The 216,780-nt window shown below is 39.7% G+C and overlaps 8 protein-coding genes across 31 annotated transcripts in view; 4 read left to right on the top strand and 4 right to left on the bottom strand.

Annotated features, from left to right (window-relative positions):
• Positions 1–14,639: 14,639 nt before the first annotated feature.
• On the bottom strand, positions 14,640–23,711 carry eif2d (eukaryotic translation initiation factor 2D). Its single transcript, XM_061057572.1, has 15 exons — positions 23,460–23,711; positions 22,447–22,637; positions 22,262–22,345; positions 22,077–22,167; positions 21,881–21,988; positions 20,386–20,672; positions 19,987–20,104; positions 19,864–19,909; positions 19,662–19,768; positions 19,396–19,551; positions 17,620–17,709; positions 16,974–17,069; positions 15,858–15,978; positions 14,996–15,170; positions 14,640–14,843 (listed from the first exon to the last, which is right to left on the bottom strand). The coding sequence occupies exons 1-15, from the start codon at positions 23,513–23,515 to the stop codon at positions 14,773–14,775; spliced, it is 1,797 nt and encodes a 598-aa protein (XP_060913555.1). The 5' UTR covers positions 23,516–23,711; the 3' UTR covers positions 14,640–14,772.
• Positions 23,712–24,823: 1,112 nt separating this feature from the next.
• LOC132989489 (MAP kinase-activated protein kinase 2-like) lies at positions 24,824–35,658 on the top strand. 3 transcript variants are annotated; one of them, XM_061057161.1, is made up of 10 exons: positions 24,824–24,891; positions 28,287–28,426; positions 29,541–29,605; positions 30,696–30,775; positions 31,741–31,867; positions 33,187–33,262; positions 33,352–33,476; positions 34,018–34,103; positions 34,207–34,287; positions 34,544–35,658. In XM_061057161.1, exons 2-10 carry the CDS (start codon positions 28,287–28,289, stop codon positions 34,682–34,684), a joined length of 921 nt encoding a protein of 306 aa, XP_060913144.1. In that variant the 5' UTR covers positions 24,824–24,891; the 3' UTR covers positions 34,685–35,658. The 3 variants fall into 3 exon arrangements, with proteins under 3 accessions (XP_060913144.1, XP_060913143.1, XP_060913142.1); XM_061057160.1 differs by having other exon boundaries at positions 24,830–25,146; positions 33,193–33,262; XM_061057159.1 differs by having other exon boundaries at positions 24,830–25,146.
• Positions 34,590–40,746, top strand: fmodb (fibromodulin b). 2 transcript variants are annotated; one of them, XM_061057163.1, is made up of 3 exons: positions 34,590–34,706; positions 37,981–38,874; positions 40,037–40,746. In XM_061057163.1, exons 2-3 carry the CDS (start codon positions 37,986–37,988, stop codon positions 40,186–40,188), a joined length of 1,041 nt encoding a protein of 346 aa, XP_060913146.1. In that variant the 5' UTR covers positions 34,590–34,706; positions 37,981–37,985; the 3' UTR covers positions 40,189–40,746. The 2 variants fall into 2 exon arrangements, with proteins under 2 accessions (XP_060913146.1, XP_060913145.1); XM_061057162.1 differs by lacking the exon at positions 34,590–34,706 and adding an exon at positions 37,820–37,884.
• A 913-nt stretch (positions 40,747–41,659) lies between these two features.
• csf1b (colony stimulating factor 1b (macrophage)) lies at positions 41,660–50,095 on the bottom strand. Of its 6 annotated transcripts, XR_009675917.1 has the most exons (10): positions 49,480–50,095; positions 47,770–47,889; positions 47,614–47,676; positions 47,346–47,516; positions 46,973–47,174; positions 46,746–46,878; positions 46,589–46,664; positions 42,965–43,008; positions 42,839–42,876; positions 41,660–42,683 (listed from the first exon to the last, which is right to left on the bottom strand). XR_009675917.1 is itself a non-coding variant. In XM_061057167.1 (9 exons), the coding sequence occupies exons 1-8, from the start codon at positions 49,519–49,521 to the stop codon at positions 42,857–42,859; spliced, it is 795 nt and encodes a 264-aa protein (XP_060913150.1). In that variant the 5' UTR covers positions 49,522–50,079; the 3' UTR covers positions 41,665–42,683; positions 42,839–42,856. The 6 variants fall into 6 exon arrangements, 4 of the variants coding, with proteins under 4 accessions (XP_060913150.1, XP_060913151.1, XP_060913149.1 ...); XM_061057167.1 differs by lacking the exon at positions 46,589–46,664 and having other exon boundaries at positions 41,665–42,683; positions 49,480–50,079; XM_061057168.1 differs by lacking the exon at positions 46,589–46,664 and having other exon boundaries at positions 41,665–42,683; positions 46,746–46,882; positions 47,770–47,883; positions 49,476–50,075.
• A 5,832-nt stretch (positions 50,096–55,927) lies between these two features.
• Positions 55,928–70,309, bottom strand: ren (renin). Of its 3 annotated transcripts, XM_061058122.1 has the most exons (10): positions 70,287–70,309; positions 62,598–63,026; positions 60,948–61,095; positions 60,450–60,573; positions 59,780–59,898; positions 59,461–59,657; positions 58,830–58,952; positions 58,595–58,736; positions 58,393–58,491; positions 55,928–56,467 (listed from the first exon to the last, which is right to left on the bottom strand). In XM_061058122.1, the coding sequence occupies exons 2-10, from the start codon at positions 62,600–62,602 to the stop codon at positions 56,306–56,308; spliced, it is 1,119 nt and encodes a 372-aa protein (XP_060914105.1). In that variant the 5' UTR covers positions 62,603–63,026; positions 70,287–70,309; the 3' UTR covers positions 55,928–56,305. The 3 variants fall into 3 exon arrangements, with proteins under 3 accessions (XP_060914105.1, XP_060914106.1, XP_060914104.1); XM_061058123.1 differs by lacking the exon at positions 70,287–70,309 and having other exon boundaries at positions 62,598–63,036; XM_061058121.1 differs by lacking the exons at positions 62,598–63,026; positions 70,287–70,309 and adding an exon at positions 61,445–62,238.
• An 11,369-nt stretch (positions 70,310–81,678) lies between these two features.
• LOC132989402 (membrane-associated guanylate kinase, WW and PDZ domain-containing protein 1-like) lies at positions 81,679–169,684 on the top strand. Of its 14 annotated transcripts, XM_061057026.1 has the most exons (25): positions 81,679–82,431; positions 110,497–110,613; positions 132,584–132,703; positions 135,170–135,358; positions 136,523–136,790; positions 137,093–137,140; positions 137,412–137,494; positions 138,062–138,100; positions 139,912–139,969; positions 140,107–140,216; positions 141,290–141,412; positions 141,979–142,164; positions 143,522–144,133; positions 150,907–150,941; positions 153,972–154,227; positions 157,432–157,523; positions 158,877–159,072; positions 159,250–159,552; positions 162,061–162,264; positions 163,400–163,487; positions 163,597–163,657; positions 164,500–164,643; positions 164,797–164,935; positions 165,545–165,636; positions 166,479–166,668. In XM_061057026.1, the coding sequence occupies exons 1-25, from the start codon at positions 82,134–82,136 to the stop codon at positions 166,533–166,535; spliced, it is 3,918 nt and encodes a 1,305-aa protein (XP_060913009.1). In that variant the 5' UTR covers positions 81,679–82,133; the 3' UTR covers positions 166,536–166,668. The 14 variants fall into 14 exon arrangements, with proteins under 14 accessions (XP_060913009.1, XP_060913010.1, XP_060913001.1 ...); XM_061057027.1 differs by lacking the exon at positions 137,093–137,140 and having other exon boundaries at positions 81,680–82,431; positions 136,568–136,790; positions 138,065–138,100; XM_061057018.1 differs by lacking the exon at positions 165,545–165,636 and having other exon boundaries at positions 81,684–82,431; positions 136,568–136,790; positions 166,479–169,684.
• Positions 169,685–171,343: 1,659 nt separating this feature from the next.
• On the bottom strand, positions 171,344–172,826 carry LOC132989629 (rhodopsin). Its single transcript, XM_061057352.1, has one exon. It carries the CDS (start codon positions 172,747–172,749, stop codon positions 171,691–171,693), a length of 1,059 nt encoding a protein of 352 aa, XP_060913335.1. The 5' UTR covers positions 172,750–172,826; the 3' UTR covers positions 171,344–171,690.
• A 28,310-nt stretch (positions 172,827–201,136) lies between these two features.
• LOC132989398 (prickle-like protein 2) overlaps positions 201,137–216,780 on the top strand; it is a 38,309-nt gene continuing 22,665 nt past the window's right edge. Inside the window, exon 1 of the mRNA XM_061057008.1 lies at positions 201,137–201,653. The gene's annotated coding sequence lies outside the window, so the exon portion shown is untranslated. The remainder of the gene's footprint in view (positions 201,654–216,780) is intronic.

Here is a 216,780-nt window from a genome sequence, read left to right as displayed (position 1 = left end):
GGTCAGCTTTGTCCTTTTATTGGCACTACTGTCGGCTGTAAGATATATAGGGCTCTGGGAGCGGCGGGGAGGAGGAATGAGAGATAGAGCTGTTCTAAATGTTTCCCCAAGCTGGACAGTTAAGGGACATCTTAAGGCAGAAATGATCTCTTGTCCCGCCCACCAAAACATCCGTCTGTCAACACGAGCATTTCCATGAACAGCTGGGACAGAAATATAGACACTTAAGCTGGAAGCACAATCAGGGGAGTTCAGCTTTGGTCGACATGTAAGGCAAAGGTGCCTTTTAAAGAGGAAAGCTTTAATTATAAAAACAGGTTCTCTGTTGTTTTCAGAGATATTTTGTCATTTTGAACTACCATTTCAAAAAGTGAATACATGGGGCTTCCTTTAATTTGTTGTAGTCAATACTAACATACATGCCTCCTTGTTTTCTTGTAGAGAGTTGGTCAATGTCCCACTATCTTATCTTAGCATAACAACTGGACATGGGAAAACCTCCAGTCCATCTCTTTGATTCTCCTAAAAGTACCATTGAAACGTATGAATTAACATGAGGCAGCAGTTCAGTCTGTAGGGACTTGGGTTGGGAACCTGAGGCTTGCTGCGCCGAGTCCCTGTAAGGCTGAGGAACGGAGCTTCCTGAGTATTACTTTTGCACCTTTGAGCAGTTATGCTCTGCATCTCAGACCTGGAGCAGTCACTTCCCAAAACAATGATGTCAAATATATTTCCCAAATTGTGTAACCTTTTCTTTGAGTATACGGTTGTTAAATAAAATCTGCTGCATTAACATTACACTTTGTTATTTTCTACTTTGGGCAACACAAACCTTTAGTTGTGTTTGTATTCAGTTTAAAGTTGACACTGTGATTGCCATTTTACAAAGCCTCTTTTTTATGAATGGCAAAAAAGTGGTGATATTGCAGTATCAAAACGATAATATATACTGTAATATACTTTTATTGCATCTTTGCAAGGAACATATATAAATAATCATTTTTATTTAAAGGATTAAGATGAAAGCAGGATAATTCATATCTTGAGCAATGCAGAAACTTTACCCCCTTCTGTAATAATATTTCTTTGTGCCAACTCATGACATATTTCATCTTATATTCTTTATGAATCAAAATCATCTGTTAACTTTTAAGTACAAAATACAGACAGAATGTGCATATGGAATCAATACATAGATATAGAAGTCATGTGTGCAAGTCACACTAAACTGTGTTATTCATTGGTGGGGAGGTGGGGGGCGGGGGTGGGGTGGGGGTGGGGGGGTTAAAAGGCACACATTTGTTCTATAATTTGTTCTGTGAGTAGTTTAACACGGCTGTAATGAGCTGAGTTTGATGAAAACATTGCATTGAAAAAGGAGAGTTTAAGTTCTTCATTTTGGCAGCAAAGATCTCAGAGACCGAAACATGTCATCTGGATTCCATAAGTCAGATAAGTGAGAAGAAGACTAGACCCACATCCTCCAGAGTAAGATCATAGACATGTTTTACTGATTTGAGATGAGCATTTATGCAGCTATAACATTGAAATTGAATCCTTCAAAAGTAATCTTTTTAGCCAATTAGGGCTTTGGAAAATAATCTGACACATTATCATGATTCAAGTCCATGTAGCTTTTTAAATTAATTTTATTGCACACTAGCAGACACTGAGCAATAGCAACATTCAAGTGGAGTCATGTAACTCTTATTTGCGCTTGCTAATTAGTTCACCATCTCGTTTATCTTGCCTGTCTGCCAATTGGTTTAGCTAGGGTGATAAATTGAAATAAGAATTTGAATAGTGTAGTTATTTGGAAAATGTCTTGCTGCAGTTAAAATCTACATCTGACTGACGGTCGGACACATTCACAGGGACACATTCTATGTCTGAATCTTCCGGATGAGTCAGAAACACACATAATCACCAGACATGAAAACTCATTCAAGTATTTAAAAGGTCATAAATGCTTTTAAAAGTTGATAAAGTGAACCTAATCCACACTTGCTGGTGTTTTTTTTTTTCTCTTCTAATTCTTGATTGCAAAGTGTCGGCACAGGAGAGCGAACATAATAACATTTCTGCATTTCTAGAGAGATGAGAAATGTAGGCAGTGCTGAATCCTGATTCATTAACCTGTTAGAACGTCCCAGGTGTGTATGTAATGGTTAATGTAGGTGCTTTGATGCCTGAAAAACTGCAGGTGCGCTGGCATTACAACTAAGGCAAAGGCTACAATCTGTGATTAGAATGATTGATAGTAGAAAACTACATAAACTACGTATATATTTACTGTGAGCTTTTGCCATCAAATCTATTCAGCTGAAAAGATGCAATATTAAGTGTGTCAGCAATGCTCTAACATTTTTGTGCTTTTTCTTCTGAAGCCATTTTATTTTAATGGTTTTGTCCCCTAAGTGACCTCAGTTTGATTTCTACCACTGGGATTTTACAAGATTTGCTGGAGGGGTTCAATAAAACCAGGGGACCATTGTATTGACATATGGATCGCTCATGGAAGTATAAAGTAGGCTGTAAAAGGTGCCCAGGAACCCTTTTTAAAGGAGAACTGTTTTGTTTCTTCCATTGTAACACAGAAAGTAATTACATTCATGTACCATTAGTGTAAAGGATCTCTTTCTTATGTCATCGTTGGACAGCATGCTGATGAGTCTGCTGAGACATCTTCCATTTTGATCTTTGAACTTTGACTTCTAAGTGTTCTACATTTGAGCAATAGCATGGTGCTCAATTAGATGTTAAAAATATGCAGACTATGCATTTTTGTACATCATCCCTCATCTCAGCTGTCAGGGAAAGCATGTGTTGAAATTTTACAGATATGCTATAGATGGATTGCTTGTCATTGGAAAAAGAAAGAAGCAGAAATTATAGTATGCTTAATCGAGGAGTTAGACAGGAAGGAACAGAAAACACAGTAAGTCTGCAAAATCTGGATCTAATCAATGTATTCACCAACACGCTGAGAGCCACAGAAGAGTCAAGTTAGATTACCAACTATTTTATAACAAAATAAATATATAGAGAAATACTGTGAAGGGATCTGTGTGAAGTCTGTCCTCTATGGTGGTGTGGAAGTGCAAAGCAAAATTACAAAGTTTGAAACACTAATTTACATTTTGGAAAACAATTTCACATTTCACAAAACAAAATTACAAAACCAAACACTTTTGCCAAGACAAAAAACTTATTTACATTTCAAAAAACACATTTAGAAGATGTGAAACACTTTTACAAGCGTCAAGTCAAATTTACGTGGCAGAACACTTTCACTAGTCGAAAAACAAATTCACAATCCACAGAATATTGATGGAAGGGGAATGTACCCAGAAGTGATTGAGTGAGGGGTCATTTTTTTTGTTTTGGATGAAAGTTAAGTAACCACTGTAACCATTAAGTTACCACTAATAAACCACCAAGTAACCATTAAATAACGACTAAGTAACCATTAAATAACGACTAAATAACCATTAAGTAACCACTACTTGAACGCTAAGTAACCATTAAGTAGCCATTAAGTAACCACTAATAAACCACTAAGTAACCACTAATTAATCACTAAGTAACCATTATGTAACGACTAAGTAAACATTAAGTAACGACTAAGTAACCACTAATTAACCACTAAGTAACCATTAAGTAACCATTAAGTAACCACTAAGTAACCCCTAAGTAACCACTTAAAACAAATGGACCCCTCACTCAATCACTTCCAGGTCACTTCCTGCATTTTGTACATTCCCTTCCCGTCAAGAATCTGTAGTTTGTAAACTTGTTTGTGGACTGGTAAAAGTGTTCTGCTACTTGTAAATTTGTCTCAGCACTTGCAAAAGTGTTTCACATCTGGTAAATTTATTTTATAAAATGTAAATGTATTTTTTGTCCTTGGTAAAAGTGTTTTGGTGTTGTAATTTTGTTTTATAAAATGTAAAAATGTAATTCAAAATGTAAATTTGTAAAGTGTCTCACACTTTCTAATTTTGCTTTGCACTTCCCAGCCACCATATTCCTCACCTAAGGCATTCAGGAAATTAATTAATGTATAATCTAGGTCAATTTTAGAAACTAAGATGGATTTCATTTTTTTTATAATGATGCTTCGTTGTTTAATATGGAAAACATGTAAACAAAGAAAACTGTTATTTTTTATGGTTTATTGGCACCTTAAAGTGAACACATGGCAACACACATGGTAGACTTTAAATATCAGAGTGAAAGAAAAACAAAAGAAACACATTGTTGTGGGCTTTTAGTTTGTCATAATTAAATGAGAAATGTTCAAAGAACATCTTCTGAAAAACAGAGTGAATGTTTTCTATTGAACCATGAATTTTTTTCAAGGCAAATTAAAACAATATCAAGAATGTTGAAAACAAAGTAAAGAGGTGTTTTATATTTCAGTAGTGTTCAGCAAGAGACAGCCTAGACTTCCAATAATATTCCATCTAATTTTGATATTTAAATTCATTACTTACTTACACCTATAACTCCTCTATGGAGTATAGGCCGTTGACCACAGTCCGCCAGAGTTTTATGTCCTGAACTTTCTTTTTGAGTTATTTCCATATTAGTCCGTTATGTTTGACATCAGTCTCGATGTCCCCCGTAGCGTAGCCAGACTTTTTTGACTGTGGTAGCTGAACCTTGTTTGATATTTGAGCTACAAAAGCAAACAAGAACATCAGTGAGAAGATTGGTTATGTCTACGTTGTTCTTTTGAATACCTGGGTTGGTGTAATATGAGACAAATTAAATCTCACTGCCAAAATAGCCTTTGTTTGAATTTTAAACAGTGAATATTTACAGTAACTCCTTAGTTTGACAGTTGAAAGACAGCAGGACAATATTTCATTGGGGAACATTACCTCTGCATGTTCAGGACACAATCAGCTAAGAGATAAGACGTAAAGCTTTGTCAATGGGGGAGGGGGTGAGCCAAACAAAATAGTTCTACCTAGTAGGGGCATTGTATGGCCCGCCCCATGTCGATAGTCCTTGTCCCAGTGGCCTTAGGTTAAAATCTGACCTTGGCCCTTTGCTGCATGTCATCCCCCACTCTCTATCCTACCAACATATCCTATCTCTCTTCAGCTGTCAAATTAAAATTACAAGATTTTATTAATCCTGACTAAAATATTTTGTAGTATAAATCAAATCCACAGACCTGAGTGTGGACACAAACCATTGAGTCTGTTGTGACAGCACTGTACTTTAGATACTCACCATTGATCCCAAACAACTCCTTGCAACTCCAGTGTGAAATATAAATGGAGTTCTTCATTCACATTTGGAACCTTTGCCTGTGAACACAATACAGGCAGGTACTTCGTTGCACCCACAACTAAATTTGGAAAGCATTCAAGCAATATTAAAAATGAGATAACATTATACTCTATATGTAGAGTAGCTGTGGTAGATCTGTATCCTCAAATAACCTTCCACCTCTCCATGATTCAGCCGTATCAATCCCTGGAGGACAAAACAGCCCCAAAAATATTCTGAATTGATTGGACGCTTTTGTCGTAAATAGATATTTTTTGGTCCCTTATCAAAGTGGTTAAGCAGTTTTGGTCGGGGAAAATGTCAAATGTTGTAATCCTTTTTTAGCAGTGAAAATCCTCTCAGCGTGATGACGTACTAGCCTGTCTGATGGATCAGTGACTAGCAGCATCATCTCCTGAGTTCACTCCATGTATCCTGAAACTCAGGGGTCATTGCTTCTATTGTAGGTCAGTTGAATAACATGAGGGTATTGTCAGTATATCAATACCAGTGACCTTTCCTGAAGGCTAAGTTACTAGAAAAATACTCCTACTATTTGATGAATGCATGTTTTGAATTTTGGACTGAAGGACACACTGTAGACCCTCATTTAGACCCTTTTTTATTTTTTTATCCAAGGTAGTTATATGCAGAAAATGTTTTGCTACAACGTTAGCTATGGGATTGTTTGAGATTGTGGAAAACATGTTTATACACTCCTTCCTTAAAGTCAAATGAAATATTGGTACCAATCAAATGTCTGCACAAGAAAAATGGCTGTTTCCAAGGGTAATCCGACTTCCACTTAGAAAACAAACATGTCAGTTGACGTCGATTGAGGTCACAATTGCCGACCCAGCTCTTTCCCTCCTTCCAATCTTCATTTATCTATGCAAAGCAAAGTTAAGGTGGTGGGCTGCTCTTCTTAACAATCTCCAAATACAAAGGGTCCTATTACTAAACAGGACTCATTACTTAATAATATCAGATTGATAAGGGCTCTATATGCAGTCGGGATTGCCATATAACAACTGCAGGGATTGATTTTTCAAATGTGTCTAGAAGTAGAATCATCCCATTTTATTTATGATAAACTAAACTCAGCTGGTGGACTATCTTCACAGTTCAAACCGCCAAATTTCAAAAAAGGAGACAGAAGTTTTAAATGCATTTCAAAGGGTAAAAATCTGTTTCGCAACAGTGGTGTTTTTAATGTTTGAGGATTTAAGTTTCAAGGGGCGTCAGTGGGCTAAAAACATACATTGACAGTGATATTCATTTCTGAGAACATGAAGTATCTTGACAGATCTCCTCATGAGTCATTTTAGGAGGATATTAAAGTTGACAACATAGAACCCTGGGAAAATATATGTTCCTGCTGCTGGCATTAGCTTTGCATGAGGTTATTTGCACATTCCCAGGATTCTATGTTCACTTTATTGTAAAAAAAAAAATTGGCAAGGGCTATCTTAAAAACATTGTATGGTATGGTGTATGTTTTAAAGAAAGAGGGCTATAACATCAATAGGCTGTAATCTGTAGGGGGTGATTTCAATACATTGAATTATAAGGGCAACATGTGTTATTAAACAAGGAAAATAATTGCTATGAAAATGAAACCCTTTGTATAGTTTTCCAAATGTGTCCGGATAAGAAGATATTGAGCTTGAGAGCTTAAACATCTGAGGAAAAAAACATCACTCCATGTCTGACTCATAGCTTCATGTGAAGGATGGGGAGGAAGCAAGGCAGCATGAATCTCAAAATGCTGAACTTTTTCTTTAAGCAAGCTATCTTTGCAGATATCTTAATTTCATGCAAGTTGCTTTCTGTGATATCATTGGGATATTGGACAAATACTCTGTCAAGCACCACATATATAGTGTTCAATTGTACCCTGCTCAAATCACGACTTACGCTAAGACATGCTCTTACAAAAACCCAATGTTTCCAGATCATATGGAGGGGGCTGCGGGTTCCTTTTTATTATGACTACAGTATTGTTTTTGCGTGTATTTGTAAGAAAAATATACACTACTCTGATTTAAAATAAAAAAGTAAGTAATTGAGCATCATCATGTTCAAGTGAGACTTCACCTCAAATCTTCTTATAACAGCCTGAGATGTTCCCACGGTAGCTTCTTCTGAGCTTGAAGTGTCCCTGCTGTGCTGGCTGCTGACCAACAGATGGAGACACAGACTGAGTGTCTTTGTGTTCTCTGGCTAATCATGATTGATGTTTTTTCCTATTGATTATGAATGACCATTTATTCATGCTACTGTGCTTAGTTCCAGGGTAGTCCCATATCACTTCAGTACATTCTCGTATTTCCAGTGATTGACTCTGTTTTTTGTTTCTCCATGTTTGACATCTGCCTCTTGTGAAACTCTACCTTGAGGGTTTTACTGTCCCCCCCTCCTGACAGAGCTGGTTTTAATACCCTCACCTGGGAGGATTGTTGGGACTCACAGCTATCATAAACCTAATGAGAGGAAATACCATGAGAGAAATTCCTGAGGGATTTTCCATCCCTGTGTTGCTCCATGACAAGCCACAGAAACCAGACAGTGATACTAACATACTATAATATCACATCTAAAAGGAAATGATAACGATAAATATAATAAAAAAAGAACACTTGTTCACCATTTAAATTCCTTTGTGTCAATTTTAGGAACAACATAATGACATGGTCAGTGGATTAGCACGTACTATGAAAAAAAAAATAAACAGCTGCTGGGTATTGCAGACGAAAAAGATGGTGAATCAGATTAATATTTTCTATAACTACATCCAAATTGTTTTGGTTTCTCATCCTCTCAGCTGTGAATTGGAGCAAAATTGGAACCTCAGTGATCCTGACGTAAGCACAAAAGAAGCATCGCCACACATCTGTTACGCAATCAGCAAGTCTGTTATCTAAACTGAGACCTAGAAGTGGGAAAAGTAGTTCAACATGACAAAAAATGAAAAATAAACAATAAAAAATGCTGGTTTAAAAAAACATACTATAAACTCAAATACAGTGTATTGTTTGTTTTACTTTTATCTTCATTATGGTGTGTTATGCAGGTGGGTATATACTTTTTTAAATATGGGAAATGGAAATAACAGCAAAGCACTTACTTGTGATTTATCACCCTTTTGGTCTGTACATATAAAGAAGGTCTTAAGTTTAAACCATACGTGAAATGGCTTCACTGTAACAGGAAAGGTGAAACTGATATAATCTAACATAATTTACAAACACGCCAGTGAGTGCCAAATACAGATTTCAGAAATATTTAAAAACATCTTTCCTAATGACTGGCTTATAGCCTTATGTAACCCCTGCATCACACAGTAATCACAGTCATATTTTTGTGCAGCATTGCTGGCACCGCATCAATAAAGTCCTATCTCCTCAGTGGGCGGCTGGAGGGAGGAGAAGGGACCCCTGCTGCATGTTAAGCTCAGAAGAGCCAAGACTCTGTGGGTAGAATGGGAAGAAGCCAGTTCTTGTGAATTATTAGATGACCCTTTTTTTGCAGCAAGAGACAAGAAATCCTCTCCAGATGAGTCTTCTTCCTTTGCAGAGAGCTGATCATGGAGCCCTTGTTTCCACAGTAACATGGTACCACATCTGCAACAAGCAGCACATGTGTCTGAAGGTGTTTTTCCCTTTCTGTCAGGTCCTTTAATCCTGAAGGATGTTAAATGACTTGGAGGTGGACACATCTGGCACTAGATTTGTTATTTGTGTCTTTTATCGTTTTATAATTATGTTTCTGTTTTGTATTTGTAGGTATTGCTGCTCATTGTTTGTTTGAAACTCTTAAAACATGTGCCGCTGCCTGTCTTCTTCAGGACACTCTTGAAAAAGAGATATTCTATCTCAATTAGTTTTATATGAAATATAAAATTATTAATATCCTCCATGTTTTTCTTCTATGTCAGTGCATACCTCTGCTGTGAGGTCCACAACTACAACCTAAAGAATATTCAGTCAATTTGTAATTCTCATATCTCTGTATTCATTATAAAGCTATAGAGCGGGGAGATTGTCCTGTGTTAACAAGACCAAATTAAAAACAGCTTTCTGCATACTCCACCTCTAGTGCTCACTCAATAATATGATAATTATTTTACATAACATAAATGTGTTTAAGAGAAAAAGGGGGTTTGCAAGTTTATGTTAAGTTCATTATTGTCATAGTTTAGCGTCTTTGCGCCATAAAGTAAAAGTTATGATTGTGGATGTGACCTCAGGATTTATAAGTAAATATTCTTCCAGTAAGTCAGTGAGGTCAATCTCCGATAGTCATAGATTAAAAAAAACCCAACAACTTAGGGCCACTTCATTTTAGTCCAAATAGGAAATATCTGAACAAAATGTCATCAGTATTGTAATATTGTAGACAAGTGTTTGCTCGCATTGTATTAGGGTGTTACTGTTAGTTACTGTAAACATGTTCTGACTGACATTAGATTGAGACATTTATTTTTTTTTTACAATTAATCTTGATAGCAAGAATGCTAATTAATGATGTTTCATGGTTGGTTGGCTCACCAGATCCATTTCCTTTGCTCTTCACGGTAATTCAAATCATGAACACAGCTATCACGATTAGTTAAACAGTTTTAGAAAGAAAAAAAACTACTTCAATATATCTTCTTTTCAGCAGCCATTTGGTTTCCACTATTTCCATGACTTGTTCCATTATGACTAAGAGACCATAAACACAGAGAAATCTGAAGAACTACTTCCCAACTCAGGAAATGGGAACATCCGTCTCTGTTTATTCCATATGTATCAGTGACTGGACTCATTGTAAATAAATTAAGACACTGAATGGTTCGTGCTGTTGCATACTTACGCTTGAATTTAATCTATGAACAAAACAAAGACATATTGTAAGCTCAGACAGAAGAGCCTAGAGTTTTCTCAACATCACATCAGATTGAGATTTCCTTCTCTAGGAAATGCTGTCCATTTGAATGTAAGTGAGCATAATGCACTGAACCATAACATCCTGTAATAACATCATGTCAAATATTGCTTTACTTGTCAGGCGTCTTTGGAAGTCCACAGTGTAAGATGTTTGGAAAGGTTCCTAGGACCAGACTAACAGATGGCTCCAAAGAACACATTTATCAGATAGCAGGATTTAAAACCATCACTGCATTGACTAGAAAATAAGCAGTAATTCAGGTTATTTCCCAAATTTCAACAGTCAACAGCTATCGCACAGCTTACACAGATCCCATTTGGCTGACAATCTGTCATTAAGATACAAACACTTAAGTAAAAGAAATTAAGTATCAGTCTTATTTTTGTGAATGGTATTTAATTGTGCAGTTTGGGTTTGATTAAATTTGAGCTTAATTCAATAAGGGATGCTATAACTGATGTGATTGAGCACAAATAGACAGACTTCAAAAACACTCTAGCATACTTGCACCCTGCCAAGAGCAAGGGACATCAATGTGGTTGAAATAATTAAGAATAAAAACACATCAATGAAATTTCTCAATTTTCATTTCCAGCAGGGTTCTTTGTTTTATGCCACACAATCATGATTTTTTAGAAAGAAATGGGGAGGTTTAATATTTTGCAGATTATACTAACATGGTGTTAGTACTGTATATTGTGCACTCAGATGTTCAGGAGGTTTTGGAGGTTATTAGCACTCATTTAGAAAAAACTAAAGAGGATGTGAGAGGAACCCCATTCAGCATCACTGTAAGATCATTAGGAAGAAGCTACGTTTTATCCAATCAAGATCCTTATTTGTTGTAGCTCTCATTACTCTCTTGGTGCCACTCAATTAGATCAAATCGTGGGATTTGAGGTACAGACAAAATGTCTGAGACCCAGGGTTCAGTCAATAGTTTAAAGGAGTCATGCAGAAAGGTGTTCAAGATCCTGGAAACCCAGTGGTGATCCAACAGAAAGTCTAAGAGACTTCAAGGAAATACCCTTGTATTTTGACACATTTAGGCACCTTTCTGTTAAAACATAACCCCCGAAGAGGAACTTCATGTGACTTCTGACTTAAGGTTTTGAATTTATTTACTTTTGTTTAATGGGAAAGTGGAAAACATGCACTGTTTCTCATTTATAAGGGTAGCCAAGGTAAAGACAAAATAGCAAATCTCTAACTATACAGTGGATGTTAATAATATTTAAGAAGGGGGTGCCAACAAAGTTTTCACCTTATTGGCAATTAAATGTAAGAAATTCAATCACAGACATAGTTTGGACAAGGGTTTGTAAGAGGTACTTGTGTTAGCAGAACATATTCTCTGAAGATGTAGGATAGTAAAACCCTATTTGGAGAAGCTGTGAAGTTATTGACTGCTGTACAGCCTTCAGTCTACTGATATCTGTTTAAATAACACTACATTAGCCACTTAAAATGTCTCTAATACAATGTATCATTAACTTTGATGGAAAAATTCTGTTCATGTTGGAGATAAGGGGATACTCTTATGAAACAGAGAAAACAGAGGAATTACTAAAGCATAGTCATAAAGGCTCAAGGGGAGAGGGGAAAAGTTTTGTTGTTAAGTTGTTTTGTTTATTTACATTGCATCAGCTTTCCTGGTGGTTTCTGGGAGAGACGTGCCATTCAGCAAGTATCAAGTAAGTTTGCTTTACTTGATCCTCTTTGGAAAAATAATCACTTCAACCATGTTTATGTTCAATGCAGCTAGCCATTTGAGAATGGTCATTGGAGGCCATTATTACTCCATGGAACACAGTAAATCTATATGGTGACGAGGACACTCTTTGTTTGATCGGCCTGAAAAAACACAAGCATGCAAAATGTATGATTTTTGATTTTCTAGTTCCTAGAGTAATAAAAGATACAAGCTATGTATAATTAGAGGCGGGACCGATGCAACCCGCTGCATTGTAGCAGTTTGTCAAGAGGCTTAAGGCCTGCCACAGCTCCAGCTCTTTGCCTGTAGTGAGGTTGACTGAAGGTTTGATAGAGTCGGCATTTCCAAACAATACACTGGCTCCAAAACAGCCCTCCAGAAACCAATGGGTAACATCACTGAGACTTCATCCATGTTTATAGACAGTCTATGGCAAAATCATGTTGGTAAATTAATGGATAAGAAAGCAGGAGGTCTTATATGACCAATATCTTTTCCTGAGGTGAAACCATCACACTCCTGAACATCTGGATGAGGAACTGCATGCTCTCCAGCAACCTGACAAACTCTAGCCATTTCTCTCCAAGGTTAACAAAGTCATGGAATCCTGCGGCGTTACAGAAAGAGGAAGTGAAGGTGTCCATGAGTTTCTTGCTGCTGTCTGTCATCCATGCTGTAACTGAGATATACCTCCGCACCACTGACAAGTACTTCTAATGGTAAGGATTTAACCTGGGGATAATTATGGCAGCAGACGCTGATAGAATGCTGAGTCTTGCAACATGGCTTCTAACATGTACTGTACCTGTATAATGCAACCAATCCAAGTTTCCTCTCAATATTCAGACAAGTCCATCTGCTTCAAAACGAAGCCCCATATAAAAAATTGTCTGGTGTCTTTAATAAACACCATCACTAAGACATTGTCCTAGAGGAAGTGTTCACAGGTGCACCTTATTGGTTTCTGGGAATAGTGGAAATGATCTCATGAGAGTCTTAACCAGCTAATTACTTTGTTTCTCTCAGCTGCCTTTCATTAAAGACTCCATGAAACACGATTTGATTGTCTTTAAAATATTTGTCCAGAGATAGGACAGTGGACAAAGAACCAGGAACCAGGGAGAGAGAGAGAGAGAGCAGGGAACGGCATGCGGGAGAGGAGCCATCAGTCGGCCCCGAACCCAGGCCTCCCACCTGGAGAAAAACAGTGTAGAAATAACTGCAAGCTGACAAAGTGGTAGACAGTATAATGGAACAATTCAAGTTTTATAAAAATGCCAGGTTTGGAAAAGAGTTGGTATTTATTCTCATGCCAGTCTAAAGCCTTCTGTGAAAATTAGCTGCAGCTCTATAAGTCAGTAAGTAAGTGTTGGATGCTTTCCAAAGCAGATAAGTTAACTACTTAAATTGATTAAAAACCATGCTCTACCATCTTATCTGTATTTGCTGTTACATTCCAGTTTATTTTGGGAGAACAATTACTATAAATAAACGAAAAACTGTTGCATTACTCTGTCCTGTTACGTTCAAATGCCCCCTCATCTTCATGCATCCTGCATGTACTTCTCTCAAATGAGCAATTAGTGGCTGAGAAGTGGATACAGTTTACAGAAAGCAAAGAATGGAGTAAATTCCATCTTTTACAGCTATTCGAAAAAACATAAAAAACTCGATAAAAACTCTGAACTTGCAGACGAGACATCATGCTGGTCGTCCCCGAGACCTGACCTCAACATAGCTGAGGCTGCGTAATTGAACACAGCCTCGAGTTAAAGTGGAGTCCATCTCTTAAAAAAACAAACACATTAAAATTAAGAAGTATACATGCTCAAAATAATTACTGCAGGATAATTGTGAAATTTCCTTTGGTGTGGGGAATTCCTAAAGTTCAATTTTAAGTATTATCCCACAGAAGACAGGCTTGATTGAAACAAGGCTTAATTTTGTAGTGTCACGTTGGATTATAAATATGTATCTGGATTTAACATGACCTAACAAGACCTGAAGTTGCCTTGTCCTAGTTACACCACAGACCAAACCCTAACCAAATGCCTGTCCCGCTCTGCTTTACTGCTGTGAATGTTACCTTTAAGGTATTTTTTTTCAAGTCTGAGTTGAACATAATATTGTTTTACCTTGTTTACTATGATTGTTTTGCAGGTTTAAACCACAGAGAGAAAAGTAATTTATGTTTGAGGGCAAAGTTGACATATTTCTAACACTCTCCATGTTTTATATCTCTATCCCTCCATACATGTAACTAATGTAGAGCATACCTTCACCAAAGTCTACATGTAAACTTAAGTTATATTTTTTCCCATTTTCATTTACCTAATGGTGTAGTTACCGCAATCAAGCAAAATGAATATATCTTGTCTCACTGAGCCTTAATTCACATTGCCTCAAGTTGTCATCAGTATCACCTAATTTATGTTTAAGGGAAAAGTTGACATGCCACATTTCTAACACTCTCCATGTTTTATATGTTTAACCCCATAATGATGGTCCATACACCAATCCATTATCTATACGGCTTTTCCCCGTTCCGTGTCCCAGGGAGCTGGAGCCGATGCAAGCTGTCATTGGGCGAGAGGGTGGGATACACCCTGGACTGAGAGAAGAGGCCTCCTCACCGCCAAGACCAAATTCTTGAAATGCTCAGCTCCTTAAATTGGTATAATCACTGGGAGACAAACAAAGAACAACAAAGTCTTGTGCTTTCTGTCATCATCCTTCAGAAGATGACAGTGGATCAACTTTATTACACAAACTGTTTTTATTGTGTTTACCTAAAGTAAAGCAGCTTTTAGGACAGCAAATTGTTGGTATTACAGAATGAAATGTTATTTTTTCTTGCCACCTTTTGGAGCTTTGTCTAGTCCTTGGATGTACTTTCGAGGAATTTGATAATGATCTGAAATTCAAAAAAAAAAAAAAAAGATAAGATAAAGTGAATTTGTGTGTAAAAGTGGAAAACAATGACAGAAGCGATTTGTAAGGCGGTGAGGTCACATTATCTAGTCAATTCAGTGATTACCCTTCACATTAAAGTATTATGTTCCAAACCTAGTAGGAAATTGCCGACTTGATGTATCTGGTTCCCTTGGATCTGCACCAGGACTTTGTCTTTGGCTCCAGGGATTGACTGCAGGACAGAGCTGGCCTGAACTCGGTGTTGCAGAGCAGTGGCCACAACTGCAGGATCCAAACCGTACAGTTCCAGGTTCTTTATCACAGTAACCTAAAGGAAGAGTATGGAAACTGTTAGAGCTGGAACAGTTAATCAGCAGGACTGTTAATAAACTGACATGAGTTTACTGCTTATCTGTACTTAATCTATGCCAGTCAATAAGTAAAAAGATCACCTGGTACTCAAATGCCAAAGGTTTGTAGCTGAGGTCATGTATAAACAGTGTCTCTAATACTCAACAGGGAGCACTGGCAGGTTAATTTCTCAACGGTTATCCAACAATTCATCTTGATCAGATCTGCGGCTTCTCTGGCAGCATGGCTCTAGGACAGCGTGGGTTAATTAGTCCTCAACATCCGAGCCAAAAATATTACAACAACCTTTTTCTGGTTATGGGGCTATTTCTTGTTAAAACTGAAATGTGTCTCTGTCTAATTTCACAGTTACTTATGTCCACTTCAGGATACATTCTCAGATATATCTATACATAAATATCAGCATAACTGACATCCCTTTAAGTCCCTGCTGTACTAAGTTTAGCAAAGCTTGGCCTGCTAACATGCTAAACAAAGATGCGTTAACATCCCAAAGAACACCAGCACCTAATGACGGACTTGATCAACTGCAGACCATTCGTCTTGTTAAAGTCTCAAGTATCGTCAGTAGAGATAATGAATGAGAAGTAATCGCTGCTGACCTGCAGCTTACAATTTGAAAGTTTGAGGTGAAAGTTTTAACCTTCTTATTGGAGCCTCGAGAAGCCACAGAGATGTCAATGGGCTCAATGTGGCCCTTCTTTCTCATGGGTGCTTGTCCAGGGAATACAACTTCATAGCACTCCTGCATTCTTCCCAAAGTCCTGTGAAAATGAGAAGATATACTGTTAAATCTGCCCAAGAAGTTAAGAGACACAAGGATAAAGTTGTACCAGATTTGCTTAAATATCTATCCCTCCATACATGTAACTAATGTAGAGCATACCTTCACCAAAGTCTACATGTAAACTTAAGCTATATTTTTTCCCATTTTCATTTACCTAATGGTGTAGTTACCGCAATCAAGCAAAAATGAATATATCTTGTCTCACTGAGCCTTAATTCACATTGCCTCAAGTTGTCATCAGTATCACCTAATTTATGTTTGAGGGCAAAGTTGACATGAGTAACACATTTCTAACACTCTCCATGTTTTATATGTTTAACCCCATAATGATGGTCCATACACCAATCCATTATCTATACGGCTTTTCCCTGTTCCGTGTCCCAGGGAGCTGGAGTCGATCCAAGCTGTCATTGGGCGAGAGGGTGGATACACCCTGGACTGTTCGCCAGTAAATCACAGGACCATAATAATGGTATTTACCCATGTTCTCGGCAGTCAGTACTGGCAGTGCCAGTCACCAACAGAACTGATCTCTACTTAAATTTGATTATGAGACCTTTGGAGCATAGCACAACTAAAACATCTTGAACATTTTCAGCCTTTCACAGTGTTGGCATATCGATCAGAAATAACCAAGATAAATGTTGATATTCTTAAAACAAGAACAGACAAAGATATATTGATCGAACTAGTCTTATAAATAAACAGGTCAACACTATCATGACCTAAAAGCAGGAAGGGGCAGTCATTACAGAGAACCTCCAATCCTGTGGAGAATCTGAATTCTCCCAGCTTTTTCCATTTGGTCAATCTGCTCAAACACTTCACAAATATATATGACTTGAGACAAAGGGACTAGAAGCAAAATGACATGCCTTGTTTTAATACATTTTTTTTGTTTTCAATAGCAGCAGTTTTTATTTTCAGTGCGGTACCTTGAATCACACATCGAGACAGGAGAAAAACATTTACCTGCTAAAGAGGTCATCCCACTTGAGAGAATCTATCTCCTGGTACTCAGATTTCTCCAACAGGCAGTCGCACAGAGTTGGGTTTATGGTTACGTAACTATTAAAGAAGAGAAAAGGATTGGTGCACATTGAATTAAAAAGGAGCATTTAAACACTGCAGAGCTGCCCTGCAACAGGAAACATACTGCAGTGGAACATGACAAATTCAATAAAATTTGCCTTTAACTTTCAGGGCAGATTTGATCTAATTTCAGTCTAGTCAATATCAATTAGTTTCACATCAGAACATGCACGATTTTCAGGAGCTAAAAAGAAACATGAGAGTCACATTTAAGCATTTTAGCCAATTATATCACATCACATGGTCTGGGGTCAGCCCAGTATTTGTTCAGTGGGCTTTAATGCTGCACTTTTACAAGTGCACCCATTATCAACAAAATGCTGCTTATCTTCAAAGTCTAAAAGAACTCTGTGCCCTCAGTGTTGTGCGATTACTGTCTCATCTTATGTCAGCAAACTAGAGTTTTATATATTTCTATGTGATATAGAAACCCATTATTTTACCCTAGAGCCAAAAACAATGGCTAAAAATAACAATCTGCAGCAGCAAATTCATTTCTTGTTACAGAAGTTTAGGATCTTCTTACTTCTTATTATTTTCATCCACCAATTCATTCTGCTTCACATACTCCGTGACAATGTTTCTCACGTCAGCAGGCTGTAGGATTGTCCCTTTTCTGTGGAAGCACCAAAGCACACATGAGTACAGGAATGATTGTGAGAAATGTATCAATACAGTGACACCCTTACTTCTTAATGGGGGTTCCTATTACTTTTGTAATCTTGAATCATGAATTGCACACTAAAAAAAAACAGAAGCTTAATTCATGATAATATTTATAGGAACAACAATACTGCATCAACTATTTCCTCCTAGCATTGTATATTTATGGGCTAAGCTCATTTGCAATGCTTGTCTCTATAAGTAGATTTACTGTCTAATAATAAGTGTCTTAATAACCATTTTGTTCACAATAAAAAGTTAATATTATTTTTACAAATTCTCAAAATAACATCTAAGAACTCAAACCATTTTTAGAAAATACCTGATCTTATGAATACGCATTTATGTTTTATTTTAACTCCTGGACTAGAAAAGTCTCCCACTTTGGTGTAAAATCAAAGAAACATTACATCTGTGACTTATAAGGAAAGAGTTTGTGCATGTTCATTATGCTTCGCCTCCAAGAACATGCAACAAAATGAAATTGTACAGAACAGTAAATGTGATAGGCATGCTATAGTTTAGAACCACTATGGTTGTGGGGAACAATACGGGTGGGAAGCAGTCTTTCTCAGAGACTTCTATCTGCAGCCAGATGGAATTAGAGTGAAATTGGGCAGTCGGTGGCGGTCTTTTGAGATCTGAATGTTTGGGAGTTTAAAGACTAATTATGTATGAAGCCTCATGTCTTGTAGGGGACAGATTGTTCCTTCTGAAGACAGACAGCATGAGAACTGCTGAAGACTGCTGTGGTTTGAATTATGCCCTGGTTAAGCAGAAGGTGGGGGTGGTGAGTGCTTCCAGTGCTATGCTGGCAGCATTTCAATATGTTCTGGGTGTGAAACTGGGTTTAGCATCTAGTATGAGCCCAAGGCAATTCAAGGTTGCATGTAGCCTGAAATATACAACTGGAAAATGCACCATGGTAAAGGTATAAAGAAAAGGAACAAATCTGTACAATAGGTGTGCGAGAAATTCTCACACACTGACGAAAAAACCAGCAGAAATGTAAATAATAAAAAACAGTGCTTTTCTTCTGTGACTCATCGAAATGAGCTCCTTGAAAAAAAGCACTGGACAACCAAAAAGTCTGAGGCACTCACAACTCTTTATGTAATCAATTCCACAAAGTGTACGATTTCATAGTTTCAAAAACATCAGTCAGTGAGGATGTTAAAATATAAAATGTGTAATTAAAAACACAATGTGGAGTAAAAATGGTTAATCAAGTGGGGGATTTCAGACACAACCTAAGATGAAGAATTGTGTGACTTGTGTCATGGGAATATTATCTCATCTCTTCCCAGTGTGGTCGAGTTCAGCTACATTACAGAGCTCGTGGAGCTGATAGGGATTCAGTGATTCACACAAGCTTCAGCTTTCCCTGCTATGTTCCCCTGCTGTCTGATCCGAGCAAACATGTGGATTCATGAAGAGAGTTAGGAAAACACACACACACACACACACACACACACACACACACACACACACACACACACACACACACACACACACACACACACACACACACACACACACACACACACACACACACACACACACACACACACACACACACACACACACACACACACACACACACACACACACACACACACACACACACACACACACACACCTCTTGTTTGCATCCACAAAGAGAGGCTCCAGTCGAGCGGACACAGAGTAAAGAGTAGTGATCTCAGGAGGATGGTATAGTGTTTCACCCTCTCCTCCATCCTGCGCGGGAGCTGCTTCCACATCTGTCTCCTGAGGAACGCTGAAGGAGCGCAGTCTGCAAAGAGTTAATGCAATAAAAAAAAAAAAATAAATAAAGGGCTGACATGTGGGCGGGCTGTAAAGGTTTTCAATCCCAATATTGAAATCCCAATCCCAATAGCTCACTCTCGATTTTTCCAGTCCACTTCAACAATGCTCTCCACACCCTTGGTCAGTTCTTTTACCCGCACAAGGTTATGCTTCTGCTGCATGGCCTGTAAAAACTTGGAAAGCTGTTGGACAAAAACATTTGTTAATGCTCACTAGTGGAGTTACACATCTGTCCATGTGTATGTGTTAAATGCCACATTCTCGACATGCGGTTTACCTTCTTATAGCTTGATTTCTTGATATCAAGCTGCTTCCCACTTGGGCTGAAAAAAGACCAGATGCTTTGAGTACAAAACGTGAGTACCCCTCTGCATTTCTTAAAGGAGGAATTGAACTTTACCAGCAGGCGAACATATGGTTGCGAAGAAATGTACTGGTCAGCAGAGGGAGCTCTGACTTCTTCACCTTGCTCTTGAGAGCATGGAGGAAACACTGCAATAGCAGGGCGTCCATTATCTCTGTGAAATCAAGGTTTGACCCGGGTCACATCCCTTCCTTTCTGTAAACGCTCCCATTTTGCCACATCATAAAATAAACATGGCCACAAAAATAAATCCACAGACACTCAATCCAGCCCTGCAATCATTTAGCAGTGAATGTTTCAATTTCATTAGAACTTTAGACAGCATGCATTGAAGCTTAGCCTTATTAAAAGCTGAGCCTGTCTTAAAGTGTTGCAAATGAACAGTTGAAAAGTACTTTTGACTCATACTGTGGGGGATATGACTAAACCTAATACCTTGTGGCATTTTCTGATCATCCTCAGTCCCCTCCTCTTCTTCGTTGTCCTTTTCACCTTTCTCTCCCTCCTCCTTAGCCAGACTCAGTTCCCCAACACCAGAACAGGCTTGATCAGTGACTGTTTCATCGGCACTCTGCTGCTGCTGCTCCTCCTCCTCCTCCATCATACACTTCTCCTCCTCTTCCTCCTGTTCACTATCAACATCACATTCCTCTCCATTCAACCCTTGTCCTTTGCTCTCTGTGTGCAGTAAAGAAGGAGGACCTGACTTGTCCCCAAATGCCCTAGAAAAAGTGAATCACAGAGAAAGCTTTAGTTAGTCGTGTCTCCTAAAGTCACTTTTCCATCAAAAATCTCAGTTTGAGTTTGGACAGCTCTTTCAAGATTAGCTTGTTGGTCAAGACCAGCTTTTTGCAGTTGTGACAGCTGGGTAAGGTAGAGCCCTATCCTCCTTCAAATGAAGTTGAGAGAGTCATTCACATGTTTATTAAATCTTCTTTAGTCTATTCTAACTCTTTGTTCAGCGCTTGCAGCTGGTTCAGAACGCAGCAGCACGTGTCCAAATCACGTTTTAAGGTTTTAATTACTTGTTTTTGAAAATGTAAATCTGGCACCTCCTTAATTATCTGAGCTGTTGCACCAACAGGCTGCAGTCAGAGCACTCTGGTCAACACACAAGATGCTCTTGGTCTTGGATGTTCCGAGATGCAGGCCAAAGGTGACAGAGTCTTTGCGGTGACTGCGCCACAACTGTGGAACATCAGAGTTGCTCAATCCATTGAAAATGTTAAATCACTTCTTAAGACACACCTGTTGACACTGGCTTTTAATACAAGTTGAGCTTGACATTTTGAAATTTTGAATACGCTCCTATTTATTTATTTATTTATTGTGTTTCTTATTGAGTTATTTATTCATTGTTTATTGTATTCATATTTGTCCTGTTTAAATATATTGTTTATATTGTGCTTTAAACACCTGTGCAGCACTTAGGATGTCTTAAATGTGAAATCTAAATAAACGTTGCCTTTCAGAAATAAAACAAACATATTAATTTTGGTCACTTTATTGATCTCCACACAGGGACACAGTGGACTGAGTTGGAAATGATATTATTTTTCTATGTCATGCCCATTGACTTCCTGATGTCTAGTCACTGAGAGGTTGCGAGGCAACCAGCTGAGACTCAAGGAAGTCACTAACAGGAAAAATAATATTACTCTGTAACCATAATGTTTTTGTTTTTTTACATTGAGACTTTTACACATACCACAAAAATAATTAGTTAGTTAAGTAAACTAGTTTGCCTCAGAGTTTCCGGTAATAATTATTTTTACATTTCAGAACATGTTAAAAACAGAAATTGCAATCGGTGTATCTCTAGTATCTTCACATTTAACCCACCTTAAGAAATATAAAACTATCCCTTGAAACAAAAGCATTCTTTCGAAAAGATGCAGGATTTCAATTAAGAAAAATGGGAGCTACTTACCAGAGACTGTCCATGTATGTGTGAAGAACACACACTCCTCTGCCTTTCATACCAACGCTCTGCATCTCTGAACTCGACAAGGCAGCAGTGCCAACTGCAACAGGAGCTCTGCATCAACCAAAGGAACAGTGTCACTGTTGAGGACTTCTATTATTGTTATGACAGAAGTCTTCACGTGTTGCTGATCATAGCCTACCTATTGCTCACGACTGTTACAGCACAGCAGTCACCCTGCTTTACATCCGGGAGACCGCTTGACGACACCACCACACCTGGCAGCATGAGATCTTGAGGGAATCAAAAGTTCTTGTTAATTGTATCTGTCTTAATGTACAGTTTTAAGCAACTGTTCAGGTCTTAATCTTTAAAAAATAAACGTACCTGCCCCTCCAATCAACTTCTGAAGCACTGGGGGCCATGTTCTGAATGCTGGCAGGAGAGCAGGGTATCGCCAAAGCACATACACTGAAAATAATATCATATATATTCATTATAAAGTGAAAATTTGTTGCAGAAAGGTACTTTTTTTACTCATCCTGATGTACATTGATGTTCAGATAAAGTACCTGTAGGATAAAGCCGTTTTTCCAGTTCAAAGAAGAGTGGGTTTTTATGAAGAACATAAAGTGTCACAGACTCTCCCTTATGTGCATAAATCTTGACTACATTTAATTCCTCTTTGTTGGGGATCAGCTCAGACAGCTCATCAGCAGGCAATGAAGGGAAAGCAGCCGATATGTCAGCTTTGAGCTTTCTCCTGTGTGTGAGAAAACAAGAAGTCGTTAACCTCCTTCTTCAGATTTTCCCAGTAAACGCAACAGGTTGGAACTATTTAAAACACATGTATGGAAAGAAAAAAAACAGTTGACGTTTTCTAATACAAGGCCTGCTTGTCAAAGAAGTATCATTTGTCTTCAAAATATCAATGTTATTTGCATATTTTTGTATAACTGGTTACTATCTTGTACTGTCTGGTGCATTGAACTTTGTAGGCATGTACACACCCTGTCAGAATGATCTGTATCAAATATGACTACGAGAAGCTTTCTTTCACAACATTAACACCAGACATGTGAATCCAGACTTAAACGCACATAATGTATAAAAATGCAAAAGAACAAAATGATATTGAAGAGATCTTTCTCGGAGAAGTCTGATTACAGAAAAATCCAAGACAACATCAAAAAGATAACACGATAATCAACATTTTATCTTAATATGAATATTATCAACAGCTTTGATACAATCACATAAATTCGGGCACTGGGATTAGAAATTGTCAGACTAGCAAATCAAGTTTATGAAGATTACTGATGTGCTGCAGGACACTGATGCTCCATAATTGTACACACAAACATGAGGCTTAAAACAAGCATCACTGCCATATTGACCTGTCACAGCAATGTGCAAGTTGAAGTCTGTTATTCTGGATCATTTCTGATACCGTCAGGATTTTTTTTTTTGAGAGGTTTCAATTCAACTCTAATTTACACAGACTGAACGACACTGCAGCGATTAAAAGTGACGACAAGCATTAAAGTGATTTGAAACAGAGGCAGTCAGAGAGGCAGTGACTCACCTGTCTGATCCTTTGATTGCGGTGTTGGATTTGACACGAAACGATCTTGCAAACATCCTCCTAGAAAATGCTGAGTGCAAATCAGCACGTCCACCTCAGAGATAATGTAACTATTTTCATAACATCAGCGCAAACAATTCTTAAACGCCTCTCCACCAGAGAACAGCCTGAATGTGTGTTATTGTAGCTGTACAGAAACAAGCTGTTTCTTGCTGGGTCTACTGGTCCGACACATATTTATGTCCGATTTGAAACTGTACCGCAGCAACACGTTAGTTCCGCGGGTCATGACGAGAGGTCGTTCTTCAGCACTCCTTCATCGTCATGATTAAAATGTTGTCACCCATTGCACGGTGAATACAAACCTGATTTGTCCCTTTTCTTTTTTATATTCTTATTATTTATATTGTATGTTTTGTTTTTACATATTTTTACATTTATTAATTTATTCCTTATTATCATAATTTTTGCTCATTGGTTTCTTGAATCATGTGTATGTATGTGTATATATGTGTATGTACATATATATATATATTTTTTTGGTTTTATTATTATTATTATTATCATAACTTTTATTTATTTATTTATGTATTTATTTATTTTCTACAAGGGGTGTTTGTATACTGTTGTTGTCAAGGGTGATATGTTCCCCTTCATGCACATTGCATTACTTTCTTTTACACCTTATGCTGGATGCTTGTGTGCTACATGAACGTGTGTAATGTGAGATGTCTACAGTTAATGCAAAAATCAATAAAAGACAGTTGAAATATTATTTGTGTAGAGTAATAAAACTGTATTATGGCTGTCTTTTGTCACATTCTCACTATCAATGAATAAAGGCTGAGTCCACAATGTTTCCTGCTGAGGTCTGAGTTAAAAACAGATGCTTTTCACTTATCTTCCACTTTAGATGATCTGCTTCCCATAGGCCTACACTTACAGTATTTCCCTTTGCCTTTCTTCAGGAAACATGTTTCCAAATTTCAGCCGGCATAGGGAGATTTAAATAGTCACATCATAAATAGCCTTTCATAATTTTGGAGTGACAGTCGGGCAGCCACCCAGCTGATCCTGTCCGCAGACTCGTCCCTGCTGGGTGACTGTCACAATTTGATGCTGCGTTAACGTCGGCCAATTTCGCCCATAAGTTTTAATTTTAATTTTAAATTCATTCATTTATTAAGCGAGCCAACACTGTGCGAATCTGAGTCCAAGGTGATAAAGTGTCAACCGAAGTTTAAAGTGTACTTCCAGTGTACTTCCTGGACAGTCACCCGCCTGCTTCGTGTGAAGGACTGTCCCAGGACTGTCCCAGCAAGAGAAGAGGTGGGCGAACATTAAACCAGGACTGAGAGTCTATGGGACTGAGCGTTACTGAACTAGCTGAGGTTAGGCTACTCCTCAAGGACTGGACGCACCTGTTTGAACGGTAAACAGTCATGTGTCGCCGATAGTTATCATGTCAAATCAGCACCAGCCGACTTTCCCGATCCAACAGCAGCCTGATCTCAACTCTGCTCCTTTCCCTCAGTGTTTTGTGAGACAGTTTGCCGTTCCTCTTCAAATCAAAAGCAATGTTATTACAGATGTTTATACGTTAACGAGTCAGGTGCTGGGGATGGGGATAAATGGCAGAGTGATGGAAATATTCCACAAAGAGAGTGGGGAGAAGTATGCACTAAAGGTAAACATGTTTTCTGAAACTAACTTTTTTTTCACCAAAAATATGTAATAAATTAGCCTACTTGTTATAAATGTACTAAAATGGATAGATATGCTACTTTACATTGGATGCTTATTTATTTTAATAAGCTAAATGTAAATCTGTATAGCCTACTTTTTATTTAAGGGGGCTTTCAAAGGCAACTGTGCTTTTGCTTACAGTGTTAGAATGTTTAAGAGTTTGCAACCTGCATCATTAAAAAATGTAGGCCTGTGTTGGTAAATATAGCATTACAGATTTTCTACAGTTTTTTACTGAACCATTGTCATAACCATAATTTGAGTCATAGTGAAACATATTAGGCTATATGAGTTTGGATATGGAGAAAGTTGTGTATATGAGCCAAAAGATTGTCACAGATTGCAGATCCCTCTGTCAAAATCTGATTTGAGTTTGACATATTTACCAAACCATTATAACCATAAATTATAAGCCTATACTGTTCTGTGAAATGTCATTTTAGTCATATTCTGCACATATTTTATATCCTTTTTGTTCTTCACCCTTTCAATTTCCCTTTTTGTTCTTCTTTGTTCTTCTTTTCTGTTTTTTTCTTCCTCTACTTTTTTCTTCTTCTTTTCATATTTCTTCGGTTTCCTTTGTTCTTGTTCTGCCTTTCCTCCTTCTTTCTCGTACTCCTCTCCTTCTTGTTCTTGTTCTTCTCCATTATCGTCTTCTTGTTCTTATTACAATTTCTAAATGTACTTAAATGCAGCAGTTGCAGCTTTAAGTGGATTTTGTTTCCAATAGTTCCTTCTGGGGCCTTTCTTGTTCCAAACTACTTGTTATCTACATTTCCTTGATCCAGGAGAGATCTTTCCTTATTTTTATGGAGGAAACAGGATCAAAGCTTAGGGGTTGATGAAAAACAGTCTTCATGGATCAAAGTTGTCTGTCTTTTGTCACATCATCACTATGAGTAAGAAAAAGAAGAGGAGTATAGAAAAGGCTGAGCCCAAGATGTTTCAGGATGTGCACTGAGTTGAAAGTTAACAGATGCTCCTCTCTTATCTTTGGTTTTGTAGAAAATCTGCTTCTCAAAGTTTCCCCCTTTTAAGTCTGTGTTCCAGCCAGTGGGGAGAGATAAATAATTATATTACCCAACTGCATTCCTCTGGGATCAATTTGTCACTCCAAAAGTGTGTGTGATGCACATCCAACTAAATAGTACCTGCATTTGGAGTTAAAGGCAGTATTTAGAGTTAAAGTTCAGTGCTGCCAAAGTTCGAGAGGTGAGGTCACTGCGGGCATGAGCTATGAGTTACAGATTTTCTCTCTTGGAATCCTGTAATTTTCTGGCTTTTTTGTGATCATACACAACGGGCGCCTCTGTCAGGGTCTTATTTCTGTTTCAGTCTGTAAATTACATATTGCCCAGTAGCTTTGGCCTCCGGTGTACCATGTTGTCCTGACTGTTTTGAAAGAGGAGTGTTGACTTTTTATGTTGAAATGATGCCAGCTAGACATGGAGAGGGGGGACATGCCAGTGTCTAAAAGTAGCCTCATGCAGATGCCTGAGATGTCAGAGAGATTATGACATCTAGCTGGGCACAGCATGGACAGGGTGTCATGCAGAAAGTTTATACGCTACTTTTATTACAGTGAAAGTGAAGGTATTGAGATTGAAAAATAGTGGAGTAACAAACACACAATAACATTTGTCCTGGCTTTTATTTGAACTAATCCCCATCTGTGCAGGCTTCAAATTCTTTTGATGGCAAACACCTATTTTATCATCATGTCAGTGAATCATTTTTTCATTACAGAGAAAACACTTCATCAGTGTCGTCACATAGCATTTTTTTTGGAAAACTATTTGCACAGAGTTGACAGAGTTTGACTTAAATGGGTCATATTATTAATTTTCTGGTTTTATTTTTGCTTTTTACTTTGTGTTTTCCATGTGTCCTGTGCATGTTTAGGCACATCTATGTGCAAAATTCAAAGTCCGCGGAAACGCGGCTTCTCCTACGTCCTCCTGTTAGCTGCAGCATTAGCTGCATGTAACGCTCGGTTCTAGCCCCCCTCGAAAAAAATTTGCCAGTAGCACAGTAGTGCTAAGGTGCTAATGGTTTTGCTCTCCTCGGAGCCAGAGTGGCTGCATTCCCAATATGGTAAAAGGGGCGTGGCATTACCGAGAACCGTGCTGAGCGACTGACCAATTACGGCAGAGCTGACAGGCCAACCAATCAGACCAGACTTGGCACACGTGCGGACTCTGAACGTGGGCACTTCAGATTCTTAGAGAGAGAGTCAGAAGCGAGCAGGTTGGGCGCTGGTGGCGCAGTGGTTAGTGCGTGCGCCCCATATATGGAGGCCACAGTCCTCAAAGCCAGGTTCGAATCCGGCCCGTGGCTCCCCCCCCACACGTCATTCCCCACTCTCTCTCCCCGACCCCCAGCCCCATCCACTGTCCCATCTCTCCATTAAAGGTACAAAAAGCCCAAAAAGAACATAATATGACCTCTTTAAATCCAAAGAACAGCATGAAAACATCCCGTTTTAAATACCTTCTTATACGGACTCTTTGAATATCAACAAACCTTTCATCCTTCTCTACGTCATTGATCTTTAATAAGTCCAAATGGCTCATCTGCTGACATTCCTGAGGTCTTTGAAGAAAGCGCATGTCAGGAAAGAGCAAACATTTCATTAAGATACATAGTACGTGAGAAAGATTTATCTAGTCAAGGACAGAGTTGCTGCAAATGTACCGCTGTAAATCACAGTCCCCACAAAAAGTCTGCTGCAAAATTTATGCAATTACAAGTGGAATCCTGCACGTAGCCATTTGTTCTTGTGCTATAAGATCATTAAACCACTGGCATCATGAACATTATTCAGCTTGTTTTACAGCCAAAACCCCTGAGGCTCATGATGGCTTAAAAAAAACAAAAAAAACATCACACAATCTTCAATACAGCCACAATATTAAGTAGGCTATCTCATACCTTTATGTATGTTGATATTGTAAATCAGTTCAACTGAACTGAAAGAAAAGTGCACCCATTTAACCCAGAGTAGATTTACATGAGGACATTTGTATTTAAAATGTCTCCCTGCTTTCTGACCTGCTCATTCCTCTGCTGTTTGTTCATCAGATGCTGCAGGATTGTCCAGAAGCCAGACGAGAGGTGGAGCTCCATTGGAGGGTGTCACCTTGCCCCCACATTGTACCCATCATAGATGTTTATGAGAACCTCTACCATGGCAAGAAGTGTCTCCTTATCATTATGGAATGGTGGGTTTTTCCCGCATGCGCCCAGACACAATCGGAGCTATGATGCATGTGTGGTCTCGTAAATTGGTAGCACGTGTTGACAAAAGTTTCTTCCCTGGATGTCATTCATCTTTAAATTTCTCCTGGGAGTTGTGTCTCGTATTAGTTGCTTTGAGGGTTGGTGGAGCCTCCTTTGTTTTAATGCACACCAACTGACAAGAGAAGTTTCCAGAACACTTCAGGGCCAAAAGTGATAAAAGCAGTCTTTTTTGTCTCACAATATAATGAAGCATAATTAGGCAGGAACACGCTGTTCTCTCTTTGAACAGGTAAGCTTTGCAGATGGCTAGCATTAGTCTTGAAAAAAAAGATCCAGAAAACCCATTGTAATTGTCCACCGGTGCTAAAACATATCATTCATGTTCCGGGGCGGGGCTGTGTTCCCAGGAACTAGCATAACAATATCTATAGGCTCCGGTGGCCAAAACCATGTTGAGTTTGGGATTTTAACTGCCCATATATATACAAGAATATACAACTCAAAAGAAATGATAGTAATCACGTAAGAAAAAAAGAGTATGCATTATCATAAGGCTTGTAGCGTGAGTCCGCAACTAAGTAATTTAGTTTCAACATTGGTGTAATAGGAGAAGAGCTAGTTGGGAAAACAATCTTTTTTACGAGGGTGCAAAATACCAAAACAAAAGACATTATAAAAGAAATGGAAAAATCTCAACCTTGTGGCTCAGACTCAAAATAAAAGGAATAACTGCAGCAAGAGAGAAGGGTTAAATATTAAAAAACCTGTGCGATATAATTCTACCCAGGAAGTTGTCCATAATGCAACACAGAGGGTCTAGAGGATAAAAAAAATCATCCCATGTCTACTTAGCAACATCTGTTCATCAAGAAACTGAGGTGATTTCATAATTAAATAATCTTAACCATGAATGTTTTTTACTTACAGAGCCAAGCAGCAGTTTGTTGTATTCATTTTTTTATTAACATTTTGCATCAACAGGTGGCAAAACATATAAAAACATGGTATCTTACAGTGATTAATTAGATTGTATATTTTTATATTTGGTATGATAATGTGTACTTTAGCCCATTCTGCTGTTTTTCTTCTTTCCAGCATGGATGGAGGTGAATTATTCAGACATATCCAAGACAAAGGGAATCATGCATTCACAGAAAGAGGTAAATTTGTATTTCTTCACAACTGAACTTATAACCCTAATGGATTTCAGTCCTAGTTGTTTTGGCTCATGTAAACTTACTGGTGGTTACAGTAAATGTTGTTCAGTTTCACTACATCCCGCAGGATTCTGGTGGCAGCAGACTTTATTTTGTCAGAGTGCAGCCAAATAAACATGTTAATTTAATAAAGTCAGACAACACTTGGTCTTTGTCCATCATGCCATGAAGAATGTTGTATTGGCTTTCATTCATGAGCTGTAACCTGATACAATTTTTCTTATGGAAAGTGAGCAGTAAACTGTGGAGCTGTTTGCAGTGAGGAGAACTTACTAAAACTCTAATAGTTCAATGTTTCAGTCAGAGGCACATAAAGAGGCACAGGAAATGGTGAAAGTTTCTTAAATGTGATTTGTGTTTGTTCTTTGCCATTTTATGTACTAAACTGAATATTTTTAAGGTGTTGGACAATACAAACAATCTGAAAACCTGTTGCTCAGGAAATAATGATTTACATTTTTCCTATTTTCTTATTTGTAATTTAAAAACAACTAATTCATTAATCAAGGAAATGAAAGAGATCGTTGGTTACAGCGATTATCATGAATTGCAACCATAATAATAATGACACAGGGTTCAGGGTTGTTTCCTTTGAGTCCTTTCTGTATGTAAAGACAATCTTATCCTGCAGAGATTACAGTGAACTAACAACAGAAACTAAAACACAATCAAAAGAGGCATCATTGCATTCAAGTCTAAAGCAGGGGTCATCAACTATATTTGTTCAAGGGCCATCTTTTTTTCTTGAAAGACACTGACGACTGCTGTCAGAGAGGAAATGTAATTTCTCCCATTAACCTAGAGCAAGTTTTTCAGCCTTGTGATTTTATTTGTATGTTTATTGTTTAACCACCCCATATTATTTATATTCTGGGGGCCAGATGGGAAGCGTTAGTGGGCCGCATGTGGCCCGCGGTTCGTCATGTTGACGATCACTGGTCTAGAGGATCTTTATCAAATTTTAAAATGCGCTGCTGAATACTTACTTTAATCTGCACCTTTCTGTTTTAATACCATCATGTTTTCCCATCAGAGGCCTCTGACATTATGAAAAGTATAGGAGAAGCCATTCTCTTCTTGCATTCCATCAACATTGCTCACAGAGACATCAAGGTAATTTATCAGTCAGCATGTGAGTCAACTCTTGCAGCAGTGGACTGTTTTTTATGCAAAGTGTCATGAGATCTGTCCTCAGAATTATAAGCAGTAGTTCAAATTTGACATTGACGCTAATGCTTTTTTTTCATTGTCCTGTGCATGCTACAAAGCTCATATTTGGTGTTAAGGAACTTTTTCTGTTCATATGAAAATCGAATTGTTTTCATATGTACCGAAAACAATGTCTGGCAACTGAAGTAGGGCGACCAGAAACACCTCGATGGAACAATCACTTCCATTAAACAACTGTGAAATTTTTCCCTTAAACACTTTTGTATTTTCTATCTGGAATTGGTTACTCTGACACACTTGTAGTTATTTTCCCTGGTCTGAAATGCTTATAGAGTGCACTTTCACAAAGGAAACAAGATTGTGCAATGTGTTGTTGTTCAATTATAGGACAATTTACCTCTAATTCTTCCAATTCACAAGCACTATTGTGGGTTATTATGTGTACTTGAGTGTCCAATGATGACAGTTCACACACTCTATCATGCATAATCCTGGTTGAGTAAAGTCACCAGATGAGATATTAAAGATGTTATATTCTTTAGAGTAGAATGATTACGGAATAACATGCAACAGAGGTCCATTTGCAGATTATGTTGCAAAATGAAAGAAGTAAAATGATGATAGTGTACATGCAGCTTCTTGACTTTTGATGCCATTGCCATGTCTTTTCTGAATGGACATTGTGCATGTTATTTTAATCTTATCACAGGTTGCTAACCCCTTTCCAGTTGCTCACCAAATCTGAAAATGTGCCAGTGTTACCTGAGATTTTTCTGCTAAACCTGAACAGTAGTGACAGCAGATGGCTTTCATTTGATTTATCTGTGATTCTAATTTATAATTCTTAGTTTTTCTTTGGTTAATGACCTGAGATTTGAACATCTGATGTCGGGTTGCTTCTCTTACAGCCAGAGAACCTGCTTTACACCTCCAAAAGACCAGATGCTCTGCTCAAGCTGACTGATTTTGGGTTCGCCAAGGAAATCACCACGATAAACTCATTAGCAACACCATGTTTTACCCCATATTATGTCGGTAAGACCACACAATGTGTGATGTTGTTTATCTACTGTATATCTGGTTATCTGGTTATTATTTGTCCAAATATACAGCAGAAACAGAATCCTGGACGGGAGTCAAAGAACTGATTGTGGCCTCTTATAACACTTTGATTTGTGCATCATTTGACACTGCTATTGTCGGTTGTCGGTTAATCTCTTCAAGGCCATAACTCAAGAATTGAAACAATAACTGTGTCGAAATTGCACAAAAATATCTAGATAGGATAAAATATTGAGAGAATAAAACTTCATAGCCAAAGGTCACTGTAACTCCAAAAAGAAGGAAAGAACAGTTATGTCACAATGTATGCTTTCCCAATCTCTGAAACACATTATTTCAGAAGTGCCTTGAGAGACAGTCTGAATAATCAGTGTTGGATGTTCAAATGTGAGAAGTCATAGTGATCTCCGGTCTAGCACATTTTAAAATGTGGTTTATATTATTCATTTTATTCACCAGACAGAAGAGTTTGTTGTCATGAGCGGATTGATGAAAAATACAAAGAGGAGGTGGACCCAATTGCAGAAACTCAAAATAAGATTTATTTTAACAAAAAGGCAAAAAGACAAAACTTACTTTAAAACAAAAACTAGAAGTCAAAACACTAGCGCAGAAGACGACCGACATCCAACATACGACAATGAACTGACACAGAAGGGAAGTATATGATTGTGATGGTAAATGGACTTGAGCTTTTATAGTGCTTTTCTATTCTTCAAAGAGCTTTTACACCACTACGTCACAACTACCATGTCACTACTGATGGCAGTAGTTGCTGTGTAGTGAGACCATCAGAAGTGACTAATCCCATTTATACGCTTTCATATGCTGCCAACGTAAGCAATTCTGGGTGAAGTCTTGCCCAAGGACACATCGGATATGTTGCAGCAGGAGCTGGGGATTGTAAATTCCTGGGAGATTAAACCTCCATATGTCAGTGATAGCCATTCAAAAGCGGAATCATTCGTGTCATACGCATTTGTTTTCTTCAAGACAAACACCTGTGGATTTAGACAGTGAATTTATTACTTCAGAATTTTAATCATCACAGTTTTCACCAGCTTCCAAAATCGTTCCCTGACTCTTTTTCTTTGAGTTCTCTCCCTTAAGGGATTTTAACAATCTACAGACTGTACATCTTGTGTTCAAATGGGCTGCATTGATCTAGGTTATGAGGCTACATGCTGTGATGAAGTTTGAAAGGAAAGCTATAAATGCTACTTTAATGATCTGGATGTTTTTGGCAGTCGTATAACACAGCAGTTTCTCTGTTTCTCTTGACACTGTGGCAGCTCCAGAAGTTCTTGGTGCAGAGAAGTATGACCGATCCTGTGACATGTGGTCTCTGGGAGTCATTATGTATATCCTGTAAGTCTTTGAAATTTTAAATTCTTGCCTGTGTAATCACACCATCTGTCTTGTTATCGAGTATATCCTTTTTTTTCCCTCATGCATAGACTTTGTGGATACCCTCCTTTTTTCTCACGTCATGGTTTCGCAATATCTCCTGGAATGAAAAGAAGGATCCGTAAAGGACACTATGAGTTCCCAAACCCTGAGTGGTCTGATGTGTCCGAGGAAGGTGAGAAGGTGTTGTTTATCTGATTGAAATGTTTTCAGGGAAATGCCTCTTCCCTTTACTTTTGTCACACTTCCTGGTCACAATCATCCATGTTTCCCCCCCGGGAAGACACACCTCACATTATTTTTCATATATGGATACTCTGTTCCGAAGTGCTGCCCGTTTTTGCTCCGATTTACTTTTTTTTATTTTTTTTATTATATGCACAAGTCTTTCAGCACAGAGAAAAATGCTCTGTTTCAAATTTGCTCAACTTGTGATGTCACAGTGGGATTCCCTCCCCTGGTATCTCCACCCATGGACTCCACCCCCAGCCTAAAGTAAAACTTTTGCGTGATCTAACGACAGAACGTGGCGTCCAAATAAGCATTGAGTAGGCTGTGTTATTCAACAACAGTACAGCTGGCTGCACTCATCCCTCTCACTCATTGTAGACAGTAACGACTCAGAGAGACATTTACAGAGGATATACTTGATTTCTACTTTATGTATGTGTCAAATGTAGCATGTTCTTCCTTTAAATTATGATTTCCTGTTTCAGCCAAACAGTTGATCCGCCAGTTATTGAAAACTGAGCCCACCCAAAGAATGAGCATCACTGAGTTCAAAAACCATCCCTGGATTAATGTAAGAAGCTTTCCTGTTGGATTTGATCAGATTTATAGTTTTAGTTTCAAAATGTACATGTGAGATTCGGTGAATTCTAATCAATATCTTCACACCATCACAGCAGTCAGTGGAGATCCCTCAAACACCTCTTCACACAAGCCGTGTGCTGCATGAGGAACAAGATGTCTGGGAGAAGGTTAAGGTAAGTGTTGGGGATGATTTTATGAGTCATTTTGATGCTACTTGAATTGTTTTCTATTGAGGCATTGGTAGAGTGTTGACTAGGTTTTTTTGTGGACAATATAGTCACTTTTGAAATATTTTATGCTTTTTGTATACCTGTCTCTGTTGCTCAAAAATGAAACCCATACAATTTGAATTCTAAAAATGACGCAGATACTGTGCATACTGCTTTTGTCTGAACTATGTTGGCAAATTGAACTGTTTTCTGTACATAGGAGGAAATGACAAATGCCTTGCAAACGATGAGAGTGGACTATGATCAAACGAAAATCAAAACTATTGAGGACTCAACAAATCCTCTACTCCTGAGGAGAAGAAAGAAAACTAAAAACGTAGCCACACAACCTCCAGGCTAGTCAAGTAAAGACTCTTTAAGAGGTGATCAGACCATACACACACACACACACACACACACACACACACACACACACACACACACACACACACACACACACACACACACACACACACACATAAATACACACAAACACACACACTAGATAAAATGCAGAGCCTTGTCAAGTGGCTCCTAAATACAATTTTATAATACGTTTTTACCCTGTTTTATTTTTTACAGTTAACCTTAGACATGCTTTTTGTATTTTAAAATGTACTTGGAGGACTTATTAGAACTATTTCTATGCCTGGAAAGGGTTCTGTATGTGCACCAAGGCGTATTCCTGGATCTGCTGTATGCTTTCTATTTAAGGAAAAGACACGTGTTATTAAATAGCTTCCCTGTGAGATCATGCTAGAACTTTGTCTGTTTCAGCTTATAGATGGTTATTGTTTTCTCTCTGTATGCCATCTTTTTTCTGATGTGTTTTTCAGTCTAAAATTATTGTAATAGCCATGTTGCCCTCTGGGTATTGTAAAAAAAATAAAAGCTGACTGCACAATTCATATTGAGTATGAACGACCCTTGCCAGAAACCACAATATTTGTATTTCATGCTAATGTGATGTCACAGGGGATTCTCCATCCCACAAAATAGTAGTTTCTTGACACATTGTGGTAGTTCCGTTTCTATTCTAACTTACCATGTTGAGCAATACTCATGCTTGCGATGCCTGTAAAACGGGCGATGATTGCATTTGATTGGAGAAACAGTGCTTCTGCATGCTTTAGTGGCTTTGATCTTCTCTACAGCAGTATAGTATCATTAGTGCTTTTTTTTTTTTTTAGAATCGTTGTGTTGAGAGTGGAAAGATGGATTGCAGTAAACTTTTAGATCCAGGAAGTACTTAAAGACATGCAGTGGAAAATGTTGCACATTACTATTGTGCTGTCTGCCTTATGTTCTGGATTAAACATCTTGATGTTGTCTCTAGTTGTGCGTGTTGTTGTTGTTTGGTCAGTTAGCTTTCCTTCCATTAGCATCAAGTCATATTTCCTTCAGTTCAATTGTTTCCAACATGTGACACATATTTTTGGTGGCATGTTAAACCAATCACGTTTACAATGAATAAATTAAAAGCCATGCCATGGGAAAAAAATAAATAATAATAATAACGTTTCTAGTTCTATCTACACAAATAACTGGTACATTATTTAAACAAGGTTATTTTCAATGGTCGACTTATTTTTTTCACATGAAGACTACAGTCAAATGTGAAGGTAGAGTTAGTAAAAGGTTTAACCAAAATGTATCAAAGTCACCGAAATCGGCTCATAAATTACGAAGTTAGATTGGGAATTGTATTTTAATCTGCAAACAACCATTGTTAAAAGCTAACAGGCCTCTGTATACTCAAAGTATAGTTCAAAATATCAGCATGTCCATGGTAACATTATGAAATGTATAGTGCAAGATGGATGCTTTGACCAGGGGATTAAGTATGTTTCACAAATATCATGGCAGTCCATTTAATAGTTTGTCAAAAAAAAATACAGCAATTAAAAAAAAAAAATAAAGCCAAGAACCAGGCAGGAACCAAAAAGCTTTACTGGAAATGACCAGCAGCATTAATGTTTCTTTTTAGTTGGTCAATGGGCTTAATGACGTTAAGCAACCGTCCATTAGATTTGATACACACACACATTTTAATATCAACACTCTGTGACCTTTCAATTTTGAAAAATCCCTAAGCTGAAAGTAAAACACCAATGTGTTTTACGTTAGGTTGTTTTTAATATCGGCCTCCCCATTTTTAGTTTAGTCTAATCCAGTCATGAAAAATAAAGCAAATTGTTTTTTTGTTTTGTTAACATGAGCCTTCTAATTACAAGATAATATGTTCAGCTTTTGCATCCTGTTTTGATTTTGGATTTTATGCAGCAAGCAGTCCCGCCAGATTAAGAACATTTATATCTGGAGCTCTGGACCTGCTCTGGTTATAACCTAAGACTCATTAATCAAAGGGTCGTTGTTTTTGTTTTCCTGCAACATTTTACAGTTGATCCTTATGGTTCAGGTATAACAGAGTGATATCCTTTGCTTTAAATAATATGATAATGTCACATCACTTTGGGGAAAAGAGTACTTACTATTACGTCTTTGATCTAATTTTTAGCAGGAGTATTTCTTTTGACCAAAGACTGTTGTGTTCTGACTGATAATCTGCCAGATCTTTTGTGCAAATGAATCCCATGTGTTTATCCTCAGGTCCCCTCTTCTCTCAGATTTGATGTAATTGTTTGCTGATTAGGGTCTATTACCTTCTGAACAACTTCCATTTTCAAACCATCACACTGTCTTTCACTTCCTCAAGGGGCCAGGAAGCAGATTAGCAAAATAAAACAATCTCTAAAATCTGTCTACAATTTTCGGAGCCCATGAATGGAGAGGCCTTTCTAAAGGAGGGATGACTGTGCTCTTTGCCTGCAGGCACAAGCACAAACACATGTTAACTTTCTCCATGGTTTGAAAACTATAATTTACAAACATAGGTACCCTAGGCAGGCAGGAACAGGGAAAGACAGACAAAAAATGTTTAAAGTCGATGATAGGGGACAAATAACAGGGTTTGCCATACCTTGCACATGTTTAAACATATCGTTTATAATAAAGGCAAGAGCATGCTGCAACTTCAGAGTTACATTTTAAACTTTAACGAAGCTGCGTTTTTTATTTGAGAACCACAGCACCAATTAAAGCATCTAATAAGGTTCGTTAAATATTCTATACCATGACCCCCCACCTTCTTCACTACCTCAACAGCACAAGAATAAAGCTAGCTAGGCTTCAAGTGGCTGCGCTAATGATAAGGCATGACACAGTAAGGGAAAACAAGGTTGTTAAAAAGCAGATGGCCTCACCGGTACACAGATGGGATTGATATTGACATGGCTGGAGGTTATATGCTATATTTTAGGTTTTGCAAGTGGAAGATGTATGTGCTCTAATGAGACTGGGTGGCGGGGGCTGCAGCTACGTTTGGAGAGGGGGGTATTTACTTCATACCAACAAAATATTCCTGCAGTCTGAGAGAGACACAGGCGAGGTGAGCAAGGGAGAACGCATCATCTGATCTACCAACTGGTAGGTATACTGTACCTGCTGTACATTGTAAAAGTGTAGCAGAGAGAGTTAGCTCAGTCTTGGACCAATTTAAAGGTAGTAGCGTTTCTTAATAAGAGTGTTTTTTTGTTTTGTTAATCATATCCTGAATTTGACTTCAGCAGACATTTTATTCTTTCTGGTTTCCATCAGTGATCATGCGGTCAGTGGTTCTCCTTGTTGTGATGGGACTTGTGGAGCTGGGTGTCAGCCAGCATTACAGTCAGCTCCAGTGGCTTTCACAGCTGAGAGGACGACGGCGGCATGTCGGCTGGCAGGCCGAGGACATGGACTGCCCCCTGGAGTGTGAATGCCCGTCTGCCTACCCCACAGCTATGTACTGTCACGGCCGCAACCTGCAGCATGTTCCCTACGTCCCTTCACATATCAAATACGCCTACCTGCAGCGTAACCAGATCACAAGCATCCAGGATGGAGTGTTTGACAATGCTACAAACTTGGTGTGGGTTGTACTGTTTCACAACCAGCTCAACTCAGACAAGATTGGCAAGAATGTTTTCAGCAAGCTCAAGAACCTGGATCAGCTGTACTTGGATCACAATGAGCTCACACGAGTGCCTCCAAACTTGCCCAATTCAATCACAACACTGCGACTTGGTCACAACAAGATCTCAAAAATAAACTCTAACTCGTTTGAGGGGATGACTAATATCACCACACTGCAGCTCCAAGCAAATGCCATAGAGGATGATGGAGGTGTGTTCAAGGGACTGAAGTCTCTGACCTTGTTGGATATACGGAAGAACAAGCTGAGGAAAATCCCTGAAAACCTTCCCGAGAGGCTGCAGCAGCTCTACTTGGAGTTCAACAACATAGACAGAGTGCCAGCAGGATTTCTCTCCATGTATCCCAAACTGCATTTTGTCCGGTTGGCTCATAACAGGCTGACAGATAAAGGTCTTCCCTACAATGTCTTTAACATCAGCACGCTGGTTGAGCTCGATCTGTCTTTTAATAAACTGGAGAAAATCCCTCTTGTTAGTAGGAACCTGGAGAACCTTTATTTACATGCCAATAAGATCAAAGGTATGAAAACTTTCTGTTACTCAAGTTTTTTATTTTACTTGAAACTTTGATTCTAAAGAATTTAAATGACTTCAAAGTCCCATGAGAATATAAAAGTAAGGTTTACAATATGACAGATACGTTTTAGGTGATTTTTAACACTCAAACATGATATCAAACCATTTTAACAATCATGTTATGTATTGAAACCATCCTTAAACTGAGAATGTGAAAGTTTTTTAATTATTATTATTATAGTTGTTTTTTTCCACGTAAATGCCATTTTCTACATTCACTGTGAAGCCATGAGTAACAACTCTGAGCTAATGCACTCTGTGTTCTCCAAGTTACTCTTTTACTGACCATTCATCTCTATTTAAAAAGGACATGCTAGAAAACGTTTTAACTTAATCCTGACTGTTATTGTGTTAGCTGGCACAGCATGACACATTATCTTGCATTAATGTGGATTTAAAATGGTACACAATGAATTCATTTAATTAGGTTACACATTAAATTGAGAGGAGGAGAAATCTCATTTATCCCCTGTGTGTCACTTATAGAGTCACACGTCCCTTTGATTGAATGCACATTTGTAGGTTTTGTGATTTGGAACTTAAGTGAAAATCAGACATGCTGGCAGCTTAGTCGTATTATTTCTTTCCCCCCAGGTGTCACAGTTGTATTTGGAATATCAACAACTTCCAGCTTTTAACAAAGTTGACTTTCTCAGCTTTCCAAAACTCCAATTCTTAAATTTGTATTTGTTGTACTTTTGGCCACGCCCAACAGTGATGTAACACCATCTCTGTCGGGGTCCGGACTGAGTGCATAGCGAAGCACAATTTTAACCACTAGATATGTGCTAGAACAATGAGTATTAGTCTTTTAATGCGTTTTCTCTAATTAATTCTCTATTTGGAATCTCATACAGACTCAAAACAAACTTTATACGAACAATTAAAAAAACAACAAAAACATTACCCTTATGAAACAAGAAAAACACAACTTAACTTTTATCAAAAACAGGGAGAAAATTTTCAAATCATATGGCTTCTTGAGTAGCTGTAAAATAAAATAATGAACTGTAACTTTTTATTAAAGGATTATTTCATGTCCCAGTAGGAGTTTACAGCGATCACTGACCTCCCACTATATTTTTTCTCCTCTTGTTGTCTTTTAGAGTTCTCGCTGAGCAGTTTTTGCAGCACCATTGACATGAGAAACTTCTCCAGGCTGAGAGTGCTGCGCTTGGACGCCAACAAGATCGGTGCCAAAGACATTCCTGCCGAAGCCGCCTACTGTTTGCGTCGTGTTGCTTTCATTGATGTGTGATGCGTCTCATGTCCTCCATGGTGCCTCTGCTCCATCTGTAGCAACCAGACCTGTTATCATCTGTGACATCGTTTGACTTATATGCTGACAGTCCACTCCATCAAAACATTTTGTCTGTTATGATAATGTGTTTTTAAGATGCTATGAGTGCCATTATTATTATTCCAATTGATTAAACAGCTCTATTGTTAGTCAACGGGAAATACCACTGTTGTATAATCATGTATCCAGATGTTGTGTGGCTCAAAGAGTGATTTGAAGAGGCCACATGACTTGTTGTCCTAAACTAATTAGATTATCAGTTCTAGCATTTTGGCAAAATTATACTCCAATTATAGATATCACTGATGCCGATGACGGAAAGTTATGCCTGTATCATGTCAGCCACAATAATACCTGTATAATCTGTGAATCATTGGTGTGAGATTCAGTTTGGATCTTTGCCTCCACCGTGTGGCATAAGGTGATAAAACAGCAGCAATGAGTCTCTCTGTAACGTACTTCCCATCATGAATATATGGTTTCATGTTTACTTATAGAAATACATTGAAAGCTTTGTGCCCTTGTGTTTGTGTCTTTATCAGCTAATATGAGCCTCACGTTTTACCTCAATGACTGTATCTTACAACCGTTATCTAATGCTTAATTTTGTTTCTTTTTTTATTTTCTTTAGGATTTGAGAAAGATGTCTTTGCTTGTAATTTCTGAGCCCACACATATTGTATGTATATCCCAGACAATGTGTGCTTGATAAATGGTTGAAGTCGGTATGCTAATGTCAGAATTCTGAAATGAAAATTGACCCAATTCAGTTTATATTCACACAGCCAGAAAGTTATCAATTACATTTGATTTTCTAAATTCATTTTTTTTTTCAAGTTCCCAGAGTTATTTTCCAATTGAACGTTGACCGAGATACAGTAATTGCAACGATAACAACTTCTGTTTTCTCCAATTTGAAGGGAATAAAGGCGGACAGGGCGAAAAGGGGCGGCAGCTCCTCGACAGTTCTAACTGGTCTTAGGCAGTTCCCACATATTTATTGTTGAAGACAACTCGGTTTTTCATCTTCCACAGCTGCCTTCAATCCTCTGCAGAAAGGCACTAAATTGAATTACAGGAATACTTTCCTTGTTTAGTAATGGAGTGATGTTTTGGGATGAAGAATGGATTGCTGCCAATGCAACAGTAGTTTCCACAGTGATAAGCAGTAGCCTGTGAAATTAAGGATGTTACAGATCAGGTTAAATTGCAAGCTGCAATTCTGCAGAGGCTGTAAGGTTGGGCCTTTTTTTTTTCCTTCCCTCCATTGCTTCCTACACAGACTTTGAAAAAAACAAAATAGCCGCCAGCACACATGCACATGACCACATGTGGGAATCTTTTGATGGGATTTACTGACGCACTCCTTAGCAAGACACATAACAAAGTGTGGGGAACGGTTCTCAAACTCAGACATTATGCAATTTTGTTTTATTATAAAACATAAGGCTGGACCATCACTGAGTGAACATGAGTGAAAGTCATCACAGCCTCTCACTGCCCCCCCATCCCCCTCTTCTCTCAGTATTATCCTTTTTGCCAAAACCACCCAACTCTTCCCACCATGTGATTTTGTGTGTTTCTTAACAGAAAAAACTGGATGCAGCCAAGAAAAATTTCCTTAACAACTATCTAATCTTATCAGATCCTGTCACACCCTGCTCAGTGGGGACATTTCTTGTGAAGCTGCAGCAGCAACTGCTGTGAGTCTATCCGTTTTATTATCTTGCTCAGCCAATAACAGCAGCTCAGTGTGGGTGACCGACCATAGTTATACTCCAGGGTGCAAGTTGAACTATTCATACTGTTTTGCAATAAAAAAGGTTTGGTCATTGCTACATTAAAAATGACAAAAGAACATTGATGAGCGTATTTGACTGATAGTGATACGAACATAAAAGCAATAAAAACAAAAGAGGATAAAAGCTTTTTATGGATTCTCATTAAAGTGAAAATTAAAGTAAAATTCAGCTTGAATCCTTTAAAGAGGCCATTACCTTTCTTCAGATGTGGTTTCCTAGTGATTCACTACTTGCCAGACAGGATTTCGTTTTGGATTCAGTATAAATTGATTTTTTATTATCAGTACAGTGATTGAATAAAGTCAAACTAATAAATAATTGTAGTATTTTGCAAACATCATTATGAACATTTGGTTAAGTGGTAGCAAATGGAGACACATTATCAAACATACATAACTAGTGTAAAAATAAAACTTTTTTTAGTGGACTTGAGAAGAAATCTGTAATACATAACGCATAAACATTATATACATAGCATGGTTTTCAAAATAAGGTCCATCTCTGTTCTCAGTCAAAGTCAAGCTTCTGATTAAATAGGAGAGCCTGATAAGTTGCACACACGGTACTGATATGGAAACTTGATCATGATGGGTAAAATGTACAGCTTCACATGTGCTCCGTCTGCTGCTGCAGCGATGTGGTCTTTACTACCTGTGGAGACAGAGAATAGCACATAAAATGTACAGATGTATGTGCTCTGCTGTCATACTTTACATTGAGGCAGACACAGGTGTTTGTTTAATAGGTTCCAGCTCTCACTGTTTAATAGTCCGTAACACTTTTATGTAGGGGAGAACAGTACTCACGTTATTGTGGCTCCATCTCTATGTCCTGGAGGTCTCTGCTTTACTCCGGATGACAATATTATGCATTAGTTCACTCAACACAAAGAGGCTGATTGTTTTTCATTGTATGTGTCGGTGTGTTCTTACCTTGAGTTTGTGTATGATATTGATCTATGTGGGTTGAGAGTTTTCTGTTTTGGAAAGAAAAGAGCTTATGAAATAAAACCGAGAGGCCACACATGGTGAGAACTACAGGGTTGTTGGCAAAGTAACGCACACACACAAACACACCTTAGTGTTGAAGTGTATTTACTATTTGCAAACAATAATCTGACTGATGACAGAGCAGAACAGACAGTGTTATGTGTGAAGATTTATACATTAGAAAGTCTGTATTTTAACAGACAATTAACCAGTAAAACACATCCATACTGGAATCCAAACCTCAATTCCAAGCTTCAGTATCTCTTTATGTAGTAAACAAACAAAAAAAAAACCTTTCAAATGAACAGAAGCAAATTTTTTGTCTAGGTTAAAATCTACACTTTGGTTATCACTTTGAAGTTCTTAGCAATGTGATGTTGACATTATTTGGTGTTTCCCTGTAGACAAAGCAAAGCTAACTCCTTGTTCTCAACTAGTGGGTGGCAACCGAGGTGGGTCACAGGTCAGTTAAGAAAGGAACACGGCCAAAATTAACCTCTGCAAGGAGAACAGTGCAGCAGCGATGGGAACTGAAGGTCTTCTGAAAGAGACCGTTTGTTTGCTACTAAAACGAGCCGTATGTTTGGCTCAGATTTGAACGTTCATGCAGTTATAGGCTTGGCTCCAGTGCAGTTTTTTAAATCAATGCCGCCATGTCACCCAAAAAAAACGTGCAGGTGTACAGAGCTTGCATGTGTTCGGGACAGCTTACAATTTATTGCCAAGTTACAGCTGCGAACTCTCTCACAGGCATCCAGTTGTAACAACATATAGACTACATTACATCAAAGCATAGAAAGGTGTGACCAAGTGTTTCTTCATGGCACACTTAATCCAAGTTAGCAGTGACTTTTTGGGGAGGAACATGACACAGACCCCTGCAGACTATAATTACACAGCTCTTTTATATCACAGCAATAAAGACTTGTAAATGTTAAGAAATGTTTAAACATTAGTTTATACTTAATATTAAACATCAATTACTTATCATATCTTATTAAATTTTTAGGGTTTTAAAAATACAGCCACTGACCAAAGATGTTAATTTTGTAGGATTAATAGGGTTTTATATTCAACCGAATTCAGTTGCCCCAAGTAGCACAACATTTCTCACATTGTTCACTTCCTAAAATGTTATTGAGAGTCTTTTCATCCTATGTTAGCCACACAAGCTCACTGAGAACACAGATGATGTTAATTAAAGTCAGAAGGGGGTTTGGTGCTTCAGCCTTAAAGGGGGGTAGTTGGCAGGGCAACGTTTGCTCAAACACTGTGGCAAAAAGCAGGCGAGACAGGAAATAAAGTGATATGGGCAAAAGCTACTGAAAATAGCTTTGCTAAGGGCTACAGCAATAGTAGCATTCCACAGGCAGAAGTAGATGCACTTCATGTAAAAGCCCTCTTCCATTGCTGTGCGCTCACTGCCGACTGCAACTTCCTTTTAACAGCCGTACCCCCCCCCCATCCCCTCCATCCCCTCCATCCCCTCCAGTTTATGATGAAAATATTTTTGAACTGTAAAATACACGTGTAACAACATCGGTACGGCTTTAAGTTGCTGATATTATAAATACTAAATATTATCGTTTCATTCCAGTGGGGCAAGCAATGACCATTGGTCTTTGCTGCTTGTTGTAAAATGTTTTAGCATGTTCTTATGGTTATGTGTACGACTATAAATGTATGACAAAGACACATTACTAGTGGGTTACCATTAAGATTGTCCTAACCAGCTGATTAGGGACTGCTTCCCTTATGTCACTGATTTTCTAAAAACCAGTGACAAAAAGATTATTTCAGGAGGCTAGTCGTGATCACAGGCTGCTAAACCTAACAATAACGATGCTAATGCCGGAGACACTGCCTTGTAGAACTTTGTGGATAAAGAAGACAAATAATGATGAACAAGAACATCTGGGAGCTTCATACGTAGTGTAAAGTGTTTTGAGCAGAAAGTAAGCTTCTTACGTAACGTTTTATTTGCCTAGAGGGTTAGCTAAGCTAACAGGAAGCTGCCTTCTGGCTAATAAGAGCTGTGTAGATAGTTTCATTAGTAAGGTACTAAGTCCTCAAATTGTTTTTACTCACATAGCTGAAGAATAATGAAAATCTTGTGCGTGTTGTGGTGACTTTGATTTTGTGAGTGATTGAATGTGGTTGTCTATTTTTTTTGTAATTGTTTTGAATTTGTTTTGTTTAATAGTGTAAGGAATGATTTGTACTTGCATAGACATTTAGAATGAACATTTGAGTAATAACTGGGTGTCAATTCCTTTTTCTGTAGCTATATTATAGATAATTCGTTGTTTTATAAAAATTCTTATCGCCTGCTGTAAACAATCCAGCCCATCATGTCTTGCTATTTGCCATTTAAAAGCAGAAAATTAAATCAGATTACATTCTGAACAACACAGGTTCAATTAATGACAGGAAGAAAATAAAAGCTCTCCCTTCCTTTTTTTGGTTTACCAGCTGCATTTTGTGTGATTCTGTCAGCAGATTCTAATAGGTGTTGCTGTGATTCTGCCAGCACGTGTGAAGTCGGAAACTTTTTTGTTTGAGAAAAACAGCTTCTGACTAACCGCAGGCCTAACACCCCTACACAACAGCTCGTAATAGATCCATTTGTTTACCACTTGTGCGGAGCTCTGATGTGATTATATGTGGAAAGGCACTGACGTAAGCTTCTCTTTCTTCTGGTGTGCGAACTTAAATCCATCCACTGCCTGTTTTGCAAATCATCCTGCCATTCAGCATGCTTGTTAAAGAACTAAACACATTGTGGCACTAAATGATTCTCAATGTCGTCTGAACAGTTCTTACAGGAGTTTATGACCATCACAACACACATACAACATGCACTAGCAATACTTGGCCAGTTAATTGGAACCAGCATTCAATTTTTTTGCTGTGGTTGTACAAAGCCCTGTGTATATGGGCCTGTTGCAGAGTAGAGATTAAAATGAGCTTATTGAATTTGACCAAGTAAACTAAACACAAACTTGAAACCATTTCATCTACCACCATCCCAGACTTTTAGACTAAAATAATAAGAGAACCATTTCCAGATTTTTTACAGCTCATTAGCCCGTCCTCCAAGTGTCATGCAAATGTTTAAGATCTCCCCAGATCAAATGTTCAATTACGTTTCCCCGCCTGTACAAAGACCTAAATCAACTACACCAATGCCAAGATAATTTTTTAGTAAGCCTATTTAACATATTTTTGCTTTCTATGAATTGTTTCCAAAGAGTTGTTTCAAGGTTTTACTTTATTTATCTTTCAAGCCTTTAGTACAACTTTTGTTTCTTTAACCTTTAAGGACGTTGTTTAAAACTGACATTATGTTAATTTTATGACCCAGGGGTAATGATAAGAGATACTTGTGGATTGTGAGCCCTGGCCAAGTGAAAACCCCCTTTCTGCATCTGATAATAGCTGATGGCGCCAATAGCTTCAAATGGAGGGAAGAGCTTAAATGCACTCAGACTGTCGTGCATTTGCTGTTGCAAAACAGCACTTTTGCTCTCACAGCCTCCACCTTGTTTTGTTATGCTCTGTATTTACCAGCTATGGGAGGGCTGGTCTTTCTGCAAAAGGGAGTTCCCCAGAGAACACAGCCAAACAGTAAAGGCCTCCTTTACTGCAATATGATAGGAATGCATGGCTAGACTTTATAAGGGCACATGTGAATTAGGAATTAACTAAACAGACGCACTGGTACCTTTTGTGTGATGAGACAGTAGAGTGTGAGGATGAAGAGCAGTCCTCCGCAGATGGAGGCAATGATGAAGCCAAGCTTGTACAGGTCTCTGTCTGATCTCCTGTGTGAGGCCTTCTCTGCGTTGATACCATAACTGGCTGTAGAAAAGGACACGTCATATGTAATCTCAGTGGCCTCAGACATCTGTGTAATTCATCAGAGTACTTTCCAGAAGATAAAATTCCCACCGGTAAAATGTTCTGTTGGTGACTCTGTAAACAGCTCTGTCGTTGAACCAAAGGTTTCTGTGTATTCTTGCTGGCAGTGCCAATCGACTGGTGCATCACTGGTCGTCACTAGTTCCCAGTAGGCAGACAACACCTCTGACGCCCTCTGCAGTGCCTCGGACGGAGACCCTCTATACAGCATCTCAAAACTTTCTGGCTTATCCTGCAGCAAATTCCCAGAAAATACCTTACATGTTTTTGCAGATTTATCCGTTCATCCTTGGCAGTTCCTCTCATCACATATTTCTTCTCTATGTTTCATATTATGGACACTTTAATCCCTCATTCCTGAGAAAACCATCTACAGGATCCCTGCTCTGAAGCCCAGACTCACCTCAACCTCCTCATTAATCTGAGGGACACATTTCTGAGAGTAAATGTTGAGGATGAGGGCCCTCAGGGACTGAACGTAGCCGTCATTGACTGATCCTCGATTATATTTGAAGTGGGTGGTTAGGAGCTCCAGGATCCACGGTAAAGCAGCTTTAACAAAGCAACATTTGCTCTGCGGGAAATCAGAGTGCGAGGTCATTAACTAAACATGTGATACAGTTAATGGAAAGTTTTATGGAAACAGCCCCATAAAACAAATGTTACCTTACCAAACTCCTCCGTTCTGTGAATGTGTAGGTGATGGTGCACCCGCTTCTTAACTGGTTATCCATCTGCAGAGGCAACAAAAGGAAGACTTCATCCCATGATCGAGGCATCTTTTTCTAATCCAACAGCCCTGTATGTCTTGATGATTCAACACCTACCAGATGCCTGACTGTCAGCAGGTGCTCCCTAGTGATGGAGTGTCTGCATGGACCAGGGACCTCAGCCATAGTCAGAGGGAAGCTCAGGAACATAAGCACACACAGACACTTTACCTGCAACTGACACAACCATGCATTATCTTTACATCCCTCAGCTCACATACACACACACAGAATGACCTTTACTCAGCAGGACAGCTCAAGAAGATAAATACGCTAAAATAGCAAAGCTGTCAAACTAAACCATAGCATCATTAATGGCAGCTATGGCATCTTAAACCTTAACCATTCCAAGATGAATGCATTCCAAAAAGCAGTCACACTCTTATTGACTTTTCCCTCCAAAATCGTCATCATAAGAGTTCACTTATAAATCATTTTACTAGAAAAACAAAGTTCAAAGCAATCTTCAATGGAATTTCCTCTTCAATGTGCCAAAACCACTTTTACAGTATATGCTCTTGAGCATTCCTGTTTTTCCGAACATAATGTTCTTTGCAATGTTTACATAAAGTATGACTTAACAGGAGTAGCTGCTCGCTTACAAGAACAACACCACCTTTTCCTCACCTCTGCACATAATGTTTGTTATTTATGACAGCTCTGGGTCTCGTCTGAAGTATCAGGTTTTTGCCGCGTCTCCTCCAGTAGCTGATGTATAACTGTGCTTGACCTCAAAGGAGCTTGTGTTGGTGTAGGATTAGTTCCAGTTCTGGTCAAATAGTGCCCTCTACCATATAAAGCATGGCTTGGGAGAGCATCATGCACTGACTAGAATGATTTCTGCTACCAAGCACCTTTTGGCAACTGTTACAGTGAAATGGGCTCCAGATGGACTTCTACTGAGGATTAAAAGATGGGGGACAAGCATATGTTTTTCACACTGTGGGCAAAATGTCTGCCCTGAGAGGTATTTATGATAATCATCCCTTCACTCCTTTGACTCATTTGACCCCTGCTGTTGCAACAGTCAAGACAGATGCCAGAGAAAGACTAAACTGTAACAAATAAATGATTTAGCCGTTTCCTGCTTGACTTCTGAGATATATTAAGACACAAAAGACAATTCTTCAAAAACCACAAGAGGCAGCATGTATCCCTTTCATTATTTGTTGTCTGTTCCTCATATTACACCAATCTGTAAAGTTTAACTCTTTATGTTTCCTGCATTGATCACTTCTAGTGATTTCCCATGAACCTTGGCTGAACAAAATGTGCATGCAAATGTAATGCTGGGGTCTGAAGGGGAGGAAACAAATAATAATAATGACATAATGGATTTAACAATAAAATCAGATAAAAAGTAACAATCTGGGGAATTACTTATTTGAAACAGCAAAGATGGAACCAACAGTGATTCTCAAAGAAAAACAAGATGCACAGTGTGAGCCGAGAGATTATCATGCCAGCCTCTGACTGCTATTGGGAACCCACTAGATGATTGATGATGAAATTAATGTAATCTAATAAAACTATTAATGTGACTGGTATGTGGCAAATGCAGGACCACATGATGCAAATGTCACCTGTCACATGATTGTTTTTCGCCATGCTGTCTATGATATCTGTATGTAGGTCATCAATCTGCACAATCAAGAAAGAAAGCTTCAGCCACCAACACAAGCATGCTCGGGTCTACTCCTGTACGCAGTGCTGACAGCGTTTTTAATGAACTTTTTTTGCAGCAATTGTAGAAAAGTTCTCACCTACCTTAGCTTTGCTCTGAATCAGGTTTGACACAAGGATGGTCATCTGGTACGTGTTTGACAATGGAAAACACCAGACTCCTCTGTCACATACATTGAAGCAAAGAGATCCTTGTCATATAGTCAGTTCCACTCCAAGGAAAGGAATTTGCCGTTCAGGAAAAATGCCACTTCGTCATGTGGAGCTGTTCAATGCATTGCCTGACGTGCTCCTACTGCACAGAGTGAGTTCAAAAGCAGACTAACTGTTTCAGCTGACAGACGGCCCTTTTTAAAGACCTCCCACCTCTCTTCTGTATGACAGCTCTCCGCGTCCTGTGTCGCAGCAGATGTGTTATGACAAACAGTTTTTTTTAAGTTGTAGACTGACTTGAAAATGTGTTCTTTTTCTGGTCCAATATGTGGGTCTTCTTAGGGAATAACTTAAAAAATTGACCAATAAAAGCTAGGGGGAGCTTAAAGTTGGTTCCGATAACATCTGTTCTTGTTCTTGAAACTCTATATCTCTGGAAAAAAAAACGTGCATTTAAACATCAGTCCATGCATGAACTCTCAGAATAACAATGTTAATCAGGAGCAATGCACCCTTGTTTTCCTCCGGAGAATAAATCCTGTGATCAAGTGGATCCACTGGGCAAGAAAAATAAGACACAGTCATCACTCAGAGAGAAGATCTGCACATCACTATGGGGGTCCCCAGATCCATGTTGCACCAAAGGAAAGTCAGGGTTTTTTTTGTGGGTGTGTCTCCTGCTACTATTTGTAAGACCTGACCTAACCCTGGAGAGAGACACACACGGGGGCGACTTTTGATGGGGAATTCTTCTCATCTTACTCCAACGGCGGAAAATAACACATTTGGCCTGGAATCTATTAACACAGGAAGTGAATTCTCACACTTTGCATATGAACACATTCCTACACCTTACATCGTAAACTGATGTATCAGACTCATTTATTGAAGTTGTACTGCAAAATGTGCTGTTTTTATTTAAGCAGTGGTGGGGTGTAACTATTTACATTTACTCAAGTACTGTAATTAGTTTGGTTTGGAGGAAGCTGTGTTTTCTTGAATGTTTCCAATTTGTGCCATTTTTGTGTATTGTTGACTCAACTGCTTTAAATTGACAGCTGTAGTTACTTTACAGAGCAACTTTTTACATACAAATCTGATCATGGCAAATCTGATCAACAAACAAGCAGATAAAAAAAATGTGGAAATACGCAACAGGATGCAAATTAGTGAAAATTAGCTCTCCCTTCTACAGCAAAGACATAAAAATACTGTGTCAATGCTAGAACACCATTAATATCAATCAGATAGCCCAATCAAATTTGAATAATAACTCTGAAAGGAGTTTTTGGCTTTAGAATGCAAGATTTGTAGCTCAGTGTTCTTTCTCTGTGATATCATAACTTCAGTCAGGCTTGTAACTTTTGCTAACCAGATTCTACAGTTTTGTGCCACATTGGTATACATGAGTAACGTTACTGCTAAAACATAGTTTAACAGTGCAACCTTTTCAAAGGAGCCATAATATAACTTGCTTATTTATGTTTACATTAGGTCAAATGTCAGGCACATTAACCCTGATGAAATAACCCCTTAAATGGTTCTCATTATACTAGAAACTACGGATGCAAAACCACTGACTGAAGAGGTCAGAATAGAATTGAAAGTCTGGTGATATTCATTAGTTTACCATTTGTTAACCAATTTCCTGAAAAGAACAGCAACTGCATCATAAGATCTTACTACAGAGTACTGTCTGTGTTGGCAAGACTATACTTTTTTTCCCTTTTGAAATACTGCCATTAAAGTATAGCCCAAAAAAGTAACAAATAAACAACAAAAATGCCAATCATTCTCTGTTACCAAGCCTTTTCAGGAAATAAATTAAGCATGTGCACTCGTGCATCACTGTACATTAATGAATGTTTCACTCAACTCTTTAAATCCTTTTGTTTTGATGCAGCAATGAAATTACTTTAAAAGTAGTGTCTACATGACCACACTGGCCCACCATTTGTGATGCATTTTTCATTAACAAGGAATCATTGGTTTACCAGTGCTGAAGAGCGAAGTAACTGTTGCGGCAAAGTAGATAACGTGAATGGATAGTATGTTGGAACCACTTCTGGCATCCAGAAAAAGTCTCTGACAGTCCATAGAAACCTTCAAAGCAGGAATTGCAGTCTATAAAAGACAGGGATCAAAGGAGAGGACCAACAACGATAATAGGCCATTAACTTTTCCTCCTTAAGCAGTGAAGAAATAAGTCTGGCAACTCATAGAGCATAGTGTGTAATTGCTCTTATTGCCAGAGGGGGGAGACAGATGTTCAACTCGGCAGGTTTAACAACTTTGGAAAAAAAATCCAGCTTCCTAAAATTCATAATTATATCCAATTTCTGTCTTCAGTTGAAATAAATGGGCTTGGGGTTAAGTGCTGCAGACATTTTTGGAGGGCCAGAAAGTGATGAGAGACAAATACCTTTTTGGTTTTGGTCTTTTCATTTGATTCACTGATAGTAGGAAAAATATAGAATGACATTAGCCAAAAAATGTGTTCTGTGGAGTGTTTAGATACGTGATCAGTTTAAAATGTAGGGCTTTATCAAGACAGCAAAGGGAGTCATGGGAATGGAGCTGCCTAACTTTTCATGTGCCTTGTTTTTCACTAGGTCCGTCAAATGCTTGTGTGACTTCAACTGCACACAAAAATCTAAACGAATCATGGGAGTAGAATATTGCAGCTTATATTTAAGATTTATCCCCCATCTGCTTCACATAATCAGTTTTAGTATTTTAACCATTACTATTTCTGTTTGGATGTGTTTGTTGTCTGTGCCATAGCATAAAATATCTGAAAGGAAATTGAGGGGTTGGGTAACCGCATTAAATAGGAGTCATCATGATGATCCCATGGTCCTATGTTCACTTGTAAGAGACTGGTACAGTAAGAGATGTATTTGAGTTGAACTTTGCACAAGAACAAAGGTAGATGTCTAAAATGTAACTCGGTTGGTAAAAAGGTTTCAATGTTAGTTGGCTTTAAGCAGTAAGTGGTTGGTTTTGATATATTGATTCAACACAACTCAACATACATTTGACCTGACATTGCTGAGAATTGTCTCCTGGGTATTCAGCTGGTGGACAGATGCCCTAGGGGGAAAAGGACCCTATGGGAACAAAGATCCACTCCCATTGAATACTAGGCCTATCTCCAAAAGTCATAGACAACACAAATCTCTGGAGATTTTGAATCAAACTCTGCCTAGATAATGCTCCGGGAGCAAAAACTCCCCAAGTTCAAGTGAGATTTTGAATTAGCACTGTAACAGTTCTAGCCATAGGATAGTGTTGAACCTCACCATTTTACTCAAATGTTATTTTTATTAAGCTTATCTTGCCAAGAGTTAGGTGAGAAGATTGATATCACTTTCATCTCTGACTGAACATCAAAGACTCCTCTATCAGGAGGAGTTAAGATGTGGCATAAACAGCTATCTCTGCCAGAAGGTTGTATAACATAGCCTGATTCTTAAGCCACAGTTCTTTACAGGTAACAAAATTCTGCATATAAGTACTTGCACTTTTTATACATGTTTTACAAATGAGATATCATGTAAATAATTCGTTTTTGTAGCTGTTTGGTAGCAGACAGCCCAGTCTAACTAATATGTTGTGGGGGCCTTTCCCCCCTGGTTTATATGTTCATCCTGCTCTTTCAGGAATGAATACAAATCTTTTTTTTATATAATAATTATTTATTATAATTATAAGCACTTACAAAGACTAAACAAGTAGTAAATGAAAATCAAAGAGTTGTTGATAGCTTAATTTAGCTAGCTTCAGGCACAGTAGGGTTTAGCTAACATGCTATCTTGGGACATCTTTTCCCAGTTCCCTATGTTTATTAAGATTGTAGGAGGTTAAGGGATGTCATTACATATTATAACAGCATGAGCTGCACTGACGTTTCAAATAGCTTACAGTTTGGTAAAATAGGTTTAACCCGTGTGCCCTCTATTTAAGCGCACAGATTTTAAAGGTCCCATATTATGCTTTTTCTGGTTTTATATGCCCTTTAGTGTGTTTTCCAAGTGTCCTGTGCATGTTTAGGCACATCTATGTGCCTAAACACGCGGCTTCTCCTACCTCCTCCTGTTAGCTGTGGCATTAGCCGCATGTAACGCTCGGTTCCAGCCCCCCTCGATAAAAAATTGTCAGTCCGACGTCATTGTCAGTGTGAGATCACTGATCTCAGCCCGTTGGCTCGTTGAGGCAAGCCCTGCAGCTCATGTTGAAATTTCCGAGACACGTGCTGAGCAACGGACCAATAACGACAGAGTGGATCGGCAGACCAATCAGAGCAGACTTGGCCCACGTGGGGTCTAACAGTGGGGGCTCAGCAGAGCGTAGCTGACGGACTCAGAGCGTAGAGGGAGCAAGGAGGAGCAGTACATGAAAACAGACACTTTTTTCTGACTTTAGCTATTGTGAACGTGCAAAAGTAGGTACATAGATTAAATATACGAAAGGGCATAATTTGGGCTCTTTAAGGAGTCTAACTTCTGTAGGCTTTAGGCTTTGGCTGAGTTTTCAATAGCCTGGCGCATTCTAGGCCTGTGAAGGCTGTTTTGTCATGAGCCTGAAGATTTCTGCCTTTTAATTAGGCAGTTTTTTCTTACCAATATAACTTTTGCTGCTTTGCTAAAGTGCTCATGATGGATTAAGCCGGGTCTTTGTAATATAGCATTAAGTAAGGTCTTTTACCTGCTTTTTGTAACATAATAATGAGTATGGTCATTTTACCTGCTCTTTTGTAATATAAAAGAAAACAAAGAGTAAGGTCTTACCTGCTTTTTGTAAAGTGTCTCGAGATAACACTTGTTATGAGTTGACGCTATAAAAATAAAAATTGATACAATTGATTGACTATAGGCTACTGAACCAGGGAAACATAGATCAAACATGCCATAATTGGTCATATAAATAGGATATTGAGTTAGTGAAAATAAGACCTTTTGCAGCTAGGAACCCTGGGAAATATTGCTACGGCTTCAGCTTCATGACAGATAGATCTGAGGGTGGTACTTCTCTTCTCAAACTCATGGCAGGAAAGTAACTGTTAAAGTAAACAGATAAATCTGTCTTTAAAAATAAAAATTGTGTGACAGGTTAGTAATCTGCATAGCCTCTTACTTGCACCTTATATGAAAACAAAGAAGGCCACCATTTTGTCTTTTGTTTATTGTAAAATTTGAAGTTAAGGACAACATTGATTAAAGAAAGATCATTTGGAGGTTTGGCAATATGATTCATTATATTAGTAGTACTAATAATTATAGTCTAATTACTATTCAAACATGCAGTCAATAGATTACAGCCTTGTAAGCAATATTAGGTGTGCTAGAGTAAATGCATGGCTTTAAAAAATAATTCAGTATATAGACAGCTATACAGTTTATTTAAAAAACATTTGCCAGGAACAATATAGATAATATCTCATGAACGTCTCCATCTGTTTTTTTGTTTAATGTCTCTTGGCCTTTGTTTGGGCTGGTTTCCAGTCTGTGTATTTTTGTTGACTCAAAGCCTAGCATATTGAGAAAGTTTTGAACATACTGATTAAATTCATGCAGAGATAGCCACCCTCACCTCACTGCCTATGACCAACAGATAAAATCCAATCCCAAACAATTCATGGATGTGAGAGCAAGGAAGCATGGCAAGAATACTGTCGCATGTTTGGACTTTCCCCAACCAATTCCTAGAAAATGAGACAAAAAGATATGACAGCAGCATCTGATGAATAGCTGTGCTTTTGTTGTTTTGGTATCTCTATGTCTCTTCTGTCTGCTAAGTAAGCAGAAACAACTGTCTCTGTACAGTAGAATCAGTCTTAAATTGACACTAATGAGACATGTTTACTCCTTAAGATAATTAAAGTTTAGAACTTCTAATTATGCAACCCAAAACAGGATTTCAACTCTAAATCACGATTTCCTTGCTACAAAAAACAATGACGGCTTTATCATCATTTGTCTTGCAACAGGAAAAGCCAGTTCCTCACTGTCACAAGCTGCACAGTCTGGAAAAGGGAAGATTCGATTAAGGAAATAAAATCTACTGTCATTCTTGCTAAATATAAAGCCCCACTCTACAGAACAGCACAGTTCATGTCAGACTATGCAGCTGCAACACACGTGACTGCCATACATGAGATGTGTGTCAGATTAATTTACCTTCTAACCTAAACCTATAAATGTTTATACACAGTGATAAACAATGACAAATATTCCCCTTATCCCTTTGCTGTGGCTAATTACAGCTGCTCAGACAATCTGTTTTCACTTTTCCAGCCTTAACTTTCACATGGTTAGAGAGTGCATTCAAAGGACTTGAAGACAAACAAGACAGTCAATAATGATGTTAGACTCAAATGTAAACCCCTGCAGTAAAACAACTTTATTCTCATTAGATCCATACAATGAAGGTAGGGGTTGTCATTGTTACTGTAGGATATAAACAGCGGTCGCACAAAGAAACATTGCATTTGCTTGTAAATGCTTATAAATAAAAAAAAAAAGTTTAGAAGGTATTCAGTGCAGCTGTTCAAAATGTAATATAACAGAGAATAGGCAAAAAAAAAATAGAGAATGATATTCCTCAATGTGTACTTGTGTATCTTTTTTTCTTTTCTTTTTTAAAGATGTACTTTGATCATGGGTCATCATAAAAAGCGACTGAAGTGAGTACTGGAGATAGCAGCAAAGTAAGAGAAAAAAACTAAACAACAACACAGCTGATGTTTAAGATACTGTCAGACTGCTGTGGCAAACCCTATTCGATTGTTGCGACGGTCAAACTCTGTGTAGTAGCGGGCGATGAAATTGGCTCCCAAAATCCAGATGGGACCTGTAGGTGGCGGTACGTCCAAACCCCTGAAGGTGACGGTGCAGACGTCGCCCTCGATCTGTGTTTGCTGGAGACAAAAAGAAAAGTGAGTCTTTGCATGACAAGCCACTATAAAAGGAACAGTACAACAGTTTGCATATTTTGTACTAGGTATTTCCACATGCCTATATTTTGTGCTCCTTATTATCAGACAATTTCCAGGAGTTCAGGGGGAACTCCAAGTGCTGCGTGACCAGTAAGCACTTCTTATCAGCACAAAATGAGCCCAAGTTAACCCAGCGCATGCTTTCATTTCTTCATGCACAGTTTAAATCAGCCACCTAAGTGAAAACATCTGAGGTTGAGCATGTGCAGGGTCTTTAAAATGTAACAAGGGATCATGTTTTATAAGTCAGCGGAGTATAGAGTAGTGTCACAACACAGAGTGCCTTATGTAAGTTATGTTATGTTAAGTTATTGTGCTAGGCCCTAAGAACCTCAGAGAGACTTTTTCTAGTGATGTGACTGTCCTTAATGACATCAGCCTGGCATCTAGCACCACTGTTAGGAATCTAGGAGTTATTTTTGATCAAGATATGTCTTTTAGCTCTCACATCAGTCAAGTTTCAAGAACAGCCTACTTTCACCTTCGTAATATATCCAAGATCAGGAATATCCTGTCGCAAAGTGATGCAGAAAAACTAGTTCATGCATTTGTTACCTCCAGACTGGATTATTGTAACTCTCTTTTGTCAGGGTGCTCTGGCAAATCTCTAAAGACTCTTCAACGGGTCCAGAATGCTGCAGCTCGTGTACTGACCAGAACCAGGAAATGGGACCACATTACTCCTGTCCTGGCTTCTCTGCACTGGCTCCCTATACAGTCTAGAATAGAATTCAAGATCCTTCTTCTCACCTACAAAGCTCTAAATGGCCAGGCACCATCTTATCTTAAGGAGCTACTAGTGCCGTACTGTCCCTTGAGAGCGTTGCGGTCCCGGAGTGCAGGCCTGCTGGTGGTACCTACAGTCTCCAAGTGTACTATGGGGGGTAAAGCCTTCAGTTATCGGGCTCCTCTCCTCTGGAACCGCCTTCCAGCCGGGGTCCGGGAGGCAGACACAGTCTGTATTTTTAAGATTAGACTTAAAACTTTCCTTTTTGATAAATCTTATAGTTAGGGCTGGTGCTGGTGTAGACCAGCTCTTAGTTATGCTGCTATAGGCTTAGACTACCGGGGGAACTGGCACCTTGAGCTCCTCTCTCTCTCTCTCTCTCTCTCTCTCTCTCTGCATATACAGTACATCATATTACTGCATGTATCTATCTATAAATCTCAGTCACTAACCACCTACTTTCCTGGGAGCTCTTGAGCTCCCCTAGGCTCCTCAAGATCATCGGTTGACGGCTTGCCAGAACAACCCCCACCCCACCACTACCCCCTCCCCACCGGATCGTGGGTTGGCGGCCTGCCAGAACAACCCCCCACACCCCCTCCCCTCCCCACCCGATTGCTGATGGACGGTCTACCTCCCCCCACCCCCTTGCTCTCTATCCCTCTTCCTGCATCTTATCCCATCTCTCCCCCTATCCCTTTCCAAGCCCGGCGCAGTCTAGGCCTGTGAAGACTGTTTCGTCATGAGCCGGGGATCCGGCCGAAGATTTCTGCCTTTTAATAAGGCAGTTTTTTTCTTACCACTGTAACTTTTGCTGCTTTGCTAAAGTGCTCATGATGGATAGGCCGGATCTTTGTAACATAGCAATAAGTAAGGTATTTTACCTGCTTTTTGTAACATAACAATAAGTAAGGTCTTTTACCTGCTCTTTTGTAATGTTAACAGACAATGAGTAAGGTATTTTACCTGCTTCTTGTAAAGTGTCTCGAGATAACACTTGTTATGAGTTGACGCTATACAAATAAAAGTTGATTGATTGATTGATTGATTGATTGATTGTGTCAAATTCCAACCCGGTCTATTCATGCTAAAATGATTCAGCGTTGATCATCCTGCTTACCCATAAGATATAATCCTCCTGAGGGAGCAAGTACTCCTGACCACCCAGGTGGAACGTGATAGTGGGCAGCGTCTTCACAGTTTCACAGTTAACTTTGTACTAATGGAAGCAACACATGTAATGAGTAATGACAATGATATTCTTTCTTGTTTCAAGGCAAATGTTTATGGTGGGAAATCATGTTGCGTGTGTAAAATCTTACTCCACTTTCATCCAGCTGTGCTCCGATGGTTTTCATAAGGACAGACACAGAGGAGGCAGGGCCTGTGATGTAGGAGGAGCCTGTGTCGATTACAGCTGTGCAGCCCTCAACACAAAACATCATCTCCACCCCGACAGAAACACTGAAGGAATGAGAGAAGAGGTTGAAAATAAGATAGATGTTTCTTGTATGCGTGTACACACATACTGAAGAAGTAATGAAGAAAAGCTCTCACCCTTTCATGGTTACTTCCCACTTGCCCATCTCTCTGGTGTCCATGTAATTAAAGCTTCCAGTGTAATAGTTTGGATCAGTGCCCCCAAGAACCAACTCTCCACCGGGGGAGTGTTTAGGGTCCCTAAAAAAAAACATAGAAAATTCATGCTTTAAGCCTTACTTTGAGATGCACGTTTTAATTTTGAGTGCTGAAGCTGTGATTTGGGGAATGTTTTGTTGATGATGGCTGCCTCTGCTAAGGTTTAATTACATGACCTGTATCACTCCAATGGGACCTCCCATTACAAGGAAAAACAACATTATGTCATTTGAACAGTTTTCTTACTATGATAAATGAAAAATAAATACGCAAAGACATGAGAAAACAAAAACTGCATTTTTCTCAATCTTCAGAATGTTCTTCATGTTTTTCTTTCTTTATTAATAGCATGTTTTTCTTTAACTCTGCCCATTAGATAGAAAAACAAATTCCAACAAGAACAGATGAAGTTTCCCCTATTTTTTTTATTTCTCTTCACTCTGTAATTTCTCCAACTATCTTAATTTTTCTTTATTTTGCACCTCTGAAACGCTGTTTTCATTAAAATTGACAAAATATGCTTATAATGGGTGAAATGACTTCAACCCACCTGCTGTAGTAGACAGAGAACACCTCTTCCTTGAGGACATGCTGAGACATGATGCGGTCAAACACCGGTGTGATGCCGTCAATGGCCACGTTAGGGTAACCCATCCCCAGGACTCCATCAAACTTTGCAAAGATGAAAGGCATGGCAGACAGAGAAGTGGCTTCAGCAAACACCTGCACCACAGGAATACCTCCGACCTGCAAGGGGGGGGAACAAGATGAGTGTCACAATGAGGCTAAATGAGAGCATTGGTGTACACAGATAAAACTGATACTTTTTTCTTTGTTTTTTTTTTACAGAGCATTGACTTTGAACTCACCACGACCACATCCTCGCTCAGAAATCCCCGGACATTTCCAGAGGCGTACTGGATGGAAAATCCGGTGCCGTTATCAACATGAGTCTGGGATCTGGAGGCATCATACCTGTTGTGAGTAACTAAAAGTTCAAAGAGCATTTGAGTGATGAAACAACCATGTATTTGGAAATCTTTTGACATACATTATGCAAATCTCATTTATTAACAAAAACATTCTGGATGACTGGAAACCTGCAATATTTGTAAAGATTTGAGGGTTGCAAATGCAGGAATGTGAAAAGAGTTCTTAATTGAATATTAACATTTAACTTTTAAAATTGATGATGGGGAAGAGTTACTGATCCAGCAGTTAAAAAAAAGTAACGTAACTATGTTACATCTGATATTGATCAGGTACCACTGAAGGTTTTTATAGCTCTTTTGCTAAAAGCAGTTTTGTACTGCAGCTGGAAACAAGGCTATACTGTATAGCTATCAGAATGAATTTAAACATTCAAATGTCTAACCAACAGCTTAACAATGAGCTGAAAACTCATTTTAAAGCTCCACAAAGCCAAGGCTATATGCCAATATGGTGAGAATTACTTCATTGTCTCATTGTCATTTATACAAAGTAATTATATAGTAATCAATCATTGCTGCGTGTGTGTGTGTGGCCATGGACACTTACAACAGGCTGTGGAGAAAGGTGAGCAGCTTTGAGAAGGCACCCACAAGTTTGATGAGCCGGTGTCAAACACGACATTGAACAGCTGTGCCGGAGAGCCGATGCTGATTTCCCCAAAGTACTGAGTCTGTTGGGAAATGACAGAAAATGTAGGATTGATTTCATTCCAAAACATTGCAAACTTTAATTCATTGTAACATTGTTTGAATGTTCCCTATTTGATTACTTCAGAATGCCACAAGAATTGTTTTAAGGGGATGAAATATGAAGCATTTCTATTGACTCATATAGAAAGTGCAGTTAAGTAGTAATTTAAAAGTAACTGAATCTGCTTCATTTTATTCACTCTATGTCTGTTTTTCCTCAAAGGATAAAATGGCAAATGTAATAACGTTTGGTATAGATTTTCTACAACATGCATTACCCAGAACCCTCATAAAAATATACAAAACAGGTTTTTCATATTTTTCTCTAAATATAAAATGCATTAAAGTGTCTCACATCCAAGTAGTTGGTCAGAGGCGTGGGAACTGTGCCGTTGTTGGTGTTGTCTGTGCTCATCTGGGCTAGCTCAGTCAACACCTGCTCTGCAGAAACACCCATCTCCTTCAGTGTCTCCCTGATAGTCGGCATCTTCTGCAGGCCAATCCTGGAAAGAAACCAGACGAGCGAGTATGTTGTAAATTCATCCGCCCAAACAGGGAACTTGGGATGTAATGACAGAAGAAATCTTAGCTCTACATCTGATACATTCTGGTACATATGCCTGGTCATCATTCCAGATTTACAATGAGCTTTCAATAAAGCACGGGACGCTTTGCTCTCAGCTCCTAGCCAGTAAATGAAACAAAAACACGTGTTGAACCAATACTAAAGACAAGATCTATGGTAAAACCTTTTCTTATAAACCTGCAGTTACACAGGAAATCTTTAACGCTGTACTATATTTTATTCTTCCAGCATAGCAAGCATGTAGAAATGTAGGAAAAGACTCTTACCTTATCAAAGCATGGCTTGAAGTTACTGTCAATAATAGGGCAACCAAACACATCCAATAATTCATCTGTAGTGCCATAGCAATTTCTCCGATCAGAAAGGCAAACCTCGTCTTCCTCTCTTTGTGGATATTCTACCTTTATAAAATGTTTACTGTGTGTAAGCTGTGACTCTCTTTTCTTCTATGTCCATTCCCTTTGACTCTTTTTATACCATGTCCTCCTCTCAATCATGGGCCACTGACCGGCTGGGAGCTTTCCTGGAGGTGACCACTTGAAAAAAAACTCCACTCCCCCCTACCCTCCCGCCTTGGTCACACAACCCCTTGAGTGATAAACAGGTCCCAGTGAGAGGTCTGAACTCTGACCTCTTAAATTACACTCATGACAGAAAGCAGGGGTGCAGAACCCCCCCTAGATTGCTGAAGTTGGTAGGGTGGACAACTTGTCGGCATGGCTGTGAGAACCTTTAGACAGGATTGAAAGATGCTACTGAGCTGTCAGGGCAGATTAATTCATCTGCTGGAAACAGGCACTTTTTTTTATCGTATTGGTATTTTCTTTTCACTAGCTTGCATTCTTGTTTTTTTGCAAAATGTCAGAATTTATAAATTTCACTCCATCTGCCCCACCTTCTCAGCATATGCCAATGGGGCTGAAGGCTTCTCACCTAAGGAAATTTGTTCTGCTCAAGGTTTTTGCGTATACAAAGGACGTTATTTCCTTGATACTAGTGCCATGTGCTTGCTCTGTGATTTAAGTCGAATGTCTGTGCATAATATTGCATTATTTTATTTTGATTTTACTGTTGCTATTGTCCTTGTCTATGCTGTCTTCTGTGTGCTCCTGCTGCAAAAACAAATTTCCCCTTGTGGGACAACATAAAGAATCTGAATTTTAATCTAGACCTGTTCATTATATTAAGTGTCCTAAAATAACTTGAGTTAATTATTGCTGTATGAATACAATCAATTGATTGATGTGACAAAAACTGTTTGAATTTCAAGGAACAACCTTACTGAAATGTTGATAGCAGTTTTCTCTCTGTGGTTGATTACACTAGACTTGTCTCTTTTTCCCAGCCATTAGGATACCTCATCTGTAAAGCAGACAAGTTTTACACCCCTATGTACATCCTCCTCTCATGATGTCTCACCTCATACAAAGTTCATCCAGCTTGTGCAGCTTTTTGTGTTGATTTTCACATAATTAACGTACAGGGGTAGGACAACACACATATGTAAGTTCAGTTCAAGGTCTTAGACGATGATTATTGGCAGGAGTCGGAGCCCATGTTGCACATATAATGCGGAGCAGGAGATTGGCAGTGTGCTGTGTTATTATATCGTTGTTCTTGCAGCAACGCACAGGCTCGACACAACTTCACACTTAATCATTAAGTGTTAGTTCTCACTGGGTTTTTACCACAGGACGGATTCCCACAGTATCTTTCCTCTCAGGTTGGGGTCGTGTGTTGGTGCTGCACCGACCACCCAGTCAAGCCAAGGAGATATGTGAGGGTCCACGTCACGCACAAGCTGGGACAGCCATGCTAGAGGCCAGAGGTCAGACATTAAGATACTCCCTGTGGGCAGAGCTTCCAGAAAATGATAGATTTGTTCGTCACAGTTTCTGACTGTGACGAACATCCAACATCTATTTCTTACGGCTCGTAAAAAACACAGACAATTTCCATGACACGATTAAGTAATCAACACACTCTCATCCAGTCTGTTTAATAGTAACACTATTAATAGTAACACTAGTTATAGAGTTGTAGTTCAGAGAATTACCATATTTGGGGCGGCTGTGGTTCAGTGGTAGCATCGACTGTTTCTGAACCGGAGCGTTAGGGGTTCAATCCACAGTCGGTGCAGCCACATGTCGATGTGTCCTTGTGCGAGACACTTAACCCCAAGTTGCTCCAATGTGTATGAATAAATTAGTTAAGACTGATTGACACTTTACAAAGCAGTCTCTGCCATCATTGTGTGAGTGGATACAGCTGTGATTGGAAAAACTCTTTGAGTAGTCAGCACTATATACTATACAAGCTCAAGTGCATTTTCCATTATTACCATTGGCAAACCTGAACCAGATGGAAGCTGGCCATCCGCCAGCGCAAATGAATACAACAGGAGAGGTTTGTCTGGTTCCCGCTCTATTGAGTGACAATTACAAAGTGAAATGTGTCACTTATAGTAATGAACCGACAGAGAATTATCATATCAACCTGCAGCCTGCCTTGCCTTTCAAGAGGTTTCATTTTGAGTATTAGCTCATTGTTTAGCTGCCAGGCACACAAGTTTCCAGTTTTGTTTTATTGACATCACTCTCATTGCACCATTTTAGCCACACAAGCAGCTGTTTTCAGTAAATAGCTCTTGAGACCCACTCTACACCATCTAATCAACCACAAACAGCAGACTGGCACAGTAAGAGAGTATTTTACGAATATATTAGTGCAGCTGAACAGACAGAATTTCCCCTCTGGAGTTAAACCAAACGAGGTCTAAAAGGAGAGTCACATTATACGTATGTATTTTGACCCGTTTTGCTTGTTGGCAGTGATTACCCTTTTTGAATTGCTGGAAACATGTTAGAAAACTATTAGCTATGAAGACACCTAACTGAATCAGTCAGTTCTATAAGTACTCGGTTGGGGGTGAAGTTTTCTTTAACCTGACAGACTCAGTGTTATTTTATTAGAATTCTATCTCTTGACTTGCTTTGCTAAAAAGATACCCCCTTGTCTCTTTCCCACAGTGCCTGGAGAAACCAATGCGTCACCCCTGCCTGGCCTTTTCACTGGTGGGCATGGGAAATGTAAGACTGTCTCATAGAAGATGATTTATTTGAGCTTCTTATGTTTTTGTGTCATATTTTCTTAGAGGCCTGTAAGTCAGGATGTAACTGTGACTTTCTTCAACAATCCTAAAATGCCAACCACCATACCACCTTTCTGTAGTGCAAACACAGCAAAACACAAGGGGCTGAAGATAAAGTTACAGCAGACTGAAGCTCAAATGACTTTCTGCTGATAGACACACAACTGAGGCAGAATTTACCTAAGAGGATCTAGTAGGCTTGTGAGCCATCCGTCATGATAAGAAAGATATGAAGCAGAGCAGTGCTTGTTTGCAGGGAATAAGACTTGAGGGAATTATCACTCCGCCAAACAAGCCTTACTCCCACAAAAACTCAACCTAAAACCAGCTGTAGAGAGCCGCAGAATGATAAATGTTTATTTTATTTAATTTCTGAGAAACCACTTCAAACAATATAGCACAAAAAACTGTGAAGAATAACTAAGTTGGACTTATTTTATGCATAGTTATGTTTCTAAATCCAAAGCCAGTGCACGCCCAATTGGAGTAGACAAGTCTGAGATTCCATCTGTGTACAATATGAGTGAAAATATGTGGAACTGTCTTCACAACAGGAGGCAAAACGTGCAAATTGGGACCAAAAGTCCTCGATAAAACAAATTAATGTCAGAAAGTTGGACATCCAGTCCACCAACTTTTTTGTGGATTGATTTATCAAAGTAAATCTTTTTTTTCTTTTTTACGTGTTTAGCTTTAACCAACAGCAAAATGCTCCCAAACTCTGAGTGTTGCTTGCAGATATAGAACAACAATAATGTGTTGCACAAGAGTTGCTATTGAATTAGAACATTTATCTGCCAGTGGCTGGTAGATGTATTCGACTTTTAACCTTCAGTCTATGTTTAAAACATTGGAAAAGATCATTTCCTAATCTGGTTGTTTCTCTTTTGACCTTTTTAGAGGCCTAAATATGCTGTAAACCTCTTAGCCAGCAGAGGGCAGAATTTGATTAAATATTAACATCAGACAGAACTGAGTGAAACCTGAATGAAACCTGAGTTTCACCTGCAGGAGTCAGCATGTACTCAGGAATTACACACAAAGTCATAGGTAAACTAAAAATAAATACATAAAATAATAAATAGGCTCTTTTAACAGCATTGATTTGTCATAGTGTATAAAAACATTGGTGTTACTGATTTAGTAACTTTTTCTAAATTAAAAACTGCTACTTATTTAACTGCTCGCTTCCATTCAAGTGACTTAGTTAGCCAAACAGTGAGCCACGATGCACAATAACAGTACCCCTGAAATGGAACACCTACAGGGAAATCGGCCATCATTAATTTGGTCATTTACATTTGAGATCTTGACACTGTGACATTAAGCAACATGTCCTCTATGAAAAAGGCCTATACATTTTCAAATGCACAACATCAGATGCACACGGCTAGACTATATTGCAGACATTATGTGGCATTATATCTTTTGGGGATACCCTAAAAATTAGAGTTTCAAAATGAAAACAATGATATCCTAAATATTAGATAAGTAAACTAAAAATGACAAATACCAATGTAATAACAATAATAAGAAACCCCAACTTAGCAAAAAATTCCAGAAAAATGTTGAAGAAAAAGAAACGTTAAAAAACTTAAAAATAATGTTTAAAAAAAAAAAAAAAAAAAAATACTGTTATGGTCTCCATAACTGAAACTAATTCACATTCGGCCAAGCCTATAAACAGATTTGAATCTGTATGTCCTGTGTCCTCTCAAAATATGAATGGAATTACTTTAAAAACAGTGCGCTGTAAATACATTTCACCAGTGAATTTGTTCCTGTTGACACATGTCACAGGTTGCAGGTTCTGGTTACATTTAGGGCACGGTCACACTGGCCATCCGTGAGTACCTTTGTGAGTATCTGTCTGTAATCTCTGATTTATCTAGGAAAGATAACGTGTGAATACCTGAATAGTGTCCTGTGAAGATGCACTTCCTTTCCCAGAGAGCTCTATTAGGAAGCAGGTACTCTTTACAATGACAGAAAACATCTGGTGAATGCTAAGAGTAGCCATGGAAACTACGCTTGTTTTTCTTTACATTCATTTTGGGGTTTTTTATGCCTTATTTAAGCGACAGGACAGTGGATAGAGTCATAAATCGGGGCGAGAAAGAGTGGGGAATGGCATGCGGTAAAGGAGTAGCCGGTTGGATTCGTACAGGGGCCGTCCGGATGGAGGACTTTAGCCTCTCTACATAGGACACATGCAAGAGTCACTTGGACAAGAATATTACGCAGTTTCAGAATCAATATGAATGAACAAAGACAAAATAATAGCTGTGCTTAGTTATGATGCTTTTTTGGAAACGCAGCCTGATAAGGGCAAGTGATATTTACGTATCACTATCAAGTAGCACTGATTGGTGCTGGTTTGTCTTGTACATCTTGTTGAGAACATAATTTCCTATTCAAAATACAATAGTTTAAAAAAATAAAAATGACATAATACAATTTTGATAAATAGTTTTAATAGTTATAATGTTATAATTTAATATAATGCACTACAGCACATTATGTTTTTTTTTTTTTTTTAAATGTGATACTTTTCTAAAAATAAGAAATCACTGCCTTCAACTTACACACTTATGTATGTATGTGTTATGCAAGGCCAATATGAGAACATGTGTGTTACTGTGTGTATGTCTTCATGGCTCTGTGCACAGCATCACGAGAGAGAGATGGGAGCTGCAGCCAGCTGATATAAAAAGACACCCAGCAGTGGAAGCGGTGTAGCCAAAATTATTCAATAAATGAGTGAGCAGAGCCAGAGCACAAAGCTCTGTGAAGACAAATGTTTTGTACTTTAGAGTCTGGCTAACACCAAAAACAAGGCTGTTCAGGCTGCATGCAAGTCTAAAGCGATTCCCTGGCTCAGCCCACAATAGAAACTAAATGAGACACTTACCCACAATGAGACTAAATATGCAGCTTAAAGTTTTTCATTGTTTTGTTTTCTTTCTACTTTATCTAATTACTATTACTAAAGTACTAAGTGAGAACTTATGTACAAAGAAGCAAAATGTTTTGTTGCCATTTCATTTTCTAAATGTTTTACGATTATTTTTAATAATAATTTTATCCGAGCTGTTACTATAGGCCTATGATGATTTGCTGTCGGACCTGTAAAGTGCCGTAAAAAAGAATGACCCATTTGGGACAAAAAAGCCTAAATCTAAATCCGCTGACAGGAACTGGTAATGGATTTTTTTTAACCTCATTGTTGAAAATGTTTAAAAGTTAAACATTTGAACACTTTATAGAGAAAGGTATCTGCCAGGAGGGGACACTATAATTACATTTTATAGCATCTTGTCAGCTCCTAACAGCCATGTGAAGTGATATTAAACCTTTTTTCAAAGTCAGGATGGTTTTACTAAAAAAAAGCCTGGAAAACTTGTTGATAGTTTAATTTAATATTTTCATGTAAAAATGTTGACCACAGACATTTTTAATGTCCTCATCACTATATGACAAGAGACAAGGGATGAGGACAGCCTGATAAAAAACAACTTTTATTAGAAAGTTACTCTGATACACTGATTCCCAAAGTTCTGACCATGGGTGATTCCATTTTTGCCTTTATTGGAGGAAAGAATGGGCCATTACATCAGGGCTGGATTCAAACCAACAGCCTCTGCTACAAGGACTATAGTCTCCGTACATGGGGTGTGCAACATTACCGCTAGGCCATAGCCCCAAATATTTGTTTAATTCTGAAATATATATCTTTTTTTTTCATGGAATCCTGTATGATGTAAAATCCTGCACCCCTGGACTTTATAACCACAGAAAACAGGTTCCTGTGTACGTTGCTCACTGCTTGCAGATAAGTTACAAGGAAATGATAAATACTTGTTTTTCAAAACATCAAATAAAAGTACAAAAGGCAAATAAAACCACATGATATCTCCTCACCATGAAAATCCCAAAAATGAGCATGGAGTCAAATATCTCTTCTTATTTTTCCATCTTTTGATCGTTAATTAATCAAATTATGTTGAAAATTCTTATGATTTTGTCTCATTACATTGTTGGAGGATGACTGGAGTGTGTGGATTCAAGGTATTAGTGTGAAAGAGTTGTGGCAGCATCTCAGAATTCATGAAACATCTTTTTGATGCTTGTAGTGAAAGATCTCAGCTATCGATCTCAGATGTTACTACTCCTCATAGTATAAGTAGCCTAAATAAAAAAAAGCCTGCTGTGTCTTTATCTGACAGATCAACAATTCCAGTTAATAATTTTTCCACTTTTCTGTGCTTTCTAAAAATAACCTGGAATATATACCTGTCCCAGATACATTACAGCTCTGCCTTCAGTGATTAAACTGTCAGTCCTCATCATGTGGATTGAGGATGGCTCAGAGGCAAACGTGTTCCGTATTTGTCATTTACACCCCATGAGATTTCATAGAGAGAGAGATTAAAATAGCAAAAAGTGAATAGAGTTCATTTTATTGGCCATTCTACTCATTAATATTCCATTATATCCTGAAGACTGGGTTGAATTTCTGCGTAAAAGTTGCCTCAAATGTCTCCAAATAAAAACCTGGACACACACAGACTAAGAGAGATTAAATAAATTAATCTTTTTTCTGTCTGTAATGTAAATCTTGTGACTGTTAATGAAATAAATCTGAGATAAATTTGTGCATGTTAGTGTGGCAGCAGGGAATGTTGTGTGTGCAGCAGCGGTGGAATAGGGTATACCAAGAATCTTAAAGAAGCACTAACTTACCATATATATAAATGTATTTTCATTTCTAATTTAAAGTACCAAATTGGATTATTATTCAGCATTGAACTTGCTAAAGTCTGATGTACTAGCATGTAGACTTTAACCACATTTAAGCGTCATAATTTTATTGCAGTTATGTCAAAGAAAAGTGACCCAGGTCTAAAGTTTTGTATGACACATGTTGGTGAATTGTCAACAAAAAACCATGTGAATCATTAAGCTACAGATTAGCCTGAATTGCTAAACCAGACCCGTTTTTTCTTAAATGTAAGCTGGGATGCAAACTGCGTGAGATGCTGTGGGGTAAACTGTACAAGTGGTTCAACTCATATTTCCCTGCAAACTTGGTAAGTGAAAGGTTGAATTGTTGTTTCCATTCTGCAGTGCTTTTGAAGCTCAAATTGCTCTCTTGTTCTCACAAGATCAAAACTGTGAAACTGTTTACAAAATGTAGAATGAGGACTGAAACTACAGGAGGACATAACTTCTTTTCTTCGGCCAAAAATGTATTTAAAAAGTTTATGTGAATGAGTCATGACTGGGGTTATTTAAAGTTAAAATGATACCAAATATTAAACAATATTAAGAAAAAGAAAGAAAAAAGAAAAAGCATCGGTGAGTGCTAATTAGCTAACGTTAGCTAGCGATAATATCAGGATAGTATCAGCTGTAGATTTTAGTGTTCTGGGGCAGTAATTTGAGTTAACGGCAGGAATATTTAGATTTAGTTGACACTATAATTGATGCCAGGATCAGGAGAAGTCCGATGTTTCCCCTCACATGAGGGTCTAACTGCTTTAATCCACAAACGTCCTCCTTTCTGTTTTTTTTCTCCGATTAAACTCTGTAGAAGCAAAAGTCGGGCTTGTCTCCTGGTCAGGTAGTGTATCATATTAAAAATATCTGTATTTCATTTGAAAATTTAAAAAAATAAAACAGATAAAAACACGTAGGCCTAGGGGCAACTGAGACCGATAACTTCTCAGTAGTGTACAGTGGTAGAGAGCGCCTTTCTTGCCCTCCAGGTGGGCGGTTCCATAAGAGTGTGACGTCACGTGAAAGCTATGAATTAAAAGAATAACACAGGCTATTTGTTTGGTTTAGCATTTGTCTATTAGAACTCTTGATTTAAGTAAACACAACAAATTTATTTTGTCATTGTTCGTTTACTAAGTAAAGTTATATGACTTAATTTCTCTTTTCTTTTGAGTTACCTGGCTGATGTGCTCTCCTTCCTGGTTTGAACAAAGGATGAGGCTTCTTCTTCTTCTTCTTCTTTGGATTTTATTGGCAGCTGGCATCCAAAAAGTTGCATTACTGTCATCTGCTGGATTTAATTATTACTCACATTCCTAAATCCTCCTCAATAAACCTGTTCTCAAGTGATATTTAAACAAGCATCTTCAGCCGCTCCCTCTCTCCCCACACTCCAAAATACTCTTCTTACGAGTCCCTCTCTCTCCATTTCTGACATCATGTTATGTCTATGTGCTACATACTTTCTACATTTAATAACTACATGTTCAACTGTTTCTGCTAGATTGCATATCTCACAAAGATTGATGTTTTCCAATGATATGTAGAGTGCTATTTAAATTACTGTGCCCAATTCTTAACCTGGACATTACGACCACGGATGAGGCTGAGGGTGGAGCTTGGCTTTCTGGAAGAGGACCATACCAGGTTCTTGGATAGCATGGGGGGATCTGGATGCCTTGGTGTTAACTTTTAGTTATCTTGTGTGTAGTCCTCCCCTGTGTGTTAGTTTTGGTTTGGTCAGCTGGTTCAAATATCCCACTCAGTTCTCATTTTGTCAGGGCTGTAAGTTTAGTTCATATCCTGTTCAGTTAGCACAAATTTTCAGTAGAGTTATGTTATTTTTGATTTTTTGACTTGTTTATTTTGATTAAGTTACTTTTTTTGCTTTTGTAAAAAAAAAACGTTTTTGAATAAAGAAATAAGATAAGTCCACGATACAACCTATATTGGGTAATTTCTTATGTTACATAAAACCGCAAGTGATGATGAAGGGCCCTTGCACCCCTGTGAATGTCGGTGACCGCTGGGAGCGCAGCAGCAGAGGGTTGTGGCTAAGTAGTGGGCTCTGCAGATTGATTCGTGTAAAAGTCGTATCACTGGCAAGTTCAAACAGGCAATGCGATTAGGACCACAGAAATGCAGAGCAGTTCGGGCCGGCACAGCTACAAAGTGTGCTGCTGCAGTGGCGTCTTTAGGCGTTTTCACATATGCACTCCTGAAAATATGTGCTGTGGATGTTCTCCTGACCTGGCTGTTCACACATGCATTGCACGGCTGGAGACTACTCCTGTCAGACAGGACGGGTGGCAGGGGATCTCCTAAGGTAAGAATTTTTTGAACTCCAGCAGAGTTTTTACATTTTAATTTAAACCTCTGTGATGTGCTATAATTTAATCAAAATTATTTACATTCAGGTTTTTTAAAAAGTAGTCAGACCATAAGATCCCTACAATAAAGTGTGTTGCAGCTCTTAAAAGAAGCATCTCTCTGTCATCATAATAATTTAGACCTGCACTTTTATTTAAGCACACATGCAATATTGTGCATTTATCATCAAGTACGATTTTGAGTTTTAATAAGGATGACTGAGCTGCAAGATGCACAGAGCCTAGTGAGAGCGGTGGCTTAACACATTCGGCCTTCTTGTTAATAAGCACATCTTTATCACCTGCCGGTATTTATTGTGGAAATAATTAAAGTGTGGAAATTAAAGGCAGGGTTGGTAATTTTTGAAAACTAGCACAATTTTGAAAGTAGCATTCACTCAGGTTTCTGTCAAACCCATCCCATTCCCTCTGTGCTCCCTTTAGAACTTCAACATGTCTAGAAAACACTGACACTGAGTTGACGATGATCGGATGAACGGGGCCACAGAGAAGTACTTTCAAATAGGTAGCATGTGAAACACAAAATTGGGGTCATTATTTTGAAATCTTGAAAAAAAAACTTATGGCGGACTTCCTGTTTGGTTTTGACAAAAATCTGTTTAAGGATGGTTAAAGTACAGTTTATATTTAGTTATAATTTTAGTGACGTTTCAATATTAATGGAGGGTGCAAAACTGACATTGCAACATAAATTTCGAATGTTTATATAACAACATTATAATTTTACCAAGTGTCAAGGTCAGACCGACACGAGTGGCATATGAGTCCACTCATGTGCCGCCGCATATGCTGCATATGAGTGGCATATGCCGGTTTGGTCCACTCATGTGAGTGGCATATACCAGTCTGGTCCACTCATATGAGTGGCATATGCCGGTCTGGTCCACTCATGTGCCACTCATATGCCACATATGAGTGACACATGAGTGACACATGCTGTGGCAAATGCCGGTCTGATCCACTCATGTGCCGCAGTATATGCCACATTTGAGTGGCATATGCTGCGACACATGAGTGGCACATGCCGCAGAATATACTGGTCTGTTCCAGTTTCAATATGGTCCAGTTTCCTCCGAGGTCGGTGCTCGGGCCCTAATTAACAAAGATTGCAGATAAAGTCTGTCACACTATTTGAGTAGTACAAAAAAAATTTAAGGTTGGAATTTGGCAAATTTCTAATGCACAAATTCCAATGTTGCCAACCCCCAATGTTTTAGTGTATATTAGATGGAGTTTGCGTGCAAATTTTAACGGACTCACTCTTCTCTTACCCCCCTTTAAGAAAAGTTTGAGTTCTTTTCGATTCTATCAATGATTAAAAAAAACCGAGGCTGTATCCTAAATAAATGAAGACATTTTCTACAACCTTATTTTAAATCTTTTAGTTGTAATGGAGGTGTGGAGGGGCGATTCTGGAGTCTGTTGAGGTCTGAGGCAGGAATTCACAGATGCTAGAGATGCTCTAACCAGCATTTATTAAAGTTATGTTATAAATAATCTGACATCAATCAAATTGCCACATTAGTATTATTTTCAGAATATAAATATAAAGAACGTAAAAACAAAACTTATAATTTCAAAATATAAATATGAAGAATAAAAATCTCAAAGAACAAACGACATAATATAATCTTAGTGAAAGTTTTGTTATTCAAGTGTCTCTCCCCTATATTTAGGGCTAGACAAACAACATTCAATCATTTACTGTTCTATTGCTGTCATTGCAAACTTTGGACATATTGACCCACTACTTTGCTTTAAAGTTTGTCATCCCTCAGGGGTCTTTACTGGCCTGGGGCCCCAAGCATTTGCCTACCTTGCCTGATGACAAGCTGCACGTCTGAGTTTGGTTATAGTGGTATCTCAGGGTTGACTGAGGCTGTGGTGGATTGGGCCAATGTGATATCTCTTCATTGTGCCCAGAAAGCTGGAGACTCCCCTGCCCTTAATTAAAAGCAATGTTTAAAGCTATTGTTGTCATGAGAGTCAAAAATAAAAAGGAGACTCAAGTGCAGATTCAAACTAAAAGATTTATTTTAACAAAAGGCTAAAGTGAACAAAACAAAGGCTTACTCTTCCAGTTCAAAACCAAAAAAACCAAGAGCCACAAGGAATTCTACAATTCACTTAGCAGACGCTTTTATCCAAAGCAACGTACATCAGAGAGTAAGTACAACACAAGCAAGGATCTAGAAAAAAGGGAACGAGGGCAGTAAGAGCAAACGATCAGCTTTGAGTCCGATCGGACACACAGGTGCTGACAGGCATTGCACAGAGGCAAAGCACAACATTGACGGCAGTTCTTGAGGGCTCCTAATCAGTAAAATACCCACAGGAACACTGCGAAAATCTGAAATGAACTTACACAAAAGGGAAGGAAGACTATAGACATAATAATCATACATAGGTGTGACAGACAAGACACAGGTGAAACTTATGAAGGCAATCAAAAAGGGATAGAAACACGCAAGGGAGGAAGTAAGACTAGACATGATACACAGGGTCAAGAACTACAAAACAAATCAGCAAACACTTAACTTCTGTATATTACAGTAAATAAACACACGGAAAACAGGAACACAAGGAGGGTGTTATGACAAAATAAAACAGGAAAACATAATGAACTAAACTTGGAAAACATAGAATAAAAATACACACTAGGGAAACAAGCAACGCTAGGATATAAAAACCCCAAAATAAGACAGGAAATGACTACTAAGCAACAAAACAAGGAATAAACTAACTAAACAAGAATAAACCATGACAATTGTTCACTAATGGAAAACAAAAGAATATAAAAAACAATTATATAACACTACTTGGTTTGTTTATTTGAGGTAGCTGTAACAAATAAATAAGATTATTTGAAACGGTAAAATGTATTATTAGGGACATATTATGAAAAATCCACTTTTACAGTGTTTTTGAACCCATATTTGGGTAACCTGAGTGTACTGACCCACAAAATATGAAATTAATCCATCCAGTCCTTTGTTTGTAGTCTGCATAAGTCTTACAACACTGAGAAAAGTGCTCCGTTTCAAATTTTCTCAGTTTGTGATGTCACAAGCTGGATTCTGGTAAAACAAATACCCTCCCCTCCCCTGATATCTCCACCCATGGACTCCATCCCCAGCCTAGAACAAAACTTTTGCGCAGGTCTGCCATTTTAAGTCTTGCTACAAAGGAGTGATGTCTACCAGGAAAACTCAAGGGGGACTCATTGCATATAAAGAGACACACACACCAAAATGGAACGCTCTGAGAGAGCTGGTATATACAGGATCACAAACCTCCTCTGGTACTTGATTCATGTTATATTTTGACCACAGGGGACTGTTTGAAAAGGTGTAAAATAGGTATAATATGTCCTCTTTAAAGCATTATATTACAGCATCCAATACAGATTGGTCAGTTACAGCAGCTTCACACCTGTTTGTTTAGCAGACCATTGCTATGAACCAACCAGTCCTATTGATGCAGCTCCGATCAAAGACTCTAGAAGACTACATGTAATCACATCATTCTGCTGACAGAAGTCTGTTAATTTGGACTTCACTCGTTTTACAGTTTGAAAATAAGGAAAAGACACTCAAACAGGAGAGAAGGGGGTTAAGATTAAAGGCACAAAAAGCTGTAGGCTAGGTAAGGTAAAATGACTAAACTGGGAGGTATGTGAAGGAGGCACATGAAGTGAACACTAAATATAATACATTGTGCTTTGGTTTATGTTTGTAGTCTGAGTTGTATTGTTCACCAGTGGTCTAACATGAGCAGTAGTAGGGTCTGTACAGAGCAAAGGAAAAATATGAGAAACTAATTTTAACGATTTAGTTGCCGGTCTTGTCCACTCATGTGCCGTGGCATATGTCGCATATCAGTGGCATATGCTGTGACATATGAGTGGAATACGCCGGTCTGGTCCACTCAAGTGCCGCGGCATATGCCGCATATGAGTGGCAAATGCCGGTCTGATTAATGTCTACAAACACACACATGCATGCTAAAAAAATCTGATTTTAAATGTTTTCCAAAATAACTATTGTAATTTCTCCAGTTGCTATTTGGAATGAAAATGGGGCGGCAGAAGCTCAGTCTGTAGGGACTTGGGAGGGTCGCCGGTTCAAGTCCCGGTGCGGACCAAATATGAAAGTTATTCTGGTACCTGGAGAGGTGCCAGATCGCTTCCTGAGCACTGCCGAGGTGCCCTTGAGCAAGGCACCAAACCCCCTACCCACCACCAGCTCAGGAGCGCCTGCCGGGGGCGGCTCCGTCACTCTGACATCTCTCCATTAGTGCATGTCCATAGGATCCTGTTTGTGCATGTGTGTATATTTCATCCTATGTGTGTGTTGCATGACTTACAGAGTGTAAAAACTGAATTTCCCCTTGCGGTGATCAATAAAGTAAATCTTAATCTTAATCGTAATCTTAGTCACTTCTCCAGTTGCTATTTGGAATGAAAATGGGGCGGCAGAAGCTCAGTCTGTAGGGACTTGGGTTGGGAATCGAAGGGTCGCCGGTTCAAGTCCCGGCACAGACCAAGTCCAGAAATTGGTCTGGTAGCTGGAGAGGTGTCAGTCCACTTCCCGGGCACTGCTGAGGTGCCCTTGAGCAAGGCACCGAACCCCAAAAACTGTTCTGGAGCGCTCGCTGTGGGCAGCCCCCTCACTCTGAGACCTCTCCATTAATGTGTGTCCATAGGATCCTGTTTGTGCAATGTGTGTGTATTTCGGCCTATGTTTGTGTAGCATGTTCACTAGACAGAGTGTAAAACTGAATTTCCCCTTGCGGGATTAATAAATGATAAGTTATTATTATTAAAACCAATTATGCACAGAGACAGAAGTCTTAATTGCAAGTTCTCTATTGATAATCGCTGGCTACACCTGAAGCCACGAAAAGTTGGCCATTGCTCCAAGACAATAATATCCTCATCAGACATTGGCTGATGGGTTCTGAGATTGTTAGATCGGTAAATGTTAAATGTCAACAGACTGGCAGTCACAAGGCAGAAACCCTCAATCAGGTGCTGCTGTGATCCGCCCTATGATGTTCATTTTGTCTGACTTCATCATAAGTGGAAATGCTTAAATATGAATAAGAACAGCGTAAAACAGCTTAGAGTTTACCATTGAATGGAAACAGTTCTGACAGTAGAGTCTGAAGGACTATTTCTTTAGTGGAAGATGTGTTATCCTTTTCAAATCAATAAAACTCTTTTAGGTAAACTTTCAGTAAACTTTACATGTGTCTAGACTTGCATACTCAACCTCATAATGAACATTTTCACAACAAACAGCACCTAGAGAAACATAGTGGTTGTGCATGAATGACTTTGGCTTTTTGAATTATTTTGTTCTCATTTCCAGACTAAAGTCAACACAACCCTGCTCTCTTCAAAGCTGCAATGTTCTCTGCGCCTGAATAATTCAATATTGCTCACTGTCTGCTCCTGTTGTGTGCTGCATGGTTAAGACTCAGTGAAGGGGAAGGCTCAATGCATGGGGACAGGCTTTGTTTTCTACGCCCGCAGCCAAGCATGGGTCTTACGTAAGGGAGGGGGGTAGGATGGCCAGCGTACAACATCCACTGCATGACAACTCATGTCGCTCTGTCATCATGTGTCTTCCTCATCCCTCCTCTCACAGCCTCACTGATGCCCTAGTTTTTCAGGAGTGGTGAAAATCATTGTCATGAGCAGGAATCTGCTGCGATTTAACCGTTTCTTTCATTCTGTTGTTGTTCTGAAGCTGTCTTTGAGTCTGTCCATGTTTCCATATCTGACTTCAGTGCTTATCGTTATCTGCAAATACTGTCTCAATTCTGAATTCCCCCCAGTTAACTTCATCATTCATTTTGTACTGTATATACCCCCTGTTTTTATTTTTATTTTTTATTTTTATTTATCTTATCTATTCTGTTTAATGTGTATTTTTGAGCTTTCTTGTCTGTGCTGCTGTAACACCCGAATTTCCCCTCTGGGGATCAATAAAGTATTATCCTATCCTATCCTATCCTATCCTATCTTTTGTTCAAACCCCCGTTGTCTCTGGTCTTCTCAGAACAGGCAGACTTTTTAAACATGACAAAGGTGATTATCATAAGGAGCACTTTGTTATGAGAATATGTTTTTTTCACGTCGTGCAAACAAACTGCAACAAACCAAAAGAAGTTCACTACAAGCTGCAAATTCAGAAATGATAATCAAATAAAAAAAGTTAAACAAATACATTAAAGCAAATGCACTGCAAGCGCATGCAAAGGCAAAAACCCATGAAGCCAGAAAAAAGTTGCCTCAGAAAAAAAAGAAGCAAATTCAGTCATCAAAAAGGAAGCCGGGGGCACAGATGGCCTAGCAATTATGTCACCCGGATCTTAAATAAATAAATAAAGTAACTTAAAAAGAAAAGGAATCTCACCAGGTCTGTTGTTTTATGCTTTTGGATTATTATACTCTTTTCTGAATTTGCAGCTCAATTCTCCAAATGGATATCTTGCAGCATGTTTACCCTTGTTGACCGCTGTATTCTATCATGCAATATTTCCAAATGTTCAATTTACCAGAGCAAATGTTAGTACATGAACAAAATACACACCTAAAGTGAAAACAATGCTCATTAAAAATCTAACCACTCGCAGCATTCATTATAGGTTTCTGTGAAAGAGGAGATTTGAACTCTTTATCCTGTGAGACATCTGGATTATGAAGATTCAGCTGCTAACTCCTGCATTATTTAACAAACCCTGCAGCCGTCTGATCCTTCACAGGTGTAAAAAAAAAAAGAGTTGGTTTCTCATGATTTCACACAACACAAACAATGGGTCTCTCAGATGATTTTCTCTGAAGTACAAATAGCTGCTGATTTCATCTTTGTGTCAGTATGTTTACTTTAAGACTTAGAAATAGAGGCAGTAAAAGAACACAGTGTGTGCAATAGAAAGTCAGAATGGTGGGTAGTTTTTTTTCCTCATGTAGAACAGAAATAACTCTTTTTGAAGTCCACTTAACAGCTGTGCAATTGTGTTACCCTAATCTCTCTCACATGCACATGAAGGTAACTAAAGGCATCAGTCTGTCTAAAAGCTACACACCAACTAGACTTTAATTTGCATTACTAAAAAAAAGCAATACTCTTAATCTTTTCAAAATGAAAAATGATTTAATTCCCCAACTCCTCTTGACTTTACTTAGCTTTATAGCTTGTTTCAGCAAAATGTTTATCTGAAAGCTTTCATTTTACTTACTTTGTTGACTTGGATATTATGGTATTTGTCATATTACGCTGCGAAACACAACTTTTTTTCAGTGGAAATTCTCCCCAAAAATGTAATGTAACCTATTTTGCACCAAACATTAGGCATTAAGAGTTAGCTACCAGTTGAATAAAGTGTAGCACTGGCCAGACAAACAACACCAATGAGGAAATATGTTGTTACAGTATATAAATACTGAATGTCTAATCTAAAAACTACTACCAACTGTCAACATTTTTTATTGCAGGCTTAACAAAACAAAGTTTCACCTTCTCTGCCATCATTTTTGTTTCACTTGTACCCTTTCCATAGATTACTAAATTACACAGAAATCTAATAAATAAATAACTGTAATTGAGAGAATACCTTTATGCATTTCTCTTTTTCTCTGACTGGCATGACAGATCGATACTATGCAGGACTTTCTGGTTAATATTTAACTACTAGGCAATGATTGTGGCCTCATGACATTCCTGAAGTGTGGACGGCCAATCTCATGTCACTCATAAAACTAAACACACTCTGTTACATAACTCTACTGGATTTGCATTCATTATTTCTCCATGTTGTTGCTTCAGGCTCACCTTTGTGTACCATTCAAAGTCAGGCCTTTCTTATTTGTGGTGAGGGTGACACATAATGTATGACTGTTTACTTTCTATTCTTGTAAAAAGAAAACAGTTTGTTCAAATTGCTAAATCTTGTTTAAAGTCAATAAAGTCAACAGAGAGTGGAGCCTGAAGTTTCTGTTTGTTTGCTGTTAGATATTAGCATTGGAAAGTACACAACCAAAGTTATTTAACATATAGAACAAGTTAAAGAATACATAAAGATAGCTAGTATGATAAACATTGAAACATAAAGATTAATAAGTTCAAAAATAACAGGACAGTTTAGCTGAAATGCATCCAAATTCAAGACACAGATGTTGTGTTTTTCTCATGCCCCCCACCTTCGCTTATATTTAGAAAATAAACAGTGTTACACTAACATAATGACAAAAAAGAATCACATCTCACCCTAATTTGTGAAAAAAATTAAGTTAAAATTAAGATGAAATTAAATTAAATAATTGCAGATATATAGGAATTTTTACTGGGTTGGTGTATGAACATGTTTAAGGGCTAAAGTGCTTGGGATAAAATGTTTTGTAAAAAATAAATGTACTTTATTTTTGCAATCAAAAAAGCATATTTTCTAGAAACATGGCCAGGTTTGGTAAACTTAAACATTTATCTCTGATTCTTTTGGTGAACATATGTAAGTAATGAATCACATATCTGTGCTCAACATGAGCAGAAGTCTAACTACTCACATTTACTCAACACTGAGCACAGAGTAGGTGTGAAGGACTTCTAACAGAACAGTTGATATAGACTAATTTGTTTTTTGGTTAACTCATAGCCTCATTTATTGCACATAAATTGACACAGAATGACCGTGACTTATGTGACATCCACATAAGAGTATGTTACTCTTCTTTCCTCTAGTCCTTGACTAGGCTGTCCCGTCCATGTCAACATGATGTAAAGGCGGCCAACAACAGTACAGGTGCATGACTCATGCTTCTAACTCATTGTAAAAGTCATGGCTGGGAGAGACATTTACATATACTTGACTTTGCTGTATTTATGTGTAAAAGGCAGCACATTCTTCCTTTAAGTGTAACAATATTTTTTATTGTGAAAAAGCCAGACAAAAGTTCAGAAAAAAACTACTTACGTCAAATAAACTCTGAGACATCATAGTGGGAATTTCATTTTATCTCAAAATTTAGATCAGTAAACCATGCAACACTGTTACCCCAGTCACATCTGAACTCAAAGACAAAGCTTTTGTAATTTAATGTCTAGTTTCATGTGATAATGTTAGAAACGACTCACCAGGCAGCTGTAACTTTCCCCACTGAGAATGCCATGTGACTTTTTTACTTGATCGAGTTTCATGTTAGTTTAACAAAAGTCAACATGGAATCGAGTAAATACACAAGCCATAAAACAAAGAATGCCAGACATATTATATCATCTTACGACAAAGCCTTTCTTGAAGACAAGCAGCAGAGGTAAAAGTGACACAGTTCAGTCACTGCAAACACAACAAGCACTCAACATTGAGATGAAGTGAGATGGAAAGCTGCCTTTCATGCTCTGCTATCCAGGACACTGCCCTCGTAGCCTGTGGGAGAGTGCCAACCTCTGTACTTCATCTGAACAGGCAGAAAACACAGAGAGGTTGTTATTCCCTCTGTTCCCAGCATGTGTTTCTCACCTGATCCCTCCACGCTCTGTCCAAGCTGCAGACAGCACACAGATTTACTGTGAGATTTGCTGCGGTTGATGTCCCTGTCAGATACTAACAAATCTTCCCTTTAGCATTACAAAATAAACACATTTGGCTTTATTTCACAGCTGATGTGAAATGATGTCATTAAGACTACTTCAATAATAACAATAATTACCAGGAAATAATGTGTGAAGCTGTCAAAAGGACTAAACAACAAAACCAAGTAGCCTAATAAACTGCAGTTGCTCATGAGCCTCTGAAGGGAATAACACAACATTTGATCTGAACTATAGGATAGGCCGACTGATATCACCTTTTAAAAAAAAAAAAAACTGCTGACAACTAAGGCTATAAACTTTACTCAGTTTAGTTTGTGGGCCCCTTTGTTAGGTGCTGGTTTGAAACATCATCTTGCCATCGATCCATATGGAGCGTTCATCAATCGATTGATGGCTGGAGCTTCTATAGCTGGATGAGACAATAGACTATGGATTAGACGCACAGATCGCTTTAATCCGTCTGAAAACGCGTGTGGGCCGGAGGGATGGGCGGGGCTTTCGGGCCGATAGGTGTGGGGTCGAGTGGGACTTTCCCTCGTGGAGTAGCTGCTGGACGCATGCGCTCCACTCTCCCCACTCTCCCTCCTCCATCCAGAGCGCAGGAGCAAACAGAATGAACTTGTCGCGCTACCTGCTTAAAGGAGCCGCCGGATGTATGAACAGCTGAATAGGTAACTGTTTTCCTCTTTTTGAAAGTTGAGAAAATAGGTAATGATCGTCATAGCAGGAGGCAGAAGTCGAAGATTAACGCGGGGAGGGTTTTAGTGTAAAACGGGCAATCAGGGAGCGGATTAGATCCAACAGCGAGGAATCAGAGATGCGGAAACAACAACAGAAGCCACAACAGTACGGATTTTAATCTATTTGGATATTTATTTGCACAGGGAGCAGCATGCCTCGGCTCAGGAGAAGAGGGAAAATGTTCCAACTTGGAGTGACACCCAAACACCCTGAACTTTTCCGTCTGTTGCGACTATCCGGTGATTTGTACACCTTTCCGCGGTTATAACAGGGTTTCCTTCGGACCTGAGTCACCATGTCAAAAGTCCTGCAGAAGAAGAACCACTGGATCAATAAAGTGAACGACTGCGCACTGAACCCGGGCGCCTGTGGGGAGCTGAACGTGGAGCTGCTCGGCGGGGCTGAGAACGGAGAGTTCGCTTACATTGGTCAAGTTAGGGAGGATGCTGCGCTGTACCAGGACGGCAAACTCAGCAAGGGGGAGCTAGTGCTGGAGGTGGAGGGTCTGGCTGTGTCTGGATTACCTCTATATGACATTTTAGCTGTGATTAAGTGCTGCCAAGGTCCTGTCAGGTTGAAAACTGTGCGTCAAGGTAAGAGAAATATGAACTGAGACACTCAGGCTGCAATTTGTGCATGTGGAGGTGCGATATCCCAGTGGAAGTTGTAACTTAATCATCTCAATATGGCACAATATAACAAGCTCATAACAATACAGTGATGAATGTGTGGAGTAAGGCAGTTTATGTGCTGCTGCTCATCTTCTCTGCAGCAGCCAAGAGTTTTTCCTTTGACATGAAGCTGGCCTGACAGCCTTCCTTCCCTCCACAGACACTGCGGGTCAGACCTGCGGGGTCACACATTAGACCCCTTACTGCAGCTCTAAATCTTCATCTGCACTCCCAACACTAACAGCACACCCTGTCAGCTGCTGCCTGTTTACTACTCTGCCATCAGAAATGGAACATGTTTCCAAACTTTTGAGAGGTGTGCTGAAGGCTGTTGTCACCTCATGGGGCTTCTGGTTTTCTCTGCTTGAAGAATGAGCCCATCCCATTTTTTTTACCCACCTTGAAATTTCCCAGTTCTTAGAAGTAAAAAAAAGAAAATCATAATGAATGAAACCTTTAACTCTTTGTGCTTTCTTAATAAAACTGTTCGATCAAAGTAATAAAAAGTTGTCTAAAATGCACCTTGAGGTGTTTTTAAAGACCAAAATTGCACCCAAACATTAAAAATCAGCAACAAAATTATAAATGATGTTAAGAAAATATATTTTGTCTCAAGGAAAGGAAAATTTAAATGTTTGTAACAATTTTTCCCGTCCCCAAACTGATTATAGAACCTAGAAGCGAAATTGGCCAATCAGTACCAGAACACAAAAATAGATAAAAATATTGGTAAAAAGAAACACTCATTGCTGACATTTTGCGGTGACAATCATTACACCATTGTGTTATTTATTATAGTCTCATGATGCTTTATACCAGAAAAAGGTCCACATTTTTGTTTTTTTATTTGATCAGTGCATTTAAAGCAACTTTGGGGCAAACACTGGAAAAAGCTCTATTAACATGCCTGAAATATTTGACTTATCAAACCCTTTCTTTTAAACAACTTTGCCCAACTGACTAACAGTTCCTGCTTTGCCTCTTTCTCTAAAGTAACGCTGTTTGTCATAAATGGGGGGGATGTGTTGTTTGTTAGAGCGGGCTTCACTGATGGGCAGATGGAGTTATTTCTGGAAGAGCTTGCTGCGTGTCAGATGAGCTTGACCCATTGCCCACGGTCTGATGCGTCTGCATCTGTCTGAGAGGCCGAGCGGTGCAGCCAATGGTACAAATTTAAAATCTTTTCCTCCTCAGAGTCTCCAGTGCAATGTGTGTAGTGTTTGTTTTCCTTCATCCTGGGCTGACCTGGATGTTCTGAGAAGCCTGAGTGAATCACTGTCATTACTAAAAACCTCAAATCTTTTGTGTTTCACCTCAGATGTCTCGTTCCACACATTCCCTCCCTTGCTCACACAATCACACAATATTTGTCAAGCCTTGCACTGCCTTCTCCCAGGGGAAATCATTAACTGTGTTACATAACAGCGGTTTAGTTTCGGTGTAGCATCATTGCCTTACTATTGCGCTGAAGGTCCATTAGAATCTGCAGTGTGCACGCCTGACCTCTGCAGCCGAGGTCTCGACCCTTGGGAACAGAGCTCAGCACTAATGCTGCTCTGTGTGTGCGTTTGTTCGAAACATTATCGGGCCAGACTTGCACTGGGGAGAGTTTTAATATCCATCAACAGTTTTCTAATTATTCTGAGCTTGTATAGAAACTCTGTTGCAGCACTCTGACTGTAAACGTAAAGGAGATCCTGAGCCATCTTTGTAGCTTTGTCATTAGTTTCTTGCATAAGTCAGCAGATTTTCTTAGTCTCTAATTAAAGGGAAAGGATTTTCTTGAGTAGCTCACAGGACCTCCATTGTGTCTCAGTCTGTCTGAACATGGCTGAGATGGGGTATCCGAGCTGTGCCAGACTAAATGATGGGCTGTCGGGACAGATCAGGTCCCTTCACTCTTCAAAAAGAGTTGTGGGTCGGATTACTGGAGGCCAGATCGCCTCAGTACTTTAGGTTTGAAACTCTATCAGTGTGTGTGTTTGTGTGTGCAGGTAGGCAGGCTGTCCCCCCACAGGTGTGTTTCTCCCACTAAGGAATGCAGAAAGAAAACCACCTGAATGAAGTATATGCATTCCTGTGGAGGAGGTAGAATATTCAACTCATGTGGTTTTATTAAGCAGCGTAAATGAGTTATGAGAGAAAGGGAAAAAAAAGATAAGAGAACTAAATACTTACATGTATCATGATATCTTACAAGCCAGAGCTATTTCTGGCACATAAGATGAAGGCCGACTGAAAGTAAAGTTAATGTTACATTTACAGTACTTAGTCATATCTGTTAGCTTAACTTTCATACTGCATTCCTGCTGGTTTTTGAAGTTTGTCTCAGGTGTTTTTTCCCCGCTCTGTGTTATTTTCAGGGGATTGTTAAAAACGTAGTCAGTAAATCTGTTTTTTTTTTTCAAGAGAACAGAGAGTGAATACATCACTGAACGCAGGACGCTTCTCTTGACACTCATACAGCATAATCGGCTTTTGAATTAGAGATATTTTGGTCCTGCTACTGTGTGTGACTCTCGAAATATTTGCAAATCTCTGAACAAGACTCAAATGAAAAAAGTGGTGATGTTCATACATCCTCTTTTCTGTTTTTTTTTTTTTTTACAGCATCATTTAGGTTTTTTATTTATGCTGAAATTTTATTGAAAAAAATCCTCATATTAAGTTACTTTTTTTATATATATAGTTTTAGTCTTGTTGTGGTTTTGGAGAACAGGTTGTGAATGATACCTGAATCTGCTGGATTACTACGTGTTTGTATTTTTGTTTTAATTACAGGTGCTTGGTGCTATGGGAGGCATTGGGTCCAGTCTTCCAGATAATCAACCCAATACGCCCAACTCCCATGATTTTGTGTGGCTTTTGTGATAGTAGGAAGAATAATGATGCCATAGATTCAATGTGTAAAAAGCGTATCTTTTTAGCCTGTATTTGGTTATATTTATGGTCCAATAACATTTTTATGAGCTAATGTAAGTTTTTTTCCTGTTGATGAAAAGAAAACTGATGACGCTTTGATGCAGCCGATTACTTGAAAACATGACATTTATATTTTGGAGAATCTTTTTGTCTATGCAGATTTATTGACATTTGCTCCTAATGGACACTGACTTTGACATTTAAGTCAATTACACTGAATCTACATATAAATGCATCATATGTGTGTTTCCAGTTTCGATTAAGTTATGACTGAGAGAAGCAATTTCCTTCCAACTTTTTTTGTGGTCAATCCCCTGTAATGGACCGTGTTGAGGAGCGGGCTAAATCAGCCATCAAAAGGTATACATGCAATTTCTGTTGTGTCTCAATCACAACAGGTTGACATAATAACCCCCCACCCCCACCCCCACCCCCACCCACACACGCACACTTACTTACTCCCATTAACCTCACAGAACCTCTATCATATTCAAACTGTAACATAAACACCTGCTCACAAAGTACACATTAAATGCAAATACACTCAAAGCGACTTCAGCATTTTCTATTCTCTCCTCCAGTGGGTTGTGGTCTATTTAAAGATAATAATAGTCCTTGTGTTGTTTGCAAAGTCCATAATTCTGAGGTTAAATTACACAGAGGCGGACGTACTCGTACTTTGACCTGTAGTGAAGCTCTTATCTGATTCTATCAGCTGTATACATCAAAGGTCTCTGTATTGTGGTTTTGTCTCCTGACTGAATTGCAATTGGCTTAGCACTGACAACAGCATTGTGTAATAAAGTTGCAAAGGTGCATTACATTAAATAATGTTATAAGAATACTTTTTGTTAGTTTAAAATAAAGACAATCAACGAGCATCTGAGACTTGCTAAATGAAACATGTAAAAAAAAGAATAATCAAGTAATATGTTCCATCAAAACAGAGTTTGAGAGGCTGTTTTACAACATTCTTCCTGACATCACATTTTTTACATTTCAGGTGAGCACCTAAAGGGGCCGGGGGTCTGTGGTGGTGTGATCATGAGTAGTTTTGGCTGCGTGTCTATCTGATCTCGGGAACAAATAACCCTCTGTTACCTTATATCTCTCCTTTACTTGAACCCAGCCAGAGGGAATCAGAGCAGACTGCAGGATGAAGGGCATTCCTGAGAGGTGGGCTCAGTAGTTTTGGTTCACCCCTTACTTTACCACTTTACTTTTCTCAAACCCTCTCCTATCATACCTCTCTCTGTTTGAGTGCTCCTGTGGAGGGTCCAACATTTTGAATGCAAGCCTCGACACTAAAGTAGTAAAGTAGAGATTTATTGCAGACTCCAACAGTCTGAGTCTAAACTGATGCTGACATACTGTTAGTCTGTAATGATGTGCTGTATATAACTTATAGGGGTGGGGAAAAAAAGGATTTATGTAAAAATCGACATTCTTATATTCTGAGACTTGAAATAGAGTCATTACTTCCAAAAATCAGTCACTCCCAGCTAAGTGCTAAGGCTAGCTCTTTAACTCAGTAGAATGACAAATTGAGCAGCAAGAAATTCAGCCAGTCTCACAGATGACTGGAGTAGATCCTGAAGTATGTACTAAATCAAAAATAGTCCATGGATCTATGAATCCAGAATAATTTTGAATGGAAAATAGATTCTGAATCGAATCGCTAACCCAATAATCGAAATCAAATCCAATCGTGAGACACCCAAAGATTCCCAGCCCTAATAACTTGTACATGCACCGACATTTTGTGCAATTGTTGTAAAAGATGCACTAGTAGTGCAGGAAATCTAGCACGATAAACAGTTTGAGATGGTATTCAGAGGGCTTTTAAACCTTTGCAGATGAAGAGACTGACACCAGTCTAACTCAATATGGAAAACATGATGGAAGGGTATAGGCTTATTTTCATGTTTTAGTTTGGGGAACATCACAGCGTTCTCATCGCTCTACAAAGATCTGACGTTTTCATCTCTTCAGTGAAGTTTGAGTATTAGACACATGCTTCATGTACATCATCTTTTATTCATAAAGTCTCTTTCCATTAACCCTTGGTTTTTGCTTTAATCAATACTGCAACATTTCCAACTACAGCAAGATATATATTTCTAGCTTTTCCACTCGGAAGAAAAAAAAAAGAAAAGAAATGGTGTTTGTTCTACTTTATACAACAGAAGAGAAGTAGGCCTACTAGATTTTCAGCATTTTCATTTGTCATGTTGCCAGATGTTATGATGGACTGTAAACACTCTGATCAATGAGTGGTCTTGTGAACTTAGTGCTCCACGTGTTGGCCTGTGATGTAAATCCAAACATGAAGTAATGCACAGAGTCACGTAGTGCCATATGGAGGACTGAGATAACACATAGATGGGGCAATGCAACAGCTTACTACATCAGTCCACAGCTGTTTTAGCAAAGTTATTTCACAACCCGACATAGAACAAGCATCTTTATATGGCTTCATTTGCATCATAATTTTTAGTTGGAATAAGAAATTATATATATATATATATATATTTTGTTAAGTAGGATAGGATAGGATAGTACTTTATTGATCCCCAGAGGGGAAATTCGGGCGTTACAGCAGCACAGACAAGAAAGCTCAAAACTACACATTAAACAGAATAGATAAATAAAAATAAAAATAAAAATAAAAACAGGGGGTATATACAGTATAAAATGAATGATGAAGTTAACTGGGGGGAATTGAGAATTGAGACAGTATTTGCAGAGAATGACAAGATAAAGTGACAAGTAATTAAAGTGACTTGGTATGATAAATAGCAGCAAGTAATGTAAACAGCAGAGAAGAGAGGCAGTGTTGTACCACAGTAATGCAGAGTGCAGTTATATAATATAATGTAGTATAATATAATATAATATAGTGCAATATGAACAATATAGTGTAATGTAATGAAATGTTATATAATATAGACTAGTATAATAATATAATAAAAATATATAGAATGTACAGTATATATGTATATATATATATTGATGCTAAATAATAATAATAATACAATAATACAATGATAATAATGAAGCAGGTCATGTGGGTAGTGTTTTATGGGGGTGAAGTAGTTAGATACACCAAGGAAATATTTTGCAAATATGCAAACTGAATTTTAATATTTTGAGGGCTTTGAAGACCTTGTATTTTGTACATCTTAAACCTGCTTCCGTTTTGCAAAGATTGCACTGAGTTGTGTCACTGAAACTTGTCTTTGTGCGCGGTTAAGAAGGCTTACACACATGCAGAGGATGTGAGGGCTTTGAAGACACAGATCTCCTCTGTGATGAGCACGTCCCTTATATTTTTCTTAAGTATGAAGATTTGTCAGTCTTGATTAAGTGCAGCCGACTGCAGAAGTTTATCCCCGAAAGGCTTGTCAACAGCTCCTGACACGAATCCTGGAGCTATCTCTCCTCCCTCTCCTTCCACACTCCACTTCTCCCCTTTTTTTTCTACAAACTCTGAGTTCTAGTGAGGCATCACAAATATTTTTCACATTTTTTTTCTTGACATATTTTTTTACCTTTTTTTTTCTCTCAATAACAGTGACACAAGCAGAAATCTGACATTGTAAGAAATTCAGGTGTGTTTGTCCTCAACATAAAGGTTTTAGTAGGTGTGTATGCATCTGTTCATTTTGTTTTTTAAGGTTTATAAAATGAAATTTTATCCGATACGTTAACAATGGCTGCATATCAGCAAAAGAGCAATGGCACCAAACACAAGCAGCTTGATTTATTTAGGCCTGAACAAATGGATGTGTAATTCAGACTCTGTGCCTCAGGTGATGTAACAATGAGGTTAGACTGAAAACCAGAGCACACACAGAAAAAACTTTCAGTATTTTTAATCTAAAATTCTAGTAGACATCTTTAGCAGCTAGCAGTGTTTTTCTACATTTGACTTGGTGTGTCTTTTTTTTTTTAATACACTGTGTATGGGATAGCATCAAAAAGCATATGCCTGTGGTACAGAGTACTAAATATGTCATCTTGTATACCTCCTCTGTAGTTCTTATCAGTGCTTCTACAGTGTGTTGAGTAGATTTTTTTTAGATTTTTAGAAACAAACTTATCTGGAACGGAATGTTTCCGTAGATAAAGCAGACTGACTGCATGCCTGGATACAGTAAGTTCATGAAAGAGGATACAGAACTCCTCCACAACACACCAGCTACATTATCAGTAACAAGCATGGAGAACCCACAGGGTTTATATAATAGAACGCATTTGTCTCATGTGGTGTTCACATGCATCATGTTCCACCTCTAACATAGCCCAAAACATAGACATGAGGCTCAGGGAGCATATCCAGCAGACAGCATGTTAGTGAACGTACAGACGATCTTCACTGACTCTAATTCCAAATGACAAAAACATGGCTTCGCCTTTTTTCAGCCAGAGTCTCTTTTTTTCCCTGTGCAGCAGCCTAAACTGAACTAAGTATGCATGTTGTTGTAAAATGTAACTGTATTTATTATGAGACACTGATGTCTGCACACATGGTTCGAGCTGTTTACAGATGTGTTTCAGTTCAAACTGTGTTGTATAACTGGGCACTGATAACGTCACTGTGAAGTGTAAATGATGGAAGCCAGGAATAAACTCAGTGATCACGTTAGCAACCTGAAAATATCTAAAGACTATTTTTGTGTACAGATAGTACAATTTAAAAAAAATAAAAATGAAATACTAATGAATTAGCTTATATAGTTTGTATCATATTTGTGTATCACATTTTATATAGGGCTGTTAAGCAATTAAATTTTTTTTATCTTGATTAATTGCTAAATTTAAATTGTTAATTGCAATGAATCACATTTTTAATCGCATTTCTTAGAGTTCTTAACTTGCTGTTTGAATTCATTCTTTTATTTTAAAGTGAAGTAAGGACCTTGTTGTAGATGGAAGGTTACGACATTAACTTAACCATGAAAAAAGGAGCAGTAAAAAAGTGAAATGTTTGATGTCATAAGGTGGATATTACTGGTCAGCTTAGCTCTCTGGGAGTTTTTTTTAAGTGAAGTGAGACATTCAAAGGCACAGAGGTGTCTTTCTTTCCCATCACTGTGACTACAGGGAGACACTGATGGCTTATCAAAACATTCATAAAAATGAATGCATTAATTTCAGACCTTAATTAACCTTGATTGATTGGTAAATGCGGACAGTTGTTAAATGGATATTTCTGTCAATAAATAGAAGCGTGTGCAATTAACTTAGAATAGAATTTGAGTAGCCTGATTCAAATGAACTTTCAAAAAGTCTGAATGCACCATATCGTGTCTGCATTTCTGTTTTTTTCTACAAAACGCTTCCATTTCTAGTGTGTAGGCCTACCGTTTTATTCATTTATTTTTTATATCAATGACTTGGGACTTATTTAGGGTAACCAAGATGACTTCATAAAATAAATGTTTATTCTGTATTTAACATTTTAGAGACAACCAACCTTTTAGTTTACCTTCAGGGGTTTTCATGTGACTTTAATAATTAGCATGTGTGGAAGAAAACAAGCTGTGTCTTACAGCCGCTACATCATAATTATGAACTGAAAAATGGTTCCAGAAAAACATTTAGGATCTTAACATTTCTGGGCGACAGTAGCTCAGGCTGTGGAGGCTCGGGTTGTGAACCCAAGTCGTCGTGAGTCCCGGTTTGCACCAAATATTAAAGTTGGTTTGGTAGCTGGTGGGGTGCCAGGACACTTCTCTATTACTTCTGAGGTGCCCTTGAGCGTCCCGAATCCAAGCATTAATGCATGTAAACAGGTCCTGTTTGTGCATGTTTGTGCAAGGCTTGTGTGTGTGTGAGAAGCTTCTCTCTCGATAACAGTATAAGAGTGGAAACCAGAATTTCCCTCAGGGATCAAGTAGGCTATGTAAAAAAAAAAAGTTTCTTTATTCTTTGAGCTACATGCTAACATTAGCATGTCAAAAGGCTCTTTATTTCTATCGCTAACCTAGTGGTTTTGTAGGTATTGTTTACTGTGAAAAGCTGATTTTTATTGTCTTTATTTTTGCAAGAAATTCCTAGTAATCCATGAAGGTTTGGTCAACTTTAATGCTACCGTATCCTGCAAGATTATATAGCTTTCAATTAGGTGACCCAGAAACAACAAGAATACTTGGTGACAGATTTAATAGCTGCCATTGGATTCTGTCTCTCAGTCTATCTTGCTTTGTTTCTCACTGCTGCAGAAACATGCTCGTGCAGTGACCTTCACACTCACACACGCTGCTACTACTAAGTGACTCACACACACACACACACACACACACACACACACACACACACACACACACACATGCTTTATGTAGAATCTCCTATAGTATAGATGAGTTGACATTTAAGCTCTGCTCCTCCTACATTCACACATCTGGAAAGGATTACTCACATTACAGGGTCCGTTTATACACATAAATAGAAGTTCTACTTGTAGTTCTTTCTCTGGGTTTGTTGTGGTTTTCTAATACAATAATTACACCTTTCTTAAGGCTTAAATTGCATATAGTGTGAGAAACATACTCATTTTCCCAAAGGTCCTCTTTCATCAAGCTCGATTGTAGAAAATGCAGCAGGCCTTTCGAGCTGAAACTCATCTGCAAACCACTCGTCTGTGCTCTCATTTGATTGTTTTTCAACCTTAAATGCTGCTACACTTGTAACATTTTCCCCTGTGATATAAACCTCGGTGTGTTGTTTAGTGGAGGTGAAAGGTTTGCAGATGATCCTCAGAGGATTTCTCGTGCTGCTGATCTCCATCCCTCCCCTCCTCCTCCTCGGCCGTCAATCTCCACGGATTCAGGTTGCCTGTAAGCTCCTGAGAGGCTGACCCGACCCCGCTGGGTTTACCAGTGTATGGAATGCTTTATGCACTACCGTCTGATATCCTGACACCGATGTTCACACTGCTATTTAATCTGAGAGCTTCTGACTGTATGCAGCAGTAAAACATGTCAAGATGTTATCCCGCAGCTCATATTCAGCCTGTTTTCAAAGCAAAATAACTACAGCAAAGATGTATTAGGTTTATGAGTAAAAGCATCTTTAGCTTTGCTCTCTTACTAAATCTGCAGGAATGACTACACCATTGTTTAATGATGCCTTCACTGCAGGACATGTCTTATATATATTTAATGAGTAACAGGGATGTCAGTGTCATTCTGTGAGAGTTTAACTTGCTCAGACTCCAACTGCTCCTCCTCCTTTTTGTAATTCTTCCAATTTGTCAAAGCTTATTTTTGTTAATACAACGAAAATGTGATCTTGTGAAAGGAAAAAAAAGAAAGAAAGAAACGTTTTCATGTGACTAGCTTTTCCTGGAATAACCTCAAAGAGCTGAGCTATCATATCTGCTTTAGCAAACAAACTCCAGACCTCTGTGAGGTTTAGAAAGCTTGCAGCCTGCAGTTCTCTGAGATGGAAGCACTTGAAGGTGCACAGAGAAGCAGTAACCGTATGATACAAATATGTTTTTATTTGACATTTCTTCATTCTTTTAAAAGACTTTTGTGTCCAAGGTGATGTCTTCATATCGTTGTTTTTGTCTGACCTTTAGTCCAGTTTAGGTTATTCTGATGTTAACCAGAGAAAAGCAAAGAGTACATGAGGGCAACAAAACTGTGAATGCGTGTTCACAATTTAGTGATTTTTTTTTCATAACTGTGCAGCAGATGAAGTTTCATTTGCAAAGTTTTATGCACTCATATAATGGAGGTGTGTACCGCAGCAATGTCAAAGCTTTCATTAAATATTTTGAATATTTGGCTGCAGTTGACAAAAACAAAACAGATAGCCTATGTATTCTTAAAAGGCCAACTTTGAACTCAGAATGGTAACTATATTTCAGAAAAGGGTCAGGTAAAGGTGTTGACAGTAAAGATGTTATATCAGTCTTCTGGTGGTAGAATCATATGATGATGATGATGATGGTAATGATGGTGCATCAAAGGACAGAGGAGGGCCTGGTCATGGTTTGCCTTGTGTTGGTTTAAAATCATGCTATACATGTATTTGTAAACTGTAAATGTAAATCGTGAGTGCCTATGGGCCGACCATGCAAGCTGCCTGTTACAGTTGCTCCTGCTCAACCGAATTTCCCCCTGGGATTTCCGAATATGACTGCTTCATTAATGCATCACTCATCAGTGTTTCAAACATTTTCAAAACACTATTATGATAATAATTTACCGTTACCAGAGTGTTTAAATGAAAAACATGTTTCCACCCGGGGATTTTTCTCTAAAGGTTAAGTGATGATGTGCGAGATATCACAAGACGTCCCAGGGTGGACAACTTTCTTCTGTGTAAAACTGGAGATGATTTGTGGGCACAATTTGTACAGACATGGTTTCATAGTTGTTATGTTCTATCAATATCAGCCCTGCTTCTGTTTACACAGAACTTCTCCGTTACACACAAACCGTACCGTACACACAGCAGCTGGAGTCAGGAAGCAGAGCAGTCTTTGATGTCTGAGGTTTAGTCATACTTAACTAGTTATCCCATGATTCTTAGAGTCTCGACCCTGGGAAAGGTGCATCAAACCAATGGACTGACAGCTTCAAACAGGGGGAGAAGGCCTTGTGTGAGGTTAGTGTGTTTGAGCAAGTGTGTTCAATCATCCATATAATTTTCTCCCGTCCCACTCATATATCTGTGTAATGTGGCAGGTGGAAGGACGTCTTATCTAAATCAAAGCAGCACAGCAGGAGTTGGTTTCCTCGATCTGATATTCTCATTACTGTGGAGAAGCTGTAGAATGTCCCGGTTTGAGTTGGTTTGAGTTAGTCACAGCAGCAGAGGACCAGGCAACAACAAGGACGCTGATTAGTGTGCTAAAGAGAAGTCTGTCTGGTGCGGTGCTGTACTGCAGCTTCTTCCAAAGAAAATACTGCAAACATTATTGAAACAAAGATTGTAGCCACTGTTGTAACACTATGCACACATGTTTAATGTCGAACAAAAACACGATTCCGCATGAGTAGCAGCTCCACAGTCTGATTGATGTGTTCCATGTAAACAGCTGTGTGTGCAGCTGGAACTCATCTGCATAATACCCGTAAGACATCGCTCTGTTGAAAGGCACAGCAGACTGATCAATGCCCCAACATGACACTGTGACAGGTATTTTGTTTTTCCAAGAATTTTCTTTTTCACTGAAATGGCATCTTTCGCTATTGATAGTCTACACGCTGATTTATTTAAATCACCATGGGGTCAAATAGCTCTTCTAACCAATACAATGTTGAAATACATCAATTACAAACAAAAGACATGAAGGAAATACTTGCAACACACCTTATCCTAATTTGGAGGGAGTTATGAAACTACTCTGTTCAAATGAATTTAGTTTTAGAGGTCGTTGTTCCCATTGATGATTAAATCAATTGTGTGTCTGGTTTAGGTAATGCGCGACAGATGGCAGCCTTGCTAACTCCTCCCTCCATAAAGGTTAAAAAAACAAGTCACCAAAAATGATACCAATTCATCTATTTACATATATAATGTTATTATTAATAATAACTTTATTTATGAAGTACTTTTTAATCTGACTTTGACAGACAAAGCGAAGGCGGGCACTCAGGACAATAACACAATAAACATCAACATTCAGGCCAAACAAGGAGCAGTACAAATTACATCCATGCAAATATAAGGAATGAGAAAGATAAAAATAAAGAAGAAGGAGACGACATGAATGTCTGTGCCAAAGTTGTTTATGTATTAATTTAGCCAGATCCATGATCTTTTTCCATCTTGTTCTAAGAATACAACACAACAGCCTAATCCACAACACATCGCTCCTTAAGTAAATGATTATGTAAAATATTTCATGGTAATCCATCCAGTAGCAGTGAAGACGTTTCACAAATGTGAACCTCATGGTCGTGCTGAGGAAAGGTCAGGGGGTCACCTCAGTCTTATTGATCTTCATCCGGTGTGAACCGCAAACGTCTGAACCACATTTCATGGCAATCCATCCAGAACTTGTTGAGATGTTTCAGTCTTAAACAAAGTTGAGGACCCACTTCCACACACTTAACATGTGTACAATGATGGAGTGATTGTCAAAATAATGGCTGAAACTCTTTTTTTTCCCCCTCAGTGAAGATTCAGTCATTACAAATCATAAAACAGACACAAATCTGATGATATCAAATAAATACTACTTGTCAATTTACCAACTGGAGGGAAATTAGTCCATATTTGTAGGGTTTAAACACGTGTGAAGAGTCATGGCTGTCATGGGCGGCTGTAGCTCAGTTGGTAGAGTCTTTTGCCTCTCAACCAGAAGGATGGGGTTCGACCCCCATTTCCTGTACACACATGTCCGATGTGTCCTTGGGCAAGGCACTTAACCCCAAGTTGTTCCCGCTGCTTCCTCAGGGGTGTATGAATGTGTATGAATGGATTAGTTACTTCTGATGGCCACTTTACATAGCAACCACTGTCATCAGTGTTTGAATGGTTGTGAATGTGTAGGTGTGACGTGCGGTTTAAAAGTGCTTTGAGTATTCAGAAGACTAGAAAAGCGCTATATAAGCTCAAGTCCATTTACCATTTATTATCAAACAAAAGCGAACATTAGCATTCAGCAACTTCCTAGCTAAATAACCTTTAGCTAAAATGGGCCAAATGCTAACTTTATCATCTGATAATGAACCATTTTCTTTTGATAATGTTATATCATTAACTGGGCAAGAGTTTATTCCAAGCTAACGGTGATGTTAGGCTGAAGTGCTAAAATGTTTTTTTCCAGATATCCTGAATTTCTTCAACCCAGAACACAGCAGTAAAACAGTAAAATAGCATTTGAGCCTCCAATGCTGAGTGTGACATCAGAGAAAAAGGGTTGACTGTTCTTTCTAACTGTTCAAAAGTCATGTCAGCCTTTCTGGTCATGAGCTATAGGCCTACACATCACATTAACCTGTCTTAAAACAAATGTTTTTTTTCTACACTTTGTTTGTCCTACTTTCACATTTGAATCTATCACAATCACACGTGCCTTGTGTTTCCCTTCTGGATGTAACTGAGCTGTAAATCTATACTCTTTAGAGAAAGAGATGCCACTATTGAAACATTTTTCTTCATTGTCAGCTAAATTCTCTTTGAACATTTAACTTGTGTGACTTAGTTTTTGTCTTTTCTTTGTCTTGCTGCCTTTTTTTCACTTGAACTAAAACTTACTCTATTGTTATTGGGCTCTGGAAAATAAGACACTGTTTTTATCATTTAATGTTTGTCTCTGTTCTAAATATAGAGCCTCATTTTGAAGTTATATACAGTAGCTGAGGATGTTCAATCTTCAAAACAAACTTTAATCTATCTTCAGAATGTTTTATATTAAAGAGCAGAGCCACCTGAGAGCCATTTGAAGCACTAAGCAGGCATGGTTATAAGAGGTTAAATATCTGTTTTGTATGCTTCTTGAAGCTAAGAGAGATAAAGTGCACACCATCCTCCGACTTAAAAACAGTGCAGATTGTCCTGTCACAGTTAAGGACTGTTTGCAGGCTCCTGACTGACTGAGAGAGGGAGTGACCTTGTTCCGCAGCTGCTGGTCTGAAGTTGGCAGCATCTGGCTGTGCTGAGGTGTGGTGGGGTAGGGGGTGGGGGGGATGGGGGGGGACTGGTACACTGAGTGGAGAAATATTTTGTGAGCAGGTTAGCCAGAGGACATGACTGGAACGTAATGTGTTTAGGGTGAGCTAATTTAACACTTACAAAAAAGTAAAGCAAATATTATAAAGGTTTTAGCCTAACATAATTTTTTTTGATCTTTAAATCAATGCTGACCATTTCTTAAACATAGATTTCCAGCAGAGCTCGGACTAGTAGACTGAACATTCAGTCCTCACTTTGTGATGCACAAGTAGCAGCCAGGGACATTTCTCTTTGATTTGTCATACCTCATGGTGGCCATGCTTCTTGGCAGCCAATTCTCAAATATTTAATGTCAGAGGCTCAGGGTGTCCTTGAGCCTATAACTAAGTTTAGAGTTCTAAAAAAAGTTTACAAGAAGTGGCCTTGGGTAGAACTGCTGGCTAGTAGAGTTAAAAATGATTAACTTCAAATGAAAGAGCTCTCATCAGTGTGAGTCCGCCATAGTCTTAATGGAATGAGAAACCTGCACTGACATTAAACAAGGTGATATCCCGAGTTTTGGGGGAATATTTATACTGTATATTTTCAAACTAGATATGTATGGTATTGTATATATCAATATAGTTTATGTGGCATTCAAATAACGCTATTCTTTTTTTTCTGTAAGTCCTCCAGTTCGCTGATTGCTGCTCTTACTATCTGTCCCTCGTCACCCTCCTCTGCCTCTCTCCCTGTCTGAGCAATACTCTTGCATGACAAAATACACAGCTGTGTGTATTTGGTTTAGCAGGAAAGGAACATCTGTTAAATAAAAAAAAAAAATGAAGGAGCGTTTTATTATTATTTTGTATTTCACATTCAGGTAGTTTATTTTTACGTCATTTTCCACGTTAATAAAAGTGTCTGTGTGACTTTGGCATTTGGCCCATGTGGATTTGACTTAGAACTGACTTTGTTTTTTGCTATTTCTTTACATAAATTATATTGAGATATATATTGTGTAAAGTCATTCAGCTAAATAATATATCTAAATGTGATTTTTGGCCCATATCTCCCATTTGTATTTGAAATCTTAAATTGTAGAATTGCCTATTTGTACAGTAAAACAGTGATTATAATCTGTATATTTTTACAGACCTAGATTAAAACAGTGTATAGTACCACCACATGCTCTCCATATTAACCATAACTAAATTCCAGTTTTAAGCTAACTGTTTTGAAGTCAAATTTGTTCTATTTATTATGCTTAATATGCTCATGATGAAAACTTCAAAGATTCTTACACACTGGTTTGAATGTTCCTGGGTAAAAGTGGGAAATTGTCCAATACTATTGTCTTCACCTCTCTAGCCTTGGTAAATTTCATGTCGTTATTACAAAGGTTGTGGGAAGGAAGGACTTGCTTACCGGGGATAGCCATATGACAATAGCCTTGAACATATCAGTGATTTAAAGTGGGCTGAAGAATTAGCTTGAAAAACTGTGCTGATAACAAGACCACAAATTGGACTGGTGGACTGTTTATGTTGTGTCACCTGATACCCTCATCAAAAAAATGTCTTAACATTTTTGGTTATGTTCTGTATTCTTGCATGTGTTTGTACTTTTGGGTGAGAAACATGCTCTCATTAAGACAGAGCTCGGAGCTCTTAACACAACACAGTGAATCAGCTCTTCATTAGCTCTCACAGCAGCCATCATTGAACATAGTTACAGTTTCATCTTGTCAGTGGAAGTGTAGAAGTGGAAACTGATTAGAGCTTCAGATTAAGAGACAGTAATTATGAGTTTAAAGATGTTAAGATATTTCAGTTTTTTAAAATCATGCCTCCTTCCTCTTCTCTCTCCTCCAATTACCCAATGAATTATTCAGTGTACCTGTCAGTTTTTGAAAAGTAAAAATCTAGGAAAAATTATCCAAACTCTTAAAGATTTCCTAATTTTTTTTTTAATTACTTTTTTTTCATACCTATAGTTTATCACATGGTCCAGATTATGTCAATTAACGAATAAATATATTTCCACCAGTGCCAATCCCTTGGATGAGGGTTACAACCTCAAGGTCCCAGGCCATGGTCCGAGGCTAAGGTTCTCGGTTCTGGTTTGGGGGATCTGATGGATGTGCAGAAATAGTTGGAAAATTATCTTACAGTTTGCTGACCTGACTTGACAAGAGAGATGTTGTGTGCAAGCGTTTCAGCTCTACTTTGATATATTCTTATGGCCAAATTAAACTGAAAGTTTTGGCGGAAACAGCCATAGGCCTTTCTTTTAGACCTACTGTTCCACGTCAATATTTACTTGACTCTCCATCATTGTGAACCTGCCAACTGCAGCTCCAGCTCCCAGTTTATTTTTGAGGCCAAGCATCTAATTTTTTTTTTTTTTCACTCCATCTTCATCACCTGTTTCATTTTCTTTTATACTTCAAATGTCTTCCATTCATGTCTGCGTAGATAAGGAATGGACCAGTTCTGTCTCTTTACTGAGCAATGAGGTGGTCTTGGACACATCAAGTTATTGTTTTTTGTCCCGTTGAAATATCCTTTATTCATATGGATAATGGACAATTTAAAATAAGTTAATAGTTTTCATATTTATGTTTTTCAATTTGCCTCTGGTTGGTGACATATCCATTGTCATTTTTGCATGTTACTGAATAAATAGAGCACTCACAAAAAAAAGGGACAAACTTATCTGTTCCATGGGGACACTTTGTAGATCACACTGAATCAATGTTTTTGAATTATTGAAAGCCAGAAACAGTGAATGACAGGGCATCTGGCTTTAGTAGCTTCTTCAGAAAGTAGTAGTAGCAGTTTTGTTGGTAAAATAGCATTTTCATGTTATTAGATTCACCATGTTTGATTGATTGGTTGACTTTTTCAGAGCTTTGATTGATGCTGTGTCCTTTCACATGAATCTTTCTCACTCACTGTTGATGTCACAGTTTGCTTCTTTATCTCAATCCCTTGGTCCAGTTGGCTTCAAAACAGTTCTTGTACATGTGATTTGCTCCGATGTGTTGCTGAGGATAATGAGGTTCTTGAAAAAGCAGGTTTGAAGGTTCGCAGCATCACAACAACACGATCCAAGGCCTGTCTTTAATCTTATCTCAGCCGCTGAGCCCCAGCTGCCAGTCTGCTCTGCGCTATCTCTGCTTTCAGACACTTTTATGATAAAGCCGGCACGAGCCCCGCTATAAGTGACTCATTTCATGTCTCCACTTCTTCTGAAACACCACTGTATCATCTGTATTTCCTTTAGCAGATTTGCCTCCTTTCCAAGTTATGAAGACTTTTATTCTTGTTTAATTCGTCCGCTAAATCCTCTAAGAAACATGCCCAGCTGGATTTTTCAGGAGGAGTGCTTCCTTTCAGCACAAAATTCTGCATCCATTGGGTAATTTACTGAGGAAATTCACATGTCAGATTAATTTAATGAATATCCCTGCGGTGCTTTTTGTCTGTCAGCCATCTTCCCACACATCTCTGTATATCTAATGGATTGCATCTCCGATAGAGCAGCTATTTTTACAGAAGTAGGTGTTCCATATATGTAAATTAATGTAAGTTTAACACAGCTAAGAAGTCAGATATATAGGTCACTATGGCCGTCTTCATGTGTCCTGCTGGTTTGTTTCTGCGCCAGATCAACCCTTCAATTACATCCATCAAGGTACAAATTAGTGGTTATTACACCCGCTGGAAAGGCTTCTCCTTTTCCACTCCTAGATCCAAACACATATAATTTAATCCTAATGTGGTAGCCTTTGGACGTGTGTTTTATTGTGAGTTTTATCATGTAGGTTCGCTGGTGGTGTCACACCATTCTCCGGAGTGTGACGTGTGTGTCAGTCTGCTGCTGTAGCCGAGGAATATAAGAAAGAAAGGAAGGAGGCAGGATGGGGACGTGTATCTCATCTCCGTCTCATTGCCCGTGGTCATCGGCTCCTGTGAAAGCGGGGGCTTTAATCACAGTGGGGCCCTTTGTGTGCAACAACCAAGGCAGGCAATGACATTTAACAGAGGCAGCCAGTTAGAACTGATGGTGTTACGTACTACCAACTGAATACAGGGAGGGAGGATCCAGGATTCACCCGATCTTCAGTGTTTTTACACATTACCCACAGGAGAAGGACAGATACAATGGAAACATTAAAACAGATGGTGTGTGTGGATTTTTTTTTTTTTTTTAGAAACATGGCACATGGAAGTTGTTTTTCCTTTCCTGTATGAATGAACTCAGGGGATAAGAATAGAGATCCTGCCATCAGGAGTGTGTTGAGTTTAGTGTTCCAGTATTAGACATGAATCACTGTGTTTAGTCTGTGTTCAAGTATTTCGGGAAGGATTTTTTTAAAGAGCATCTCTGTTTATCTTTGAGATGCCCACATCGTCCAACAATGACCCTCCTCTCAAGACTCTGGCTCAAACCTTGACTCATTCCTTAAGTCTTAATAATCAGCCTTCTCTTTCTCCTCCCTACCTCCCTTTTTCTCCCTTCATCTTTGGGCCCACTCAGCTGTTAGCACAGAGCGGACAGAGCCAGGGTTCCTCTGGTTATATTTAGCAATGAACAGATGCAGCGCACTGGAGCGGAACACAGCCTCTGCTTGCCTTGGTGCGTGTGTGTTTATGTGTGTGTGTGTGTGTGTCTTTGTATGTGACTCTTTCTTTATATCACTTTTCCCATCATGCACTGCTGTGCTCTGACTCAGCAGCACAGCAGAGAACGGGGTCAGAACTGGCCCGCCTGCCTCTTTCAAAAACAATCCATACATTTCTGCATGTCGATTAGTCAAAACTGTGAGGTTATTTGTAAAAAAAAGTTTCTGGGGGGGGATGAACCTGCGGAGCACTCTTACTTCAAAGTTTGTTAGATAGAGACACACAAGTGACATCCATGGAAGTCATCTTGGTTGTTGTAAAATGCTTCAATGCTTCTCCACCCAATCCCTATCAGAAAAATGGTGGAGCTTGGAAGTCTGCATAAGAGGGAAGGAATCTGTTTTTAGAGAAGAAAACACTTTTGGTGATAGGTTGATGTAACGCTTCCTTCTGGTTTCTCCTAGTTGCCCAGGCCCACTGATCAAGGCTTTCAAGACTAGGAATAACATGAAAGTAGCTCTGGGCGGTGCAAGTTATGGCGGTAATTATATAAGGACAAGGCAAAGGACCAGTTCTGAGATTTATGGCAGACCTATCTGTGATTGTGGGTTTTTTCTCTCCGCCTCTGTCATGCTGATTGCAAGAAATAATTTGAAGGTTTTGGTGGTGAAAAGAAGCATGAAACAGTGCTACTATGTTTGTTTGTGACTTAAGAAGAGGGAAAGTGTTTTTAATTGACATGGGAACTACACAAGTGTGTCCCATGTTTAACATCATTAATCTTCTGTCTTCTGTATCAGCTGTCACGACCTCTCAGTAGGCATAATGGCGGTGTAATAGCTAGGGATTGCAACTTCTTTATCACACCAAGCGAGCTGAGTGAAACTCATCACTGAGATCAGGAGGATTATTTTTCATTAATGGATCCCTCCCAGTGTTCACCTCTCTCCAGTAGCCCCTCCTTATACCACTGGATAATGTAGAGTTAAATGCTCTCATCTGTAACTGGAGAGTCCAGTGTTGACGGGATGTCCTGAGACCCACAGGAAGCCACTGGAACAATGGAATTTACTGTTTAAGAGCCAGCATTTCCAGTTCCTTCTCTGTGGCCATTATTTGGAATTGGACTCAGGAAATACAATTTTATTCGTCCTCTGGAGGAAATGCCGTCTCTATGTGCTCAGTTTGAGTTTGGGTGTTAGAGTCTGAGATGGGTCTGGAGCTGTATGAAATAATGACAAAGAGGGCAATGTAAAGATTTTGATGGCGGCCTAATAGAAATTAAACTGTAATGGACAATGATATTTTGGTCATGGATTTTGTTGACTTTGTTGCTTCTCTTGTGCCAAAGCAGCAGACCAGATAGAAGGTTGCAGACAGAGTGGAGCCGCCTTAATCAGAATGTGATAACAGATTGGCTTAAGAAATACTAAACTGACCACTGCCTTTAAAATTATTATAGTTCTGTACAACAATGTTTTAAATTACTGTGTTAGAGGCAGTAGCGTTTCTCCCCTTGTGTACATAATTTATGTTATGTGGTATTCATTTTTTTATTGAACAAAAAAATAGATTATTTTAAAGATCAATGACCGCTGCAACTGCTTGTATGATGGCCAATCACCAGTCAGTGTCACCTTTACCTCAACCTCTGTCTGGGATCGAGCTCCGGAGGGCATCTAGGCATGCCCCATAATCCTCTCTGTCATCCCTACAGGTGGTGTTTCATTAGGTGGACCAATGTATGTGTCTTTCTCTTAATGTTTAAGGCCTGTTTAGTTTCTAGTTACTTAAGGATTGTGTGTTCTCCATGTAAAAGTAAATATAAGGGCTAAGAGCCTATCAGTTGCACCTAATGTTAACAGCGGCCACTTGCATGAGAGAGAGAAACACCTGACTCAAAGGAATAGAGCTTGTCTACACTGTGTCACTATACACTATTTTTTATAGTTTTATAGTTTTATAGCATCTTTGTGACTTGTTTCCCTCTCTAGCACCAGTTTATAACAGAAACTTAATGAAGTAACCTCGATACATTTTCTTTGGTGAAGTTCATGTTTGTTTTTTAGTCAGTTTAGTTTTAAAAACAGCATAAAAACAACAGGGAGGATGAGTTTGATTTTTATTCAAGCAGTAATTACTCATATACTAATTGTGGAGTATAAACTGTATGGCATTTTCCCAGAGAGCAGCTATAATTTAGGGATTTTGTTCTCCTGTGGTGTGAATAATCTCAGCATGTCTGGCCAGCTTGGTAAAAAAAAAAAAAAACTTTGTTAAAGCGATTTTTTTAGTCTGCTCTCTAACTGCTGAAGACTGCCTGCAAGTGTTTTTGATACTTTTAGCAGATTACAGGGCAAAGTGATGACAGCGCTAGTTAAAGATTTTAAATTTAAATCTGTAAAAAGAAACTCTAGTTTTGTTTGCATTATCTTAACATTTAAGACAGTATTGAAGTATTTTGAGTGGTAATTTATTTCCTATTGTTTAAGAATTAGTATCAATAAGTAAATATGCCAGTGTCACTGAAGAGTTTGAGCCAACTGAATTAATCGTATACTGTTTGTGGTTTAATCTGTGAGAATTAATTACATCTTCACATGTTTAACTTGTAAACTCTGCGTCTGAGAAATAACTCCAGAGAAGTTTAAATGTAAGAATTTGCCACTGAATTATACTTAAATAGTAGAATAAAGTTTAACTAAACTGCAATGCATATAAAGAAAGCAGTTAGGTAAACAATTTAGCTACTTTCCACCACTATGTTATTAATGTAATTTTTAATTTCAGAGTTGACGTTCTAAGTTTTTTTTTTTTTAACCCTTAAATTAGTTAAAACGGCAGCCACAAGACATTAAGAATCACACCTCTGAAGGCACAGTTGAAGATTTCTTTTAACTCAACCTCACAGGATTAAGAGTCCACCACTGGAGGGCAGCAGCCAATAATGACTACACATGGCTTATCTCATTCACTGGTCGTCTCTTGGTTGCTGTGGTAACAGGGTCTGTGTGAAGCAGACTGTCAGTGTTGAGGCTCAGAGACACAGAGGGCAGTGTTGAGCTGGAGGATGGGGGATGAATCCTAATCAGCAGCTGAGCAGAGCTTCAACAAACACACTCACATGGACATTTTCTCAAAGAAATCAGCTATAAACATGCAGCCACTGATGCTGTTTGGGTGTCTGAAACTCTGTTTTGAAACTACCTGGTATGATTGACAGGTAAAAGTGGTGGCTCTTTGTAATGCGGGCTGTTATGTGCTAATACAGGCTGCAGCTACTTGGTAGTCTCCAGCTGATGTTTTAAGCAGCCACTACTATATGTCCTAGCTCTGGCCAGTATGTGACCATGCATGCATTTTTTTTAAATTAACCTGTCCAAACCTTACTTCATTTAAATCATAAAGCTGCATTTAAAACATTCAACCCTTTATAAAAAAAGGAACATTTTAATCATCACCTTCTGTTAACATCATTAAAAAATGATAAATATGTGTTTAGCCATGTTTTTATGTTCACAGAAATACACAGGAGAGAACGTGTGAATCACTATCTCCTTAAATTTTCATCAACACATATCCACCCTTCCCCCAATCCCCAAAATGAGACAGGGATGCATAACTAGATTTAAGGTTATGTAATGCTGACTGGAGGCATAGAGGATGTGTATAATCCACTCTTATTTGGGTTAAACCCATCTCTCTCTGTCTCACTCTTCACTCCATGTGTATCTGTAAGAGGACAGGAGCCTCACACATCTCTCTTCCGCCTCATCCAGGGTTGGATGGTGAAGCGCTGATCTCTGTCACACACAGTCTTTTACCAGCCGTGCCACAAACATCTCCTCTCCCAGGAAACATCTCTCAGCACGCTAACGTCTCTGGAGACTCAGATTCTCCCTTGATGGGATGATTTCATTGTTATGAGAATGAAGAAAATATCCTCTCCAAGCTGCCTGAAAATGATCCTTCTTATCGTTAATAAACAGACTGATTGTCAGTTCTTTTCACTGACAGAGTTACAAAGCAGTTTTTTTTGTGGTGCAGCTAATGTTTATTTTCTTTATTTATGCATTTTTGGTTTGTAAAATCGAAGTAATCATCATAGTTATTTATTATCATTATATATATTTATTATTAATAAATGTTAGGGTTATTTATCTTATAAATTCTCCAACATGTTACATCTAATAATCTGGCTACAACGACCTGATGCTGACATAGGCCTAGTCTGGAATAAATTGCCTGGATAATATTCGTAAACTCGCTTGTTAAATAAACCAAAGAGGTGAAAAACGTCTTAAAGTACACCTAAGTAAGTCCAGTTGACTGCTGAATTACCATCCATGACCAAGTCAAAAACTTTGGAATATGACTTTGATTTACCCCATGAGTTGTATTTGTTTAACACTTTTTGAGGAAACAACTGTGATAAGATAAAAAAAAAAAAATATCACCTATTTGTGCTAATAGCTAATGGTAGCATTCAGATGCCCTGTGATAAGATGTTGAACCTGGTAAACGTTATACCTTTGATGACCTGCTCATTATCTAGATTCATTATTAGTTTAAAATTTCAATTCGTTAAACACTTACTGTTGAAAAAAGTGAGAAAACAAAGAGACCCCTTATAGGGAGGTATGCTTACACTAGTTCGTTGCATAGACTGTAAAAAGAAGTTTGTTGTCACGCTCATGTAGCTAATGTTAGCATGCAAACGTACTGAGCTAAGAAAGTGAACATGGTAAGCATTTTACCTTCTTAGCATTAGCATGTTCGTTTTATATTTGGAGTATGTGTTAGCATGCTGCATTTAGCCTTTTAGCTAAACATATTTAATTTCCTTTAAACTTAAATGAAAATTATTTCATATTTTTTTCAAAATTATGATTTTGTTGTCATACAGCTACACTTTAGCCTATTACCGGTATTACAGTACGTAATAAAAACAGGGACTTCTTTGTTAGTTCTCGTAGACTTATAATTTATAACATCAACATATTTTTAGTCAAGTCATCTGTAATGTTTTCCATTTAAGTCTGTACTTGCAACAAATGTTAAATTACTTTGATGAGATTTTGTTAGAAATAAGAGCACAGAAAAGACTACAGTCAGAAGAAAGAGGCAGCTCTACAATTGAACAGATATTGAGAGTATTTAGCACAATGTCACAAACAACATGCCATATCATGTTGTATAGAAAACAAGGATCTCCATTCAATACAAAGGATGAATTGAACAATTCTCCATGTGTATTGTTCAAAATCTGTGGAACAGTGCAGTGCTGAGGCTGTGGAACTATCTCCTGTTGTCTCAGCACATCTGGTTGTTTTTGTTGGATTTAAAGCTTTTTTTTTTCTCTTTTTGTTACATGCTGCTGGGATAACACTCTAAATGCGTAAAGGAAACACTCATTTGTTTTATACCAATATTGGAAAAAAAAACATACAAGAGTGCTATAAAGCTGACTGTTGTAATAAATTGAAAATAAATGAGGTTTTCTCAGGTTCCTGTCTCTCTGAACCGAGAAAGTATCAAGCTGTGGCAGAGCTGAAATGTTTCATATAAATCCATGAATTCACTTCCTGTCTGGATTTGAAAGGAGCTTATTTTACCAAGCAGCTAGACATCAGCATGATTTCATTTTTCAGTAGCAGCAAGCTACATCTACAGCACCATAATATCTGGTTATTTGTTGTGATTTGTCTGTTTATTTGTTCGGTGGGACAACATTTGTGATAAAAATGCACATAGAGTCCTAGTAAACACAATGTGAACTGAACACAGGCCACAGTGGTTTGATTGTAATCTCTGATCCACACAACATTAATCCTCATAAATATTGAATATTTGATGACTTTCTCATTGATGGAGCACGACACCTGGGTGGCCCGCCCTCTGCTAGCTGTACGTACCCACTGGAGGGGGTTGTTCCTGACTGCGGTCCTTATCTCAGGGAAAGCATCTGAGGCAGCAAAACTGACATGACGCTGAATGCAAACACTAATGTATGTGAATATATTCTAATTTGATAGGGTGCAGTTAGATTAACCACCATAGAAAAACTGAGCATCTGTAGATGCATTGATTGTGAAAATGCTTTTTTATGTTACGTGTGTGTGTGTGTGTGTGTGTGTGTGTGTGTGTGTGTGTGTGTGTGTGTGTGTGTGTGTGTGTGTGTGTGTGTGTGTGTGTGTGTGTGTGTGTGTCTGTGCGCGCTGCTGTATCTGTTTTTCCTTTTACAATCTGACTACTGCTCGCCTAGCAGGGACCGTAATGATGGTCGTCAGCACTAGATGGTTGCTAGGTAACAATTACCTGACTGTGCTTTGCTTGCACTGAATTACACAGTGGGCTGTGTGCGTGTGTGTGTGTGTGTGTGTGTGTGTGTGTGTGTGTGTGTGTGTGTGTGTGTGTGTGTGTGTGTGTGTACAGGAACGGAAAAATACAGCAAAGAAGACTACAAACCAGTGTCTCCATTCTGTGCAGAAAATGCCCCATACCTACATCGAATCAATGTTATGATACAATTAGCTTAGCTGTGTGTCTTCATGAGGTTTACCCCTGAATTTGGTTGTCATTGTCAACTGTTTTGGGAATTCCACCGTTCATTTTTCAAAAATAGAGCACCTAATTTGATTTGGGTTTTTCATATTTTTGTCAAAACGATTGTATTACATGCCTCTGTGTTGTTGTCTCCTGAGATCTGGTGCTTCATGTTATCAGTGCTACATGCTTCAGTATTTATAGTAATGTCCCCAGGGGGAGGAGGTGAGTGTTAGACCGGGGCTAACAGATGATGATGTCATCACAGGGCCGCTCCTCAGGGCAGATGACTGATGCGCTGCTGCTTTTAGACCATTTTTACTTTCTTAGCGGCTGTGCTGATTCTTCTGATTTGTCCGTCCTTGTCCCTGAAACTCTAAGCAGCATTTCCTGTCAGCACTTCCTCCCTTACTTCCTACTTTGTTTGGTATGGCTTTCTCTACACAACCTCAGCCCCAACTCTAGCAATAAATAAATGGTTTGATATATTTATCAAATAAACTGATTCACTTTTTTTTTTGCAATAAATATAGCCCTTAAGGTGACTAATACTGCTCTCATGTCCGTAAAGCTGAAACCATGAAGCTAGCAAGCTTAGCTGTGAGACTAAAATCATGTAACTTTTCTGCATGAACATAAACAATCAAAACATGAGGTATTGCTAAATAAGCTCAGATGTGTGTGACCTTTAACCTTTCCAGTCTTTCTGCTAAACTACAGCAAGCCAAATTTCAAATTTGATATTTTTTGGTCAAGAATAAGCTACATTTACTTTGTTCCTGCGTGTCCTGTGGCTCTGTAATTACCTGCAAAGCATCTGTAAGAAAATCTGTACTCAGAAATTCAAATTAAATTCCCCTTTCCAACACATAATTACTGTGTTTCATTTCATTTCTGTATATTTTTAATTGACCATTTTGTTGGGTGGGGGTGTGAAAATGTTTACTCCTCTAAGAGGGGACATGACAGAAAAAGTTTAAGAACCACCTGGATAAAGGATGAAGTATACTCAGGTTTTTATATATGTTGAGAATGTTAAGTCTTTGTTTACATTTCCAAATTGGTAGCTGTTATCTTGTTCCTTTGCACTGAAATACGTCACATTACACAAGCGAAAGGGGCTTTAATTGGCGTGTCACTATGACTATATGCCATGTTGTAATTCCCATTAGTTCCATAGTAAGCTCATTCCGCTCACTGACCCCGCTACCTCAGAGCACAGAGCCAGGAGAATCTCCTCGGCTGTGATCGGAGGCCGACAGGAGGCCATGGCACCTCCCCCAAGAGTTCCTTGCCAGCTCTCCCAGACATGGATGATATATTTGGAGATCATTAAATGCTCCTAAATGAGACCCTGGTGTGAGAGCGAGCTCTGACCATCTGGCCCCATTGTGAGTGCCGGGGCTCCTCCGTTCAAACTCAGCCAGCAGCATCAGCACCTCTGATTGGTCGGACGCTGAGTAAGGCCTGGGAATCCGAGCAAATCGAAACCTTTTTTATTCAATTACTCAAACTGCCTCAATTTTTGTACTTTTCTATGAATTACCTTTCTGTTACATCCTGTGTGTCTGTGTTGTCTACTTTTTGCTCGAATGTTTTTTCTTTGCTTTTTTACGCTATTATTTTTAAATAAAATAAATCAAAGTAAGTTGTTAAATATATACATTTAATCCAGTAGGTTGAGTATCAGTTTTCTTACTCACAGTTTCATGTTTTAGTCAAATGGGGTTTAACTCTGGTCTATAGCTGCATTACTCAAAGGCAGTCTTATTAAACCTTGGTCAGTCCATTGATCAGTCCTTCACTCGGGTTCAGGTGGAAATAAATCAAATACAATTGAGTGGACAGCTATGATTTTTTTGGAGACATTCATTGCTACCAGAGGATGAACACAAATGACTTTGGTGATGCCCTGACTACCTAGTAGAACCGGCATGTTATTTTTAGGGGAATATATTCAGAATCTGCACAAAATGAAAGTTCATCACAGCTGCTTGAAATAAATTAAATTGTACTATATTGTGTTAACACAATCCCAAACATTTTCATCATTTTCTGGAGGATTTGTGTTTTTTCTTGTTGTCTAGGATGGGTAAACAAGGCCTGTCTTGTGCCCTTTTAGTATCCAGGAGCGTTCCGACATTGGAAATGTCACTGCCTCTCATGACCTTACCTTTGGTCAAATGACAGCTTGTAAACAAAAAGGAAAGTAGGTTTTCGCTGTCCACTTCTTTTATTAGAGCTATTTTTGTGTGTCTTCTGTTTCCAGGTCACAAGCTCAACAAGGACCTCAAGCACTACCTGAGCTTGAGGTTTCCGAAGTCTTCCCCTGACCACGAGCTTCAGAAAATCATCCGAGCCAACCTCTACCGCCATGCTGTGCCTTGTGAGTAGAGAATAGTTATAAAGATGTGATGCTTGATGCTTTAACCAGGACATCTGGCTGATGAATTGTGTCTTTAACCAGTCTGTAGCTTCAGCACTCCATCTTTACCCTCATGACCTACTTTCTTTTGGCTTTTTTCTCCTTTGTTTTATCTATCATTAATCAAATGTTTCCCTCTCACTCCATAAATTATTCTTCTACACTTTATTTTCCCTTCATCATTCAAAAAATCTTCCCCAGCTCTAGTAAAAAACATACATTTTCCAGACACCAGAACTGTAGTATTCATTCTGTATTACTGTCCATTACAGACACACATGTTTTGACAGTGCCAGGGCTCGATTTTCTCAGAGTGTCTCACAACTGTACAAAAGGGCGACTTGAGCCAAACACAGCGCACTGTGCCAGAGTCCACAGCTGGGCTCTGTGACGTCACAAACATTTGGATGTGCGATTGGGAGACACAGCCCAGCTCTCTTCAGCTCGTTGTCTTACTGTACTCCTGTCATGTTTTGGTTCTTCAAAGCGTAAAGCAGGAGTTGTGATAACCAAAAAGCTTGAGGCTTTAACAGCAAACTGGCTCCATCAGGGATGCGATAAAGCTGTGAGTGTGTCTTTCCCTCTCTGAGGAACTGTTTTGATTATCACACAAACGCATACATGATTTAATCAACCAAGAAAGGGATCATCATCTCCAGTAAACACCACAACTGTACCTCTGATTTGACTGCGTGCATTGGTTTGCATGCATTTGCATTGCGGTGCTTCCTAATAGCACAGCTTCTAGACTAGATTGATGTATATTTTTTCCTACTCTCTATCTCTATCTTTCCCTTGCTTTTTCACTCGCTGCCTTTCTATCTCTGGCTCTCTATCCTTCTCTTGCGCTCAGCCATGTGACCGGTAAATCCGGCTCTGTGAGCCTCCCCGGTGCCCTGACTGGGATTATGATGTTCTGATATATTGAAAATAGATTCCTGCCTGATTATGTGATGAACATGTTGGGCTCTTGCAAAGAACACAGGGCACTGGAAAGGCCTCGGCACACAGGAAACACGCAGTGTTGACATAATTGTAGCAACAACAAAAATAGACAAAGAAAAAAAAAAGCAAAATCTGTAGTAAGGCAGTCCAAAGGTTCACCGGATGATTAGAGGGATTTTTTTTTTTTTTAACATCTCACTAATTCTTTCTTCTGCCCAGTGATATTCAGGATGCATTGACATCAAATGTGTGCACTTGCAGTTTCATACAGGGTGCTTCCACCTTTATAGACTTAAAAAACTGCAAAGTGGGTAGCAAAAGGTGCTTTCAGCTTCTTATATATTCAACAAGTTAAAAAATAACATTGAGAAGTCTCTTCATTTCCTTTCTATGAAAAATCCCTGCTCACAATCTGTACACTCAACCCACGTGTGATAAAAGGTCAAAAGTAGAAAATTGTTAAATGTTGTCAAAAGTGTTTATTAAGGATTCTGTTCCAAGACACTACTGCCACAGTTCTCAAGACTAAATCTCCAGCAATGCCATCAGCTTTGTGACGCTGTTCTGAGGCTTTCTTCAGATTGCTGGCAAATCTGATTTGTTTTTCAAATAGGATCTTTAAGACAGGCTGTCCCCGCTGTTGTCGTACAATTGATCTCATCACCAATCTATCTGCTTGTGTTGCTGTGGTGGCGCAGTGTTCAGGGACTGTGTGTGTGTGTGTGTGTGTGTGTGTGTGTGTGTGTGTGTGTGTGTGTGTGTGTGTGTGTGTGTGTGTGTGTGTGTGTGTGTGTGTGTGTGTGTGTGTGTGTGTGTGTGTGTGTGTGTGTGTGTGGGTGTGTGTGTGTGTGTGTGTGTGTGTTGTAATGCAGCTTTCCAGCCTGGTATGAAAAGTGAACAGTGCAAACGAAGCATCCCTTGTCAAATCCTGGTGCAGAACTCATTTGGGACAGAAAAAAAAGCAGCTTCTAGTAGGAACATGTGCTCAGCCACAGTCATGCTGTTCTATCTTAAGATGTGAAGTCATTCTTGTGTGTCACATTGCTAGTGACGCTATAAAGACGCATTGAAATACAGTCTAGGGGTCATAGTCAAATGTGGGCTGGGAGTCTGAACAAGCTCAGTGGTTTGTACAAAATTCTAAAGTTTGCAAGCTGACTAGCTCACAACAATACTTTAAGTCAAGTTTATTTATATAGCACATTTTAGCAACGAGTCAAGCTCAAAGTGCTTCACACAAGACATCAAAAACATCAAGACAGGTCAGTCAAACACTAAAATGTTTATAGTGTTTACCCTCCTCTCTCTCTCTCTCTCTCTCTCTCTCTCCCTTATTCCTTTCTCTCTTCCTGTCCCTCCCTCTTTCTCTTTCTTGCTGACCTACTATCGCTGCAGCCTCCTGTTTATTGTCTCTCTCTCTCTCTCACACACACTCACACATGCAAATATTTCCTGGGCATGACAAGGCAGAATGACAAAGACAGTCAAATAAAAGCCACACTTCTCAGCCCTCTGTCTCCTTTGTCTGTGTGTCCCTCATGTCTCCTCCCCCTCTCCTGAGCACATGTGTTGCTGCCTGTGTTTGACTCGAACAGGTGCCACCACTGGCCGGAGTGTTTTTCTTTTTTTCTTTTTCTCTCTTGTGGGCGATGGTGTTTATAGGAAGAACACCCCTCAGCCCTCCTTCTCCTCCTCCTGCTCCTTTTCTCTCTCATAGCCCCACTGCTACAGATGGCCATTGTTATCATGTGCAGCAAATGTGACAATTGATAGAGAAGTTGTTCTCTCGTGGGATTCATTTCCCTCTCACGTCTACAGCTGCTGCCCGGGGATGAGGGTTATCTTGGCGTTAACCCGGCATTTGATCCACACAGCAAACCAGTCCTTCCCTCCCCCCACCTGATCTCTCCCTCCCTCTCTCCCTTTCGCTCTCTCTGCTCTCTTCTCTGTCGTCCTCCCCTCTCTTCACTTCAAATCCTCCTGTGAGTGTCAGCGTCCCTGTGGCTCAGCGCTGGCTGCTGCCTTCCTCTGTCTCTCTCTGTCACACTCGAGCTGCTCCCGCTGTCTCCCTCCATCTCCTCCTCGCTCTCTCTCTCTCTCTCTCTCACCCTCTCTCGCTCTCTTTCTCCCTCCCCTTCCTCGCTGTCCTTCACTCCCTCACTTCCTTGTTTTCCACTCCACTGCCGATCTCGGGGAAATCATTGTTGGAGACAAATTTCTCTGTTTGCCGCTCAGACAAAGAAAAGGGATTACGGCTTGATTTGCCTACGCTGGGCTCGCTCTGCATCCAGGCAAGTGGCAGCTCCTTATTCTCTCCTTCCTCTTTTTCCACCATCATCATCCGCCATCTGAAGCCTGTGATGTATACATGGAGGAGATGGTGTGTGTGTGTGTGTGTGTGTGTGTGTGTGTGTGTGTGTGTGTGTGTGTGTGTGTGTGTGTGCGTGTGCGTGTGCGTGTGTGTGTGTGTGTGTGTGTGTGTGTGTGTGTGTGTGTGTGTGCATGTGTGGTAGATGCTGTGTATATAGGCTAAGGGAATCAGAAGGTGGGGGTAGGGGTGGGAATTATGTGAGGGGAAAGAGAGAGGGGGGGCAGGCACATTCGGAGCAGGCACGTCCAACCCAGAGGGACAGATGGCCTGTAGCCCTGGTGCTTTTTCCTCTTTGGTTTTCTTATTCACCCTGCAGGCTTTGTGCAAGGCCCACTAGTACACAGACCTTCTTTCAAGAGGCAAGAGATGGCTGCTCTCCTCAGCTAGGAGAGGGAGGGAGAGAGGGGTATCTGTGTGAAGAATGGTCATGGTAGAGGAGAGGAAAGGAGTAGAGAGGATAGGAGGAGATGAAGGAGGAGGAGGAGGATGAGGGCGGTTTGCAGTAGAGGCAGAGCAGGTTTTTTTAAGAGGAGGTTACAAGAGGAGAAGAGAAGTAAAGGGGGGGGGGGGTCATCAGCTTCAAATGCATGGGGGTCAGGTCCAGATGCTGCTCAAACAAAAGGGGCTTCTCTTTTTTTTGGGGGGGGGGGGGGGGGGGGAAGCGTGGCACTCACCATTGTGTGTGTCGCTGCATTGCAGGGTGCTGCCGGGGAGCCTCATGCTAATGACGGCCATTCATTCTGGTAACGGATGAGTGGGCCCCAGCTTCTGTTTGCCTGTTTTTTCCACATACGCACCGTTCATTTTTTTTTTTTTTTTTGCATGTGAGCAAATACGTTCTGAGCTAACCTCAGTTCACTCTGAAAAGGATGATCGATGGAAAGAAACGTCAGCTTCTGTTCTCATGAGGAAATTGGGCAAATATGTGTTTTTGCATAGTAAGAGTGTGTAGACAGGTGCAAACTGTGTGTGTGTGTGTGTGTGTGTGTGTGTGTGTGTTTACATGGACACTGTGTGTTTGAGGGTTATGTTTAATGTATGTGGGTGTGTATTCATTCTTATACAGATGCAGGCATCAGTTGCTACCATTAAAATAAATCTTACACAGGTCAAAAGGACTGCAGATCTGTATTCTTGTTGATCCATTAGTATGATTGGCCGGTGGGTGGAAGGTGGCACTGGAGGCTGAAATGTCTGGTGTTGTTTTTGTTGTTGGCACTCTCTTTGAGGCCCATTTTAAAGGCATATAATGCTACATTATTGAAGAAACCATTACAACAACAAAATCAGTTTTTCTTTTTCGTTTTCTTTTTCTGCACATGAGTTTGGAACAATCAGTGCCTTACTTCATTTAGATAAATCCTGAGGAGAAACCACTGTGATTACAAATATAAAGCTTGCAGCTCACCATTATATTGTTGTCATTAAAAAGCCTTATTCACGTTTCCTCTGCAAGTTCCTGAAAGGCAATAGTCCTTTGATAGCGTAGAGTAGATACTGTATATGGAAGATTAACAGTGTCATCTCAGACTAATATTTAGCGATCATTCCCTGCCCAATAAACCACTATTATGTCCCACAACTTCAATAGTCATTTAAATTGTTCTCTCTGTATTTCCGGAGGGAGCTTCAGTCCTGCTAGATTATCGTTGTTGTAATGGAGTACTATGAAGATAATAACCCTGTCTTTGAGGTCAAGGATATGAACTGAGCTAATTCACAGACCGGACAAAGATTCTCTGTCTTTAACCCGACTCATCCTTGTGTGAGTGTCTTGTGACGGTTTGGATGTGGATTCTGTGTGGCGGCCGGCTAGCACACATACTGAAACTCCTGAGTGTTAGCCAGCCTCGATGCCTCTGAGCAGTGAGTGCGATGACGCCGGTCTGATCTACATACAGAGAACTTTTGTTGTCATGTTTCTGCCTGCAGTATCTGCTATGTTTTGATCATGTTTACTCTACTGTGGGTTAGCTGACTGGTATTACAGTGTTTATACATAACACTGCAATTTCAGCTCCATCAAAACGGGTACTCTACAAATTTAAAACCTCTTACAAAGCTTACAGAGCTAACCAGTATATTCAGGATTCAGGAGAAATAATTGCATTACTGTACCTAAGATATGCTTCAGAATAAGACGTAAGAAAACATAAAAAAGTACTTTTTAAGATTCACTTCCAGTAACTTTTAGCTGAGGTACAATGAGGCAATGTTTCTAAGATTGGACCATGTGCATCCAAATAGAAAGCTGCAGTCTTCTCCCCTCAGGGCAGCTCTGGGGCTTTGTGGTCAGACTGTCTGGGCAGTGGTCCACGTCCATGCAGGTACTGACCCGCGCTGCCAGGTGCAACATTTGGTCCACCATTGTGCTCTTAATTTCCTATCCTATACGATCAGGCTCAGCATTGGAAAGAAAATCCAACCTGAGATGAACACTCAACTTCCGAATAAAAAATCTCTGCTACTCATATCAAGACACTTTCATCATGAGACAGTTAGATGCCTCCCTTCTTCATACTATGCCCTTAACTCGTCCTGCTGCCCTCTTCCGCCCTCCCCTTAACCCAGAATTCACCCTTGGAGATGATTCTCAGTCACGAGACCCGCCTGAAGCTGCTGTTTATCAGGAAGAACCATGTGTTAGGTAATGTCAGGAGTGTATATTTATGGCTAAGATAGCAGGAGATGAGGAGGAGAAAGAGAGAGAAAGAGGGAGGGAGTACAAGGCGGTGGGCGGGGGTATGATGCAGGGGGGCTGCAGCCATTGGCCTCAGACAGGAACTAGAGTGTGAATAGCTCACAATGGCTTAGCCTCTAAGCTGGGCTGGACCTCTAATTTGCTCTGCTTGTAGAGCTTTGAAGGAAAACGGCAGCTGCCTGCTAGCAGCCTGCCTGAATGTGAGCTCCTAGCAAGCTGGGAGTTAGCACTCGCTCACACGGCTCCATGGATGCTTTGGTGCAAAGAGGGGTAGCAGATCTCAGCCTGCATGGATTTATCTTTTTGAATATATCTGTGGAATAACTCACAGAGAGGAGAGGAAAGCAGCATCAGCAGTGGTGACGGTGTAGAGGTAATCTGTGACATTTACTTCTTCTCCTGGGAATGATGCCCTGGCTTCCGGGATTAGATTGGAAGAGATGTGGGTGGGAGAATAATCAGATACACACACATACGCAGAAATACATAGGCAGGTGGATTTAATTTTTCAAAAGGAAAATGTAGGAATCTGTACCATAGCAGATTGTTGGTGTGATATTGATGAGCTGTGATGTTTTCAAGTAAAGCTTCTTTATTGCCCCCTTTTCTTCTAAAAAGAAACAATGAAATCTTTTGGGACATTTTACAAGGTTTCCTAAAGATGCCTTGGATTGTATGTGCTGGCCCACTATTCATCCTTGCCCCCCCCCCCCCCCTTCCCCATTCCCTCATTCTTCTCCCCATATTGAAAGGGGAGATATGGGGCGGGAGCAGGGGGGGACAGCAGGAGAATAGCGGCTGGGACTCAGCTGTGAGGAGTGTTGTGGCGCGAGCTGAAAGAATGGCCTGTTGTGTTGGGAGCAGCAGTATTGTGTGTCTGTCCTCTCTCTCTCTGTCCCTCTCTTGAATGGATAACTGCATCATGCCTTTATTTAAACACTCACCGACAGGAGCCTGCTAATCTGAGAACAATAAAATAGAATCTTCAAGAAAGGAAAATTACCCCTTTTATTATTGTGAAGCAGGGTATGGTCTGAAAAGTATCAATTGAAGTTCAAATAATACACCCTCAGACATTTTCAAGCATAAAAGACCAAACATTACCCGATTCCAGCCCTAAAACGTGGACAGTTTTATTTTTTTCTGTCTTATGTGACTGGACAGAAATTGTTTAACAGAACTGACTAAGCGAGACATTTTTGAATTTAATTGTTGATTGAAGAAAATTCAATAGGCTGTTTAAAAAAAAGTAATGACAAAATGAGAGAGAATTGATTAAGGTTATATGATAACATCATGGACAGCAAAGTGATAATTAAATCATCATCAGTTGCAACTCCATGAGAAAAAGCAAAAGGTCTTCGACATTGAATGTTGCCATAGTGAAAGCACATGCATCAACATCGTAGACTAACTATTTTATTCAAATGCGTTTGCTAAAATCGGGCCTAAGACATATTTGCTGGCGCCAAAAGAAGTATTCACTTTGACAGGAGACTTTTTTCTAACACTGCAGATACATTTGACATAACTTGACATCTTCTGAACCTTGCTCTGTTAAAAAAGTGACTTATGACAAAGCGATGGGTCATGATTTTTTGACAATTGGAATATTCATTCAATTACAGAAAACTGAAGTGTTCCCCCAACGATTACCTCATCTTAATATGTTTCATATTGTTTTTATGGTTGTAATGCAATACTCCTGCCAGACGGTGGCCGAAGCACATCTTAAAGCCGTTTACTGACCGCCAATGAAATATAAAAGAAGAAGAAAGCATTAGAGAAAGATGCAGAGATGTCTTTAGCTATCAAAGAGTTCTGTGTGGACGACTCTAACAAAAAAAAATGAAAGAAATGAGGATGAGTACAAACTTAGCCAGGTAAATGTAGCATATCATAAATCTACACTCTTTGACATGATAATAAAACAAACAGAGCTGTGATGAAGTGATTGGTCCTTCTCTTTGTACTGACAAAGGAGGAGGGTGAGACAGCATGGGTCATACAGTGATCCACAAACAGTTTTTGAGAGTTTATAATAACACAGTGAACATGCATGATTCACAGAGGGGAAGATGAGAGAAAAAAACGCAGATCTGTCCGTCTGTTCGTCATTCTCTGCTCCTGACTCAATAATAAGGGACACGTTCTGTTACGTATTTCCGCGCAGGGCCTGCTACAATACGAAATTGATGTTTCCACACACTGTAAATTACACGATCACGTAGTCTGTTACTTATCTCTATAGTCCGTAATCATCTGCTCCTCTGTACCACTTGTGCCCATACTGTAAGTGCATTTCCCTCTTCCTGTGCCGCATCAAGGTTTGTCATCATCATTCAATGTTTTTAAAGACTAACAAAGATGAGTGAGGCTCCGTGTTTATTTGCATATGAAGCGAGAAAGTGGGATCTGATCACAAGTGTTCGTTGGTGACGCATTCTGAGATGCATGATCTAGCTAGGTGTCTGTGTGTGTATCATCACCCATCCCTGTTATGAGGGCTTTTTTTTTTATCATTTACCTGGTTTTGATCATATTCTGTTGTAGGAATGACGAGGAGGCACTCTGCTAAAGCTCTCCCGACCTCATGGCAGTTAATTGAACTTCCAACAGCATGGTGTGCTAGCATCACCTCAGCCATCATAAATCATTATGGACCAGCAATCCTTTTAATGGGGGGAAAGAAGAGCTGATTGAACAAAGCCAGGAATTGATACTCGCCTTGTTCATGGGGTCAGCTTATCAAGGATGAGTCATCCGGTTCAGTACCTGAGGATGGAGCGACACAACCTTAAATAGAAATACGTTTAACCATGTTTACACCACCTTTACTAATAATCTGTATCAGCATGTCTGAATAGATTTGTCAAGCAGACAATAATGGAAGTAAATGGACATCTATCCATGCTTTGTGGTCGAGAAGCTCCCATCATCTTCTGACCAGTGTATTAAGGGACTACTTGTGTAGAAGAGGCCTTAAAGTGCTGCCTCAATCAATGCTGCTCCAGTAATTGGCTTAAAGGCCCAAGAGAGTTCCCTCCTAACTCCCTGTGTGGCTGTTGGCTTTCTCTGCCCCTCCCCTGCTCTGTCTGCTCGGAGATATGTTCTTGATTTTTTTTCTCACGTCACCTCATAGCTTGTGTTTTCAAAACACACACATCACCATCAACACTGTGTGTGTGCGTGTGTGTGTTTACCCTGGAAACACACCCCAATTTATGCTGCAGTTAAGGCTTCAATATGTTGTGGAGGAGACATTTACAGGAATAAGTGGTAAGATTTACTTCTTTTAAATGAGAGAGTTCAATTTGTCAGATTGTTACAGATGAAATCCACTTGTTCTTTTATATTGCTTTACAGTACGATATGATACAATATGATGTGACATGGTAGGATATGGCACTTTATTGTCCTTGTAGGGAAATTTTGTCTTTGAGTTGAATGCTTTCACATAGCTGTCTCCACCTACTACTGAATGAAGTAGGACAACAATCAATATTAATACATAACCACTAAGTGTGTTTACTTAACACTACCGATACTGCATGTTTGTGTGTTCATGTTCCACATAATACACAATAATGACAGGTGAGGAGAGTTAACAACACATTGAAACTATAGCATTCATTAGAATAAATTGTGATTGATTAAAAACAAAGCATTTCCTTACAGAGGTTAAAGTCCCACCATCAGGCTAATCTCACTCTCAGGTCAGTTGAAAGTGGCTCAGTCCTGTGTGTTCTCCCCCACGCCATGCGCGCACTCACAACCAGCAGGGGTTAAAACAGCAGATGTTTGGCTGAACTCTTGTGTGTGTGTGTGAGTGTGTATGTCTGTGTTAGACAATGAGTGGAAGCTCCCCAGACCATCAACAGTAGAAAGGCCATTGAGGGTATCAGATGTCATCCCAGTGCTGTTAGTGTCCTTTTGCCTTTTGTTAGTGCACAGGAGGGCTTTTTTTATTACCTGGATTTAAATTTGCTTCTGTTGTTTTGGTCGTGGTGTACTCGTATTTGAGTATACTTCCCTGTTGTTTTGTGTGTTACAAACAGATAAAACCAGCTTTCAGTCTTTCAGGATGATATAACAAAGCCGTTTGTGTCTCTGAAGACAGGTGGTCATGTGAATGTGCACAGAAGGGTACTCAGGTTTATCTTAGCCCCCAGGTGAACACTGAATCACACAGAACTAGGGGTCAAAACGGGACACAAAGGGAGAGGCTGCAGAGGATGTAAAGATAGATATCACCCTTAGTCCGGCATCCTGCACTTCACTTGCGTGTTTGTTTGCTCAGCACAAAGTTAAATATATAAAGACAAGGAAAGAATCCTGCGGTAAGGGCTCAAACAATGATCCATTTTTACTTGGAAGACCCTGCAGAACCTCAGCTTTTGCAGATACATGAACCCGTTTTTATTTTTGACTTCTGAAGCATCCTCCACATTGCGCATAACAGCAATGGAGTGCTTTCAAGTGACTGTATTATGTCAGTTAAAAATATACAGTGAATGTCAGGTGTAACAATGGAGGGGATCAGTGTGCAGACATCTATTGTCTAATTCAGGGTTAATCTGCAGGCTGGGGTTAAAGATAGACATTTATTCCAGGTTAAGGTCACTTTCAGTCTTCAGGATTAGGTGGATACAGGAGAGTGTTGTTTACAAGCTAACAAGGTGCTCAACAATGCTAATGTGCTGATGCTGGGTAAGTATATTGGTTTAACATCCTGTTTATCTTATTGAAGTTAACGTTTGTTAATGAGCACATTAATATGGCAAATGGATCCAATAGTTGATTAGATATTTCACTTTCAATCAGAGTTGCCAAACTTATTATGATATACGAGCAAGAAGGAACATCACTTAAGTAAAGTTGGTGCATCATGTTGGGAACCCTAATTTGTTGGTTTATCATTAAATGTCAATTCTTCTATGAGTTCGAGATATTAAATGTGAAAAGTTCAAATTTGAATCTGCTGGTGGCTGTTGACCCTTAAGCTCCAAGGATTCCTCTTCTGGAGACAATGATTGCTTGAACTATTATCACCAGCCACTTATGAAACATCAGTCTGGACCAAAGCTGTTGATTCACCAGCAGACTCACCAATTTTCAGATCTATAGCGTCATGATGCTAGCTTCTAGCACGGCTATAAAACATCATTACATAAACATCCATCCCTCAATTTTAAGATAACAAATTACAATTAGTGCCAGATATAATTGTCTTACCTTTGCTCTCCAGTACAGTACATAATGTTACAGGCGAATACCCCGGCAGGCTTGGGCCACTTTTAGACGATACAAGCGTACACTCAGCAAGATGAATGAAATATTTAGTCAGCCTACACAGATAACAGCCTCCTTCTTAATATACACTCACTCAGCTTGTTTCAGCCCACAACAAAGGGCTGCAGTGCAACCTTATTTCACGCAAATATGTGATGTTATTTTACAGTGTACACTAAAACAATGACATTTACAACTCAATAAACCTCATATGTATCTCCTAATACTCTGTGTAGTAGCATTTCAGTAAACCAACATTGGCACAGTATTACACTAATACTGTGCCAAACATTGCAACCAGTATAGGAAGGAAACTGTGTTTCTTTGGCTGCTAAAAAAGTGGAAGTTGAGCCCTGTGCATTGTAAAAGATTCAGTAGCCAGATGGCCTTAGAGTCTACTTTTCTCTGAAGCTACATGAAATGGCCCCCGAATGTTGTGCCACTGTTACTCTCTTGTTTACAGTGGGATTACATTTTTTTTTGGAGAAATGCAAACTTTTTGTGTCATTATTATAGGGCAGGGACTTTTTTGTAATCATGTACTGTATTAGAAGAATGACAGCCAGTATTAAGGCTAACTCCTTCATTATAGTGATTGCTTTTCAGAGATGATGGCCATCTCAGTTTTCTCACTACATTTTACAGCTTTGCTGCCCTTCAAAGTTTTTCCTTTCTGTGGATGTTCTTCTCACATAGATTATTGGTATTTACCAATAAAAGGCATGATATGGATTAATAGGCACCTTTTGCCATATCAAAGCTAAAAATGATTAGTGATCAAGAGTTAATATGGAAATAAAAAATACACAGAGCACATTTCTTCAGGGTCTGTAATTAATGGCTTTGGACAGCTAAGATGCTCCTTGTTCAGCTGCACTGAGTGAGTGGCCCAGTATTCAGAGTCAGGATGTGGGTCATAGCGAGCGGTCCAACAGGCCACTTCAGGGACACATGTCCCCTGCTCCTGAGCTTTTTATGAACTGCCAGCAAGGACAGAAACTGGCTTCCACAACCTGCTATTTATAGTCCATACACTACACTATATATGTGTTTACACACTCTGTCCCTCCTCTGTATGTGTCTCTCATTGTGTCTCTGTGTGATGTTGTTAGTGTGGCGGCTCACACAGCATAATGTTTGCTGTAAATTCAATATACTGACTACAGTTTAATCTAGAGCAGAGAAGGGAGTGAGAAGAATGCAGACATTCAACACTACCCTTAGGTTTGGACCCAAAGATTTGGCTAATGATATACACAATATTTGCCCCTCGCCTGGTTATACAGGGGGGCATTATAACACATTTATAATATAATGTAAGTATACTTAAGCTATTGCCAAATTAGAAATGTAATATTTGAGTATATTGCACAAAGTTGCATATTTATTATGTACGGTACTTTATGTGTGTCTGTAGCTATGAATGCAAATGAGCTGTGTCTGACCACGCCCCTCTCTGGAAGAGGATGTGGCTTGAGCTTTCAATGCCCAATTGTTTATGGTGGAAAAGTAGACTCAGAGGGCAGAACAAACATCTAGCTGTGGGTGTGACACCCACCTGGGGGAGGGGTTTCTTCCCTTTGTGATGTCATGAAGGGAAAATCTCCGCACAGCCTGATTGAGAACACATTTTCTGAAACGTGGAGCACACAAAAGGCGGAGCTGATCGACTTCTCTCATAATTGTGGTGTTTGTCGACAGGCTAGGGACAAATGAGTTTTAGAAAACCATGGTAAAGTGTATTTGGCTTAATATGTGACCTTTAAATGTCTGCTGGGTAAAGCACGGGTGTGTTCTGTGTGTTCAGGCAGCGCTTCATTGAGTGAGTGCAGTGAAAGAGACATAAGACAATGTTGATGACGTGACACGGGCGAAGACAGGCCTGCTTGAACTCGTTTATCCCTTTAGCAGTCTGAGGATCAATACCTCAGACACACACACACACACACACACACATGCATGCACATACCCGGCTTCACCCTTGTGAGAGAGGGAGAGTGTGAGATGCTATTCACTTAATAACACGATGCTCCACAGTGAAAGTGGAGATGTGAGGAGAACCAGGACTAAGTAGGAGTCATGAAACTAGCCATAGAGTCGTTATGTGAGTGTGCTTTTGGTGTGTGTTGGTTGTTTAATCGGACAGGAAGAGGTGAGAATGAGGGAGAAAGTGCAGGCAGTTTGTGATGCAAAGATTTCACATTAGCATTAGGTGATTGTCTTCCCCCCCCCCCCCCCCACCACCACCACCACCACCCATGCTGTGTCATGTGTCAACGCTTTGTCCTCGTTCACTCTCTCCATCGTTCTCCTTCCTCACATTTGCAGAAGGCGGCTGTACTTCCTGCTCTCTTCTCCCACGATTGATTGGATAGTGTGTGTGTGTGTTTGGTTTCGTAACTCTCCAAAGAAGCTGACATCAAAATACTGCTGTGTTCACCCACTTAAATATATATATATTCCTGCGTTAGAAATATATTTTCTAACGCAGGAAGACTGGAATAGGGAATTCAAACAACCTACTGAGAACTGGAGATGAAAGAGGAGAGGGATTTAATGGAGCCTGCATGGCACCAAAAGGAAGGAATCAGAATAAGAGATGGTAGGAGGGACATAAGATGCTAATAGGCTATGCTAAGCGGACAGTGAGAGTTATATTTATTCATAATACAATAAAAAGTAAAGGGTAACCGAGGGAGCTAAGTACAAAGCTGCTGATTTATTCTTTCCTTTTTGAAGCATTATGCCATATTATGGAAGCAGTCCAGCTGATTGACGTGTAACATTGCCTGCTACAGCTTAATACAGTCAGAGGGATTAAAAGGATTGTAACCTTGGTATGACCAGTATAGCACAATCTCTGACAGACAGATTTCTATCATAATCACACATGGCTGCATGGATGTTTGACAACAGCATGTTTCTAGGAGGAGATCTTATGGCAGCAGGTTGGGAGCTATTTGCAAATAAATCAAAATCAAACTGATGCATGTTTTAGATTATTTCACAAACATTCTAAATCGCAAAAGGTTTACATGCAGTAAACCTTTCTAACGTTGCAGGAGTGTAGAATTATTATGTCCATTTGTCGTTTCAGCTGGTCTTAAAGCATCGCCCTGTGTTAGCATCGTTCTTTGGTCAGGAGTAGAGTATCTCATCAACTTGATAGATTGTCGTCAATGTGAAATAAATGTAAAAATGACCAGAGGATAAACCACTATGACTCTGGTGATCCACATACTTTAGCTCTAGTGTCATAATGAGGTTGGCGTTGAAAGGCCTTGACTCAACTATTAGATGGATATAAGCCATAAAACGCTGCTGTCATTTGTGTTCAATGAATTCTCACTATTACTATATTGTCACTTTTAATGTGATTGTTGTCATAGGTAGTGGCTGTGAAACCTTGAAAGTCCGGATCAAACTCCTGTCTGAAATTACTGCGTTCATGTTTGTTCTCTGGTGAATGGAGAACCTTGATATTTGTTTATAACCTTCCTAATGAGTGTTTTTTTGTCATGGCAGAGTGATTTTTACACTTGTGTGTTTGTACAGATTAAACAAATATGTAAATAAGTTTACATTGGAGTGGTTACCTGGGGCAGAAACAGGCTGTTGTATCTTTGTATCTTTGGTTTTAGTCTTTTTTGCTATACATGGCCAATAAGCTGCTAGCTTTAGCTTCGCATTTTCAGACATAAGAGTGTTATTGATAGAGATTTGGTCAAGTGATTATTTCAGTCTCAGATACATTGTCAGATAAACTTATATTTAACAAGTTCAGAATCAGAATCAGAAATGCTTTATTAATCCCAAGGGGAAGTTTGTTTGCTACAGTTGCTCATAACACCAAAAATCAGTAGGATATACTGTCAGTGAATGGTACCAGGAGTCGTTGGCACCGCCAGGATTAAATTTCATATTATGCACAAGATGTAGGACACCTCTATCTTCTCAGTTCCCACGCACGCATATAGTATCACAGTGACAGAGCGAGCAAGAGAGAGAGAGAGGAAGCCAGTGCACTGACACTACTCACACAACACCGAAACTGGCATTAACCACCAGTAGCCAGACAACTGGCCTTAAAACCAACCACCAGCTAAATATTGGGAGCAATGTACTGTACAGCTTTGATAGAGAAACATTTTTATCTCATGAGCCGTAATAAAGCCGATTTCACCTGGGAAAGCTGAGGTAACACATACTGTGGATATTTGCTGCTGTGTAGAGAAAATATCTGAGTCTTTAGGGCTCGGAAAACAATCACTGATGGGGGTATCGACCATCTTAGATTGCTACAAGACTTTATCATGCACTAGCTGCCTGCTGTCTTCTGTTGTATCACAAATTCTAGCTGTGCTAACCCGACAGTGCGTCCATTTTTTTCGACCTGTCCACCTGTCTTGTAAACTAAGCACACGTTATGATTACAGAAACCCTTTTCACACATACGGAAATCTCCTGAAAAACTCTTTAGGCTATGTGTGAACGCAAACAGCCGCATTTTTTCGCGCAGACTTTACCCGGAGTTTATCCGGCCAGACCCCTAGTATTTTATCCGCAGAATATCCGAGTGAGCTGATGTCTGAACGCAGCCGAATATACTCTGGAGATTTTCAATTTGAGCCAATAGGAAGATAATGACGTCTATATATAGTGACCGGCTAAAGTGTCTGCACGTGACCACTACGATCTCCGTGCACGTAATTAAACGGCATTATGTTCTCCTCTCTTCTGTGGATGTTGTCATTCCATTGGATTACACATAGCATTGATATAAAGGCAAATATTCTCATTATAACGTCGTGTAGCGGACTCTGTTGCTTCGGCCGCTACTTCCGAGTTGTTTATTTACGTCACGTCTTGCGTCGGGAAAGGGGTTACAGGACTGTGCCAGTGTGAGTGCGCCCTTAAACCTGGCTTACACTGTGTGATTTATCCCCGACTGGCATGTCAGCTCACACTGTACGACTGAATCGTTTACGACGCCCGACCAGACCTTGAGATTTATGTGCTCACACTGTACGACCCGATTGTCGGACACGGCCAGAGAGCTCACACTGTACGAGCGAAATTGGGACGGAGCGTTGACAGTTGTTATTAAAGTTTCATTTGAAAACTCCAACGGATGGCGGTTGGTGAAAGAGAAGGAAGTGAAAGTTGTGGTAGGATATAGGAAAGTAGATACAATCGTAGATATAAGGATACAAGTTTCAGAAAAGTGCTGCACTGATGATCTGGTCCCCATGACGACATTCCTCCCTTGTCTCTCGTGATTATATTGTAGTCACACACAACTTCTGCCGGACCCTTTCATGACGTAATCGTCAAGATTTTAAATTCTAAATATCAAAAAATGTTTGAAATAAATCGTTAAGATTGGATCTTTGTACCGCTCACACTACAAGATAATCTGAGCAGGTAATAGGTTCCGAGCAGCCTTGCGTCGGGAGAGACCCTGCGATTGTCGGGAAGGAAGAATCGGAGCTCAAATCGGCCCGATCATCCTGCAGTGTGAGCCAGGCTTTGGTGTCAGTGTATTGTGTGTTCATACCAACACACACAATAAACTTAATTCAACCTAGGTAATTTCACAGTTAAGCACCAGAAATGTTTTTGCTATAACAACAGTGTAATGACCGATAGTTATGTTACACCAGCCGTATGCCTTCATTTATTTACATCATGACGCTGGTGACTGGACACAGCCAATAACTGCAACTCATGAACAGAAATGAGGAAAGTAATGAAAAATAATTTAACACAGAATCTGCTGTTACTGTAGTCACAGTTTAGTTTTTGCACTTGTAATAGAATATACACACAATGTGTACAGGAAAATGGCTAGCGGCGCCACTCCCAGGAGTGGAGTACAGTGAATATTCTCTATGAGACTTTCACCAGGTTTTACCAAATGCAGCTCTCGTGTTCACATGTGGAGGATTTAAGACAAATACTTAAACCATCACTGACGACGCTCTGACTCCCTGTGGAGGCCTCAGCCCAGGCTGAAGATTAGATTTTTTAGCTTTTCTGAGGAAAGAGCTTCAGTGTAGACGTCAGCCTCCCTGTTAGATGTGCATGACGTCTTGTCTTTCTTTCTGAAACAAGCTTTCATAAAAGAGACTGGGACTATCGTAGTTATATTATGCTACCTTTCCTTGTACAGCATTATGTGTAATAAATGAATGACAACTTAAAACTGGTATTTTACATGAATCCCTTTTCTATCTGTATTCCACACATTGAAGCAGAAATTAAGTTAACCTGGTTAGAAAATGTAAAAAAGCACAAACACGAAACATCACTGCATCAGTAAAAGACACAGACCTACAGTATAAGCTAGCTAGCATTTTATCGTACAGCCTCTGGAAACTTCTCATGGTGCTAAATACCTAAGGTGAGCATCACTTTTTAATGAAAGTGCTGAGCAGTTCAAGTCAATGGCTTTAAAACATGCATCTTTTCAGTGAGGTACATTTAAGACAATGTTAAAATACCATGAATAAAACCAATGTGTCCTCTCCTTAAATGAATCATCATCTCCACTGACACCATTAAACTTGAACTGCAGTGTGCCAAAGTGGCTTTTCAAGAGCATATTTGAAGCGTGCGGAAGTCGGCCCGGGCCTGTCATTTTTGATTTTCTAAAAGCACAACAAAGCCGGAAGCAGAACGATTTATTTCACCAGAGCCAAAAAGAAACGATGACATCCTCTGACAGTAAAAAGATCTGTTAGTTGTGGTTAATTACTATAATTATTTTTAGAAATGTAAGAGATTGGCTTTGTACAAATTGGACTGTTTTTGCCTGGGCTGTGAGTTGTCATCGTCAATTCTGAATTTCGTCGAAGAGGGGATTCAAGGGGTGCAAACAAAAACATAATCCCATGTAAAAGAGTTGCTATAAAAGGTGTGTTTGTGAAATGCATTTAGTTAGATATATATCAGTTCAGCTCTTGTGTTATTGTAAAGGCTGAATTTCATTTATATTACAGGTGTTGTTGTTTACTTGCTGAAGTTCTATTCTTGTTTTCTTATCAGTACAACAAGATGAAAAAAAGCACAATAATGCATTTTAATACTCTCATGTAAGTTCTCTGTATCAATAAGCATCCTACTTATTCCCTAAACGAAGGTTGTTCTCTTCTTTATTTTCAAACCTGGAGATATTTCAAAGTAAGCTGTGTTTTATTATTCATTCATGCATGGACTGGCTTGTTTCTCACAGTGAAACAATGGACTCCATTGATAGCGGTCTGTGGAAGTTAGTTCATGAGAGCAGGGGTCAGGGCTGAGTATGGCCAAGTCATTGTTTCTGAGGCCAGAGACAACAGAGACGATCACAGTGATAGTAAAGAGACCAGCCTGACCTCACTGCCGCTGTACAGTGAGAACAGTCTCTCTGTCATTCTCTTTTGATTCCAGCTGGAGACAAGCAGCCCAGTATCTATTGTAATTATCTCCCTGGCTTAACAAAATGTCCTTCTACTAGTTCATCATTCTGCCAAAAAAACACTTTTTTTACATTTTCTTTTTTTTTTTTGCAAAATTGCTAGAACATCTTCAATAAATGTATTTTCATTTACTCTCAGTTATATGATTTGATAATCAAACAATATGCCTATAGTGATTAGAGAAAAAACAAATGCCCTGATCTTTGTTGCTCATACGTGCTGTAATTTGTGGTACAATTTATCTTAATGGAAACTAATCCTACCACTATTGGTATAACGCAGTAGTATTTACAAAAATGATTGTCATTTGAAGCTCATTTGTGAATCTGCAAAGATTTTTTTTACAGTCACTCTACTCCTATGAAGATCTTGCTTTCTCTTTGATAGAAGTTCAGTTATAAGTTATTTGCACAATTGCTGTTATACTTGACTTTTTCATTCTTCTGCTTGTTTCTGTATTTCAGACTGTCTGGTGTTTTTTTTTATTTTTTTATTTAGAGGTTAAACACCTTAAAACTGCTTGTGTGTCCATGATTAGCGATAAGAGTAGTTTGAAGTTCTGTTTTCTTTATTTTTACATTTTTGAGAGAACATCTTTTTCTCTTAGCAGACTGAAGTCAATACCTTCCAGCAAACGTGGGAGATTTTATTGGGGGTTTCACTGAAACGGAACACAATGCAACGTAGCATTTGGGCATTTAATCCCAATGAGTTTGTAATCCTGACTGTGACATCATAAAATACCTCAGCGATCAATGAGGGATCCTGTGCAACAAGACAAGAGTGATGTGCTACTGTACGATTTGACCAGAAAGCCTAGCACAAATGAGATCAATTACATAAGCCCCTAACATAGGTTTTTTCAACATAGTTAGATGTTGAAATAGTTGCAGAGTTGATGCAGTACTATTGAAGTTATCAGCAGGCTTAAAAGATAAAAAAGCATTCAGATAAATTATTGTTTTAAGCCCAACATATGGTGATGTAACAGAAGATGAAAAGACTTGCTTTAACGAGGCAGTGTTCAGCCTTCAATATTCTCTAATATACGCACAACAGAATTAGTCATCCTATCAGAGCCGTCCACTGTGGGGAATAGCCTGGAATAACAGCTCTACTCCCCGCTCAGCAGACAGCGTCATTAGAGCACACTGAGCCTCAGAAACATCTCCCACCACGGGACCACCCAGCCCTATGACTCAAACTCCCAGACAACCTCGCTTTCATCTCATCCTGATCCACTCAGGTGCATACAAATCAACTCTGTGCTGGCTGCTGTAAGCGGTCAGTTCAATGATATATCTTGGTTTTTTTTTTCTTCACATGGGGGATTTGTTTCATTGCTAGAATTCATAGCACATAGTTTGTTAAATAAATCACGTCTTTTCAGTATGCCTTGAGAATTATCCTCAAAAGAGCAGGAAGAAAAAAGAGAACAAGTGTTTCTTTTTTCAGTGCATTGCAGGTGAAGAATTCAGGTAACGGTTTGCTTATTATCTGTTGTTTGTGGGCAGGATGTACCCTGAGGGGCTCAGGTAAACACTTGATCAGGAAAGAGTTGTGTCAAACATGATGAGGATGTTGATGATGTTAAAATTGTTGAAGAGCTCTAATTCATTTTCATTTGTTTAAGCCGATTTTAGCCATGTCAGTGGCATGGACTTAATGTAAGTTGGTCTGCTGACAACTGGATCAATAACTTTGGTTCAGGCTAAACTAGCTTAACATTAATAAACTCTCATGGTTTCGTTGATCTGAATACCATCAGATTTGGAACCTTTCTGATTTGACAGAAATGTTTTATCTATGGATGGAGTCCATGACATTAGATACAAATATTAAAGTGATGATCCTCTGACATTTCCGCTTGTGCCCTATTAAGGACGCGAGATGTATAGCATTCTTGCTAATTACACAATCTTTACAAACCCTATCAGAAACATGAACACTTTGGGCAAACCTTTATATGTCAAGTACTTGTGTATACTTGCAATACCTAAAAAAACTATTGACATGCGCATCATCATCAGCTATAAATTATATTTAGCAGTAATTGCTAAATGCTAGCTTGCTTTTGTACCACTTAAATCTCAGCTATTGCGCTCAAAGCTTGAGAGGGATGTGAAGCACATTGTACCTGTGTGCATGTTAACATATGCATATATTCACTCCTGTCCTGATCACAGATGGGCTACAACGCCCGTCAACCATCTGGCCTGTCATCTCATCTCCTTTTTGTAAAGACAGGAACACAATAGGACTTGTTCCTATTGTCTAGTGTCAGCTTCCTCCCACAAAGTGTTCGCACTACAAAGTAAAAGCCTAACAGACCACAAATCGTTAACCCCGATAGGTGATTAGACCTATAAGGTAGTGAGGACAGCAAAAGACATTTGAATGATGGTTGACCCCTCTAACAGAGTATAGAAACCAAACGGTGATTGATAATCCCAATCAGATATCTGATGTGTGATTCATTCCTTTCACTGTCTCATGTTTTGTCTACTCTCGGGACACAAAAGAATCAGTCCTGGTTTATTCTGTCTCAGCCTGAAAAGCTTTTATAGTTCTACTGTTACACGTAACGACACCTAAGAATGCAGGGAGCATTGCTGCTCAGCCCTGCAGTCATAACAAGGACAAAGCAGCTTTAACAATCAATAACAGCTTAAGTTAAATGACTATCACACTATTATCTCGATACATTTTACAATTACAGACTCACCATAAAGAAAGTGATGGATTGATAACAGTATCTGTAACATTGCTTAAGGTGACCTTTATTTTATCTTCGGACTTAGCAGGCAGCACTTTCCCATGAGGTGTAGCAATGGCTGAGAGATGCAAGCCTCAATTTAATTTCCTGACATGATATTCGCCGCCACTTGCTAGTCACTTCGCTTCATATCACCACACTGAATCACAATCTGAGTCGCTGGATTTCAAAAGTCTCTTATTTGTCATTATCGTCTTTGTCAAATCTGAATGAACTTTGGAATGTTGGCTGCATTTTACCGCTAATGAAAGATGCATATTTGAACATGTTGTCATGCCAGGTGGAAAACTATCATACCACCTTCAGTCAGCTGTAAGTGCACGGTTTGAATTTTAAACGAGATATTGGCAGTCGAGTAAAGTGTGTTTGTTTTGTCCTCTCTTCAGGTACAACCCGCCCTCCTCGAGACGGAGAGGTCCCTGGGGTGGATTACAACTTCTTGTCAGTGGAGGACTTCCTAGAACTTGAGGAGAGTGGCACACTACTGGAGATAGGAACATATGACGGTGAGAAAGCTGATTATGATCAAAACCCAACTCAACTTTATTTATATAGCACTTAACACACAACATTGTGGATCCAAAGTGCTGAACAGATCAAAATGATCAGAACTGACACTGTATTGGCGTCATGATTGCACAGGTGTCCTGATTCTCCACAGATACAATGAGCATAGCAGCAATCAACTTTTATTTTCCCCTGCATGCAGACAGGCTGTAAGACTGTGCACTCAGTTGATTCAGATTAGATGCTGCATGATGAGCAGGCGGTGGGGGGTGCATCCAGGAGACAGCAGGTCACTCCACATCTGCCCCTCTCACTCTGATTAGGATGCTGTTGTGCAACGCTAAGTCTCATTCTGACACAAACCTGTGTGTGTAAACATGCGTGGGCGGATGTGTGTTTGGGCATCCTTGGTTTGTTTGCAAGGCCTGTGCGAGCACTAAATCTTATTCCTGTGTGTGTATGTGCGTGTGTCTGTATCAGATTGTGTGTATCCAGCCTGGGAGAGAATGTTACGACATTAATCTGCTTGGCACTGGTTCTGCTCTGTGTTGGCACGTTCCCCCTTTCACGCAGACAATGTCAAATACCTGTCCACAGGAGTCTGAGGCTGTTCAGACGACCCGAGGAGGACAAGAATATCGATTCATATCTGATTATTTTATGGATATTTGATTATGTAGAAATTTTTTTATCATATGCAACCTTTATAGATTTCCCTCAGTATTACTGATTATTTTTTGAGAATTGTGCCTATTTTATCTGCCAATAAAAAATAAAGAGTTGACAGGAAAGAGATGAGTGGAAATGCAACAGCATGACTAAACTCTGTTAAAAGAAATAAGTTTGGCATGTTTGGAAATTTAGATTGTGCACTTCTAGAGTTACACTAGATGATTGTTACCACTAACATGACAATAGTGTAAACATGAATATATAGCAAGATGGTGGTTTGATTTTTTATTCTAGTTTAATTTTTAAAAATGCTTTCTTTAAAATGCCTTTTAAACTACAGTTAAAGTGCACAGCTCAGTTGGAAACACAGATATGGTTGGAAAGCTACTCACTGACGCTTGCACGTTAAGGACAGAAAGTCTTGTTAGTAGTTCTGTTATAGTTGCAATGACTTTTATGTTGGGCCCTTTTTTGATCTATAATGAGCCAGAACTTTATCTCACAGAACCAGTTTGGATTATCTGGTGCTAATATGGTGGACCCCCAGACCCCCTAGGGATTTATTTCCTTCATACATCCATGTCTCTGTGTGTTCTTCACAGTCCAACGTTGAATCTACACAGTTCTCGTGGATGCTGATCCTAACTACAAACTAACTTGAGTAGTCTGTCTAGTTAGTCTGTTTTAAGGCTATATGATTTGCCATTTGTATAACACATAAACATGTCTAAAGTGCCCTCGAAAACACGCGGAACTAAGTGCCCTCTTCAGTGGCGAGAACGCGCTGTATGTGCCCTTTATTTTTCTTTTCGCCCCTGCCCTTCAATAAGTCTGTGCACGCCACTGACATAGACTGGACCCAGGGGCTAACTGCTAGCCTAGCTTTGTGTGGAGGTAACAAAATGTAGCCTACCCGTCAGCATCTTTAAAGCTAAATGTACAACTTTTTTCAGCCCTATATGTAGGGTTAGCTAGAATCTGCTACCTGTAGCAGTGTATGGATCTAAAACTAGTATTGATTTATTTTTATTAACCTTTATTAAGCCAGGTTGGTCCCATCCGGATCAGAGATCTCTTTTCTAGTTTTTTTGTCTTTTGTATTGTTAAAAACACTTTTGGCTAACTCTAGATAGTAGAAACATTAGGCTAATAACATATGACTACGTTACCTGCTTGAAGTGTTTAAGCTAGGCTATATTAAGTGGTTGTTGGCTCCATGTTCAAATAGAACTAACATATTTAGAGTTGGTTAGTCTTCTCATTTATCTCTGAAATAAGCAGATAAGAGAATTCTCAAAATGTTTAACAATTCCTTAAATGCTGCCATCCCTTGGTTTGCTTTGGACATCAAGGGAGTCTCTTTCTCTCCTATTTTTCCTGCAAAGAATACACGTATACATGATTTATAATGTGCCAGAAAACTCTTGATAAATTATTTGTTTGCACTGCTGACTAAAACAGTTTCAGTCAGACAGAGCTGCTAAAACAGGCTGGCTCTTGTGAGCAGCTTTATTGTTTTTGCACAGTATGCTTTCAGAGTCTAGACAATAATGCTCTGCACCCTTAAAAAACAAACTACAACTGTTTTATTTTCCTACCAGCTGCTGATTTTCACATTCTGTGGTCACATTGAGATTAAGCTTTATTCCTTTTCCTCTCAGTGTAAGATAAGATTCATAGGTCCTCTGCCAGTTTTTTTTAACCGTAGCTTCCTCCTTCTTGGTCTCCATTTCTCCTTCTCCCTCCTTCTGTGTCTTTCTCTCAAGCATGCTAATGTCCTTCTTGTTGCCTAGGTAACTATTATGGGACCCCCAAGCCGCCCAGGCAGCCCATCATTGGGACAGTGATTCTCAGTGATGCAGGCTCCCAGCAGTCCACCCCGAAGCGCACCAAGTCCTACAATGACATGCAAAACGCCCGAGTAGTGCCTGCTGACGACGATGATGACGACCAGGCCTCGGAAATGAACAACAGTTTTACAGGTGAGGCCATTGCTGCTGTAACTGAAGTTTCTGTTTTCGTAGCTTCGGTTTTCTGTGCCAGTGTACCTTTCTCTGTCTGCACTGTTTGCTCTCGAGTGGATGCTTGAGTGTTGCATGCATGTGCAGGAGATTAGAAATACAGGAAGAGGGAGATAATGTGTGTATGTTTACCATCCTCTCCTCAGTTGTATAGAGCTGAATGTCTGGAGGTTACATCATGTCTTTGTGATTCCGAATTCTTTTTTTTTTTTTCTGTGAGGCTCCAAACACTGCCACCTGCCTGTGAGGAGGGGCAGGAAGTAGATCACAGACAAAACACAACATTCTTGATTTTCTCTTCATGCTACAGGCCTCACACCCTCTAATATCCGTGTCTTACTCCGTAGCTTTTCTTTGATTTTTGTTCTTTCAATTCTCCTTGCATGTGTATATGATCATCCAGTGCTAATATCTGCCTTCAGTGATAACCGGATTTTCTTTTCTCGTTCGTTCATGCATGTGTAAGCAGGATCTTTGTTTTCCTGTTTACCAGTTCTTAAATATATGCATTAAAAAATAAAAAAATAAACATCACAGGAGATTTAATGCTAAAGCGTCAGTGTTTTCTCTCTCCTTTGAGCTCCATCCTGTCTTCTGAGTGCTAGAGATTGTGTTTTTCCCCGTCTCTTGACGCTACGGATCTATGCCCTCTCTGTGTCCCTCTGCCAGGCTGTCTGCCAGAGTATTGAATTAGCATTTGATCAACCCTGAAAGGCCCCCAGAAGTAGTGGAAAACACTTGGCCAGAATTGGGCCGAGGGTGGGGATCGGGGGTTGGGGGTAGCTGGCTTCAGGAGAAAAGGCTTATGGGCTGAGAGGTAACACAGGGTGGGGGTCAAAAAGAGTTTGGGAAAGACTGCTGCTGAAAGAATTAGCATATTCCTGGGGCTCTTTCAGTAAACTATAAATGGGTGGGGGCCAAAGTTAATACGGGGGGGGGATGCTGGGAGTTTGGTGGGATTCAATTTGCATGAATTGTGCTAAAGAGTATCGAGAACTGGTTTGTCTGCTGATTTCATATCTTCCTTTCTTGCATGCATGAGACATAATCTGTCTTTCTGTTCTTTTTTTTTTGGTGTTGTCATTCCATGTCGTTCCCGTTGTTGTTGTTGTTGTTGTTACCCAGGATCCTTAGTGCGTAGTCTCTTCCCCTCTCCTTTGTTGTGCACAGGTAACCCTAACGACCCGGACGAGAGCCGCGGCGGCATCCTCCGGCCATACCCCGTACGTGACAATGCTCCACCCTGTGGTCTGAACAATGCGGCCACCTCCACCTCAGAAAGCGGGCAGCAGACGCTCGCAGAACCCCAGGTGTCTCCCGAAGACCCACTGGGAACACTGCCCGAAAACTGGGAGATGGCGTACACTGAGAATGGAGAACTTTACTTCATAGAGTATGTATCAACAACCTGCAGCATATTATTCTGGACCTGCTGCACATGCTCCCTGCACTGCCTGAATAAGCATTTAGCTTATGCTATAGCTGGTGTTTTGTGTATTTTACCTGCACTATTATCCCTTTTGTTCGTCCAGTGCCTTGTCTTCCCCCATGATTTGGTTTTTAGGCCTCTCCCCAGCCAACCTGCCCAGCCCCCTGGGTGCAACCGCTTTCCTGTTAATCCCTGCATGTCCCGATCTCTAAAGGAGATCACATCCTGATCACCTGACTACCTACACCTCTCTATCCTCTCCGCAGCACGGCAAAGGCACACCACCCGGACATGGCTGTGTATTTTCAGAGCTTGTATGTTCATTTCTGCTATCACCGAATTACAGTATGTTTTTGTGTATCAATAGAGGGAAAACTTCTGGCTGTTTATTGTCAGTTTCCTGCCTGTGCTGCTCTGTTATTCTCATTTCTCTTCGCAGCAGACGCCCGCTGTCCTCTGTAAACTTGCTGACGCGGTTTACTTTCTAATTCTTATTGATGCATTCATGCACCCCTGCTGTGCTTTTATATGCCGGTTTGACGGCCTCTGTTGAAATGTGCTGTTGTCTTGTTTGTTTCCTCGCAGCCACAACACAAAGACCACATCATGGCTGGATCCTCGGTGTCGAGACAAAGCTTCAAGGCCTCTAGAAGAGTGTGATGACGATGGTAAGCTGCTGCACATCATTTATGTTGTAATAGTTTGCATTCACACTTCTCTGCAGTGCTCTGGATTTAGAAGTTGGTGATTGTGTAATATGTCATGCTATTGTAGTGTACTGAGAGGTGACATAGTTAATTCCTTTATTTCTCAGAAGCAATTGAATTTGAATTTTAAATGGTTGATTTGGTGCATGTCCTATATTGGTATGTTTCACTTCTTTTATCACATTAGAAAAGTAACAATTAATTCTAAATGATATACAAGTTGAATGATCAATTTCAAATAACAGTTGAGGATCCAAAACAAAGATTGCTAAATTGCACCATCAAGTGGTGAAAAACAAGGTGGCACATTGCACTCCTGCTCCTTTTTTTTTCTTGAGATGTTGTTTTTCCCTGTCAATTAAAATTGAAACTAAGGTGTGTCCGTTTCCCTATTTGCCTCTCCATGGACGGTCACTTCATCCTTTATTTGCTCTTGACTCCTCCATTCCTCACCCACCTCTCTCCTGCCATCCACCCCTTCTACTCTTCATTTTGCTTTCTTTGTTTCATCCTGCTTTCACCTTGGAGAAGAAGGGATACATACAGAGGAACTGGAGGCCGATCTTGGTAAGATTGGAAGATTTGTGTTCTAAACCAAAGTTACACTCGTGATTTTTTTAAAAACCTTTATAGGTGACACAGTTAAGAACTTTTCTGAAATGCTGCTCTTAATATGGCAGTAAGAATTGTCCTGTTTTTAAAATGAAGTAAAGTTACAGCAAGTGGTGGGGAGAATTTTAAAGGGAGGATTAAAACTGGACTATAAGGACAGCGTAGCAGTGTTATGATGTTTGTGCGCTTGCGATAGCGTAAGTTCTGTATGCTACAAGCAAGGGATGACATCATGGTAGATGATTGTGCCAGCTCAGAGCAGACGTGCATGTTGTCTGTTGGCAGTGTTGTTATGTGCTCAAAGACAGATGTTTGAAAAATAGCAGAGGACTGAGAACTAATATAAACCATGCTGTATTTTATAGAAACAAAAAAGGAAGGTGACAATGTGTTTCTTATATATCAAGCATTCACACAATGTGTAAATGTGTCTTTGCTTACAGAAAACTCCTTGAAACAAGTTCAAAGCAGGATGTGTTCTTTTCTTTAGAACCCTGCAGAACAGAGATGGTTTCTCTTTAGAGATAGTAAATAAAACCATCTGACGTAACCCTAACCTCTCTTAGTAATTGTCACATCACTGATCAAAGCTGTCTTTCATCCTTAGATCAGTTTAAACAGGATGTATCCTTTCACTTATTTAGATCAATCCTTTTGTTTGACACATATAATATTTTACTCCTCACGGTTGGCAATGACACAAGCTCTCGTCTTAGATGAACAAAAACACATTTAGACTATGTAACGCAGAGCTTCTGCTCAGTTCTCAGGTTTGATTCTTGCAGTTGATCTCAGAGTGTCAAATAGCTCGGCTGTTGATTGTCGTCCCATTAGCAGGTTGGCATAAACATCTCTGTAATGTAACTGGAGCTCAGTCTCAAACAAGGCCCTGGATGTCTGGCTGTAAGCTGTTAATATCCCTGTCTGCTCAGATGCAGACAGTCTTGCAATTATTGATTGTGAAATCCAGTCTCATATCAAATTGTTAACTGGACCTGGGAGAAGCCCACAGTAACACAAGAAGCTAATGTCTTTGTTTGAAACCGGATGCGCTGAGGAAGAGTGAGGTGGGATTGCGTCCGTTTGATCTGCCTCATCTGACCGCCTCACTTGTTCCCATGAAGCATACCGCTGTGTACACAATGAGCATGGATGTGGCGTTTATTTTTGGACTCCACTGGTGTGTTGACCTTTTTCAAGTTGTTTGCAGCTGCAGGTAGGGTTTGAACACAAGTTTTTGTGAGTTGTTTTAGTTCTAATGAGCAAAATAAAAAAGGTTATAGGCAGCATGAGAGCGGTCCAGGTCATAATTCAGTTTGTGATCATTCTGGCAGGGTTGAACATCAGACATGGTGACTACATGGTTTAATATTCAGAGATGCTAAGCCCTACTGGCGCAGGCAGAAAGATTGCTGTTAGACAAGAGCCAATTTTGGCCTGTAACATTGTACATTTACTACTATAATAAAACGCTTTGTGAGCCTTTGGCAGCTAGAAGCATCGGTTTGAAATTAGGAATACATTGCCCTGACGCACTGTATAAGACAGCTAAAGCTACCGGTTTTTAATGTTTTTGCCATTTATGAGAGCAGTGCTGTAGAGGCAGGTCATTTATGTGTGTTCAAGCTCATAAACACAACACAACAGATACAAAATGTGTGGTATTATGTTCGGAGACTGACCCAACATCACTATTTCACTCAGCTCAGCTAATGCGCAAGGTGTTGTTATTATGTGTTTAATCTTGTGTGCCTTCTGTATTTTAGAGCTGCCACCAGGATGGGAAAGGATAGAAGACCCAGTGTACGGGGTGTATTATGTAGAGTAAGTAAATGACACATGGAATCACCAATACGTGGAAACAGAGGGTTTCTTCGTATACACGGCTCTATCGTGTTGCTACAAAAACATCTGATGAGGTAACGTAAACTTCAACTGATCTTTTTCCCTCTCTGCCTCAGTCACATAAACAGGAAGACGCAGTATGAGAACCCCGTGTTGGAGGCGCGGCGTCGGAAAATCCTGGAGCAGCAGCAGCCGCAGCCTCCAGAAGGTGAGCGGTATATTCGAGGTTCGTTTCCTGCCCTGGCACGGCACCATTTCTTTCTTTCTTCATGTGTGTGAGTGTCGTGTCCTTCTAGTTCGTCCAGTGCTCTCCAGGGTTTGGGCCATACAGATATATGCTCTCCTTTGTGAATCGATTTTATGTCACAACAGGACATTGAAAAAAAAAGCATTGTTATGCACTAAAAGCTAATTTAATTCTCATATTTATTAAGCTTTACTCAATGGAGCTGGCCCAGACCCTGGTGTCAATTTTGGTGTTTAGATTTTAATTTATGTGACTTTTAAAATCATAACAGCCGTTTATCATTTGTATTTGATCATACTATTTGCTTTATCATGAAAATTTAACAAAGGGATTTTAAGTTGAGGGCTGAAAGGCAAATATGCGGCGGTACAGGAAAGAGACAGGTGCATGCTGGTGTTGTGAAAACATATGGAGGCTAGTTATTTTAGCTCAGCGGGTTCTTTTAGTCATGAGTTTGTGACATGCAGCTAACACAGGCAATGAAGGCTCTCTACAATCATTACTGCCATTCGTGTCACACATAGACGTGATATGTGCATATTGCTAGTTTCAGCGTGATTAATACTTTTCATAGAAAGCATCTTCTCAATGTCCAGTGAGAGGAATTTAAAAAGAGGCTCATATTGTCCCATCAAAATGATCGTCGTTTTACATTTCTGATAACACTGAAAGCTCTTCTTTATCCATTTACACATACTTGTTGTTCCTGCCTCCGTTTAAGTCTTTGAAAAGCCCTGCTTTCTTCTGCATTTCATACAATTAATTTTTTTCACCATTAACATATTGCTGCCAAGATCTAATACATGTCATTTTCTACTCATCGCTTACAAACGTTTCTAACATTCAGCCAATAACACAAGTAGAAGAAAAAAAGTATCTGATGACAGTTAAGTAGGAAAAACAAGAATGTACAGTTTGTGCTTAAAGCTTTTGTGTGTCTTTGTGTGTGTTGCTGTTCAGTGTCTGTAATGTATGCATGTGTGTGGCATGTTAATACACCTTTGTGTTGAGTTTGTGTATTGAGCAATGCGTGTGTGATTGTGTCCGCGCAGAGTGGATAGAGGAGCACTCCTCCGCAGCAGCTCCTTTAGCAAACTATGCTCCGAACCACCTGGAGACCTACAGAGACCCGCAAGGCCCTCCAGCTCTACCGCCCGGCCCTGGAGGAATCAAACGTAAAGCTTCACTTTTGAACAGACACTGTTTCAACGTCATTGCTACTGATTACTGTGATCATGTGCTTTTTTGTCAGCGGCCCAAAGATGTATCCTGTAGATCAGGTTAAAATAGAAAATCCAGTTGTTATTGGATTGTTTGACAGTTTTTCCTCTTTTTTTTCCATGTCAGAAAACATTCAGTATGTCTGTTATGTTGACATTCTTTTGATATGATGACTGAATAGAACACCACCCACAATTTTGGAAAGTACTGTATGTGGAAGAGACAAATCAAATGCCTGTCTGTCTGTCATACAGACCAAACAAGACTCCCGTCAAACTGTTTAAGCTGTGTGTGTTTGTCAGAAATATCTATCAGAAAACAAAACTGCTAACAACCACATATCAACATTTCAGCTATTGTTGAAACACTCCTCTCAGCTCGGAGACTTTTGTTTACATTTAATAAAGTTTAATCCTGATCCAACAAGATCACCACTGTATCTGGAAACTTCACATTATTTAGGAGCGTTGAATATAAAAAAAATGTTGATGGGAAGAGTTGTTTCCCTGTCGCTCTACAGGAGGAAAGCCTTTCTTCACGAGAAACCCCGCAGAGCTTAAAGGAACCTTCATCAACACAAAGCTGAAAAAGAGTCGTCGGGGCTTCGGCTTTACAGTGGTCGGAGGAGACGAGCCGGACGAGTTCCTACAGATCAAAAGTCTGGTGCTGGATGGGCCTGCAGCCGTGGATGGCAAGATGGAGACAGGTGCAGTACATAACCACAGTCCACAGGGGGCACTGTTCTCTTTCAACAAAAAGCACAGCATTCTTCTTCACTACATCCATCCACTCTCTGAACTTCTTATAGGCCATGTTCCAGTTATTGTCCCCCTTTTTTTAACTCACATTTTGACACACACACACACACTCCGGTAAAGTTCACGAGGGCTCAGGGTTGTTACACACTGAATTCTGCAACTGCAAGGGCTGTCCAGTTGATTTTTTAAGCTCTTTTGAAAACTTTCCAGAAGACTGCAATTTTGCTGACCTTACTGGAGGAAATAACCTCATCACCAAAAAAGTTGAATCGTTAAAATGTCAATAAGAGAAGAACTGCACATGGTTAAGAAAGGTTAACTAAGCACACAGGAGACATGCTTTATTTATGTAGGCCTACTTGTCTGTTTTACAATAACTTTATAGTACTTCCAAAAATACTGTATGGATTTAGATGTTGTGTTTTACTCATGAAAGGAGGCACACAATAAGGAATATGCAAGCACAGTCAAATATACTTGCCAAACTTTACAGTGAGTTAAAATGTCTCCCTGCCCAGGTAATAGGATTTCACAAAGTTCTGTCCAGATCTGCATGCACTATTTGAAGCCCTCACACCCTCCTGTACTTGATTAAAGGGGAAATCCACCAATTTTGCACACCACGGGTCTTGGGGTGCCCCGTTGAATATGTTAAAATGGTCGTAGAACCATAATTTTGACTTCAAAAGAGAGAAGCAAGACATTTCAAAAATTGGCCCCTAGTGATGTCATTTTAGGGCACGAGGAAAGATGGAAGTACAAGTATTGAAAATGAAAAATGTATCTGGTGATGCAGAAGTTACAGCTGTTAAAAGTAAACAGAACTCTGCAGCCACCACTTCACCTTTGTTTGAGGCAGCTTGAGTCAGAAGTAGCTGCTAATAGCGTAGCATTCAGGAACGTTTGAGAAACTACCAGCATTTGATTGGCAATGTGGCTTATTTGTGTCCTAGGTTTGATAATGCTCCAGTATTGCAATGTTTAAATTCATGAAAACCACTTTAAAAATCAATAATGGGTCAGAGTTTTGTGTTTAGGGAGGACACTAAAACTGGGTCATTGATTTAGCAATACAAGGGGCTTGTTCACATCCCAGCATGCTCTGAGATTGAGGCACAGCAAAGCTTGGTCACTTATTTCAGGCACTGTGGCGTTGCACAATGGAATTTTGTGAAACTGTTGAATAGTACTTATGAATAAAAGCACAACAGCGTGTCAAAACAAGAAGCCCTTTACCACATTAAAAAGCTGGTTTTAGTGATGATGATGTCATCACTAACTTTTTTTTGTTGTTGCTTTTTGCAGGCGATGTGATAGTGAGTGTGAATGACACCATCGTGCTAGGCTACACCCACGCTCAGGTGGTCAAGATCTTCCAATCCATCCCCATCGGTTCCATGGTGGACCTCGCTTTATGCCGAGGTTACCCGTTGCCCTTTGACCCTGATGACCCGAACACCAGCTTGGTGACCTCAGTGGCTATCTTGGACAAGGAGCCCATCATTGTCAATGGACAGGAGACCTTTGACTCGCCTTCCAACCAAGGCGGACCAATAAACGGCATGAGGGATCCTCGGCCACACAGCCCTTCTGCTGATGTGGCATCGAACGGCTCGCACGGCTACAGCAGCGACGTGGTCACCCTTGCCTCATCCATAGCCACCCAGCCTGAACTCATCACCATCCACATGGAAAAGGGCGACAAGGGATTCGGCTTCACCATCGCTGACAGTCTGACGGGAGGAGGGCAGAGGGTGAAGCAGATAGTAGACTATCCACGGTGCCGTGGATTAAAGGAAGGAGATATTCTCATGGAGGTCAACAAGAGAAACGTTCAGAATATGAGCCACAATCAGGTGGTGGACCTGCTGAGCAAATGTCCCAGAGGCAGTGAGGTCACGATGCTTGTGCAAAGAGGTCTGTATTCATTCTTCCTGTCATATGTCTGATACACGGGTTGATAAACACATGCAGGGACATCTGAAGTTTTGATGTGGAAAGGTGTGTGAATTAGAGCAACAAAAGAACGCAACTTTGTCCGCCAAACAGACAACAGCTTGAACGGTTGGCATGAAAAGAGGGACATAATGAGGAAGCGGCAGAGAAAAGTGAGGAAGAGAGTGGGTGTTGGGTTGAAAATGCTCGGATTGGATGGGATGGAAGGAGGAGAGGCTGAGTTAGCATGGCACTAGATGAGCAGATGAGTGTGGGAAGGAGTGGGAGGCGTTATGAGTGAATGATAGGAGGGGAGAAGGAGCACATTAGGTCAGGGACATGTGTATGCTATGAATACGGAAGCTGATGAAGTGGGCCTTGGGAACTATTGGTCTTTTTGATTGGTTTGACTTTTTATCGTTCGCTTCTGTCTTGATTTTTTTCTCCTTCTTTGAACTATGAAGTGAGAGGAGATTAGAGCCTACATGAGTGAAATGTTCATTGGTTTGACAGAAAATAAAGTACTCAAGTTGTATATATTCACTAAAATCGACCTGGTAATGTAATCATTAGCAGGTTTTTGACATTTGATGCTACTTTCTCTAGAGTCTCAGCCTGATGACTAGGGCTTGGAATCACAAGGTAATCAAAGATACAACACAACGCACCGAACTCAGACCAAGATAATGATCGTAAAGTACCATGACACAGTGATTCCACAATAATTCATAAATTGCAAAGCAATGATATAATGCTACAGATACAGTATCTGATTAACAAGAATACGAAGTACCCTTTAAAACGTTAAATGCAGGATTAATGTATTTATTCACTGGATTTTTGGTGTCAGTTTCACCACATTATTGCGCTGTCAACTTCTTCTTTGATCGTGAAGTAGTGACATGTGAGCCAGATTGGCAGGGACATCTGTGTTAATAGCGCCTAAATCAATAACATGAAATGTCTGTATTTGGCACCAGCTATTCAATAGTTGTACTACACAGGTAAGGTTGTAAATATATTGCCGAGTTGATATTTTGTCCCACCCCTACTGGTACCTGCCATACTGTGCCATTCATGACACTATAATTTGCTTGAAATACTCCAGGGACGAATGTTTTGATCGTTGAAATGTCAAAACTCAACAAATTATTTGCTGTAGTGTTAAGTGTCGTGCCATCTGACCGCGGCAGGCCGGATTGTGCACCCCACATCAATTATGCCCTCTAATGAGCTGACCCTGTGCCCCGCTGCTGGAGTAACGTTGCTGTATTGTGTTAAATGTCAGCATCATTATGGGCCTGTCAGAGTGTGTCTTCAGAGAGAATTATGTGGAGGCAGCAGTCCTGGTAACAGAGCACAGAGGGACAGAAACAAAGAGAGCAAGAGCAGGACAGGGTAAGGAGAAAGGAGGCGGCAGTCACCGGGGCAAGAAGGGGCGACTGACAGGATCATAGATCATCTTTGGTACCTTTGACACCGCTCTGTTATTGTTATGAGCTCATTTGAGTAGCCGGGTGATTAGGGTCAGAAGCTAAACACTCAGAGACAGAGAGGGGACTGTTGAATTAATCTTTCATCTCAATGGTGAGATGAACAACATCAAGTTAAAACTTCGGAGGGACATCTGAGGTGATACTTACTGTAAGAGTAAAACACCAATCTTTTATTTGACAAAAGATGCTTTAAATGTTACGTGCTGTATAAACACAAGCAGCTAAACAGTCATTTTGCTGAAGTAAAGTAGACAACAGTGGGAACATTTTTCTTCAATCAGAACCAGTCTGAAGAATAATCCTTGACTGCTTACATTGACATTTCTGTTTCTAGATTACCAACTATTTGATTGATTTAAATCTGGTTTGATCATATGGAGGATTGAGAGGTAAAAAGAGTGATGTAAGGTGCTCAATGACTAAATCATGTCGACAATGTTGGTGGCCTGAAATGAATGTTTAAGATGACCAGGACTATAGCCTCCATACGCGTTGCGCACCACATAACTGCTAGTCTATCCGGCGCCTCTCCTTTCCCTGGTTAATATCAGTACAACTGAATATCATTGAGGTTTGGTCTACAGCTGCACACCTATTTGCATTTTCAGCATTATCATAATATACAGCATTGGCATTCACACATCTAATGTCTGTGCATCGCAATAAATCTGAACATGTTCTGAGTTAAACAAGGATTGCTTTCTCACCCAGCATGCATTTTTACCTGTCAGATGGAAGCTGTGTTATAATGGCAATGCCTTCACACCGTTTTAATTAGTCATATGAATCACAAGCTCGCTTTAGATTAATTGGTGCTAATGAAGTGGTAATAAAATATGTTGAGGTATTTTTGATTCAGGGGGGAAATTATGCAAACACAAGTACTGTGTAAAAAATCAAAACCAGCGGATTGACATAAACTGATAGATATATAATAAGCACTCTTTATTTTTTATGTATCACATTTATAGAGTTATCCAGATACCACACAATGTTATTGCACATTGAATATTTTTCTTCGTCATGCACGACTAGTTTGGAGTTGCTCACACATGCAACTGGATTTTGAAGACATCACTTTTGTTTCTTGGGAATTGTGGTTGTCCTTCTGCCACTATTTACTAAACGTCTTGATCAATGACTCCAAGCTATGCTTCACAGATTAGCCAAATGCTAAATAATTATTAGTTGCACATGTGCTCGGTAACAGCAGCTCTTTGTAGTGAGATGTGATTTGGGCTTTCAGTCTGTGAATGATGCTGTGACCTTTCAATCGCTGCTAGCGCATAATCATTCACAAACAACAATTATGTGCGCTAAGAGGAGCGAGGTGAGGAAGATAAGAAGAGAGAGTAGCGGATGAGAAAGAGGAGGAACAGGGGATCTTTTTTTTTTAGAAAGTAGAGGTGGAGGATTAGAGCAGAGAGTGTGAGATTTTCTGAACAGTACTGGAAGTTCAGCCAGGGGAGCGTGTATGAGCGGATTGGTTCAGAGAAGTATAAGAGGACGAGGAGAGGAAGAAGAGAGAATGTGGACTTCAGCTGGAGACGAAGAAGAAGCCTTAATCTGTTCATCTGTGACTCATCATTCTGCGCTGTGTGACTCAGAGTTAGAAGGATGTTTTATTAGAGAGGGCACAAAGAGCAATGTCAAACAAACAACAGGGATTCTTTTCTCTCAAACGTGATTTTTATGCTTTCCAGAGCAGTTACAATTTGTGGTATTTGCAGTAAGATTACAGAATGACTTTTTTTTGGGGAGCAGCAGATTGAGTTTTGCAGTCGTTACGATTATGCAAAATAATAAGTGGCAAAATTATAATTAGATATATTTTGCATTGGACAAATACTTACGCAGCTTTTGTGATCTTCCGAAGCATAACATTGAGTTTTTGTTTCTATTAGATGCCACGAAAAGAGCGAAGCACATTTTTTCTTGTACCACATGTGTGTATCGCTCGAGAATGAACAGTGAAAGATTGAATATCAGAAACTTCATGTGTTTCTGTCACAGAGCATTTTAAAAGGCTATAGTGTATTATGCTTTTATGTTAATGTTTCTCTCATTGGCAGGCCAGTGCACCCAAAATGGAGCTAATTATGTTTCTAAAGCAAAAAAAATTGCACATTTTAGATGTTGAAGTTTTTGTAACATTTTTCTTGTTTAACCTCTCTGAATCATCATCTTTCAGTGGCCTGAAATGTGTTAAGCAAGTGTGATATGCAGGCTCCATTTTTAAACTCTCACCAGCTACAATCTGTGAATACCTATGTGTTGAAAATATCTATTCTCACCTCAAGTCTTTTTTTTTCTTCTTTCTGATACATTTTTTAAAGACAACATCTGGTGTTTTCTCACTCAGGATCCCTCCCCCTATAAAGGAGGCCAGGCCAGTCATGATGCCTCCATCTTGATTTTTCCATCATTGTTGCCATGACAATCGTGCGCAGCGCGCCTGTCCCCTGAGAGACATGGAGAAAAAAAAAGAGAGAAGATGGAAAGACAGAGAAAAGGGGTCTTAAATGTAGAGGAAATGAATGTACAGGAATGAAATATGATAGAAACAGACGAAGACAAGATTAAAACAAAAATAAAAAAAGAGAGAGAGAGATGACTGGATAGGGGACTTTTTTTTTTTTAAGTAGAACAAGGACAAATGTTTGCAGGTTCTGCTCAACAGTAGAGTGCATTTTATTGAGCCTTATTGAGCCTCCACACGTGTATCTTCCCCCCCCCTGCCTCAATATGCCCATCATTAGCATATTCCTTTTTTATTCCTCCTCTTATTATAGTCATATTTTTCAGTCTACTGTAAAAGAAGCTAAGAAGCATCCTCCTCCACACTGATGCTCAGTGCATCCTTAGGTCACCAAGTAACTTACAGCGCTCGCTTTCACTATTCCAATTTGTTTACTTTCTGTCTCATTTGAAAGTTAATGGACACCGTCTTGGTAATTCTGGCTGAGGGTTGACTCAGTCATAGTGAAATCCACCCTTTAGAGCCACTGTTGCATCCTCCTTAATCAATTCAGTGTCTTTAAAACAGAGCAGCGTTCTCAAGCAGAGCTTTACTGTCATTCAGCAGCGTGAAAAATATCAGGATTATGGCTGCATGATGTAAATGCTTGTGTGTACCTGCATACATAAATGCTCACCTCCTTGCATACCTCTCCGTGCAGGCATTACTTCTTTATATAGCATGCATGAATTCATAGATGCTTCTACATGGTGGCGTGTGTGCAGGAACATGCCATTCCCATATTTCCTGCTCCGAGCCGCTGCCGCTCATAAATGTTACATTCAGCCAGATTCGATCAACTCGGAATTACACGTATACATCAGCGTCACAATGCGGGAGTAAGTTCAGCAGATTCAAAGACTGCAGCATGCGTGAAGATGTGTTCACACCAAGCAGCGTGTAAATCAGCTGGTCCAGCTGACACAGTGGATTAAAGTGGAGCTGAGGTCAGAACACGCCCGTTACTTGAATCTTTATTCCCCTTCAGCTCCAACCCAAAGTTACCAACCATATGGCCATAGTTAAACTCAATTTCAACATGCTTGATTTGAATTATGCCGACCTTGTTGCAAGTTTGAAGATTTTCAGAGGGTGTTTAAAGGTGAAAGGTTTTTATTGACAACCAACACGGTGTAATTTAGGGCTCTTCTAATACAACCTGCTGTTCGTAATGTCAAACACTTATCACTGACACATGACCTCATGCGTGTGCTTCCAGGGTAAGACACGGCTACACACATACATTCATCAGCATTTCAGCAGTTGAGATGTTCCACTTGGATCCCATAATACAAGGAACAGAGAGAGAGAGAGAGAGAGAGAGAGAGAGAGAGGTAAAATAGGGAGGATAAATTATGAATCATGTAGAGAGAGGGGCTTTGCAGCAACAGAGTTTTAACATTTAATGATTTTTTTGCCAATGCAGCAGAAAGAGGCTAAGATGGATGCTTGCATGTTGTTGCATGACTCTCCATTATACTTTCAACAGGGGTTTTTCCTCGCTTGGTATCAGGCGTTGCAGGCCAGAATATGGTTTGGAGAAAGATGCTGTAATGAATAAAAGGTGTGGCATTTATGTAAATGTGCTCAAACGTCATATTAAACATAGTAGAATGATGGTGCTGTATACAGAAAAAACTTGATTGCTATGGCAACGGCAACACATTTCCTCCCATTCCTGCTTTGTGTTGTTTGTGCATTTGTCTATTTTTGTCCCTGCGTTGTAGTAAACAGCGAGAAAAGATGCCTCAGGAAGGATTTATCTTGGAGGTAAACCATCAGATAGAGTCTAATGAGGCATGTGTTGATGCATTTGAGGATAAAAGAAACCTACATGACAAGTGTCTGAAACGTTAGGTTGTGATGGGTGTGAAAGGAAAGCTGTAGAGTGGGACTGTAGATTATTCCCGACACTGGTATGCTGTGAATCCTTTCCCCTGACGACAGGCTACGAGTATTAATATTTCATTAGCACAAATGAGATTGATCTTCTCGTTGACTCTCTACAGTGTGTTAACTGGAATATAAGAGAGAGAGAGAGAGAGAGGAGAGAAAGGGAGATCAAGTCATGGTGCACGGAAGAAGAAGAAGAAGACGAAGAAGACGAAGAAGAAGAGGAGGGGGAGGGAACAAGAAAAAAAGGCAAAGGGAGAAGATCAGGTTGTCTGTGTGAGCCTTGAGCAAAGCAGAGGAGCAGAGAGGAGTGGAAACAGCTCTGTAGATACTCAAGAGGACGTGCATAGTGAGGCAGAAGCTCAGACTTTTCCTTTTGATATGATGCTCAGGCTGCTGAGCTTCTCAGAGGTTGAGATTCCGGTGGAGACAGCTGGGAGGGAGGGGAGGGGGTGTGTAGATGTTTGGTTGGGACCTGTAGCTCTGACCAGCAGTCCGGTGCTTCTGCAGCAGCATCCTGTCTAATGCAGATAGATCTGCTGCTCCTCTTCTGATAGCTCGGGTGAGAGCGCTGAGGGGGAGGAGATCAGTTGGATTAGCGCGCTGCCTAGCGCAGTGTGTTGCTCTGAGAGGGGAAGCAACAGAGAGGAGGAGGTGGAGGAGGAGAGAGAGCGAGAGAGAGAGAGAGAGAGAGTCGGGCTAGTTTAAGCTTTGCTCTGCAGCGGGAACCAGGGTCTTCAAGTCCGTCCTGGGGAGTTTTTTTTTTTTTTTTTTTTTAACAGAGGGGACCAGGGTAGAGCACAGCAGGTCATTAATGCTCTCTCTTTCTCTCTGCCGATGTTTTGCAGGCGTGGTGCAAGCCAAGAGGAGTCCAAAGCTGGTGGTGAGTACTATGATCTTCAGATTCTTTTGTGTGTGTGTGTGTGTGTGTGTGTGTGTGTGTGTGTGTGTGTGTGTGTGTGTTTGTGTGTGTTTGTGTATGTGTGTGTGTGTGTGTGTGTGTGTGTGTGTGTGTGTGTGTGTGTGTGTGTGTGTGTGTGTGTGTGTGTGTGTGTGTGTGTGTGTGTGTGTGTGTGTGTGTGTGCATATTAAATCTAGAGAGTGGAGGAAGGAGCGCTATTTAAAGAACAAAAGTCGTGAAGATGTGATATCCAACTCTTGCGCTCCTGTTCTGCATCCAGAGCTGTTGTCATCTTTCCTCTTTAGTTCTATTCTGTCTGTCACTTCCACTTCTTTCTTCTATTGTTTCCCGCCTCTGTGTTGTCATTTCTTCTTGTCTCAAACGCTCTTTCATTCTCTTACCACGCTGCCATCGTGTGACCGATTAAGCTGAGCAGTGTAACAGTGACCAGCTGTCAGGAGGGGGCACACAGCCTCAGCCTTGACGGGAGATGGGAGAGAGGTATTAAAGCAAGGATGGAACAAAAAAAAAAAAAAAAAAAAAAAACAGGATTTGGACGAGGGGAGAAGGAATACCAGGGCAGAGATAGTTTGTCCCATGTACAGTGAATCACTCCGAGAGCCTGTGGATACAGAGGACGCACTGAGGCTAACAGACAGGGCGAAGAGGGCAATGACGACACAGTGAGCTGGATACAAAGCAGAGGGAGAGAGTTGGGGAAGCTGGAGGAGAGATTGCAACAGATTGCAATGTGACTTGTTCTTGTGACAGATAAGAGAGGATGGGGAGAAGGGCAGAAAGAGCGTTGAGGAGAGTGAGGGTCTCTTAAGGGACAGTGCAGTAATTCAGGAGTTTAAAGAGCAAATGCCTCCTCATTTTTACGACTCATCTCAACCTGAAAAAAAATCAATACACGCTCAGAAGAGAGGCCGGTGCGGCTTTAAATTAGTCACCCTAATTCACCCCCTGAGAGAAACTGAGTTTGAGTACATTTCCTGCAAGGTCAGTGAAGGGTCCCAAACCTTCAGTAGGAAAAACCACTTAAAGCCTTCCCCACATTTAGTTGAATGTAAGTATTAGGATTATTCTAGAATGGTATCAGTCAGGGCTTTGGGTGTGTTACTATACAGGTCACATGGCATGGTGATGGAGGATGGGTGGGCACTTTAAGGGGGTCGATTTGTACCAATGGTGGCACTGCCTGTGTGTCACTTTGGATAAGCTTTTCATCCAGAAAAAGCTGGCTTCCCCCCCTCTGTGTGATGACAGTGAAATGTCACGCTGCATGGGACTTCTTGTCAGCCCACAAGAACCATTTTGCCCCCAGTTCAGAGGCAAAATAAATGCTCACAGTAAACTCCCATATGCAAAAGAGGCTGTGCTGTCTCAACCCATTAGGCAAGTCTCTGGTGATCAAATGAGAAGTCAATTTTGCATGGCTGTTGTCCTCATTAAGAAGCATTACTGGAATATTTGACCGCTCATCTTGTACAGTGTGATGAATGAGACACTGGGAGAACACTCTGTGTCCCCTCCACCAGCTCACGGGCTGATTTATTATTCATATCGGATAAAACTAAAGGATGGAGTTGTCATTTAGGCGTCAGTAATTGCATTTTCTCAGGGAGGCTCATATCTCACAAAGCTTAGAAGGGTTTTGTTACATGCATCTGAAAATTACAAGATGCTAATATGTTTATTCTCTGGTTGCAAAATCACCTTTAAAAGATTGAAGAATAAATGGTGCCTTGAAGCTCAATAACATCACAACAAAATGCGGTCACACCATAAACAACACTGTGTTGAAAAGAGAAGGAGCTTTGTTGTAAGGGGGTGAAACCTGACACGAGTAATATAATGAGCTACATGATCCAGGAAGTTGAGTTTCAATAACCGATCTTTACACTTCAATTCTTATCAGGCTTTACAGTATTTTCAAAGGATTTTAAAACGGTTATTAATCTTTCATAGTGGCGATCATGAGTTAACTTTACAAAGTGATCTATTGCAAATTAGCCCTCGTTGATTCCACTTCAAACAACATAGCAGTTTGTCCCAGTGGCGCGTTACATTGCTGCCAGAAATGGAGCCTTGTTCAACCTCTGAACCCAATTTGTCAGGGCTTCTGGTGTAGCCAGCTGTTATTAATAAAGGACATGATAAGCATTTGGTCTAAATAGCAGCTTTAGCAGCAACCAGAGTTTATTTTAAAAAACAACATAAAAGAGAAGATTGTTAGCAGCATTTGCATGCATATACATGTTCACATTGATTAAAGCCAAAATGCCAAAATTAGATTACTGCTGATGGGTAACAGAATTGCATCATGGAGGATTGCTTTCCATTTCTATCCTCTAAACACTATTTGTTTGAACACAGCCAAAGCCTGCAACAGTAGATCTTTTCAACAGTCACCAGACCAGTATCATTCAAATGATGTTGGGAACCAGAGAGCAGTAGATGGTGTGAGCATAGCCCTATGTTGGTGACTATCTTTGCATCCTTGTAGAAAAGCCGATTACTTCAGGCAATATTCAGTTAACTAAGTAGCGACACAATACTTAAAGCCTCTAAACCACCCACCGGGATTCTTTTTGTTGGTGAGATTTTGCAATTCACAATTATCTTTCATGCCAAATTTTACAAATTCCTGCTTGATTGGAACCTGCACAGGTTTCCATTCATGGGACCCATTGCAATAAACAAAGGATCATTGGAATCATACATTTCTGTCCGCCTTTGTTTGGCAACCATGGAAACCAAGTCAATTCACCCACTCCATTACTGCTGCAATGTCTAAAAAAGATGACCTTGGGTGCTTTTTCTCACTTTGTCCTTCATCAAACACTTTTCTCATATCTCTTCCACCCTATATCTAGCGCTTCTGACTCACTTATCACTCTCACATTTCTCTCCTCTCACTCTCCTCTGCCTCCTTCTTCGACGTATATCCACCCCCAATCGTTTAAAAATGTACACCTCTCACCGACTCTTTATTTTCTGTACATCCAGCACCAGTTAGAGAGGAAAGACAGCCAGAGCAGCTCCCAGCACAGTGTGTGCAGCCATCGCAGCACCCACGCTGATTCTCCCAGCCACCCATCCTCTGCCATGCCCAGCGAGGCTGTGGCTCCTACTCCTGCTGCACCTACCCAGCCTCTGCCTGGCCTGCCCCCTCTGGACCCCGCAGATGGCACCCTCACCCTCCAAAAGAAGCCGGACCCCTTTAAGATCTGGGCGCAGTCCAGGAGCATGTACGAGAGCCGATGTGAGTAGAATTCTGTTATACGTTATTAAAGGAATTTGGTCGTTTTGAAGGCTTCAATAGTTTGTCCTCCAGTGATATTAAGAACCCTTCAACCTTCTGTTAATGTGAAAAGGCCTGGATATGTTCTGCAGCCGGAGACGTGAAACGGCTTGAAACATTTAAGAGAAAAATATTCCTAATTATGGAATAGCTTGCTTATAGATCTGAGGCTGCTGTAACTTAGTTTTAAATATGCATTTATTTAGTGATTTACAGGAGTTTTATGGGCCTGGTCATTTTTTTGTATGACAAATATATAATGCTGAGGTGAGCCAACTACCTTCATACTGTAGCTTCACAAACAAACACATTTTGTATTACTATTCTTTTCTCACCCTTAGATTAAAGATTAAAAAACACAATAGCATAAATGTCAACAGTTACTTTAAATAACCTTGGGCTCTTTCCTTGTCATGGTAATTTGTACTTTTCAATATTATCAAATCTCTTGTTATTTCTTCCATTTTTTTCTATAAAATATTTAGTAGAAATCCCTTCGGTTTAATTGCCATTTTAACAGTTCTATTTCATGATTTTAGCATAAGACAATAAAGAAATGGAAAATTATGATGGAAATTTTTGATTTAAAAAAAATTCTAAATGATATAAATTTTGACAAACTTTCATGATTGCAACCTTGCGTCTGGATTGTAAACAACCCTTTGATGCTAGTGAAATAAGAAAAAGGTTTTTCTTATTGCTGTACAATAAGATGTTGTACTTCTTTTGATGTTATAAACCTCAGTGCACTGAAGAAATGCTAATCCTAAAAAACAACAGCTTACCTATAAATTAGGGTGAGCTACATTGGCATTACTTGAGCGACCGTGCCATTCTGCGGATTTCTGACAAGAAACTGATTCAGTTGTATCATGTAATCAGTACGTAATTGTATTTCGTCAATTAGGGTGAAGTAACATAAAGTAAAAGATCCACAGATGACAATACAATGTGATAACCACAGAGCAGATCTGACCAATGTTTGCATCTGTAAAGACCTGTTGGCTAAGCAGTTGGGTGTTGACTGAGTCACAACTGATGGTGACAAAAGGTGCAGTTTGGCTAATGCCCCGTTAAAAAGGGGAAAAAACAAGAGTATTCAAAATCCAAACTGGAAAGCACACTATCCCTCTGTAAGACTCCTCAGTATCATTTGCACTCATGGCCCTTTTCTTGCATTATTCATGGGGAAACACTGTAAGGGTGTCAAACCGCTTATTTCTTGTTTCTCATAGAATAGAGCTGCAGAGAGAGGAGAATGATCCTCCAAAATAACAGTTTCACTCGCTTCTTCTGACCGATCAACATCTTTCAGACCTCCTGTTCTTGTACTGGAGATGATATTTAAAGGGTGAAGCGGTCTGCGTGCTGTGCAATAAACACAGATGTTGTAAAAGACTGTTTTGGGATTGTAGATCTGTGATGTCTACATCAGGTTTACTGTGTGTGTGCTGCAACCCAGACCTGAATCCGACGTGTGTTGCAGTGTTGGTTAATAATCACGGCTGCCTGTAGAATCTAGGACTGCTGCTGATTAAATATTAAGTGAGCCCGGAGAGGGCTGCTTTAAGCTGCAGCTGATTGGTATATCTGTTTGATAACCCCTGAGCTGCAGCTCCTTTTTAAGTCTATGGTGGGGGGGGGGGGGAGACACACGGATACAAGAAAAAGGCGAAGCAATGACAAAAAGGCCTATATAATTTATCATATGTATTCATGTCCACACAAAAGAGCACACTGTTGAATTTGCAAGTTGGAGATTCCATGCCTCCACTAAGTGCACTTAAAAAGGAATATTTCACAGGCTGGATAGCATTGAAATGAGAGAATTTGGAAAATTCGCTTCCTAACACTTTTTCCTTTAACCTTTATTTAACCAGGAAAGAAGCTCGTTGAGATTAAAAATCTATTTTTCAAGAGTTTCCTGGCCAAGACAGGCAGCAGCACAATTAACAGAGTTTCACACAGACAACGAGCAGCCAAGCATACAAATACAAAATACATGATTAGACATTAAAAGACACAAATAACAAATCCGAACAGCGAAGTCACCTGAATATTTAAATCAAACACGTTGTTAACTTAACTGTTAGGATGCACTCACACTAGGCAATCCAGCACTGTTGTAGGAGGCGGGCTTTGGCACGGTAAGATTTCTAATGAACGAGCACAAGTACAGAAAAACAACATGGACATGACAAATAATCTTTGCCATCTTGCATTATCAAGAAATCCAGGATTGTAGGAGGGCTGCATCTGAACAAAACGACTCAAGATGAGCCGCAAAGTCAGTAAAGTTGCCGTCATGTTCTCCATTGTAAGACCAGAGGAAATTCAATAGAGCAGTGCAAGTGCAGGGGACTGGGGAGGGGTGACAATCGTGCATCAGTACGGTAGGGGCAACTTGGCCTAGTTTGAGTGTGCCCTGTTGCTGTAATGACGACTGTATAGACATATGCCAGTGTAATGTTAAGTAAAAGTCTTGTCACAGCAGTTTCATTCACACTAGAGGGAACCTGAAGAGTTAAGGCTAATCGGTTTGCTGCTGTCCTTGCGAGGCAGCCGTGTAGACAGCAGGCATGGTCTGCGCCTCCTGTGTGGACCAGCCCTGCGGGTTGAACAGAATGACGCCAAATGGCCCATGTCCTCCTCCGCAATCTGCTCTGACCAAGCCAAGATGCTTATGTAGGGGAACGTGTGTATCTTTTGAGAGGGGTTTAACAGGTGAACAGTTTGTGTAGGGGAAGTTCGGTTTAAAATGGGGGATAAAAATAGGCCAAAGGAGTAACTTTTCAGACTGCAAGTGCGAGGGTCTGATGAGGTCACAGCATGAGGTTCTGCAGACTACGAGGGAGAACAAGAAGCCAATCTGCTATAAAAAAAATAAAAAAAACAGGACTGAGATGAGGGAAAGAGTAACTCCTGATTCTGCTCACTTTCATTTTGACACAAATTGAAAAACCATCACAGTTTTGATCCTCCATTACACTACTGGCTTTAGGTTTGTGATAAGGAGGCAAATAACTTGTTGATTCAAACAACGAGCATTCAGTGATTTACCTGCAAAGATGCTGAACAGTCTGATGACAGAAGCATGCACGTCTTTGGCAGATTGGATGGTTGTTCTCCATTGAGTTCTCTTAATGTTTGTCTTGTGTGTTTCAGTGCCAGATTGCCAGGAGCAGGACATTTTCCTTTGGCGGAAGGATACAGGCTTCGGCTTCCGTATCCTGGGAGGAAATGAGCCTGGGGAGCCTGTAAGTATCCCTCCACCACTGAATACCATCAACAGTTTATCACAACAGCGGCATTGAAAACTCATCAATGCATGCGCATTCATAAAGCCCATCTATACTGATGCTGATTTTAAATTTTGGGAGAGTTTTGTCCTTGTTTCTTTGTATGGTTCCAACTTTTAAGAGCTTCTCTGACTTTCTGCTTTGCTATTCAGTTTTCCTTTGAACAAGAGAAGCAGAAAGTCTTACCACATCATTCCGACTCTAATCGGAGCTGTTGCTCTCCGGAGGATCATATAGACAGCTTGTTAAGAGAAGCAAAGGCCTTACCCACAATCCCTCTGGTTGTGTGCCATATTTTGGTCTTAAAAGGGGGGGGAGCAAGAATGAGACTGTGAGGCAGAGATTGAGGAAAAGAGGGAAATAAAATGGCAGCAAGCTTCAGGACTGCACCCAAAGGGGTTACTACTTGTTGTTTGTGCCAAAAGAGCTGGGTGGTTGTTGTGCACATGTTTCTGTCAGGAGATGTGTGTAGAGACTCCCACACAATGCCTAAAGCATGCATGCCTCTATGTGGTCCCAATAGGCTGGGTTGGCCTTCATGGTTTCTCCCAATGTCGACCATGAAAACCTTCAAGTAATGAAACAGTAGACTCTGAACGTCACTGTGTTTTAATAATGCATTTTAAATCAGAGTTAAGTCACAAAGAGTCAGTGAGCTCTCTAATGTCTGCTGCTTTAATTTACTGCAGTCTAAAGACTCTTAATCATCCATTACACCGCCTCATAAAGCTTCTGTATTCACATCAATGTGAGACGATACAATAACTTTTCACTCCAGTCAGTAATCCCTCAGTAATCTGCCGTGCCATTCATTTTTATTTCAGACCAAAGGCTACATTACTTCAGCAAAGGAAGATATTTAAAGCACGTTTTCTGAATGAATCAATGTGAAGACAAATATCTTCATACAGACCAAGCTCGCCATTGTCACATGAGACAGATGATGAAATAAAACAGAATATGGTAGAGTATGCGATGTTCACTCTTTGAAGCCGACTTGCAAAAGTTTTAGGTCAGATTTAATGCTGCATTTAGAGTCTTGCTAAAACGACCACTATGGATGCGTGTTAGCCATATTTTTATGACCAAAACATGGCCCCCTCCATGCTTTGTTGTGATTTTTTAATGTATAAAAGTACATGTTTTGTGTTATAACCATTATTCACAATGGCACTAACCATTTTTCTTGCTTTTGGAAAATTAGAAGAAATTTCTTTATTTAACTGTGGACTCTTGAACTGCATAATTAAAAAAAATTTTTACATGTAGAGATAGAGTTTAAGTCATTGTTTGTGCATGTTTTTTTTCCAGATCTACATCGGGCACATTGTGAAGTACGGGGCAGCAGATGAGGACGGGCGCCTGCGGTCGGGTGATGAGCTCATCTGTGTGGACGGCACAGCGGTGGTGGGCAAGTCTCACCAGCTGGTGGTGCAACTGATGCAGCAGGCTGCCAAACAGGGCCACGTTAACCTCACAGTCAGACGCAAGAGCCCTGGATACGGAGGTGACGGGAGTTTGATTGAAAACATGTGAACATGTGTCTACTGTATACATGTGTAATGTTGCATGCATGCTATGCAAAGAAAAGCTGGCACGTGAATACCTCAAAATGTTCTAAAGTTTTAAAGTAATCTATGGAAAATGCTATTCTAACCAGTTTGTTCCCTTGCTCCGTCCTTAGTGTCGAAAGGGGAAGGTGATGTCCCCCCGTCACCGGCATCCTCACACCACAGCAGCACCCAGGCACCCAGCCTGACTGAGGGAAAGCGAACCCCTCAGGGGAGCCAGAACTCTCTCAACACCGTCAGCTCTGGAAGCGGCTCAACCAGTGGCATAGGCAGCGGGGGCGGAGGAGGCAGCGGGAGCGCGGTGGTGCCTGCCTCCCTGCAGCCGTACGACGTGGAGATTCAGCGCGGAGAGAACGAGGGCTTTGGATTCGTCATCGTGTCATCCGTTTCACGGCCTGACGCTGGCACAACTTTCGGTAAGTAAGGCAGAAGGAGCCAGAGACAAATGAGATTGACCGGGACGTCTATTCAGTTTGACAGGAGAATTCATTCTTTTTTTTTTATAAATGCTGATTCTGTTTGACTGTAATGGGATGCAATTGAGACTTTAATCTGACTTACATGACAAGTGTTTCTCAGAGGATTTTTTTACTTCTACTTTTAATTTACTCTGTGATTAGGAGCAGCAGCAAAAATCCAAACAGAACAAAGTTTAGATCCAAAACAATATTATTCAAAGGTTATTATATATGGCACTGTGCTCAACTGTCCACTGTCTAGTCTCTCCAATAAAGACCCAAAAAGCCCCCCCCCCCCCCACCTGAAAAAAATTCTGTTGTATTTAAACCTTTTTAAGACCAACAGATAACTTAAAGAATTCTTCCTTAAAAAGCAACACCCATTCACCCATTCTTTTTTCCCAGCTAAGAGGAACATCTACTGAAAGAATACGTGAAACAATGAATAAATTGACTGATGCCATCTCCTGGCAGAATACTAATATTTTTACAGTCACTCCTCCCTAAAGATCCCAGCATTTAACAGGGGTTCCCATAATGCCACGGGCCGAGGTCACACACATTCTATCATGAGCGGAGGGATTAAAAAAACGTTCCTCATGTGCGCCTTTCCTCGGGACCTGGCTTGGCTGCAGCTTTATCACCAACACCATCATCGCAGATTCATGCCTCACAGCTGCCCTCACCGATTCATTCAGCGCATAACTGAAGTCTACTTAGCACACTGCAAAGCTGTCTGTACCACTTACCTATCATGGCAAAACAGCAGAATTGTATGCATTAGAGTTGCCCAGGCATTGATGAGGAATTGTAGATGTCCTCCTCAAACAAATTTGGTATTAACCTCAGAGTGATGAATATCCAACAGCAATGTCACGCCAAGGACTCTTGTATAGTCAGTCATTATGATGATATACTTTGGTGTGTCACAAGCAAAACACCAGGATGGATGAGATAGTAGCCAAACTGGCTGCCCGGGGAATATTTCATTGATCCCATGGGCTAATGGTTTGGCTCTGCAAAATTGCAAGGCAAGAATTAATAACTTATTTATGGTGACACCAGCGACGGTGCTTGTCAACAACCTTGTCAAAAATTCTTCTAATCTTTTGAGGTTTCTGTTTTTTGCTGCTGCCGCCTTGTTTCTTCTCTGCTCCGCTCCGCCACTTTCCCTCTTGGGACGATGAGATGAATGGACTTTGTCGTTTTCATGTGCTGATCTGAGATCTAGCTTTAGCATCCTGCGCTAGCACTCCTAATAGATTCCAACCATGTGGGACATGACAGAGGAAAAGGTTTTACAAAAAAAAAAAAACAAGATAAAGCTCTGTCTTAGGATTTTACAAGGAGTGCTAGTTATTTGTCAGTTCAGGGAAGAACAAAGCAGATTCAGCGGATTCAATCTCCCATACATCATGGACACATAAACCATTTTTCACCAGCCCATCAGGCCCCATCCCCCCTCTTATCCCCTCCTCCCGCAATGACCTGGCGTTGGCAATGTGCTTAACAGATTGAATATTAAATCCACAGTGTTTGCCACACCCTGAAATGTCCCACATTTCACATTATTTAGATAGAGTGACAGGATACAAGTGCATTTTTCAATCAAGACAGAGGGAGGGTGATGTAATAAATATAAATGTTGCAAAAATGCCTGATAAAAGGGGGAGTGTTCAGCAGGGAGGAGCAGAGATAAATGGAGTGAGATGGAGGAGGACTTGGAGATCCCCTGGGTCTGTTCAGAGCTTCCCGTGTCAAGGAGTCGTGCAGTATTGAGTTCTGTCACTCAGGTGCAGATTGGATTTCTTGCCATCCTCTCATTGATCACATGACTAGTGCTATATACAGAATATAGGCTGCACATATTTCCTCAGCGTGCTGCTCTTAAGGAATCCTGGTCATTTTATGAGCACGTCAGCATTCCACATGTCAGTTACATCAGTGATTGTGTGCTCAGTGATCCTGTGTAGAGAGGGAGGCGTTCTCATGATGCTGTGAACAGTGTATTGACAGGCTGTCAAGCATCAGCCACAGTGGGTGTTGAGCACTGGCTTATGAGTCACAGGCCATTGATTATTACGTCAGATGATGGGGGCTGGGAAAGATTCTGCTTTTTCCCACGGAGCCCATGAGTTTTGTTTTTTGACATCATACAGTTTACCCAATTACTTTTTTTACAGTATTATTTGCATGTGCACTGATTGCAAAATGTGATATGTGGATGTTATTTATGAAGGTGCAACTTAATCTTCTGTAAATTAATTGGGATGTGGTTATTTGAATAATCAACCTTTCTTTGCATATCTCACTCTCTCTCTCTCTCTCTCCCTCTCTCTGTTTTTCCCTTCTTATCAAAATATAAAATCAATTCAAACCAATCACCTCAATCAATCAAATCATCATCACACATTTTCCTGCACCCCAAAAAATACATGCAAACAAACCTTTTTGCTAACACAAAAGCTGGAAATGCCTGTGTGGCCATGCCCCACAAAATAGGACGCATCATCGAGGGCAGCCCAGCAGACCGGTGTGGAAAGCTGAAAGTGGGGGACCGAATATTGGCTGTAAACTGCTGCTCCATCACCAACAAGTCGCACTCGGACATTGTCAACCTGATCAAGGAGGCCGGGAATACAGTCTCGCTCAGGATCATCCCGGGTGATGGTAAGACTTGTTGTTTTTTTTGCTCCCAGCCTCACATGGCTGTTCCATAATGCATTATGATGTGACTTATTCATGGGTGTTGTGGGAAGGAAAGGGCACCGCTGCTTTTCACAGGCAAGAGCACTTTTCATCAGGGTGTGAACCCTGGTGTCTCAGAGAGTGAGTCACAGAGTAGGAGGAAGGTGAAGTCGCCCCCAGAAACTACACTTGCGATTTTACTATTCTCTTCTCTCTTTTTCTTCTTCTTGTTTATTTTCTTCGCCAGATTTCTTACCATTTTGAATATCTTGTCTGTTGCTTACAGATGAAAAAACACTGCTCACAAATCAAGCACTTCCATTCGGTTTTAATCTCCTCGGCTTAGCTAAGGGAAGGAAATGAAAGTGCTTTATGTTGCTGCACCAGCAGTTTGCAACCTAAAGCCTCAAATGTTGGGTAAAAGATTTCAAGCTCTGTAACAAGGGTGCTTGCTACCGGCTTAGCTACAGGTCCACCAACAAAAACACTGAGCAAACTACCACTCTGATGCCCTCCATAGAGACAGCACGGCTGCCTAAATTAAGACTGGATGTGGAAGGAAACCTCCACACATCCACTAACTCATGAGTTTGTTTGTGATCATGCCAGTTGCAAGGCAAAAAAAAACATGAACCTGCCCTGTTGTGTTCCACCCTTTTCAGATTTTAAATAATATGGGTATTTGTGGGTATGAAAAGTTGCTCACCTCAATAAGATAAAGAGGTGGCCTTGAGGAAGTCAAACTTGAGTCAGGCTGATGATCTTGCGTGCATTATACATGCTGCAGTATTCTTGTTAGTGAAACCAAAGAAGGGCAAGAAGACAGTTGTTTTCTTTGCCTTCCAGAAAAGCAGATAAAAAAAACTGATGCAAGCCACCAGTTTTTTTCTTCTTTACTGCTGTTTTTTTCATTCGTGCAGTTGGGGCCGGTGTTGTGTATGATCAAATGGCAAATGACAACATCACAGGCAGTTAGCATCAGGTTGAATAGAGTAGCCTGTGGGCGGTATAGTGGACTCTTCTGGACAGTAACATTTTGTTCTCTGCAGAGGCAATTGATGTTTTTTTGTTTTGTTGAGTCTTTTTCTGATTATTTTCTTTTGTTTTGTTTTTCCAGAATCTTCCAATGCTTCTCTGCTAACCAATGCTGAGAAGATAGCTACCATCACCACCACTCACACACCTCAACAGACCACAGAGTCCCGGTATGTGAAAATGCATCTTTGTATAAAAACACATGAATACTAATGTCTTTATAGAACTTATTCTTTAATGCAGCTCAATGTAAATTCATATGGTTCTTTGTTTTTAAAGGAATAACTCAAAGTCGAAAGGAGCTCCTCCTCCTCCACCCACACAAAGTCAGACGTCACAGGTAAGAATAGTAGTTTTCACTTCAGAAATGATCATCTCGGTTTGACATGAGATTTCATCTAATAGTCACACAACATGACAGATTAGTAGAACACCAAACAGAGTAAATGTACTTCAAAGAGAATAAAGATTGAAATCCATAGGGGAGTTGGGCCATATTTCAGAGAAAAAAATATATATGATAAAACTTAAAATACTATTAGACATTTCCTAGCTAACATTATGGTTGCTAGGATGTTTGTTCCATGCTAACATTAGAGAAAGACACCTTGTTTCTGTATCAGGTAACATTGCCAACCAGTGATATTAGCTTTTAGTCTCGTCCTAGCTACTAGAAATTGTTTCTTGTGAAGCCTTTTGGCTTACTTATTCAATAGAAGTGTCTGTTGTTTAGTCGAATTAATTCCCATAAAACCCCATTTGAATTTACCTCCAACTTTTATACTGAAGTTCTACAGTAGCTCTGAAATCTGACCTTTAACTGAGTGTTTTTTGGTGATGAATAAAGTTTTTGTTCTGTAACTGTCAGAAAATGAAGTGATTTTGTGAGATACAATTTTTCTGTTTGGAAAGAGCTTTTGATGAGTAAGGTAGGTTTGGGTCCAGCCCTTGGGATGCCCTTGCTTAGTGATCTGCATCCTCCTCACAGGCTCCTGTGGCATTAATTATTCATGCATTGTAGAGTATTATACTGCCATTGACATTTTGTGAGTTTGCGAGACATGGCTTGATTAGCCCTGAAGTTTGGACTCACCTATTGACACCATTGAGGACCATGGATTAGTCACTCCTTCCCTCTGGTATTTCTGTAACTTTCCTCTTGTTTCCTTTTTGGTTTCATAGGATGCCGAGTTCTACTCTGTGGACCTGGAGCGGGACAGCAAAGGGTTTGGCTTTAGTCTGAGAGGAGGACGGGAGTACAACATGGACCTATATGTGTTAAGACTAGCGGAGGATGGGGCTGCGGTCAGAAATGGAAAGATGAGGGTAAGAAACCTTTTTAAAGCTGAATTTCCATATACATGGTTTATATTTCTCCTGTTTTGTTCTGCTACACATCTTTGTACTCTAAAAATCCTTGTTGTGAATATTAAATAAAATGCGACCATCATTTACCATTTATGTGGTCTTTGTTTTTAGGTTGGAGATGAGATTCTGGAGATTAATGGCGAGAGCACAAAGAACATGAAGCATTCACGTGCCATCGAACTGATCAAGAATGGTGGTCGGAGGGCGCGGCTCGTACTCAAACGGGGAGATGGATCTGTACCTGAATATGGTAGGTTAACATGATGCAAGGTTTTTCTCCTTTTCCTGTTAATAACATTGCTGCAGCAGTAAACACAGCCAACGAGAAAAAAAAAAAGCATCTTATCTGCTTAACGCAGAGCGGGGACATTTTTAGGATTGATTTTTAGGAATTTATCACAATAAATATAGTGCAGAAATACACTTTTTGATCCATGACTTAAAAGCAACCTGTCATAGCTTCACAAATGGATCTGAGTAGAATTGTTTGCCACAAAAGCCTTTTCATTTTCACAAAGTATCTGTACCACCGAGGTTTTACAGCTTGAATAATATTTCTTCCAAGCGGTAAGCTCTGCTGATGGATGATCCCTCGCACAGTCATATTGTTGTATTTCACAGTATTGTTCTCTGGTTTTTCTCAAGTTTAATCTTCTGACACCTTCTCCCCTTTCTGAGGTGTTGTTTTGATGCTGCTTGAAATAAAAATAAAAAAAAGATCAAATTGAAATCCTTCTTTCGCTCTATTGAGATGCAGTGTAAAACAGCCTCTTGTCTGTTTTATTTGTTTTCTTCTCTCTTTTCCTTCTTCTTTCTCTCTAATTGTCTCTTGTTGCTGGGCTCTTCCTCCTCTCTCCAGCGATGATGGCTCCTCATCTCGCTGTTGGTACTATGAGGAATGACAAGATGGGAGAGCCCTGTTTCTACCTAATGGGCCAAAATCAGACCACGGTTTGTAGCCAAAAGTCTGTCCCAATCCACGCTCCCGCTCATATTTTCCTTTGAATTTTATCCACCTTTCCTTTCAGCTCATCCCTACCTGAATCCTGTTTTGTTTGTGTTATTGCACAGGTGTGTGTACATAGTGTGCATGCTTAATGTCTTGTCATGCCTGAATTAAATTATTGAATTAAACTTCTGTGAAACTGTACACATGCAAACCTTCCCCCTCCACCAGCTTCACACCAGATATTCTTATTGGGATCTATTTAATGCCTTTGCTTATCACATACTGCTGCCATAGCAACCTGTCTCTTATTTGGCAGACCAGCAGAAAAAAACACTTTCTTTTATTTTATTCATTTATTATTAATTTTGCTTTTGGCTTGTTTCTTCCAATGATGCACATTGAGCTGTTCACCATTTTGCTCTGAATGATTTCCTAGGTCTTCTGTGCTGTGACGTTGGTAACCCCTGCCCTAAACTCGCCAATGTGTTGTACCTGCTGTTGTTGCTGACATTACCTTGTGTCTCAACCCACAGCCCCATAGAGAAAAGACGTTGAAGTGTTCATTCACTTCAATGCATTTTTGTGATAGATATTTAAACAGAATGTTACAAAATAAGCCTGATTGTTTTTGGGACATACTAGCATATAAAAGGGCTGTTGTATGCATGGTTTCCATAAATCTCTGCATTGACTTTCTGTCATGTCAATGCAAGAGCTCACATGACAAGAAAAGTCATGTCTGCTTAACACAGTAAACGGCATGTCACTGATGTCAAAGTATTCATCAACTCACTTCTTGGTAAGGTGTGTCAACAAGCTTCTCCTCCTTTCTCCCATTCTGCAGACGGCAGCAGTGACGGGAACCCTTCCACACCCGGGGCACAAAACACTCCGGAAGTGAGAACGCTGCCACCAAACAGCAGATATCACACCTCATTGGAGTCCAGTTATCCACCAGACCTTCACAAACCATCACGCCAGGAGGAGGCTGTGCGTGGCCGAGACGGGGACAGGAACAGGGACAGGGCTGGGTCAGAGCAAATGGACTATCAAGGCCGGCAATTTAACCCCCACCATCATCACACCTGGAATAACAATCATAGTCAAAGTACCCCCAGTCAGCAGTCTCCAGAGACCAACAGCAGCAGTGGCAACAAGAAGAGCCGAGGCCGCAAAGTAAAGAAGTCAGAGTCCGAGAGTGGCATTTCTAAACTCCTTAAGACTCTGAGGAAAGACAGCTCGGGGAAAAAGGCTGCAGCTGCTGAGAAGCAGAGAGGGCGAGAACTCTCAGGCAGCAGTTCCACTTTGGACGGGAGGTCTCGTCAGCAGCGCCGTGGCTCTCTTGACCGCTCACCTACCCGCAAGCGTGCCTCATCTCCTGACCGTCGTCGGGCCAAATCGATGGACCGCAGGGCAGAGCGTGCCCAACGGGATCGCACACCTGAAAGGGAGTACGATGATGGAGGGTTCCTTGCAGTCACCCCTGAGCGCAAGTTCTACGATCGGAGGCTCCTCAAGGACTCACAGATGGCCGGGCTAGTCAGGGAGGCTTCAACCCCTGAGCGCGCCAACAACAACGGGGATTCCCTCTCTCTTTCCAGGGGCCGTACATATGAAAGAGCCACAAAGAACGGCAACCTCTTTAGAGACTCTTCTTCAGAGAGGAGGGAAGAGGGATATCAGATGAACGGGACGCCGGAGAGACGATACAGAATGGAGCGGGACTCTTCCCCTGACAGCAACTACAGCCGGGACGAGCTGAACTATGCAGCAGCACCCAGACTGAAGGACTACTACAGCATGATGAAGAACAATGCTGCACACAACAACGCTGCCTACAACAACACAGGCCATAACAATAACGCTGTCGGCCACAGCCCGAACCAGCTCCCTGAGCCCAAGAGACGGCTGTACAAAGAAAGCCCCAAAGACCTCAGCATCTAGAGCAGAGCCGAGATCCCCCTAGCCACTCTCTCCTCTATCTGTGCAAACTATGTACCATACACTGGAATTGGACTTCTGAGGACAAGAACTCTTGTGCTTTATTTGGTCGACTGGTTTTTTTAATTGATTTGATTGACTTAACTACTTGTGATCCCATCCAGAGATTCATAAAACAGCAGGAACACAATCCTTCTATCAGTTCACACTGGTTGTTTTGTCTAGTTATTTTGAACATTACAGAAGTTGTTGTACGATAGTAAAGTTATTGTATGTGCCTGCATATCAAATCAGTGACATTGCTTTTTCTAGGCATTGCTGAATCTAAATATTTGTTCCCTCAGAGGTAAAAACATTCTTCCAGTTGTGGTGACTTCTTACTACTAAGCTTGTTTTCAACTCGTTTTTAGATGTCTTTTCCATTCCTCAATTGCTTTACTGAACAAACTATAGCACAAGACACTGATGGTTCACAAGAACTGTGAAAGTCCTGTTGGACTTGAGAGGCAAAAATCTAAATTTAAGATCTGATGGTAAAAGAAGAGTGATAATTATATAAATAATATATGGCTTTGTTGCATTTCCTCTCTATTTATTTTGAATTTGGCACATATCTTGAACAAGCTTTGTTAAATCTTTGAGGACCAAGGCTGAAGTGCACACTGTACCTAGGAAAGCATGCTGTGCCCTTACTTGTTTTGCAGCGTGGAAATGTGTGGCAGCTGAATCTCCTTTGAATAAAATACACCCACAAAAAGACGGAATCAGTCAACTGATGTGAAAATTGGGAGTAGTGTTGTTAGATTCTCACTCGGAGAAGGATTGTAAAAATAGCTTTAATACTGTTGATCTTTTGTTCCTCAGTGTTTGCTGGTGTAGCATGTAAGGAACCTGACTCAGAGACAATAGCCTGTAGGCTATAGGTAGAGTCTCTGCTGAGGGAAATTGATGGTTATCTAAATTTGTCTTCATTATGCCAGCTTAAAGCTGCCATAAAATTTGACTTATCGGATATGCCAAAAAGAGGAAATACAAACAAATGTGTAAATTATCCCTGTGCAAGTTGCATGTATAAGTTGAAGTGTAGTTTAATCACTTAATCTGTTGGAGTCTGCGCAAAGGTTATCAATAAGGCACATGCACTGTAACCCCACAGTAACTGTTGGCCATGTCCTCATGGGGATGATACACAAATTTGCGCACCAAACACCTCCTGGGTCCTGACACAAATAAGTGATGTGGTTTGTTGTGTTGGTAACATACGGCGAGTCCCGTTACAGGAGACGACCAATCTGCCATGCTGAGCCATGCTGTCACGCCACTGGAGTCTGACTGCTGCTTTATAATGTGTTTTGTGTGTATTCTCTGTTTTATGTTTCATTAGAGAACTTAAAATATATTGGATAATCCACAACAAATGCATTGTTTGATCACTGTCGTTGCCATGGTACTGTATTAACAAAAAAAGAAGAAAAGAAACACATTTAAGAACTTAATCTGTTGGCTATAACCTGTAAAGATTTTTTCCAATGTAACTATTAGGAACCTGTCAAGGATTAAAATGTTGCCTTTTTCTTGTACAAAAGAGAAATTTATGAAAACCTCAGCTGTGAGGAATGTGATATTGTGTTTATATCTCTGAAATGGACCTGATGATTTATGAGAAATATGTTGATTTACTCTGGGTCAGGTATGTAAAGACATTTTAAAAATGAAAGACTGTATTTGGTCAATCAAAAACTGTTTGATGGTTTGAATCTCTTGATGGTTAGCCTGCCTTTGTATTATAAAGCACTTGTATGCAGTCTGTGTTCTTCAAGCATTAGTTCTTGCAATGTGCTCTGGACATAATGCTGTCTCTGTGTTGATAAAAGCAGTACATGTATATGGGCCAATCTTTTTTTATAAAACTATGCATATATAAATACTACATTGTTCATAGCTTTATTTGACCCATGAAGCTATACATAACATTAGTCTAAGTACAAGTAGATGTGGACTTATCCAGCTTCTTTCCTTGAGATGGATTACAATGTATATGTAGCTATCAAAAGAAGTCTGTGAATGCTATTTTTATTATCAAATAAAGTTTTCCATACAAATTCAAAAGGATTTCATATTTCTGCACAGCCTTTTTTCAGTTAAGTCTCCGGAGAGGCTTTCGAGTTTGTACGCTTCTTTTGATCAAATCACTCTGGCATGTCAGTCGTGATCATACTTTGCAGCTACAGTGACTTCACTTTATTTGAAGTTTGACACTGAAGGAATTTTACTATTTTTAGCAGAGATTTCACATTGGTTAACGCTCTTAAATCCATGTCAGTTACATGTAGAAAAAATGATTCATGTCACCTGCATAAGCTCTAAATGTATCGGCTTCCTTTTTTTACCAAGAAATGCATTTCATCGTATTCACACAACACATCCCAGTGCAGTAACAGAATAAGGTTTAACATGTAGTCATACTAACTGCACACGCTGCAACAATGGAGCAATTAAGTCTTTTGTTTACATTTCATGAAAGACACAATTCGTAAGTATAAGTTGAGAAATGAATTGAGATGTACGGAACTGGGTAAAGACTTTTTTTTTATTTTTGTCGTATTCACAGAAAGCTAAATGATATGTTGTTTTTTTTAGAGAAAAATCTGAAGTTTGACACCCATTCAGTGTTATTCAGATATATCTTCATTCAAGTTTCATTATTAAACAGTATGAATATGTGAGCCCAGTAATTAAGCTTTCCTGTTCTTGTGCCATATTAAAGCAGCCAGCAAGTGATAGCTATTTATTTCCCTTAAGCTCTTTGCTGGAGCTTTACATGGGACTGTTCAGTCAGAAGCTCTATTCCACTGGTTAGATAGTTACTATCTATGCATAATCGTCATACAGTATGGGAGAGATTTTGAGGTATATGGTTTTTCTCCAGTGTGTTGAGCTTCCAAAATAACACGTTATCAACCGAGTTTCTGCCATTTATTAGACTTTGAGAGTTTGATCACAATAAAGTCTGAGGACTCTTGTTCTTTCATTTGATGTTATCATGAAAGCTGGAAAGAAGTTTTTTTCTTTAATTCCATCAAGATATGTTTAGAAATTCTCTTACAGTTTTGCTCAGTTACAGACTGTTTTAAAAACTTCAATTATAAGTGAAATAGACAACATGCTATAAAACGCAGAAGTTGCTGCATAGATGCTCAAAATTTTGGACAAAAGATGAAATATTACGGATTCTTCCTTCAACAGCTTCTTAACTTAAAGGTCCACTGACTTGTGGGTGATATGAGTGCAGTGAATAACACAAGTACCTGTTCTCGTTCTACGGCCTTATCATCAAGGTGTCTCTTTGTAATAATAATTCTTGTTATCCAGTTAGTCTTTCTCTGTCCTAATCTTTAATTAATGTGATTAATATTCGTCATCAGATAATGTTAGTGTTGTGTCATGAGTGTATTCATCCCTGATGAGTAATATCCTAATCCCCTAGGAAGGCCAAGTTCAAAATCCAAGGTGACCTGTGATTGAAATGCGATTACCGCAGCAATACAGATGCCTCTACAAAAGGTCAGACACTTTTTAAAGTTTCTGTATTGCTGTTAGATTTTATAGCATCAGCTTCTGGTGACTTAAATAATGGCTCAAGTAGAAATTGACTCAAGACATGCATGTATTCTGAACAGGTCACTCAATTTTATTGATTTGATTTAATAAACTACAGTCGTATGAACTTTGCCACCCAAATTGTAAGTAAAAAATAAACAGGATGAGTCATTTGCAAAGTGCGTTTTATTTTACATTGCCTTGATTACATGCCTCTAAATTCAAAAATAAGCCAGTATCATAAATTATCCAACTGTGTAGGATTAACATGTCTTTCCCTTTGCTCTCAGTAAAAGAAACATCTCATGGAAAGATAAGTTGGATATCCTGTACAAACAGAAAAAACTCTGTAATGGGATGAATTTTCCTGCAACTGTCTTTAGGTTGAACCAGCTTGTTGGTAAAAGTACAAAAAGGAAGTTAATTCTGTAAACATTAGCCTTCAGTCGTTTCCCTGAGGAGCAGAAGTCTTCTTCTTGGATAGTGGATGATGGCGGCTGTGTTGATGGTCCCTTTTATGCAGGAGACACTGAGCTTGAGGAGACAGAGGATGCCTCGGTCTTGGTAGTAGATGCTCCCTCCTCCTCCTCGAATGGGTTCTTTCCGCAGCACAAGGTGGTGATCATGCAGTGGCGGAACTGCTTGTTCATGCAGATGTAGATCATTGGGTTGTAGATGGAAGAACTCTTGGCAAAGAAGCTTGGAATGGTCATGAAGACTGGTCCAAACTCAGAGCCTTGATGTGTGAAGATCCACCAGGCCACACTAGCATAGGGCACCCAACATACCAAGAAGGCGATGACCATGATGACGACCATGCGGGTGACTTCCCTCTCTGCCCTCTGGGTGGTCTCAGACTCCTGCTGGGCAGCAGCAGCCTCCTTGACAGCGCAGAGCAAGCGGCCATAGCAGAAGAACACAATGGTCATGGGAATCATGAAGTGGCAGGTGAACATGTAGACAACAAAGGATTCATTGTTAAAACCCTCTGCACGTGTGTAGTAGTCCACTCCACATGAGCACTGCATGCCCTCAGGAATGTAACGGGACCAGCCGACCAGAGGAGGCACAGCGCAAGCACAGGCCATAAACCATGTGCAGGCCAAACCCATGATTGCATGGTTCTCCCCAAAGCGGAAGTTGCTGATGGGCTTGCAGACAACCACCCACCTTTCAATAGCCAGAATAACCAGAGACCAGAGTCCTATCTCACCACCGAGCGTAGCAAAGAATCCTTCAACGTTGCAGCCAAGCCGTCCAAGGACAAAGTAACCATGCATAGAGGTGTACATCGTTGTGGTGAATCCTCCAAACACCATGAAGAGGTTAGCCACAGCAAGGTTCAACAGGATGTAGTTTAGAGGGGTTCGCAGCTTCTTGTGTTCGAGAGTGACGTACAGAGTCAGGAAGTTGACGGGGAAGCCGAGAAGGATTAGCAGGAACATGTAGGCGCCCAGGGCAGCATAGGCTGCTGGGTTGACAAGATAGTACTGAGGGTATTCATATGGACTCCGGACAATGCCAGTAGTGTTTAGCATAGGGACATAGAAGAAAGGTCCCTCCGTGCCGTTCATGTTTGCGGCTTGTGGTTGCGATCAGCCCTTCGGAGGTGTTTCTTCTGGCTCTTCAGGACAGTTATGTAGTGGGACGTTGCAACAAATGGACCTAGGCTTGCTTTTAAAGGCACACCTTGGATTATCACTTTCCAAATCCGTCAGCACAAAGTGATTTAGGCCACAGTTAATAACTAATCCAGCCACCACTGCAAACATAACTGAACACTCATCAAGATATTAAGGTTACACCTGTTCGTGCTATTATGAAGCTAACTGCTTATTTTAGAGCTTGATTACAACCTAGACTTATGTAAATGACTTGTTTTTTGTGTGTGCACTGATTTTGAAAGATTTTACAAAGTGACTGTTGATGTACGTACATTTTTTAATTTCTTAAAGTTGTGTGACTTTTTCCAGAGTGCTCCTAATTCCATAAGAACCTTGACAGTTGAGGGAGTTCTAGCTCCGGATTTGTTCATTTGTTTGTTTATTTCAACAATAATTTTAAGCCGTTATAGTTGTGTGATGAACTGGTGAACTTGATTGGTTTAAAGGTGTCTCTCTTGATCAACTCGGAGATTCTCAAGTCTCCCTGATTTGAAGAGAATTCATGAAGCAATTTATTTCATGACTTCTAATTTCAATCGAACAATTTCATCTTAGGTATATACAGTAATATTTGGCTTAGGCTATGGCTATCACCACTTGGTAAGGGTAGTCACAGGTCACAGCCACAGGTATGCATTTTATACAAAAAGCAGAAGTCAATCTACAAGACTACAGTTCACCCTCCATGCCAAAGCACAATATGCAAGAATTTGCCAAAGGACAAATAACTCTCTGGTGGGGCTACAGTTACAAAAATGATTTTCTTTATGAGTCAATTTATATTAAGTGTAAGACAGAATATTTCAAGAAAAAAATACAAACAAATGCAGAATAATATCTTCAATTGCTTGTTTTGTCCAAACGCCAATCCAAACCAAGTATTGATAATTTTATGTCATGGTCAGCAGCAAATCTTCCCACCACAATCAATTGTTTGGCAATATGGTTATTTAAAAGACTGAAGAGAATACTGGTCGAAACCAATCAACTTTTACCCTTTTAACTTAATGATACTTCAAGTAGTCATTGGAGCCCTTTTATGATCTTTTAAATTCATTTCTTATTCTTTTTTTCTGCAGTATTATTATAATACCAAACAATGGCTCATGGAACCTTGAAGTCAAAACATTATCCTAGATCCATTATCCTATTTATTTCTTATAGATGTCAAAACATCAAGTCAGGAAAGAGAGATAATATATTTAAATTCAAATGATTGAGGCAGCTCTAAAAAAAAAAAAAACAGCCTTTGTTTGACCACAAAACATCAAGACGACTGAAAATCTCATAAATTTCCAAAAGTTCATTCATGAGTCTTAGATTTACTTACAGTAAGTGTTTGATTTTCTGTACTATAGTGGACATAGAGCAGAGGCAGTGGTCTTGCTGAGTGGTGAACCATCTTAGCTGTTGGTAAAGAGCTCAGCACTTTCCTAATGGGTGTTGTATTAAAGAGATTTGGAGCTTATGGATGTTACTCTCACAGGCCTATAATGGATTTAATGTCGCAGACGGTCATTCTCGCTCAACAGGGCATTGCTGTCTTTAGATGTGACGCCTTATTTTATTTACTCTTCTTTAATATTTATGTCTTTATCTATGGATGTATGGCAGTTCAGCCCAACAAAACGATTTAGGCTTTGACAAGCATCCAATTAGAATACTTTGTTTGTATGCAACTGGAACTCATTGAGAGCCCATTAGTCAGCCGTTTTGTTACTGTTTACATCAGAAGCCAATTGTTAATAAAAACAAATGAGCTAAAACGCTGTTTTTCATCCAGACACTCAATTAGCAGGACACTACAGCAGGGATTTGGCTGATAGTTATGAGGACCAGGCATTGCTTTGTGTTTGGTGTTTTATTAGTGTCATATTAAAACACTGTCTTGGGCAGTCACAGACTCCAGTTGTCTTAAGGCATTAGGTATTTCCCTGAAGGCAGACTGTTTGGGGTTTTATTGCTTCTGTAGTGAAACACAAAGAACTTGTTTATGACAAAGAGAATGTGTTGAATATATGTAAACAAGTTGAACTTCATGGTTTCAGAAGTGGTTAGCATTGGCAGCCATGTTGGTGGACAAAGAACAACAAAAATATTTTTGCACTTTTTATGGATCAGTGCCTGACATTAAGATCTTAAAAAGAGCTGCAACTAAAATTTTTGTCTATTAACAACCAATCTGTTGACTATTTTATGAGGTATTTCTTATTTGTCCAATGAAAAAGCAGGCCACAGTGTATTATACCATTTCATCTGTCTAGAGCCAAATATAACATCTTTAAAAAACAAGATACAGCGCATACACTTTAATGTATGACAAGGAACGCATACATCTCTCGCATATTATAGGTTGGAGCCATATTGTGTTTTGAAAATTTCCTTTATAAAAATGACTTCAATGATAGTTCATGTATGGTACAAAATGCCTTTCAGAATAAAGTTCATTGTAGTTAAATGAAATTGTTCAGCACTCTCATGCTACAGAAGAGGATTAGGGCAACTGAAATGTTTTTAGTTCTGACTTTTTTCTCAGAATTCTCAGTTCTTAGTTTTATGTCAGAACTAAATAAAACATTTTTTCCCAGTGCCTCTATCCTCACCTGGTCATAGAACTTGATAAATATTTTCCCAGTTAGTAATACTTTCCTATTTCCTTACTACAGAGACAGCCTGTCTACATTTTGAATTGGATAAACAGAATTTCTCTGCTTTCTGGGTAAACGTTGCTCTCTGGTGGAGAATAAATGACACTGACCGGTGACTAAATTCCGATCTCACCTTGTAATGAAATGAGCTCTCTTAATAAAATCACTATTGCTATAATAAATGCATCCATATTGTTAGTATTGTAGACTAGAACTCAGACTGAAAGTTTGTCACATAATTCTCTCATGCTGACAAAAAACACATCATCTTAAATTCTAAATCCGGTCACAAGTGTAAAGTTTAGAGCTGCAACACCCTGATGATTAATTTTCTTGAACACATACCATCTCAGCCTGGTGTTAAGTGAAAGTAAATGATATCTTGGAGAGACATTGGTGTACAAGTGTTGTAGTATAATACATCAAAACTCTGCAATATACTGAATTTTAAACTATAGCCGTCAAAAAGCTCTGCAGGAATACAAGACAAGACAGTTTAAGCCAGAAAGAAAGAGCTACAATCTGAACAGCAGATATTCATCCACATGCTGTACAGGATTTATAGATCCTGGAGGAGATCAGCACACACCTGATGCTAAGCTGCTAAATCTCTGTTCAGGAAGAGCCAGAGAGGGGTTTTGCTGCCCTCTTCAGGAGGTAAAAATAAGTACACTTAAAAGACAAATCAATGTGTATACTTCAGTTGCTACCAAAAGAAAATCAAATTCTGTTATGGTGATTTAGAATTCTTCTTTATTGTTATTTGAGCATAGTTTTTAGCCTCTTATGCTATATTTTTTAATATTTCTATCTACTGCTTGTTCATGCTTTTATTCTTTTACACCTCAGGGGGAAATACATTATGAACAAGGAGATTAACACATCCCTAAAAACCTTGGTAGAATGGGATCCCTTTCTATAGAAGCAGTACTAGTTCTGGGGGAGTGGTAAGGGGGCCCTTATGTCATTTCAGAAGAGTTGGTAACAGATTCCAGGAAGAGACATTTCTCATATGGTTCTTAGTCTTAACTTTGTTGTTACTCTCTTTATGTTGCTCATTGATGTAAAAAAAAATGGTTCTTGCAATAGTTGTGCCTCTGTTATGAGTTAAACTGGCTTATTTCCACTGTTTCACTGAGAATGGTTAGTACAGTATCTAAAAAGTATCCTCTTAGTGGGTGCCTCAGAAAAGATCTCTACACTGAATAATACAAGTGGATTCAGCTCTGTTCTTATGAATAGTGTATGGCTTTATCTGCAAAGTGAACAGCTCAGGAGATGTACTGCCTGCAGGTGTGTAAAGAAGACATGGCCTTGAGGAAACATTGTTCAAATTCTATTTAAAAAAAAAAAAAACCCATAGAGAATAGACCCAGCATGAGATTTTATGAATCACACAAGCAGGTAATATGTCACTCCAACACTTGTTCTTCCTCTTGTGTTTCATTCTTAAGATTTGAGCTTTAAAATGATTAAGTCTTTCTCTGCAGGTCACTGTGGGGGCTACGAGCAGCTCCTTCAGCAGCAGACTGAGACATCCAACCTGCAAGAAGGAGCGCTACCACAGGTCATTCATCCAAACTGCAGTCAGACTCTTTAAAAGATATCACCACCTTGTAACTTTCAATACCTCTCATGCATGAGAGTACGTCTATATGCACTTGTATGCGTATGTGATACTACGTAACATGAATATGAATACTTCCATTTACTCCAAACAGTCTGATTAATACGTCATCCGAAGAGAGCAATTTAATCTACCTCATCATGTACCTAGGCCAACTGTAAATAGTTGTGTCTTTGTTGTCTAGTGTGGATGACCTTTGACCTCTATATTTGAGCTGTTGTAACAAACAAATTTCTTCCGATGTGGGATCAATAAAGTTGATCTTGTCTTATAAATAAAACTTGTTCTATAAGCCATAACTTCACTTCCTGACTGGAGCTCTTTCTTTTGCCTATGAAGATGACTGTAGTTTTTAGAGGACAAACGTGTGGGCCGAGTGTGATGCTCTCACTCTGCCCACAGGAACTCTCTTGCTGAGTGACCGGTAGAGAGGAGGGAACACTGTGACCAGGACATGGCACATCGCACACCACCAGCTCCCACATACATTTCACACTGAAGGTTATACATCATCGGGCTGGAAGGGCAAAAATAACCTCAGCTGGTGTCCCGGATGTCAAGGATTATTGAGTTTCACTTTCAAATCAATAAGCTGAAAACAATCGTTGACGCTTTTCCTTTTAGGCTGAATTGAAACAAAGTTTCCGTTATTGTGATTTCTTTCATGGCTGGGACCATTGGATGATTAATGAGTTGAACATTTTGGTCAGGGAATCGTTGTTTTAGTACATTCTTTTTTTTTGGAACATTTTGGTGTTTTCTGAAAAAAGAATTTGCACAAAAAAAATGTATCAAGATATATTTCAAAATAAGATGTGAAAATAATCCAATGGTCCTTTGCTAGTCTGTTGATAATTTTTTCATCTTTACCAAATATCATGTATTAAGTTAAAAAGGCAAAGGTGATGTGTCAAATTTCCCACCCACAAAAGGTTAGAATAACAAACTAATTCCACTTATTCCAACATTAATGTGAAAGAAAACATCACATTTTAACTACAACCAGCAATTGTTGGATTTCTCGTTGAACACATTCTTTAATTCTCTTACTTAAAATTTCTATCTCTGTGAAATCTTCACCAAAAAAGTAAAACACTAGTGGACGTTACACATAAGACAAAAAAAAACTGATAGCACAAAAGTGAGGCACTTGCAATGCCTTTTATTATCTAAACCATTTTGATCATATTTTTGCTTTTTGGAATCTCCTGCATCAGAAAAACTGAGTTAAGATTAAATGATGTCACTGTACAGGCACACAGGTGTAAATAAATCAAACTTTAAATGATTCAAAGAAAGGTAGCCATCTCTGGTGCTGCTCATGCTTTGGGAATGTTTACCAGCAGTGGGAGCTGTTAACCTTCACTTTGCTTGCTTGTCATGGCATTGTTCACATGCTGCATTATAACTGCTTCAACAGCAATCGACTGAAGCAATGTTTGCATCCTGTTGCTGAATGAGTCACACCATTTCAGGCTGGCAGGATTTCGGACTGTCAATTCGGACTTTTTTTTTTTTTTAGACATTATTCAAAGTTTTGTAACAGCGTAGCTTCATTTGAATCCTAATGCATGTCCATGTTTCTTTAACGCAGTCAATGTGTTATTATAGTGTGGCGGGGGATCTGTCTGCCCTCTCAGGAGGCAGTCATTTATGTCAGATGGACCTCTCAGACACTCCCCTCTTATGAGGCGGTTATTTGTCTGGAAAGCCTTTTGACCTGTTCAGTCACTCTTACGTGTAGAGCAGATGAGATCAGAGGTGTTGTCACAGCTTCATTCACTTGAGACCAACAGGAAATTAAATCATACCGCATCAACACCAACTGATTGCATCTGAAAATATCAGGATATGGATCTATTTGTGTAAAGAAATATTGATCCCTCAGGAACAGTCAATGTTTCCTATAAACAGAGTGAATTCTAAATGGTAAATGTACTTGAGCTTATAGTGCTTCTCTAGTCTTGTGACTACTCAAAGCTCTTTTTACACTGCAGGTCACATGCACCCATTCACACCTGACCACATCCACACACTGATAGCATAGGCTGCTAAGGAAAGTGTGCTTTACCCCAAACTTCCACCAGATGCATGTGCGTTGCGTGTCAGCTCTGCTCTGGTATGCCTGCATGCTCCCTCACTGTCAAGACCAACAGGTTGCGTTTCAGAGCACAGCACAGAGCAGCACCACCGTACAGAAGGTACGAATAACAGTATCAGCCTGAGATACTGCCTAAACCGTGGTAACAGTAATGGTGAGTATCTGATACCTTAACCAATTAGCCAAACTAGTTTCAGGTAACTCAGCAATTGACACCATCAAACAATAATAGTTTTGTAAAAGTAAAGTAAAAAGCTCACAAAATGTCAGCAGTCAGTGTTTTTCCAACAACATATATTGCTGGTTTACATTTGGGGATTAAAAGGTCTGGACTAAGGCAGCAATCAAATACATAAAGCAAATGAAATGTGCCTGTACTATGATGTTTAATATACACTTCATTATTTTGTTATGGGGGCCCTGAGTATGTCCTTCTGGTTAGTTAATAGTGACAGCAAAGTAGTATCTCAGGGCACCGGAGGCCTAGTGGTTAGTTTACATGCCCCATGTACAGAGGCTGTTTAATCCATGAAGCGGGTTCTAATCTGGCCTTTACTGCATGTCACCCCCCAGTCTCTCTCGCCCCAATTTCTGACTCTCTCCACTGTACTATCTCTACACTAAACGCATAAAAAGACCAAAAATGTTGGCACATCTCTCAGTGCTTTTTTTCCTTATCATCTGGTAGCTTTGATATACCTCCCTTTCTCTCCGTTTCTTCATGGTTATATTTAATGTTCATACACACAAACACACACGTAGCATTCTGTCTGTGGTGACGTTTCTCTGACTCCATCTTACCGCCCATTGTTCATGTTTGACAACTGCAAAGAAATTAGCAGTCTTTGGCAAGATTCATCATCTTTCAATCGACTCGTTGCTAAGGTGATGAATCCACGGCGAATAGGATGCTGAAATCCTGTGGAGTGTGTGGAGGGCAATGTCCTCACTCTAACACACACTCACGCACAGATACTGACTATGCGGTAAAAGATGGGCTAAACATCTCCTGGTTTCAGGTGTTCTGAGAAAGAAGCCCCAGATGCTGGTGGCTACACCTCTCATTGTGCACACAAATGTCCTCCTTATCAGCAAAACACTTCCAGACACACACACCGACACACACGTGTACACACTACACCTCCCACGCTCTCATCTGTACACGATCACACAACAACCGCTTCAAAGCCACACATATTCACCAGCCCTCTCTCCACTCCTTTTATCATATCTCATCATTCATATGCTAAGCAGCCACACAGATTTTAGGCTTCTAAACTAGAACATGGCAACTGGGAAGGTAAACACATGCTGGCTTTTGTTGAACTGTTGGCTCATAAAGGACAATGCTGTTCAACCTCACTTTTGCTGTAGTTTTAAAAGGGAAACTTTGTCCTTATTTAACCTGAATCTTTCTAATGTGGTGCTCACCATTTGCCAAACAAGGACCAGAACTGCTGATTACAAGACTCGGAATGAATGATGTGCCAAGATCAGTCCATGCTAAGCAGGGCTGAAAGTGGGCGAAAACTGGTCCAAAGCTGCTAACTACACCTGATTGTTCATCCAAATCCTCCCCGAAATTTGAAGCCAATTCTATCTGGCATTGAATTATCCAAATATATATCCAAAAATCGAGCACTCAAACTCATATTTGGCCTCTAACTGCCAAACCAAAAGCATCAACAATTTGTCCCATTTTTGAGTCCAATACAATTTCAGATATTATTTGTGTTCTTAAAATATGACAATTATATATCACTCTATACTTTCTAACACAAAAACTCTGAAAAATATTCATCAGATTAAATCAAATGAAAATAAGATTAAGCATTTGATTCATTTTATTTATGATTAGATTGTTATTTAGACAGCATATAGCTGAATTAATAGATAACATTAAGAAAAAACAACTCACTACTTTATGGTTTGTGATGATATCATAAGATATTTCATACCATAAATGGTTGCATGATGTATTCCTTCAGCATTGACATTGATAAGTACAATATTAAAATAACTGGGTTTCAGATGTCAATTAAGGCAAAATGAAACAAACTGGTTAAAAAATTGCAGGTATAAAAGTTAAACTTGCAAAGTTCACATTTTCAATGACTGAAGAGTCACCAAAAAGTCTGATATAACACACGCAGCCCTTTAATTAAGCATTTAGAAAACTTATTGTAGTGTGTGAGTCAACATGTGAAATACATGTGACATGGCTAAATTCACAAATAATGTCGCCTCAAGGCTAGAGACTGAGTTGAGTTAAGGCAGTGTTGATTTTACAAAATAAAGTGCTCTCTCTAATTGCATGCATCAGATGCTCTTCCACAAGGCTGAACCATGAGTGGGAGAAGTTAAATCAGCGCCTACCGAAATAAAGATTGGTTCTATCTGTACAATACTGTGTGTGTCTGGAATAATGTTCTGTATTGTTTGATAAAAAACAGAAATAGAAGTAAAATTGATTTTTTTTTCACAACACCATGCAGCCAAATCAGGCAACTTAATACTTCTTCTTCTTACCTATACAGTACTCCGATATCAAACTATCTGAAATAAACGCATTCGATTGATGATAGTGGCATAGCTAAACAAACTCAAAATCACAAATTATTATTCTGATGTTGCTTCGATCCTCTTTCATCCAGTGCTGATTAAAACACTGCACAAAAAAACAAACACAGGAACAAGATCCAGCTGTCGGCAGTGATCTGGCAGAGAATGTTTGTAGGTTGATCTGTTTTTAGAATGAATCTGCTTCTAAAAGTAACATGTGAGACAACAATCCAGATATTATTGCAGCTCCTGCAGGGCCTGAGCGTCTTCAAACCATATCATCTTATTTGACTAAAAATAGAGTCTAATATCACAACAGATGCATCTACCACTACCATCGGCCACTGGTGGCTCACTGCGTCCAAATGCACAAAAACAGTTGGACATGTTTTCATTTAACTCTTTCTATGACTGCACTATGTGTCTGTCCAACACTGTGCATACAACAGTAGTTTCACATGCAAACTGACTGTTCAAATGCACCAATACAGACACAACAATGCTATTTATTACTTAATGATTGTGGGTGCTTTGTACCATTGATTACTAATTTTGTTGCCTCAACATGAGAATCAGGGCTCAAAGCATGATGACATCGTTTTGTGTTTAATCAGACATCACAGGTAAAAGGAAAGGCAGGCTTTTTCAAGTGAGGGACATGAATAATATTTAAACACAGAGGAGCTTTTGAAGCTGGTCCAGGCTAATCTGACTAGTTACATTAATATTCATTAAATGTGTTTTTTGTGTGCCCTTCATGAACACAGCAGTAATCCGTGATGCCACTGTACAAGACATCAACAAGATTGTCTTTAGTTCAAAATAAAATTTCTCATTCATGCAAGACGTTAAACTAACTTGGCAGTCTTCATTCTAATTTTACAGCAAAGATAAGCGTTGGGGGACCAGCATGCTCGTGAGTTTTGTAGTCATTAATCATTTGGTTGATAACGTGGCATGAACGCTTGAAAGTGGGCGAAGATAAAAACATTTAACCAGGATATGCATCAGTGGAGCTGCCGCCCCAAATTTGTCAAGTGTGTCTCCAATTTAGAGGAAGTTAAGGGGAGATAGAGTTTCAGACAAGTCAGAGAATTAACACAATTTCCAATTAAGGTTTTCATTTCTTTAATGAGAGGGAGGGACTAGAGCTGAGACAAATCGGCACATGATAGATTGGGCTCCTGAGGGGTGGGACTGAGAATAGTCTGCATAGGCTTTATAGCCCATCTGCTAGGCAACCTGATTTGAATCCTCTAGAGAAGACATACCATTACAATCACTAGACTAGGGGATACATAAATGTCTTCAAGAAGCCTTTTTTTCTGTAGGTGTTTGAACAAATTAAAAGTGTTTTTATTTCCTAAATACCAGAGGTAATGCTAGAAAATAATCAAACCCAACTTTCAGTGTCAAGAGGATGCTCTGCTAACTCACAGTTATATAAAAATCATAACTCTCAAGGCTAGAAAGTCTGACAGCTACATTGAAGGAGCTTCGGCGACAGCCCGAGAGTTGATTGAAGTCTGCTAGTTAGCCAGAGTTTTTCCTGCAGAAGCAGCAGGACCAGAAGGCCTCAGGTTTATCTGTTGGATTACATGGGGGAGGGCTGATAATTGGCATAGAAATCCAGCAGCTTGAAGACTGAGTCTGAGCGAGTGCTACTCATTTGACTTTTATCCACATGTGCAGCTAGGTGAGAAAGCACATGCTGAGGATAAAACTCTTTGCTGTTCAAGTTTATAAAATACTGGACAACGTTATAAAATATATTAACGGAGGTACATCCATGCTAACAACTCTGGGCGGTTGTGACTTATTTTACGTTCTCAATTCAATACAATTCATTATAATAGAAAGTGTAACTTTTGCCATGGACCATTTTTTCTTATCAGGGTTTAATAATCTGTATAACACTCTTGTTAACCTTACATAAACATACATTTGTTAGTCAAAACATGGCAGGCTCACACTCACATGCTCCTCTTTTCATTTCTCTCGTATAGATGGATAATCCCTCTTCCTTTCCCTATATTTTAACTTTCATTGATGAACTTCGGTGCTAACAGCAATGACTCATGCGACGCTAAGCACGGCAACAAGAGTGAGAGCTGTCAGATGGGGCCCCCTTAGGTAGGATTCCTACTGTCATAAAAAAAAAGGGGGCCCCCTCCTAGTGGTCTGGGGCCCCATGCAGTTGCCTGCCTTGCCAGTTGACAAGCTGCACCTCTTATTGTTGTTTTTTCTCCACAGCTGCTGCTGGTTACACTTCCTACATTCCACCGTATCTCCTGGCCCTCGTATTGAGTGTTTACTTAATCATATATTAAATTCCCATTTTTTTCTGACAATGTGCAATGTTATATACAGTACATATACGCCATCTCTCAGTGATATCTTTCCTTCTTCTGGTACCCTTTGCATTCAAACTTCGATCTGCCTGCCTTCAATCGCAAATGTGCTTTATGGAACCCCTAATGTATTTACGAGTGGTAGATTAATGTTCAAAGCTGCATCAAAAGAATATAGTTGTACGTGCATCTGTATGTCTTTGTAATGTAAACTCATGTGACTCTATAGTTACAAAGGGAAGCTGCACATTATGCTGTGATGTGCATAATGATTGTGTGTGAAGTTAAACGCTTTAGGACTGCTATCTTTGAGCGAACACACATGCACATTTAAACACACAAAATGATGCCAACTGTGTCTCATCCTGCTCAGTTAATGAAAGAGCCCTTATAAAGATAATTCCCCTTAAATTATGTTGCCAAAAATATGACAGCCTATCAGTAATCCCTGAAAGGCTTGGAACAGAGCTGAATAACCCAAATGCAAGCATGATCATCCAGTACTTAGTTACGTAACTGTCAGAGCAGTAAGGTGCTGCTGTCCTTCACCCTTGCTCTCTTGAATCTTTTGATTTTTCTGCAGCACAGTTTAACGTCTGTAATGTCAGATTTGTTTGTTGCTTGTCTCGGAAAGCTGCTGGCACAACACCTTCTCTAAGCCTTGTGCTCATCCAGGAGACAGCCCCTCACTGTCATGGCAGATCATGGCCAAACAGTGTGTTCATGTCTGCTGAGCTCAGGATCTTACTGTACCCTCACCAGTCTGCCCAGTTTAATATTCCAGACACCCAACTTATGAGCTCCTGCCACTAAGACAGCCTTGATTCATGCCTTGCTCCAGCGTTACCCTGGCTTTTCAACAAGCTACCAGCGGGATTTATGTACCACATTCACTGAATCAAAGTCTTCCTGTTTGTTTTGTTCCACCAAATATGAAACAACGTCTGATTCTGAATGGATCATGTGGCTCAAACGTATTTGGCAGAGGAACACAGCAGTCCCCGTGATAAATCAGGAGACATTACAAGAGAAAAAACACAGATGATTGATCCCTGTGCTCTTTAACTTATTCTCTTTTCATAGTGCCAATTACCACTCTGCCTATCACATGCATCTCACAAGGTAAATTTGATTTACGTGTTTTTCTGAAACAAAGAAAGAAAGAGGGGTCAAAGTAAAAGGGTTTTGAAAGCACCCTTTGGTGTTAATTTTGGCATACATGTATTACCTCTTTGATTGCAAAATATGCAACTGGGCAAGAAATGAAATCTCAAATGACAAATCTCCTGTCTTTATTCTTTTCTATCGGTTGGGGAAGTCTCTGGAGCAGGCAAGTTTTAGAAATTTATCAGAAAGAATTTATCTCCACTTAAGCCATTCCACATGGCAGCAGCAGCCTGGGCGTCAGTGGTAGTACAACGCTTTGATATTGAATAGCAAGAAAAATAAAACATTTAGTCAGCCGCATCACAACTTGTTTTTCTGTTCTCAATACTAATATTATGATGGGATGGAGAAAAAGAGAGGAATAACATGTCTTTAAAGGAAAAGAGAGGTTGAGACACATTCTTTGAAACTCACACTACTAAAAATGAGAAGACATAGAAAGTTCTGGAAGAGATTTTCTTTGCAAAAAAAAAAAAATCTGTATCCTTAGTATATCCATCTCCCTGATCCTCAGAAATTGCCCTATCTGTGTGGGTGGAGAAAAGTCTCAGAGTGCAGTATTAGCAGTAAAATATGCTGACTGTTGTCATGCACTAAGATAAACAAGCCTGGTAGTAAATGCTTCTAAGGGATAGCATCTGCAGAGAACTGCAGCGATGTGTGTATACCAGACTCTCTCCCTTTATACAGATAATGAACATTGTCTTGACATGGAAGCACAAAAGTCAATATTAACTATATTAAAGATACCAGTAAAATAAATGCTTATGACACAGCCTCAAATTTGGTATATTGTTTCAGCGGATTGTCAGTCGAACACCACTCTTATTATCACAACATTCCTCACTAAAGGAAGCTTGCATGCTTTCTGGTATTTCTTCGTTACAATGGTTTTAGAAAACAGATTACAAAAATACTGATCGATAACTGTTGGCAAGAAGAGGTGATGTCTAATTTAGATTTTTTTACTACTCTAATGTAGCCTATAATATGTAATGCTTATGATTAGGGCTTTGCTACTATAGGTTGTTGATCTGGCATGTCAGGAAGGCCTATTTGAATTTAAGAGGAGTGGGAAAGAGTTTCAGTCTAAGCAAAGACGTAAGTCAAATGTAGGTCAATGGAAAATATTTAAACCTGTTTAAAAACCAAACACACTTATTTTTGTATCCGTACAAACCATCTCCTTTCAACAAAGAATCTAGGTCAAACGGATCTGTTAAAATCATTTTTGTTTACAAACTTATTAGAGAAATATCACAAGACACCAGTGTCCATATTTTTCACAGTTTCCGAGTGAAGGCAACAGCAGAAAATGAGTCCAAAACCCACAGCAAGGCAGACAATCACTAAAGCAGTTCTCATAAACAAAACATATCTCAAGAGGAGCTGAGAAGACTCTCATGAAAGCACTTATCAACTCAAGGATTCATACCTGCAAAAACATTGAAAAACACTGCAGTTAATTTGCACTGTTTAAATTAACCTCTACCTCATTAATTGTACATTTTTTTATTGGCCTTGAGACGTTTGGAGCTAGCCTACATCACTTATAGTCACATTTCGCGAAATAGAAGTTGAAAAAGTCTTTAAAAGCATTAGGCTACTGTGCCATACATTGATATTTTTCCAGCTAAGTAAAGGGTGCTTTGAGAAGTTCCAAAATGACTTCAAGGAAAAGTGCTGACAAACCATGCGGATACATAAAACAAACAAACAAGGACTTAAAATGAAGTGGCTAACTCACCACTAGGCAAATTCTTCTTGCTAGCACCTGGCGTCCCTCTGACTCGGGATGCCGGGAAAATTCCAGTTTTGACAGTTTGGAAACTTTGCGATACTCTATGATTGTTTTTACCATAATTACTGGTGCGTTTTTGCGTGTGGTTCTACTTTTCACTTTCAATGTGTGCACGGGAAAGCTTCAGTCTTGAGGTCACTGATCAACGGTGACCCCAGTCTCCACTGAGCGGTGCTACTCATAAAGGATAAGGTAACTTAACATCTCACGCATCAAAAGACGCCTTTTACGGTTTGTTTGTTTTTGTTTTTTATCTTTTTTCTAGTCTAGTTGATGTTTGAGCTGAATATAAATATGTAAATATATGGGCTGCAGTAGCTTAGTCTGTAGGGACTTGGGTTGGGAATCGGAGGGTCGCCGGTTCAAGTCCCGGCACAGACCAAGTCCAGAAACTGGCCTGGTAGCTGGAGAAGTGCCAGTCCATCTTCTGAGCGCTGCCAAGGTGCCCTTGAGCAAGGCATCCAGCCCAGGAGTGCCCACTGTGGGCAGCCCCCTCACTCTGAGACCTCTCCATTAATGCATGTCCATAGGATCCTGTGTGTGTATTTCAGCCTATGTTTGTGTAGCATGTTCACTAGACAGAGTGTAAAAACAATTTTTTATTATATGATTCATATTTTAGCATATTTTGATTAGAATAAGTCCAAAAGTTTGTTATAATATTGCACCTGAAAGTATTATCTTATAATAATAATAATAATAATAATAATAACTGACTAAATTTGATTTATAGAGCCCTTTTCAGCTTCTCCAATAAACTGTACATTAGTGAAAAATAATATTAGTAAGTTAAAAGCTATCCAAGACAACATAGTAGGAACAGACTAACATTACACATAGTTAATATTATTATAATAATAATAATAATAACAATAATAATAATAATAATAATAATAATATAGTTTATATAATATCCAAGGAGACAAAGCTGAGGTGATCAGGGCAGTTGTGACAAATAAAGATCTTGAATCTTGAAACATGACATTGTAACCAATCCTAAGTTTTATACATTGTTACATAATCAGAAAAACCATTTGGCATTACAGGAGGTGCAGTTGTTAATGTTAATGAACAGTTGTCTGTCAGTGAGGTAGGATATTTACCAGGAGAGCTCTGTGCCGGTGATGTTGAGGGAGTGAGAAGATTAGTATGTCTGATGGTGTCAAAGGCTGCAGTGAGATCAAGGAGGATGAGAATGTTAAGGTGGCCAGAGTCTGAGAACTGAAGTCAGACTGACCAAAAACGTACGCCGCTTTCTAGATTTAGATTTATGCTAAGTAATTGAGCGTAATTTAATGGGGAAAAAAAGAGTGTGTTCAGCCTTTTTTCTCAGTGATGTGACTGATTGGGCCTCTGGTTAAATCTGCCAGCATATACTGCATCTCTCTTTTTTGGCCTTAATAGGAAAAGGTGATCACATTTTCAGAAAGGTTTGATTGAAACAGCATTTTCTTTTTAACACAGGATGGGACTGATCAGTGTCATATATCCACCTTCAACTTGAATTGAACAATGTTAGGGTGACTCGCCCCCCTACTGCGTAATTAGGAACCATCAAACCGGGGCAGTTGCATGACAGTCATGGAGACATGCCTGAGAACATCCAGAAATAGAAATGCAAATGGTGACAGTTTCATAACTCCTCATATAGAAATTATTCTTGTGATCTCTTGATTCCCTTTATGTTCCACATCCTTTCATGCTTTTCTGTTGTAGGAAACATATCCAAATAGAATTTGCATGGGGTTTTAACAGTGCTGTAAAATTAATTAATATCCAATTTAATAACTGAGAATTGATTCTCAGAACATATGCAGGCAGCTTCCATTGTATAAAGACCTTATCATTCATGGAGCTCTCTGATGTATGGAGGTTTTGTGTTTCTCTTTTTATTCAATATGATCCCACAGCGGGGGTTTGGAGGGGTTGATGTTGCAGTCTCTAAATGCATTCAGTACATGAGACCCAATTAGAGGTGATTTACTGCCCTCACAGAGCAGGCAAATGGCTGTGTTATAAAACAGGCAATCTGATCCCCAGATGTAACTTTCTCTTCTTCTGTACTTTGCAGCACAGAGGATCGCCTCAGCATCAGAGAGAGGTTTATAGCTATCAGTCATTTTGTTTGTTTGTGGAGCTAATTTTTGAATTTATCAATTTTAGCTGAAGCCCTTAGCTATGACCTACTACTAAACTTCCAGTTCAAGTTGAAAGGGATGCAGGTGAACATTTAACTGCCCCCTTGTGTTTTTCTTATGAGTGTGGTATCGTGTGAACATTTTACAGATAGGTGGGATTAAAGGGCACACTTCACACATTTTCCATGTTGTCCCAATCTCATCTTTTAAACATTTTGTTATTAAGTGTCTTATCTAATTATCTCCAACCTAAGTGGAAGAGGCAGATCTAGAACCTTGTCCTCTGGGCTCCATACAATTTATTTAATATAATGATGGCAAATGCAGTGGGCCTTGTGTACACTTGTGTATTTTAATAGCAGAATAATAGCTATTGTTTTTTATTGTAAAACATGGAATCTGATGCAGGAAATATGTACAGTCTGTTCTTTCTAAATCATTTGTTTTTGTCAGATTTTTGATAGATGTTATAGGATGGTATAGCTGCATCTGAACTGGTTTTTTTTAAGCAACACAGTGACAAGGATGAAACTTGATGACTCACATAAAACTATTCATAGACCTATACATACATATTTACTGAGTTAATCCTTTTAATTTCATCTTCCTTGAATAAGAAATGTTCACATAATTGTGCCTTTTTTCTTTGAATGGAGCCAAAGTCACACAATATTTAAGCTAGGATAATAAGACATCACTGCTCAGTGTAAACTGCATGCTATGTGTCTGCGGCTCTATCTCATCGTGTTGTGAAACTATATTTTCACCCAGGGTGCACTCCTGTAGAGGATGTGTGTATTTGTACTGGGATGTGCGCGCATGTGTCTGTGTTGTGACTGTCCTTCAGTTGAGTCATCTTTTGAGGTGGAAAAAAAATGACAGCTCAGTACCCAGGGAGTTGTGATAGAGAAAGATAACATATAAAGATGTCTGCTGCTTGACATCTTCTTCTGTGCAACATTACAACACAGAGTCCCTCCGGAGGAAAGCTGTTTATCAGTCAGGGGCTTTAAAAGGAACAGGTGTACAGGGGCATATATGGAGGAGATGATGTGAATGTATTGAATATGGTTGGACATGGACAAAGAGAAAGTGACTCATTCTTATAGAGAAAGCAAAGAAACGTGGCTTTTCTTTGACAGATATAATATGTCTTTATATTAATTCAAAGTTGGATTTACACACAAACCGCCTTTTTCCCCTAAAAGTCTTCTTGAATTGTATGTTGTATGTTCCAAATGCTTTTTCTTGGGGATTATGTGTTCTTCGTGACTATCTCTTCCTTCTGTATTGTGGCACTTCAGCATTAAGTCACCAGGGAATCAATGGCTATGGGCAAATCCCTTGAAAGCTCTGAGTGGTCCTGTATGACTGAGCAGTTGTGACCGAGTGTTAACGACTTTGGCACCTTCATACAGATAAGTTCTTCAATAGCCTCGAATCGCATACCAAACAAAATTGTCTTGTGCTTTTCAAAAAACATGAATAGTTCAGAGGCATAATTTATTAAAAAAAATGCTACATCTTAGTTCTTTAACCCATCCATCCATCCATCCATTTTCTTCTGCTTATCCGAGGTCGGGTCACAGTGGCAGCAGGCGAAGTAAATAAACCCAGACATCCATCTCCCCAGCAACGTTTTCCAGCTCGTCCCTGGGGATTCCAAGGTGTTGCCATGCCAGACGAGATATATAATCCCTCAAGCAAACTTTGGGTCTACCACGGCCTCGAAAATAACCAAAGAGAGCTGCCCAGGAGGCATCATAATCAGATGTCGGAACCACCTCAACTGGTTCCTTTCAATGCAAAAGAGTAGCAGCTCTACTACAGGCTACCCCCAAATGGCTGAGTTCCTCTCCCTAGCTCTAGGGGGGGGGGGCAGTTCCTCAAAGTATTCCTTCCACTGCCCAACAACATCCCCAGTCCGTGTCAGTAGTTCTCCACCCTTGCAGATAATGACCTGGGTTTTTGATTCCACAACCCCTGAAGCCACAGCCTTTCGAGCCACCTGATACGAGTCAGCTGCTTCCAGAGCCCTCTGCACTAACCAAGCCCAAAAGGCCTCCTTCTTCAGCCTGACGGCGGGTTCTAAGGTTGCCGCCGTGACAGGCACTGATGGTCTTCTGGCCGCAACTTCTATCAGCCGCTTCCACAATGGAGGCAGGGATCTCTGCCAGACGTTCCCAGTTCACCTGCAACTGTTTAGGTTTACCAGGTCTGCCTGACAGCTTTCCCTACCATCAAATTCACCATCAGGTGGGGAACAGGTGGGGATCCATCATTGCCCAGAGAAGTCCCCCAGTAGAACTATAGAGTCCCCCCCATGATAGAGAACACCTTACAGGACCCCAGCCAGAGACTCCAAGAAAGCTGTGTACTCCAAACTGTTGTTCAGTGCATACTGTATGCACACACAACAGTGAGAGCCTCCTCTCTGCAAGGGAGGTGACCCTCTTGTTCAATGGAAAGAGTCCAGCCCTGCTTCAGGATTTTGGCCTTGAGGTGAGCCCAACTATATCTATCTAGTAGTGCTATACCTCGCTCACCAGTTCCAGCTCATTCCCCACCAGAGAGGTTACATTTGAGAACCAATCTGCGTAGCTGGGGTTTAGCATGCCCAGACCCTTGCCTACGCCTGCCCACTGGCTAAGCATGCACTTGACCCCCATGCCTCTCCCTGCAGGTGGTGGGCCTACAGGGCGGTGGCTCCATGTCTTTCTTTCAGGCTAAGCCTTACCGGGCACCATGGAGGTAAGCCAAACAAACAGATGCTCGCCAAGCTCCCCACTATCAGGTCTGGCTCTGAGGGGGTGCTTCAGTTTCCCTCTTATGGGAAGAGTTGATTCATTTCCCTTTTTTTCTACTTCATAAGGGTTTTGTTACACCACTCTTAGTCTGGTCCCTCCCTTGGGACCAATTTGCCTTGGGAGAGCCTAGTGCCCCAGACATCACAGCCCCTGGGTTCACCGGGACAAGCAAACCCCTCTACCACATTAAAGTAGCAATTCTTGGAGGGATTACTTCTTCAAACCCTCATGAAATCAGACTACAGTTGATGGAAAACTGAAGGTGACTGTGCTTTTTTTATCAAGGCACCTCGACTTTGGAACAACCTCCCTGAGGAGATAAGACTCAGATTAAGTCATCTCTTTTAAATCTCTTCTTCAAACTCACTTTTATAGACTCGCTTTTACGTGATGCTGTCTTATTAATGTTTCTTCTTACTGTCTTTACAATTGTAATCCTCTTTTTACTTCTTAATGCTATCTTATCTCTTTCTATTCTTTTAAAACTGTATCCTCAATTCCCTTCTGTTGCTTTTAGTTCTTATACCCTTTGGTTGTTTGTAATGTCTCTTGCTTTTATCTAATTTACCTGAATTGCTATTATGGCTCCTATTAATTTTTGTGTTCTAATGTAGTCATTTTTTCAACATTTTTTTGTTTTAGTTTGTTTTATATCTTTTTTTGCTTTTAACTTTTTACTGCTGTGATCAGATTTTTTTGCTTTTAGCTCTCTTAGTCCATTACATCACCTTAATCTTTGGTCCTCTTGGTCTCAGCTCGTGTTGTTGGGTTCTTGTGTTGCCTGGGTTCTTGTGATGGTTCGTTTGTGGTGTGTTTGTTTTTCCTTCATCTGGTTATTTTTGCGTTGTTTATATTCTTGCTGTTATTAATGTTCTTCTGTGTTTGCTCTTGAGTTTCTTTGTTCTTTTTTATGCTTTCGTTGTATGTCAAAGCACTGTGTAAACCATGTTTGTGAAAATGTTTCAATTGAAATCCCTAGAGTTTGGTGCTAATTAGATGTAGCCTCAATTAATTGCATAATATAACATGAATTGGCTCAGTCCTAATGTAATGAATGCATTCATTTAAGAGAATATTTAATAGACTGGAAAAATGTCCTCTTCAACTGGGACTCACGTAGCATGATTTGTAACAAAACTGTTTTTGTAGCTTCATTAGAACTCAGTGAAGAGGTTGATATTTCCAGGAAGAAAACACACCTTTGTCGTCTAAAAGCAGGCCTGGTAATTGGAAAAGGGACATTGGGAACTAATCACTTCATCACAATCCTGATATGACTGGTAAATATTCACACTTTGGGTGCAAAAAATAGCTCTACCTGGAAGTGGTGATTGTTTAGATGTATAAGGTCATCTATAAAAAGCAGAGCCTAGCACAACTGAATGCAGCATGGTTCTCAGGTAACGCTTCTACAGCCAAATGTGTTTTCACCCTGAGGAATAACATATTTTTCATGTTTGTGTATGTTCTGTTGTCAGTATTTTTGGAAGAGTGTTGATGTTTCTTTCAACCTTTCAACATGTGTGAATTGTATCTGGTCTCACATGAATAGTTGCAGTTTCACAGATTTTTTTCCCCCTAGTTTTGGGGGAGTTTGGACAGAACCATATGTGTAAGACCTACAACATACAATTTCTGTTTTCTTCCTGTTTATTTACAAATATAAAAGCTAAGTGTATCATACACTGAAACCATGAGTGGGTTACATTAAAAAAAAGTTGTTTATTTGTACAGTAGCAAATACAGAGCAGCATTAGCATTCATTTAGGGTTGTGTTTGTGTCCACAGCTTGATCTGTTTGACAGTTACAGAATGGTCTCATTTCTTTTGGTACCCCAAACCTCTATCCCCTCTGTGCTCTGGTAAACAGTAGGGTTGCTTCAAAAGCTGTCCTTTTACTCTGTGGGAAGAAATCATTTTAAATTAAACAAAGAGATTAGTTGTATTTCTGGTTATATTATGTGACTAGTCCTGTTATGGAGAGAGTTTTGGTTTTAAGCCTCTTTGGAATTTTAAAACAATTTTTGTGATCAAATGAAAAGGCAAGATGACACAGAATATAATCAACACATCACTGTCATAGTCATTATCTCCTTTTTCCATTGACCTCATCACACCAGTAACACTGCGCTCCCAGCATAGTGGGTCATTAGTCTATTAATGTGTAAATCATTTTCTCACTGTGAAACAGATTCATACCCTCTGATATAGCTGACTGAACTGAACACAGAAGACATACATCACATACATGCCAGCAAGCACTGACATTGACTGGGATTCACTGACTGTGTTTTCTTTATCCATTGAAAAAAAGAATGTAGCCCCCATAACAACACCCATTGGCTTTTTGAAGGCATTTTTAAGCCTTGCGCTCCGCATCTTGGCCAAACTCATATTGGTTACCACATTTAGATGAGAGGGTGATGATGGAGGAGTGAGGGGTTGGAAAACAGTTAAGATATCAAAGCTATTAATACAATCTCTCCCCCAAGGATGGGTACGAGGACACAATTACTCGTCGCCATTCAAGTAACATTTCACTAATAGCCCGCCAGTGTATGTTTTGTTTTAGACTACCATAGTTTATCTCAGTTAGAGTTACACATGTAACCAAGCTTCCTGGTTACACCTGACTGAATATAATTAGTAAGAAAATAATAAACGGTAGGCCTACACAGAAGTATAACTTCTCCTGGAACCTGTCACTCAAGGTGATTTCAAACCTTAGCTGGCATACGTTTAAGGTTAAAGATATAACTTTAAACAGTGAGTTTGATAAGAGTTAAACCAATTGTCATATAAAGAAGACAAAGCTGAAGAGATCTAAACCATTGTGTACCAGGCTGTGAACATGTTTAATGCTGTAACGTTGGGCATACAGGGTCTAATGAGGATTGACAATGTTTTGCCAGATTCAAGTGGCCAATTGAGGCACTACAGTTTTTGGCACTTCTGTATTGGCTTTATTTCCATATGGTAGCTTCATGGTTTTATCCTATTGAACCAACATGTTCACTTATACAGAACTCCAAAGTACACAGTTTCATCTCTTCAAACGGAAGACTGTAAGGGTTGTGGCTGGACATTTCTGTTGCCCCCCTGACACTGCACAGTGATGGAAGTATTGAAACTCTTATGTGCGTTACTAACAGTCCCACTGCGAAGACACTTTCAGTAAATGAAAGGGAATATGTCAGGACGGAGTCGTCGTCCCCCCCCCCCCCCCCCCCCCCCCCGCTCAGAAAATTAAATATTATATGTTGAGGTCCTTGACGGATTGAGGAAGAATGCTGTGGGTGAAAACAGGACAGAGAGAGAAGGAATAGAGTGTGTGTGTCTTAAAAACACACACTTTTTGGATCAGATTTACCTATTTTGTCTAATTTTTCATCCAGTTCTGATAACACTAAGATGCTCTGCCTTGCTATTCCTGCCTAGTGAATCATCTCCTTTTGTCACACAGTAATCACTGAAGTCCTTTTAAGGTTATCTTACTCACTCAAAAACGTGACAAAAAAGCCCAGGGGAGGAGGGTGATTTCATGTATCTAAAGAAGCAGCTGATCAAGATCAGATCACAGAAGTGGAAATGATAGCCAAATTATATGATTGTGCTATTGTAGGGTCACAATGGGCCGAATGATTACATGATTTGGAAAAAGGGGGGTTATGGAAGAAAGGCTAAGGCTGCCTGCTTCCATGTGGCAATTTGATCCATAGAAAAAATATCAAAATTTGCTTCTATTGTGCTTTTTATTTTTCTCAGCTAATGCAGAAATATCTCTGATAAAACAAAATCCTTCTGACATATTCCTAAAGTAAATCAATTATTGAAAAATCACTCCCTTCGTATTAGGCAGTCCAGTGGGATGAGTAATGTCTTCACATCAAGCTTGATATTTTCAAGTCTCGAATGTAAATGTCAAACAGTCTTTTGTGGTTGTCATGCCATCTATCACTCTCGGTTGGATACAGCTGCTTGTACAAGGTCCAGTAATGTGAAAAAAAGAGCAAACTACACCGTGCTTCATGTTTAACCATGAATGTAACCACGTTACATTCTCCTCTTCACTTTTATTGAATTCCATGTGCTACAACAATATATTTCTGCTATAAAGAGACACAGCCATAAAAAAAAATGTCACACATGTCACAATACACCTTTAGTTGAAAGGTTCATCTAGCAATCCAGACACTCACTTCACTCCCTTTCCTCACTATTTCCCTCTGCATCAAGGACATTTCATTTCATAACTTTTCCAGTCTAATTAGTTCAAGTTGTTGCATATTACATATAAAATGTTGAAGGTAACAACATTTTATACGTGTAGGAGATCCATGTTTTGTCTTTGGTACTGCTATAAGAATCCTCTGAACTTTATGATATATAATGTGGATTGTAGGATCATCATTAGTTTATCCTCAGTCGAGTCCTCTAATAAGGTTTCAAGTCATCCCCATCTTCCATGCACTTGGCTAGTTCACCACACGTTTCTGCACCTGCATCTCTCTTATGAACATTCACAAATGTCGCCCTTGTGGTGGATGCCCCTGTGTTGGCTCCAACAGCACCAGCTTAAAGGCTAGGAGTTACTGATGTCTCTGGCAATGACCTGCAAGCCTCATCCTCCTGCATGCTATATTCTCACTCACCCTTGGCAACCACCCATATAACTCCTTAATGGTGACATTCATGTCCTGCTTGATGTTCAGAACTACACCCGGCATTCGGGTGAAGCATCGATCCAGTGACTTCTGCGGACAGCATTCACATCTGTAAAATAGAACAGACTCTATGGTCACAGTGAAAAATCTGAGTGTCTGGACCTCCTTTTAGTTGTGGAGAGTTCCTGCTGCCATACACTAATGGCATATAAAAGGGGGAAGGCATGAGGGTGTCCCCTTGCAACAACCCCGTCGTGATGACAAACTCCTTGCTGATGTGGTCTGGGGTCACAACCTATGTTGTTGTGCCAGTTCACATGGTCTCTATGGCCTAGCAAAGGTTTGGGAGGAAAACCATCGGCCTTGAATATTCTCATCATGACATCCCTGTATGCTGTAAATAAAGAGTTAAAACTTGTTTCATTATAAAAACAATAACAAAACCTAACCTAGAATGGAAAAGTTTGAGTTTTTCCTTTGCTGTGTTATTGTGCAATAAACAACGACATGGCAGGCTGTAAACATCAAAATGATCTAATCATCATTTCCACGGTTTTGACTGGGAGACAAAATTTACAGAGACATCTACCCACCTACTAAAATCAAACAGACCAGAAGATTAGAAAGAAAATAATAACTCTAAAAAGCAATTCCCTATTAGAAATTTTGTTTTGTTTATTCTCTTAATCTTCAGCAACCAAGGACGTCAGGAGGGTTGCAAGAACAGATTCAACTTATTTGTTGTTAAGTGCTCAGATTGCTTTGAGTTTAGGATTCCATTCATCATTTACAAAGTTGTTACTGAGAGTCAAACTTTTAGCACAGGTTTCCACCTTTCCAAACACAAACTAACCCCCTGACAGGGCTTTAGGGCCAAGAGACTGAAAGATGCCAGATGCCACTAACTCTAGCTCAATAGCTCATAAAAAACCTTCATCTGCTCAAATGCAGGTAAAAAAATGACTGTGATGTGATGTTATACAAAGTAGTCAGTAGGAAATAATCAATGTCTAATAAGGGACTCATTTAGAGTTATGTGAGAGTCACTGTAATTACTGGTATTTTTCTACTGTATGTGTTGTAGGTGCATTTTTGTATAGCCTACTTTAAAACCCTAATCACTCTAACTTGACCTCCTTTATAGAATTCATTTGCGAAGATAATTAAAAATTTTGGAGGAAAATATAACAAGATACTAATGAGGCTTGATCAGCCGTATAATAATCAGGATATGCTATTTTTGCATTTGATGCAAAGTCTATTTTCAACCCGCGATGCAGATTTGTGAAGAGGAAATGACTCTTACAGCTACACAGCAGCGTTCCTTTGAGTCATGACGAGTAGGCTCCATTTCTTCACCTCACATGTTTCTACTGCTCCATGCTGTTCTCCTCTCAGATAATCAGCTATTGATCTCTTCTGCCTCACTGTCCCTCCCATTACCTTGTCTGTTTTTCCTTATTCTTCCACACCCTATGGCTCAAATAATTTCTCCTCCTGGACCGGAGGTAAGGCAGAAATCCATTTGGATATGTGACCGTGGCAGCAGACCACCACAGTTTTAGATAGACAGTTGTTGAAACCTTTTCTTTGTGTGACAGTTATTGAGTTACCGTTATTGGATTATGTCGCTGACACCTCACAGATGCCCCACATCTTATCTGATTTTCTTTTAAGTCTGGAACCAAATTAAATCTGGGGTTGTACAAGTGCTGTTCACAATTGATTTCCGGTGTAATCCTTGAAAAGAACCCATTAATTCAGCAAATGAAGAAGTCAGTCAAGATAAATCACTTTACTTTGATGACTTCAAATGAAATATCCTTCAACTTTTTGAGCTCTTTACGCTGGCTTTGAGGGAGACTTAAATGAAAATGATGCAATAAAGTGATATAGGTTGGTCAGTGGAGGGGGTTGATTGATTGATGTGGAGGATAAGGGGTTGAGTTTCTTTAGTCTTACTCGTGTAAATTTGGCACTCATACTTATTGTTCCAGTTCTTAAGATAGGATTTCACTAAACTTGAGTCAGGGCTGGATGAGTCTTAAAACTGAACAGATTTTACACCTGTTCACAGTTGTATGAAGCCTTTGTGACCACAGGAAGAGAGTGTGATAGATGTTGACCTGGAGCTGAACAAGTTTGAAAATGACAAAAAAAAAAAATGCCAGTGTGGAGAAATAAGTAAGCTTCCAGACCTCTGTAGCCTGCTCCCCCTCTCTGCTTGAGGCTTGCAGCTTGAGGCTACATTAGTCACTACTAGCATAACACAAACTCCCACAGAACGCTCCATGATCAAGTTGCATTGTAGGAAATGTAGGCCTGTGGTTTTGACAAACAGAGGGAATGTGTGGAATCATACTGATATGTATTAGTCCTGCTACTTCGGTTTCAACATTTTACTGTAAGTGAAAATGTAAAATCAGTACAGTATGCCTTTTGAATATTATTCATACCAATACCAATATGAATTGTATTGTGATTCAAAAATAAATCAGAGGGGCGCTGGTTAACTTAGTCAGTAGAGCAGTTGCCCTTTAAACAGAGGCCTTAGTCACAGTTACATGTTTGAGTTACGTGTGGTTTACACTTGAACACACATGAACAGCACATTAAAGTAACTTATACTAATAACTGATTAATAATATCTTTGTTGGGAAACGACTCTATCTCGACATCTATCAATAGCATTTTTTCACAGCTTATACCAACACATCAGGCACATTTTGGACTTACCGTTGCTGCTAAAGAAAGAGTAAAATGTGTGTGCCAACAATTGGTCTTCATCAGTCTTAACCTAAATAATGGGATTAATTGACCCGACCCAGCATTGACTGAAATCCAATAATTCTCAACTAAACCCACAGTAACAAACCAAATGCCAAAACATTAAAGAAAATGGAACAAAAGTGTAACCTGATTCATATCAGTTATATTGTTTTTGTAAAAGCACATAGGTGTCATATTAAGTTAATGAATATTTGCAAATAAATGTATAAATAGTTGGTTAAAATGCATCAGTAATTTACAGTTAACATATGCAGCCTACATTTCAAGATATATCACAGGTTTAAGTATTTTAAAAAGCTAAAAAAGAGTAATCATGTTATGTAAGAGAAGCACAGACTGAAAATATTCATAGACAAAGCCTAAATGACTTCACCTGTTTGTTGCTGCAGGGGGCTCAAAATGCTGTCTCACCCTAACTTACCTAACGAGTCCACCTAACGACAGACAGCCTTTTTCATCAGTGTGCGACTGTGGTGTGAATGAGTGAATGTGACCTGTGGTGTAAAAAGCTCTTTGAGTAGTCAGAAGACTAGAAATGTGCTATTCAAGCTTAAGTCCATTTACCGTTTACCATGGATGGATGGATGGATGGATGGATGGATGGATGGATGGATGGATGGATGGACGGTTACAAATAAACAGCCCAACAATGGTTGCTATCTTTTCTTTGGACTACAGATTCTACAATTCAGTTTCTCGTCTACACGTTACTTCATAAGTGTCCTCTTTATTTGGGTTTTCGTAATATTTTACAGTTATAAAAATGTGCGTAAAATACACTTCTACTTTTTGGGAGTTTCACAAGATAACCTCATGTTGTTCTTCTCATTGTTTGTAGTGATGATTCAAAAAGTGGAGCTTCATGTTTCCAATACCTGTTCCAACAGCCAGTCACCAAACATTGTCAGAAAATGGAAAGGATACAACTTCTGGAACAAAAATTACCCAGAATAACTCTGCACTACACTGAAGAGCACTTGTCATGGCAGGCGGTACACTGCGCAGATCAGTGCGTAGTCAGAGAGTGCAGTGCGGTAGTAGTTGTGCTCTACTTTAGTTATGTACCTTCATTTTCCCAGGAAAGTTAGCGGGGTCAGACTTTATTGTACTCAAATGTGGCTCCAGCCTTGATAGAATGAATCATAATGTTTAGTGACTCACAGCTCACACAGATACAGTGAACACTGTACATTTATAACAGTATGATGTATTCATGTTGTTTGCCTTGGAAACAGTAATACTCATATATATATATATATATATATATATATATATATATATATATACTGGAAGTCTTGTGAAATGATAAGGATAGAAATCTGGAATTATTTTTTTTTTTCTTAAATAAATCCTTTTTTTTCCTTCTCTTCAAACATCACATCCCCATCCTGAGCAAAGTGTGTCAAGTCCTCTCAGGCAATTCTCCATTTTTGTTTCCCCTCTACTCCAAACGGCCGTGCATAAATACTTCTGTTATTCTAATCGCAGGATGTGTGCTGCCGTATGATTGGCTGACTGCTCATGACTCATTTGAACAAGCTGGTGTGAGGCTTGGCAAGAAGAGGGTGGGTTGGTGGGAGGGAGATGTGGGCAGGTGGGTAGGTGGTGGTGAAAAGGGGGAGCAGAAAGGCGTTAGTAAGACTCTGCTCCCACAGCTTTGTAGGCTGTTTGGTCACACACGCACACTAACACACTCACACAGAATAAAATACTTACAAAGGGAGCTAAGTTAATGTAAATTGCACTTTCCCCACTGTTTTTTCCAGCTATGGTTGCCTATGGTAGCCAGACTTAAGGAGACACAGCCTGGAGGAGGGAGAGGAAAAAGAGAGAGAGAGAGAGAGAGAGAGAGAGAGAAATAGAGAGTGTGTTGATCTGCAGCCCCCAGCCTTCCCTCTGTTGCTGCTACAGTACGTGTGGAAGGAGGAGAGAGGGGAGAGAGAGAGGCGGCGGCGGAGGCAGTGCTGTTGTTCGTCTCTGACACTTGAAGGGGAAGAAGAGAAGAACGCTGTGAGCCGTGTGGTGAAGAGAAGAGCCAGTCGGTTCCTCTGGTATGTGTCCAGTGTGAGTGAGTGACAAGGTCTACAACACTACGCACCTCCGCTGCTGTCTGAGCATCCTTTCATCACCAGGACTCTGACACCAGCCACACAAGCAGGTGAGTCTCTACAGCATGAAGTATTCATATTACCTTAATTCAACCTGTCGCTTTCATTTGATTATTAAGTGTGATTACAAGAAGAAGGAAGGATTTTCAGAAAGTTAACATATCCATCATTAGTTGTGCGTCGACGTGGGTGTGACAGATGCAAGGTGTTTTTTTTTTATTGTGTGTTTCCTCACGTATTAGTTTGTGTGAAGGCTTGTTTACTTCCTGACTGGCAGGTGAAAAAGACGACTGGGACTTGGGGAAAACTACACTTCTGTAAGGAGTTAATCCAACTGATTTCATCCCCCACATGTGTAGTTCTATGTGTCAGTGAGGGAGAAAGTGGGTGGAGTGGTAATGCTCTGCTTCTGTTATCTCAGTCTTGTTGAGAAACAGAGAGAGAGAGAGAGAAAAAAAAACACGATGAAGCCCTATCAGATGCTGCAGTTTAGGCGGACTACAGTGTGTTTGATGGAATGCAGATTTTGTTTGATAGTGTGTTGGTGTGTGTGTGTGTGTGTGTGTGTGTGTGTGTGTGGGGAGAGGAATTTGTCAGGGCAATCTGCGGGTGTTTACATTTCAGATTTACACTGCTTTTCTTGAGCTTAGTGTGAGCCTTTTGTCTCAACTGCGCAAGAGAACTACTGCATCGATCCCCATAGTTTTTGTGGCACTGACAGGATGCAATCGCTGCTGAGTGAGACTGGTACAAAATTTGCAGTTTCAAATATAATCTGTTGCATCAGAAGGTTCCCAAAATACTGGATGGAGTTCAAAAATAGAGTTGACATCGCAACCAGGGTTTATCCTATGAACAAGACAATGCGTGGCTCTTTTTCCAGTGTTTTTATTGATAAGGTGTAAAGTCTTTTCATTATGAGTAGGAGTATTTCATGATAAATGTTTCATTTGCCCATATGTTCATTTGAAGGAAGAAATCGTGAAAATCATGCTCAAGTTTTGATTTGTCACATATGAAGATGTTTTTCACACAGATGTTTTTTTTTTTTTTTTACTTATTGTCATCCAAACCAGACATTTCAGAATGCAGCATCTGCTCCTCCATGTTCACACACCACACGTCGCGTACTGTACACATGTAATATGTTTGTAATGGCAGCCCATGAGTGTTTACTGCAGGGAATCATCAGCAGGATGTTAGAATCATTTAATTCAATGCACCACTTGTTGAATCTCTGCTTCTTTTGAGCAAAAAAAAAAAATGTTCTATGAAGTGACTCTAAATCTACCCCGACTTACTTTAAGCGTGTACCATTTGCGTACAGAGAGGACAGAGAAATACGAGGCTTTGTGTAGGACCATATGGCTGAATGAGATTTCACAGAGCGACATTGTCACTGTCTAGATGCTTTAAACCCCTGAGCCATGACCGTGATCCCGGCTGCCATTGAGAAGGAAAAAATCCCCTTCAGCGTTTGTCTCCCTCACAGTGGATGCTGCTGTTTGTTTGCCTCGGACTGTCAATCTGTCACAGAGTGTGATGTAGAGGAATCAGCCGCAGCTCCCCATTGACCCTGCCACATCCCTTTATCACCCGTCGCTCAATATATCTTTCCCCACATCTATCCCTCCTTCCATCCATCCCTTCATGTTTCCCCCAACGGGCTTCAAATGTTTGTCTCTTCACTTTCATCCAGCACCTCCCTCCCTTCCTCCCTAGCCCCCCCACCCCCACCCCCCACCCTTAGCGCTGGTCGCCACAGAAACGGCTGATTCAGGAAGGGTGGGCGGGTGTCTCAGAGCTCTCGCTGCTCTGCCCCATGCGGTGCTTTCACAGTACATTTCTGCTTCTGTGCTGCTTTTACGGCCCTGATATGCTGACAGTTCAGGTGGCTCAGTCAGATGTTACACAATCGTATCAACTTCACAAAGGCTGTTTTGTTCACTCCTCTCAAAGGACGTGTTCGCTATTTAGAGTTACATTGTAATTCATGTTCACTTTTTTTAAGCTGTGGTACAAAAACACAGGGATACTCTTCATTACCGGGTAGCTGCATTTAAGGTTAGTTTTATTCCTTCTTTGTGCAGATAAAAAAAACGTACATTTCTATCCCGCTAATTAATTAGTGGATTGTTCCTGAGAGATTTCAGGCCTATTTTTTGCTTAAACATTAATGACACCCAGGTCAGACTTACTGTGTGTATTTAGAGACTACACTAAGGTGATAAATAATGTAACATACCATGACCGACTCATTTAATAATAGATATGCCATGACCTTTCTCTTACATAATGTGGATGAAGCAGAATGAAAGTGATGGATTGATTTAAATGGATTGATGAATGCATAACCTTTCTGCGTAGCTGTGTATTTTAGTACCCAAGTGGCGTTTTTCAGGTTGTTGTTGTTGTTTTATCCATTTTATGGCATATTTAAGGAAAAATCTCCGGTTGCCATGGTGATACTGTGTACAGTAGGTTAAAAACACTGCCTTTAATAGATGCTTCTGAGCAGGAAATGAAAACCTGGGTTGCACGGCACTCAATTCCAAGCAAGGACCCCATGAGCTTGTCCTGCTGTGCCTGATTAAATTAAAATGGGATTTTGTATTCGCAGGGGAGATGACGATGACGAGGACCAGCACAGTCTTATGTGTTGTTCTTGGATCGTGGGTTGTTTTTGTCGCCCTTTTACAAACACTTTATTAATCACGGAGTCAAAAAAAAATAACAGTAATAAAAGCAAAGTTATTCATATTGTGTAACAAGTCTATAAACGGGAATAAACAACAGGATCTAGTGAATCCATTCATTTTATAAACAATATTTGTTCTCATCTTACAGTACAAAAGAATATCTTGGCTAATGATTTTTCCTAGTTGGGTTATTTTGTGTTGAAAAGCTTTAAAATGTTGGAGCTTGCAAGGTTTTATTTTTCTACCCTGCAGTGTTCAGCCATTACAGTCAGCGGTGACGCAGCCTGAGACTCACACAGCACACTGCAGACCAGTCACAGGACTCAGCCAGAACAAAGAGCACACACTGTCATCTAAGAGAAAAATCTCAACATGGAACAAGAATCTTTCTCACAAAACATTATAGGAGTGAAGCTCAGCGGAGTATGACGCCGTGGGCTGAGACCCTGAGGGGCTCATCAGGCTACTTTTAAGGTACTTTGTCCCAGGTAGCAGGGCACTGTGGCAGCTGGTCACCATAGCGCACGCACACCTTTACATTACTTTTATTTCCTTTTGTTTGGCTGTTGTTTATATTCACTCTTTCATTTGATCAAGGCTGTAAATGGAGGAGGTCTCTGATTATAAAGAAAAACACTATTCAGGATCTTTAATAGTATATGTGTCATATTACATCATAGTTCAACAAACCCAAATCTAAACCATGAGGGTAAGTTTATAAAAGGAGAATAAAACACTTTGCTCTGGAAAGATTAAATGCATATTTTAAATAACCAAAATCTTGCTAAATTATTGTGTTTCGATGCCAGCAATATAAAATCTTGCTTGTTAGTGTTAAAGATATTAGAATGGAGATCAAATCTACAAGTCCAAAATATTGATAAATAGAATAATTATTGAACGATCAAAGATTAAAGCAAACTACATGAATGGAACCTTAACACCACTCATCCAAGATGAATTCCTCAAACTGGTTGGCAAGTTCTTAACATGTACTGGCATTAATTAGTGAACAAATTAGCTTAACTAATCCAAACTTGACGTCACAATGATCAAAAACTTATTTTTACATTATATATCGTTTTATTCTATTCCAAGAGGAGAGGCTGCACAACACGTTCCTTACGACAAAAATGTTTTTACATATAATAAATAATAAAACTACAATACATTAACATTATACTCCAATTTACATTAAGTATGCTCTACGAGGGAAGAAACATCTGCCTTCCTGCTAACAAACAAAAAAAAAACAGATTTCCGGTTAAGAAGCTGATTTCTCCATAAAACATGTTTGACTCACCACTATAAACCAACAAGAGCCACAAAGTAGGAGCACCAAAATATTTTTGTAATGTGAATCACAGGCAAAACAAATTTGTCTGAGATCGAAGGAAAAAACAGCAGCAGGTCCTGCAAAGAATGTTGGTTAGCATCAACCTGATTTACAATGACAACAACTACACAGTGGTAAAAAGCTTCAAACTGTCTGTGTTAGGCTTCAGTATGTAAATTAATCTCCAGAAAAAATTTATTTTTTTATTTCAGTGCCCTACTTTATGTAAATCCCTTGACTAGGCCAAACTAACAAAGAAATGGATTTGCTAGTATGTATTTCCTGTTCAGCTGAAGCCTCTTGCAGGTTATTCCTCTGTACCAGACCTCCATTATTACCAAACACCACATCAGTGAGCCACATCATTGCACACCATTGATGTGTTCCTGCATTACCGTGAACATGGAGAGTGTAGGTCTTTACTCCAGTCAATCCCACATACACCAGCCTGCTGCTGTAAATGTTCACTAGAGCATCAAATTTGCAGCTTAAAATAGTCCTGAAGTAAAGCGCTATTACTCCTGTAAGGGTACTGTAAGGTTCATTTAAATCTACAGTGGCAAGCTGTTCCAGGAAAATATTTGGCTCTTTTTTTTTTATGAAGGTAAATGGAAGAGACCATCTTTTGTTTCTTCAGCAGGGTCGTTGTTTTTTAAGAAGACAGACAACCTTAAACTAGTGCTGAACTTTAGACTATTATAACAATCACAGTCAGAATATAACTATCCTCTGGAATGCATGTTAAAACCCTACCAGACAATGTGAATCTGAGAAGTCTGGAAAATAAGGGTATATCAGTAAAACTAGGAATGCAACTGTGAATTTCAATATATTGCGAGAAACAAAGGTCTTGATACAGTTGTGAACCTGTGATGTTACGAAACAAAAGGTCTTTCGGGCAAAAGGTGTAGTTTTGTTTCAGTCGCAGTGGAGAAGAGAGGAGGGAAGAGGGAACCACAGAGACCATAGCCCTGTCTGCCCCCACTGGCTGCCTCAGTACAGCGAAAATAGCGGACACTGGCTCAGGCGTGAGGGAGAACCCTTCTATAATACATCCATAGGGAGAACAGAGACACGATTTTGAAACTGTGGATGCTCCAGTTGCTTTGAATCTGACCTGTGGAAGCATTTTCGGTTTCCCCGTGTCAAGAGATGAGAAAGAAGGACTTGACGGCAGTGGCGCCTTCAAGGGCGGAGCAGCGGGAGGCCATGGCAACCCTTCAATACCAGCGGCCCCCTAAAGTTTGATAGGTAGATGGTTTTACATAGAAACTCCGAGGTTGAAGTGTCCATGAATGCAACAGTGTTTTCCGAGTGCCAGTGAATGCAGCACGAGATGTTGGGCACTTTGCACACTGCCAGTTTCCCAAACTGCTGTTTTAACAAGAATGAGAAGTGTCTGCCAAAAGACACTGCAACAGAGTTTAATGAACGTGAATTAAGAACACGGCGGAGCAGGGGCGGCTACTCGGACTGAATCCCCAAATGTTTACTCAAAATCCCTAAATCTTTCAGGTTTTTAATACACAAAATATGTGTCATTCATCTGCAATCTTCTCCCTTAGACAGCAAATCAATCGAGAAAGTTAACCTAATGACAGTAGATAACCTGGGTGATGTTGACATGTCTGTGAAATTGGGCCTTGAATTAAATGTAATGATTTCACCTTACTGAGCACATATATTAGCTAGCACGCCGTTAGGCTTATGGACTACAGTGATGAATGAAAATGTTTTCAAGGAAAGACTTCCAAACAACATTCTCAGAAAGTGGACTGCAGTGTTTGGATCCACTTAACAGCTGGTTTTTGTTTCAGTGCAGTGAATATGTTTGCAGCATAGAGCCGGTGACGCGATCACTGATTGTTAGCCCGCTAGCGTTTGCTAGCTAATGTATGCTGCGGCCATCTTGCATGCTTCTAAGTTCCATTTAACTTTTTGCAGAGCTGTTCCCATTTAAGAGAGAGTGGCGGTGTGTGGGTACATTGAGATACATCGCAGCACTCAGCGTCTTTTCCAGAGCATTTGGAGTGTTGGGTTTAGGGATTGTTTAGCTACTCTGGGCGATACTACTGAGAAGATCAGCATTGTTTAGAAAGTTGCTGTAGTAGCCGCTTCACGCAGCAAATGATATACTAGATGGGGCGGGACTTGTCACCCAGGTAACCAAGAAACCAGATGAGACAGTGAACATGTGATAGAAATAGAAAACCGGTTTGTGAGAACAGAGTATGTGGCTTCTGAGTCTACACAACAACACACAACAATTATACAAAAAAAGGATTATAATTTTTTAGGGTGCAAGTAACCTATTTTTTAAATGTATATTTCTGTCCAGAAAAGCTCAAAATAGACTCAAAATAGCACATCTAGGCTAATTCGCCTCATGATTTTGCTCGTGTGATATTTGGGAGCAAATAAAGTCCAGTGTTTTTGTGGTCATGAAAAAGTCTTGTAAAATTTAGTTGAACTCATCCAGGGAGATTTCCTCCTTTTCTTTTTCAAGCACATTAATGACTATTGAGCATGTCTTCCTTTATTGACTCTACTCTCTTCCCTCAGCAGCAACCGAGATTGATCTTTCTAATAAGTTGGAGCTGTCTTTTAAGTGAACTCTGGTGAAGGATCGTGTAATGATTATGGAAACGCTTGCATAAGTAATTAATGCAGATGGCTTCGGGAATCCATAGACTAAGAGAGAGTCATAACTCCAAAATAGACCGACAGATATTCTGGTGAACTTTGCTGCGTGAAATTTTTGAGGTGCAGACAATTGATTTGATTTCCATGTGGAGTGAACAGTGAATATTTAGCCTCCAACAGGGCTGCACACAATCATGCTTCTCTTAAAGTGGATCCTAGATGATTCTCAGGGCTGGCTGCTGTCTGATGACTAATCTCCTCCCAAGTGCCATATTAAAGCCCCTTAATTGGGGAGAATAAACCAATCATTAGCCTGCTCATTAAAGCTTACTTTGGGACTTAGACCGCTGTGACGCCATCATAGCATGTTCCTGTTATTGTTCCCAAAGCCATGTCGTGGTTCATGCTTCACCAACATAAACGTCCTTACTCTCTTTGGTTCTTTGAAGACTCCCCTGCTCTTAGTGTCTCTTAGGTAGTTCTGCACTAAATGGTAAATGGACTGGAGCTTGTAAAGCTCTTTTCTAGTCTTCTGACTACTCAAAGCACTATACACCGCAGGTCACACCTACCCATTTACACCCATTCACACACTGATGGCAGAGGATGCTCTGTAATGTGACCATCAGAAGTAACTAATCCCATTCATACGTCGCCGACGAGGCAGCAGGAGCAACTTGGGGTAAAGTGTCTAGCCCAAGCACACATTGGAGATGTGGCTGCAGGAGCTTGGGATCGAACACCCGACCTCATGGTTGAGAGACAACCGAGTCTACCAACTGAGCCACAGCTGCCCTAACTAACCTCCCTGATCTGGCCAACAACTTCCATCTGGACCTGCTCTACCTGCCATCTGCTCCTCTGCTCTCTTGTCAACCTGTCCCTTCAAACAGATGTGAGGCCTCTGGTTCAAAATGGCACCCAAAAATGAAAAGAAAAAGGATGTAAAGAGGATAAATAAGGGAGGAGGCTCAGAGACAAAGAGATTCATAAAGGGTTTAAACCTGATTCACCACAGTATGTTTCTTTAGCACTGTGGCACTTGTGCGTCTCAGCAGTTTCCAGCCAAACTGTGTGTGTACCCTAGAAAGTGCTGACTGTCTTACGATAGGGATCACTAACAGAACAATATGCAGTTTGTGCTTAGTCAGAGCACTGTTTCCCTTAAATTAAAAGTTAAACCCAGAGAGGAGTTAAAAGAGAAACAGGGACAGGCAGAGGCTGCCATCAAGGTGCAGGTATATGGATTATTTCCAGTGACAGCATAATGTGAATGCAGCTGCTGCTGGTGTTATTGGTGTCGATTGTGGCACTGGTTTGGCCTCGCTGACTGATGGATACGAGGAATGTTAACTCAGGGAGAATCATCTGTGGTGCTGCTGTGCCCTGAGGTTTAGGACTCACTCCATCCCCATACTAATGGCATCATTACTGGGCTTCTGAAATAGCATTTTCCTACTTGACAAAATCTGTACGCACACACACACTCTCACACTCTCAGCACATCACCCATTCACATACACACATAAAAGTCACAGATTCACATTCAATACCAATAATAAAATATAGCATATAGAACAAACTATTAAAAAGGAAAAATACAACATTGAATTATAACTCTGTCATATTACAAGGATATTTTGTTATTACTGTGTACAGAGTTTTTCTGGAGGAAGTGCTAAAGTACATACAACTTATTCTATATTTTCCTATCTGAAAGATCTTCACCCTATATTTATCCAGATAACTGGGGTGATATGAAAGGATGGAGGAACTAGCACAACATGTACCTGCCAAATAGGACATCCTTCCAAACAGGGTCAGTTTAAAGCGGTGTTCTTCACACATTTTAAAGCTGCTTCACAGCCTTGTCTTCATATATTATATGTATAATTAAATACAACATCGAATTCTTTCATCTGTTATGAATATATTTTAACCTAGAATATGTGATGTGGCAATAAGATATGTTATAACAACACAATTTATGACAAACGGCAAAACTAGGAACTGTGTGAATAACCAGGAAAAATAAATAAAACACTGAATTTATAATTGAATTCCAAGCACATTTTACAACACCATCTTCTGTTGGCTTTTACAGTCCAATGGGATCAGCTGCAGTTTCCAACTGCTAAATAACATTTCTTGCCCATCGACCAGCTGATGTCTTTAATCTGATTAATCAAGCATGCAGAGTCTGACAATATGAAAGCAACAGGAGGTTCTTCTCATCCGCATCATGTTTGCTTAAGCAGCCTTTTAATAAACATTTTCTTTCAACATAAATATAAACTGTCAGTTCTTTAAAAACCTTGAATGTATTTTTCTTTAAGGAAGGTTTTAAATTATAGCATTTAATTTCCAATAGCCTTATTTCTTTTGGTTGCATTGGCTTGTAAATATGGGGGTAAATAAATTCAAATTAAATAAGGGAGGGAGGTTACTCTAGGCTCCCTCGGACCTGTCTTGGGATGAGAGTTTATAACTATAAACACATGTAGTTTTGTACATTATTGTTTTTATGAGCCTGCAAGCAAATACATGTTTTTCACCCGTGTTTCAAAACTGATTATTATTACTTAATCTTAGGAATTAGAATTGTGTTCACCTCTTAGATTAATGTATTTAGTTATGCAAAAAAAAAAAGGAGAACAGTATTTAAAGTAGGACAAATAAAGTGGAATGAGATGCCCTTTGCTCTTTCCTTCTAGCTCTTCTGGAGGGGATCGTGCTGTTTGCCAACTCCAAAAGACATTTTACCATTTGGAACATTTTTAAAGATGACTGACCTCAATCGATTTCCAGGTCAGAGAGAAATGAAAGGACAAGGTTGTATAAATAAGCCGTTGGAGGGAATCCCAAATCATCCTGATACCAAATCCAGCTGTGGCCTTTGCTTTTTCTTTCATCTCTCCAAGTCCCTCTCCGGTTTTCACTCGCTCCTCAAATCCAACTATCGATTCAAGGTTTGAGAATATTAGAAATAACAGATTGCCAGTTTATAATATTACTTAGACTTACTTGTGTTTGGTTAAACACAGTTTATGAGAGGATATTGAGACTCCTTACATTTTCATTAACGCCAAAAAGAGAATGTTCCTCATCGGCATAAGAAAACACAAAGTGGATTGCATTGAAAAGTTTAACGCAGCAATTTGATACTGACAATATGGCTGTAATAAAATAACAGTCATTTCAAGTTTTCAGTCATCAAAAATAATCCTGAACTGAATTAGGAGTCAACAGACATTTTTTACTTCGCCTCCCTCAGGGGGAATAACATTTTTTATAGCCATGCTAGTGAAACTGTACTTTGGCTGTCAGCTTAAAGTGACAGTGTTGAGCTAAATGCTAAAGTTAGCATGTTATCATGCTCAGAATGACAATGCTAACATGTCTGTATACATTATCAGGTATATTTATTACCATATTTACCAGCATCTCAGTTTTGTATTTAGTTTGCATGATTTTCAGATGATTTGCCGAATTGAAATTAAAAAAAATCTGACAATAGTTAAAGGATCACCAAATTTCCAGCAGGTCATCCGATCTGTTAAAAATGGTAATCCATCCAGTCATTGTTAAGATCTTTTACTTAAAAGATAAGACAAAGAACACAAGAGTTACTGGAACACATCCTTTAGGGATCATGGATGTGTCAGTATAAAAAGGATAATCATCAGGGAGATGTGGACTTATTTCAGTTTTGACCAAAGTGGGCCACCAACTGTCCGACCAGAGTTGCCATCCCCAGAGTGTTCTCAAAACTAAGTATAGCCATCCCCAAATAACCGCTCCTCTTAGAGAAAAAGTTAGAGGCGTCCGTTTAACAAAGCCATTAATGCTAAGTATGTAATTCTAAAGTATCCAGCAAAACCCCAGAGATGATGTAAATAAAATCAACAATCCTTTCCTGATCCATTAAACCTGTCATTCCCTTCAGGCTTCAAGGAATTTCTTAAAGACATAAAATCTTCTGTTTCCTGTGACGACTGGCGAGCTCTGCGTCACTTTAAAAAAGCTTTGATAAGATGAGAATGTGACGAAGTTGCACCTCCTTTGTGAGAACTACAGAGACACACACACTGAAATACTTCAAACTAACGGATCCTCTCCACTGCGGCACCACCTGCCTCTCATCAACCCCCTCATCAGGCACAATAAGGTCCCTGTTAATCCACTCGTCTCAGCCCATAGCGTACTTACAGAGCTCCCTCTGCAGGGCTCAGCTGATCCCTCTAGGCCTCCTGGAAGCAGAGAGTATAAAAAGGTGCTCACAGCCTACACACTGCCTTTGTAACTCACCTTCTCTGACTTTTTTTTTCTCTTTTATAAACACAGGCCTTCTGTATGTGCCCGCTACTTGTTTCATTGCCAGGCAGATTCAGGTGGTGCCCAGTCGAGGAAAGATACTTGAGTATTGCTATTTTATGAGATCTCTTATGTCACTGTTAGAGGGAAGTATTTGACTTTTCACCCCAATTCATATTGTATATCTGATCGCCTTATTGTAATGTGACCTTTTAAGTTTTTAAACTACAGCACAATGTTAGGGAATGTCTGTGGCCCCTGGCACACAGGCAGCAAAATCAAAGAAAAAAATCAACCTTCAATTTCTCACTTCGATTAGTTTAATTAACAGTTTAAAGACCAAAGTGCCAAATTGAATCAATTTGTCAGAAAAAAATATCAAATTTAGGGTCACCCGTTTTGCTCAGTAGTCAGATCCCGCTCCATGTGCAGAATGATGACGATATAGTCTTCTGTTGGAGTATGAAATGAATCTCAACATGTGTTACATGTGCTCATGTCCTCTCTCTCTCCTCAAGCTATTTCCTGTCATTATCCTATTTATAAAAAATATTGGAATATTGGAAAAAATGGAATTTAGAAAAATAGCAAAAGAGTGGTGCAATTAATTAAAATTAATTGTCTTTACTCCTTGGAGGGCCCGACCCCTGGTTGGAAACCATAAAACTAGACTAGATTATTGAAAAAAACCTTCAACATAACTTGCTTTGATAGTAAAATGGTGCTTGCACACTATTGCATCAGAATTCCAAATGATCTAATGTCCTTAATGTTAACATCATTTTTTAAGCAGTTGTTATACGTTTTATAATTTAAGTAATATTTGTTAAGAATAATATTACTTAGGTTTTGATTGTACTTTTACCTTTAATTTGGTATATGTTTTTGTATTGATAATTTTACCAGGGTGAAGGATCTCCTAGATCCTCCTGAAATGTCGAGATCCGATTGGAAGTGGATACAAATGTGTGTGAACTTGCACCGTGTTTTTGTGTGAATTCTATCCTGCTGAGTGGTCACTCAGTCCTGTTGCACAACAAATCATGTCCTATTTCATTTCAGCATGATTTGTATTTGTTTACTCTCAGCGCTCCCTGCTAGCTCCCTGAATGTTTTCCCTCGGAGTATTTCTGATTTGTGTGGTTCGGCTGATGTCGACCCCTGATGTCTGCCCTCTCATCCACCGTCACACAAGAGGGGGAGTTATTTTATTAGCCACAAAGTCTTCCAGAGGACCATCAGGGGAGATCCAGTACAGGGGGAGGTAATTGAATTTGAGGTTTAAGCTAATGATTTTTTCCAACAGCACTATGTTCCCCCCTTTCTCCCTGGCTTGAAGTGTCATGCATGGTCCCGCGCAGTGTGTCTCATAGGGAGGCCCTAAATCATCCAGTAATGGATTTGGAGAAGCTAAGTACCTCTTACTCTTCTAACAGGTGCGATTTAATAGCACTTGTTAATCCATACATACACAGAGCTGTTTCGTTGTGTGTGTGTAGTCTTATAGGCTTCATTGAACAGATGTTTTACAGATTCATTGCCTTTCTAAAAATAGGTTCATCGTAAAAAAAAAAACAATTAAGGGCTTATAAATCTAAATTAGTTCAGTTTACTGTATACCTTACCGTGTTGTAACTTCACATATGTGTTCATTAGTTGTGTTATTGTGTCTTTAACTCAGGGAATATGATTATCTGTTTACCCAATCCAGAGATTTGTACATCAGTGTTTCCCGATAAGAACCAGTTGAACCTTAAAGGTGCAAAGTTCTCTGTGTCTAAAGCAGTGAACAGTGTGCTTGATCACCCCCATTATAATTAATCCATCCCCCCTAAAATGTCAGATGTTGACATCTCAGCCTTGGGTTATACAGTAACTTTTATAATTAGCTTTAACATCTAAGAAAAAGGCTGGTTCAAAAAAAAGTATTTCTTAAAAGAAGTGTATTCGAAACTCTTGGTAGACCTCATGCTCTCTTTTGCCTTCTGACGGATCAACATCTTTGAAGCTGTGCGGTTAAATGTGAAACCTGGCGTCTTTAAGGCTGATTGGTTTCTATTTGCAGTTCAGTCAGGAACAGAGACTTCTCCCCTTGGACCCCTTGTCTCCTCACCCCTTTTGTTATCCTTTTATATGTTGCCCCATATCATCTCCATCTCACTTTCTGTCTTTTATTTCAGCTAATCTTTCTCCGGCATCTACCCTCTGTAAAGACACTTAATATATTTATTTCTCGAGCTCGGAAGAAGCTCTCATCACAAAATGAGTGGGTATCATAATTGCTCCTTTTATCCCACCTCGCCTCAGCCCACACACACACACACACGCACACACACACACCGGCACACATTTGTCATCCCTGTTGCTGTGCTTTAACCCATTTAGGTGCAACATCTTGTCTTTGCCCTTAAGCCGCACAGACTCTCAGCTAATGGCCACCACGTTTTCTCAGTAGTTAATTATGTTTTGTGAAAAAGACTACAGCTTCATTTTAGCTGAATTCCTTTTAGGCTAATGGTACCCGATCACCTCTGTACACAGCAAAATTGGCCTTTTTGTTTTTTGCACTTGTTGCTTTGTCATGTGCATCTAATATGTCTGACCGCAGTCTTCATTCAAGTCTGCAGACGAGCTGGTGTTTAAAATCCATTGAGCTTTTTCTGCAGCATCACATTGCTTAATGGCTGAGGTCAGATGCCAGTAAAAAAGCATCTATCAGAGATAATGTTAGCGCCCACTGGTCTACATGTAATCACACTCTTCCCGGTGGTGGCTATCATTTTCCTACCAGCATGTTATACCAGTTTTTCATGTTATGGATGTGTACTGTAAGTGATTCACAGATTTACCAGTTCAGAGGGAACACCTGCAGCAGTGTCACACTGTCACATACATGCCCAGATTTGTTCCTTTCAGAAGAGTTGTCAGGATTTGACTTGATCTGTCGAGATCTGATGGATTTGTGCCTTCGCATTGTCTGCTTCCTTTGTACTGTCAGAGCCCATTTATATTTCTTTGTTTGCATTGGAACGACTCTGGAGTGAGTCATTAGTTGAACATTGTTGATTTAGTCACAAAAGCGCTAGTCCCCCCACCTCCCCTACCCCACTCCAAAAAAAGGCTGTAAAAATGACAAAGAGTGTCAAATGACTAATTCCATCAGTGGCTACTCTCCCCATCTCCCCACTCTTTTGAATTAAAGGAGAAAACATGCAACTCCGACTGGTGCTGCAGTCAAAATTCAAAACACTGGAGGGAGCTGTCCCCCGACCCCTCCTCCCTAAAGCCCATGCACATGCAAGTTGCCATGTCACGGACACCGAAGCTTCAGTGTTCAGCCAGCTCTGCATCAGCCTTCAAACCTTTCTGCACTCTAACCACATAGCCAATATGTATGCAAGTTTTACCGCGTTTATGGTCGTTCTTTTTAGGTCAGCTAGAATCAGTTATATCTGAACCAGTTTGCTTGACTACTTCCATTGCTGCAACACCCGTTGGTTTGCTGTTTGCCTGGCGAACTGAGGGGCGTCCTAAAAAGGCCGGAGGTTTCCTTAATACCTCCTTAAAACCACCTACTTCTCTGTCTGTATTTGTTGTTTGTTAAAACAAATACAGACCATTACTGACAGGGTTTGTAACTTAGAAGGAAGTGACATTTTATGCACGTTCTCAACGTCCTCCTCACTCCGCTCCGCTTACAGAGATCAACAGTACAAACTCATCACACACTCCCGATATAGCAAGAGGCCGCCTTCCACACACTTCTATCCGTCCTAGGAGCTCTCAAAGGCGGACAAACTCATCACACATTTGTAGGATGGAGAATGAATACGGACACACAGACTCCTTCACAGACTTTCACATGTGTATGACCACTTACCTCCTCTGTAAACATTATGCTGGTAAATATCCAGTGTTTCGCGGCCGATGATGATGCTCGTTTTTGTACGTACGAGCACGTATGACGAGCACGCGAGGGAGAGCAAGCAACATGTTACTGGTGCAGTTCACCTAACGGCCATGCGGTATCGCTACAAACGCAGTATTTTTGAAAGTTACATATAGCCCCTTTAAGGTCATTTTATGATTACTTCAGTTGACATCTTACATATTGGTCCTCAAAGGATGTCACAAACATCTACATAGTTAGTGTCAGACGTTTCTTTTCAGCTGCAAACAGATGTC

Source organism: Labrus mixtus, chromosome 15 (assembly GCF_963584025.1).
Source record: "Labrus mixtus chromosome 15, fLabMix1.1, whole genome shotgun sequence".
Classification (NCBI taxonomy): domain Eukaryota; kingdom Metazoa; phylum Chordata; class Actinopteri; order Labriformes; family Labridae; genus Labrus; species Labrus mixtus.
The sequence above is the reverse complement of the archived record's forward strand: the minus strand, read 5'-3'. Positions and strand labels throughout refer to the sequence as shown.

What these genes read in the sequence shown, in the direction of transcription:
- csf1b (XM_061057164.1), bottom strand. Translation starts at nt 49,521, where the DNA reads ATGACCATCCTTGTGTCAAACCTGATTCAGAGCAAAGCTAAG. An exon ending in ACCAACAGAACATTTTACCG is followed by an intron (nt 46,883 to 46,972) that starts GTGGGAATTTTA and finishes CCTTTTCTACAG; the next exon opens with CCAGTTATGGTATCAACGCA. An exon ending in ATATCATACACAAACTCAAG is followed by an intron (nt 42,877 to 42,964) that starts GTAAGAACACAC and finishes TCCGGAGTAAAG; the next exon opens with CAGAGACCTCCAGGACATAG.
- eif2d (XM_061057572.1), bottom strand. Translation starts at nt 23,515, where the DNA reads ATGTTTGCAAGATCGTTTCGTGTCAAATCCAACACCGCAATCAAAGGA. An exon ending in ACATACATGGACAGTCTCTG is followed by an intron (nt 20,673 to 21,880) that starts GTAAGTAGCTCC and finishes CACTTTTTCTAG; the next exon opens with GGCATTTGGGGACAAGTCAG. An exon ending in TTTGTGGATGCAAACAAGAG is followed by an intron (nt 17,710 to 19,395) that starts GTGTGTGTGTGT and finishes GTGCTTCCACAG; the next exon opens with AAAAGGGACAATCCTACAGC.
- LOC132989402 (XM_061057013.1), top strand. Translation starts at nt 82,134, where the DNA reads ATGTCAAAAGTCCTGCAGAAGAAGAACCACTGGATCAATAAAGTGAAC. An exon ending in AATGAACAACAGTTTTACAG is followed by an intron (nt 135,359 to 136,522) that starts GTGAGGCCATTG and finishes GTTGTTACCCAG; the next exon opens with GATCCTTAGTGCGTAGTCTC. An exon ending in TGACGCTGGCACAACTTTCG is followed by an intron (nt 159,553 to 162,060) that starts GTAAGTAAGGCA and finishes CTAACACAAAAG; the next exon opens with CTGGAAATGCCTGTGTGGCC.
- LOC132989629 (XM_061057352.1), bottom strand. Translation starts at nt 172,749, where the DNA reads ATGAACGGCACGGAGGGACCTTTCTTCTATGTCCCTATGCTAAACACT.
- ren (XM_061058121.1), bottom strand. Translation starts at nt 61,521, where the DNA reads ATGGCACTACAGATGAATTATTGGATGTGTTTGGTTGCCCTATTATTG. An exon ending in CTCTGACCAACTACTTGGAT is followed by an intron (nt 60,574 to 60,947) that starts GTGAGACACTTT and finishes ATTTCCCAACAG; the next exon opens with ACTCAGTACTTTGGGGAAAT. An exon ending in TTCTCTGTCTACTACAGCAG is followed by an intron (nt 58,953 to 59,460) that starts GTGGGTTGAAGT and finishes GTTTTTTTTTAG; the next exon opens with GGACCCTAAACACTCCCCCG.
- LOC132989489 (XM_061057159.1), top strand. Translation starts at nt 24,922, where the DNA reads ATGTCAAATCAGCACCAGCCGACTTTCCCGATCCAACAGCAGCCTGAT. An exon ending in CTCCTTATCATTATGGAATG is followed by an intron (nt 28,427 to 29,540) that starts GTGGGTTTTTCC and finishes TCTTCTTTCCAG; the next exon opens with CATGGATGGAGGTGAATTAT. An exon ending in TTGCTCACAGAGACATCAAG is followed by an intron (nt 30,776 to 31,740) that starts GTAATTTATCAG and finishes CTTCTCTTACAG; the next exon opens with CCAGAGAACCTGCTTTACAC.
- fmodb (XM_061057163.1), top strand. Translation starts at nt 37,986, where the DNA reads ATGCGGTCAGTGGTTCTCCTTGTTGTGATGGGACTTGTGGAGCTGGGT. An exon ending in ACATGCCAATAAGATCAAAG is followed by an intron (nt 38,875 to 40,036) that starts GTATGAAAACTT and finishes GTTGTCTTTTAG; the next exon opens with AGTTCTCGCTGAGCAGTTTT.